The 288,358-nt window shown below is 37.5% G+C and overlaps 15 protein-coding genes across 19 annotated transcripts in view; 10 read left to right on the top strand and 5 right to left on the bottom strand.

Moving 5' to 3' along the window:
• The window catches only part of LOC137390984 (uncharacterized), a 28,582-nt gene extending 12,739 nt beyond the window's left edge, over positions 1 to 15,843 (bottom strand). Inside the window, exons 1-16 of the mRNA XM_068077298.1 lie at positions 15,652 to 15,843; positions 14,782 to 15,012; positions 14,019 to 14,225; positions 13,182 to 13,284; positions 12,697 to 12,855; positions 12,308 to 12,499; positions 11,344 to 12,220; positions 10,912 to 11,262; positions 10,443 to 10,612; positions 8,996 to 9,150; positions 8,303 to 8,469; positions 6,370 to 6,499; positions 3,535 to 3,615; positions 2,395 to 2,574; positions 1,637 to 1,714; positions 45 to 210 (exon numbers count right to left, since the gene is read on the bottom strand). Of these exons, the coding sequence (XP_067933399.1) occupies positions 45 to 210; positions 1,637 to 1,714; positions 2,395 to 2,574; positions 3,535 to 3,615; positions 6,370 to 6,499; positions 8,303 to 8,469; positions 8,996 to 9,150; positions 10,443 to 10,612; positions 10,912 to 11,262; positions 11,344 to 12,220; positions 12,308 to 12,499; positions 12,697 to 12,855; positions 13,182 to 13,284; positions 14,019 to 14,225; positions 14,782 to 15,012; positions 15,652 to 15,843 (3,439 nt within the window). The remainder of the gene's footprint in view (positions 1 to 44; positions 211 to 1,636; positions 1,715 to 2,394; positions 2,575 to 3,534; positions 3,616 to 6,369; positions 6,500 to 8,302; positions 8,470 to 8,995; positions 9,151 to 10,442; positions 10,613 to 10,911; positions 11,263 to 11,343; positions 12,221 to 12,307; positions 12,500 to 12,696; positions 12,856 to 13,181; positions 13,285 to 14,018; positions 14,226 to 14,781; positions 15,013 to 15,651) is intronic.
• A 5,299-nt stretch (positions 15,844 to 21,142) lies between these two features.
• On the top strand, positions 21,143 to 27,434 carry LOC137390118 (transcription elongation factor A N-terminal and central domain-containing protein 2-like). Of its 2 annotated transcripts, none has more exons than XM_068076378.1 (5): positions 21,143 to 21,178; positions 25,628 to 25,732; positions 25,902 to 26,043; positions 26,271 to 26,467; positions 26,857 to 27,434. In XM_068076378.1, exons 2-5 carry the CDS (start codon positions 25,631 to 25,633, stop codon positions 27,070 to 27,072), a joined length of 657 nt encoding a protein of 218 aa, XP_067932479.1. In that variant the 5' UTR covers positions 21,143 to 21,178; positions 25,628 to 25,630; the 3' UTR covers positions 27,073 to 27,434. The 2 variants fall into 2 exon arrangements, with proteins under 2 accessions (XP_067932479.1, XP_067932480.1); XM_068076379.1 differs by having other exon boundaries at positions 21,172 to 21,300.
• Positions 27,263 to 37,909, bottom strand: LOC137390117 (BOS complex subunit TMEM147-like). The gene is made up of 7 exons (XM_068076377.1): positions 37,809 to 37,909; positions 35,213 to 35,313; positions 29,814 to 29,943; positions 29,466 to 29,602; positions 29,229 to 29,313; positions 27,993 to 28,114; positions 27,263 to 27,596 (listed from the first exon to the last, which is right to left on the bottom strand). Exons 2-7 carry the CDS (start codon positions 35,287 to 35,289, stop codon positions 27,473 to 27,475), a joined length of 675 nt encoding a protein of 224 aa, XP_067932478.1. The 5' UTR covers positions 35,290 to 35,313; positions 37,809 to 37,909; the 3' UTR covers positions 27,263 to 27,472.
• Positions 37,910 to 41,646: 3,737 nt separating this feature from the next.
• On the top strand, positions 41,647 to 72,299 carry LOC137389617 (transcription elongation factor SPT6-like). The gene is made up of 31 exons (XM_068075676.1): positions 41,647 to 41,867; positions 42,111 to 42,271; positions 42,871 to 43,096; positions 43,397 to 43,749; positions 43,985 to 44,086; positions 44,184 to 44,363; positions 44,503 to 44,642; positions 44,953 to 45,067; positions 45,209 to 45,376; positions 47,695 to 47,834; positions 48,124 to 48,370; positions 48,479 to 48,574; positions 49,628 to 49,771; positions 50,008 to 50,141; positions 56,124 to 56,306; positions 58,908 to 59,046; positions 61,180 to 61,314; positions 64,491 to 64,658; positions 64,854 to 64,978; positions 65,875 to 66,010; positions 66,139 to 66,358; positions 66,446 to 66,594; positions 66,959 to 67,206; positions 67,392 to 67,480; positions 69,046 to 69,161; positions 69,663 to 69,813; positions 69,916 to 70,066; positions 70,217 to 70,440; positions 70,853 to 70,935; positions 71,116 to 71,494; positions 71,953 to 72,299. Exons 1-31 carry the CDS (start codon positions 41,696 to 41,698, stop codon positions 72,090 to 72,092), a joined length of 5,214 nt encoding a protein of 1,737 aa, XP_067931777.1. The 5' UTR covers positions 41,647 to 41,695; the 3' UTR covers positions 72,093 to 72,299.
• A 7,081-nt stretch (positions 72,300 to 79,380) lies between these two features.
• Positions 79,381 to 87,343, top strand: LOC137391382 (protein Wnt-5a-like). Its single transcript, XM_068077838.1, has 5 exons — positions 79,381 to 79,513; positions 83,548 to 83,765; positions 84,316 to 84,605; positions 85,689 to 85,986; positions 86,341 to 87,343. Exons 1-5 carry the CDS (start codon positions 79,431 to 79,433, stop codon positions 86,517 to 86,519), a joined length of 1,068 nt encoding a protein of 355 aa, XP_067933939.1. The 5' UTR covers positions 79,381 to 79,430; the 3' UTR covers positions 86,520 to 87,343.
• Positions 87,344 to 103,768: 16,425 nt separating this feature from the next.
• Positions 103,769 to 115,807, bottom strand: LOC137391802 (T-complex protein 1 subunit epsilon-like). Its single transcript, XM_068078337.1, has 10 exons — positions 115,612 to 115,807; positions 114,623 to 114,848; positions 112,545 to 112,743; positions 112,042 to 112,234; positions 111,627 to 111,776; positions 106,365 to 106,522; positions 105,185 to 105,332; positions 104,497 to 104,634; positions 104,206 to 104,386; positions 103,769 to 104,084 (listed from the first exon to the last, which is right to left on the bottom strand). The coding sequence occupies exons 1-10, from the start codon at positions 115,714 to 115,716 to the stop codon at positions 103,957 to 103,959; spliced, it is 1,626 nt and encodes a 541-aa protein (XP_067934438.1). The 5' UTR covers positions 115,717 to 115,807; the 3' UTR covers positions 103,769 to 103,956.
• Positions 115,808 to 116,003: 196 nt separating this feature from the next.
• Positions 116,004 to 119,728, top strand: LOC137391551 (sperm microtubule inner protein 11-like). The gene is made up of 3 exons (XM_068078059.1): positions 116,004 to 116,376; positions 116,671 to 116,806; positions 119,228 to 119,728. Exons 1-3 carry the CDS (start codon positions 116,097 to 116,099, stop codon positions 119,274 to 119,276), a joined length of 465 nt encoding a protein of 154 aa, XP_067934160.1. The 5' UTR covers positions 116,004 to 116,096; the 3' UTR covers positions 119,277 to 119,728.
• Positions 119,729 to 127,202: 7,474 nt separating this feature from the next.
• Positions 127,203 to 136,732, top strand: LOC137391059 (coiled-coil domain-containing protein 13-like). The gene is made up of 14 exons (XM_068077404.1): positions 127,203 to 127,415; positions 127,848 to 127,922; positions 128,034 to 128,139; positions 128,328 to 128,470; positions 128,604 to 128,801; positions 129,850 to 129,954; positions 130,323 to 130,508; positions 130,642 to 130,818; positions 131,749 to 131,955; positions 133,431 to 133,647; positions 134,198 to 134,315; positions 134,403 to 134,534; positions 134,906 to 135,030; positions 136,348 to 136,732. The coding sequence occupies exons 1-14, from the start codon at positions 127,203 to 127,205 to the stop codon at positions 136,605 to 136,607; spliced, it is 2,262 nt and encodes a 753-aa protein (XP_067933505.1). The 3' UTR covers positions 136,608 to 136,732.
• Positions 136,733 to 137,887: 1,155 nt separating this feature from the next.
• LOC137390135 (perilipin-2-like) lies at positions 137,888 to 143,026 on the top strand. 2 transcript variants are annotated; one of them, XM_068076404.1, is made up of 8 exons: positions 137,888 to 137,963; positions 138,328 to 138,564; positions 138,788 to 138,873; positions 140,455 to 140,640; positions 140,877 to 141,026; positions 141,697 to 141,819; positions 142,265 to 142,570; positions 142,690 to 143,026. In XM_068076404.1, the coding sequence occupies exons 2-8, from the start codon at positions 138,339 to 138,341 to the stop codon at positions 142,846 to 142,848; spliced, it is 1,236 nt and encodes a 411-aa protein (XP_067932505.1). In that variant the 5' UTR covers positions 137,888 to 137,963; positions 138,328 to 138,338; the 3' UTR covers positions 142,849 to 143,026. The 2 variants fall into 2 exon arrangements, with proteins under 2 accessions (XP_067932505.1, XP_067932506.1); XM_068076405.1 differs by having other exon boundaries at positions 137,891 to 137,963; positions 138,331 to 138,564.
• A 2,073-nt stretch (positions 143,027 to 145,099) lies between these two features.
• On the top strand, positions 145,100 to 147,511 carry LOC137391872 (tubulin alpha-1C chain-like). The gene is made up of 3 exons (XM_068078419.1): positions 145,100 to 145,226; positions 145,630 to 145,852; positions 146,181 to 147,511. Exons 1-3 carry the CDS (start codon positions 145,224 to 145,226, stop codon positions 147,305 to 147,307), a joined length of 1,353 nt encoding a protein of 450 aa, XP_067934520.1. The 5' UTR covers positions 145,100 to 145,223; the 3' UTR covers positions 147,308 to 147,511.
• A 3,600-nt stretch (positions 147,512 to 151,111) lies between these two features.
• Positions 151,112 to 151,829, top strand: LOC137390983 (uncharacterized). Its single transcript, XM_068077297.1, has 2 exons — positions 151,112 to 151,338; positions 151,651 to 151,829. The coding sequence occupies exons 1-2, from the start codon at positions 151,122 to 151,124 to the stop codon at positions 151,827 to 151,829; spliced, it is 396 nt and encodes a 131-aa protein (XP_067933398.1). The 5' UTR covers positions 151,112 to 151,121.
• Positions 151,830 to 152,473: 644 nt separating this feature from the next.
• Positions 152,474 to 206,758, top strand: LOC137391871 (dynein axonemal heavy chain 10-like). The gene is made up of 64 exons (XM_068078418.1): positions 152,474 to 152,491; positions 156,214 to 156,438; positions 156,539 to 156,748; positions 157,002 to 157,155; positions 157,418 to 157,820; positions 158,004 to 158,202; positions 158,464 to 158,829; positions 159,232 to 159,408; positions 159,623 to 159,784; positions 161,286 to 161,489; positions 161,928 to 162,179; positions 162,352 to 162,540; positions 162,909 to 163,069; positions 163,897 to 164,128; positions 164,236 to 164,490; positions 165,650 to 165,808; positions 166,142 to 166,361; positions 166,900 to 167,078; positions 167,376 to 167,744; positions 168,301 to 168,534; positions 169,213 to 169,375; positions 169,502 to 169,695; positions 170,895 to 171,124; positions 171,229 to 171,349; positions 171,519 to 171,667; positions 171,963 to 172,281; positions 172,531 to 172,683; positions 172,918 to 173,106; positions 173,571 to 173,697; positions 173,837 to 174,048; positions 174,198 to 174,381; positions 174,916 to 175,145; positions 175,625 to 175,882; positions 176,019 to 176,217; positions 176,487 to 176,741; positions 176,936 to 177,391; positions 177,605 to 177,855; positions 178,371 to 178,535; positions 178,758 to 178,904; positions 179,188 to 179,362; positions 180,898 to 180,994; positions 182,538 to 182,769; positions 184,225 to 184,422; positions 185,179 to 185,412; positions 185,587 to 185,866; positions 186,782 to 186,926; positions 189,059 to 189,268; positions 189,512 to 189,733; positions 190,439 to 190,722; positions 191,421 to 191,664; positions 192,513 to 192,642; positions 193,464 to 193,841; positions 194,086 to 194,223; positions 194,310 to 194,506; positions 194,668 to 194,827; positions 195,136 to 195,336; positions 195,575 to 195,784; positions 196,634 to 196,729; positions 197,779 to 197,950; positions 203,574 to 203,705; positions 203,879 to 204,090; positions 204,461 to 204,628; positions 205,173 to 205,353; positions 206,111 to 206,758. Exons 1-64 carry the CDS (start codon positions 152,480 to 152,482, stop codon positions 206,401 to 206,403), a joined length of 13,353 nt encoding a protein of 4,450 aa, XP_067934519.1. The 5' UTR covers positions 152,474 to 152,479; the 3' UTR covers positions 206,404 to 206,758.
• Positions 206,759 to 219,162: 12,404 nt separating this feature from the next.
• Positions 219,163 to 274,073, top strand: LOC137392024 (neurabin-1-like). 3 transcript variants are annotated; one of them, XM_068078610.1, is made up of 22 exons: positions 219,163 to 219,275; positions 229,336 to 229,544; positions 239,259 to 240,692; positions 241,135 to 241,361; positions 241,896 to 242,135; positions 243,677 to 243,797; positions 243,999 to 244,103; positions 251,596 to 251,719; positions 253,045 to 253,143; positions 255,737 to 255,817; positions 259,020 to 259,172; positions 261,790 to 261,918; positions 262,049 to 262,159; positions 263,249 to 263,318; positions 265,029 to 265,082; positions 269,151 to 269,293; positions 269,439 to 269,521; positions 269,659 to 269,730; positions 270,043 to 270,164; positions 272,307 to 272,398; positions 272,571 to 272,717; positions 273,124 to 274,073. In XM_068078610.1, exons 2-22 carry the CDS (start codon positions 229,375 to 229,377, stop codon positions 273,283 to 273,285), a joined length of 3,939 nt encoding a protein of 1,312 aa, XP_067934711.1. In that variant the 5' UTR covers positions 219,163 to 219,275; positions 229,336 to 229,374; the 3' UTR covers positions 273,286 to 274,073. The 3 variants fall into 3 exon arrangements, with proteins under 3 accessions (XP_067934711.1, XP_067934713.1, XP_067934712.1); XM_068078612.1 differs by lacking the exon at positions 255,737 to 255,817; XM_068078611.1 differs by lacking the exon at positions 269,659 to 269,730.
• LOC137390982 (uncharacterized) lies at positions 220,268 to 226,147 on the bottom strand. Its single transcript, XM_068077296.1, has one exon. It carries the CDS (start codon positions 226,145 to 226,147, stop codon positions 220,268 to 220,270), a length of 5,880 nt encoding a protein of 1,959 aa, XP_067933397.1.
• On the bottom strand, positions 273,809 to 278,117 carry LOC137392026 (formylglycine-generating enzyme-like). The gene is made up of 7 exons (XM_068078613.1): positions 277,565 to 278,117; positions 277,271 to 277,345; positions 275,846 to 275,928; positions 275,574 to 275,758; positions 274,974 to 275,143; positions 274,230 to 274,289; positions 273,809 to 274,098 (listed from the first exon to the last, which is right to left on the bottom strand). Exons 1-7 carry the CDS (start codon positions 278,024 to 278,026, stop codon positions 273,985 to 273,987), a joined length of 1,149 nt encoding a protein of 382 aa, XP_067934714.1. The 5' UTR covers positions 278,027 to 278,117; the 3' UTR covers positions 273,809 to 273,984.
• Positions 278,118 to 288,358: the final 10,241 nt, after the last annotated feature.

The raw sequence follows: 288,358 nt of genomic DNA, 5'->3' as shown, positions 1-288,358 counted from the left end.
GCACCTCGAAACCTCACAATTCACACGAGTTCAATGGAACTAACCATGATAATCTTTAGTACTTTGAACCTCTGGTAAACTATTGTTCTTTTTGAAATAGTGCCATCCAAAGCCACTTATCCGAAGCACAAACCTGCTGTCGACCAGGCACTTAGATGACTTCAGGTTACCATGACAGGTGAGGAAGCTGCTGTGAATGAACATCAGGCCCTAAAATTATAAGGGTATTTTATATGATAGCAAATGGTGCACTTCATATAATGTATATTTTATAATAGCAGGTAGTGCACTTCATATATATTTTATAATAGCAGATTCATATATATTTTATAATAGCAGGTAGTGCACCTTATATATATATTATAATAGCAGGCAGTGCACTTCATATATCATATAACATATAGTGTATGGACAAGCTAAATGACGTATTATTTGAAACTATATGAATTCTATTAACTCTAAAAAATACAATGCTTTTTGTGTTTTCTAGAACTTCTATTTTTGGTTTTTCGTAAGGTTCAATTGCTATATCGCGATCAAGACCGATTCTTTTCACGCAGACAATTGTATGATCTCTGTAGAAAGAGCCTCGACATTCTCTCTCCATTCAATTAGACAAAGACAGTAGGATATCTCATTTTTACATTTGTACCATTATCGAGAGGTACCAGTATCGTAGTATTCGAAGTTTTGATAAATATCTTCTGGTAGAACAGTAAACTTTTATACACACACACACACACTTCTATGCAACGAATTATTATTATTAATTCAACATATTCAGGATTTTTATTTTGTTTTCTCAGTTCGTATTAATTGTATCATTACCAAATCGTCTTTTATTGTAATTGTAGCAAAACAGACTTAATTTAGCTATTACTTGTTAATTATTTCACATTTAAACAAATTTATAGTTGTTTTATTTTGTTTCTTAATTTATTTGACCTGCACAAAAGATTTTTTTCATGATACGAACTTTGAAAGTTACAGTTGCTTGACAAAGTGTGAAAACCTTTACAGTTGTTTTTATTTTCTCTCTTAATTTATTTCAACTACACAAAACACTTTTCTCATGATATGTAGTTTGAAAGTTAGAATGGCAAATGTTGTTATATGTTAAACACAAATCAATATTCTGTCTGAAAATGTTATTTTTACCCGAGAAACGCCGAGTAGCACAGTTAGTATTTTATAATAACAGAGAGCCCGACTCCATATTCTTGCGTTGATACTTAACAGCGTTCTTTCGCTCTTGTTTATTTTTTAGCTTTAATGTTTATATTTGTGGCTTCCTGAGCTCCTGAATGTTCGTGTTTTTGTGGTTCTGATTTTCTAGGCTTTTGAGCTTTTTGGGGAGACTCACACGTGACCTTGGCATTGATTAAAAGTGATAAAATGTCAGCATGTATCATATAGGCAAACAAATTCTAACTGCCTTATCTCCTGATAAGAGCTCATAATTCTACTACAATGAGACTTGAGTGACACTTAAAAACTATATAGATAAGTGTACTTTATGCTGTACAGTTAGTTGTACTATTATATAGAAATTGATTATGTGCTGTACAGTTGTACTGTTATATAGAAATGAATTATGTGCGGTATGATCATATAGAAGTACATAAAGTCGTCTTACCTTGACTAGATCATTTATAAGCGAGTACTGCATAACACTTGTTGTTAGAAACAGCTCTCTATTGGCCAGGAGCACATTCTGTAGAAATAAATAAATCAAATAATACAAATATGCTGCACAGTATTGTCTTATTATTCAGAAAAATCAGGCAATGAACCTAGATGTGCAATCTGCATGATTTTGTCTTTGCACTGTATCGAAAAAATGCTAAACACAAACTATACTGATCTTACATGAACAGTTTAGTATATTTACTGCTATCTTGAGCTGAATCAGACAGATCAGTAAGTAGAAGATACTGCCATAACAAGACATCAGGTATCTATAACCTGTTTAGAATGTCTACACGAATGAATTCACAGAAATACTTTTCAAAATGTCCAGCTGATTGCTATGTGAAGGAAAACTATCATATTCAAAGAGTAGTTAATGAACGTTATTATCCAGCATTGTTTATTGGTGAGCATTTCTCGATGTCTGTCAAAGGGAGCACCTCTCGATGTCTGTCAAAGGGATGCATCCGCACAAGACTTCTATCTTCCAATCAGCCAATCAGTGACTGGCATTTTATCTATCAGTTGTGCGAGATACACGAACTCAACTTTTGAAGAAATGTAGATTAACAGACAAGGCTGTACATGAATCATATTTTTATACGAGCTGACTTTAAGGAGCTGACTATCTGCTCTAAAGCTGCTGATAAGACCAACAAGTCACAGAATCTCTAAAAGGTTCATGTAGAAACTTTTAACTCTTACCTGAAGGCTCCCTCTTTCGCAGTAGTTAAAAACTATGAAGGTGTGAGGGGGGTCTATGCAGGCCCCGATAAACTTGTTTATGTTCTCATGAGACAACTCTTTTAACTCATGGAGCTGTTTCTTTGCAGTTTTAGTCAGCTCAAGAGATTTCCATTCACATTTGAGAGACACAAGCATGTTCTGCAATATATGACGGGGTATGAGAAATTCATTAGATACACTGTCACTGTGTAACTGCAAGATATGAAACAGTATGAGATTGCATCACACACACTGTCTCTGTGTAACTGCAAGATATGAAACAGTATGAGATTGCATCACACACACTGTCTCTGTGTAACTGCAAGATATAAAACAGTATGAGATTGCATCACACGCACTGTCTCTGTGTAACTGCAAGATATGAAACAGTGTGAGATTGCATCACAGACACTTTCTCTGTGTAACTAGAACATATTCATATATTGTTTGGCAGTCAACCAACTGATTAGCAGCGTCGTAAAAAAGTCTAAAGAAAAAGTTAAATGAAGCAGCATTCTCCGGATAAGCTTGCCAATGAACTTAACATCATATCTTGATCATTTGATACAAAGAGGTTACTTTTAGCCGACAGTGAACCAGGCAACAGAGAGACTATACATAACAGTATACAGACAGTTAACTAGGCAGTAGACGGAACTATATGGTACTTATAGCAATGCCAACAGCACAGCCTACTACATAGAGCAATACTAACAGCACAGTCTTCTACATAGAGCAATACTAACAGCACAGTCTACTACATAGAGCAATACTAACAGCACAGTCTACTACATAGAGCAATACTAACAGCACAGTCTACTACATAGCGCAATACTAACAGCACAGTCTTCTACATAGAGCAATACTAACAGCACAGACTTCTACATAGAGCAAAACTAACAGCACAGTCTACTACATAGAGCAATACTAACAGCACAGTCTTCTACATAGAGCAATACTAACAGCACATCCTACTACATAGAGCAATACTAACAGCACAGTCTTCTACATAGAGCAATACTAACAGCACATCCTACTACATGGAGCAATACTAACAGCATAGTCTACTACATAGAGCAATGCTGAATGCTTGTAAAGCTAAAGAAGTCTTGTTTGCACCTTGAAGTAGCCAACCGGGCAGTAGAAAGGTAATTCAGGTGGTTCCTCATCCTCTCCATCTAAGAAACTCCATGGACGATCCTATCAAAATATGATCAGCTGTGTAACTGAGAGCTTTTCTCAATCCAGATTGAAAAAGTAGTTCATTGGATTGTAAATATATGTAGGCGCTAAACTTTACAACAGTGACTTCTATATAGATAATATATCAACCTCAACAGATGCTAGATAAATCATATGTTCACTAAATAGCATCCAGATAAATCATATGTTCACTAGATAGCATCCAGATAGACATTAGAAAGCCCTTAGATAGACACTACACAGTCTTTAGATCAACACTAAACAGTCTCTAGATAGACACTAGAAAGTCTTCTTAGATGGACACTAGACCGTCTCTCTAGTTAGACACCAGAAGTCTATCTAGTTAGACAATAAGCAATCTCTAGTTAGTAACTAGTCTGTAGATATATACTAGACACACTCTAAAATGACACTATTTCTACATATATACCTCGCAGTTTGCGAATAAATACCAAACACGTCCAAATAAACGCCAGACAATATCAGAAGAAATACTAGACATTATCTAGATAGACAATAAATAGATGCTAAATAGAAGCTATGTAGGTAGATACTAGACAAATATTATATAGAGGAATACTAGCTAGTTATTATGTGGGCATATCAAATACAACTACACGAGTGTTGGAACCTTATTACACTGGGCTATATGCATATGTGGAGCATAGTCTATCTCGATGGCTAGTACCACCAGATGCATAGGCTGCGTTGTATAGTCCAATGTCTTGTTGAATTAAAAATTGACCCTGAAAACAAAAATTTATTTTTAGTATGAAAGGTAACCTAGTGCAAATGTCAAAATATTGGCTTAGACTTAGTTATATCTCTAAATTAGATAACAGGCTGCACGCTAGTCTAGTCTGCCAGCTAGGCACAACTCCATTGTTTTTTCAAATCTTTTTTGAAAGTTCACAAATATTTGAAAAAGAGTTTACTTCAAATTGTTTATTTGACTGTTTTAATTGCTTAGCACTTTTGCTAATACACCCTCAGCTAACACACTAAAAACTCATAAATGTCTTTCCTATACGCTTCACCGTTTTCTCAGACACGTGGAAGTAATACCAGACTGTTCATGTTAAATCCTGCTAGCTCATCTACATCAACAAGCCAGTTTTTCAGTTTATCACAACTTCTTTCATTGCTTGTTACCTCTTTGTTATCTAGGTAAGTTAAACCTGTATACCTAAGTAATTACCTAAGTAAGACTTCTGTATAGTAGCACGAGGCAGTTTATTTTTGGGGTAAAAACTCAGGTTTTTCTGAAAAGCAGCTGTTGAGCTCGCTCAAAAACATTTTTTAATCTTCACATCATTTGTTCAGTCAATTAACTAAATCAATAAAATAAATCCATTTTTGCAAGACTACTGCCAGTACAGATCTGTCATCTTGCAAGCGCTTTCAAGTACTCGCAAGTGCTTCTAAGTATTAGCAAGTGCTTCCAAAAATTAACGCATCATCTAAAGCATGAATGTTGGAAGAAACTCTAATGGTAAGAGAAAATAGTTCTTTTACGGTTGAATTGCAGCGGTTTTTATTGATTGACTTGTATTATTTTCTCAGGGCTATGATCAAGCTAAGAATAATGTACACATTAACTAAAGGAAGCCAGTGGCTTCATTTGCAGCACATGTCATTATCTGCTGCTTTATGACATTATGAGTGCCTGTTGTCAGGCCTGAGTTTTCTTTGTTTATAATCTTCTCTATTTTATTTGCATAGCAGCCTTTCTCTCTCTCTCTCTCTCTCTCTCTCTCTCTCTCTCTCCCTCTCCCTCTCTCTCCCTCTCCCTCTCCCTCTCCCTCTCCCTCTCCCTCTCCCTCTCCCTCCCTCTCCCTCCCTCTCCCTCTCCCTCCCTCTCCCTCCCTCTCCCTCCCTCTCCTTCCCTCTCCCTCCCTCTCCTCCCTCTCCTCCCTCTCCTCCCTCTCCTCCCTCTCTCTCCTCTCTCTCTTCTCTCTCCTCTCTCTCCTCTCTCTCCTCTCTCTCCTCTCTCCGCTCTCTTCTCTTCTCTTTTCTCTCTCTCTCTCTCTCTCTCTCTCTCTCTCTCTCTCTTTCTCTTTCTCTTTCTCTCTCTTTCTCTCTCTCTCTTTCTCTCTCTCTCTTTCTCTCTCTCTCTTTCTCTCTTTCTCTCTTTATCTCTTTCTCTCTTTCTCTCTCTCTCTCTCTTTTTGCCTTGCTTTCTCTTTTGATCGCCTATCAAGTCAGCTATAATATGAATCCCAAGCTTTGCAACTTGTGTTAGTAGAAAAGACAGGTACTTTGCAGCTGAAATGAAGTGTTTTGATTGTCAGAGGTTAGACAATGCTACTACAAGATGGGCTTGAAGCTTGTGCCGTAGGGTAGCATCTGTTAGAATGTAAGCTCACAACACAGAGATCGAAATACAAGCTGATATTATGCCAAGTCTACAGTCAAGCAAAGTTATGAGAGCTGCCAGAAATGGTACCGTCAATTTTTGGAGGCTGCGCAGTTTTAGTCTGCTGCCTTTATCATGCTCGGCATCATCCCTATTGAGCAGCGCTGACTAAAAATCACAAAACTAGACTCTATAAACTCTCATTCTAATAACATTCAAATAGATCTTAAAGAACGAGCTGATACCGACATATCATAGAATTACCGATATATCATAGAGTTACCAACAACCTTTATTAAAAGAGCGATTGACATGCTCTGCTCAGAGAAATAGATAATGGTGGAAACATTTTCTATGTCTGGGATTGACCATTTCAGCTCCTAGTCCAACAATACCTGTTCACAGCTCGAGTCTTGCTCTGCATCAGTATAGTCATCAAGGTCAAGGCGAGAAGAGATGATCTCAATATCACTTTTGTCAAGTTTCCACAGCAAACTGTCTATTTTCTTCTGTTGTACGCGACGCCTAACGGAATTATTATAAGAAACTGGCAATAATATTTCATCCAATCAGACTAACAAGCTAACTAAAGTTATAGTAGAAGTTGAATGATCGAAAAATATTTATTTAACTCTATGGGGTTGTTCTTTAACTAAATCTAACAGACGCAGGGCAAAAAACTAAAATGCCTTTCATCTGTGACAGTTAATCAGTGACAATGACCTATAGTAATATTTTATATGGTGATATATTTTCTGAATTGTTCTATAATTGATGTCAAATTATTTAGAGTGGCTAAAAAGTTCTAAGGATTCTTAAATTTCTTGAAAGGAGTCAGGAGCCATATTACCCATATAACCCATATTATTCATACTAGTAAGCTTGTGAGTAATCAGTAAACAGAGAATTATTCCATTAGTTGGTATTACACCCGGGTAGTGTAATGGTAGCCTGCTTCCCTTTGAATTTGATACCTATGTGAAATAATCTTTTTTTCTAACATCTTCATCAGACGGACAAACGGACAAATGGACACTGCTCTTATTATGGCAAACATCCGCATCACCCGCATCACCAGCAACACTTGCATCACCCGCATCACCCGCATCGCCCGCATTACCAGCATCACCAGCATCACCAGCATCACCAACATCACCCGGTTCACCCGGATCACCCGTATCCCCCGCATCACCCGCATCACCCGCATCACTCGCATCACCAGCATCACCCGCATCACCCGCATCACCCGCATCTCCCGCATCACCCACATCACCAGCATCACCAGCAACACCCGCATCACCAGCATCACCCGCATCACCAGCATAACCAGTAATACCTGCATTACTCGCATCACCCGCATCCCCGCATCACCAGCATCACCAGCATCACCCGCATCACAAGCATCACCCGCATCACCAGCATCACCCACATCTCCCGCATCACCCGCATCACCTGCATCACCCGCATCACCAGCATCCTCCGTATCACCCGCATCACCCGCATCACCCGCATCACCCGCATTACCCGCATCACCAGCATCACCCGCATCACCAGCATCACCAGTATCAGCCACATCACCCGCATCATCCGCATCACCCGCATCTCCCGCATCACCCACATCACCAGCATCACCAGCAACACCCGCATCACCAGCATCACCAGCATCACCAGCATCACCAGTAACACCTGCATTACTCGCATCACCCGCATCCCCCGCATCACCAGCATCACCCGCATCACCCGCATCACAAGCATCTTCCGCATCACCCGCATCACCCGCATCACCAGCATCATCCGTATCACCCGCATCACCCGCATCACCCGCATCACCCGCATCACCCGCATTACCCACATCACCAGCATCACCCGCATCACCAGTATCAGCCACATCACCCGCATCATCCGCATCACCAGCATCACCCGCATCACCCGCATCACCTGCATCACTTGCATCACCCGCATCACCAGCATCACCCGCATCACCAGCATCACCCGCATCACCAGCATCACCCGCATTACTCATATTATCCATACTGCCTATATTACTAATATTACTCATACTACTCATATTACTCATATTACTCATATTAGTCATATTACTCATATTACCCATATTACTCATATTACTCATATTACCCATACTACTCATATTACCCATATTACTCATATTACCCATATTACTCATATTACTCATATTACTCATATTACTCATATTACTCATATTACTTATATTATTCATATTACTTATATTATTCATATGTCATATTACTCATATTACTCATATTACTCATATTACCCATATTACTCATATTACTCGTATTACCTTACCTCCAGTACCACAAACCCACTAAGATAGCCAATAGCAGAAGACCGCTCATCAGAGAGCTGACAAGTATTTCACTCAGAGTGCTGGTGCAGCCTTCAAACCCACAAGCTGGTTCATCTTTAGGCACTTTCCCGCTTAGCCATGACATTTGCTCAGTAGGTTTATATGTCTGTAATACAAATAGGAAAAACCTCAGTAGCCAAAGAGATGGCGTCTCAGCAGGTTTATATGTCTGTAATACAAATACATGTAGAAGAAACCTCAGTAGCCAAAGAGATGGCATCTCAGCAGGTTTATACCTCTATATTACGAGTAATGATGCTTTCCAACAGCTGCATGCACTGTGCATAGAAAGGTGATGTCTTCATTCAGCCAGGTATGCCATACATACAAAGGTTATATGTACTGTACCTTCATATAGCTAGGTATACTATACATACAGAGGTTATACCATCAACACCTTTGTTAGAAGCTAGTTTAAACTGATTATGAGAGAACTGTTATCTGTTAGCTTCTGGTTTTATGTATAGTGTATTATGTACAGTGTATTATGTACAGTGTATTATGTATAGTGTATTATGTACAGTGTATTATGTACAGTGTATTTATCAACCTTCATTAATCTGTGTTAGAAGGTTTGTACACAAAACCTCAGCAATACATTTGAAGAATGAGTAATCGTCTTCATCACATACCAATGAGATAAAAGAGTCTCCATTTTTATCAAACTTGCCAGTTTGATAAACAGACCATCCAGAGGGTGCAGTTTCATCTTTGACCATGGCTACTGTAGAGTAAGCTCCTTCTGCATCTCCATTTGCATCTATAGTGTCGGTGAACTGCTGAATGCCTACAAGAGAACATAGCATCTACAGTGTCGGTGAACTGCTGAATTCCTGCAAGAGACATAGCTTCTACGGTGTCGGTGAACTGCTGAATGCCTGCAGGAGAACATAGCATCTATGGTGTCGGTGAACTGCTGAATGCCTGCAAGAGAACATAGCTTCCACGGTGTCGGTAAACTGCTGAATTCCTGCAAGAGACATAGCTTCTACGGTGTCGGTGAACTGCTGAATGCCTGCAAGAGAACATAGAATCTACAGTGTCGGTAAACTGCTGAATTTCTGCAAGAAAACATAGCATCTATGGTGTCGGTGAATGCTGAACTCTTGCAAAAAAACATAGCTTCTACGGTGTCGGTGAACTGCTGAATGCCTGCAAGAGAACATAGCATCTATGGTGTTGGTGAACTGCTGAATGCCTGCAAGAGAACATAGAATCTACAGTGTCGGTGAACTGCTGAATGCCTGCAGGAGAACATAGCATCTACGGTGTCGGTAAACTGCTGAATTTCTGCAAGAAAACATAGCATCTATGGTGTCGGTGAATGCTGAACTCTTGCAAGAGAACATAGAATCTACAGTGTCGGTGAACTGCTGAATGCCTGCAAGAGAAAATAGAATCTACAGTGTCGGTGAACTGCTGAATGCCTGCAAGAGAACATAGCATCTACAGTGTCGGTGAACTGCTGAATGCCTGCAAGAGAACATAGCATCTACAGTGTCGGTGAACTGCTGAATGCCTGCAGGAGAACATAAAAAAATTGGTGAGAAAGTCTTTAAATGCTCATCTAAGGTTTTGTTGAAAACTTTACTCTGAATTACCAAAATACAGATATAGAAGAATGCGCAGCAACCATTAGTAGTTTTTCTCAAACTTTGGAAGTAGTCAATCCTTTAAATTGCCATGATAAGCGGTCCTGTAAATGCTCAAACAGCAAGTGATTGATTCGAAATACAAAATTACAAACTTAAATGTCTATAAAAAAAACTGCATGTGAATAATTATAAATTATCCGCCTTAAAGTGCTAGAAGAAATTAAATATCTTAAAGATCTGCTTATGGATTTGGAGTCTCTATATAACATATTCTCAGGTATTTATGAACAACATACATAAAAAGACCTATGGCCAAATGGGTATATAAATAGTCTTATCATAACCCATGACGTCATGGGCTCTGACTATAGATATAATAACCTCATAGATATAATAAGGGTTTATTATATCTATGGCTCTGACAGAAAAATGCCGAGTTTTCTTCAAGAATAGGATATACATGTAAATGAAGTGCTGCTCTCACTTGTATAGCTTGTGTTGATAACCATTTGCGTCAGCTCTTGAGCATTTCTCGGATCGCCACCCAACTTTATGAGAGCCTTTACAGATTTAGCGTAAAGCATAACCGCGTCGTAGACCTTGGCAGCGTATCTTGATATAGGAATGTCCACCTGGCAAAAGTTCACATTTAAACTTTAAAATTTTTGCTGCAAGTTTTACATTGTAACAAGCTACCTGGTATCTCATCAAGGTCTCAAAAGATCATAAATCTCACTTCTCGTTCTTCTCTGAGAAAACTATTTAGTACTCTTTATATGTATGTTCTACAACTTCTGCTTTCTCGTTTAAACAAACAAATTCGGTAGTTTTGCTAATAGCTGTTTTTTATCTGTCTTCCATTTTTCCTTTTATCATTTTTTTCCTTTTTCATCTTTTTACTTTTTCTCCCTTTCCCACTCTTCTGTCTCAACTACAGGTTTTCCCTTTCCCACCCTTCTGTCTCAACTACAGGTCTCTCCCTTGCCCACCCTTCTGTCTCAACTACAGGTCTCTCCCTTTCCCATCCTTCTGTCTCAACTACAGGTCTCTCCCTTTCCCACCCTTTTGTCTCAACTACAGGTCTCCCCCTTTCCCACCCTTCTGTCTCAACTACAGGTCTCTCCCTTGCCCACCCTTCTGTCTCAACCACAGGTCCCTCCCTTTCCCACCCTTCTGTCTCAACTACAGGTCTCTCCCTTTCCCACCCTTCTGTCTCAACTACAGGTCTCTCCCTTTCCCACTCTTCTGTCTCAACTACAGGTTTTTCCCTTTCCCACCCTTCTGTCTCAACTACAGGTCTCTCCCTTGCCCACCCTTCTGTCTCAATTACAGGTCTCTCCCTTGCCCACCCTTCTGTCTCAACTACAGGTCTCTCCCTTTCTCACCCTTCTGTCTCAACTACAGGTCTCTCCCTTGCCCACCCTTCTGTCTCAACTACAGGTCTCTCCCTTTCCCATCCTTCTGTCTCAACTACAGGTCTCTCCCTTTTCCATCCTTCTGTCTCAACCACAGGTCCCTCCCTTTCCCACCCTTCTGCCTCAACTACAGGTCTCTCCCTTGCCCACCCTTCTGTCTCAACTACAGGTCTCTCCCTTGCCCACCCTTCTGTCTCAACTACAGGTCTCTCCCTTCCCCATCCTTCTGTCTCAACCACAGGTCCCTCCCTTTCCCACCCTTCTGTCTCAACTACAGGTCTCTCCCTTGCCCACCCTTCTGTCTCAACTACAGGTCTCTCCCTTTCCCATCCTTCTGTCTCAACTACAGGTCTCTCCCTTTCCCATCCTTCTGTCTTAACCACAGGTCCCTCCCTTTCCCACCCTTCTGTCTCAACTACAGGTCTCTCCCTTTCCCATCCTTCTGTCTCAACTACAGGTCTCTCCCTTTCCCATCCTTCTGTCTTAACTACAGGTCTCTCCCTTTTCCATCCTTCTGTCTCAACCACAGGTCCCTCCCTTTCCCACCCTTCTGTCTCAACTACAGGTCTCTCCCTTTCCCACCCTTCTGTCTCAACTACAGGTCTCTCCCTTTCCCATCCTTCTGTCTTAACTACAGGTCTCTCCCTTTCCCATCCTTCTGTCTCAACCACAGGTCCCTCCCTTTCCCACCCTTCTGTCTCAACTACAGGTCTCTCCCTTGCCCACCCTTCTGTCTCAACTACAGGTCTCTCCCTTTCCCATCCTTCTGTCTCAACTACAGGTCTCTTCCTTTCCCACCCTTCTATCTCAACTACAGGTCTCTCCCTTTCCCACCCTTCTGTCTCAACTACAGGTTTCTCTACTCAATCCTCTTTTCTCTACTATTTATCACTTCTCATCTCCTTGTTTCTGCCTCCCCTCTTTTTACTCTCACTTTCATGCAAACCAAGACTGACCGAAGGTGGAGCTTGAATGAAGAAAGGCGGCTGACCGAGAGCATACTGTACATCAGACACAAACCGCTGGTAGAGATCATTGTCAGTACTTGCTCTATATTGTAAGGTGATGAGCTGTCTAAAAGCCAATGTCTGTGGGTTGAGATCAAATGGTTCAAATCCTTCATGCCCTCCAATAAACATGCATAAATATATACTCTAGTGTACAGTGTAGAGTTGAGCAAGATACAAACCATAGCTTTGTACGACAGTAAGTATTTCAACAGCATGCATGAAATCAGCAATGGAGAGTGTAGGTGTCATGTGTAGACAACTACCGTGGAGAGCACCGGTGTCATGTGTAGACAATTACTGTGAATCAACTTACAGAAGGAAGTGAGTGACTTGAGAGCATTTTCTGAGTCAAAATCAAAGTGAGAATCGAAACTTCTCGTGTGAATGACTGAGTGCAGGGCAATGTTGGAATGAGCATACAGGCACCTTATAAACTGTACCATACCATCATGTTCGCCGAGGAATATATGAACTAAATATACAGAAGAAAGAAATAGCAACATGCAAACAACAATAATCTACTGAGATTGACAGTCGTAACAGCAATAACAGGAATAATAATATTAACAGTAATAATAATATTCAATAATCTTCATCAATTGTTCCTCTGCTTCCATTTGCTGCCAGTATGAAGTGTTTCAAACCCATAACGTACCATAATCAGGTAGATATCAGCTTGTCCCAGCTAAGTCTAGTATAAACTTTTGTTCATGACAATATTATAATGATTTGGTAACATAATATTAATGTTGGGATGAAGATTGTATAATAGTATACACGTGAGAATGTCAAACGCACCTCTTGTCTTGTCCATTGTTTTCTTGACAATCTCACATATTACTTGCTGATGCTCTGCTTTATAGAGTCTGTACTTGGCAGGAAATGAATAGTTGGTGTTTATCTATGAATACGCACTTATGTTATCAGCATTTACCATTATGTTATGAAAGCAAATACAAGATACTGATGCATGGTATAAAAAAAGTTTATGATTTATTTCTGCTGATGGTATAAATTAGGCTTAGCAAAGTATCTAACATGCTATCGCTACAAAAGCAACTAGCCATTGCTAGAAAACTACTTGCAAAAATAAAAATAATACCTGCAGAAAATTACTAAAAAAGCTTACACTGTTGTAAAAATACAACTCGCATGTTATAGCTAAAGAATCAACTAGCATGACATTGCTAAAAAAGCTACTAACATGTTATTGCTAAAGAAGTAATTATGATGCCACGAGTACAGAAATAACTAACATTCATTGCTACAGTAGCAACTAACATACCATAATTAGAGAAGCAAATAATACACGATTACTAAAAGAGAAAATAACACACTATTACTAAATAAGCGATTAACATGCCATTGCTAAAAAAGCAACTACATGTAACATATTATTGCTAAAGAAGCAACTAACATGCTAATGATAAAAAAGCAACTAACATACCATCACTAAAGAAGCAGTGAACGCGCTGGCGTATATTTCGTTATGCCATTAATATTTGCAAAGAGAAGTATTGGCAGCAGTAGTGGGCATGAATACTATTTCTATGCACACCGCTACAAAGTCCCTGTGCATTTGGGTGCAAATGTTAAGATGAAACTCTTGTAGATTGTGGAGCTTTGTGCACGTACCTTAAAGCTGTTCGCTTCAGCAGCTGCTCGGAGAGTTAAGCCCACTTCCTTCCATTCATCTGTTTCTTCCTCTACTATAGAGAAGCAGCTCCAGTTATAGTGCTTTAGCAATGCCACTATAGACTTGATAACTTTGATATTGCTAGGGACAGTGCGCGAGAACGTGGGATAAAGTGTTTTATTTGACAGGAGGTGTGTTGTGCATCGCTGTAAAATAAGTTTTCAAACTATTACGTTTAATATATACCGCAGCACCTGCTTGACAACAATTCTAGTTGGTAAATAAGCAAAACTCTGTTATAGAATTACCCAGAGCAAGCATTACATGTTTGTAATTTATGAGCTAGTTAAACTTAGCAATCAATTAGATGAAGGAGAACTGTAACCACAACAATATTTAACAACATCAAGCTACATTTGGTGAAAAGCAGGAATGAAGCTGACACCAGGTAGAGTTAATGGTTGAAAGTGTTGACACTGTTCTACTAAAGAATATTGAGTGATACAGAGCAAACGGAGCATCATCATGCATCGTGACATGTCAATGTCATCTTCAACTGGTACTTGAAATGCATTTATAGCTTCAAGTATTGCGCCTGGTCCACCTGCCAGTGCTCAGCTCAATAAAGGTTGTCATTGACTCTGCTGAGCAGGTAATAAAATAGCGGTTGGCCCAAGAAAGACCTTGAACTTGAACTTGCAAACACGATTGGTAATTTAAGAAAAAATGTGAAAATACTGAAATTTATATAAGCCAGTAAACAATAAATAAATAACTCATTCGCATGAAGATGTTTATTTGCCGGGTTGCTAGGCAACTATTGCGTCGGACAAACAACTCAACACATACAAATCCAATCATGGGAACACTGAGTGAAGCTGCGAGCTCAGCAGAGATAACGCAGTGGTTTTCTGGACCGAGTAGGACATCGACTCCATCATTATACATCTCCACTATAGCTCTCAGTGTTGCTTTTGTCTCAAACTCTGTATCCTAAAGCAATTAGCCAACAATATCACTGAAGGTATTATACCAGCAATTGTTCTTGAAGACTAGACCTTCACTTCTTTGATGACAGCTATGCTGCTCAATAAATAGCTTTGTTAGTGTTTTAAGTAACTTCTTTGGCAGCAGACTTTACCAAGCTGTTATGAGAGGAAAAGAAAACTTCAAAAAACTGTATCAGGTTTTATTTAATTAGCGCAGTTTACTAGCAAATACACACAATTCCCCAATGCTTTTTATTCCTTTTGATTTGTTGACTCAATAGGTGTAAGCGGAGATATGAAAGAGTGGTCCCTGATGACGTCATTAGCTGCCAATTAATCAATATGAAGCTTGTTGTTGAAGATATATTTACCATTAAGTAGCCTTACATATAATGTTTACTAGCTGATGTTTACTAGTAACTTTAGCTAAATTTATTTACATTATTAATTCCAAATTCAGCTCTGACTCAACTACATGTACCTTAAAGACTGCGCAGTCAGTCCAGCAAATATTTCTAGGCACGGCAATATGCCTCAAAGCACAAACACTTTCTTTGTCATCTGGCAGCTATTAGACACTTGACCCATGATCTGCACCATGGCAGAGCTAAATCAGGGGAGAATAATATCGCTAGAAACTCACCCTGTACACATAGGTGAAATTGAGTCCTCTATACTCAGACATGTTGCGTAGTGCATTTAGAGCGACTGAGATGGCACCGGCGTACCTGCTGCCATCATTCAGATGACTCTGACTAGGATCTGACATTGCAGGTAGAAATCCAATCTTGAAATGGCCATGATTTAGACTTGCAGTGGCCAGCTGCTGTATCATCAGCGTAAGAGTTGTGATCATGAACAGGTGGCCTAAGAAACATGACCTCTAGAGTTAAACTAATATACCGTGACTCAAAGAGAAAACCGTGACTAGAAAAGAAAGGTGTTCGAGACAACCTGCAGTGGAGTCACTCTCAGGCTATTATAAGCATGTATTAGTTTATAGAACAAATCTAGATCATGTTTCCTCGGGTGATTTAATGGTAAAAATATTTTTAACATCACTTTATTTACATGAACCTCAACTATCTCAAAGCTACAAGGTCACTCAAAGGTCACTCACTAGCAAATTACTGTTATAAGATATCAGAAACTCAACTAGTGCAAGGCTGGGAAATATTCGCGGTCACAAAATAAATGCCATCGAATTTTATAGCTTATGCATGTTTTATAATAGAAAACTGTTCACCGACAGCAAGTGCCCCCCATTTGTGATTGGAATAATACTAAATATACTCAACCCAACCAACTTCTCAGTTAAATCTACTTTTCTGCCAGAATAACACTGTAAGTTTATTGATAATGACATATGAAATCTGTACATACATATATTCATTATATGATAAATATAAGTATAAAATTATTTCCTCACACGTGTTGACCCAGAGGGGTGGTAATGGCTACCTAAGCTCAAGTCCCCTACTAGAGACCTGGAAGTTTGAGCACTCGCCTCAACATCTTATATACATGTAGATATATAGATGCCAGATATGACTGTCAAGGAATATACACAGCCTAAACGCACCAGTATATGTACTGTATATATAGTTATTGCTAAACTTTGTTTCAATGTTGTGTAGAAGCAAACATAAATTTTACAAGCATTATTGCATGAAAAAGACAGTAAGCTTTACGAAATTCAAAAGATGCGCTTTTCTAATGAGTTTGTGCCAGGTTCCAGACTGTTAAAACAAATACAGGCGAGCTCTATAGCAGAGAGTTGACTATATTATATATGAGTACAGACCATTTCACTTGTATACACATAGAAACCTGTAACTAGCAACAGGAAATGTATTTCTAACTTTATAAAAATATTTCAATTTCTTACTTTTATATAAGCTCGTTCTTACCTGTCATCCTGAGCAGCCTGGCCATGTACAGTGTGTTTATGGCTGGCATCTAACTGCCATCTCAAATAAATTCATGCGTGTGAATGAAGCATGTGCAGTGGTATTGCAGCTGACAAACAAGTGCTCAATGCCTTAACTTTATGACTTTCCGTGTCATATCGAAAACTTAATGAGAAGTGTTTGTTGCAATTTGGCACAAGCATACAGCCATTATAGATTAATTATACAATACAAGTGCAAGCGGCTATCAGAGCCTGTAACCTGATACCAACCACTACCTAGAGCTCTTTAATGGTTTCATTGTATGAGTTTCAATCTGCATTGACACCCACTAGCGCCAGATATCGTATGGCACCTAAAACTATTGGACTTTTTAATCAAATGGTAGCATAGGCTGCCGGGTTGCACAAGCTTACCTTGTCTACCAAGACTCAAACTGATAACTCAACGCTCAAGTGTTTGTTTCCTATTAAAGCCATTTTAAATCAATGATTTGTGAATTTTCTAAAGCAAGCCAAAAAGTAAATGATGAATTTATAAGTGACAAACTGATCTAAACAAAAGCCAGTAAAGTATGCGAAGTATCTACTTGACAGCAAGTAGTGTTCTTTCTGGTTTGCTGGCACAAGGTTAAGGTCACCATTCATATGGGCCCATGCTAAGGTCAAGGTTTAGAATAGTTGACATGCTAGACCACTGCTTCTCACTTGTCCCTTTTAGTTACTAGACCACTGCCTTTCACTTGTAACTCTCAGTTACCATACCACTGCCTCTCACTTGTCACTCTCAGTTACTATACCACTGCTTCTCACTTGTCACTCTTAGTTACCAGACCACTGCCTCTCACTTATCACTCTCAGTTACCATACCACTGCCTCTCACTTGTCACTCTCAGTTACTATACCACTGCTTCTCACTTGTCACTCTTAGTTACCATACCACTGCCTCTAACTTGCCCCACTCAGTTATAAATTGTAGATATTCAGCAACACAAGGCTCAATAACACACATCCTTTTACTCGTAATTTCCGGATTCATAGAGAAGGCAACTTAGCGGAATGCTAGGTTGCATTTTTTTATCTGTGTCCATAAAACATTCACTCATATAAGTTTAGCGATGGTGGTTAAGGGTAATATTTTTTGGCTGCTGACCCTGTTTCAATCACGTTGAATAGTATTTTTGGCATTGATTTTCTTGTGTGTTTTAAAGCAAGAACATCTGTGATATGTACATAACCAATTCTCTAGTGTTTTTACAATAACTTATGACGACAGTGCTTAATATACCTATCATATGATAGCCAAATGGTTATATTATAACATACTTTAGTATAATAATTATGTGACAGCCCACTTACGATGCCAGTATTTACTGAGTAATGTGGTAAACAACTCCCACTGTTACACTCATGCTGTATGCGTAAGACAACTCCCACTGCCTGCACTCATGCTGTATGCGTAAGACAACTCCCACTGCTTGCACTCATGCTGTATGTGTAAGACAACTCTCACTGCCTGCACTCATGCTGTATGCGTAAGACAACTCCCACTGCCTGCACTCATGCTGTATGCATAAGACAACTCCCACTGCCTGCAATCATGCTGTATGCGTAAGATAAATGTGACAATGATGAGTTACAGACTGACCTTATGTCAGCTAATAATATTAACATAATCATGTCTCATAATAATAATCCTATTAAAGATGTTAAAAAGTGCAATTTATCGAAATAAAAAATTAGATTGGTGTCAGGCTTGTAAATTACATTGTTCATTTTAATTTTAAAATTGATCTGGCTTGTTCATTGAATTGTAAAGTTCAAACATTAAAATCTAGAACGGCCAAAAATGGTTGTTGCTCTTTTGAAAACAACCCATGATATGTAATGTTATATATAACTTGACTTACAAGTAAATAGTGATAATGTTGTGGTAGCAATGCATCACTGACACCCGGTGTACTTGTTTGCCACCAAATATATAGTAATTATTTGTTAACTTGGATGTTAAACTTGGAGTAAAGGCTACTATATTATTAAGTTTCAGAGGCGGGGACAGATTGCATCGTGACTACAGAATTCACAGATATTTCTTCCTTCCTACAAATACTTAGCATATTCTTTATCATTTTCTTTTGATAGATGTATGACACTCTTGTCTCTCGCATGTATTATAGGAATACTTTATTGAAATTTTTCATCTTCCATTTGGTAATGATAATTTTGATCAAAGCTGTAACACTATGTTTCTATGAGGAGAATGATGCTAAATGTTTGCAAATGATTACTCAAACTTCCGGCTGTTGAGGCAATCATCATTAGCTTATCATACAACACAGCCCTTCTGTATAATAGGTAGTGAAGTAAATTCTGCTCGACGAGGATAAACAACTCCCAACTCAAGAGCGAGTTCACGCAAACTCGATGAGTTGATAAACAGACTCGATGGCGAGCCGATAAACAGACTCGATGGCGAGCCGATAAACAGACTCGTGGGTGAGCCGATAAACAAACTCGTGGGTGAGCCGATAAACAGACTCGGGAGTGAGCCGATAAACAGACTCGATGGTGAGTCGATAAACAGACTCGATTGTGAGCCGATAAACAGACTCGATAGTGAGCCGATAAACAGACTCGATGGTGTCTTTTCTCAACTGTTACACCCTAGCAAGCCAAGCGCAATAATTCTTGATGTTCGGTCAATAGCCTTTATAGTGAAAGCAGCTATGATACGCTGGCTAATATCACAATGCTAAAGTCAGAAACAGTGACAAGAATTTTATACCCTATTTGCTTTTAAAAATCAAGCAGAGCTTATTGTAAAGAACGCAGTATCTTTATTGGTGTTATATCTCTCAATGCCAAGCAGTAACACACCAGCAATGATAAAACTGACAGGTTATATAGCAATCCCAGGGAAAAATCTACAATTGATTGGCTGCACAGTAATTAGGTCAACCAATTCCACAATAACATATTTCGAATACAAAAACGATAACATTTGTCACTAACTAATCACACAATACGAGTATTAATAATTTTTAGTGTTTGTATAGTAACATACAAATCTTAGAACAATATGGTAATAAATGGTTAACATAAAAAAATTGCTAGTATAACCCATACATTGGACAAGTGTTAAGCGTGCGCCTTATAAATGACTATTCAAATCTGTCTGAATTGCGACGAACGTAATATAGATCCATTGAGTCAGCAATTTGAAGCTGCCGGATTATAGGCTTAGAAAAGACGTCATCAACTCTCTTACGCATGCTGACTGTCTATAAATACGGGTACACACTGATTTACAGTTCATTCGCCTTTTAAGCATGAAGCACTCGTGTACTTTTTGCGATTTTTCTTGCAACAAGGAGCGTGACCTACAGAGGCACGCTCGTGTACACAGACACCGCTGCTTCTCCTGTGATGAGGTGTTCACCACTCAGCCTTTCCTGCATGCGCACGTCTCTGCTGAGCACCGGAGAACACAGTCTACCCAGACTGAACCCCAGAGACCGAGGGCGTGTTCACCCCGTCGCCAACACCATCACCGAGGGCAACGCTACCAAAGGCCACGGCAGGACCGACGGCCGTACTGGAGGCCAGCCCGTGATGCTTGCCCTACTCCACGGCATGAAGTGGAGTCCAAGATCGTTCGCCCATCGGTAGACTCCATCGGGGATGATAGTGACCCTCTCGGGCTACTGGACTCACCAGTCAAAATCGATTTCTGAGTGCCAGTAGTCCCACCAACCACCTCGGCCCTTCTCAGGGCCACCATTTCTATTTTAAGGGTTTTGTTCTGCGTCGACAGTGGCGGAAATTCAGTGTCGTACTTATCATCCACTTTTTTTATTACAGTAGTCTTTTGCCTTCATGCCTCAACACGTTATCCTTATTATGGATTGTCAGTTTGATGCATCTATATGATTAGTGTAAATTTGCAATGCATTCGAAGCAACAGTACATGGAGTAATAAATATAGATGTGATAGTTTAGCATAGTAGATATTGGCTTAAACCAGAGCTGCACGTCACCCCAATACTTTTGAGGTGTGGGAAAGTAACTCCGATATTGTTACGATTGTCGGTAAGCGAGTTAAAATGCCGTAGCTTGCAGGTTGAACGAGAATTTTTTTCGCAATATATTTTTTGCCTGTACGTTCATAAATCACGGTCAATAATTGGAACTACAAAGGATCAAACAACGACTCTTCTATTCTCATGTTTATTAAAATGACTGCGCGAGTCTGAAGCGGATTGTAAGTTCAATGACTAAACATGTTCCGTATTTCATCTGCCGTTCTCCCACGAGCTAGTTGAACAACCATGGACTTGATAGAATAACTGGAAGTTTAAATAAATGTATGATTAATCCTAGGATGTAAGTTCATTGTGCTATTGGAAGGTATTGATTTCACAGACCTGCCAACCCTGGAGTGGGGAAAGGAGTGGGAGTCTATTTTTGAAGCAATGAAAGCGCGAGGATTTGATAAGTGGGGTAAATTTTCATAGCGTATAAAAACACCACAGCGAAAGATAATATAACTCCATATGGAAACCACATGTCGTAGAGGTTATTGATAGATGAGAATGCCCCAAATATGTTTATACGTAGTTGTTTATTAGTAGTAAGTATATGATTACTACATGAACATTGGGGCAAAAAAACAGGTTTGCTTGGGTAAAAGGGCCAATTGCGTGACACGAGCGTGATATGCGTGAGGCATGGGGCAGTTGCGTGAGTCTCACGCCCAATGCGTGAGAGTTTAGGTCTAGGTCTAGGTGTTTTAAGAACCCGTAAATCCCGAAATCGGGCAAAAGAAGGCCGTTGAGAACTTTATTTAAAAATAGTCAATAAAACATAAAATTATGGTAAGCCGCGCAGGTATGGTATTGGTAAGGTAAGTTGGCAGGTATGGTATTGAATGCGACTGGTAGAGCTAAATAATGACTGATGTTATTACAAGTATGAAAAAGCAAACATATATAGCGCAAAATTATATCTTTTGTAAGCTTTATCTCATCAGTTTATTCTTTGGGAGAAAGTAACCATTGCTTGACAAAACGACGTTTTGTTGGTATTAACTGCAAACCTCAGTAAAAACATTTCTGCTTACCATAGCTTTTTTCAACTTAACTTTTTAAGTATGTTGTGTCGTATTACTTATTTACTGTTTTTTTAACAATATTTAGTAAAAAAAAGTTAATACCGTAGTGCAAACTTGTGCTGTTAGATAGCAACAACCTCAACTCATTGATTAATGGAGTCTTTTTTTGGACTTATCCAATCTAATTAGTCACAGTTTTTTGTCATTTATTACAGCTGTGAAGTTTTGATGTCTATTGCTAGCAAATATTTATTAGGTACTGCCCAGTAATAACACATCATATGAGCAAATTACAATACAAAGTTCTGTAATGACATACAAGTGTTACTATAAGTAGCATTACAACCAAGGTTATTTTACTCATTCAGGTTGCCATAATCGATGAGGGCTTCAATAAAAAACAAAATAAATTATCGAACGATCCAACAAATGCAACGAATCCAACGAAAATAAAAAAACTGAATTATCACTTGAAGGTCTTTTTGTACTGATTATGCACAATAACCTGTTAACATCCTGTTACGCTGCCAAGTTTTTCACATATAATTGTCAAGTGTTACACTGTTTGGAGCATTAGTTTTTGTTTAGTAAAAATGTATAGGACACTATTGAAAGACAATTTACAACTGACTGACTAATTAGAAGTTACCCTCTCCGTATAGACAACTCCATATATTATCCATATCATGACATTTATATGTTTATCTACATTAGCCCATCAGATTATTAGATTAATTAGTTGCTGACTTACCTCTTTTCCTGTTATGCTGCAAAAGCCTGTAGTTGTACAAATAAATACACGATATGTTAATCTGAATATTACACCACTGATTCCTATCATCTCTACTCAGAATGAGTACCCAAAGCAGAAAACTCACTCACTCAAGAGTCACAAATTGAAAAATTGTAAGTTTTTAGACTTCTAAAAATAAACGATGCCTTTGGTTCATCAAGCCAAGTTTGTCATTGATAGTCAAATCGCACACATTTTCATTACACGCCTTTGTAGTGATGCCAATTGTTTTACTTAGCCGTCATTGGTCTTGTATCTGGCTGGCTGGGCAGACTGATCTTCCAAGACTGCTGTGGTTAACAGATGGCTTTGTTTAAACATGGCTCAAAAGAACCTTCAATATCTCTCATACAGTGTCACAGGTAGTCTCACAAGGCAACTCTTTTCTGCTCTGAAACTCCTCAGCCAAGCCAAAAGGGCTGATGCTTCGCATTGGGCAGAACCTACTTATGTGGATTAAATGTCCCTCCTGTCTTCAGGGATTACCAGTTGGGTATAAGCTGAATTTGTGTAATTGTTATCGGCATCGAAGCTAAAGACAACAAATTATGAAAAACTCCATGACTTGTAGACAGCACTGTTTCTAACACAATATGGTAACATTAAACATTAACATTTTCACAAATATACTTCTCGCATTCTATAAATCCATGTCTATTGTCCTTACGCGTCTATTTCATCATCATTGTATTGCTGTCATTTTGAGCACTAATAGCTTAAAACTTACCGTAAAAAATCGTTCAATTTTTTAACCTTAGCTCGAAGGAGTGCATATCATCTTCTGACAAACATGACGAGCCTGTTGGTCACCTGTGATAGTCGGAAAATGCTGCATAAATTGTTTGCGATGTTTGGCAGGAAGTATGGGTCACATGATCAGATTATGACTAGATGATTAGACCAAGCTGAAACGAAACTAATGTAGCGAGCATCTATATTTGATACGGGCTTTTCAGTAAAACTCGAAGTGTTTGTCATAAACTAGTGCTACAAGAAGTTTTATATTGAGCCTTTTAATTCACGTGATAACATCACGTGTCAAAACAACCAAATTTCTTGAGTACGTCAGAGAAATAAATTGATTCCAGCCTACGGCGTTTTCGTTTAACTGTTCATTTTTGAGCTTTTAAGAGCTTATAATCACATTTCCACATATTTTGCACCTACACCACAGCAGAGTAAAACATGGTGAATCTTTTGATACCAAATAACTGTAATATGAATGTTGTTGCAAGTCAACCTTTAACATCTAGGCATATTATACCTATACCGTTATAAATTTTTAAGGTGCTTCTTGCTTACCCTTTTTTGGTACAGTCCTCTTTTTAAACTCCTAATGTTACTCCATATTTACTTCTCAGTAGCATGTTTTGAAGTCTCATAAAATATTTTAAACCATTTGTGCTTGTTCAGCAAGAAAATATTTATAACTAAAAATGTGCATATTAAAATATGCACATGTTTTCTCTCCATTCATATATGCTTGAAACAATTAGAAGTCTATGACTTTTTAAAACAACACATTGTAAACAGATTGAGATAACAGACCAGAGTTTTAGTTTGAAACAGTTTGGTAATTTTTAAAAGCTATTATTAATCATTTAGCAAGGGTTATTTAAGGACAACCAAATTAAATACGAGTCAGACAGTCAAGTCCAATACGAAACTTGGCAGATACAGCTTTTGTTGATGTTATCATAACTAGTTGCACAATCAAATTTATTACATTCAGCTATCGCATGTCAGTTGTAAAATTGGAACATTGCAATAAAATGATGAACATTGCACTCTGATGGATACTGCAGTTATTGATTATTAATCTCAAAACATTAGCTCAATTACCAGACATTTAAACCATTAGACAGTATCGACCATCTTTAGATCCTTACATTGGTCCTTGGGATTGCTGTTTTGTCAGACTTGTGTAGGACCCATAAATGCCATGGCTAGATATGCTTGCACTTGATCTTTTGTGATCTCTATAAATCATGCAAACTACTATTCCTTCTATGGCTATGCTCTGTTATGAACCTGGATATACCTGCATGAGCACATGATATTGCACTCTACCACTCTACTTCACATTTGCTGAAACTTAGTCATGGGTATTATACTCTAGAGTCTAGACCGTATCCATGCGAACTGAAGAAGCAATATTCTATGAGATTACTCTGGACTATGTAAAAGCATCTTGTATATGTGAACTTTATTTGGGAAACTAGTAGAGGTATCATTAGTTGAACTGGGTCCTTGGTTCCACTCATTATCCCTTTTCTATTTTCATGTTATTGACAATACAATAATCACATCACCGAAATGATTGCTACATTAACCAGCTACCTTACATGATATGAGTGTGTTTTTTAAAGACAATGTTTTACTCGAAGGCTATTACCTGAATGACTTTTAGAAATAAGTAGGATTACATGTGCAAGATCTTGAAGATGCTACAGAATAAGCAGGTAGGCAGTATAATCTAATGGGTTGAAAAGTAATGCGCCTAAGACAGAAACAAGCATTACGAATACCAAGAAGTCAGTTCATGAAAAGTGTAAGAACATCTTTCGACCAGTTCTAAACACCTCATAATTAAAACAATAGCCATAGTTTTAGCATAAGACTGAATAGCGATATTGCTGTACTGAGTCTCACATTACAGTGACACACCTTAGCAGGATAAAATCTACATTAATCTATTGTTCAACTGTTCTAAGATATACATCGCAAAATGCAGACAATATTATCAATTGTAAAAGTAGGGTTGCTGTCCACCATTCAGACAATCAAAGTTCTTACTATTTTTATAGCAAATGGACAAGTTTGTGATCAGGACACCTAGGGTCAAGCCTGTCCGAACCAAAGTGGAGATACCTGACAAGGAGTTCAAACAGACAACAATTTTGTCACTTCGAGTAGGTCATACCTGAGCTTGCATGAACTAATAGTTGTCAACACTAGTATCGTTTCACTAGCTTTTCAAAATTTTATTGTCTATATAGAAAATGTATGAACTTGTATATAGAATACAAGCTCATATATCAAGATTGTTTCATTGGCATATATGTTTCAGCATGATTTTAGGGAGTTGTCGTAGTAGAAGATATTCAAAGATGCAAAGCATTATTGGAGATAGAAAACCAAGAAAAAAATGTTATTCTGGAACAGCTGAAGGCTTTGGAAAAGAAAGTACCGTCTAGAGAGGTTTTAGAAGAAACAAAGATTGGTATAGTATATATTATTCGTTCAACAGTATCTACTCCATTGTGATCAGTTAGTGTTTTGGACACAACTAATTTATGTTAATATTTACAATAGGAAAAGTGATGATAATTAATGTATGAATATGACCCAGTCTAATGTTAAGGATTCGCAACATGCTAATTGAACTCTACTACAGGGACCCAGTCTAATGTTAAGGATTCGCAACATGCTAATTGAACTCTACTACAGGGCTGACATTGAATAGATTGCGAAAGCATAGTGAACCAGAGGTTTCAGACAGGGCAACTAAAATCTATCGTGAGTGGAAGCAGCACTTTAAGAACAAACGCGATAAACCGAAGATAGAAGTGAGGTTCGATCATAGCACAAATAAGTACCGCGCTTCTAGTAGAAGCCTATTGGAAGACAGACTACACCCCCATGAGGTAGGCATGCCAAATTAAGTGCATTACATTGCACACATGCATGCATTTGATATACTAATTATTCTGTAATTAACGCAACAAAACTTTGTTGGTTTGTGTCTTTTTTATCAAGTAATGGAGAAAGAATATTCTAGCAGCAGTCTTCATTCCTAGAGCATCACCTGCTCATTTCGATATTGCTGATGTTGTTGGTTACATCCATAGATATAGTAAACCCATCTATGTCTATGGTTATGTCTATCTATGTCTAAACCCATCTAAATTCATTGGCTTACTATATCTATGTATACATCAGCACAGATCGAGCCGTTTTAGGCAGACACAATTATAATTGACTATTCCTATTGTAGATCTTTTGTTTTATCTGCGTCATACTTGACTCTTTTTAGGAAAGTAAAGTTTTGGCAGAAGCTATTGAGAGAAGTGTATTTCACCTCAACGGTAACACCGGTACAAGCTATAGACGCCATGTCCGCAGTCTTGTCTTCACATTGCGCTACCAACCAGATATCTTGAGCAGACTCCTTTGCAAGAAACTAACAGTAGATAAACTGTGCCTGTTATACCAAAAGGGCAAGATGAAAGAGGCCAGGGCTGATCATTAAAGTCGGCAAGTTCAATAAAAAAGTGGGGCCAATTGCTGAGGCATAAGTGCTCGGTAAACAAGACCAGGACTGACTGTTGAGTCATGAGAGCACGATTGCGTGACCAGGGTGACTGTTGAATCACGAGAGCACGATCGAGAGACTACAGCTGTTCGTTGAGTCAGAGGGACTAGAGCTGATTGTTGAGCTTGCAGTGTTTTATTGGTGTTATGTATATTTTTAAAATTATCTTATGGTCTAAACCAGCGGGCATGTTATATATACCTGTACATAATGGTATATTAATTTATGAAATATTACTGTACAGTACAGTAAATGTACAATCTGCTCATTTCCTATTTTACATAAATTTAACTTCCACACCTGTCTACCAATACATACTGCAGTGGCATAGGTAGAATCAATATGTAACCACCCCAACTTTGCCATACAAAGGAATGGTGAGTAAACATACACTCAATGTACAAGCGAGCTGGATTAGTAAGTCCATCCATGGTCCAAGAGTAAGTGTAAAGACCAATGACCTGCAACACGATCAATACAGTTAAAACATGACATTGGCTAAAACTAAGAATGTGAAGAGACAAACACGACATCCTGATCTAAATTCATTACTATTAAATTAAATTCACTGTATTGATTAGTATTAACCACTCAGAAGACATGATTCACCCATAACAGTCACTGTATAATGAGTAATTTAGAGACGGATATAGTAAAAAGTCAGAGATTGCATGAGAGATCTATAAATACAGTGAGTAGATGGAACAGCTTAACAGTACAAGTGATCTAGAGATGTTTACAATGCACGGAGACAAACTTACTGTATTATTATTGATCTATAGATGGATACACTGAATAGAAATAGATGTTAATGGAATATTTAGATATGCGTACAGTGTGTATAGACGATCACTTACTGTATAAGGAGTGATCTATAGATGCATACAGCCAATAAAGCTATAACCATGTAACGATGACGTTGGGCTAAGTCTCTTCGGCTGTAGAGCCAAACTAAGGCAGCTGCGGCTATGTGCTGGAACTGCAAAGGGTAGTAATAAAGAGACATGACTATGTTATATACTTTTATGAACACATGATGTGTACACCTGTCAGTTATGTACACATGATGTGTACACCTGTCAGATGAAGAGTTACGTTACAGATGAAAGTATTTTAAATCTAGATCAACATCAACTGGAAAAAGCCACATCAAAAATTAAGCAAAGCTTTGTTAGACCAAAGGAATCACACTTGGCTTGCATGTTATATACTCCAACATCACACTTGACTTGCATGTTATATACTCCAACATCACACTTGACTTGCATGTTATATACTCCAACATCACAATTGGCTTGCATGTTATATACTCCAACATCACACTTGACTTGCATGTTATATACTCCAACATCACACTTGACTTGCATGTTATATACTCCAACATCACAATTGGCTTGCATGTTATATACTCCAACATCACACTTGGCTTGCATGTTATATACTCCAACATCACACTTGGCTTGCATGTTATATACTCCAACATCACACTTGGCTTGCATGTTATATACTCCAACACCACACTTGACTTGCATGCTATATACTCCAACACCACACTTGACTTGCATGCTATATACTCCAACATCACACTTGACTTGCATGTTATATACTCCAACATCACACTTGACTTGCATGTTATATACTCCAACATCACACTTTACTTGCATGTTATATACTCCAACATCACACTTGACTTGCATGTTATATACTCCAACATCACACTTGGCTTGCATGTTATATACTCCAACATCACACTTGGCTTGCATGTTATATACTCCAACATCACACTTGGCTTGCATGTTATATACTCCAACATCACACTTGGCTTGCATGTTATATACTCCAACATCACACTTGGCTTGCATGTTATATACTCCAACATCACACTTGACTTGCATGTTATATACTCCAACATCACACTTGACTTGCATGTTATATACTCCAACATCACACTTGGCTTGCATGTTATATACTCCAACATCACATGTGGTAATAAGAACAATAAGGTGAGAAATTACAGTACGAGTTGGAAGTATGGCTTCAGTAACTACCACCAGGTTGATCAATGTATCAGTTAAACTATCCTAGTAACTAACCAAGAGTATGTTTGTTTCTAAACTCATGCGAATGTAAATCCAGTCAAACTCAGTTCCCCTGGCTCCCGTCCAAAATGGTAGAAGCCTACAAGAAAGATGACACGAACAGGTGAGTTTTCGTGTTAAATAATGAAAATAACGCAGCCTGTTAATATTTATAAAAAACAGCATACAAACCAACACGAAGCAATCAGATAGGCTAAAATAACATAATATTACTAGAGATTGAAAAAACACCTTGTCATGACGAATTCAGCTGTTGCCCATCCAACGGCAACACATGTGAACTTTATTGGACCTTTCACTGTCAGCTGATTCATTATGAAGCTTAATCCCACAAGATCTCCTACATCTACCGAGCACCGCAACATTTCCTAGACAAACACAAATCGTCACATACCATGGAGACCGCATCTGCATGGTATAACACAACATTAGCATTATTTCAGCACAGGTAAAAGTTTCTTTGCATTTTAAGAGGGTAGGATCATTGGATAAACACATTTTCTTGAGCATTTCAGTATAATATGAAGGTAATACCAAAAGAACTTCTGAAAAAATTAAAACTTTTTGACGAGTACTAACCCCAACAATATCAAGATTGTCACTATCGGTCTCCGGAAAGAATGTAGCCAATATTAACATCTTAACGAACTGGACAAGGAAGTACATACCCCCGGCTTGCACACATTTCCAGTGTGCACTGTATTCACTTCTACAATTAATTAACAGACAAATTACATAATAATATTGCATGTACCCTCCACACCATGACATAAATCAAAAGATAAATGATCCGTTAATGATAGCTGGTTTTGCGCGAGACTAGCTGATTTTGGGCTGTACAAGTAATGTAAAGAAGTGGTATCAAACATTCTTGGATGAGACAAGTTTTTATGGCAAGAAAGTTAGTGATTTATTGTTAGTTATATCATCTATATGATTCTGGGCATTACAGCAACAAAAAAGTATGTGAAATAATTGTGGTGCATAAACTATTGAAGTTTGAGGTACAGGGTTGAAAATAAAATGAGTACAACCTGAACACATCTAAGTGCACATCTAACTATTTTAAATAAATAGTAGATTGCATAATACAGTATGTCTTTTTTTGGTCTTTACTTTTTAGCTACAAACTCCTAAATTTCATAAGCAAAACAACTCATTGAATTTAAAAAAGAAAGTATGAATATTATTGTATGTACCGAACTGATGTATCTGATGTTCTTTGCAAACCTAATAAACACATAAATACTCTATTTGTATATATAGGCCTATATACAAATAGAGTATTTGCAAAAATAATGAAACAGTTGATGTTTAGAATAAACAGCATGTATCTTGAAAATGGAACAGTGTTAAATAGCCTGTGATAATTTGTATTTGCGCACACAAAAACAGATAGAGATATGGAGACGCACCATCATCAGCTCCAACCCAAAGTTGTGTTTTACTTTATATCTATACAATTTTTTCGGTCTTTAGCTTCCCAGGTCTATATTGATTTGGTTCAAACTTGTACCTTTTATTTAGTAATATTACTCTTTGATACTGAATCTCAATTGACAGTAAAAGTCATTCTACTTATGCATCCGCTTATTTCTGGCTAAATGAGGCGTCACAAATCGTGTTTTCTGTCGCCACCACGTTTTTATTTTTCAGTTATACCTAATTTGATTCCTTCTATTTTCCTTCTGTTGTGGGGTAACCAAGTTGTTAGTTTAACTAATTTAATTTTTCAAGGCTATGGTTTTTGCTTTATGCAGATGCTACGATTTAACAGGTCCAGAAAAAAGCTGATAAATGACAAACAGAAAACCACGAAGTGTAATAGATACACATATAAAAGTATAAATACTAAAAGTAGTTTAAAATATCTACTTCATTCCCAAAGTAGATTCAGCATGATTGAATTGAGTCTCTTAGCAATAAGGCTTGTTCTGTTGGACACTGGGAAATTTAATATAGATTATAACGCAAAAAAGTTGATACATAAAAAGTAAAAAAACATTGCGCTGGGTAACTAGTTAACTGTCAAATTTTTTGTTTGATATTTTTTAAGCTAACACAAGCAGGACATTTCAACTTTTTTTAAATGAATTATCTGCATATTTCAAATATCTTAGTTTTTGAACAATAAAATTATCTTGTTGATGTTTAGATAATCATTTTGTATCTGCAACGCACAAAAATGAACAGGTGTTGGTATAAAAAGACAGTTTTTTAGGAAATGCAAAAAACATAAAAATCAAACCTATGCTGCAGCACCTTATAGATTAATATGAAGTTGTCCTTAAAATACTGAAAAAGTGGAGGAATTTCAATTCATTGATTTTATGTGTCAAAAAGCTTTCATTGTGTTCCTAACACATCCTCAGAGATAGTGCAAAAACGTTTCACAATATCTAAAGCATGGGTGTTCCAACTTTTTGCAAAGGGGGCCAGATTTGGCGTGTTAAAAATTTAGGGGGCCAACCTTGGCGGATATTTTTTTACATATAACAGCAATTAATTTAAATAAATTTCACCGAACTAATCTGTGTTTCATATTTGCTTTTTTATTTTAATTTCAGTTATCTTAAACATGTGTTTTGGTTCGTTTGAAGCATGCATATCAAAATTGCATTGACATTATAATTGAAATTTAATAATCACTTAACTTCACTTTTTTAGCACTAACTTTTTTGTAACAGTTGATCAGAAGTAATTGTTCTCTTGGATACAAATTACATTTAAAACGTGAAACAATAAGTTTAATATTTATAGAATTTTTCAACACAATTACAGAAAAATGAACAAGCAATAGGCATATCAACAAGTGCAGGGCTCATTTAAAATATGACAGTAAGTAGCTATAAATGTTGATTGAATTTTTAAATGTTTAACACGCAGGTAACAGCACTTCTGCCCAATTTATTAACCCTTTGAACCCTGGTCGATGTTGTCAGTGGTGTCAGTAACCCCAAACAATTTGTCCAACGATCCTAAGTTTTAAAACTTTTATTAAATATAACTAAACATGCTCATAATACAATGATATTTGGTAAAACATTAGTAAAAAGGTCGAGCAACCCACAGCAAATGTCATCAAACAGAAAAAAACAGTGTGTCACCATTATTCGGGCCAAAACCATAAAAGTTCGTACGATTATAAAAAACTCGTAAAAACACTTACAGTAGCATCATATTCATTGAGCACATGTTCATCATTATTTCATGACTCAAAATATAGTGAAAAATTATAGTTAGTATCATAAAATTCTTTATTTGCATCACAATCATTTATGAACTACCATCAAACGAATTGTATCAATTTTTTCACGATACCATTCTAATGAAATTTGTTATTAAATCGAAGGAAGTGAAGATATTTGAAAATTGTTACAAATGGATGAGACATTTTTGGTCAAACATCCTGTGCAAGAATTAATCTGATTGGTTTACACTGTTACTTATAAACTGCTTTTGTAAACAAAGCCATGTGAATGTCAGAATTCCAGCCGTTAGGGATGTTGACACGCCCTACGCAATGCTGGAAAATCGGCCGTTAGGGTTCAAAGGGTTAATTCTACATGTGGACCAGACGTTATTGATTTTATGAGAGAGGCTGCGGGTCGGATGAAAATTGACCCTGGGCCGCATTTGGCCCACGGGCCGAACTTTGGACATGTCTGATCTAGAGCATCGGTAGCATGTCACACTGTGTGAAGGGTAGACCAAAGTATCATAATGGATATCACACCATTCATACCATATCATTGCATATATGGTTAACTCTACCTAGTGCTGTAAAACCCTCTACATTATCAAGTGTTTTCACAAAGAAATAAGTCGCTGAGCAAATACTAAGTTTGGATGAGATCTCTGAAAGCGAATTAGTGACCCACAAACATAGAATATGCCCACTGAATTGTCCCAACGCTAACAAAAACCCTAAATAATTTAGTTTCTGCAGCACTAACAATCATGGTTGAAATCAGATTATTCTTTGGATTCTTTTCCTGTAGTCCACTACAGGAGTAAAGGTGTAAGACTTATCTGAAATAATTCAGACAAATGGTTGCTGTTTGAATTTATTCCTATCGCTATCATTAGCGATGGAACAGGTCCTTGATCAAAAGATAGTTAATCACATTATGAATTCATCAGAGAGTGACATTGATTAGGGAAACTAAATCCCATATCTTCAACCTGTTTGAAAAGACATTCAGCTTACGTACAGAGTGGTGTTGTCAGACTCGAGTAGATTTTAATCAAAGAGAGTTTATTGGTGTTTTTAGTATATAATATGCTGGCCATAGACATTTTATCATTAGTCTCTTTGTAGGTATAATACGGGCCGAGTGACAAATGCCCAAAGGTTTAATAAATATATTGCAAAGGTGAACTTGAAGAACAAGTACGACGAAAACAAGAAGAACAAGGCATCTATTGCTCAAGCATATCAGCAGCAAAAGAAAGTCTCCATGAAAGATGCAGAGAGAGATGATGAATGTGAAGCATAGAGATTGAGAAATCAGAAGTACAAAAAGGCTGAACATCAAAATACTGTTATTCCATTATAAAAGTAAGAAGGCCGGTTTTGGCGAGTGAACAGGCCTCCAATGCAAAGAGGTTTGCAGCTCTCTCTGCATCGATTCAGATGCCAAAGTCTTGGTGATTGACCCAAGCTGCATTACATCTAATTGTGACTTTCTAAACCAATGGAGGGTTTGTAAACAGTGACAAAGACCCCGCATTACCATCGCATTTGGAGACAAAATGCTTCCACTATTTGGGTAGGGTATATCTGTGGAGAAAAAAAAGAGGATCGTTGCATAAGTATACAGAATGGATGCTCCATAAGATTTTGAAAGGAGGGATTATGTGTTGGTTTCTGTCACGCGACTCCGCTGTTGTAAAAAGTTCATAGCATTGTGCAGAAAAATTCACGTTGAGACGAGCAAGATTGAAGTAGCGTTTTTGCGTAGGATGAAAAGTGGTAAGTGGATGTTTGCGATAAAGGAGTCAGATTGCTCATGAGTAGGATGTAACCAGATGTTGGAGATGCTGGAATCAGCATTAACAGCATTAATATGAATTATGTTTTTGAGGTAGATTGTGAGTGGGCTAGTTAAGGAGTTGTAGGCTTTCACGGTGTATACATGTATTTAATATTTTATTGGCAATAATTTCAGAGTGCTTTACACCTGAAGTTCCAAGATATTTTACTGCATTTTAACTTTTTCTGTATATATATATAGTATCTGTAAGCCTTCATATAATATTTGTCAGGCCCTCCGCATGTCTTGACCTTTTAACTTCAACACCTTACCTAATGGGAACAAAGGTTCAGTCAACTGATACATAATCAATTCAGAGATGTTCTCGTATGAAAAGTTGGCGTCATCAATGTCAATTCTCTGATGTCCCAGCGCTAATGTACTAACTCGACTGTAGCTGAAGAAATCATGCTCAACAATATATCAAATTGATCTTCTTCACAAGCTTTTTCTTGTGATTTTACTGAAAATTGCATTTTTGCTATGGCATTTGTCTTGTTACACAAAAACCTCTCCGTGTTTCATCGTTAATTATGGTCAGCCCCATAGGCCTGCACGTAACTGCCACAATTGACTAATTTTCATATCACATACATATTTACTGTTATAATCTGATTTTACTAATTACTTACACGAATATAGAACAGGTAACCTGAAGGAAGATCCAGTAAATTGGTATAGGCCCAACTAAGCAAAGAAAACATAGTGTAATGGCATCAAAGGCATTAGTTTCTTGACTGAAACTGTACAAAACATTTCAAAAATATGGTCTAGTTGGTCTGACACAAGGTATTGTATATACGTACCATGATTTATGTTTGGCCGACATTTTTGTGGCTAAATGAGTAAAGGCTATTATTGGTTCTACCACTAAAACACTGAGCGCAAATAAACATAAAATCATTCAGCAGTTGCAAACAATATGAATAGTTATATACGTACAAACCAGCAGCCTTGTATGTTATAACATATGGCACATATGAAAGTGCAACGCAGTTTAGAAGATGAAAGAAAGTCATTGCAACTTCGAAGGAGCAATGAGGGAATTATGGACGGTTGGGCGACAGTCAATAGGGCGACAGACACTTAGGCGACACTTTCGGTTTGAAAGGCGACAACTTCAGACGGAAAGGCGACACAGCGGACAAACAGGCGACAATTCTGGACATTGAGGCGACAATTCTGAGGACAGGATTAATTCAAAATATTAAGTCCTGTTATGGCTTGTTATGTTGTTGTGAATTAGTAGTGAAAACTAACAAAACACCAACTTTATTGATGCCCAGATCAGAAATCTTGCATTAGTATATTTTTTACGCCTTGCCCCACCTTATTTCCTTAGCATCTATTACCTGCTTGTATCCTCATTAATCTGATTACATTATTCTTTTACACACAGTAGAATTTCATATTGTATTAATGAATGTACCAAATATTTATTTGATTGAGATAGTTATTATTTAAAAAAACTGCTGAGATTAATCTGTCTTTAATCGCCCAACTATTCTTCTGTTCATCTTTTTCCACAAATTTAACTTTAGAGTCTGTCAACACGCTCAGACGTCATTTAGCCAGTCACTATTTTCTTTTTCACTTTCTTTCTTGAATGCTTGGAAAAACTGGCAAGTTGCTTATCAGTGTGGCAAGAGTCTGAGATTCCTTACCGCCTAATTTATGACATCATAGATGTACCAACTTTTTCAACCCCTTTGAAGCGATGCATTCTTAAGTCACTAGCATACCGCTGTTGATGAGTCATTATACTACCTTTAGCTCATGTATCATGTATTAGGACCCTCAGTAGTAGATCTCAAATTAATGTATATTCTTGTTCTGATTGCAGTATGAAAATAAATACATACATATGAGTTTAGCTTTATACATTTTAATAAATTTGCTTTTTGGTACATTTATACAAATATTAAAGCTGATTTTTATCATATATAACTTTTAAAAAATACATATATCAATAGCTTGCAGCATTAATTTTTTTTACAATGACTTTATTCTGATTGATACTATGTAGATAAACCCATCTAGCAATAGAACTTCTCTTTCCTATCTAGAATGACGAGATCAGGTTCACGGTTATAAACTGGCAACTGAATATTACTTTCTACTAATTCTAAAACTTACATGAGAAGATAATTTGAATTACAGGAGTATAATTGTACACAGTGACTCGCAGGTGCTCGAATGCACTTGCACTTCTAATCATACACAAAAATAATTGCAGGAAATTCCCTACACCACTATTTAATAAAGTTGTTATTAAAGTTCAAGCTGATGGCTGCCTATGTAATATCTTCCCATCTTTTCTGAAGTCTGTCCTTTGTTAAAACAGTCGTGTATAAAAAAGATGCCATGATGTGGCACATGGCAGCATTAACCTGCAACTGAGTATATATCACAAAGGTCTTTGAGGTGTTGATCACTCCTCATTGTCTCAAACTACAGGTTGTGTGTGCCATCGGGATCTGTGACAAGGGTAATTCGGTCAAATATCCCAAGTGACTCTAGGGTAACATGGCATCAGGACCGGTTGATTTCTATGCTTTGGAATGGATCATTTCTCCATAAGCTTTCTGTGATGCTGTTTAGTCTTCTTGCAACAAGCTGCAGAAGTTAGTAAAATATGGATATATCTTAGACACCTATGTCAGAAAAAGCCTTCATTCTTCATACTCAAATAAATCTCAACAAATATAGATCAGTGTGAACCGCAATTTAGCCTATTGAGTCTGCATTATAACGACATTGAATAATTATTATAATTGTAAAGAAACAAGGATAAGGAAATCATTATTTCCACAAGTAAATGAGAAAACACAATAATAGGGAATTGTCTTTTCATCTCACACAAAGAGCAAACTCTTCTCCCAGTTACTGTTAATTTCGACAATCGAAACCATAAAACTATTTTTTCTTGAGGTAAGATAACTCTAAAGTTTCAACAATCCGAGACAAGATAACTCTAAAGTTTCAATAATCAGAGTCAAGATTGTCGACAATTCAGCCGAGAATGTGACTTTTCGAACAGTTTTGAACAAACATGCTGATACAAAAGCAAGTTTTGATGTTTTAATTGAATAAGCTAGATGCATGTTTAGAAAAAAAACCTTATTATTTTGTTAACTGTCTGGGCTAGCATAATCAGAGAAATCTCAATCCCACCAATGATATACAGCCCCCCATGGGGGCTGTTTATCATTGATCCCACCAATGGCGTTTAAAAATACATGTTGCAATTTCGATTTATAAAAAATTCTGTAAAAAAAACATTAACACTGTCAAGGCTACGTTTCAAAAATATACGTAAGCATTGCACACAACGACAGCATCTCATAGTTTGTCAGTACATTACCCTTGCCTTCAACCAAACAGCAAACCAATTTGTCGCCTTTTAGTCTAGAATTGTCGCCGGCTTGTCTGCCGTGTCGCCTTTCCGTCTGAAGTTGTCGCCTTTTGAACCGAAAGTGTCGCCTAAGTGTCTGTCGCCCTATTGACTGTCGCCCAAAAGTCCAGTTACCCAATGAGGCACTACAACGAGCCGATGACGATAAAGTTTCACCTTTGCGTGCAGAAAGGCCTCAAAACGACTTTGTTTACTACGTACAGACCCCCGGCATTTTGTGTCAAAACCATCAAGCCCACTTACAATTGCGATCTTTTGCTAAAGAGGCGCTATTTTATTCACGAGTCGGCCATATCGTGAAGCTGCTGTAGCTATTTATTGTAGCTGATTTAGCTATTTGGAAACCAATTTCGCGCGACCTGTTTGATACATTGTGTTAGACGCAGTTTGCACCAATAATTTAATTAGTTGACGTTTTCAGCTGTTTGGACATATGACGATGATGCTATGGTTAATTCTGGTGTGATTCAATTTGCTTTGGTAAATGTAAAAACTTTTACGACTATTTTGTGACACTAAATGTAAGTAGCTTAAGAGATTTTGCTATATATTATAAATTGCGGTTCTTTGCGAAGTTCGATTTTAAGGTTAAAATTGATTTTAATTCACATTTTGTGAGCTTATAAAATATATGCATCGACACAATGCAGTAAAATAGTAGACTGAAACCAGACAATCGATTAATTTGGAAAATACTGCTGGTTGGGCGTGATATTGCACTGTTGAGAGCTTACTATACATCCTGGCTCACTGATTTTTTATACTGTTAGAAACTGGCAACTTTCCTCACTGTGTAATTTTATCAATATTAATATTAGCTACTCTTATTAAGCGTAATTATTAATTATTACAAAGCGTAATATAATCGTGTTTTTGCAAAAATATATTCACTGTTACTATGAATGATAAACTAAATTGGCCAGTTCATATCATAGATAAAGATTGCAAGTTTTTTACGCCAAGTAAAAAAATAGTAATTCAACTCAAGGGTTTATTTGGAAAATTGTACTAAGCAAATGTTGGTATTTTTATCAGAAACAGTATCAGGACTTGCTATTTGTAAAGCAGTTTTACCAGATGGCCTCTAAGCCTGTGTAATGTAAAATTACGGCTTTATAGGCACGATATTGTTCCTATTTTACTATTTATTTATTTATTGTTGACAGTTATGCTAAACTTTTTGTGAGAGAGTAACAATGATCAATTTGTTTCCTACCATGCAAAAGGACAATGCTTGTTTAAGTACGTCACATTAACAAATGATTGCTTGGTAAAGTTTTACGCTTTTGTCATATTGTTTTATTTTACCCTATTCTTTTCAATCATTAAGTGCCTTTGTAGAATATATGTCAGTTTCAGTGCCAGACATGTCATGTCAACTCAACATGTCTAACTCAACAGTCTGAATTTGGGTTTTTCTTACATTTTTACTCACTTTTAATGCATATTGATAATTATTGTAGTGAAGTTCTTTGTGGTTTCTTATGCTGTCATGTCTGGTACTTAATGTCTTTTATGGCTTACTTTTTTTTTTAAAGATAAGCTTATAAATGTTGGTAATTTGTGTAGCATGAATTATCTGGTTTATTTTCCGATTTAAAGCTTTCCAAAATGTTCTTTTGCTAAGTTTGATTTATCTCAAGCATTAATTATCTCTGTTAGGCAATTTTTTAAGCAAATGAGTCATACCTGTTTACAAGAGCGATCAATTGTTGTTACTTATGCTACTTGATTTGTTGCAGAGGTAGTTGTATGACTTTCTAGTTTTTGTCCTGTAGAGTATGCTACGTAAAACATTGTCTTCTGTCTTCATAGATTTTTATGTTGTGTCATCTGAAAAAACTCAATAGTCGTTACGGGTATGTTTATTTTAATCTGGCGCTATTATTTTAGCAGATGTATGTCTTACATAACAATATTAAGAAGGTTAATATTACAGAAGTTCACGACTGTTGCTTTCAAAATATAAAGCCATTGCATTGGAGCAGGGTAATGGTACCATTGGGCTGCAGTGCGTATCATGAACACGCTCACAAATATTTTAGACTCTATCAAAGAATTAATGAAAAGCAAAGGTAAAATGAAAATCAACTACTTTATAACATTTATTACTAGAAGCAACTTATAGTTTAGATTGGCTATAATTTTGAGAAGTGCAAACGTCCACATAAAACTTAATTCGTTTGGGAATTTGTTTTGTGTATCAAAACTATTGCATGTTTGAGCAACTAGGCCTAGAAGAATGCATAAAATTTCGGTTAACTGGTTTTATGGTTCATATACCTAATAATAAAATTTTCAGGTAGTTATATGGCAATAAAAAAAGTTTATATAAAACCATGCAAAAAATTAAATTATACGTATGAAACTATATTCAAAAGTAACTATCAATATATGTAGGTTTTTATTATCACTTGCTTTTTAGTTAGACACAAGCAAATGAAGGTGTAGTCTTAGCGATACGAGAGACAATGATAAGTAGGTTGGAGTAGTTATAATGATACGGAATTAACCTAAACGATATGAATTTTCAAGTATCACTTTCAACCTTTTTACTTTCATTCGTTTCAGACGTTTTCTTTTTGCATCATTTGCACGTTCTTCCTCACAACAACTACACGACGGCGTTATTGATTTGCTAAAGAATTGATCCAAATTATTGATTTGATCGTTATTGATTTGCTAAAGAATTGATCCAAAGATATTTGCTCATGTTCTATAATTGCTGTAATTCTGAAGGAAGCAATTTATTCTTTTTCTCAATACTAGTCCTATTTACACTAATTGTCATGAGGTATATGACCTTAAAGCTAAAATATGAAAGCATAAAGCATTGTTTTATGTTATTCAAACCAAACTGTGAAGGAGAATTGCAAACATAGAATATGCCCACTAAATTGTCCAACGCTAACAAAAACTTTAATTTAGTTTCTACAGCACTGACAATCATGGTTGAAATCAGATTATTCTTTGGATTCTCTTCCTGTAGTACATTAGCAATGTTCAAGTAAAGGTGTAAGACTTATTTGAAATAATTCAGTCAAATGGCTGCCATTTGAATTTATTCCCATCGCTATCATTAGCGATGGGACAGGTCCTTGATCAAACGCAAGGCAATTAGTTAATCACATAATGAATACATCAGAGAGTGACACTGATTAGGAAAACTAAATCCTATTGTTTTATGTTATTCAAACACAATCAAGCCAAACTGTGAAGGAGAATTGCAAACATATGTACTAATTTACACAGCTGTAATGTTTTGAGGAACTTAAAACATCATATGAAGAACATTACTTCCGGTGTAAAGTTAAATATTTGCTGAACTTTAACGTCGTATGAACCCAGGAACTATTATCAAGTGGGTTTTCCAATTGACAGAAATATTAAGTTCATTTTGTTCTGAGTATATTAAAACTTGGATCTTAGTTTATATAGAGTATAGAGATTAGTGGATCAGTTCTTTGATTGGTCAGTCACAATAAGGCATTAAACCCACAAAAGTATTCAAGGAGATTGAGCTATTGCCTTGGTCAGCTGTGTCTGCTATTTCTAATTCAGATTCAGTGGCAACATTCATAATTAGGCTTATAAAATCCACCTGTAGTAATTCCAGTACAAACTGTTTATAATGATTACAGTTAATTACATCAAAAAAAGATTTAAACAAAAGCATCAGCTGCCACATTCTAATATTTCTAGTTCAAGCCTTGCACACTTTTCTACGATCTGTGTATATTTCACATGACAGTACCTAGGCCTTCTGAGGACTTCGAGCATTGGCTTATTCTACATCTAGACGTTGTGGTTAATCGTTGAATAAAACCGATAGAGAAATATTTTCTGAAGTTCCCTTTTATAATTCTTCATTACATGGTTGCAACACTTCAAGGCTCACATTACTAATACTTGTAATAGCTGAAATGCTAGGTAATGCATCTGCATAAATTTGACAGGTGCGTTAACAACAGCCGACCTATGGCATAACGCTACTGTAGTCTTCAGTTACCATGTCTGACTTCATTGATAACTCTGCATCTGAGGCTTCAGACACTGACAGTGATGAAGAGGCTCAAGGCGCGGCACCTGCAAAAGCCAGTCCTCAGCGGGGTAGTCCTTCAAATTCAAGTTCAAGTGGTTCCGGCAGCAGTACAGCTGACAGCAGTGAGGAAGATGAGGGAGGTATGTACTTAAGAAATCAAGTAAGAAAGCTTTGACTTCCCTGAAAATTATTTTGTATGTTGAGGTTGGTTGCTTGTTGCCAACAAGCATTTGGTCATTTTTAGATAAACAGTTGTACAGGATATACCTACATCTTAACAGCACAGTATTTATTTCAAGTCCTAGCTGGTAGTTCACCTAGTAATTTAACAAAGCATTAAACAATCCTAATCAGTGAAAATAAATACTCATTTGGTCTAACAGACGATGACGGAGAGGTAGAAAACCTGATTGACGATGCCCCCATCGTAAGCGAAGGGGAAGACAGTGATGCTGATATAGGAAAACGGAAAAAGCATTCTGATGAAGATGATCAACTTGAAGAAGATGATTTTGACTTGATCGAAGAGAATCTTGGCATCAAGGTATGAATCTCCCTTGTGATGTCTCCTAGGTTCAGCAATACTCTAGTGCTACTGTAGGTATGAGTCTCCCTTGTGATACCTCCTAGGTTCAGCAATACTTTAGTGTTACTGAAGGTATGAATTTCCCTTGTGATGTCTCCTAGGTTCAGCAATACTCTAGTGTTAATGTAGGTATGAATCTCCCTTGTGATATCTCCTAGGTTCAGCAATACTCTAGTGTTACTGAAGGTATGAATCTCCCTTGTGATGTCTCCTAGGTTTAGCAATACTCCAGTGTTACTGTAGGTATGAATCTCCCTTGTGATGTCTCCTAGGTTCAGCAATACTCTAGCGTTACTGTAGGTATGAATCCCCCCTTGTGATGTCTCCTAGGTTCAGCAATACTCTAGTGTTACTGTAGGTACGAATCTCCCTTGTGATGTCTCCTAGGTTCAGCAATACTCTAGTGTTACTGTAGGTATGAATCTCCCTTGTGATGTCTCCTAGGTTCAGCAATACTCTAGCGTTACTGTAGGTATGAATCCCCCCTTGTGATATTTCCTAGGCTCAGCAATACTCTAGCGTTACTGAACGTGCAGTCTTGTATCTTAATGCTGCAGGTAAAACGTAACAAACGCAAGCGCATCAAGGTTATGTCTGATGATGATGACTCTGACAAAGAACAGTCTGCTGAGAATGAAGCTGAGCAAGTGGCTAACCAGCTGTTCGGCGATGATGAGGATGAGGAAGGGCCGGTGGACAATGACGAGTCCAGTCAGCAGTCAGCCAAAGCTGCTGGAGAGGCGGACGATGCCTATGGTAACCTAGATGAAAGTGAGGAATCAGGTGAGCCATTCTATGGTCTAGTTTTTTGTGTGAAGATTCTATGATTTCTAAATTCTAACCCCTCCTTCACTGTAGTTTGTGGTTTTATTGTAGTTTTCATGCGATAGCTTTCAACTGCATGTATTTGTGTGCCAACAGGAGCTCACAATTATCATATTCGATATAAACTTAAATCAATGCAATTGGTTTTTTTGTACATTCATTTTGTGATAGAAATTTAAAATGTGTTATAGTTATTGGTAACAAAATAAACCTTCTTGAGGATACAGGCGGAGGTACATCTCCAACTTGCATTTATAGATCCAGATGACTTCATTGTTGATGAGGATGGTCAGCCGATAAGCCGTGGAAGGAAGAAGCGGACCGTTGTTCATACAGACAAGGCACTACAGGAAGCGCAGGATGTTTTTGGCGTAGATTTTGACTTTAATGAGTTTGAGGAATATGCCGGCAGCGAATATGAAGATGAGGAGGAGGAAGAGGATGAGTATGAAGATGAGGAAGTCGATGGAGAGCCTACAATAAGGAGAAAAAAAGGTCGACACAGCAAGAAAACCATATTTGAAGTGTTTGAACCGAGTGAGCTGGAGAGAGGTCACATGACGGATGTAGACCAGGAGATACGAAGTACTGACATACCAGAGAGATTCCATGTATGCAAAATCATGTCTTCCATCAATATTGTTTTGACAAATTAAACTCATAATTATATTGGTGAAAGTAGTTATCTCCTAATTCATTATTGCAGTACTTATAGTTGCAATCTTGTATATAAAGCATGGGGTAGGGTACAAGGTACATAGTTCTAATGATGGATAAAGTGTCATGCTGCCATTATATCTTGTTTTATAATATTCTATAATATTTAGTTTTACTGATACCTTGCAGTTGAGGACTCTGAAGGTGGCACCAGGTGACACACAGGAACTCCAGGATGAGGCTGACTGGATATTCACACACGCCTTCGCAAAGGCACCATTCTCCGAGCAGGTCAGTGTGTCGTGTCGATGTCATGGGTTTATTTTACTCCTTGGTTTAAAGTTTTCAGCTTTGATGATGGCATAAAAAAACTGCGTAATGGTTCTAGGAGGCGCTTGCTGAGGACAGGAAGGATACGAGGGCTATCATCAAAAAGATCAACAGCGCTCTCGACTTCTTTAGGAACCAGCAACTCGAGGTGCCATTTATCAACTTCTATCGGAAGGAGTATGTGCAGGATGAGCTGGAGATCAGAGATCTCTGGAAGATATGGCAGTGGGATGAAAAGGTGCTAGTTTACTGTCATCTACTTGCTTTCCTCACTCGTAACTTTTGATAACAAGTCTGATTTGCTTTACATGAAATGATGCCCAGTTTATCAAGAGCAGAAAAATGTCAGTACATTTCTGCGATGCTCACGGTTTTAGTGGGCACAGTTGCGTACAAGGAAGCAGAATCTAGTAAAGCTGGTCGGCAGGATGCAAAAGTATCAGTATGAAATGAACAGCGACCCTGATGTAGTTCTACCTTCGCATGTCCGACCTATCGTTCAGGAAGACATAGACAGGTCAGTGGTGGGTCTTTGTGAAAGTTCTTTTTGGTCGCATGTCTATATTATCACTCATATATTCTCTCTCCCATTTCCTTCTTTGCTTTTTCCTCTGCTTTCTTTCTCATGCTTCTCCTCTCCTTGCCTCTTTTACCAGCCCTCCCTTATCCCTCCCTCATGCTGAACCGGTTGTCTATCTGGCTAATGTTCCTTTTTAGACTCCTTTTCCTATTCTTCCCATTTCTACCTTCGCTCATGTCGCATTTTTTATTGATGCTTTTCAATTTGTAAAAAATGTAATTCTCAATGACTATTGCACGTTTGGCAGGGTCCGACTTGTCGAGACAACAGAGGAGTACTGGGACTGTCACAATCATTTCATGCTCTACTATGGCAGAGATATACAGGCCATGAAGGATGCTGAGAAAAAGAATAAGGAAAAGGTTACCACTTGATTATTCTCTAGTTTCCAGCAGCTGCTTACTGTCTGTGTATTCCATTTAGTGGCAAGGTAGGATTACTCTTCAACATTCAATTCTAACGCGGGATAGCATTTAACTAGATTGTAAATCTCTCCGTCACAGAATCCTAAAGAGCAAAAAGCTAAGGAACCTGAGGACCTGTCAAAGGAGAAAGAAGAAGGGGAGGAAGATGAGGAAATGGATGCAGAAAAGGCAGAGGAAGAGGAAGTTCCACAGGAGACTATGAAGTATGCAAGAGGACGCAACTCTGGATATTATATATGTGTGCAGGTTAGTGCTGCACGATATCTTTGCATGTACATTCTATTATTTGGTCTCAAAATATATCGAATATCAAATGTTGGAGTTGTCTTCTTTCGATATACCGTACAGGATGAATTTATTCGCGAAGTTATATTCCGCGAAAATTGCTATTTCATGCATATTCGCGGATTAATTTTTTCGCGGCTGAAAACTGTCACTCTCTATGAAAAGTTAACTCTATTACGTCTACCAATAGAGTTAATCCTACGCATGCGCGTGTTTCGTTTTCTATTTACCTAGCTTACAACTACGGGTCGATCGTGCTAAGCTATAAATTTTTTGCTGCGTTCAGAGGTTTTTACGAATATTCATAGATTTGGAGGCCTTTGATGAACCAACAATTTGTGGTAAGTAATGAGTTTTTTCAAAACAATTTACTAAATTAGTTGAATTTTACTTTGGTTCTTCGGTATAACGCAATATTTATTTTTTCCATCCTTACCGCTTCATTATTTGTTTTAGTGTGAGAGAGAGCTTTTTCATCAGACATGCAAGCACAATGACTGCAAGGGTGGTATATGTCATTCTTAAGAGATCACCAATCATTCAGGGAGGTCTGGAAATTGAGGTAGAAGTGACCGCGGCTACTTACGAGGAGAATATATCCGTTTTAAAAAAGGAACAAAAACGCCTTTACGAGCACAAATCTTTGGCCAACCGGCAGAACTTTGCAACAGTAAGCCACGAAGAGAGTTCTGATGGTAACTTCCTTACCAGCCATGTAGTAGCGAGATAATCGCCTTTAACATCTACCCAATACAGTGACAGCGATATAGAGCTGCTATTACCAAAATAACTAGTCAGAGAGCACCATTACACGCTAGTATTCACTTATCAAGAGTATCAGTTTAATTTTATTGCTTTAGACAACCGCCATATAGACTAAACTGTTTATATTTACGCCATTCATCGTTTGTAAAATTGTATTTATATTTGAAACGTTTTATTTGTACACTCAAGTTTGTAATAAATTATAATATATCTATACATGAAATAAAATATATAATTTAATCATGTTTGCTGCAGCGATATCAAGGAGTTGTTGTCGATGAAGGGGTCTAGGTTGCCTTGCTGCTTCTCTGCCAATATTTCTGCCACGGTGAATATTACTACTTGTCTCTAGTTTTCGTAAGAGTAGGTTGTTTCATTCTCAATCTGCAGTAAACACAACAAAAAATATTAACAAGTGTTAAGGAAGTACAAAAACAATAGCTGAAGTATTTAATGAAAGCGATCAGTTTTAAACAAAAGAATTAACTAATGCAGTTATTATGGAAAAACGTATCTGCAAAGCAAATACATACCATAATGTCCAGATCAGAATCATGATCGTCATCAACTTCGGTATTAGAGAGTGATGGAGTTGATTTCAATGTAAAAAGACTAGGAGAGATTTTTTGCGCTGACGAAGCCATGCCGAATAACTTGTGAAAACCTTGAATAATTTGGTAGAGTTTGATGCAATGGCAAAAAAACTCGAAGCACTGGCAATGATTTTAAAGAAGTTTTGGAACTCGGTTACGTTTAGTACTTTTGCCTAGTGGCTATTTTTGCGATGACGCCATTTTGCATATCTTGTGACAACCTTGAATAATTTTGTAAAGAAATGTGATGCATTGGCAATGGTGTTAGCTCAAAGCCCAGGCAATGATTTTAAAAATGTTTTGAAACTCACCTACGTTTAGTATTTATATTAAAAACCAGCCTAGCGGCTAGTTTTTAATTTGATGCAGTAGTTATTCTCCCTTGTGATTAAAAATAGAACTAATTATTCACGGAATTTTATAATTCGCGGAGTTGCCTGTTCGTGAAATTGCGAATTTTTATAACCAACGAATATTTTCATCCTGTAGGGTATAGTGTTAGGCTTTAACATGAACGATGTGAAAGGATATGGTTAATATCGGTTGAAAAACAGGAGTTGTCACCTCGTTACAATAAAGAGAATAGACAACTCCCTTTTTGCAAAATAAAATAAGCCGATATTTCGATAAAATATCGGCTTCAATATTCATATCGACTTGAAAACTGACCAAATATCAAATCATCCACTGAAATATATCGTCATATCGAATTATATCGTGTTATCGTGCAGCACTAGTGCAGGTAATGTCATGATCAGTTGAAAAGCTGCTCTGTAAAAGAAAATGCAAGTTGTCCTCCTTCGTTCAGATGACTGGCCCATCTCTCAATCTGTACTTATTGTGGCAGTAGCTGATGTTTCTATTGGCCTGTTTTGTGTTATCCTTGACATGACTGCTTCAATTTATGTGGTCATCTTTTAGAATCGGCTGGCTGAAGCAGCTAAAAAGTTTGGCCTGACAGCAGAGCAGTTTGCAGACAACCTGAAGGACAATTACCAGAAACACGAGGTAGAGCAATATCCTGTTGAGCCTTTGGAACTCGCGCAAGAATACATCGGATCGTAGGTCTTACCACCCTCCCCTCTTAAAATTCTTAAACAGCAAAATAATTGGCAAGTGATAAACCCTTGAGCAACTGGAATGGTTGAATGGGTATCATTAGCCTCTCTCCAGTTCTGTTAACATGTAGTTAAAAGAGAAGGCAACTCCCAAGATAAATTATAAATACATTTATAAATGATTTAGTAACAATCTATTTACGTTAACTTACGAAACTGCCCAGTTAGTGATCTGTATTAAGCTGTTTTATTTGCCTTTTCCTTGTCACTCTATGCGTTTTCCATTATCTAGGCAATTTGAGACTCCACAAGATGTGTTGAATGGAGTTCGTCACCTCATAGCCATGCAAATAGCTCATGATCCAATAGTTCGCAAATGCATCCGAACAGCGTACAGAGAGCGAGCAGTTTTAAAGGTAACACCGACTAAGAAAGGGAAGAAGGAGATAGACGAGCAGCATCAATGCTATAGCATGAAGTACCTCATTAACAAACCCATCAGTGACATAAAAAATGAGGACTACCTCAAACTCCATCAGGTAGCTGAATTATGTAATTATGTTCACTAACTGCTTTCTATGCACAGAAATGTAGATATACGCCAGATGTCAGCAAGAGGTTCTTTCATTGTTGCATTGTTTGAACAGGCGAGTGAGGAAGGCTTACTTACTATAGGGATTGCCATGGCGGAGCATGCAGGAGGCCCGACATACTTTGAAGATATCAGACCTCTCTTTCACAGAGTGAGTTTCCTAGTATATCTGTTTATCGGCCACACCATATCTATATACTCATGTTTATATTTGCCACACAAAGTGCGCATATCTCAACCGAAATAACTGAGTTTGCAAAGCGGTTACAAGGGTCGGTCCCAAGGTCAAGGTCACAAGGGTCGGAAACTTAAAAATTAGCAACAGGCCCAGTTATTTTCAGTCTTTTTGCTGCATGATTTTATTTGTGGTTTTGAGACATGAATTAATCAGTTGTTTGTGAAAAGATAAAGTAAATATTGCATTAGCTAATAAGTTGCTCGGGGCGTCAAAGTAAACTGGCTATGAGTCGTTCTCTTGCAACTAGTCTAAGTAAACAATCAACTTTTTTGTCACGGTCATGTCACGGTAGCGATGTGTCGCGGTAGTCGCGTCACAATTGAGTCGTTACACAGTAGTCGTTTCTCAGTAGAGTGCCGGCACGGTAGAGTCGCCTCACATTAGCTGATATAGCTCATAGCTGATATAGCTCATATAGCTGATCACATGGTGGCTGATTATTTTCTCACTGACACAAACCATATTATGTCGTTTAAGAAACAGCAATGCTTATGATGCATGCATTCCAATTATTTTTTATCAAAGTTTTTCAAATCTAAGCACGCAAAAAATGGCGGATGTCGGTAGTTCGCTTGTAAATGTTAAAGCAGCTCAAATGTTCATTTTCTCTGTGTAGACTGATAAAGGAAGTACCTTTGTTTTGCCTGCTCTGTAAATACTTGCTCAACCTCTATTGGGTGTCTCATCTAAAAATGGCAGACCAAGGAACCAAGAGAGGCAAATTGGAATGTCATGCTGGCTTAAATAAAAGAATGAAAGGGGTTATTGTTGGAAAGTTGTAAAATTTTTGCTGAACTGTGGCAAAAAACAAATTATAAATCCTTGCACTAAATGTAATATAAGTATATATTCATTGCAGTTTGCACTGAATGATTTTTAGCCCTTGACTGTATTAGTTTTTGGGTTAGTCTGGGTTTTTGAGCTTTCAAGCTATTATTCATGTTATTCGTGTTACATGTGTTCTAGGATGAATTCAGTGCCTTGGTACAAGGATGGAATGTTCAACGGAGTCTTGCTCTTGAGAGGGCACTCACTAAATCCATCTATCCGCAGTTGGAGAAAGAGCTTAAGCTATGCTTGCTCGATGAGGCTAAGCAAGGCATACTCAGGGTATGGTCTGTTTTTAAGAATTACCTAATCATTCATAAATAAGCCTCATTGATTTCCATAGAGTTGCTTGATTTCCATAGCGTTGTATACTTGTTGATTTTATTCCTTAGACTCGTTGATCTCTGTACGTCTCTATTCTACAGACCTGCTGATTTCCCTGTCGTCTCTATTCCATAAATCTGTTGTTATATCTATGGTTTCTATTCTGTAGATCTGTTGTTGTCTCTATTTGACAGTCGTGCTGTGACAAGCTACGCTCTTGGTTAAGAGTTGCTCCCTATCAGGCTCAGCATGAGTTTGATGATGAGGATGAAGAGTTTGACACTAGCAAAGGACTGAGAATCATGTCTATTGCCTACAAGACAGAGCGGTACGCATTCCTATCTGCTCATTGGTTGACGGCCATATTGACTACATTGTTTGTAATAGCTAGTGATATGTCTATTGTCTACAAGACAGAGCGGTATGCATTCCTCTCTACTCATTGGTTCACGGCCACGTTGGCCACATTGCTTGTAATAGCTAGTGATGCGTTTATTGCTTGTATGATTAAATCAGATGTTTATGGCTGTATTGTGTAAAACACGGCCCACATGTATGTCTGTAATGTGTGTCATATAACGTATAAAACACGCCCCACATGTATGTAGTGTAACATGTAAAACACAGGCCCACACGTATCTCTGTAATGTGTGTCATATAACGTGTAAAACACGGCCCACATGTATGTCTGTAATGTATGTCATGTATGCAATGTTGGATAGACCCGTGTTTAATTAATATGCAATACATGGAAAATATTTAAGCATTCTGATTGTAGCTTATGGGATAAAAATAGATTGCATGAAATATTGAGTTGATGCCAACCTTTCTATATCACATACGACCTATAAGCTTTATAGATACAGTGGAACTCTGGTTCTCGAACACAATCCGTTCCAGAAGGTTGGTCGAAAACCGACTTGTTCGAGATCCAAAACAAGTTTTCCCATTAGAATTGATGTATGTAAGTTTTAATCCGTTCCAAGTCGATTTAACAACTTCGGTAAAGTATTTTTTAACATTTTCCTCCATAAACTGCATTGCATACTGCATACTATGAATAAAGACGGATAGATATAATCGTGTTTAACTTTAATAAAATATTTTCTATTTATGATGATGAAAAAAGAAAACAAAAAGTAAACATTTCGTATGCTTTGCTCTTAAAACATCGAAAACATTAAAGGCTACGATACAATACCAAAAATCACAGAAATTGATAATGAAACAGGAAAAAATGCCACAGATAGTTACATCAAAAATCGTGTAAAAAAGAAAATAGAAACATCTTTGAAGAAAAATCCTCCTCCAAAACAATTTAGGGTAACTCGACTGGAGGAGTTGTGTCCCTAGAAAATCTCTTTGGTAGAGGCGACGTCCTCCCAGATGGCTCCTTTTTGTAAAGAATTAATGACGCGAAACTTCTCCCTTTTTTTGAGAACCTTCCGAAAGTGGCTCAGAACAACTTCGTTAAACTTATAATTATGCTGCTTCCGGAGCTGTTCCAAACGGTTAATTCCAATGCACATGTTCTGGTTTGGTCGAGAACCGAATTTATGGTCGAGATCCGAGCCGAACAAATCTCAAATTTTGGTCGAAAACCGAGTTGATTGAGAACTGAAGCGTTCGAGAATCGAGGTTCCACTGTAGTTTATGGGCTGTTGTTTTTTATTGTCAGGAGCAACTATAAAAGCTGTATACATTGTTTTAGTTTTATTTGCATAAAGTTTAACTTAAAATAGTAAGCATTAATCAAATATTATTTTAAGCAACACAAATTATGTGTATTGAGTTTAAAATTATTGTTATGTAGGTATGCATTAATCGATGTCCTAAATTCGTCATTCATCAGATGAAGGGTTGGATTTACAAGCATACAATTGGATGAATGGTTGGGTTTACCAGCATATCATTGAATGAAGGGCTGGGTTAACAAGCATATTATTGGATGAAGGGTGTGGTTAACAAGAATATCATTGGATGAAGGGTGTGGTTAACAAGAATATAATTGGATGAAGGGTGTGGTTAACAAGAATATCATTGGATGCAGGGTTGGGTTTACAAGCATATAATTGGATGAATGGTTGGGTTTACAAGCATATAATTGGATGAATGGTTGGGTTTACAAGCATATCATTGGATGAAGGATTTGGTTTACAAGCATATCATTGGATGAAGGGTTTGGTTTACAAGCATATAATTGGATGCAGGATTTGGTTTACAAGCATATCATTGGATGCAGGATTTGGTTTACAAGCATATAATTGGATGAATGGTTGGGTTTACAAGCATATAATTGGATGAATGGTTGGGTTTACAAGCATATTGAATGAAGGATTTGGTTTACAAGCATATAATTGGATGAATGGTTGGGTTTACAAGCATATAATTGGATGCAGGATTTGGTTTACAAGCATATAATTGGATGCAGGGTTGGGTTTACAAGCATATAATTGGATGCAGGATTTGGTTTACAAGCATATTGAATGAAGGATTTGGTTTACAAGCATATAATTGGATGAAGGATTTGGTTTACAAGCATATAATTGGATGAATGGTTGGGTTTACAAGCATATAATTGGATGCAGGATTTGGTTTACAAGCATATCATTGGATGCAGGATTTGGTTTACAAGCATATCATTGGATGAATGGTTGGGTTTACAAGCATATAATTGGATGCAGGGTTGGGTTTACAAGCATATCATTGGATGAAGGGTTTGGTTTACAAGCATATAATTGGATGCAGGATTTGGTTTACAAGCATATTGAATGAAGGATTTGGTTTACAAGCATATAATTGGATGAATGGTTGGGTTTACAAGCATATTGAATGAAGGATTTGGTTTACAAGCATATTGGATGAAGGGTTGGGTTTACAAGCATATAATTGGATGCAGGGTTTGGTTTACAAGCATATAATTGGATGCAGGGTTTGGTTTACAAGCATATCATTGGATGAATGGTTGGGTTAACAAGCATATCATTGGATGAATGGTTGGGTTTACAAGCATATAATTGGATGCAGGATTTGGTTTACAAGCATATAATTGGATGAAGGATTTGGTTTACAAGCATATCATTGGATGCAGGGTTGGGTTTACAAGCATATAATTGGATTAAGGGTTGGGTTTACAAGCATATAATTGGATGAATGGTGGGGTTTACAAGCATATCATTGGATGAAGGGTTTGGTTTACAAGCATATAATTGGATGAATGGTGGGGTTTACAAGCATATAATTGGATGCAGGGTTTGGTTTACAAGCATATAATTGGATGCAGGGTTTGGTTTACAAGCATATCATTGGATGAATGGTTGGGTTAACAAGCATATCATTGGATGAATGGTTGGGTTTACAAGCATATAATTGGATGCAGGATTTGGTTTACAAGCATATAATTGGATGAAGGATTTGGTTTACAAGCATATCATTGGATGCAGGGTTGGGTTTACAAGCATATAATTGGATTAAGGGTTGGGTTTACAAGCATATCATTGGATGAATGGTTGGGTTTACAAGCATATCATTGGATGAATGGTTGGGTTTACAAGCATATAATTGGATGCAGGATTTGGTTTACAAGCATATAATTGGATGAAGGATTTGGTTTACAAGCATATCATTGGATGCAGGGTTGGGTTTACAAGCATATAATTGGATGAATGGTGGGGTTTACAAGCATATCATTGGATGAAGGGTTTGGTTTACAAGCATATAATTGGATGAATGGTGGGGTTTACAAGCATATCATTGGATGAAGGATTTGGTTTACAAGCATATAATTGGATGCAGGATTTGGTTTACAAGCATATAATTGGATGCAGGATTTGGTTTACAAGCATATAATTGGATGCAGGATTTGGTTTACAAGCATATAATTGAATGAAGGATTTGGTTTACAAGCATATAATTGGATGAATGGTTTGGTTTACAAGCATATAATTGGATGAATGGTTTGGTTTACAAGCATATTGAATGAAGGATTTGGTTTACAAGCATATAATTGGATGAATGGTTGGGTTTACAAGCATATAATTGGATGCAGGATTTGGTTTACAAGCATATAATTGGATGCAGGATTTGGTTTACAAGCATATCATTGGATGCAGGTTTGGGTTTACAAGCATATAATTGGATTAAGGGTTGGGTTTACAAGCATATAATTGGATGAATGGTGGGGTTTACAAGCATATCATTGGATGAAGGGTTTGGTTTACAAGCATATAATTGGATGCAGGATTTGGTTTACAAGCATATTGAATGAAGGGTTTGGTTTACAAGCGTTAACAATTCTTCATATTCTACCAAATGTAAGGTTAATTATAACTATCACCATTCTGGGTTTCACGATTTACATATTCCACATTTTACTTCATAGTTTATGTTAATAAATGGTCTGGGATAGACTGGCTTTTGTTTTTATGTTTGACGAGCATCTGCTCTATGTTGGGGTTCATATAAGTGAGAACTAGTTGGAAGCAGCACATAAACTTATAAAGGATTTTAACGGCCTCTTTCATTCTATATATATATACAGTCAAACATGGATAACTCATGAATGGTGGGGTTTACAAGCATATCATTGGATGAAGGGTTTGGTTTACAAGCATATAATTGGATGCAGGATTTGGTTTACAAGCATATTGAATGAAGGGTTTGGTTTACAAGCGTTAACAATTCTTCATATTCTACCAAATGTAAGGTTAATTATAACTATCACCATTCTGGGTTTCACGATTTACATATTCCACATTTTACTTCATAGTTTATGTTAATAAATGGTCTGGGATAGACTGGCTTTTGTTTTTATGTTTGACGAGCATCTGCTCTATGTTGGGGTTCATATAAGTGAGAACTAGTTGGAAGCAGCACATAAACTTATAAAGGATTTTAACGGCCTCTTTCATTCTATATATATATACAGTCAAACATGGATAACTCGAACTTCAAGGGACCGAGCAAAAGTGTTCGAATTATCAGAGCATTCTAGTTATCAGAGCACTGTCACAAGTCCATGTATTTACTTATTTATTAGTAGATACATGTACATATGCAAACTATAATATAAATCAAAAGCACAAATGGCTTGTTTCGAATTAAATGCTTCTAATGTAAAGTTTAAAACGTTTTTATCAAAAAGTATAGAGATTTTTCTATCACTTGAGATTGGTTTGTTGTTTGAGGTGATGTTATTGCCAGGACGTTTTTTTTAGCTTGACATTGGCAAAACTTGATCGTTGTTGAAATGCTCAAAAGAAAAAACATCTTTTTCTTTTGAGCGTTTTACCCACGATCAATTTTGCCGAGTTTTCTTGAAGTTTATGCAACTTCAAGAAAAAGTTACCAAAGAAAAATCCCTTACTTTACCTGGGATTCGTTAGAGCAACACTCCGAGGCAGTTCAATTAAAAGTTTTACGAGGTTTAACGGTACATTGTATATCACTCACGCTTTTTGAATGGATAGTTATTGAATGTACACACGTATTCTGTGTTTAGGTCAAACGATGAATAGTTTTTTAGCTATGACAACGTATACGTTTAATAAAAACAATTTTAAGACGTTTTAAACATTCTACACTCCGACGTTGATTCAACACGGAATCAACGTCGGAAAACTATTCGTCACGGGCTAGCCGGGTCACGCACTCAAGGATTTTCGCCACGCACATACAAAACAACATGCTGTTTTTGTTTTGTATGTGCGTGGCGAAAATCCTTGCGCGCGTGACCCGGCAAGCCCATGCTATTAATCGTATAGCAGTATAAATCAAATTTGACCAAACCTTTAGAAAAGTCGTTGACAAAATTATTTTGCCGATGGTGGTAATAACAACGCTTATGAATTACGAAAAGATGAGGTTTACCTCTATGGCTTTGAATAAAGTGATTTTCTAAAGCGATAACAACCGTTTCGGTAGCCGTTGGGCAAAAAAACAGTTCGAATTAACAGTGTTGAGTTCGAGTTATCTATAGCAATTTATCATTACGTGGGAACGGACCAAAGAAACCGTTCGAATTAACCATGTTTTCGAGCTATCCGTGGCCGAGTTATCCATGTTTGACTGTATATGTATATTTAATTCTATATGTATATGTACAGCGGAGACAGATTCTATATGTATATGTACAGCGGAGACAGATTCTATATGTATATGTACAGCGGAGACAGATTCTATATGTATATGTACAGCGGAGACAGATTCATATTATTTTTTGTAGAAATAAATAGACTAATAAATAAATTGGATACAGGCTGTTCATTTGTTTAGTTTTTGCAGCAAATAAACAGATGGTGTGTATTTCTAGGGATGTAGCAGGCTTTGCTTGTATTCTTGATGGAGAAGGGGAAGTTACTGATTTCCTGCGTCTCCCACACATTCTCAAACGCAAAACACCCGATGACAAGGACAAGTCAGGAGAACTTGAGAAGTTGAAAGAATTCATACAAGAGAAGAAGCCTCATGCTATCGCTGTGGCCGGAGAGTCGCGGTGAGAAATTTTGTGTTTTCTGTTAGCCGTTTGTTAGGTAAATTGGATTGCTTAGGCCAGATGACACCGAAATGTCTCTACTGCTGAAAAATTTCTTTTTGAAATTGTCAAGCGTGGCCACCACTTCGTCTGAGTGAATATCTCATCTATTAGGACCGGTGAACATTTGCAAGTTGTGTTGAAACATCTGCATTTGCTGGCAATTAGCTTGCGGTGCTTCTGCATTTGCTACGCATACTTTAGATAAAATACCATAAAACCTCTAATTGAACGCCAACTTTATTTAAACGCCACCTCTGCTTGACCGCCACTATAGAAAAAGGGTTGAAAATAGAGCGTCACCCTTTAATTGAACTCCACCCCTATTTGACTGCCACTTTGACATTCTTTGATCTTTACAAACCCTTAATTTAGCAAGTGATCAGTAAAAAAGTGTCCACAAAATCGTACTAATAATAACTCAGTTGCATCAATAATAATTTTTTAGTTGTTTCTGTTTGTATCCAAGTCCAACTTTCAATTCCAAAGATTTTCAGTTTTTCCGTTAAAACTTTGAAAGCAACACCATAGAAATAATTAATAACTGTATCAGGCTAATAGTAGTTCCTTGTTTAACTAGGTTTTGATACATTGACGTAAATGACAAAACGGTTCACATTTGCGATGACATATAAATGACTAGTTTTAGTCTAAAAGTTGTACGTAGCGCCCAAGCGACTAAAAGTTTATCATTTGTACAAATTGCAAGCATAAAAGCTTTGCTCTGCTCAAAAAATTGTTTGGACGCTAATATTGACTAGTTCAGCAGTTCAGAAAAGTTAAGGTCAAAAAACATTGTGGAAGGTATTGAACAGCCAGAAGATGTTCATTCCATCGGAAGCAACAATCAGAACGCAAATGACCGAGCAAACGATCCAAATATTTTTGTTTCAAAAATGTTAATTTTTCTTTTCTGCATTTATTATAAGTATGGTTTGTTTATGTCACTTGTTCCTGAATATATGTATATTTGTAGCATTTGATAGATTATTATATAACTTATAAACTAGCAGATTTAAGCATATTATTCTATAGCATACTTGTGGTTACCCTACCTCAGCTTACATTGGATCAACACTCGTAACTCCTTTTCTATTGCATGTAGAGAGCCAGTTTTGGCTGCAAACTGTAGATAAAATATCGATGAGTGCAATGAGCTTTTATGCAACATTTTAAAATATAGATGTAAAATAAAAATATGTCTTCAAATTTAGAATGAATTGAAAATTGAAAGTGCCAACAAATTGCGAATCACGGCAAGGGCTATATCGTCACAGGTCAATTGCGAGCACTAGATAGCAACTGGTAGAGATATTTCTCGGCTTCCCGATGCATATTTATTTTGAGATCTTTGACAAGTTGGAGATAAGTTAGTAGATTCTTTGCATCTAAAAGGGTTAATGTCACTCCGCCCAAAGGAAAGTGCAAAATTTAGGTGACATTGGCTTCGCTCGTAAAAGAGTTAAATTCATTTTCTCAAAATTCAGACAAGCTATATGTAGTTGATGAATACTATGCCGGCCTCTATTTGAACGCCGCTATAGGGAAGAGTGGAAAAATATAGCGCCACGGAGTTCAAATAGAGGTTTTACGGTATATGTCGTTGGCTGGGACAAGGTTGTAGCATTTCTAGAGTTATCATCTACATGTCCTTTCAACAAATTACGATCGACATGTTAATTACTACTACATGTATTAATTACTACGTTAAATACTAGTATATATATATATTAGAATGTGACCAATAAATTACTATTAGTATGGCCTAATTAATTGATTAATTAATGCGACTATTGATTTAGAATGTGACCCAAAAATGGATCAAATAATAACATTTTAGCATGCATTAGCTGTAAGCCCAACATTGCTCAGTATTTATTTTATCTTTAACCAGATAGCCCGCAGCACACGGCCCGCAGCACACGGCTCCCAGCACACGGTCCGCAGCATGTGTAGATTTTCAACGCAAATTGCTAGATTGCTTTCATGACAACAATCAATGCATGCAAAGGCGCATTCTTGAGTTTCCAATCATATAGATTGTGGCACGTTTATATAGAAAACGAAGGTTCTATGATTGCCAATTGAGCCCTTTGTTGCTTGAAGCAGGCCTACTTTTTTACATTAAATAAGTGTAGGTAATGCATGGAGTTCTGGCAGTCTGTTTTTATAACACTTCCCTTCCAAAACAAACCCAAAATCAAAGTGTATTGGTTTTTATTGGTAGTTTTATTTTTCACACCCAGTTCAGTGAGAGGGCATGGCAGGGGAGTTTGGCTGGCAGGTGATCAGGTTACACATACTAGCCCTTAGGACACCAACCCTCCCTACCGTCGTCCTCTTCACTGCCGCCCTCCTCACCGCCGCCCTCCTCACCAACGCCTTGCTTACCGCCGCCCTTCTCACTTCTCCCTTGCCATTTTCTCAAATAGATTGCAGATTGTTGTCAATGTCATTGCCTTTGCTTAGTTTAAAATCAATAGCTTTGTATAGGTTGATCTTTTTGAGGTTGTCCATCTAAGATGATATTAGTATTGCATGGCATCTCATTGAACATTGCAGAGAGGCCCTTGACATTCAGTATGACATTGGTCAGCTGCTGAAGGAGCTAGAGGAGGAGCATCAGTTCCCCAAGATCTCTGTCGAGCTGGTCGACAATGAACCAAGTCTTATTTATGCTGCCTCTAAAAAGTCAGCCATGGTGGGTTTAGGGATATTTTAGAAGCATCCAAGGCGAGTTAAGAGTTGTGGTATCACTGAAGCATTTTATAACAATATTGAGTTATAGTTCCAAGCTGGGCTGGTTTCACCCAATTTTGTACTATTAACCCTGGCTTCCTGTTCACTAGCACTAATTACCACAGAAGAGAAATAATAAGCTTACTGCGAATATGCATCTTCATTAAGTGGTCGTAGTAAGGTCTAGTAACCTTGACCTTTTCAAATTCTGCTTCACATTGCTAGTTATTTATGCGTGAATGATGTATGATGCAAGTAGAAGTGTTTCCTCTGTATCACAGGTCTTCGATGAGCGAACATCTACAATTCAAATGTGAGCCAGTGTTAGCGAGGCTATAGATGGTTTGTTCATGAGCAGCTAGTAAAAGTCTAGCTGCTAAACTAAGGTCATTCCTGTGAAGTTAATAAGTTTGGACTCAGCATAAGTCTCATTAATTATATTTGCGTCAACAAGCAATCCTAAAGCTATCACTAAAGCTAAAGTAGCCTAAATTTTAAAAACTATCATTTTTACAGAAATATTGATTAGCTTGTTTTCTGTCACCGATTATCTTTATTGTGTGGGGGAAGGAAGCTTGATCAATAATTCCCAGTTTCCACAAGTTTTCTGTGTGAATAAAGAAACAATTATCTCAAGAAGTCTCTTCACCGAGCGGTTTGAATCACTTGACCATAATAAAGCTTTTCAAGCCTCACTCAGAGGCGCTTATCTCAAATTATGGATATTTGTTGTTCAAAAGGATTTCCTCTGGGGATGATGTCGGGAATGAAACAGGCAGCCCTCGATAAGAGAGTTATTGGTTCTGATCATGATTTTGTCATGCTTATGCGGCATACTAACTCAAGATTTGTCAACTCCATGATTGAAAGCTGTATTGTGTTGCAAAGAGAAAACAACTCCAGCATGAATAACTGCTAACACAGCTAAGGTCATATTAAAGCACATTTTGCAAGGGTTATAGTATTGTGTCGGTCATTATTTATCAATGCTGCTATTTGTAAGATCCCCGAATGTCAGGACCAAGGATACTCACGATGCAAACTCCAAACTGTAACATAGAGGGATGAGTAGCTAATGCCTGGATGTGAGACAGAAGTGCTTCTGTTGCTCGCCGTTCTAATGTATTGTTTCCATTTAGTCGTTCCACCATGCCTTTTGGTTACTCAACATTATAATTATAACTCGGCAGATAATTATAACACAAGGTCAAATACCAAAAAAGTCTGCACCATATTTATACATCCCGCATTAACTTTCGAGCAGGAATTGTAGAATTACACCAATTGGTTTGTGCGTAGGTCTGGTAGAGTAATTCTTCCAGATTCTGAAAATTCTTCCATTACCTATATAGGAAGTTGGAAAAAATTGTCTGTAAAAATTGGTTATTCTTGGAAGTCGCCTGCTTAATGATTATCAATGTGTGCTCTGCTTTCATTCATAAGAATTTGGAACAGACAGTTTATAGATATATTACTTCAAGAAGCGAGCAATTTTAGTGTAAGTATATAGCACCGCAGTTGTTTTGGTTGATATTTTGCAAAGATCGCGAATTTTTTTGTCCATTTTTACCCCTTGAAAATGTTGATAAAAACTAATGTTTGGTCAAAATTATACCAAACTATAATTCAAACTTCAATCTGTAATTTTATCTGCAACTGTTAATGCAATAAAGATTGTGCTGCCAATTACCTTTAAAAAACTTGTTACGCTTCAAAATTTAGTTTTATTTTAAATAAAAAACTTAACATAGAGAAGTAATAACTTTGTGTTAACACAAGCTAATGACGCTCATCTTCCACTCATCTTCCACTCATCTTCCACTCATCTTCCACCCATCACTACATTCTTCCACATTTTATGCTTACTTTGGCTAGGTTATTGTTTGTATTACAGCTTGATGCCCCTTTTTGATCATACAGGTATCAGGATTGTGCAAGTTTGAACTCCAATAAATTCACAAGCTTGTCAAAGGTTTTCCTTTCATAAATGTTTGTTACTTCACTATTCATAGACATTACTGTTGTTTGTAACCTGATTTGTGCTGGGCTCTGCCTCGCATGCCCCGCATGATCATCTTCTTAGCCTTCCTAACAGGACTTTCCTGAATACCCTGAAATGCTGCGCGAGGCCATCTCATTGGCTAGAAAGCTGCGAGACCCGCTGACAGAGCTCTCACAACTCTGTAATGCTGATGAAGATCTACTCTGCATCCATTTCCACCCTATGCAGGTCAGCCTAACATCCATAGTGAACCAAATGCCATAAAGGTCCACTATGACTAGGTCACAGATATCTGTAGTGTCGTAACATTAAGCATGTTTGTTAAACGTAAAATACAACTTATACTGATAATATAAAACAATCTACCTGCACCAAAATTCATAGATTGAGTTTGCAATACATTCATACTTTGACATACGAGTGCCCCAACACGAGAAAATCGAGATTCGAGCGGCATTTCGAGGAAGTTTCTTTGAGATACGAGTAAGCGTTGAGATACGATCGTACGAACTGGTTGTCTATGGCCACTTTACTGCCAACTATGCGAGAGGCCGCTTTCAAGAACAACATCGCTCAGTCTTTCTCTTCGAATCAGTTTTTTAGAAAGTTGGCTAAAAGTTATAATAAACACGAGGCAAAAAGTGCCAAACCAAAAACGGATAATAAAAGATTAGGATAATAAAATTAAAGTAGGTTTAATAAAAAATTCAGACTTCAAGTGTGTTTAGTAAGCTAAATTGATTTGAGTTAAATTTTAAGTTTTTTTTACATAGCATCACAAAAGTTTATTGTAGCCAACGCATTGCTGTCAAGTCTCTCTCATATTGCCGTCAGCCACTACGTCTATTTCAGAGGTGAAAACTTACAGGATGAAAAATAGTAGTGTTACATTTTATTGCATATTTAAACAACGAAACAGGTAGTTGTTATTTTGTTAGGGCATGTACTGAGTTACAATAATAAAAAGCACATTTTTCCACCATAATATCTTGTTTTATCTGGTTTTTTCATAGTATGATGATGGATTAATTTGGATTTAGTTATTCTATACAGGAAAAGTGTTTTGAGACACGAGTAAATTGACATACGAGCTCAGTCCCAAAAATCATTACGCTTGTATGTCAAGGTGTTACTGTAGTCGATTAAAATATGTCCACCACTTTATTCACACAAAGTATTCCCACAAAGCTACATGTAGGATTTCTAATGAAGTTTTACTAATAAAAGTTAGAAATGCCTAAGAGAGTCGTGTATAGTTTGTAACTGCTAACTGAGACTCATGTATAGTTGGTAACTGCTAACTGAGACTCATGTATAGTTTGTAACTGCTAACTGAGAGTCGTGTATAGTTTGTAACTGCTAACTGAGAGTCGTGTATAGTTTGTAACTGCTAACTGAGAGACGTGTATAGTTTGTAACTGCTAACTGAGAGCTGTGTATAGTTTGTAACTGCTAACTGAGAGCCGTGTATAGTTTGCAACTGCTAACTGAGAGTCGTGTATAGTTTGTAACTGCTAACTGAGAGTCGTGTATAGTTTGTAACTGCTAACTGAGAGTCGTGTATAGTTTGTAACTGCTAACTGAGAGTCGTGTATAGTTTGTCACTGCTAACTGAGAGCCGTGTATAGTTTGTAACTGCTAACTGAGAGCCGTGTATAGTTTGTCACTGCTAACGAACGAATAAAAGGTGTAAATACAGACTTCTGTGCATAAAGTAATTCAAATGTGCTTCATATGTTACAATTCATTGTATGCGAGAGCAAATGTTCCCATCATAATACAGGCGCTAATGGACAACTCAGGCTTTAGACATAACAGCTACAGTCAGACCTTGACATATAAAGTAAATCTGTTCCTTTATTTGCTTTATGCCTTGAAGGCGCCATTTTGGGGCAAAGATTTATAAGAATACATTAGATCTTGTCTAATTTGTTTTGAGCCCAAAAGACAAATAAATACTTCAAATTATCGCGCATACTATTAAAACAAATATTATTATATGTATTACATACAAATTACAATGTATTATATACAAATGACTAAATATAAAAATTTAAATCATGTAAAAATTGAATTAATAAAGTGGCAAGTTAAGTGTTTTTTTTTACTTTAGTGTAGGTCTTGCAATACATAAGTTCAGTAGTGGAGTGAAGGAATTATGCTGTGTAATTTACTATAATTTACATTGGATATATATGTAGTTTAAATTAACTTTATATTTAGTTTGTTATTTTTATAGTAATTTCTTGCAGCTATTTTTACTTTTACATCCTGCTCTAATGTTTCAAGAAATTTTTGATGTCTCAAGTTGTAAAGCACTTTATATGTTGAGACAAATATTTGCTCAAACTTTGTAATTGAGTAATGGAGATTTTTTTGTTCAGTGTACTGTATTTTGTTTACTTTGTTCTACAGCTCAAAAACTTAACAATAAGCACTAAAACAAATGCATTATATAAAACTGTAAAAAGTAACCAAAATAATAAAGCCACCATTTCAATCAATGAAAAGAGTTTGTAGTTCTTTGCTGTAAAGACAAAAAGTGGGAGTGTTGGTTCGGCGATGAGTAGGTTCAAAGGTCCAGGTATAGATGGGAGTTATTCGGTGTAACTTACTTTAACCTAAACTAGGTGAAGTTTAAACTCACTTAATTGATGTATTTCTTTGCTGTTTTCATACGTGTTTTACATTTTATGCATTCACTTGTAAAACTTCAATGCTTCAAGACACTTTGATTGTCTTGTGTTTCGTTGGGTCAAGAGTAAAATATATCCTCAAATTTTGCATTATTTATTGGAAAAATTTCAACGTTGAGGTGATGATAAGTGAAGGTTTTACTGTATCAAGATTGCTAACAGTGGCTGTATTCAAGTAAACATTAGTCAGTGTACACACACGATAACCGTACACTGTCGAGAGCTAGGAATATCGGGTAAGTTTTAGTAATAATAAACAGCAAAACAAAAACTAAGTGGTTTAGCCTCAGTGCAGAAATTACCTTCAAATGTACAGTTTTTCATGGTGTGGCAAGCATAGTAAAAACATAGAGGCAATAACTAAGGCTTTATTTTAGCAATCAAACTTAAGTTAAGAAGTTGAATTTAATGTTTTAGTCTGTTTCTAGTGTCTTTTAAGGCTTTTGTATATTTTTTCTACCTATTTCTCTGCTTCAGAAGTTGACAAGATTTATTTATCTGTTTTGGTTAATGATGGTAGCTTTATTCACCCTGAATGTGCCTGCGACGAAGTTCGCTATACAAAGTCACATATGGTAGTATGTTGTGCGTAGTTGTAAAAGTGAATTTTCAACTGTTTAACTTGACTAACTGCAATACCAAGCGCATGAACATGTATTGTTCTTTTTGGTAGAATGTATGTGTACAATCACTAACTCCTCTTCTCAGGAACACTTGAACAAGGAAACACTGCTCAGCCTTCTCTATCTCGAGTTTGTCAACATAGTCAACGAGGTCGGAGTGGATATCAATGACGCCCTTGCGCATCCATATACAGCTGGCTTGCTACAGTTTGTTTGTGGTTTGGGGCCACGTAAGGCAGCACACATATTGAAGGTAGGCGTGTGCTGTATGAGATACACAGCTGTTGCTGCAAGTAATTGTTTGTTTTATAAGCCTGAACTCAACCCCTGAGTGTTACTTTCATTGTTACATTCGGCTTATTCGCCTTATGTTAATTCATTCTCTAATGGTTTGGTCTTGCATATCCCTGTGCTAAATTTAAAATGTAGTACGTTTATTTGTTAACAGAGAGTGAAGACACAAGGACGACTTGAGAACCGTAGCCAGTTAGTAATGGTGTGTCAGCTCGGACCTAAAGTTTTTATCAACTGTGCTGGCTTCATCAAGATAGACACAAGTTCCTTTGGAGACAGGTAGAGACTTGCCTGACCCTATCATCTCCACAAAGGCCTGCCTCCTCTCCACTATATTGTCTGCAGTTCCACCTCTTTTTATAGCCCTATCCATTTTTTCATCCCATGTTGGTTATCTCAACTTTTTAGCGAGGTTAAATATAGAAGAAATTATATCTAACATTTAGGCTGCCTTGCAACAACGTAATTCAGGTCAATCTACCCAACCAACTCAACAAATCATACTTCCTTCAGCTCAAACTCGTGTTGTGAGATGCTAACATAAACATGCTAACTTCTATTCATTTTTGAACCCGAGTATAGGGTATGTGCTGATTATTAATATACCTAACCTATTATACACGATTTAATTATATATTATTACCTAAATTATATACCTAACCTATTATACACTGTTTAATTATATATTATTACCTAAATTATAAACCTAACCTATTATACACCGTTTAATTATATATTATGTTAATACCTAAATTGTATGTAGTTCTAACAACTCCAACTTTGCGATCTACATTTAATTTTTGTCATGGCTTATTCATAGCTTAGCATCTCTGTCATTTCTCATAATAATCTCTTGTAGCTACACAGATGTGTGGGTATTCTTTCTCATTAGTATTATTAGTATCGTTAGTTTCAATTTTGACCTGTTTCTACCTTTCATTTTGGCCTGTTCATGCTGAGGTTGGCTGACTGCTCTCAAATTCTGCTAACTGTATGTACTCTATAATTTGATACTTGCTCTACCTATCACAGGTACTGCAATTTGATTTACTAAAGTAGTACATTAGTTCCTCTTTGATGATAAGAGTGGTTTCACTTATTCATCGAAAGAAATATCAAGTTTCACAGAAGATTGTATATAGTCTTAATCTTAGTCAAGCTATTTTTGTGATTAGTACGGAAGAATATACAGATGTGCTGGATGCTTCTCGCGTTCACCCCGAAACTTATGAATGGGCAAGAAAGATGGCTATCGATGCTCTTGAGTATGATGATACGGCAGAGGATGCGAACCCAGCTGCAGCCCTTGAGGTATGCTTTTCTGTTCTCTATATTTTGGCTGCTTGTGCTCTGCATTGGCTGTCTATGGCACATTCTGTTTACATATAATGGACACTAGTGTCTCTCATATGTCTCTCATGATCTGTATAATATCTTAGGAAATCTTAGAGAAGCCTGAGCGTCTGCGAGACCTTGATCTGGAGGCCTTCAGCATAGAGCTAGAGCGTCAGGGCTATGGCCAGAAGCTCACGACTCTCTATGACATCAGGGCTGAACTGAACTGCAGGTACAAGGATCCACGTGCTGCTTACAAGCCCATTGAGATGGTGGAAAGGTTTAACATGCTCACTAAGGAAACTCCAGCCACCCTTTATATTGGTAAGGTTGCTCCTCCAAGATTGTCGTTTGGCAGAGAATTCTTCTAGGATACTGACCTGTATTACAGGCCGTCGGTAACTCTTGTAGGTAAACTGGTGCTATGTCGAGTGTCAAATATTGCTCGCAAGAAGCCTCAGGGCCAACAATTGGATGAAGCCAATCCGGAAAAGAGTGAAGAAACTGGACTATGGGTTTGCCCATTCTGTAGAAAAGATGACTTTGTTGAGATCAGCGAGGTAGTAACTACGGCATCAATATTAATGTGCCGCTCATGTAAAAAGTAAACGGTTTCAGTTTGCAAAATCGTAGTCAATAGTTTTAAGTCACTAGTCGTGAGTTTTCAGTCATTAGTTACTAGTATCGAACTCCTGATCTCTACATACTAGTCTCCAGTTTCAAATTTTTAGTTACTAAAAATTGAGTTCTTGGCCTTGCGTTACTAGTCTTGAGTCATCAGCCTCCTGTTACTAGTCTCCAGTTACTATCTACTAGTTGCTAGTCTCAAGCTAGTAGTTGGTGACTCGTCATCAACTGTCAGAATTGAGCGAAGTCATTTAAGGTTCAATTTGAACTTATCAGTCCTGAGTGGGGAAATTTCAGGTTTGGAGTCACTTTGATGCTGGCAGTTGTCAAGGCTCTGCCATTGGTGTGCGAGTTCGGCTTGAAAACAACTTGAATGGCTTTATTCACACCAAAAATCTCAGTGACAAAGAAGTGCGAAACCCGGAAGAGAGAGTCAAGCCAGGGATGACATTGCATGCCAGAATTCTAAAAATTGATATTGAGCATTTCCGGGTTGACTTGACCTGTCGCACCTCGGATCTCTTGGACAAAGAAGACAGATTGAGGTGAGTTGGTCGTGCACTATGAGAAAAACCCTTTTTGGTTTCTGGAAAAGTCAATTACAGAGGGAAGGTTGTTTACATCTGTAATTACATCATGGGATATCAATGCATTTCACGCTTCTCACATCAGCCTTCTCTTTATTTGCTCCGAGTTAAGGAACTTAGTGTCTACATAATGGTATTTTTAGGCCACCCAAAGATAGCTTTTATGACATGGACGCCGAGGAGACAGACAGAAAACAAGATGAAAAAAAAGAAAAGAGCAAAAAGCGTACAGGTAAAATATATAATCTGTTGTCCGCTGATAGTTGTGTTCTTATCTGACTGATCTGTTGTCTGCTGATAGTTGTGTTCTTATCTGACTGATCTGTTGTCTGCTGATAGTTGTGTTCTTATCTGACTGATCTGTTGTCCGCTGATAGTTGTGTTCTTATCTGACTGATCTGTTGTCTGCTGATAGTTGTGTGCTTATCTGACTGATCTGTTGTCTGCTGATAGTTGTGTTCTTATCTGACTGATCTGTTGTCTGCTGATAGTTGTGTTCTTATCTGACTGATCTGTTGTCCGCTGATAGTTGTGTTCTTATCTGACTGATCTGTTGTCTGCTGATAGTTGTGTTCTTATCTGACTGATCTGTTGTCCGCTGATAGTTGTGTTCTTATCTGACTGATCTGTTGTCTGCTGATAGTTGTGTGCTTATCTGACTGATCTGTTGTCTGCTGATAGTTGTGTTCTTATCTGACTGATCTGTTGTCTGTTGATAGTTGTGTTCTTATCTGACTGCAGTCAAACTTCGACATCGAAGTTATTATGTTGAAACTTAAGTTTTATTCAATTAACTCCAAAAACAATAAATACTTTGAGCAATTATAAATAACATTTAACAACTAAATCATATGAAACTGTAAAAACTTGCTGTGAAAACTAAATTAAGTGATATTCAGTAAAATGTGGTTTTTAATGTTACTTCTTGACGTCACTAAAATAGAAGTGATGAGAATATGGAACACAACATTCTCTACCTTACACTATATATATAGCTATATCTCTACCTTACACTATATATATAACTATATATATCTACCTTACACTATATATATATATAGCTATATATCTCTACCTTACACTATATATAGCTATATATCTCTACCTTACACTATATATAGCTATATATCTCTACCTTACACTATATATAGCTATATATCTCTCACTTACACTCTATATAGCTATATATCTCTCACTTACACTCTATATAGCTATATATCTCTCACTTACACTCTATATAGTGTAACTTAAGATTTATATCTTTCATTATTTTTGTCTTTCATTTTCACCAACTCTTTAGTTTCATAGCTGTAATAGTTTGATAAAACTTTGGATGTCGAATGTTGCAAATTTCTTTATATTCTGAGAATAAAATGTGCTCAAACATGCAACACATTCTACAATAGAGTATATTATATAGTGAGACATAATATACAGCAAGTACTAGAATTATTTCCTTATTCTATTACTTGGAGAAACATGTTCGTGTCTGCTAATAATTGATAAGGAGTGGATACTAGTAAGTCTCTAATAATTGATAAGGAGTGGATACTAGTAAGTCTCTAATAATTGATAAGGAGTGGATACTAGTAAGTCTCTAATAATTGATAAGGAGTGGATACTAGTAAGTCTCTAATAATTGATAAGGAGTGGATACTAGTAAGTCTGCTAATAATTGATAAGGAGTGGATACTAGTAAGTCTCTAAGAATCATCCAAAAGTAAAACTGGTACACAGCTACTCTGTCCTGTAGCTTCGCATACAATACACTGATTGATAAAAGGGTTTAAATTGTAGCATTTATAAAGAGGGTTATAGCTCATCCATCTTTTCACAATGTTGGCTATAAGGAGTGTGAGAGGCTGTTGGATAATCTGGGAGAAGGAGAGTGCGTTATTCGTCCATCTAGCAAGGTACTTATTTCACCTGCTACGCTTCTAGCACAATAAATTTACTCAATCATCCTGTTACCCAATAATCACCTGTTATTATGAATGGTTTGCATCAGTTTTTGTCTATTATGTGACTTGGTGATTCCCGTTACGTCACCTCCTTCCTGATTTCATATTCTAACCCCATGTTGAAATAAAGTGCACCCTTGTAAAGGAGTTGGATAGTTGGTATCCCTCAGGCCACTACACATTTTAGTACATGGATAGTTGACACTAGCAAACGGTAGCAAATGACGTCTTCTGAGACGCCTTCTGAGACGCCTTCTGAGACTTGATATAGTACTAGATTAAAGTCCCTTTGGGTAATCTATTCGTATCTTTCTTACGCCTCCATTCTCTGATCTACATGCAAGTGCTGTCTCTGTTAGGAAGTAGCTTACGTCTGTCGTAATCATATATTTGTGCAAAAATAGCACATATGCTATGACAACGAGTAAAATGATATTCATTCGTGCTGATCAGGGGCCGGATAGGCTAACTCTGACCTGGAGACTCGCGCAGGGAGTTTATTCTCATGTGGATATTAAAGAGGAAGGAAAGGAAAATGCATTTTCTCTCGGCAAAACTCTCTTCATCGGCAATGAGGAATTTGAGGATTTGGATGAAATTATAGGTATGAAGACTGTGTATAGGCCAGTGTTGCTGTAAACCACTCGCTCATGTCGTCTCTTCTGTCAGCTGTAAATTATATGAATGGGCTTTATGCTTCTTTCAGCTCGATACCTACAACCAATGGCTGCTTTCGCAAGAGAACTTCAGTCATACAAATACTACGTGGAGAACTCTGGCTCGGATGATGCAACACCGGGTGACCGCAGCATCATGGACCAAAAGGTGTATGAAGAGAAGAAGAAAGCGCCTGCAAGGTCAGCACCTACATGTACTTGCTGCTGCCCTGATTAAACAATCTTATACATTTCACGTGTCAGCCATAGTTCAGCGCTTAACTGCATTCTCATATCATTGATCTATGAATGCCATTTGTCAATCAAAAATTCATGTCTGTTTTATTCTAGGATACCCTATTTTTTCTCCACATCTAAGGAGTTGCCAGGCAAATTTATGCTCTCATACATGCCTCGGGATCGAACAGTGCACGAGTTTGTAACAGTCACTCATGAAGGCCTTCGTTTCAGAGGCCAGGTTTTCTCAACGCTCAACACACTTATCAGATGGTTCAAGGAGCATTTCCGGGATGCCATTCCACAGAGACTCGTCACACCATCTCAAGCCGGGTCAAGTGCGTGATTTACTAGGACAGGGTCATCTTTTGCAATGCATAGCTCATAGCCATGTTGGCTCTGCATAGTTGTCTTCTCATGTCCAGAAGTATTTGTCTGTCGGCATTCGTATGTCAAGTTAATAACAATTAGATAAAATACGCTGATATGTTTTGATTATATACACAATTATTTCTAGTGTGGTAGAGTGGCTACATGGTTTAGCGGTAATGCGCTTGGCTTCACAACCGTGCATCCATTTCTATGCAGAAACCTTTTTGTTATCCGTGCAACGCCATGCAATTATCTAGTCACTAAATATTAGTGGATGTATCACCCTCCCCCTCTCATCACCTAGCTCTCAACTATGTTCCTTCTTCAAGACTCAGGCTGATGATGTGCTTCACTCAGTCATCTCTCTTTGACTTGTAGGAATGGGTCCACCCACATTCCGGACCCCTGGTGCTACCCCTGCGTACAACACTAGAGGGGGAAGTTCAGCCTATTCTTATGGGGTTAGTCACTCAGTTTTTGACACTAAAGCTGTGCTCTCTTATGTTTGGTACACTTGCTCAAGGTCACCTGTGATGAATAGTCACAGAATTGTTACTAAAAGCAATAACTTGTTAACTTCAAGAACAGTGGTTTATGATGAAGAGAGTTTGTCTTCCAGCTTATTGTTATACATTTTGTAGTCGTCACCAATGTCCATCCAAGGAACCCCGCAGGCTACCCCTACTCTAATGACTCCATCTTATCACACTGCACAACAGGGGCCTGCTGGAACCCCTTCCTATCGGACTACTCCTCGCATAGGTGGCACTCCTCGAAGTGGGCAAACTCCTCGGAGTGGACAGACTCCACGAAGTGGACAGACACCAAGGAGTGGTCAAACTCCACGAAGTGGACAGACTCCACGAAGTGGACAGACTCCACGAAGTGGACAGACTCCACGGAGTGGACAAACTCCTCGAAGTGGGCAGACACCGCGAAGTGGACAGACGCCGCGAAGTGGACAGACACCTCGAAGTGGACAGACGCCCAGACAATCTGGCTCAACACCTCGATATCACAGTGAGTAGCGATGTCGGTTTGTGAAGCAGGGATTGCACCGTCTTGGCTGTTCTGGTCTTGTAGAACCTGTAGTTCAAACTGGTAGCATCTATTTACCTGGTTAGGGAGATCAGCATGTTAGCAGATCAGCTAGATCTTTTCTTTTCTTCTGCCCATATATTAGTTTCTTCATCTTGTGCACCCTTACAATGCTAAGCTTTGATTCGTTGATTAGTTACAAGGCACTGCTAGTGCCTGTTAGCACATGCAATTCATTTTAGTGTCTCTCCTGGGGATTCATCATACCACATCATTCCTGGGTTACTCCTTGATCTTGCTAGCTTTGTATCCTCTTGACTAGTAACTTATCATCAATTTGTTTGCTAATGTCCATATCGGCGGTGTGATACTTTACCTCTGTTCACCCATTTGCATATTGTTCATTTAGTAACCAGCATAATTATGCATTGCTCTCATAGATACAAGGCCCAATATTACTCCCAGAAGCAATACAGACACAGACTGGGGCAAGATGGCTGCCATGTGGGCTAAGGAGCAGAAGCAGAAGAAGAGAGAACGTGGTGAAGGAACGCCTGTTTACCAGACTGATAGGAAGTAGCTACAGGGCGATCGTATGAACGCCATTGCTAGCCTAGCTAACATACGCTTGTAAATACCTTCTGTTGGAAATATCCAAACTGGTCAAAATATTTTGTGGATCTTATCTGTATTGTATTATTTCATGTCACACAGGTATCGCCCTACTTATTTATGCCTTTCAAGCAGCAATGAAAACATTTTGTACATAATATAACATAAATCGAGCATATGATGTTCATTCATTCGCTCATTTTGGTCGGCAAAGCAGTAGGGTTACTAATACAGTAGAGAGTTTGCTCATTCTTGCGCTGTTGCATATCGCTGCTTGCTCTATGTATGAGTCTCTGCATAGACACAAGCGCCCGTGGCCTGATACCTTTTCATGCAAACATGATCCCGGCACTGTGTACATCTGTATATCCAACTTGTCCTTACATGTTCGTATTATGTCAGAGACATTCCCATCTGCAATGCATAAGACTTTCCATTTGAGTACCATAATGTTCAGAACTCTACACTCGATAGCTGGTATGTATTAATAATGATTATATTTGTATAGCATATCCTGTTGAAATTAAACCTTTGAACACTTAACAATGATCAAAAAAATTACTTGTAAAGTAAAAACTAAAACTGAAAACTAACAATGGATGCTGACTGAAAATCTGCTACATCCCTATATATGTATATATATAATTATATATATATATATATATGCTAGAAGTGCGTTTTGAAAGTAATTTGTAATTTGCAGGTTCAGTAGTATGAAATATATTGGAAAGGATCCGATGGAAGAGAGGACAGCATTCCATTGGTTGCACATTGCAAATACTAAAGTTTCCAAAGACCTTTCATCTTCTATTAGGCACCCTACAGTTTAGTCAGATGATTTAGAATGTAGAGATGTGCCTATTTTGTAAAGACGTGAAGGGCATAAAAGGTGTTTCCTGTTGTACAATTTTATCTGTTGAATACATCTTCACAATATTATTATAAATAATTATTCAACAAATATTTGCCAAAAGAACAAGGTAGAAATATGTAGCTATTAACTGCGTTACCTATAGTCTCCCTGCGTAACCACTTGACACAGGAGGTGCTGCATGTCACTGTTGGTATTGGGTTCAACCTACTGTATGCCTCTTCATAGCTAAATGGGTCTCCACATCTTTCATCCTCCTTCAGACTACATTCGAAGCATGTGATTGGCTCTACAGTGAGATTTTATTTTCCATTTGGTCGGATTATGCATGCTAGAATGGTGTGCCATTCAAACCTCATGCTGCCTGGAAACCCATCGGGGCAGACTGCCTATAGGTACATTTAATAAAAGCTAGTTGTACAAGGTCAAGTGTGTAAAGTTCTTTTGGCTCTCATAACATCCCGCTCCTATCAAGACTTGGGATCATAAAACCAAGGTCTGCTATTATAGCTGCTCTATATCCCATTTAGACATCGCTGGTGACATTATCTAGTACTAAGTGACCAGCACTTGTCTCACTACTTCTGTTCTACTTAACAGTGTCTCATCTAGTACTGAGTGACCAACACTTGTCTCACTACTTCTGTTCTACTTAGCGAACTACTGAACTACTCACCTCGACAAAAGTGTTCACCTATGCTTGCAGTTAGCAGGCAGTTGAGCTGAGCTATCGCTAACATTGTTTCGCCGAGAAGAACAAAGCTGCTTAGTACGATGGACATAGCTAACTATTACCCCTGTAAAAACCTGATGTTTTTAGCAAGGATATTTGATTGTTTGTGTCATTGTTGCCTATGCATGTTGTCACGCTATTATTGGAGCAATTGTTCACGCAACGCTTTATTTTTATACTTTTCAGCGCAATCATTTATTTATTGGTCGTTGAAGATGTTCAAGGGACAAAGCTGTTTCGTTGATAGACATGATGGTTTGAATTTTCTTACAACTAATAGGGTTTGTATCAACCAAGACCTTATCCACAGTGACAAAGGACAGCCTGTCTCAAGTTAGCAACTAAGGTCATTCATAAAAAGGATGTCTTAACAAACTAAGAGTTATGCTGCAAGAGCTTTTTCTTGCAATGCACATAATTCACTTTATTGTTTTGTTTTTGTCTTATGGTCTAACTTACTTTAAATAGCATTGACCAATGTAAATAAAGTTAGCATCAATCTATATCTATCCCTAGTATGTCTATGTCTATCCCTAGTATGTCTATGTCTATCCCTAGTATGTCTATGTCTATCTCTAGTATGTCTATATCTATCTCTAGTATGTCTATGTCTATCCCTAGTATGTCTATATCTATCCCTAGTATGTCTATGTCTATCCCTAGTATGTCTATGTCTATCCCTAGTATGTCTATATCTATCCCTAGTATGTCTATGTCTATCCCTAGTATGTCTATGTCTATCCCTAGTATGTCTATGTCTATCTCTAGTATGTCTATATCTATCTCTAGTATGTCTATGTCTATCCCTAGTATGTCTATATCTATCCCTAGTATGTCTATGTCTATCCCTAGTATGTCTATGTCTATCCCTAGTATGTCTATATCTATCCCTAGTATGTCTATGTCTATCCCTAGTATGTCTATGTCTATCCCTAGTATGTCTATATCTATCTCTAGTATGTCTATATCTATCCCTAGTATGTCTATGTCTATCTCTAGTATGTCTATGTCTATCCCTAGTATGTCTATGTCTATCTCTAGTATGTCTATGTCTATCCCTAGTATGTCTATGTCTATCCCTAGTATGTCTATGTCTATCCCTAGTATGTCTATGTCTATCCCTAGTATGTCTATGTCTATCCCTAGTATGTCTATATCTATCCCTAGTATGTCTATATCTATCTCTAGTATGTCTATATCTATCCCTAGTATGTCTATGTCTATCTCTAGTATGTCTATGTCTATCCCTAGTATGTCTATGTCTATCTCTAGTATGTCTATGTCTATCCCTAGTATGTCTATGTCTATCCCTAGTATGTCTATGTCTATCCCTAGTATGTCTATGTCTATCCCTAGTATGTCTATGTCTATCCCTAGTATGTCTGTCTATCCCTAGTATGTCTATGTCTATCCCTAGTATGTCTATATCTATCCCTAGTATGTCTATATCTATCTCTAGTATGTCTATGTCTATCCCTAGTATGTCTATGTCTATCCCTAGTATGTCTATGTCTATCTCTAGTATGTCTATATCTATCCCTAGTATGTCTATATCTATCCCTAGTATGTCTATGTCTATCCCTAGTATGTCTATGTCTATCCCTAGTATGTCTATGTCTATCCCTAGTATGTCTGTCTATCCCTAGTATGTCTATGTCTATCCCTAGTATGTCTATATCTATCCCTAGTATGTCTATATCTATCTCTAGTATGTCTATGTCTATCCCTAGTATGTCTATGTCTATCCCTAGTATGTCTATGTCTATCCTTAGTATGTCTATGTCTATCCTAGTATGTCTATCCCTAGTATGTCTATGTCTATCCCTAGTATGTCTATATCTATCCCTAGTATGTCTATATCTATCCCTAGTATGTCTATATCTATCCCTAGTATGCGACGCCGATCTCTCATCAAATATTTATATTTCATACCATGGTGTACATAAACAACAGATTCTAGGTTGTAAGCATTAGCAATGCTAACTGCAAGTAACGTAGCATTTATATGAGACTACGTAATAGAAATGTTCAGCTCCAGATATTTGCACCAAACAATTGGTAGATAGATACGCGTAAGTTATACCTCATCATATCTGGATAACTCTGATACACTGATTCTCAGCTATACTATGATTACAACATCTACTGTCTACCTACTATTATCTCAATAGTTGCTACAAGCAAATAGGCATTTTGATTAATGTTTTGCGAAAGCTTCAACTTGGGCCTGTCAAATTTTAGAAATTTTCTTCATTTGTTGTGATACCAAAATAAAACATATCAAAAATAAACGGCAATGATTCTAATATTTTTAGTTATACTGTAGTAGCCAATTAAGTACAAAATATAAAACTAAGTTTACTAGAGCAAGAATGACAAGTCGACGCTTCGCATAATAAGTTTTCAAAATTTCTTTCTCAATCACAAAATTCAATATTTATAATAACTTACAGGTTTACAAATATTTTGTGTTGTAATATCAACTATTATGTTTTAGTATTCCATCTATCTTGCTTGTTTTGGTTCATTTAATAGTTATAGCAATGAAAAATATGTAAAACTTGTCCATAAAATTAAACAGTAGCGCTGTCATAAAATGACCATGGTTTCAATAATAGATGACTACATCAGGTTTAGTAATATGTAGATGACCACACCAAGTTTAGTAATAGATGATCACACCAAGTTTAGTAATAGATGACTACACAAACTTTAGTAATAGATGATCACACCAAGTTTAGTAATAGATGATCACACAAAGTTTAGTAATAGATGACTACACAAACTTTAGTAATAGATGATCACACCAAGTTTAGTAATAGATGATCACACCAAGTTTAGTAATAGTTGACTACACAAACTTTAGTAATAGATGATCACACCAAGTTTAGTAATAGATGATCACACCAGGCTCAGTAATAGATGACCACACCAAGTTTAGTAATAGATGATCACACCAAGTTTAGTAATAGATGATCACACAAAGTTTAGTAATAGATGACTACATCAAGTTTAGTAATAGATGATCACACCAAGTTTTGTAATAGATGACTACACCAAGTTTAGTAATAGATGATCACACAAAGTTTAGTAATAGATGACTACACCAAGTTTAGTAATAGATGATCACACAAAGTTTAGTAATAGATGATCACACCAAGTTTAGTAATAGATGACTACATCAAGTTTAGTAATAGATGATCACACCAAGTTTTGTAATAGATGACTACACAAAGTTTAGTAATAGATGACTACACCAAGTTTAGTAATAGATGACTACACCAAGTTTAGTAATAGATGACTACATCAAGTTTAATAATAGATGATCACACCAAGTTCTGTAATAGATGACTACACAAACTTTAGTAATAGATGATCACACCAAGTTTAGTAATAGATGATCACACCAAGTTTAGTAATAGTTGACTACACAAACTTTAGTAATAGATGACCACACCAAGTTTAGTAATAGATGACTACACAAACTTTAGTAATAGATGATCACACCAAGTTTAGTAATAGATGATCACACCAGGCTCAGTAATAGATGACCACACCAAGTTTAGTAATAGATGATCACACCAAGTTTAGTAATAGATGATCACACAAAGTTTAGTAATAGATGACTACATCAAGTTTAGTAATAGATGATCACACCAAGTTTTGTAATAGATGACTACACCAAGTTTAGTAATAGATGATCACACAAAGTTTAGTAATAGATGACTACACAAAGTTTAGTAATAGATGACTACACCAAGTTTAGTAATAGATGACTACACCAAGTTTAGTAATAGATGACTACATCAAGTTTAGTAATAGATGATCACACCAAGTTTTGTAATAGATGACTACACAAAGTTTAGTAATAGATGACTACACCAAGTTTAGTAATAGATGACTACACCAAGTTTAGTAATAGATGACTACATCAAGTTTAATAATAGATGATCACACCAAGTTCTGTAATAGATGACTACACAAACTTTAGTAATAGATGATCACACCAAGTTTAGTAATAGATGATCACACCAAGTTTAGTAATAGTTGACTACACAAACTTTAGTAATAGATGACCACACCAAGTTTAGTAATAGATGACTACACAAACTTTAGTAATAGATGATCACACCAGGTTTAGTAATAGATGATCACACAAAGTTTAGTACCTGTTGATAGGTGATAAGATAGGTCATGCGAACTGCCAGATGAGCAGCATGGATGTGCCAGTGACAAGCTCCACCAGAAGATGAAATATAGCAGAGACTCCATTTATAGTTGCAATAAGGATGCCAACTACTTCCAAAAGAATGTCCAGTATCAGTGACATTATCAGTTTTTCACTTGTCAAGTGTGATTAGTCAAGACATGTTGGTTGCTTTGCAGGCCTGTAGTTACGTTTCATCCTGGTCAATATCCAGCCTTCTAGCTTGCATGCTATTTGGGTTTAATACGAAGTATCTCTAAGTCTAGCCAGGGATGGCTGTAGCACACATCAGTCCAGTTTGATTTGGTTACAAACGAGTTCATCTGTCTCATACAGTAGGTCTGCATCTCGTTTGGCACAGAATTCATAACCTTATAATCTTACAGTTTATCCTCATCTTGATGTATCATTCGAACTGAGAAGGATCACAAAATTAGATGCTTTTTTGTGGGCACAGGTCAGCCATGTGCCAACCAGGCTTAAACCTGGGATTTGACTGAATGGTGGAAAACAATATCGGTGTCAAGTTTTGCGCGTAGAACAGGAAAAGTTAGAGTAATATTTGACAAACATAATAACTTTATAGGAAAAATTTCCTTCTTGTATTTGCTCTTAAAATACAGTTTTTATTTCAAAGTCGTGGTTAGGAGTTTGAAGCTTTCACAATAGCAAACATCTGAAGCTCTGGAGTAGATTTCAAGTGGAATTGGCTACAAATCCCTTTTATAGCTTTTGTAACCTAACTCTTCTCAGTTGTCTCCTCTATTAGGTTGACAATCATGGTAGTGATTATTATCTACATATAATGAATCCATTAGGCAAGCCCTTAACATGACTGTTCTACGCTGCACCTCTAGCCAGCAAGCACCTCTAGCCAGCAAGCACTTCTAGCCAGCAAGCACCTCTAGCCAGCAAGCACCTCTAGCCAGCAAGCACCTCTAGCCAGCAAGCACCTCTAGCCAGCAAGCACCTCTAGCCAGCAAGCACCTCTAGCCAGCAAGCACCTCTAGCCAGCAAGCACCTCTAGCCAGCAAGCACCTCTAGCCAGCAAGCACCTTTAGCCAGCAAGCACCTCTAGCCAGCAAGCACCTCTAGCCAGCAAGCACCTCTAGCCAGCAAGCACCTCTAGCCAGCAAGCACCTCTAGCCAGCAAGCACCTCTAGTCAGCAAGCACCTCTAGCCAGCAAGCAACTCTAGCCAGCAAGCACTGAGCCTACTGTGTCTGATTACTTAGCTACCTTGTGCCGTCCAGATTAGTCATCCAATGAAAGTTTACCAAAATGTAAAACTATCCAATCGCATAACCTTTGTCTAGGAAGGGTAAAACCAGCCCAACATCTACTCAAATACGCGTATGTCTAGCTAATCATTATCAAATTTGGCTGAACTGAAGATTCTCTCTTATATCCTAGCCACTTTTCCTTGCATTTCAAGACTTCGTGTGACTTAAATAAACCTTCAGTATCTAATATTTTTTACACATACTTGAGTGGCTATGAGGTGTACTCTCTATTACCCTCTACAATCTGCTCTATTCGTAGGATTATTCCTCCAAACACATTCTCTTTCCAACTGGTTGTAAGTATCACATATGAAATAACATATATTCTGCTGTGCTTTATTCTATTATTTGTAGATGCAATACATGTAGATGCAATACATGTAGATGCAATACATGTAGACGCAATACATGTAGATGCAATATATGTAGATGCAATACATGTATATGCAGTACATTTAGATGCAAAAATGTAGATGCAATACATATAGATACAATACATGTAGATGCAATGCATGTAGATAGATACAATACATGTAGATGCATTAAAGGTAGATACAATACATGTAGATGCAATACATATGGATACAATATATGTAGATTCAATACATGTAGATGCAATACATATAGATAGATACAATACATGTAGATGCATTAAAGGTAGATACAATACATGTAGATGCAATACATGTAAATACAATACATGTAGATGTAGTAATATAAATACAATACAATACATGTAGATGCTTTGCATTATTTCACATTATATTGTCATGCAGTGAATTAAATTGTCTCACACTGTACTGCACTCTGCTGTGTTTTAATTCAGTGTCTTTCTTGCATTGTCTAATATTGTATGTCTGTATACTATAGTGCATAACACAAATGTATTTTATTTACTGCATTCTATTGCATTATTCTGTAATGTACTTTATTATTTTGTTTTGTGCACATGCCGCATTACATTATATATACTGTACAATGATACCATTATATTTTATTGTATTAATTGTAATGTGAACGATTTAACTATCAGCTTCATGGAGGTAGATGATTATTTTATATGCAAATTATTAGCTGAAGCGCATGCTTCCTAATAGAAATTTTATAAAGGAAGTCTGGTCATTCTATAAACATCAGTTCTAACAGTCTATTATTAACCATAAGGCTGTTGCTGTCTATCAGGGCATCACTTGTTAACATTTACAGCCTAGAATCAGCCGCAATTGCCATGCCATTTCAGCATCCTCCGTAGCCTGCCAGCATTCTAGCATTACATACCAGTCAGACCTCTGTAAGAGGTGGTATGGGACTGCCCGCTGTGGAGATGCCTGCTGAGTATGCTATAGGCTATTACAATATAGACAATTTTAAATTAATACTCAATATCTGAAATACAGGTAGATGATTAACTCTCTTTATATCTTACAATATTTGCCTATCCGTATAAATTATATACCGTCGGTGTAGAGCTGATAATTTCACTTCAACACACATACGAGTTCTATGTTCATCTTACCCTTAAGCTTGTTTAGTAATCAACCACTTGCAATATCAAATGCAGCAATAGAACTAGTCTAATCTTTGGTCTTGGTTGTCTTTCTGCCTCATTTGACTTATCAATAAAACTCTATATACATCTATTAATATAAATACACCTTCGCTACTACAAAGGCTCGATTGCCATTTACTGCTTTGACCTCTACGCAATCAGAGTTCACATTGCGGCAGAGCTCACACTAAAATAACCTGAGTAAATACAAACAAAAACAGTTTTACACCCGAGTAAACGCTCTGCTGTTTACATATTCCTCAGTGACACTAGACTTGGCAAGGGCATCAGCTTCATATAGAATTGCTATGAGCTGCGACATGGCCATTAAATAATCATCATAATGTCAATCGGGAGGCTGTGAGGCATTTCGGTGCATTTGACAAGCCATAATTCTGACCCATGGCACCCAGGCAGCATATAAACATTATTACCTGATGATTGTCTCCAGATATTGACAGATCCTCATGCAACAGCCAGTGTCTCTTTCACAATTACGTGTCAAAACATATTTATACACGCATAGAATAGTGACACTTTGCACTGCCACATTGCCGACAAGCTTTTAAAATGATTTTTTACCATAATTATTTGACACCAAGTTTTAGCAAAGAAGCAAATAGGGTGCTTTTGCCATAACGCCTGCCATGCTCACATATTGTCATTAAAATTATTCAAATGACCGTTGACTTTAGGGTTGCTATGCAACCAATATCTTTTAGGTAATGCCAAACATAACCACTGATTGACGTTATATCAAAGTTTTATTATATTATCCACAGCAAACATTCCATTTTGCAATGTATAAAAATGAATTGATGAAATTAAACCAACTGGATAGGGGGCTAAATAGATAGTTGATATGTTCTTCTGAGACGGTTGTTGACGGCCTGTTTTCACATTGTACAGAATCTAGTATACTCTAATAGGTATCATATATATACTATATTCATCCAGCTAAATACAGTCAAACATGGATAACTGGCCCACGGATAGCTCGAACACATGGTTAATTCGAACAGTTTCTTTGGTCCGTTCCCACGTAATGATAAAGTGCTATAGATAACTCGAACTCAACACTGTTAACTCGAACTGTTTCTTGCCCAACGGCTACCGAAACGGTTGTTATCGCTTTAGAAAATCACTTTATTCCAAGCCATAGAGGTAAACCTCAACTTTTCGTAATTCATAAGCGTCGTTATTACCACCATCGGCAAAATATTTTTGTCAACGACTTTTCTAAAGGTTTGGTGAAATTTGATTTATACCAAACATCCGCTTAGCGATCGCCCTTCGGAAGTGAGGTAATCTTTGCATAAACTTCAAGAGAAATCGGCAAAATTGATCGTGGGTAAAACGCTCAAAAGAAAAAGATGTCTTTTCTTTTGAGCCTTTCAACAACGATCAAGTTTTCCCAATGTCAATCTAAAAAACGTCCTGGCAATAACATCACCTCAAACAACAAACCAATCTCAAGTGATAGAAAAATCTTTATACTTTTTGATAAAAACGTTTTAAACTTTACATTAGAAGCATTTAATTTGAAACAAGCCATTTGTGCTTTTGATTTATATTATAGTTTGTATATGTACATGTATCTACTAATAAATATGTAAATACATGGACTTCTGACAGTGCTCTGATAACTTGAACGCTCTGATAATTCGAACACTTTCACTCGGTCCCGTGAAGTTCGAGTTATCCATGTTTGACTGTGTCTTTTTTATATGTAGCTGCACACTGCGCCTTATCATTTTGCTCAACTCAACCTGCATAGTCTCCATGCTATACTACATGTGTTGTTCCACTTTGTATAGTCTACATGCTATACTACATGTGTTGTTCCACTTTGTATAGTCTACATGCTATACTACATCTGTGGTTTCACTTTGTATAGTCTGCATGCTATACTACATGTGTTGTTCCACTTTGTATAGTCTACATGCTATACTACATGTGTTGTTCCACTTTGTATAGTCTACATGCTATACTACATGTGTTATGTTCCACTTTGTATAGTCTGCATGCTAAACTACATGTATGGTTTCACTTTGTATAGTCTGCATGCTATACTACATGTGTTATGTTCCACTTTGTATAGTCTACACGCTATACTACATGTGTTATGTTCCACTTTGTATAGTCTACATGCTATACTACATCTGTGGTTTCACTTTGTATAGTCTGTATGCTATACTACATGTGTTATGTTCCACTTTGTATAGCTGGTATGCTATACTACATGTGTTATGTTCCACTTTGCATAGCTGGTATGCTAAACTACATGTGTTATGTTCCACTTTGTATAGTATGTATGCTATACTACATGTATTATGTTCCACTTTGTATAGCTGGCTAAATTATGTAAATAAAACATCCAAGAAGCTTGAAAGCACGCGTAGCTGCAAGTGTTGAGACATGTTGCTTCCATCGGCTGTGGGTTGTTATAACTGACATATAAAATATGTCAGCTAGCATTTGAAGCGATGATACTTAGGAGTGACTTGAAACTCTTACATCACTCCTATGCTTTAGTTTCTCTAATAGCAATTTCTTAGAGCTAATGTTTACCCTGCTTGGAATGACAGCCCTGACACGTTATTTGCCAGACACGACAACACCAGTGTCATGTCTAGAATCAACATGACAGTGGCAACAAAAATGTCCAGGCCAACTTCTCTGACGCATCAATTTATACCATTTATTAAAATGATAAGCCGACTATAATTTTCTGCGTGACCATGGATCGGTTTGAGTACTCTGCTATGGCTGTATTTGTAGTTCGACCATAGAGACCGGATACAACTCGAGCTTAGATTCTCCGTGTGACACACTTCCTAGGTTGACAGCGCAACAGAAATCATTGTGTTTAGAGGACCCCAATGCGCTACCGTTTATTGTTTCTGCGATTGAAATGTCACTAGAGGAATGTCAAGAAATGTTTAAGTCTGATCGCTGGAACTGCAGCAGCGCTTCTTTTGTCAGACTGCCTAACCAAGGTGAGCAAGCCATGCTTTCAAGTATTTTTTAACACTTTTATTTAGGTGGTAAAAGTTCTCATCCTGTCAGTCAAATGATTTCTTGTTAATTGTATCATTTGCCTGGGTGGCGTCTAATGTCCACCCATTCGGCGAGGGATTGTAAGTTGTCAGGATTGGTCACATGACATCTACTTGACACGAGCCTTTAAGCCTTCTACTGTCTACCTGATGCTAATAGATAGATATTTCACAGTGACATGACTAGCAAACACTACGGTGTTATTACAAATATATATACACTGTATATATATATATATATATATATATATATATATATATATATGTATGTATAGTGCACCAAGTATGCACATATATTGCACCAAGTATGCCAATCTGCATGCTTGTGAAAATGACAAACATCTTAATCACTTTCCACTTTAAATTAAAATTCCTTCAGACTGGTCAATCATGATATCACACCCAAGTAGTTTTTACTCTTTATTGTCCAGCAATGGGCAGTAAACTGTTTTCAAAAAGTGCCTTTACCTCAACATCTGGTTTATTTTAGCAACCAAAGAGTCAGCCTTCATATATAGCCTAACGAGTGCAGCCGTTGTGCATAGCATCAGCCGAGCATGCAGCTCCGGTGACCTTACCACATGCTCTTGTGCCAAAGTTGACCGAAGAAGGAGAAGGGCAGAGGGGGATACCTGGAGGTGGGGCGGCTGCAACGACAACCTCAATTACGGGTTGAAGTTTAGTCAGAAGTTCAGTGATGCTCCAGAGGAAGAGCTACACGAATCACTATTGGACGCAAGCTCTTTGGCCAACCTCCACAACAACAAGGTTGGGAGGAAGGTACGTAACTGCAACCAAATTTATGTAGTCTAATTATGTATATGTAAATTTTTATTATTGTTAGAAATGCTAGCTTCGTAAAAGATAAAAAAACACCAATACACTATGTGCAGAGTGAATTGTAGTATAATGTACAATACAGAGAATACATAGCTCTTTATATTCTATTCTGTATATATGACTGGTCAAAATTGTGGAAAGTAGGGCGAATATATATATATATATATATATATATATATATATATATATATATATGTATGTATATATATACATATAGAGTCCTATGTATATATATATATATATATATAGATATATATATATATATATATATATGTATGTATATATATACATATATATAAGAAGGCCTGACTACTGATCCATTATATATAAATATATGTATACATAAATATATATGTATATATATACATATAGAGTCCTATGTATATATATATATATACATATAGATATATGTATATATATACATGTATAACTCTATAGATGTATATTCGCTCTAGTTTCCACAGTTCTGACCACTCAGGGTAAGCTGACACATGGACATGCGCACACCATCCGATTTCCATATATTTTTGACTCCTGCCTAATTCCTCAGCCTTGATTACCATTATTAACAGCTTAAAATCAGCTCTCGGAGGTGACACTATTTGTACAGAAGGTTTAGTGAATTAGCTACCAGATAAAATACGCATGCCCTACCCATATCTCTACAAGTCTGTCTGTCACTGAATGCTGATAGCCTCTGATCATGTGATACGTTTCTGCTGTGAGCAGATGGTGAGCTATTGAGACATGTGTGTAAGCCGTGGGTAATATTTGTGATGCACTATAAAACACAAAGTTATTGATTATGACGAGTCATTGGTGAGTTATTGTTGAACAAGACTGACTTACCTCGTGTATAGGTGGTGTAATCTCATTTATTCATGACATACTGTATGTGTACTGCATATGTAATCGTATTCCGACTGAATAACACTTTGTATTTCAATGTTAACTTTTTTCATGGGATCAAAAAATTTGAATCAGAAAACTATATGACAAACCGCATTCTTGCTTGCATTACAGACGATAGAAGAATTAACACTAGCAAACACTCGATGCCGGTGTCATGGTCCATCAGGTTCCTGTACACAGAAAACCTGCTGGCGGAGCATAGCGTCACTCACAGACGTCGCTACTAAACTAAAAGAACTCTATGAGCAGTCTGCAATAGAAGTAGTTAAGCGGAAGAGAAAGAAACTGCGTGCAGTTAGCGAACCATTGAACAGGAACAGCGGGCCGTTGTCACAGTCGCTAGTCTACACAATTAGGTCCCCAGACTATTGCGTGGCTCACCCGAGTCTTGGAATAAAAGGAGTACAAGGTATAACTGCCAGAAATGAAGGGCCTCAGAACCTTTTTCAACAACCTCTTCTTTATATAGAAGCTGTGCAAACAATGGTGGTTCGCTATCAGTGTTTAGAGTTAGAAATCACTTTGCTGAACCTTTTATAACTCTATATTTCCTTAGTTCACTCTTGACACTGTGCTGGGCTGACAACTCCTATATAACTGTCTGTTATAGAGTATCGCCTGTCTTCTATTCGTTGATACTGTGCTGATAACTCCTCCTATATAACTACATGTACATGTAGGTCAATTATAAAATATCTCTTGTCTGTGTAACCCTCGGTATTGTACCGACCATATCTATTATAAAATATCTCTTACCTTGTAGATCGGCTGTGTAACAAAACCGGCACTGGACTGGACAGCTGCACATCACTATGTTGTGGTCGGGGGTATAACACGCAGCTGCTGATGGTGGAAGAGAATTGTCATTGTGAGTTCCACTGGTGCTGCCATGTCACATGTGAGAAATGCTCAATGCTGAAAGAGATATACACGTGCAAGTGAGAAGTCAGGCTCAAAGCACACCCGGTGTCCGTATGAATAGATCTCAAACCAGAGGAACGCGGAAGCTATTCAGCCTTTCCACGCTTTATGTAAGCCAAAGTCAAAAAAGTACGGCCGAACCAGTTTGAAGTAAAACCTGTAGCCAAGTTTTTGTACCTTCAGTTGACCTAATTTAATTAAACTGTCATATTTTGTAACTAAGCTAAACTGAGGGTTCATTTATTATAAAACTATTTTTGAAATAAAACCATGACAGGGTGAATCACAGAATAACTTATTTTATCATTGTTTTTTGCATTTCTGTTTTAGTTTAGACATGAATGATTCTATGGAATTCAATATGTGTTATTATCAGGTTGACTTAACCATGAGAACATTTTCTTTTAAGCTACAATCTTTTGTTTAATATGTTATACTCCGCTAATCAATAGTCAAAAGTGGTGTCTAATTTTAAATGAGCTATAAAATGGAGAGCTGGGTTCTTCAACAGAGAGGTGACAACTCTGGCAGAGAGCTGGTCATTATCTACATGTATTTATCTAACTGGTTACTAAGTTGCCTGCCATCAGCTCATGAATATTCTCTGATTATTCATTATTATATAGACAGTTATTAGCAGGGTGTTGGTTTTATATTGGAACTTTAAGAAAAGTTAATGGTTTCTGTACACTATGGATGCGATTTGTCAACTATTCGCAGAAGAAATCTGTTAGCACACTATTTTTGATATTTACATGCTAACTTAGATATTCCGCGCATGTGTGTGCGCACTATATAATACATAACATATAATACAACTTATTATTTTGTAATAAAGTACAAGACTATTAGAGCAAAAATAATTTGTCTTATATCTCACTGTCATTAAGATGTAGGTAAAACCAATCAAAGACCATAAAATGTGGATTGTGGGTAGTCAGTTCCTACTCAATGTAGTGAGGCATCAGATGTTTTTAATCTGCAGAGCAATAGAATGACCTTCAGTTTTAGGAAAGTGGCAGAAAGGAAAGAAGCTAGGATTTCAATCGCAATCTTTACAGCTTCATATACATGTACAGTACGTCTGAAATCTCGCAGAAAGTCTGTCGTCAACCGATGGCTACTGTACAATAGACAGTACATATAGTACCTGTATCTTTGTGCATATGGCCATGTCTATAAATGAATGAAGTTTCAGCTAAAAAAATTCTTATTGTTTGGTGAATAGTTTTGAAATTTGAAATTTTAAAAGCCTTAAATTGCAACGATATAACAGCATTATTGTACATGAATATTTTGGTTGTCTATTCACCATTGAACTTCAAGGTTATTTATAAATCAACCATTAATTATAAATTTTTTAGTTTCTTTAATGTGTCATAACAGGAAGATAGGATGTCAAATCATTTCTCTTGTGAACACTCGGACATTGTTTCTAGGTGAATATGTAAAATAACACTATAATATCTGTATTTCAAAGTGTAGGGCAAGCATTATAAAAGGCGCAGGTAGAAATGTCCCATCATTCGCAAAAAACTTGTTCAAGTTTACATACTCGGCTCAATTTGTGAATACAGCCAAAAACAATTTATATGCAAAGTAGAATTAGTATTCACTTTATATACCATAAAATACAGCTTTCCACCAGTTGTCATATTTGATAGCTATTGCGAATGATGGGACACTACGAATGATGGGACATCCCCATACATTGAGTTGAAGGCATTGCATTTCATTGTTATCTAGTTCTTCGATGTTTTTGAGATTAATGCTTATTAGTGGATGTGAATTTAAGTTTGAGAAAAAGATCAAATTTTAAGTTAAAAAATTATAACTTTTGTCTAGAACAGCGACCTTTAAACTTTTGGGTTCTCAACTTTAAGAACCAGTGGTTCTTAACTAAGGGAGAATTCCCCTCTGGTTATGACCCACCCGTCTCTCCCTTAGTTAAGAACCAGTGGTTCTTAACTAAGGGAGAATTCCCCTCTGGTTGTGTCCCACCCGTCTAGACTTATATAAGATTTTGAGAAGTGTCATTGAGTTTAAAGTACAATCATGGACTTTCTTAGTAAAGACCTTCAAAGGTGTTTCTACTAGCTTTTAGACTTCAAAGAGTTGGAAAGCAACACTCACTAACGTTAGCGAATATAAATTATAATTGGAAACAACCTATATGAGTATTCAGTGTAAAGTCTACTCAGCAACAACATGACAAAGATTCATAATGAGCGTACGAAGGAGTATCAATCTATAATAAAAGCTGACGACAAAACTAAGACGGTATTTTATCAGCGCAAGCAGCTGCTTCAAAGAGATATCGTCAAAAGGAAAATGTGTCAGACAAGGATATAGAACATGGCAGGGCGAAGCGCGGCTCTTTGCAAATTTTTTTGCGGCTTTTTCAACTTCGTGAAAATTCAAATTCTTTTGACGTATATAAAAATATCCTTATAATATACTGTACAGAACTACATGCATTGTGCATATTAGGCTTATTTAAAAGTGCACTATTACTGCATTATATATAGCCTACAGGTGCATCATGAGTCTTAGTTCATGGCATCATGCACGTGTAGCTTTTCCGGTGTAACAACGTCCGTTGCTGACCTAATGATGACAAAATTAGAATGCTCCATAAATTTTCATCAGGAAGTCATTTCATCATGATCTCATAATGCTGGCTTATATAAGATGCTGTGTCTTAGTTGAACATGTCATTTGCAATTAAGCCAATTAATGCAGTAGGGGTAGCAATGACATCTTCAACAAAACTAACCATTTCTAGAGCTACAATGGGAGCCTCACAAAGTAAACAAAATAAAAAAGGAATCAACAAAAGAATTCCAAGATGAGTTGACCCTGAAATATGTGTTCATCTTTAGGCATAGCAAACCGCAATGTCTATTGTGCCAGGAAACGATCTTCGCTAACAAAAAGACGAACATCAAACAACATCATGAGACGAAGCACAGAGAGTTTACTACTACATTTCTACTGAAATCTGTAGCTAGACATCAAAAGCTAGATAAACTTCAAAAATCACTAACTTCTTTAGAAAATATGCTTGCTTTTTCCACAGCTGCTGACAAACGTGCTACAGAAGCTTCTCTATGAGTGTCAAAGATTCTAGCAAAAGCAATGCTTCCCTATTCTCATGCTGAGATTGTAAAAGAATGCATAGTTGAGGCTATGGAAACACTTTTTCTAGATAAGCGTGATGTGATTGGTAAAATCAAGGCAATACCACTTTCTAGGAAAACTGCTACTGGTAGAATTGAAAGCATTAATGATTATCTCAGTATGACTTTGCTAACCCATATAGAACAGGCAGATTACTTTTCAATCGCTATTGATGAATCTACTTATATAATGGATGTAGCCCAATTAGCGGTCTTTGTAAGGTATGTAGGCTATTGTGTGTACACTAACAACTGGTAATCATTTTTACCATGCATTTGCAAGCTAAAGTCATACAAGTGCATTTTGAAAGATAGTAGAGAGAGAACACAACTCCAAGTAGAAAATGTTGCACCCCATATTTTATATTTGTTTCAAAGTGACTAACCCACACATTTACATGCTTTTTTATAAAGCATCAACATGTTTCTTTATAAATCAAAGCATCATGCTTTAGTCCTATACCCTATGTTGGTGATTTTTTGACGGTGAAGAAATGAAGGAGGAGCTTCTTACTTTGGCTGGATTAGAAGGAAAAACCACCGGCCAAGCTATCTATGATGCCCTCGTTAAAGGACTTGATGATATGAAGATACTTCTCCACAAATGCATATCTGTAATAACAGATGGCGCACCAGCCATGGTAGGAAGAGAGCAAGGTGTCATAGCTAGATTGACAAAGGATATACCAGTCATTGCTAGCATTCCATTGCATCATCCACCAAACTGTTTTATGCGAAAAACTAAACGATCACACTTAACAACTAATGTGTAAGGCTATGAAGATGATCAACTTCCTCAGAAGTCAATCAGCTCCCAAACACAGAAACTTAAGGAAGTTGCTCAAAGAAGGCGATGTCACTTGTGAAGATTTACTAACATACAATAACATTAGATGGCCAAGTAAGGAAAATGCTTTGTCGAGGTTGTGAAGTATTCATCAGGAGCTAACCTCATTTTTAAATACATGCACAAGCCTGAATGTAAGACAGTTTCAAGAGATAATGAGCTTTTCTAAAGATATGAGTGACCTCGCCTTTCCTTGTTGACATTTGTGGCCATTTGAATGATCTGACCCTCAAGCTTCAAGATAAAACACGACTATCATTAATACACTACTAGCTGTTCAAGTTTTCTCTCATAAGTTGGAGTTGTTTCTAGTGGATGTGCAAGGTGATATGCTTCGCTTTCCTATTCTAAAAGCATTTCTACAGCTGATTACACTCACTTCGTAGAAAAGCTGCAACAAGAGTTTAGCAATCGATTTAGTCAGTTTCAAACTTTGAAACATATCATACAACTAATAAAAGGACCTCAGAAGGTAAAGCCTAATGGAGAGTGGGTTACTCAGTTGCCATTGAAGAGTGTTAATGCCTCATCTCTGCAACTGGAGTTGTGTAACCTCAAAGGTACAGATATAGATGAAATTGAGGAAAGATTCTACTTGAAAGTTTCAGCGAAGGCTGAATATCCACAGCTTGCTCAACTAGGAAGGTGGTTGCACACTGTGTTTGCTGCCACATATATATGTGAATCAGCATTTTCATAGATGAATAATATCAAGAGCAAGTTGAAATCCACTTTGACCCAAGATCACTTGTGTCAGCTCCTAAGAATAGCATGCTGCAGTAGAGAGCCAGACTACCAAGAGATAATGAGCAGCCATAAACAATTCCATGTATCTCACTAAACTTTAAGTTATACAAAGCCCTTTAGGCTTACTTCAACATTATTCAATGTTACTGTAAAGTATTTTAATAAATAAATTTAATTACAATACCACTACCAAACTTGTATTATCAGTATGAAATGTTATAATGTAGCTCTTCATGAAATGTGATACTGTTATACACAGCTCTTTAGGCCCACTTCAACATTATTCAGTGCTATTGTAAAAGTATTCCAATAAATAAATTCTATTATAACAACTACCAAACTTGTATTATCAGTATGAAATGTTATACTGATACACATATTATGCGGCTCCCAAAAATTTTGCAACTTTGAAATTTGGCTCTTTGAGAAAAAACTTTGCCCACCCCTGCTCTACAGCATACCGCTGCTGACGCCCACCCCTGCTCTACAGCATACCGCTGCTGACGCCCACCCCTGCTCTACAGCATACCGCTGCTGACGCCCACCCCTGCTCTACAGCATACCGCTGCTGACGCCCACCCCTGCTCTACAGCATACCGCTGCTGACGCCCACCCCTGCTCTACAGCATACCGCTGCTGACGCCCACCCCTGCTCTACAGCATACCGCTGCTGACGCCCACCCCTGCTCTACAGCATACCGCTGCTGACGCCCACCCCTGCTCTACAGCATACCGCTGCTGACGCCCACCCCTGCTCTACAGCATACCGCTGCTGACGCCCACCCCTGCTCTACAGCATACCGTTGCTGACGCCCACCCCTGCTCTACAGCATACCGCTGCTGACGCCCACCCCTGCTCTACAGCATACCGCTGCTGACGCCCACCCCTGCTCTACAGCATACCGCTGCTGACGCCCACCCCTGCTCTACAGCATACCGCTGCTGACGCCCACCCCTGCTCTACAGCATACCGCTGTTGACGCCCACCCCTGATATAGAAAAAAAATACGAATACGAGAACGTAAACGTAAGTGAAAAGAAAAAAGTGCTAACTGTGAAAATACCCAACTGTAAGTACCTTTATACATTAAATGTATTTATTAAATCAACATTATACATTAGTTTGAAATTTATTACTTGTATAGTATGTAGGTTTTGCATTCTTTGCAGGCATTTTTCTATCTACAATTTATATATTTTATATTTATATACTATGTGTACAATTTTACATTTGGCAGCATTTGTTTGCAACTTTGAAATGTGTACAAAATTTATTTATTATTTGCAAAACTTTTATTGTAGCTGGTGCCTTCATAAACAGACAGTCAAAAGGTAAAGCTGTCAAGAGACTGCAGAAAGTTCTACTGAACAGTGCTCGTAAATCTAGACAAGCTGTGTGCAAGCTGGCTCATGTTGGAGTGCAGTTAGCTGAAAACGTAGACACTGTTGAAAGACGTGGCAGGCAGCCAACCAATTGCTAATGACACTGTTGAGAAGGTTTAAACTTTATATTTAAGAGATGATATATCTTGACAAGCTGCAAGTATGAAAGATTGTAGATGCGTCAAGGAGAAATGGTTCAGAAGCGCCATCTTTACCATAGCACCAATGAGACGCATGAGCTCTACAAGGCTGAATACAATGACACCCTATAGGTAGAGCCAAGTTTGTAGATCTTAGACTTGCTCAAGTATGCCTGATCAGCCTCATAATGTTTGTGTGTTCAATACATGAGAATATGTTGATGTGTGTTTCTGTGCTAGCTAAGAACCGTAGTTTACCATCTAGTGGTCGTGAGTTAGTCAATACCGTTGTTTGTGATCGTACTAACAAAAAGTGTATGCACACGCTTGATACTCAGTATAGTGATTGTAAGTCAGTAAAGGATTTCTATTTGGTTGTCATAGACAATGTGGACACGCGAGTAGTTTGGTTTTAGTAGGAAACAGCTGCTGACAAAAAGGTTCAAAAGGTAAAGTGTGAAGGTTCATTTAATGAGCTCCTTGATTGTTTGGTGAAACAATGGAGCACTTATCTGACTCATTCTACACTAGAGATACCGATGCTACACTAGAGATACCCAAGCTACACTAGAGATACTCATGCTACACTAGAGATACTCATGCTACACTAGAGATACTCATGCTACACTAGAGATACCGATGCTACACTAGAGATACCCATGCTACACTAGAGATACTCATGCTACACTAGAGATACCCATGCTACACTAGAGATACCCATGCTACACTAGAGATACCCATGCTACACTAGAGATACCCAAGCTACACTAGAGATACCCATGCTACACTAGAGATACCCATGCTACACTAGAGATACCCATGCTACACTAGAGACACCCATGCTACACTAGAGATACCCATGCTACACTAGAGATACCCATGCTACACTAGAGATACTCATGCTACACTAGAGATACCCATGCTACACTAGAGATACCCATGCTACACTAGAGATACCCATGCTACACTAGAGATACCCAAGCTACACTAGAGATACCCATGCTACACTAGAGATACCCATGCTACACTAGAGATACTCATGCTACACTAGAGATACTCATGCTACACTAGAGATACCCATGCTACACTAAAGATACCCATGCTACACTAGAGATACCCATGCTACACTAGAGATACCCAAGCTACACTAGAGATACCCATGCTACACTAAAGATACCCATGCTACACTAGAGATACCCATGCTACACTAGAGATACCCATGCTACACTAGAGATACCCATGCTACACTAGAGATACCCATGCTACACTAGAGATACCCATGCTACACTAGAGATACCCATGCTACACTAGAGATACCCATGCTACACTAGAGATACCCATGCTACACTAGAGATACCCATGCTAAACTAGAGATACTCATGCTACACTAGAGATACCCATGCTACACTAGAGATACCCATGCTACACTAGAGATACCCATGCTACACTAGAGATACTCATGCTACACTAGAGATACCCATGCTACACTAGAGATACCCATGCTACACTAGAGATACCCATGCTACACTAGAGATACTCATGCTACACTAGAGATACCCATGCTACACTAGAGATACTCATGCTACACTAGAGATACTCATGCTACACTAGAGATACCCATGCTACACTAGAGATACTCATGCTACACTAGAGATACCGATGCTACACTAGAGATACCCATGCTACACTAGAGATACTCATGCTACACTAGAGATACTCATGCTACACTAGAGATACCCATGCTACACTAGAGATACCCATGCTACACTAGAGATACCCATGCTACACTAGAGATACTCATGCTACATTAGAGATACTCATGCTACACTAGAGATACTCATGCTACACTAGAGATACCCATGCTACACTAGAGATACCCATGCTACACTAGAGATACCCATGCTACACTAGAGATACCCATGCTACACTAGAGATACCCATGCTACACTAGAGATACTCATGCTACACTAGAGATACCCATGCTACACTAGAGATACCCATGCTACACTAGAGATACCCATGCTACACTAGAGATACCCATGCTACACTAGAGATACCCATGCTACACTAGAGATACCCATGCTACACTAGAGATACCCATGCTACACTAGAGATACCCATGCTACACTAGAGATACCCATGCTACACTAGAGATACCCATGCTACACTAGAGATACCCATGCTACACTAGAGATACCCATGCTACACTAGAGATACCCATGCTACACTAGAGATACCCATGCTACACTAGAGATACCCATGCTACACTAGAGATACTCATGCTACACTAGAGATACCCAAGCCTCATATTATGAACATTTGACAAGAAAATTGGGATGAAATGAAGCAGTTGTGCAAGTTGATTTTAGTGAAATCTACTAAACATTTCATCAAGATGAAACACAAGCTGCTCATTGGGCATACAACCAGACATTGTTTACCCGTTGCGCATAGACTGTATATGGAATACATAGCGTTTATTTTGTCAGTGACTACCTAAATCATGATAAGTATTCAGTTTATGGGTACATTGAAAAGCTGATATCAATGATAAAATCTGACAATAAAGGCATATAACGGTCTGCATGTTTTCAGATGGCTCAGCGGCACAGTTTAAAAACGTTTTCATGTTTACTAACCTTCACTGGTTTAAGGTGCCCATGAACTTGAGCATTTTGAATGGAACCTTTTTGCCACCTTCCATGAAAAAGGGCCAGTCGATGGTTAGGGAGGTAGTTTAAAAAGATTCGCGCGTTGCAATGTGTTAGGGAGTAAAGCTGTTGTGACCAATGCAGAGAGTCTTGCTCAATCATGTAAAAGGTCAACTGCTGCAGTTGTTTTAGTGAAACCTGACGAAATTTTAGAGAAAAAAGAATATCTGAACCAGCGATGGGAAAATATAACAACTTTAAAAGGTACACAGTTTTTTAACTATCTTGTTCCAACAAGACCTTATAACTTTGCATATGGTCGGGTCAGCCAGGATGTGAAATTGGTGTGTCATAGTGTGTTTTACTGTGTTTTTACCAGTAAAACACACTGCTTTGTGAATACATTTTGCATTTTTACTTTACTTGATAGTTTTAGTGGAAACATGTATTCTTATAAATTTACTATATATTGTCACTGCAATGTATTATATAATCAATAACAATAGTATTATGCTCTTTTTATTGTATAACAATGCATCTTTTATAGTTACAATAAAAACATGGACATAACTTTTTAAGTAACTTGATATTTGTGAATCACTTTCAAATGTGTCCCATAATTCTCGGTTGTAGCAATGATATACAGCCGATATTGGTTGTAGTGTCCCATCATTCGCATCTTCCAAGATAGCTGTTTGAGACGTTTACTTAAATAAAGCCTAAGTCAATCAAGTCACCTGCATACGTGGTAAATGTTCTTTGAAAGTTTTATGCTTTTAAAATCAGCCAACTCACCGAAGTTTTACAAAGTTGAATCAATGATATACAGCTCCCCCATGGGGGATGGGGGGCTGTATATCATTGGTTGAACACAAGGCACAAAAAACCAACTTTTGTGACTACCATCAGTAATTTTACGCATGTTGCAATTCATAACTTCAAAACTACTATTTTGAAGGCAGTAAACTTTATATTATCTGAAAACCAAGGACATACTGCATGAATGAATTTCAAAAATTTTATAATGGGACAAAATTTGTATGTGTAGTTGGCATCAATTAATTCTGAATGTCCCATCATTATTTATGGACAGGCCCATATACTTAAGTGGAATTGTTTTCCGACTCATCTCATTTTCGGAAAAAGTGTGAACAAAAACCGAACGACGCACATTACAGTCATGTAAAACATATACATGTAATATGTAGAATGTATTGCCTATGTAGAATGTACAGCCTATTGCAATGCTTACATTACGTCATGCTTGATGCAATGACTTTGTGTTAGAGATTCACTTGCGTTTTGAATTTGAATAAACTGAGTGTTTGATAAACATACCACATAATACGGGCTTGCAAGGTTAAACATAAACTGCTTACGGGCTTAGTGATTGGCGTTCGAGCAATAACTTTTGTTGAGGAGGTAAGAACGAATTACTTCTTTTACTTTCGGCACATTTGCTGATTTGTGATACTGTTGTAAGAATCTCTAATACTGTTATTTTACTGTCGAATTTGTAAATATGTCTGATAAGAAAGCTACTAGTAACGTCGATTTGTTAGAAGAGGACGATGAGTTTGAAGAATTTCCAGCAGAAGGTAATAAATTCTTCTGAACAAAGCATGTGTGATTTGTTCGCTACAAAGCTTTAAATATTTTGTTAGTTCTTGTTTTAGTTATTAAATCATGAATTTTGCCTACTATGGACGTTATAGATTAAACTTTTTTTACTGAGACTGCACTGTAAGTGCGAAAAAGTTGCGGGAACACAGTTATGTTGAAATATTTAGTTGGCTTTATTTAAAACAAACAGAATTCGTTGAAACACAATTCGTTGAAACACAATTACGTTAAAATATTAAGTTTATTTGTATCATTCAAAACGAGTGATAGTATTTTGATAATTTTGATAACGCAGTTTGCTCTTGATTAGATATGACGTCACCAAAATATTATCCAACCTTTTTTTGCCTACTTCCATATTTAGGGGAAAGTGGGGCACATTGCAACGCGGGGCACGTTGAAACACTCGTCAAATTTCTTGCTTGTTTACACCATTTTAAATTTTTACCTCGCTAACTAAAGAGATTTTTAGGTCAGCTTAAGAGATATCTCAATTGCATGAAAAAAAAACTTCTTTGTACATTATCTGATGGTAACAAAAGTCAGTGGAGGCGATGAGATTAGAGGGGCGAGGTGCAACCTTTTGCAACTTGCCCCTCTATTCTCATAGAGGGAACAGCTCGAGTAGCGTTGAAACTGCTGTTTGATACAAACCTTGATGACGTAGCTAAAAGTTAATCCTCACAACGAACTCCTACATTTCTGGACAATATTGATATCATGACTGTAAATACTAATACATGTATATAGAAATAAAGGTTTCCTCTTTATATCAACACTAACTTTATATCAAACACTTTTTTATTACCCAGCGTTGCTCGGGTAATAGAAATGTCTTTGGACAGAAAATTGATTTTTATTTAATATATTACAACATTTGCCATTCTGAATTTCAAACTACATATGAGAAAAGTGTTTTGTGTAGTTAAAATAAATTAAGAGAGAAAATACAAACAACTGTAGGCTAAAGGTTTTTAAAGTTTGTCAAACAACTGTAACTTTCAAACTTCATATCATGAGGAAAATGTTTCGTGCAAGGCAAATAAACTGAAAAAATAAAACACTATAAAAGGGTTTAAATTTGAAATACTTGGCAAGTAATAGCTTAATTAAGTCTGTTTTGTTATGATTACAATAAAAGATGATTTGGTAATGATACAATTAATACGAACTGAGAAAACAAAATAAAGTCATGAATATGTTGAATCAATAATAACAAATTTTGCAAAGAAGTGTGTGTATACAAAAGATTACTGTTCCACCAGAAGCTATCCATTAAAACTTAGAATACGACTATATTGGTACCTCTCGATACTGGTACAAATGTAAAAATGAGGTATCGTACTGTCTATGTCTGACCGAACGGAGAGAGAATGTCGAGACTCTTCCTACGGAGATAGTACAATTGTCCGCGTGAAAATAATTGGCCAATTCCGCTATTTTTAGCAATTGAACATTACGAAAAACCGAAAATACAAGTTCAAGAAAACACAAAAAGCATTGTGTTTCATAGAGTTAATAGAATTCGTAGAGTTTCAAATAATATGTCATTTAGCTTGTGCATACGCTATATAATATACATGTATGATGGTGTCTTTCGTCAACACGCTTGTATAGCTATGTGGTAGAGCTCTTGAATTCGTTGTGGTTGCACAAAAAAAGTTGTGGTTGCAATCTCTGTGATTTCAAATCCATCGGAATGCAGAATTCTAAATTCAAAGATTTTAATAGCTATAGCTGGACAGACACACACAGAAACAAACTTTGAGATATACAGTGGTGTGCAAAATTATGGCAACCCCTTTGCAAGATGTTGGCCGAGAGCATCTCTTGTCTCATATCTCATCCCAAACTAGCCTAATTCCTTACATCTATATATCATTTTGAAGCTAATTATATGATCTTTCCATTTAATTTGGTTAAATTATTTGTTTCATTGTTTACAAAAAGTTAAAGAGATTAATTTGCTTCTAGTCTCTAAACTCACTGTAAACTTTTCACTCGCTCAATCACCCCAAACCGAGTCTTTGAAGTATTCTAATCTGCTCCATATTGTACAGAATGTTGGAGACATGTAAGAAATTTATCAATAATGCAAAACTATCTCAAAAATATCTCAAATCCATCTCAACAATGACCAGTTGGCTTTAAAAGTCTGCTGGCAATGACCAGCGAATACATTTTAAAATTCTATCACAACATGAGGTTGGCCAATGAGAAGAGAGCTTTAATCATTCACCTTCTCTAGCAAGGGGAATCAAACAAGCAGATTGCAAAGGAGGTTCGATGTTCCATAAAAAGTGTTGCTGGATCTGTCAACAGATGGAAGTCGACAGGCACAACAGATGATCGTAAAGGCAGAGGGAGAAAACGCAAAAGCTCTACCAGAGACAACTGCAGTTTGGTGCGACTTTCACTTTCTGACAGAAAGAAAACCAGCACTGACCTGCGACGAGAATGAAGAGAGTCTACTGGAGTAAAAGCCTCATCTTCATTAGTGAGGAGAAAACTAATTAAAAATTGATTGAGAGGATGTGAAGCAAGATGAAAGCCTCTGCTTTCAGAAAAGCAGAGGAAGACCCGTTTGTCATGGGCAAAGATTCATTGCTCCTGGACCGAAAGACAGTGGCATAGAGTACTTTTCAGTGTTCTATCAACCTTAACTCTACAGAATCATGCTGGAAATAATTATTTGAGGAGGAGACCAGGTGAAAAGTTCAAGCTTCAGTGTATTTAGCTTACTGTGAAGCATCCCAAATCCGCGGCAGCGTGCCAAGGCAGTGTCACGCTGCCACCAAAAATAAAGGCTGGCCAACAAAGTGCTAGACCTCAATTTAAAACCCAATGGCCCTTTTCAGGGCCACCATCACTTCTACCAAGAATTTAGTTTATAAGTTTTTCTCAATTGAGCAATGTTCAATGCTAAACCAGTTCGAGCACTTTCACTATAGCGACAAGTGTTCCACCATTAGAAATATATCTTTTAGTTATGAAAAAGCAGTTGAAATGTGCTAGAATTAAAATGCATCTTTGAATTGCCCACAAATTTCTGCGCAAAATGGTGTATAACATTGCCTAGTTTTATTGATTTTAAGCACAAAAAATACCAATGAAACGTGACGCTTGTCAAATTGTGCAGGGGGTTGCCATAATTTTGCACACCACTGTATATCTATATATATATATATATAGGTTTTATTTTACTGTGGAAATTTGTTTTTTTTTGTGGATGTTGTATGCAGTGTTTTGAAGTTCATAGCAAACGCTTTTCAAGTTTTTCTTGCTCAGATAATTGATGGAAATTTGAATTGTTTGGTTGGAAATAAATTCAAGAAAACAATTCGAAAAATAAAATTAACCATACAAATCAAAGACGTTTCAACGTGCCTCATAAGGTGTTTCAACGTGACTCCTACCGGGGCACGTTGACACACCAAATTGTCTACAAAGATAAAAAATAAAGCATAAAAAGATAATGGAAATTAAAAAAATAACTATAATTAGTTATGTAGGAGTTCACTATATGCATTTGCATACCAAGTATTATATGTATATATAGAAGTAGGCCTACCTTGTGGATTCGTTATAGGCTTCATTAGATTTCATTATATGAAATAGACTAATTATTTTTCTGCATAAAGTTTTTTCAGTACCTGCAAAAGGGATCAAAGTTGAAGTGTGAATATATACAGTATTTAACTTGGTTGCCTACGTCTAACACCCTTTGCTATACTAATAGGTATGTTGCAGTTTTATATAAGCTGCACATATATATTAGTAATGCAAATGTGTTAATACTGTACTTGTGCTTTTAGTGTTGTGAACTTGAATGGTGGTAACACGGTTATTAAATATAATCTTGCAGTTGCAAAGTTAGGTGTTGTGCAAGAAGTTTAAGCTGAGCTGTTTTCGATGGCTTCAAACATTAACATATTATTGTTAATATTGTTTGTTATGTTGGTGGAATTTAAAAGAGTGTCTTTTCCTATCTAACACTGTACTAAAACCCAGAACTCTGGCAATCAAACGTCATTTAGAAATCATACTACATGTAGTGGTTAGCAGTAGTTGTTTAAATGGCTGCAATGACTGCAGATGGTGAAACATGTTGTTGCTACCTTCATTTTACCTCTTATATTCTACTCTTGTTCAAGTCTATCACATCCTGACTATATTTCTTAACTTTCTGTTTCTCTAGAGCTCTACTGGATTCAATGATTTTCTATTTGTAAATAACCATGTTATTATAATCCGTATTTTTTAGATTTGTTCATTTCTATATTCCAATAATTCAAACTGATCTTGCAGACTGGGGCAAAGAACAGGAAGATGAAAGTGATAAGAAGATGTGGGAAGATAATTGGGATGATGACAATGTAGAAGATGATTTTTCCTTACAGTTAAGGTAATTCTTTGTTCTTTCTAATTGTAAAAACACAGTACTATTATTGTTTTGTATATCTTCCACTCCATACATTAACACAACTCTATTTTTAATCACTGCTAAACATCTTCAGTTGTAAGTTTGATGTAAAATTTGTCATACCAGTTACAAATGACGGTGTAGGTGAAAGTGGACCGATGCAGTCATTACAAAAAATTTGAATGGAAATTAACAATAATTGTGAAGAACCAAAGCTGCCATCAAATGTTACAGTTTATACTATGCAATGTCAATATCTTAAATATTTAGGTATTTGCTAAGTCATGATCTAAAACAGCTCTTGCTGTTGTAATAGGCTTGAATGTTTATGTCGCATTCAAATTATAAATAGCCGTTACTGTTTCTTCGTTTTTTTTTAATTTAAGTTGTGGTCGGTAAAACCTATTATTCCTATATCATTACAACTTAAGAGTTATTGTATATATTATTGTATATATTAGTGTATGCTTAGCTTTTGAAATATTCAAGTAAACTTGATAAAGTAAAGTACAAATTTAACAGCGATACTTTTGCTGACCTTTAAAATATTGCAATAGCAATGTATGTGGCCTGTTCCAGCCGACTAAACCATTATGAGATATTTGCATGCTTGATCATCAGATGTAAAGTTTTCCACTGATTAACATGGTGTATTCATTGGTTTTTAGCTCAATAATTAAGATTAATTAATTAAAATTAATTAGCTTTTAAGAAATAAAATAGAGTGGAACATCGTAACTCAGGTTGCAATCGTCTTTTGAGAAAATCGGATTTTCAAGCTGACACCTCTTAGCAACAATTCTCTCATTTTGCTCTGGATAACAATGAAACTGAGTGTGTAATGGCGCCTGTAATGTACATGTTCAATTTTTTTGGGAGGTTTAATTCATGTTAATTCTGGTTACAGTTAAGTCTAGAGTAATAAGTTCCTTATACAAACGATTGTTAATATTACGACTAAATCGATGTAATCACAACAATTAAGGTAGAATAACATGCTCATAGTAACAATTTGATAATCATAACTGTTATAAGTATTGCGATCTCACGATGCACGATGTTGCCAAGTAACTAGGAATTTGTCAAAAACTATTCGTTCAAATAAGGTAAATACAAAAAATATTGATAAAATATAAATCGATGACTTTTCCAATTTGTAACTAATGAGTCAAACCACGAGACCTTCTTTCTAGAATACAATCATTGAGTTTTTTTTAAAAGCATAACACCACGAACAGCTTTCATTGTTTTTTCATAGGTTGGTTAATCAGACACGCCGATCTTGGCATTGCTTACCTCTATTGCTAAACTTGGTATAATTAGAGCCTTGAAGCCAGATTGTGGTACACAACGTCCGTTATGCTGGGCGATGTAGCCGCTTGGCCTAGTGGGTTAGCTAGCCTGTCTGCGGACCTGGTGGTCTGGAGTTCAAATCTAGTGTGAAACAGATAATTCACCCCTAAAACTTATGGTTGTAACTGTACACTCGAAAGACAGGCAAACACTGAGATATGTCGTAATATTTGTCTATTGTCGTCGATGTGCTATAGCTGTGATGATTGCAATTGCATGGAAGCAAAAAGCACACCTAACCACAAGGCTTATCTGTTATAAGATTTAGCTCATCTTATCTTTAGTATCCTTATCACGATGAAAACCGAGTATATACATTTATTTAGAGCTAATATTACCTTTCGCATTTGTTCTTTGGAAATTTTTTTCAAAAGCCCTTTCAAAATCTATTATCCATTTTTATTTCTTTGTAATTTTCAATTGCGCATCCAACCTTCCATTCATGCGCCTCATGGTCAAGCAAGAAAGACCTCATTCTTGCTTCACCAATTTAAAATTTTTAAATATACTTTATTTTGAGATTTAGTTTTTTTTACAAAGAATAGTATGCAATTATGACGAGTATCTTTTTTGTGGCTCTCAGAGTATTTGCTCTAACATATGAAGGTCACCCTATATGTGAAGCAAATACTGTACCAAAATTTCGACGAAATTAGTGATAAACCATTTCCGGTAAGACGCAACATTAACAAACCACATTTATAAGCACCCCTCACACATTTAATACATGCATTCAAGTGTTATTTAAAAATACTACCTAGCAACGACTTGCTCATGAGATCATTATTTGGTTTACTACTTTAGAAGGCTGTCCATGTTTTATGTAATTGGCTAATCCAAATTGCATGTTTTAGAAATGAACTTCAAAAGCAAGGTCACAAAGTCGAGCAGATGCAACAGTAGATCCCAGACTGCAATGAGCTGTTTCTGTATATACCCACTACAAACTTTATTTCACTTTGTATTGTAATAAACTATTTGTTCACGTTGAAAAGGTTTGTAGGAGGTACATAGACAAAACACACTGACATAAATTATAGTTGAAAAATACGTCACAGTGAAAACAAAATTGAAAAGTATAGGTATAGAAACTGATTGTATAGCAAACTCTATCACATGTTTGCAGTGCCATCCGCTCTAATGTCATCAATCTTGAGAATCATTTTGCACACTTGGACAGCCAACATGAGTTGAGCTCTCTTGGAAGTTAATGTCTCTATTACATGCTGGTTCTTCATATCTACAAGCAATCATAAAGCCCGTGTATTATCATTGAACACAGCTACATTCACCACTATAGCATGGATATGCTAGAAAACCCATGGCAGTTTTTTCATTTATGCAGCAATCGTTCAACTCACCACTGTCACCTTTCTCAAAGCAATCGATTCCTAGTCGGGGATTGCTTTCGTTTGCTTGTCGGGACTTTACCTCAGCCAATGTGTTTATAGGAGCTAGACCACTATTTTCAGCAAGAGCGAGGGGCACAGATTCCAGTGCATCGGCAAATGATCGCATGGCGTATTGTTCAATTGTAGAGATCTAGATAAATAAAAGCGATTAGAGATAGCAACTGTGGTTCGGAGTAGAATAATTTGACAATGATGGTAGCGAGGTGATTATCCCCACCTTGTGGTTGACTAGTCGCTTACCTTATCGGCTTCACGAGCAACAGCCAAAGAGCAAGATATTTCTGATGCTCCACCACCGTAGACAACGCGATCATCCTTAATAAGATTTCTAATGACACACAGTGCATCATGGAGGCTTCGTTTAGCTTCTGCTATGATCTACAATTATGATATATCAGTGAAAGGTAGATGATAGAACAATTTTTAGACATCTCACAGACTAAGTGACATCACTTCTCAGATAATGGTACAATGCCAACAACCCCATTCATTCACGCATCTATAAAAATAAAACTTGAGACAGCACCACATAAGACTAATTCTGAAAAAAAAACTCAAGTTCAATGCTGTGATCGATTCAGCCTTACATGACCACTTTTGCGTTCACTTCGGTTTTATGAAACTTTGGTAAAGGAAGTTTTATTATGAGTGGTGTTGAGGCCTGCTAATTAGCTCTTTTGCGTTTCGGAGAGAAACATAAGAGTTGACTAAAATACACTTGTCCATTATTATGTCCAATATTTATGTCCATTTGAGTAAATACATGGGTTGTGGGTACAGGTGAAATACTTAGTCACTTACTATTGAGGCAATGATTAATAACTAACAAGGGAGGCACAATATAACCTTGTTGGATGAGACTTGTTGGCATTGGGTATGACTAGGTAAAACCTTAAACCACGGTGACATTAGAAAATGCATGCCTTACCATTCTGTTGCCACCTCTGACGAATATAGTGACAGCACGAGTGTTCTTGCAATCTTCAATTACAAGCATTCTGTCTTTCGTGGTTCCAAAACTTAATTCACGTACTATTCCTGCTGTACCCAACTTTTCTGCGCTCAAATCGCCAAATCTACAAATTATCATATTTTAATGGCTTTGCCGTAGATAACTCTTGAGGTTTGCAGTAACTGAGATCACACATGTGTGTGTGTGAAAAAGACTTAATTATGACAGGACAGTATTTCATAAATAAAATTGAATCAAGGATGGATACACATACAATCATACCTCGAGATACGAGCTTAATGCGTTTTGGGACTTAGCCAGCGCATCAATTTTTTCGTATCTCAAAGCAATGTTTGCTATATGAAATACCTGAATAACAAACTAACAGAATATCACGATGGAAAAACATGTGTTTAATTGTTCTAGTTCACTACCTAGGCTCACAAAGTAACAACTACTCATCTAGTGATTATGATCTGCAATAAAATGTAACATTATTATGTACAGTATAGAGTTCTTATCTTCAAGATAGACGGAAGTGGCCAACAGCAGTGTGAGAGACTTATCTTGCTTGTATCTTAAATTTCTCTCATGTTGGGGCACTCGTATGTTGAGGTATGATGGCATACTCAAATTATAGATAACGACTTTAGTGGCTACGAAGGACTATTTTCGAGAATGTATTGCTTACCAGGCAACACCATACCCGAAACAAAGATGTGGGTTACAGAGAAAATTATTATGGAACACAAAATATCTATCAAGAGCGAATGAACCTGGACAACTAAACCCTATATTAACGTGACAAAATGCGCTGTGCTTTACACAACTATGTACCAACAAATTGTCTGCATGCAAAGCAAACTTGATCTTCATGATAACAAATAAGGGGAGAGTGTTACAGTAACATGCTAAGTGAATTGCTATAATTGTGTGACAAGTGTCTTAGCGAAAGCAATAAGCCAAACCTTATTAGTCAACTCGGGCCCTAACCAAAATGAACATTGACGAAACAGTACTAACAGAATATATTTAGCAACACTGTCTGGATTCATTCGAATAATAGCAATAATAGTTTCTGATGGAAGGTTTTCAAACTTTCCAACCGACAACAATATATATGATGTACAACAATGTATATGTAGCTCCCGCTAACCTTGGTACTATTCGACCTCCAGTGGCTATTGCGATCAGCTCTATTTCAGGACCTCCGACCCATCGAACAGCAGGCAACTCATTCTTCAGCAGCAAATGGTTTGCCTCATCATCGAATCCCCACTGACAAATAACCAAGTTTGCACCTGTGTCTTTCACCTGCATATCAAAGCAAACATTGTATAAATGCCAAGAGGGAGAACTGGTCTGCTTTTCTTCTTGCTTTCTTGATCTGCTCTCCTTCCCCAATGCTTTTTAATGTGCACCAATTGAAAAAATGTTTATGAGATTCGTAAAAACTGAACATTTTGCCAAGACCACAAAGCAAAAATAGATTACTCTTACCAATAAAGTGTGAGTTTAAATATGGCCTTTTGAATTTGTACAACTACATAAATGCCTGGCGTTGTCCAGGTAATTGAATCTGGACAAAAAATTTTTTATACAACATTTACCATTCTAACTTTCAAACTTCATATCACGAGAAAAGTGTTTTGTGCAGTTCAAATAAATTAAGAGAAAAATAGAACAACCGTAAAGGTGTTTAAACGTGTAATAATCAGCGAGTAATGGCTAGATAGTCTGTTTTGGTACGACTACAACAAAAAATGATTTGACGCTGATACAATTATTACGAACTGAGAAAACAAAATAAAAATTATGAATATGTTGAATTAATAATAATAGTGACTACATAGAAGTGTGTGTATGAAAAGGTTGCTGTTATAACTAAAGCTATCTATCTAACCTTTGAATACGACGTTACTGGTAGCTCTCGATACTGGTACAAACTTAAAAATGAGATTTCGCACTGTTTTTGTCGCATGCTTTGTCTGACCGAGCGGAGAGAGAATGTAGATGCAATTCCTATTCGAGATGATACAACAGTCCACGTGTAAAAGTTTAAAATTTAATAGTTCTTAGTAGAGCTGCGCAACGATTATAAAATTAATGGCGATTATTAACTGGTCTGAACCAGTTAATCTTTGATTATTCTTAGAATTAATCTAACAAAAACCTGCATATCCAAAAAACAAATAATACAGCTACATATAAATTATATTTGAGACAATTATTGTCAACAGGAGTACATGTTATGTACAATGTACATAAGTTACAATGTATTAACTATTAGGAGTATGAAAATAGTCCATGAAAGTCTATAATTAAACCAGCCAAAAGTTGAGGGAGCACAGTTTATTCCCATTATCTGAATGAAGAGATACTCTCTTCCTACATACAATATTACCAGCTTTAAACCATAACTGCCACGTACAACTTTTATCATATTTACTAGGTAAATCAGACATGCTGATTCCGATTTTGTAATCAAAATAAAGATTAGGCCACTAACTTTCAGAGTAATGAAGAACTTTTTATAGCGTTTTAATATCGGTCTCGAAAACAACACGATCGGCATAACAAGCTCCGCCCATAAATACTTGACGTAACCTAGCTTTTTAGGAACAGAAGTTACGTAGGGATGTTTAGACCGATTTAGAATAGTAGAGATGGGTGTTTTAAAATCCATTAATATCTAAATTCAGCCTTAAAAATAATATCAGTCTTTTCTGAAAGGTAGATAAGCTATTTAGCATTGCATATTTAAAAAGCGCAATAACAACGCTAGCTCGTGATAAAACCGCGCTTTTTGAGCTCATTTTTCTTGGCGTCCAGCCCATTTAAACGTCATGTAACAAGCTGCGAGCAATTTTAAATAGTTTATATCCCTTTCATAAAAAACTGAAACTAATTTACAGGCTGAATTTAGATAATAATGGGTTTTATTTAAGACACCCATCTCTATTATTCTAAATCGGACTAAACATTCCCAACTTCCGTTTCTGAAAAAGCTAGGTTTCGTCACATATTTATGGGCGGAGCTTGTAATGCCGATTGTGCTGTTTTTGAAACGGATATTGAAACGCTTTAAAAAAGCCTAAATGACTTTAAAGGTTAGTGGACTAATCTTTATTTTGAGTACAAAATCGGAATCAGCGTGTCTGATTTACCTAGAAAATACGATAAATGTTGTTCGTGACAGTTATGGTTTAAAGAATAGCCGCTCGCAGGGGACAGTAGTGGCGGTAGTCAGTAGTAATAGTTATTGTCTGTGACAGCTGGTGATGAATTCTGGGTGGTATGATGAGAATTAATTAAATGATATTTTAATGATGATGTGCTGTGGTGGTAGGCAAAGTCTTTCTGGCGTATATTGCATTTCACTTTCTTGCTATGCTTCCAGCAACTTCTGAAAATGCGTCAGCTAGTACGGAGGACATTTTTCTGCTTTCATATTCCAAGAAAGTGTCAATATTACATTACTATTTTTCTTAAGCTGAAACGATTGTGATTTTTTTGAAAAATTAAGAGACACATATAATTTACCAAAGAAAGTTCAGCTTTTTAATACATGACAATATTAATCTAAATATATACTTTTCAAAGTCTGTGTGTCTGTCTGTGTTTGTCCAGCTATAGCTATTAAAATATTGGAATTAAAATTCCATATTCTGATGGATTTGAACTCGCTGAGCTATACAAGGCATATAAATCAGTGACCTTATAATTTTATATACAGTATGCACACACTAAATGATGTACCGTAAGTCCTTATGCTCATGCCGCGTGGCTTGTCGTTGGGCGCGGCTTCTGGTTCAAGGTCATAGGCCGCGGCTAAAGCCAAGTTTTTAAAACTTACATGGGGTTTGGGGCGGCTTCTCGATAAATGCGGTCTCTGCTCAGTTCCGCGCTATAACCATAGAATCGCAGTCATGATACACTTTTATGTACGGGGTTTTGACGACCTACTCGTTTATTTTCAAGGTCATGTTTATGGAATACTTTAGACTAAAGAAGAATTAATCGCTCATGTTTAACTCGCCACAGTCATAGGTTATTAACACCTTTTCATTCTTGACCGGCATCTTTCCATAAACGTGAAGCCCTCTAACAGTGCAATAAAAATCTAGCTGAGACATGGCAAGTAAGTTCTTGATGCAAGGGTTTAGGAATTTTAATTCGAACTTGGAAGTAAAAGAAAATTCTTTTCACGTGTACTGATGTAGCCTGTTTTCTTATTCAATAGGACGGGGGTATAGCGAAACCCGTATCAACACTCTTGCTCCCGAAGGTGTCAAGGACGACAAAACCTCAGTCATTAGCCGCGGTCTGTGGGCAAATGCAGCTTGTTGGAGGATTATTTTTTCTTTTGTGAGTCATCTGTTTTTGAGCACAAGCCGCGCGGCTTGAGCATGAGGACTTACAGTATTGTTTGAAACTATGAACTCTATTAACTATGACACAGGATGCTTGTTTCGCACTTTCATGAACTTTTATTTCCGCTTTTCTGTAAGGTGCAATTGCTAAATCGCAGTCAAGGTCAATACTTTTCACGCAGACAATCGTATCATCGAGTAAGAATAGCCTCTACATTCTCTCACCATTCGGTCAGACAAAGACAGTCCGACATACCATTTTTACATTTGTACCAGTATCGAGAGGTACCAGTAACGTCGTATTCAAAGTTTTGATGGATAGCTTCCGGTGGAACAGTAACATTTTTACGCACACTTCTAAGCCAAAAATGATATTATTACTTCAAAATATTCAGGACTTTTATTTTATCAGTTTGTATTAATTGTATCATTACCGAATCATCTTTTATTGTAATCGTAGCAAAACCGACTCAATTTAGCTATTACTTGCTAATTATTTCACATTTACATTTAAACCCTTTTATAGTCGTTTTTTTTCAATTTATTTGACCTGCACAACACATGATATTTCCTCATGATATGAGGTTTGAAAGTTACAGTTGTTTGACAAGGTTTAAAACCTTAACAGTTGTTTTTATTTTCTCTCCTAATTTATTTCAACTACACAAAACACTTTTCTCATGATATGTAGTATGAAAGTTAGAATGGCAAATGTTGTTATATGTTAAATACAAATATCAATTTTCTGTCCAAAGAATTTTCTAATACCCGAGCAACGCCGAGTGGCACAATTAGTATACAATATGCAATAAATAATGAATTATTATGGCACAAATGTTAAAGACATTGAAGACTTTATGAGTAATTTGTAACATTAATAATGTACTCGGGGAACAAAATATATTTAAATATAAATATTAAAACAAAGTTTGCAGCATTGTGTTACTGTTCCTCAAATGAGTGCTTTGCTATCTCGCAGCATTATACCCGGGTCAGTTGTTCAAGAAATCAGTATTTTAGTCTTTTTAACAAAATTGATTGCAAGGAATTTAAATTTTAACTGCAAGCCCTTAACTTTAACTTAGTAAGCCGAACACAAGAGAAAATTAGTGTATAATAAAATTACATGGCAAAACAACATATAGGTATTTAATACAAACATCTATGCAAAAACGCTTATCACTGCTAATAAACCAACAAAACTTCTCTCCATATTTATCCTTGACCATTAAACACGGTCTACTAACAAATGCTTTGCAATTGAAATCCAAATTGAAGACATATACAACATCAATAGTTTCTGTCTGTATAAATGCTATGCCATAGGCAAAATCAGTCTTATAATAAAATATTTTGTAAAGATTGGTAAACGGTACATTTTCCGGCGATGTTACACTATTCAAAAGACTAATAACACTTATAGCATCGACAAATACGTTTAGCGCATGCTCAAAAGGTTTGAAAAAAAAACTGAATGTTTAAAATTAGTTGACCATAAAATTAGATGACAATTTAGTTTAACACTGAAATAAATGGTTTTAATACATATCTTTCACAATTAATATGGCTTCTGACAAACTTTTTACAGACTTATTCTAGCCTTTGTATTCTGTACATTACATTAACGTGAGCAACAGCAAATATTTTTGTTCGTTGTTACCGATATCTAAGAAAAGCATGACAAAAGAATTTTACCATCTTCAACAATGTCAAGCTCTCCTTGACCTACCGTTCGACCAGTTATACATTTAGACATTTATAGCAATTATGTGTTCTTACTACAATACAATAGTTTGCACAGTCCTATAACGGTGAAACAAAGGTCTCTCGGCATATTTGAAAGTTCTAGATTGGTGTTTTTGCATATTATTTCAATGTGTTTCATTAACAAATTATTTAATTCAAGTAATTTGTTTTTGAAGCTGCTGTTTTTGCTACCAGAAAAATGTTGCATGCCCAAAACCCTTTTTGCATTCAAAATTTGGTCCAAACTACAACAACAACTATGACGCAGCCAAGATGGCCTCAACAACAATGCAACATACCTGCTTGACCATCTCCTCAAATTTTTCTTTCTCATATGCTCTCAATTTTTTGTAATCCTCTACAGATGTGACGTCCAGTTTATGTTTTGTCTTTGGTTTTGGCGGCTCGAATGCACATGTTAAAATAGCCATTTTTGCATCTTTGACAACCTGAAGTTAAACTAGAAAATGTCAAGGTATATTTGCTAATAAGATATGAACTAGAACTTTCGCAATGTGACATGAACTAGAACTTTCGCAATATCATGCAGAACTTTTGTAAAATGTAACAGAGTTTCGATGATCGCTGCTTTGAAAGACAAGCAACTAGTACTCTGTTGATTTGTTTAGCGTGTTGTCTGGACCCATATTACTGTGCTGCAATACAAGTAATTTGGACACGCATGGCTAACAAGCCTGAAAGAATATTGCTCACTTTGGGCATCTGTGGATGACTCATATCCTTATCCACCAGTACACCCTTGATGAGCATTGTATCCTCCAGCTTGCCACCAACTCTGCCTTCCATCTTTACCAACTCAAAGTCCACATCACGTCTTTCCATGTCTGCCACAGCCATCACAGCATCCACAGCTATTTCTGCCATCTTTCGATGACATCGATTCACACTAAACAATACTTGCTCCAATATAGCAACATACAACACTTTAGCGTGTGAAATATTTTGTTTATTACACTCCTTGAGTAGCATTTTATCAATGCTAATTGTGACAAGGTCTCGATGATCACTGCTTTGAACAACAGGCAACCAGTAATCCTTGCAAGTTCATCTAGCGTGTTGTCTGGACTTGTACTACTATGCAGCAATACATGTAATTTAGACACGCAAAAACCTAAAGGTAAATATGTAACATCAAGTACAAGTACATCTGCAACAGTAAGGAATCCAGCAATCAAAGAAATAAATTAAAATCTCACATTTTAGATCCTAAGGTGGTCATGGCAGTTTGGATATATGGTTCCAAGTCCTTTCTAGGGTCAGGAAACCTTTCAGAGATCGTTTCTAAGTGATCATAAGCAACTTTGGCAGCCATCTCATAACCATCAGCGATTCTAATGGGATGAATACCCTTGTCCAGCAACTCCTCAGCTTTTTCCAAAAGTGCACCCGCTAACACTGTATAGAATACAAAAAAATCAATGTAATTTATATATATATATATTTCTCAACATTGGTGTGTATGCGCGCCCCTCCAGCTACAGCTGTTAAAATCATGGAATTGAAAATCCGCGTTCTGATGGATTTGAACTTATGACGAATGCACTCACAATGTACTTATTCAGGCGCTTTACCACTGAGCTACAACCATATATTGATCAACTATGCTATCATATACCCTATAGTGTATACCGTATGACATGCTAATTATTTTCACAGTGCACCCATGCGTTACGATGCCAATATTATAAATTTTTTCGTAAGGTTTGAGTACTATATCTGGGGGTCAAGGCCAATTCTTCTCATGCGGAAAATAATATTATCTCCGTGGGAAGAGCCTCGACATTCTGAACAAGACAGTACGATATCTCATTTTTACATTTGTACTGCTATCGAGAGATACCAGTATCATCGTATTCAAAGTTTTGATGGATAGCTTCTGCTGGAACAGTAATCTTTTTTATCCACACACATTTCTAGGCAATAATTGTTACTATTAATTCAACATAATCAGGATTTTTATTTTGTTTTCTCAGTTTGTATTAATTGTATCATTACCGAATCATCTTTTATTGCAATCATAGCAAAACTGAATTAATTTAGCTATTACTTGCTAATTATTTCACATTTACATCTAAACCCTTTTGATAGTTTCTTTTGTAAATTTTTTTGACCTTAACAATAAATTTTCCTCATGGTATCAAGTATGAAAGTTACAGTTGTTTGACAAAGTTTGAAAACGTTTACAGTTGTTTTTATTTTCTATTAAATTTTTTTCAACTACACAAAACACTTTTCTCATAACATGTACCGTAAGTCCTCATGCTCAAGCCGCGCGGCTTGTGCTCAAAAACAGATGTCTCACGAAAGAAAAAATAATCCTCCAACAAGCCGCGTATGCCCACAGACCGCGGCTAATGACTGAGATTTGTCATCCTTGACCCCCTTCGGGAGCGAGAGTGTTGAGACGGGTTTCGCTATACCCCCGTCCTCTTGAATAAGAAACCAGGCTACATCAGTACACGTGAAAAGAATTTTCTTTTACTTCCAAGTTCGAATTAAAATTCCTAAACCCTTGCATCAATAACTTGTTTGCCATGTCTCAGCTAGATTTTTATTGCACTGTTAGAGGGCTTCATGTTTATGGAAAGATGCTGGTCAAGAATGAAAAGGTGTTAATTACCTATGACTGTGGTGAGTTAAACATGAGCGATAAATTCTTCTTTATTCTTAAGTATTCCATAAACATGACCCTGAAAATAGACGAGTAGGTCGCCAAAACCCCGTACATAAAAGTGTATCATGACTGCGATTCTATGGTTATAGCGCGGAACTGAGCAGAGACCGCATTTATCGAGAAGCCGCCCTGAGCCCCACGTAAGTTTTAAAAACTTGGCTTTAGCAGCGGCTTATGACCTTGAACCAGAAGCCGCGCCCAACGACAGGCCACGCGGCTTGAGCATAAGGACTTACGGTAGTTTAAAGTTAGAACGGCGAATGTTGTAGACAAATAAATTTTCGATGCAAATACTTTTTTATTACCCAGGCAACACCAGGTATTACAGCTAGTCATTAATATAAATTAGCCGAACTTGTAGAATACAGTAGTGAGATAATGTCTCCTAATTACAAGAATGATTACATCCTCTTTCAGCAGCGACTATTGTTGTTTTTAGTCTAGCTCTAATAATATAAACTTTCAATTCTTTCAAAAAAATTTATTACAATTTTTTTCTCACTAAAAATTGACTATTGCTGTTTATAAACGACTACAGAAATTTGAATTATAGGTGTGATATCTTACACAGTTGGAAATATATGAAACTAAAGTGATTACCAACAACACCAGTAGTGCCATCGCCAATTTCATCATCCTGTGATTGTGATAACTGAACAAGAAGTTTGGCGATCTGATGATCAACATCCATCATCTTGAGTATTGTAGCACCATCATTAGTTACTGTGACTTCGCCATCTGGGGTAACCATCATTTTATCGAGACCTTTAGGCCCCAACGACGTGCGAATAATTGAAGTGACCGACTTGGCAGCCAAAATGTGAGACTACAAAGTCATATAGCCATCAACTTTATAACATTGATAAAAATCTCATATATTGGCTTACAAGGTTATATTCTGGGATTTCTTTACATAGTACAAAAATAATGCACAATGACAAAAAGCCTATTGGGAAATGGATTCACAATAGAATTGTTAGCAATCAAAAGCTAAATTATATACCAAAACTAATATACATGTATATATAAACTATATAACTATAGCTATATAACTATATATATATAGTCAGAACTCAATAATGCCCAAAATATTATACTGAAAACTTGCGATTCTGAAAATGCTACCTCAAGAAAAACTTGATTATCTATGTGCAGCTGTGTGTTCGTTAGACAAAGAAGTGCATTCTAAAGATGCCCAAACTACTCATTTCTTCTGAAGAACTTATCTTCCAAAATCCCACCGCAGAGATTGAATGAATGTTTGCTCAATTTAAGTAACAACTTTTGAACTAGTGTCGGAGTAGTATTTATTGAAGTTAGGCGAAAATTGTGCTTTTGAGTGGCCCAAACTTTCTCGCGTAAACATACCGATCAGCCACTAGTAATCTAAAGGCCTTGATACAGAAGCTTTGCTACGGTCACTCATTTGAATTGTTTAGTCATATCGCCTTTTGGTGGTGTTTAATTCTTAATTATCATAACTACTTGATGGTTTACTCTACAACTGTAGCTCAAAATATTATCGTAACATACAAAGGAACATTCTAGAAGCGCTTGGAAAAAGAAAAAAATTGTCATTTTTTACTTACTTTGTGTGCATCAATACCAGTCAAGCGCTTTTTCTGGTCTTGATCTTTGATAATAATGAATGGTCTACCATATTCGTCGAATGCTAGAGATCCACCACTTGCCATACTTTTGATGGATTGTAACGATTGATATCTGCTTATAGCGATCAACTACATAAGCGATCTCCTTGAATGAATGGCGACCTATGCTTAGCCGAGTAGTCATAGTACGGGAAGGTTAGACGCGTAACGCTGTTAGTTAGATTTATCTGAGATCGACAGCTATTTCCTGTGCCGATATATCTTTAATCGAAAATTGTTGGGTTACTCGATAAAGAACGACAGAATATTTTTCTGCAGAATGGACTGTAGCATTTCCGGCATGTTGTCACGGACAACAACAATTAACCAAAGTCTTACCGATTCTTGATTTAATGGCTATAATATTTGAATAGCAGTAGTTATAAGCATACGATTAGCTGCTCTCACCTGATAATAAACACGAAATGGCATTTTTTGGCTTAACTCAAGTTGGTTATCAGAATAAAATAAGAAGAGCTGCAATGCGACCAGATTATACAAGAGAAGAGTGGCTTAAAAGGGAGCAAAAGCCAGGTGGCACAGACATTACTCCACTGCCTCCAATTGCGGGCTATGTGCCACCTAGAAGATCTATTGTACCAAAAAATCAAACTAGCGGCTATGGACCAGGCCCAGGATTAGCTGGTGAAGAATCATGGAAAGAGCACATGCGGTTACGAACAAAGCATTGCAGAAATCCCAAAGGTATCTGATCTGAATGATATATTGTGGCAATAACATGGCAGTTGTAAGCCGGTTGCATGTACATTTAGGAATCCTCTGTTGTTTGTAACATATTTTTATTTCACCCTTGTTTTTATTTTATAATAAATAAATGCAAATCTGATAAAACTTTCTCAATGATGTGCTAGCATTTTGAATCTCTTGGAATCTTTACTTTGTGACAATACTTTTTCCTGAATTGGCAAAATTTTCACCAAAAGCCTATGCTATAATGAAAATATCATTAATGCCAGATTTTTAATTATGTATTTTTAGAGCCCATCGAAATATATCGAATACCTATGACAACAACACAGCAAATAGCAGCATGGAGAAAGGATGAACCTCTGAAACAAAATGAATCCTGGGCAACTGTACCTCGCTTTACACATGTCAACAGTGAAATGACTAAGTAAGCATACACCAATTTTAGGTAGTATTAAAAATTGGGAAAATTGGTTTAGAAGATCCATATTCTATTACAAAGTAACACAATATTTAGAGTTTTGCGAGCCTCATTGTAAAGCAAATCAAAATTAGCTATTCATAAGAATCTCTGTCAGTGTTATATGAATGATTTTAGTTAAATTTATAACAAAGGATTGTAGCACAAAACTTCAAATAGCCTAGAAATAATTAGTGTAGTTGTGAATTTGATTCTTACATGAACTTTGACCTTCTTAAGAGAATAAGTCTTACTGCTCATAAGGTGCACAGTTGCCACTGGAATCTCTACCACTCTCCAACTCCCAAAACAACCATCACTTCTTTGACATTCTGCGCACTTCAGAGCTAACCACCAACAATGCAAAAACGAACTGTTATTACTATGCATGATTATTTTGGCACAAACCCAAAATCATTTTAGTTGTGTCTTGTTGTTTGATGACATATGAAAAATCATTTAATGTAGAGCTTAATCGATGTCTTTTGAGAAAAAGACTTTTTGAATTGCGCTGCAATTAAGTACTACAAACAGTAGCCTTTTATACATTTCAACTCACACGAAAAGAAATTGCAATAATTGTGCTCTACACACATTAGTTAGGAGAGGTTTGAGGTAAATAGTGTTTTATTCAAGCAACTATCTAACAGCTCAAAATTAGGAGTAAGTCTGGCTAAGTCGTGTTATAAAAGGGGATAAAGCAGCAAAAACCAATTTAGATTTTATGACTAGAAGGGCAATCCTTAGATGCAATCGACACCCATGTATGAATTTTTAAACTACAAGTGCTGTATTTAAACAATTCGTGGTAGTCAAAAATATCATCTCTTGGGGCTCTAAAGGGGCTCTAAATGATTGTACTACTAGCATGCAATGAATAACTGCACAACTGAGAGACAATGAATAACTGTACTACTGAAAGACAATGAATAACTGCACTACTGAAAGGCAATGAATAACGGTACTACTGAGAGACAATGAATAACTGTACTACTGAGAGACAATGAATAACTGTACTACTGAGAGACAATGAATAACTGTACTACTGAGAGACCATGAATAACTGTACTACTGAGAGACAATGAATAACTGTATTACTGAGAGACAATGAATAACTGTACTACTGAGAGACAATGAATAACTGCACTACTGAAAGGCAATGAATAACTGTACTACTGAGAGACAATGAATAACTGTACTACTGAGAGACAATGAATAACTGCACTACTGAAAGGCAATGAATAATTGTACTACTGAGAGACAATGAATAACTGTACTACTGAGAGACAATGAATAACTGTACTACTGAGAGACAATGAATAACTGTACTACTGAGAGACAATGAATAATTGTACTACTGAGAGACAATGAATAATTGTACTACTGAGAGACAATGAATAACTGTACTACTGAGAGACCATGAATAACTGCACAACTGAGAGACAATGAATAACTGTACTACTGAGAGACAATGAATAACTGCACTACTGAAAGGCAATGAATAATTGTACTACTGAGAGACAATGAATAACTGTACGACTGAGAGACAATGAATAACTGTACTACTGAGAGACCATGAATAACTGTACTACTGAGAGACAATGAATAACTGTATTACTGAGAGACAATGAATAACTGTACTACTGAGAGACAATGAATAACTGTACTAATGAGAGACAATGAATAACTGTACTACTGAGAGACAATGAATAAATGTACTACTGAGAGAAAATGAATAATTGTACTACTGAGAGACAATGAATAATTGTACTACTGAGAGACAATGAATAACTGTACTACTGAGAGACAATGAATAACTGTACTACTGAGAGACAATGAATAAATGTACTACTGAGAGACAATGAATAATTGTACTACTGAGAGACAATGAATAATTGTACTACTGAGAGACAATGAATAACTGTACTACTGAGAGACCATGAATAACTGCACAACTGAGAGACAATGAATAACTGTACTACTGAGAGACAATGAATAACTGTACTACTGAGAGAAAGTTAATAACTGCATTACTGAGAGACAATGAATAAGACCTAGACTTGACTTTACATAATGGCCCTCACTCTAAAAAGGTTGGACACCTCTGAGTTGCGACAAGTTTGGAATGTTCTAGACAAATCATCTTCAACAACACACAACTCTCCAGCTATGAGCACAAACTCGAAATGGTCACAAACAATCTCTATTTCTACTCAGCCAATTTATCATCCACTGTAATCATGTTTCTTGGTGGTATCTAAAATTTTTGAGTACATTCTGCTTGTGGGTTGCCAACTGCTGCCTGTACATGTTTATAGTGATATACATGTATAATATGATATAATAATAATTATACTATCTCCCCACACTTTGCTATCTCTTTTGCAGGTTTGTACATGACATGCAGCTTACAAACCGAGAGTTCTCCTTATACTAAAGCATTCACAAGACACGAGACCTCAACATTTCTGTATACTAGATTTGCAAAGATCTTCCATTTATGCTCATTGAAAGATGAAACATCTGAAAAAAGAATGAGCATGCTGTGCTGGCATCGTTACTGAGACAAGGCTGAAAGATACATTTTTATGTTAATGAACACTTTTTGAGTGTTAGCCAATATACCTATTTGTATATTACCCAAAATCTGTATAGAGTTTTTTTCATAGAGTATATGTCATATTTGCTTGTTTCCCTGATCGGTCTAGTTGTCACATAATAGTGATTTAAGCATGGTGCTTTGTGCTCGTGTGTATTTTTATCAGATTGATCTGCAAACCTGAGTGGTTTCACTTTTCTGTTGTAAATATAGTTTGTTTTGTTGTAACTACAGTTTCAGAAAACATTTATTTTGTGCAAAAAAAGCAGAAGTTGTTTTAGTTTATTGTGTTCTTCTGGATATATAAAATTTAAAAAATGAATGTTTCAACATATTTATGCCATCGTCTTAGAAAATTGGTAGTGCCAAAGTAAATAGCAAAATGAAACAATTTTTTTCGCCTTTATAAAAAGTTATGCATGTGTGTAGAAAACGGAACTCAGAATTTTGAAAAAATGGAATTATGTTATAAAAAGTAGACCCAAATAAAATGAATAAATTTTAAAAAATGGCAACAACAGAAATTGTTCCTTTTCTGAGTTTAAAAGTTTATATTTACCGTAGGTTTCAAGACGAAGGTACAGCATAGAATTTGATGAATGAATCAAGCTAAAAAACATACTAGGTCACAATTTACATTAGTTTTTCTTGAAGTTGTTTTTAAGAACAACTAATGTATTTAGTTGTTTTTAAAGATAATATTTATATTAGTGTGTGTGGGGAAGGAGTGTGCGTGTGTATGTGGGGAAGGTCTGCACATGTGTATGTGGGAAAGGTGTGCGTGTGTATGTGGAGAAGGTGTGTGCGCGTGTATATGTGAGAAAGGTGCGCGTGTGTATGGGGGAAAGGTGCGCGTGTGTATGTGACGAAGGTGTGTGCGAGTGTATGTAGGGGAAGGTGTGTGCGCGTGTGTATGTGGGAAAGGTGGGCGTGTGTATGTGGGGAAGGTGTGCACGTGTGTATGTGGGAAAGGTGCACGTGTGTCTGTGGGAAAGGTGCACGTGTGTATGTGGAAAAGGTGCGCGTGTGTATGTGGGAAAGGTACGAGTGTGTATGTGGGAAAGGTGCGCGTGTGTATGTGGAGAAGGTGTGCGCGTGTGTATGTGGAGAAGGTGCGTGCGTGTGTATGTGGAGAAGTTGTGCACATGTGTATGTGGAGAAGGCATGTGCGGGTGTTTATGTGGGAAAGGTGCGCGTGTGTATGTGGAAAAGGTGCGCGTGTGTATGTGGGAAAGGTGCGCGTGTGTATGTGGGGAAGGTGTGCGCGTGTATATGTGGGGAAGGTGTGTCCGTGTGTATGTGGGGAAGGCATGTGCACATGTATGCCTTTTTACCTTTTATAACCAATTTTGTCCATACTTCACAGGCATACACTCCAGGACTTTAAAAAAGGTCACCAAAACTTTGGTTTTAAAACTTCGTCTGGTTATTAAGAACTAGCCTCCTTTCCAGCCTCAGTAACCAGCTACTGAGCTACCCAGTCAATGAGGACCACCCACTTGCAGGCTATCTGATTGAAAATGAAAGAACTCCTAGACATCGGGCATTTTTCTAGTATTCTGCTAGTATTCTGCTAGTATTCTGCTAGTATTCTGCTAGTATTCTGCTAGTATTCTGCTAGTATTCTGCTAGTATTCTGTTAGTATTCTGCTAGTATTCTGCTAGTATTCTGCTAGTATGTATTATATGAAATTTCCTACAACAACTGTTCTTTTTCAGGCTTCATAACACAAAAACCCGGTTCAATCGCAAAACTTGAAGAAAACTGTTGAAGCATGTATACTTGAATAACGGCATCAAAAACGCATGATACAAACAAAAATGTTTGGCTTGGTTAAACTTATAGAAAGTCTGGTAGCATTTGGGATGAGTTTCAGATCACCAAATGAGAACACGCTTAAAACAATGAAAAGCAATATTGGTGGTTGTCATAAGAAGACGTCTTTTTCCTGCTACAATATTTTTACATTGCAAGTGCCTGACATAAGTGGCGCTCTATGTTCACTGTTGTTGCTCGAGTTTGAATGGGTCAGATGGACTACAGAGTAGCAAGGCAGCTTACAGAAGGGTTCAGCGGAGATGAAGCATAGGTGGTAAACATAATGGTGGAGTATGGCTATAGTTACCACCCTGTGTAACTCAGGCATTGAGCTTGGGTGAAACATGTACGGAGCCCTGCCTATCAACACAGACCTGCCTATCAACACAGACCTGCCTATCAACACAGACCTGCCTATCAACACAGACCTGCCTATCAACACAGACCTGCCTATCAACACAGACCTGCCTATTAACACAGACGTTAGAAGTTTTAATTAATGGGTCTTCAAATGAGTTCTTTTACAGGAGGGAGCCATGTACAATCTGTGGCCAGTGTCTGTCATTAAGAGTTGTACTTCTGATCCATTGCACTGTCAGACTTCAGTTACCTTTTTTAAACAAAGTATATTTTGAAATAATATTCGTTATGACTGATGCTCATGTGATATGAAAAACTGCCTCTGGGCAATGCTTTATCTTCCAAAAATTGTATGAGCCATCTTGAATGAATGAAGACACACGTTGAGTAAGGTCTCTCTAGTATGATGTTGTTAATTAAGTGAATATGAGTATGGCCTTTTGGTGTTGATCTTTTCTCCATCCAAATGGTTAGACGCACCATTGAAATTTTCATGAAAGTCAAAAAGGAGTAAAAAACATAAGGCAAAGCTAATTCAAAATACGAATCCTGAAAAATATCTCTTAATGACTTCACTGTATCCGTATTATTTTGTGAGAGATGGTTTAAAACAATACTGCCGCCTGCAAAGCTAATCTTTTAAAAAAGCCAATTTCCTTATCAAACAAGAAACAACTGCAAGCATATGCGTGAATGAAACACATGTGTAGCTCATGTTGTTTTGTGGCCAAGAATTTTGTATAATGATCAATGCATCGCTTCAAAAATGCAGCTAACAATTCTGTTGAAACTACCAAAGATGTAAATGAATTAAAGGAAATGAGCAGAGACACATTGGTAACCTGATATCCACTAGAAAAGACAACTTATAGTACAGATTCATCAGCGAGTAACTAAAAAAACAGTGTCATAGAGGCACTTTACCGTGATTGTGAGCACTTTGAATTTTGCTGGCATGTGGAATTTCCATGCCCAGAGCATGCTTGCTTTAGGCCTGGCATACCCAACAGAAATAAAAAACGTACTTCCTGTTTTATGCAACAGTAATATATGTCTTTAAAAGCTTATCATGCCTTTCAAGAGAAGAAACTTGGGTGTCTGCCACTTTTGATATTGTTCATCCGCTTTTCCCACTTTGATAAAAAACAATAAATGTAACAAAATATCACATTAACTTCAAGAATGAATTTTGTTTTTATTCAGCAATTTTAAAAAATATCTCAATGTCTCACACAAAATTATATAATTATTGCCTGATTTATTTCTCTAATGAAATTTATTATGCTATTGTGCTTCATTTTAGAGTATTTTTATATGTTCTGATTAATTCGGTGTTCTTGTGTTATATCTGGTAATAAGATAAGGTCTACAAATTTGTATAACTATATTTTAATAACAAACGCTGTATGTGTAAGCCAAGTAAAATTTATATAGCAAATTATAACAATCCAATTTATATATTGTTATGGGTGAATGTGGAGAAATTATGTTATGCATAACTAATCCGAATCCACGCACAACATCAGTGTTGAAATTGCTTGCCATATTATTCTAATTTGACTATGTTTAGTTTGTGTACTTTTGCTTAGCTTGTGAGAACTAATTTGATTATTGCTGGTTCAGGTACAAGTGAAGGTGTTAAGCTGTTGTAAGCAATACTGATATTTACTAGTAAAAGTTAAGTCATTATTCTATAAGTCCAACAATTAAAATACACAACTAATAAAATTCTAAACAATAATATTAATGACAAGATGTTAAAACAACTAATAAAAGTTACACCCTTACTCGAATGGTCATCCATGTTTGCTTGCTCGGTCCATATGGCTGCGAGTTTCGATAGTCAAATGAGAGTCATGGCAGCCCTTATATGCAGAGGCTCGGTAGTTGATACAGGGAAGTAGAAGAGGATCAGCTGATGACTGAGAGAGAGGCTCCATAGGTAGGGAAAGAGTAGAGGCTCCAGAGGCAGAGGGAAGAGAGAGCGAGGCTCCAGAGGGGGGAGGGGGAGAGAAAGGCTCTTCAGCAGGCAGAAGATAGAGCGTCTAAGGAGGCCCTCGAGAAAAGAGAGAGAGAGAGAGAGAGAGAGAGAGAGAGAGAGAGAGAGAGAAAGAGAGAGAGAGAAAGAGAGAGAGAGAGAAAGAGAGAGAGAGAAAGAGAGAGAGAGGAATGGATATAGAGATGCTGAGTCATTAGAGCTGTTCTCTTTTATAGATGTCTGGCATGTGGGATGGTTAGCCTGTGAATGTAGGTTGAGTGTTAAGGTTAAATGCTTTATGTCAGAAGTGTGAAAATCTTGTTTGCGTAAGTCTTAGGCTGGTGCACATGATGCTGACATGGAGGGTGGAGTTCGTGACTTACTCCTGGTATGTAGGTATGTGTATTCATTTGATTCGTCTCTAATGTTTGTCTGGTGGTTTTCTGGTGATGGTGGTTGGTAGGTTTAATTGCTTCATCATTTTTTTTGGCATGTTCACCATCTGGTGTTGACGCAATTTCTATGATTTATTCCTCCAATTTTGAAGTTTCTAATTTATTTTCAACATTTTCTAATTATTGGATCTTTTGAGGTCTTTGGACGTCTTGCTGCATGCTTGTATGTATTATCTTATTAGCTTAAAACTCAACTGCAATGATTGCACCAGCTTTATAGCCTTCTGTCCAGATTTACGCACCAGGGATGATGCAATACTAATCAGTGTAAAATATGGAGGTGGTCTGTTTACACCTCATCCTGTCATCACAAAGATATGTCTAGGCTCAGAACAGATCATATGGCAGTGTGTCAACTTACAAGGAATCACTGCAGACATACACAAGCTGGTAGAAGGACTCGTTCATTGGTTTTACAAAGCAATTTGCATCAGGAATTTCCATGCTCAAGTCACAGCGCAGCGTTAATTAAAACTATCACATCCAGATATGTCAGAATTAGAATTCACTATGAGGCTACAAAGGTAGCAGCTAACAAGAGTAATCTTAGATCAAAGCTCAGCCGACTGGTCGTCTTTAGTCATGTGTAGCCTGTCACAATATGTCTAGGAAAGTGTACCATTTGTCGTTTGTTTTCTATGATTTTTCTGATGCTGTTTGCATAACACCTAAGACCCAACATTTATGTTCATGGCAACTGCGATCAGTGTACGATGTACCAGTGTGTATGCCTTTGAAATCAATTTGTACACCTAGCTATCGGACATGTTAGCCCATAGCATAGGGCAACATTGATAATTTTGCAATATTTTTTGAATAGATCAATATACATTTTTACTGGCACTTTTCATATGAAATATTCAATTTTATGTTTACAAATTTGCAGGGTAGGAAATGCATAGTGTATAAGCTTTGCATCTAAAATTTTAAACCAATATCTTGTGTACTTTAGTAGTTATGTCAAATTACATGTAGCAACAAAGCTGTCTCTGCCATTCTTTCAATGTAAACAATGACGACTCACTTGCCTGACCAGCTGCAAGTGAACAAAGCGTTGACGTTACGTCGCGAAGAATGTGGCTATTTATGTAGGACACCGTAGCTTGGCATTGCCCAGTCTAGTATAGTTAATAGGTCTATGCTATAAAAGCAACTTGGTATAGAGCTAAAACGTGTTCAATTTGTAGAGAGTTGTCTACGCAATATTTACTCGGACACTAGCCGTTTCCTAGCATACGATGTTTTTATAGACATTTATTGGCGTTCATGTTCGTCCTTATCGTCCTGTACATTTGTATTGTTGCTATGCGCATTCTCTAGCGGACGCGAAGTCTATTTATAGTATGTAGATAACAGAAACCGTCGCTTTTCGGTCAGTAAACATACTAATATGTACGACATATGTATGCGATAGATCAATGTCATGGAGCACAAATTAAAACAATGCCACTCCGTTGCTGCGGGCTAGTCCTTAGTGAAATTTGTTTATACCGCGATGAACGTGGGAACTGCGTGAAGTTAGTCTTGCTTGGTATATTAGGCTCCGCATAGGCTCTGCTTAGCTTGCTCATAAAATGGTTGTTACACCGCAGTCATACAAATTTTAGCCAAGGTTTCATTGTCAAGAATACCAATAGGTCACCCAAATAGTAATACTGTATAAAAGTTGTAAAATAATAAATATGATCAATCTTTATTGTGGTAAGCAATAGCCATATTTTACAATGTTTTCTACGGAGTACCACAACAAGTAAACTAAATTGCAAAATACAAACCAAAAACAAAAAAATAATGAGTAAGCTAATGAACATAATAATGCTGAGATTAAAAGCGTAACTGTGTAAAAAATAAGATACGGGAGTATTGTAAATTCTGTTTAAAAAATAAGTTGTGCTTTAGTAATACAGTTTTGTTGTAGAACATTACTTTTTATGGTATGCTTTAAATTGTCATAAAAAAACAACAAAAAGCAATTAGATTTTAATGTCCTTTTCTTTGCTAAGATGAGAATAATATATCACTAGTTTCAAAAATGACGCAACCTCTAGTTTAACATATTGGAAGATACGGTACTGATGTTTTGATGTGTGACAGTGTTTTGTGCTTCGAATCATATTGCTATATTTAACTTAATAAATGCATCATTTGGTAACAAAATGAAATGAAGATGTAAATGAATACAAGCTGTTTTTATTGCCGACTGTAGAGCACAATGGTTCACAGCATACTGCTGTTGTGTCTATTTCTGTGTATTTTTTATGGTGAAGAGTTTAAATTTTTGATAAAAACTTAAAAAGAGTAACTCTGTAGTTTATATCTAATAATGGCATTCTCCAAAAGCACTGTCATTTATCGATCTATTATTTAGACTAGACTTCAAGCGTTGTCGATATTGAAAATTATTAGTATTTAAGTGTTGTTCTGTTGCAGTTTGTTATGTTTGTTGTCGAAATTATTTTTAACTGTGTATAGTTCTCTTTTCTATTGGTATGTCTTCAACATGTCTAGGCTGTTAAACAGTTAATGAAACATGGCAGGATATTGTAGCTTATTTGTTGGCATACAATTGCTCTTTTTTGAAACTTCTGAACACTTGCTCACTACATTCTTGACTTTTGTCCATATAGTTTTGATGCCTTAAAGTTAATACTTTTTAATTGTGGCGTGATTTACCAATTCCTCAAATATGAATTGAATTAGTTATTGAGACAATATTTTTAATAGGAATGTTTTTTCCCATCAGCTGACATTAAACGATAACTGTTTTAAAGAGCAAAATACTGTGTGGTCACCAATTAGCATTCAGATGTTGTGTTTCAGTGTAGAAAAGAACCTTAAATTTGATGTTTGTGGGATGCCTAATAATACCGAAAGAGAACTGAACTCTTCTTCGACCTGTTTTCAATTGGGAAGTTTTAATGCCCATAATCACTTGAGAATTGTTGAACTGTGTCTCTGGTTTAGGCCTACATGTAAATATAATTTTTTAATACAGCTCTTTGAGTAACCATTTTTGTAAAAGTTTGGTGGGGTGGAAGTTCAAAAGCTTATACTAGCATACTAGTTGTAAAAAGAGAATAAATAGTTTATTGCCACTCTCACCTGATCAAGTTGATCACTATACTATCACTTTCTAGAGTCCTTGCACCATTATGCCGGATAAAGATGAAGAAGAAGCGTTAAAAAAGAAATTTCAACAACTGCAGCAACAACAACATCAAAAGCTTCAACAGAGAAAATTAAAAAAGAAAAGTCAAGAAAAAATCAAGCATGATACAGAATCTAACATATCGATGGGTAAAGAAGCTCCTGCTGACCCTGCAAAAACTCCTGCATTTGGAGTCAACGATGAATTAGATTTGAAGGTTACTGCAGCCTGTATTTTCTATACGGTTGGACCACATGCAATTCATATTTAACACTGAAAAATTGCAACAAAACTATTGTGATTGTTACACCATTGTTTTTATTTGAGGCTAAATTAACTTTCTTAAATCCGGTAATCTAATCAGTTTTGGTTAATCACATGAAAGTAAAACTTTAAATGTTTTGGCTCGTTAGTTTGGTGTATTTAGTGTATTCTTACCATTTCATATATTTAGAATTATTCAAAACTTATTGTGTATTGTATGCAATTTATTGCACCGTATAAAGACCATTTGAAGAGATTCGACGTGAAAACAATTACAGCTCTCAGGAGTTATCACACTGCTGAATCATCTTTGCTAGAAGTTTTAACTGTGACATGTTATGCCATGATGTTACTGTATCAACAAAGACTAACTTTATTATCATAGGTTGATGAACCACTTCCAAAATCTTCAACATACCTGTCAGCGGAGTTGGTCGAACACCTTAATGAACAAATACGGGTAAAGTTGTTCTAGATTCTCTTTTCGTGTCTATAAGTACCTATTTTTGTTTGATTGTATAGAGATTAATTGTGCCTTTTACATCTTTTTTACCTTTATCTACATTTACAGGAATTGAAAGATGAAAATGGCAGGTTATTTAAGCTGTTGGGAGAAAGGGATTATGAGATACGTACACTGAAAAAAAAGCGAGAAGAAGACAAAATAGCGTTAACAGGTTTGTGAGCACTAGTGTTCAAATCTTAAATGTCTCTTCTATTATTCTGTCATTTTCTTTACCAACGTTGTAGACTGCTGCAATGGCTGATTAACAGGTTAACTCTACTTTGTCAGGCTGTTATTAGAAATATTTACTTAAATGATGGACTTTGATGCTATTATTGCACTTCATTGTCATTTGTCTAGGCTCATCGGGCCTGTCAGCCGACACTGCTGCCTCTAAAATAGTTGAGCTCTCGAAAAGAGTTAGAGATTTAAATGCAACTTTAGAAACAAAGAAAACAGAAACTAAACAGCTGTTTGGACGGTGCAGACATCTAGAAAATGAGGTAACTGCAATTTTCTCTTCTACACATTTTTATCACATACTCAATTCTTTATCACACAACAAGTTTGGTTTTCCATAAATCACATGCAAGTTTGAGTTTGTCTGAAATATTAATTATTATAATATATTTGAAGCTGGCAAAGGTTTCATCTAGTGACTCACATCAAGTCAGTTCAGTTCGTCTTGATGACGATGTGTCACCAAGAAGCAGAGTTGTCTTGGATGCTGAGAACAAAGGCCTAACTGAGAAGCTTAAAATGGCTGAGCAAAGAAATGCGGAGTATCGAAACCAGCTTCAAGGTTTAAGAAATGACCTGAAAATGGCACAGAAGGTATGAGCTGTTGGCACAGAAGGTATGAGCTGTATGACACAGAAGGTATGAGCCGTATGGCACAGAAGGTATAAGCTGTAAGGCACATAAGGTATAAGCTGTATGACACAGAAGGTATGAGCTGTATGACACATAAGGTATGAGCTGTATGACACAGAAGGTATGAGCTGTATGACACAGAAGGTATGAGCTGTATGACACAAAAGGTATAAGCTGTATGACACAGAAGGTATGAGCTGTATGACACAGAAGGTATGAGCTGTATGACACAGAAGTTATGAGCTGTATGACACAGAAGGTATGAGCTGTATGACACAGAAGGTATGAGCTGTATGACACAGAAGGTATGAGCTTTATGACACAGAAGGTATGAGCTGTATGACACAGAAGGTATGAGCCGTATGGCACAGAAGGTATAAGCTGTATGGCACATAAGGTATAAGCTGTATGACACAGAAGGTATGAGCTGTATGACACATAAGGTATGAGCTGTATGACACAGAAGGTATGAGCTGTATGACACAGAAGGTATGAGCTGTATGACACAAAAGGTATAAGCTGTATGACACAGAAGGTATGAGCTGTATGACACAGAAGGTATGAGCTGTATGACACAGAAGTTATTAGCTGTATGACACAGAAGGTATGAGCTGTATGACACAGAAGGTATGAGCTGTATGACACAGAAGGTATGAGCTTTATGACACAGAAGGTATGAGCTGTATGACACATAAGGTGTGAGCCGTATGGCACAGAAGGTATGAGCTGTATGGTACAGAAGGTATGAGCTGTATGACACAGAAGGTATGAGCTGTATGACACAGAAGGTATGAGCTGTATGACACAGAAGGTATGAGCTGTGTGGTACAGAAGGTATGAGCTGTATGACACAGAAGGTATGAGCTGTATGACACAGAAGGTATGAGCTATTGGCGATAGGGTTACTGCTGAATCCAGATGCTGTCTCAGGTCTTATTTATTTTTATATTTCTGCATCCAGCTAAAATAGGATTACAAAAGGACATGATTTGTCCTTCCAATACTGCAGGTAATCAGCAATGAGGTTGGAGAGGGAATTAACTTCCATGATTTACTCAACACCAACAGTAACTGGAGAGGAAGAGCTCAGCAGATATTGGGACTTCAAAAAAAAGTAAGTTTTGTTTTGATTAAGTCCTTTGCATTTTTAGCATTGCACTATAAATGATGAGCAGTTGATGCTATTTCATCATCAATATGTACTTCTATCTGTTTTATTGCCTCCGTGTTCTCTTTCATATCCAAGTATATCTGGAAATCTTCCATTTTTATGTTTCAAACTTTACTGATGAACTCTCAGGCACATATAGTTTCAAGACCTATTTCGTGTATCTTTACAACATATCAGTAACTTGTACTGTATTCATTGTCAACATATACAGCGTATTTGCTTTTTATCTTTATATTTTCTCTAATTCGCATCTCTTCTGTATTTCCGTATGTAATCTCTGTACTCAGTATTTTTATTGTATTCCTAATCAGGTGGGAGAAATGAAAGCCCAGTTGGAATTACAAACTCCTCAGCAGACATCCCGTAGCAATAGTGACCATTTTGGTGACAAAGATCTGGAGGCCGAGTTCATGGGTGCCAAACAATCAAAGGGAGCTGACATGAAACACCGAGAAGTGCTTAGAAAACTTGAAAAAGAAAAAAAAGAACAACAAGAGGTAAAAACTTGGTGTGAAAAGTTGTTAGCTTTTGATGTTACTTCTTTTAAATGTACTAACTGTTTCATAAGATCATTGCTCGCGAAATAATCTTGATTTCCCTTGTTGATTTGTTTATGTGTTGATGTTTCAGAAAGCTTCTAGTGAATTGAAAGCTTTGGAGTCTGACTACTCTAGTTTAAAGCAAAAGCTAGATGCTAGCAAAGCTAGAAATAAGGTCTTATCCAATGAAAATCAATCATTGAAAGCTGAGGTACAAAAGTTGATTGCTAAGGGCATCCATGACGATGAGTTGATTTCAGCGCTCATCGTAAGTCTTATTTTATTTTAAGACCTTTTATAATAGTCTGCTATAGCCATTACTAACTAGTTGCACCTACTCAAAGACTAGTTGTATCTACTCAAAGACTAGTTTTACCTACTCAAAGACTAGTTTTACCTACTCAAAGACTAGTTTTACCTACTCAAAGACTAGTTGTACCTACTCAAAAACTAGTTGTACCTACTCAAAGACTAGTTGTATCTACTCAGACTAGTTATACCTACTCAAAGACTAGTTGTACCTACTCAAAGACTAGTTGTATCTACTCAAAGACTAGTTATACCTACTCAAAGACTAGTTATACCTACTCAAAGACTAGTTGTACCTACTCAAAGACCAGTTGTACCTACTCAAAGACTAGTTGTACCTACTCAAAGACCAGTTGTACCTACTCAAAGACTAGTTATACCTACTCAAAGACTAGTTGTACCTACTCAAAGACCAGTTGTACCTACTCAAAGACTAGTTGTACCTACTCAAAGACTAGTTGTACCTACTCAAAGACTAGTTGTACCTACTCAAAGACTAGTTAAATCTTTTTGAGAATTAGACAATCAGTTTGTATGTCCACTGTAAATTGTGCTTAATGCTAGAAGATTAATTATTAGTAGCTTGAAGCTGACTAACATCATCAATTCCCTCAATCTTAGTTGCCATTACCTTTTATGTTACTTAGAGGACTTTGATAGTAGCTGCTTTTTTCTGATCGATCCTGTATATTACAGCCGACTCGTGTTAACTTCAGACCATAAATAGTAATAGCTCTATATATAAGTAATGTAAGTCGCTTTCTTATTGCTAGTAGACCATGTGTATTAGCTACACTTCCTTATAAACGAAGTACAATGTTTTCACTTTATTTATTGGCCAAGTATCACAGTTCCACTTAATATATTAATTAAACATGGTCATTGACAGGCACAGCAGGCACACTTGAAGACTGTGGTAGAGCAGCTGACAGAACTGCAAAAACAGCAAAAGACATCAGAGCAGGATCAAATGACTGCTGCCACTGCAAGGAATCAGCAAGAAAGTAATGTCATACAGCAGCTCAAGAGCATTGTGTCTGAAAAGGAGGGTAAAGTGAAGTTGCTAGAGCAAGAGTTACTGCAGCTCAAACAGGCGGTGGGTTTCTGCATCTCCACTCTTCTCTATCGCTTCTACTACCACTCTTCTCTATTACTTCTACTACCACTCTTCTCTATCGCTTCTACTACCACTCTTCTCTATCACTTCTACTACCTCTCTTCTCTATCACTTCTACTACCACTCTTCTCTATTACTTCTACTACCACTCTTCTCTATCGCTTCTACTACCACTCTTCTCTATCACTTCTACTACCACTCTTCTCTATTACTTCTACTACCACTCTTCTCTATCACTTCTACTACCACTCTTCTCTATTACTTCTACTACCACTCTTCTCTATCACTTCTACGCTCACTCTTCTCTATCGCTTCTACTACCACTCTTCTCTATCACTTCTACTACCTCTCTTCTCTATCACTTCTACTACCACTCTTCTCTATTACTTCTACTACCACTCTTCTCTATCGCTTCTACTACCACTCTTCTCTATCACTTCTACTACCACTCTTCTCTATTACTTCTACTACCACTCTTCTCTATCACTTCTACTACCACTCTTCTCTATTACTTCTACTACCACTCTTCTCTATCACTTCTACGCTCACTCTTCTCTATCACTTCTACTACCACTCTTCTCTATCACTTCTACTACCACTCTTCTCTATTACATCTACTTTTTTCTGTCATTTCTGCTCTTCACTTCACATTGCTTGTAGTTGTTAGTTCTAGTCATGCTGCCTAATGCATAATGCATACCTACCTCATAATGCATACCTACTTCTGACTGACTACACAAGACACCTAATGCATACCTACTCCTGACTGACTACACCAGCACCAGACACATAATGCATACCTACTATTGACTGACTACACCAGACACATAATGCATACTTACTCTGACTGACTACACCAGACACATAATGCATACCTACTCTTGACTGACTACATCCGACACATATCGCACACATACTCCTGACTGACTACACCAGACACATACAGCTGCACACCGACTATTGACTGACTACACCAGAAACATAGTACACACCTACTACTGACTGATCACACTGAACTCAATATGCGGATGAAGTCGACGGCAAGCAATAGTTTACTAAAGCAAATGTATACAGAGCTCTCAAATTTAACAATTGTTAAATATTTCAGGCTCATCTGCTACCTTCGATTTGTTGATACAATTAACAGGTAATAAATCCATTTTCATTATTTGTGAGTAACAAAACACAAAGTTTAAAGCACTTTTCTATTACCACATTACTATTTTATACGCGCCAAACAAGCGCATGGCAAAACACACATGGTGACAGTTTTATGTCAAGTAGTACATGGTGGTAGCTTCATGGCAAGTATAACTGAATAATAGCAACAGCATTGGCACTTTTCCTGAAGGTTTCAGTAACTACAACAAAGTTTCTTTTTTTGCAGGTTATTCTTTTGTAATCTTTAAATTTGTTCCTTTTCCTTTGAGTGATAGTAGTTTAATTTTCTGTAGAAAATTCAAGAATCACAGATGAACAGTGTCGGGGCTCTTTTTGAACGACCAAATTCCAGTCATATGGAAACAAACCAACAAAATAAATCTGACAATGGGATATTCCCTAACTATGATGATGATGAGGATGATGATAAAGCAACATTGCAACCTTCGCCTCCTCCCACAGGCAGCCCCAGGCATTCAAGTAGAACAGCCTCACGTCGTTCTGTCAAAGGTTGCAATCTACGTTGATATAATTGACCAAATCACTTCTTATTTATTATTTTGATGATTTTAACAAAAGTTCAAAATTATATTATTAAGTATTGCTAATTTTAGCTCTGTTGCAGCATTTAGTAGCAATTTTGAGTTGTCTGCTCACGATCAGGCTTGGATTTTATGTGTTGCATTACATACGGTATATCTTTGGAGACTATAAATTAAGATTATTCACAACAATAAGCTTTCTGGCCACAAGTACATATGCAGTAATTTATGTGAAACTTTTCTAATGATTGACTACTTTCCAGTCATCTACGAGTTGCTATTGAAACATGACATGGCCAGTGATAAGAGGCAACTCTCAGAGGCAAACCTTTTTTGACCTTGAACTAACATTTCACTTGCTAAGAATATTGCTATTCAATTGGAAACATCTGCAAGGTGATCTTTTATTTTGATTTGTTATAACTGAGACATGGTGTAACTCCAGTATTCTGCTAGTCATACATGTTTCTGATAAGGCTCATCTTGGCGGCAGCACTAAGTTGTTCTGGCTGCCGTAGGTACTCCCACATATAATGGAACTATGAATGTGAGGCCAAAGTCCTCAGATGGTCGTGTATCCGCTTCTCATCATTCGAGACCTTCATCAAAAAAAAACTCGCGTCCCTCTACATCCAGGTCAGTGCAGTTGACTCGTTATTTTTAGCAAATAAATCAGCTGAGAATTTGACTGGTCAACCTTGGCTTCTATCTTATCATGACTAGTGCGAGAGGACAGGGCAAGCCTTCCAACCAGCAGGAGCTTGAGACGCAGTGCCAGGAATACAAGAGTCTTGCGCAAGCTGCCCAAGTTGAGAGAGATAAGCTGATGGAACTTGTGAAAGTACTACAGAAACGGTATGAATGGCTTATATGTAGCTGATGATGGTGCATAATGTAGGTAGCGAATGGCATTAGCGAGTGGCGTCAGCGAGTTGCAGCAGCAACTGGCAACAGCGACTGGCAACAGCGATTGGCGGCAGCGACTGGTGGCGGCGACTAGCGGCAGCGAGTAGAGCAAAGTCAAACACATGCCATTGTGGTTTATTAGGTCATGTTACTAGGGATGGTTTATCACTTGATCAATTAGAATGTGAACTAAGATTAGTGCTATATTCGTTTTTACCCATTTTGTTAGGACTGCATTGGAACTAATGCTTATAGATTATCATGTTGGTGTAAAACATGTGCATTAGTATTGATGCTGGTGTGAATTCTCATGGTTACAGTGTAGATGAGAGCAATGAACAGAGCCTCGTTTACCAAAATGATATGAAGGCTCACAAACAAAATGCTGTCAAGTTGGAAAAACTCATTGGAAGGATGAAATTAGAGCATAACAAGGCTTCTGCTGGTACTTACCTTATATGTACCCTACAACACTAATATTATACCTAGCATCACCTTATATGTACCCTACAACACTAATATTATACCTAGCAACACCTAATATGTACCCTACAACACTAATATTCATACTTGGCAACACCTAATATGTATCCTACAACACCTATATTCATACCTAGCAACACCTAATATCGTGTACCCTACAACACTAATATTCATACCTAGCAACACCTAATATGTATCCTACAACACCTATATTCATACCTAGCAGCACCTAATATATACCCTACAACACTAATATTCATACCTAGCAACACCTGTGTGTATTACAGTATGTATTACTGTGTGTATTACATATATTTCATTGTCTAAAAATTGGGATAAGACATTCTTGAGAATATGTGGACTTTGACATGGAAGTGATGAATCACGAGTACAAACTCCATCAATATTCAATACAGCGTTCAATGTGTGAGGTTACAAAGACCACATTCGGCTCTATCTTATTGTTTGTAATTGCAGTCTGATCCTGTCTGAGCGACGTAACGTAATAGAAATATGTAGCTTATCTTTACAAGAGTCACCACTTGACTTATCACCGGCTTGTAAGTGTGACTGGACTTTGATGTGAGCCATTCAAAACTACTGACAACCTGACATAATGTATGTGTCTATTGACATCAAGAGTGACCCACTGCCCTCGTGGGTGACTCAACGCCCTCGTGGGTGACTCAACGCCCTCAGCTCTTCCCCCTCAACACACGAGTCTGGTCTGTTTTTTCACCAATAAAGCTTCGTATTCGAACGTCGTAGTCATTTCAGCGAACATGAGAGATTATCAGCTCATGAAGCTTGTACATTCATCAGTTGTAAAGCTATTAATTGAGCTCAAGGTGTGGCAGCTTCTAGCCAGCTTTATAGTCATTTAGAAATCATAATAAAGTATTTGTACGGCCAAAGACACTGGTATGTGTATGCCATGCTATTAATAATACCCTCTAGATTCTCTTCTGTGTGACTGTAGGAGGGCCAAAGACACTGGTGTTTGTATGCCATGCTATTAATAATACTCGCTAGATTCTCTCCTGTGTGACTGTAGGAGGGCCAAAGACACTAGTGTTTGTATGCCATGCTATTAATAATACCCACTAGATTCTCTTCTGTGTGACTGTAGGAGGGCCAAAGACACTGGTGTTTGTATGCCATGCTATTAATAATACTCGCTAGATTCTCTCCTGTGTGACTGTAGGAGGGCCAAAGACACTGGTGTTTGTATGCCATGCTATTAATAATACTCGCTAGATTCTCTTCTGTGTGACTGTAGGAGGGCCAAAGAAGCGAGAGAAATCTAGCGTGTCATTTGGAAGTATGTCAGATATAAGAGCGAGCCTGTCCATTGATAAAAACTCAGGCCTTGAGGCAGAGCTTGCACTACAGAGGGATGAAAATGAGGCGTTAAAAGCAGCACTCGAGAGCACACTGAAGGCAAAACAAGAGGACTTGAAACTGTACAATGATATGGTAGAGCAGACTAAATTAGTCTTTCTACAGGGTCTAAGGCACATAAGGGCCAGCGCTACCTGATTTTCATATTTCCAGTCTTATCTAGAACATTACTGTCCATGTAGTTTTATATACTTAATTAATTGCTTTTTATTTGAAAACCTTTTTGCCCAAATATATGCTTATATATTTCTTTATGACTGTATATATGTGTTCCGTAATTGCTGCATATGTAGTAGATACGAGAAGCTCTAGTAAATTAGTTACCACAGAATATTTTTCGTCGGCCACAGCAAACTGGGCTGTCTTCAGCACAAACATGATTGCGTAACTCGGTCAGTCTTGATCATTTATCTTCTCACAACCACTCATGCTCACCTGTATACACCTGCCTAAGTACAAACAGCATGATTGAGGTTTGAGCTGCCTAGACTGTCTCTCAAATACCAACCATTTACAAACTATTTCTTCTACTGCTGTTTTATTTTGCTGCTAACTGCAGAATGGTCAGTAATTCGTACTATCAAACTTTTTCATCAGTCTTGGTTACTCGTGCTTTAGCAACTCGTGAATGTCCAAACTTTCCAAAAGTTAGGATGTACCTGATACTCAGCTCTAAATATGTTCTTGGCAGGACTATTTGTTATACACCTGTGCTTAAGCAATTTTGAAAGTTTTACTTAGCACAGGTAATGGAAGCCAAAGATAAATAGGTTATTTTGCCTGTAAATGCACATAACTGTACTTCTTTACCGTTTGGCCTTGAAAAATTGAATGGTATGTTTTGAAAATTAGTACAAGCATTCACAAATCTAAGAGTAGTTCAGAACATCAGATTTGATCAGTTTCTGCTTTGCCAAAGCATACATACATAAGTGAAAATTTTTAATGATTGTTTATAACGATTGTAGGTCTAAAAATAGCATAGTAAATGTATCGAAACAAATTACTGTTTAGAATTGCTAATTTCTCATTCTGGTAACTTGGCTGAGACATATACACTACATGACACATACCAATGATATACAGCCCCCACGTGAGGGGCTGTATATCATTGCATATACTAAACTCGGTATATTTGAACTACTGTCGCGAACGTGCACACGTATACTGTACTACAAATTTATGTTTCGGAGTTGTCGTATTCTGTAATTTCAACGTAACCGCTTACGCACGGTCCTATTCTATACGTCGCAATTTCTAAGTTGAACTTTGATCACTTGCAGATTGCATTTCGATGACATCACGGTTCAAAGTCCGGACAATCAAACCTAACCTCTTTAATGAGAACGAGACGTCACGTTATCGCCACGAAAAGTCTTGCCGTAGGAATTTTGTAGTGTTGCTACTTCCTTTCACGTGATCGTTGTGTTGAAAGTACTAAAGAAGAGTTCTGTCTGCATTGGATCATTCTTCGCAGAAAAAACATCGCACAAGGTAAGATACTCACAAGTATTGCTGTTATGAATTTTTTTATTACATTTGGATGAGTGTTGATTGTGTAGTTGTGAAGAATGCTTCAATCGTTTAGGCGCCTGTCCAACTCTAGCATGGAGGAGGAAAAGTCATCGATATTGTCCACACTGTTGTAATTAGCCAAGTTAACAATTGGTTTATTAGGAAGTCGTAGCCAACAATGAACTGGTATAGTTTGAAGTGTTGATTAATTTGCTTATATTTGATTATTCAATGTATATCCTTCCATCATAGATTGGTTACTGATTATAGGACTATCTGGTTTTAGCAAACTATTTTTTTGAAATATTTGCCATGATGGTCTATAGCAAGTTTATTGTTTTAGCAGGTGGTTGTATGTATCGCAAGGAACAGCGACTAAGACAAGAAATGGAAGACCAGAAACAGGCTATCACTCGAGTGTCTAACTATCCAGTTGTTAAGGATGCTTGGAGCAAAGTATCAGAGGTGTATCAGCGTGGTAAAGACGGAAGCCGCATACTACGCTTTTGTGGGGGAATGGTCGAAGGAAGTGCCTCTTTGGCTTATCGCGTGTCCCAACCAGTAATTGAAAGATTACCAGGTTTGTCATTGCAAAAAATATTGGTTTGATAGATCAAACAGTTAAACATGACGATATTTATGCGCAATATTTCAGTATGTTAAAATATTACTGCTTACATTTGTCACTATGTATCATTCATAAGTATACTAAATAATCACCTTTGAACTGATTTCATATTTATTTCAACATATATATAGAGACTAAGGATGTTCCATGTGTAACGTTTTTGTTTCTGTTGTAGTTGAGAAAGTTAATGACATTGCCGTGTCTAAGCTTGAAGTTTTTGAAGAGAATTACCCAGTGATTGCTAAACCCACTGAAGAAGTGGTGAGTGTATTTTTACATTGGCTCATTCATGCGTATGTTTAGAAGTTTTTGTTTCAAATTCGGTTGCGATTGGCAGTGGTTTTTGAATACAGAAACACAATTAGAAAGCCAGTTTATGCCTATAGTTGGCATCATCAGCATGCTCTGATTCGTCAGCATTTATTGACATGTCATATATTCTCGCATAAAAGCCAAGTTTAATGCTAAAATAGTTACTAAACTAAGGGGTGGACTTATACATGCATAACTCTGATTGCACTCGAATGAAATGACATTATGCTAACTTAATACGAACTTAATTCCAGCAACTACAAATCGAACCATTTTAAGCATGCGACTGGTAGCCTGTTACTTACATTATGTTTTGTACCATGCCAACGGGTCGCATTTGTAGAAAGGCTAGTGAAAGTTCCTTAAAAAGAAACTGGCACATGTTCTTTTTTCTGTCCATCTTTTTTGTACATTAGTACTAAAAAGGCTTGGTTTGGTTGATAATAGTACGTTATGACAGCAATATGTGTGCGATTGATTGGTCATACACGTGATCACTTGCATTTTTATGATCATCACATACGACTGGACATGCAGTTTATTTGCATTAATAGTAGTGCTCGTACAGTTGAAAAATTCTAACTGTTTTTAATAAAGTGAAGCAACAACAATGGTTATCATTAACATTAATTTTTTTCTGCAACCTTCCAATGCGATAGGTACGTACAGCGTGTTACTATTTGTAGGGTCAGCTTATATACAAATTTCTAAATTTACCGTTTTAGGGTTGTTTTATCTAGAGTCGGTTTATGCGAGGATAGACAGTAAATGTTTCACTATAATTAGTTGAAACATGTAAATCTCATCAGTATAATTCTTCCTTTTCTGACTAAATTACAAACTTGACTATTTTGTTTGCACTTTAAATGTACCTTTAACATTAGCTTAAATGTTTTTGTCTTCGCAAATATTCACAAGGTGTTTCATTAATACCCTTTTCGTGTACAAGCCATTTATATGCGTAAATATTATGTAGGGAATATTTTATCACAATCGGAGCCGTTGTGAACACGTTTTTAAAATCGAGCTAATTAATGGCAAAGCAAATGATCAGCCGTAGATACCAAATAAACCGACATTTCTTCTTTTAGAGAATACTTTGGTTTGTAACTACTTATTAAGATGGTCTCATGACAGGAAGGCTTGATTGCTGTTATAATTATATGATGTTATTGTAATAACAGGGGAGTTAACCTTGCAAATAATATTTTAGGTACAAACTTTCTTAAGTATCCCAGCCAAATTTTTTTCTAACCAGATAGTAAACAACTACAAATTACTAGGTCCGTTACAAGCAGTGTCTTTGGTAAAGTGCTTTCTGCCGTTTAAGTCAACTTGCCCCTAATAACTGGATTTTGTACCTGTAAGATAGGGCCGTTTGGACTAGGATACAAAGTTCAGAATGTTGCTGAGTGACTCATAGGGGAGTCTGTTGTTTACATCACCGGTTAATCTGTCATATGATGCAATAGTCTGAAATGTTATCACAAGTATGCAATGTCAGCCATTGATTTCCTGTGTACTGTATAGGTGGATGCAGTCAAGACCTACTCTACCAACAAGTTAGATGAGGTCCGAACATACAGCGCAGGCAAAATCAACAAGCTGGCTGGAGTTACCGGAGCCAACTATATGCTAGGCTATGCTGAAACTGCCGTGGAGAAGTTCTTACCAGAGGTTGAGTCAGCGGATTCGTCCTCTCAGTCTGACCTTGTGGTAAGATAATCCTTGTCAAGACCCCCTCATAGAGATTTTCTTTTAATGGGTGTGGCACTTTGTGGCACATTAGTGGGTGTTTTTTGTGTCATCAAGAATGCGTATCATGCTTTGTTATTTATTCTTTGCTGTCATTAATGTTGATGCAGCCATGCTGACTTGGTAGGGTAGTTTCTACTGCAGGACTTGGTTGCTAGAGACACTAAGATAGTATATACGGTAATTCATTGTTATAGGTGGAAGAGCCCGAGGATGCTGTTGGCAGAGTTGTGACGCTGGGTGACAAGGTAAAACGTCGTGCCTATCAACACGCTATGGCAAGAGTTGGTGCTCTACAACGTCGCAGTGAGGAAGCGGTGTCCAAGCTAGTGCACACAGTTGACCTGGTAAGTCTTATTTGTAACTGTGTTTATTTGTGAGCTCGGAGATCGTCTACTCGCTTACCAATAATAAAGCTTATTGTCCATTTTTCCTCGCAACATTGAAATGATCCGAGTTGAAAAATCGACTGAGTAGATTCCATTTAAGGTCATCTATAATTTTGATTTTAAGGAATCAATTTTGAAGCTGTTGTGATTATTCTATTTTTATATATAAACAAACTATTGGTACACCGTAAGTTTAATAAAATTTGAATTTGTAGTTGTCTTCTCATTTGAATAAAGTAGTTGAGGGCATTACTCTCTCAACTCTCTCGCTGCTGGAGTGTCACAACTTCAAAAAAGCTTTGTCATATAGCTGCTTTTTACAGTTGCTGGTAAATATTAACTGGAATTAATCTATTTTAAGTTTTTATTTTTTTATTTATTTCTACCATTATAAGTTCTACAGAAACCTCTCTACACTACACTCTCGGAATTTATTTATATGTATTACGATAGTGTAGTCTAGAATATGTCCCTGTAGAACTTATGATGGTTGAAATTGAGGGCTTGGTTGGAATTACTAATACATAGATATATTGCTTGTTAAATTGTGTAAAGATCATGTCTTTGTAATTGGAATGGAATGAATCATGGCATGGTAAGTTTTATGACGATCATATCTAATTCACAGATTGACTTTGCTAAGAAGAGTCTGGATGGTAACACATTGTACGAGGAGGCTAAGGAGCGACTGGGCACTGTATATGATGACATTGTGAGCAGAGAGGAACAAGAACCTCTGCCTCCTACCGCAGTAAGTCATTTTCTATCATGGTGAGAGAGTAGCTAATCATTGTGGTTGGTGGCTAGTCGTAGTTGGTGGCTGGTCGTAGTTGGTAGCTGGTCGTAGTTGGTAGCTAGCTGTAGTTGGTGGCTGGTCGTACTTGGTGACTAGTTGTAGTTGGTAGCTAGCTGTAGTTAGTGGCTGGTCGTACTTGGTGACTAGTCGTAGCTGGTCGTAGTTGGTAGCTGGTAGCTGGTCGTAGTTGGTGGCTGGTCTTAGTTAGTAGCTGATCGTAGTTAATAGCTGGTCGTAGTTGGTAGCATTTGTGTTAATATACCAGCAGAAATTGACCCAGTATCAAATATCTATTACATACCAGAAACTACAACGCTGCTGTACTACAGTAACTGGTGACTGTTTGTTAAATTACACTCTTGTCCTGAAATTGATGGTATAATTGTGCTGTTTGTTTCAGCCAATTGAGAGAAGAGTGGTTTCAGTTGCTCGGTCCATGTCTGTACGTATTCGCACAACACTCGGCACTATGTCCCAACTGGCTATTGCACTTCCTTCCAACACTAGAGCTTCTATTGCCGAGGCCTACAAGGCTGCCACAGCCCTCCTCCATAGCGTTACAAACATGAATGAGATCACCGACTCCAACTTAATTTTGAATTTAAGAGCAAACCTAGACAATCTCCGAGCTCGTCTTGTGGACATTGGTGCTGACCTCTATGACAATGCCCAAAGTATAATATACTGGTCACCTCTTGGACGAGTTGTAAGTTGGTTACCTTAAATCCTTCCTGCCAACAATTTGCATGTCGCGTAATCTGTGTTCCTTGGTCCGTGTCACTAGCCCATCTAACAATAGTAATATGCTTACTCTTCGTGTTGCAGTTGGGTACAACTGGCCTCAAGCCTATTGAAGACTTTGAAATGTCCACAAGGCTTTCACAGACTCTTGATGAAACGGATGCCGACAGCGGGGAAGATGTCGGCAGCACTGCTGCTGCTGTAAGTGGAGAGGAAGAAAGTGAGAGTGAGGACGATGACTAAGTGCACTCTAATATGCATTTGTCGTATTATTACAGGACTTGATATGAACATTTCACACCGTTTCTTGCGGTAATGCAGCTTGTTATTTCTTTGTTTAAATAAAATACATCTTTTTTTATTTTGCCTGTGAGTTCAGCACTTTTAATGCTTCTTAAATAAATGTTTCCGATTTAATAACTTTGAAATTGTCTCATGATGAAGTCGGGTGCTAACTGGGTGTGTCCGCTCTTAGTAGTTCTCCAGTCTAAGATTGCGTAAGAATGTACATACATGTCCATACATACACAAATGTACATAAACGTACATGCTTGTACCAACATGTGCATATTTGTACATACTTGTACATGCATGTACATGCATATGGTACGTACCTTGATGCTACTATTTTATGATTGAAATGTGGTGGCTGAAATAGAGAATAATCCTTCGATCACCTCTGGCAAAAACTATTGTCTATCATCTCTTGGTTGGCAATATCAGAGAATCCTTCTGCTCTCTAGTCTCTTGGAGTATCACATTCTTCTCCTCAGCAACTGAAATAAATTCAAAACTAGTTTTAAGTGAGTGCATTCTGCTACCACTCAAAGTAATTCTACATGTATGTTCTGTGTATGAACATAGATCACCAAAGGGTGGTTGAGTTGTGACTCTGTAGTATACAGAGACATATGTGGTATTGCGTAGTACTTCCATTATGTAGCTCTTTAGCAGAGAAGGCAGTAATTACATAGAGCTTGGAAAGAGACTGCTTAACAATAAGCAAAACATTTCTGCTGGTAGCTCAAAAGCATTATGAGCCACCCTGACCAGCCAAAATCAACTATTACAGAGATTGATAGAATGAGCTATCCTTTTATGTGATTGTTTTGGCAAAGAAATGACCTTTCACGCAATTTGTTGATAGCGGACAGCACCAGTGCTGAGTCTCTCATAGATCTCACAGGCCAAAGTCCTCTGAGTCTACACTCTTCTGTATCATCAGTACGCACTCGCTGACTTGCGTTAGCTTTTTCAACATCAATGGGAATGCTCATATTGTCTCTAAATTGCATATTTTTAAAATCTATGAATAGGATTAGCGAATTGAAGCGAGTGTCGACCAAGTACAAACCATCCTGCTATTATTTATAAAATTAATGACAAGGTGCAGGGCAGTCGAGGATGGAGACACGACAGATAGACAGATCACCATACTCGTACATCGCGTATTTATTCTCAACTGTCTATAGTCATCACAGGGATTGTCTGTAATTGTGTTAACATAGGATTAGAAATAGCGCACGAGCTCTAGAAGCTTCATATCTTAAACAATAGAAGGAGAAAACATCCGAGTACAATGTAGGGAATGGATAAGACTCAGTGATCACTAGATATTTCGCACATGATATATTTTACTATGAGATTAGCATATTTGCTCCTGGTCAACTCCTCTAGTCTGGTACAAGTTTCAATATTTCACCTGCTGACAAGAAATGGCCGTTGAGTTGTTATCCTTATAATCATAAAGCTAATCGTACATGTAGAAGGTGAACAGCCACGCTGTAAGCTGAAAGTATAAGGAATTACTTCTATGGTCTTAAGTTTGCTCTAACGAGTCAGCCAATACAAGGATGAACTATCATCTGCACTCCAGCAGTCTCATGTACAGTAAGGCTTCTGAATCTTCGTATCTTCCACTAAGAAACTAGTTAGTACTAGACAAGGTTTTTAGATTGACACATTTACCCTAAAGGAAAAATCAATCCTCCTTTTCGGGTTGTTTTTTTGTATCGTAAGGTGTCCACGTCTCTGACTAGCAGGCTTCTACCTTCTCTCTCCGCAACTCTTTCATCTATCCAAAACAATATGAGAACTTCTACAGCTATCAGTCTGTCTGCCTGGTTTACTGAATACAATTTGTGACCCTAAACATAACTAGTAAATGCTCACATTTAGGGACTACTTGCCTAGAGTATTCCAGTGGTTTACATGAAGGAAACGGGCCAATTGAGTAAACCATTTTCAGATGGCATGGAGAGTTGAGCCACAGGCAGCCTGGTCAGTGTAATTACTTGTTCTCTTTTATCTGATTGGCTCACTGGGGTGTTCATATGACGCTTGACTGACTGTTAACCTTTCATAAGTTGTAACACTGTTGTAGCCAATGTGGGCTATGCGCATAGTTGAAGGGTTAACATAATACCCTTTTTACAAAGGTAACCTAGTAGATTAATCCTAAGGCTACAAATTGAGATATATAAGAGCAGTACTGGAACGGAGCAAGACAGGCGACTTCTCTACTAGGTGCATGAAAACCTTCTCTGAGCGCAGCTGCCCTATCAGCAAAGACCTCTACCTCACCTAGCTGAATCCTTTCTGCTTGACTACCAACTACCATGGTACGACTTACTATTACACTATTTCTAGCTTTTATTTTGGTTTTGTTTGTATGATGAGACAAACATACTAGGCATGGTACCATGCTTGATATCATGCCTGGCACCATGCATACCGTGTTTGGCAACCACGATAGCCAAACATGGTACCTGCATACTTCATTTTACATGCACATATTTTTCAAAATAATTGATATAGATTTAAACATCTGGACACAAGGTAGAGAGTGACAGAATTGTAGAGCTTATCCATCAGTGGAGCTCTCTTGTATCACTATTAGCTGAGCATCTGATGATAGGAATGTCTAAACTTGCTACAAAAATTATGGCAGCTGGCAAGTTTGGCATCAGCTCAGTTTAGACATTCCATTCCTGTCAAATACCTCATGTTGACTTGTGTTTGTAGAGGGAGTGCATAAGCGTACACATTGGCCAGGCTGGCGTGCAAATGGGCAATGCATGCTGGGAGCTCTACTGTATGGAGCATGGAATACAGCCAGATGGTTGCATGCCTTCCGATGAAACTCATGGAAATGAAACCGATTCATTTAACACTTTCTTTAGCGAAACAGAATCGGGCAAGCACGTACCTCGAGCTATCTACGTTGACCTTGAGCCGACAGTAGTGGGTATGTGTTAAACTAACAAACAATTATATGAGTTGATAGTAGGAACACATGCTAGACTACCAAGCAGTTCTATAGGCCAACAGATGTGGGTATACACTAATATATGCATATATATTAGTGTATATATTAGTGTATATATATGACACTAGTCAGTAGTGAACAACTCAGATAATGAAGGTGTCCAGTATAGGAAAGCACATCTAAATAGGCAAAAAGTCTACACTTTAATGGTTTGTGGGAACAAAGACTAAATGGAACATGGGCTACTGGGTATTCTTGCAAGTTTCATAGTTTTATGTAAGATAAATTAAGTCATATTTAATTTTAGATGAAATTCGCACTGGAAAGTACCGGCAGCTGTTTCACCCAGAACAAATGATCACTGGTAAAGAGGATGCTGCCAACAACTACGCAAGAGGTCATTATACTGTAGGGAAGGAGCACGTCGACAATGTCATGGATCGGATCAGGAGACTCTCTGATCACTGTAGCGGTCTCCAAGGCTTTCTCATCTTCCATTCATTCGGTGGCGGAACTGGCTCCGGCTTCACATCACTGTTGATGGAGCGTCTCAGCGTAGACTACGGTAAGAAGTCAAAACTTGAGTTTTCCGTTTATCCTGCACCTCAAATATCGACAGCCGTGGTAGAGCCATATAATTCAATCCTTACAACCCACACCACTCTCGAGCACTCAGACTGCGCTTTCATGGTTGACAATGAAGCAATCTATGATATTTGCCGAAGGAACCTCGACATAGGTCGACCCAGCTACCACAATCTGAACAGGCTTATTGCGCAGGTCGTTTCCTCGATAACTGCTTCACTTCGATTCGATGGAGCGCTCAATGTTGATTTGAATGAGTTTCAGACCAACCTCGTACCATATCCGAGAATTCATTTTCCTCTGGCTACATATGCTCCCATCATCTCATCTGAAAAAGCTTTTCACGAGCAGCTATCTGTGTCAGAGATAACTGCATCCTGTTTTGAGCCTCAGAGTCAAATGGTCAAGTGTGACCCTCGAATTGGGAAGTATATGGCCTGTTGTCTGCTCTTCCGAGGCGATGTTGTTCCTAAAGACGTGAACGCTGCCATCTCCACTATCAAGACCAAGAGGAGCATACAATTTGTAGACTGGTGCCCTACTGGCTTCAAGGTCGGCATTAATTACCAGCCACCAACAGTAGTACCAAGTGGAGACCTTGCCAAGGTACAAAGAGCTGTTTGCATGCTGAGCAACACAACTGCCATTGCTGAGGCATGGAGTCGTCTAGACCATAAGTTTGATCTGATGTATGCAAAACGAGCTTTCGTGCACTGGTATGTGGGAGAAGGGATGGAGGAAGGAGAGTTCTCGGAGGCGCGAGAAGATTTGGCCGCACTCGAGAAGGATTATGAAGAGGTTGGAGCAGACTCAGTGCTTGAAGATGATGATGAGGGAGACGAATACTAACATAATTAGACATTGTATCACACCCTTTGATTTTTGTCTTCTAGTTTGAAGTGTGACCTCACACTGCTTTCTTCTGCTGTTCATGTCTTGTGCCTATTTAAATTACTATTTCTATGAAGTAATTTATTACACGCCTGTTATTTTATCTCAAAAACTTATTTTGCAACGCAGAAATTATTCTTTAATAAACATTGCAACAGTAAACTAACTTTTTGAAAAATTATGCCTGTCAATATTAATGCTGACAAGCTTGCGTAATAGAGCAATTCTAGCACACAGCAAACTATATCATCATGAATAGAAATATTCTCTGGTCCTAAGCAAAATAACTCATAATAGTAAAGCTAATTTTTTGGCAAGTTTCGAATTGCGAACTGAAATACAATTGCTACCACTAGATTTTCTATTAAAATATAGAACTAAATAAAAAGTTTTTAGGTGCTTGGACAAGTAGCTCTTTCTCTCTCTTTTAAGCTAAATGTGTAGAATGCAGGAGACATTGTAGATATCCTTTGTTATGGCCGTACCACTTGGGTTCACAGACTTCAAACTACAGCATCGGTTTGACTAAAGAAATGCTATAGCTGGCAGGCTGAGAGGTGCCTCTCAGAGCAACCAGACTCTTGCACCAGCGTATTTACATATTACCAACTTGAAAAAAGCTGTGATAGCAGACACATCAACTTGCCAATGCATCCAATAGTACTTGGTGTTTGCCCTATAGCGCTAAAGTTCATGCAGCTGAGGGGCATTGACTAACATCACAAAAGTTGAAGTCATGCTCTCTTGTAATTTCAAACGACCAAACAGTGTTATAGTTATAAATTGATTACATGTTATAATCAAATGTTATGATTATATAGTTAAAAATGATTAATGCAAGTAGAAGCACCAAAATAATAGTAAAAACTATTACTTACATAGCAAGCAAGTTGAAGGCTTTACAATTGATGAGCTGCACAAACAATTATTGTAACAATATATATATAATATATATTGTTACAATATATATTTTTATATATCAAATAGAAGAATAGTGGCATTGATTCTACATTAATAGACTGCTAGTCAAAGTAATTTTCTGGTTATTAATAGAATACTAAAGTAAATAAGAACAAGACTCTCTTGGTAACAGCTGTTAGCTGTGAAGAAGGCTGAGAGAGGGGTTGACTAGACCTTTACCAGCCACACTTCCCAGGCTATAGAGAAAGTGAGAGTGAGTCTAAGACCTGTACTTAGGCCCATGTTTGTACCAACATATGATGGACATGAGTGAGTGTGCTTCTAGGTTCTGCAAATAATTATGAGTAGCTTGATCTCTGAAACGGGTGGCCAAGTTTGGCTCTACCTAAAGTCCTAGACTCTTGTTCACACAGCAAAAGTGAATATGGATATAGTCCGGCTTCTGGAGGGCACACATTCTGGTGAAAAGTTGAAAACATACATATGGGAAAGCCAAAATGAAGGATGAGGGAAATTTGTACTACAGTCACATTTATCACGAACAGACTTTTGATATCACCAATTATCATGAACAGACTCGTGATGTCATCATTTATCACGAACAGACTTGTGATGTCACCAATTTTCACGAACAGACTTGTGATGTCGCCAATTATCATGAACAGACTTGTGATGTCATCATTTATCCCGAACAGACTTGTGATGTCACCAATTATCATGAACAGACTTGTGATGGCATCATTTATCACGAACAGACTTTTGATGCCACCAATTATCACGAACAGACTTGTGATGTCACCAATTATCACGAACAAAGTTGTGATGTCATCATTTATTACGAACAGACTTGTGATGTCACCATTGATGCGCGAGAGCCTTAATACTACACAGCGATGCTCTCCGAAAAAATTCACTGACCAGTTGAGAACTGTCTATATCCTCAAGAGAATGTACACTCTGACAAATTAGAGATTAGAAAATATTTCAGAGCCAGGCAAAGCAAAAAAAGACACTACGATGGTTGTCCCTGTTAAACAACCAATTGCAGAAACATATAAAGAAAATCTTGACCCACAAAATGTTTGGGTGGAAAGCAAGGACAATTGCCAAAAGCAGCTTTGCTGCCTTAGAATACCTTACAGATATTATTTACAAACTAGGAATACTTTGATTTTGTTGATTATATTTCATATTTTCAATTCTAATTAAAAGCCAGACCGACCGCGTCTAAAGAAATAGATCAATCAGAGCACTGAATAAGATAACCCAATCAGCATGGACCATTTTAACCATGCTGAGAGGTCACAGCAGTTCACAAAAAGCAGATATGGCTTTTTAGTCAGTTTAGTGTTTATTTGCTTCCCAGTAACACAATCAACTGATCTGATGTACGGCTATACTGTGTTGATAATTCTACACTGACATATACAAATATTGTCAGGGTCAAGCGTATAGCAGTTTCTCTCTCTTTTTGAGTGGTTCAAACCACTATTCATCAGATAAATTTCCTTTTGATTCGCCGACACCTCCTAACACATCTAGCAGTACATACACAAAGATTTATTATTACTGATATTTATTATGTTCTGTTAATCTGTTGGACTACCAGTACAGAATTGTGATATCTATTCTGTTTTTTGTCTTGGTCTGATGGTACCATTGACGTTGCTGTCGTGAGGTATTGATCCTCTACATTTAAAGAAAGCAATTTTCCGCATCATCCAGGTGGATCAAGGCAAATTTCATTCATGCCTGAATGTCTTTGAAATGAGTGCTTCATCGCAAGAATGCTCGCAGGTTCACAATTGTTGAGTAAAGCTACTCAGAGTGAGCTTGAAAGGTCAAGGATAAGTTACCTAAGAGTCATCTGTACACCACAAAGTTATACTCCATCACAAAGTGAGACATAACTGATGGCCACGAAGTCGACCAGCCCGTATGTCTTGCCTTTATCTGAAACTCAAAGTTTACTTCAAAATAGGTCGATTGCCAATAGCTTTACCAATGATTCTGTCAGACTAGAAGACACACCAGTCAAAGTTGACTTTTGAGTTGCAACAGCAGCATATTTCTTTCAGCCCTTTTTAGGCCTTCAAATGTTTTTTCAAGGGTGACCCGTTTTGCATGGTTTTGTTGACATAAACCTATTGTCTTTCTATTACAAGTTATTACGTATATGTTTCAGTGCCAACACATCAAAGTATTACTATTCTAGATACTTTCTATTACGGAGGCCTAATTGAGAGTCATCCATCTCTATTCTATAATTATTAGTTTAAACACAATTCTATTGTAGAATAATTAACAGAAAAGCTTTCTTTGCCACACTAAAGACTTTTATCCCGCTGAGATAAGAATATATATATTAAGGCTACAAAGATTCGGCTTATACAGAGTACGCCTACGTAGACTACAGTCATTGGAAGTTTTTGTAACTCGGAGTTGGCTTCTCGTGAATCAACACGAGCGGAAATTGTGTAGTTTAATTATAGTCGAGCTCGCCGTTTCTAGGGAATTAAGCCTTGTTAAAGGTTAAACCGCAAAAATAGTTCATTGTTATTACTTTCACAAACTTAATTACACCTTTTGTAAAATTTGCCAAAAAAAGTTAAAATCTTTGTTTTTTTGTTTTAAAACAATTACATTTTTAAACCTTTTTTATTTTTACTCGTTATAAAAAATATTGAGACTTTTGCGGAATGATACAAAGCATAAAATGAAGTAATACGGTCTAGCAACACGCAGGGTGTTCGTAGGTGCGCCCGAATGATAAACACGCTGACTTACTAATATGTCACGGATCAATCAAATTCGCAATATAGCATTTGGTGACGAATAACGATTGGCTATAATGGACGATCCACGAATAGAATGGATCAGAAATCAAGCGTATTTAGCTCTTGCCATCACAGAACCAGAAGTCTTTGAGCAGCTACTCGATAGAGATGATGGTGAAGGAGAGAGGAACATTGCAAAATTCATCAACGACACTCCTTCTGATGATGCAGCCTCATTGTTGTTCTACAAAGTGGTCAAGGAAGAAGAAGAAGAAATGGAAGTAGAGTGTGGTACGTATTTTGCAAAAAACAATGCAGTCTTACACGCCTGTTAACTATTAAAAGAGAAAAACGGGATCAGCAGCTAAGAATCAGTTTTATTTATTTCATACTTTATTGTTCATACATTGTTTTACTTTTCTTATAATAATATGTATTTAAAAAAAATTTTGTAAAAAATTCTCAATTTTTCATTACAAGCTTGAGGATGCTTGAGAGGACCTAAATAACAAAACATAGCAATGAGAACCTGCATGCAGGTTTTTGATTTGTAATGTAATAAACAGACATTTCGTATTAACTGATTTTTCATTTTATTTTTAGAGCCAGAAATACCAGATATTGCTGATGAAACAGAGAATAAAGATGCTGGAGAAACCGTGCCTAATGCAGAAGCAGAGACAGCTCCTGTTGTTGGATCTCCTCGAACTGATGACAAAGGCAGCCCCACAGGTGCAGTTAATGTTAACAACGGAGTTTCAGAAAATCTTAATTTTGAATGAAATTATATGCTAGTATCTTTGGTAGTCTGTAATGTGCTTTGGTAAATATGGTACAAATATGTTATAGTCTAGTACACTTATGACCTTTTTACTAGGACTTGACGACGCTGATGATGGTAAGTAAAAGACCAAACTAATTTTTTTACTTATTTGGGCATGCTTCCTTATTGCCTCTTTTGTTTACAAGCTTTTTCTAAAATTGCTATCAACCGTTGTATGTCAACATTTGCCAACCTAACTATGGTTGGTGGCTGCTATGATTGTACAAATTTTGATTGGTGGCTGCTATGATTGTTCAAATTCTGATTGGTGATTGCTACGACTGCCTATCTAATGCATCTGATACCTAATCTGTGACAGCTTGCGAAGGTTTTACTCCAACATCAATCAAGTAATATTTGTCAAAATGCAGTGAGTAACTCTTAACCTCCAATTGTTAGTTTGCTACTTTGCTCGGTTAGTAAAGCCATGCCGTTGCTTTTGTTCAATGTATAGGGCAAATGAAAACAGGTAAAAATACTCCAAGTGAATCTGGAGCCACTCCGAAACCTGTAACTCCTCATGAAGAGTTGGCTGAAACAGAAGCCGTAGCAGAAGATGCTGATGCGGAGAAAGGAGAGGAGGAAGAAGTAGATGATCAACCACCTGGCATGCCCCGTACTGTGAGTTTATGGAAAGTAATTGGGAGACTGTTTTTAATTAATATTATGAGCAATAATCATTTTGCAAGGAAAAGAATGAGTGAAAAATTCCATAAAGATATTATAATTATTTTGTCTTTGTATCAGTTACTCATAAAATCTACTAACTTACAATCATTACTATTGTATCAGTTACTCATAAAATCTACTAACTTACAATCATTACTATTGTATCAGTTACTCATAAAATCTACTAACTTACAATCATTACTATTGTATCAGTTACTCATAAAATCTACTAACTTACAATCATTACTATTGTATCAGTTACTCATAAAATCTACTAACTTACAATCATTACTATTGTATCAGTTACTCATAAAATCTACTAACTTACAATCATTACTATTGCATCAGTTACTCATAAAATCTACTAACTTACAATCATTACTATTGTATCAGTTACTCATAAAATCTACTAACTTACAATCATTACTATTGTATCAGTTACTCATAAAATCTACTAACTTACAATCATTACTATTGTATCAGTTACTCATAAAATCTACTAACTTACAATCATTACTATTGTATCAGTTACTCATAAAATCTACTAACTTACAATCATTACTATTGTATCAGTTACTCATAAAATCTACTAACTTACAATCATTACTATTGTATCAGTTACTCATAAAATCTACTAACTTACAATCATTACTATTGTATCAGTTACTCATAAAATCTACTAACTTACAATCATTACTATTGTATCAGTTACTCATAAAATCTACTAACTTACAATCATTACTATTGTATCAGTTACTCATAAAATCTACTAACTTACAATCATTACTATTGTATCAGTTACTCATAAAATCTACTAACTTACAATCATTACTATTGTATCAGTTACTCATAAAATCTACTAACTTACAATCATTACTATTGTATCAGTTACTCATAAAATCTACTAACTTACAATCATTACTATTGTATCAGTTACTCATAAAATCTACTAACTTACAATCATTACTATTGTATCAGTTACTCATAAAATCTACTAACTTACAATCATTACTATTGTATCAGTTACTCATAAAATCTACTAACTTACAATCATTACTATTGTATCAGTTACTCATAAAATCTACTAACTTACAATCATTACTATTGTATCAGTTACTCATAAAATCTACTAACTTACAATCATTACTATTGTATCAGTTACTCATAAAATCTACTAACTTACAATCATTACTATTGTATCAGTTACTCATAAAATCTACTAACTTACAATCATTACTATTGTATCAGTTACTCATAAAATCTACTAACTTACAATCATTACTATTGTATCAGTTACTCATAAAATCTACTAACTTACAATCATTACTATTGTATCAGTTACTCATAAAATCTACTAACTTACAATCATTACTATTGTATCAGTTACTCATAAAATCTACTAACTTACAATCATTACTATTGTATCAGTTACTCATAAAATCTACTAACTTACAATCATTACTATTGTATCAGTTACTCATAAAATCTACTAACTTACAATCATTACTATTGTATCAGTTACTCATAAAATCTACTAACTTACAATCATTACTATTGTATCAGTTACTCATAAAATCTACTAACTTACAATCATTACTATTGTATCAGTTACTCATAAAATCTACTAACTTACAATCATTACTATTGTATCAGTTACTCATAAAATCTACTAACTTACAATCATTACTATTGTATCAGTTACTCATAAAATCTACTAACTTACAATCATTACTATTGTATCAGTTACTCATAAAATCTACTAACTTACAATCATTACTATTGTATCAGTTACTCATAAAATCTACTAACTTACAATCATTACTATTGTATCAGTTACTCATAAAATCTACTAACTTACAATCATTACTATTGTATCAGTTACTCATAAAATCTACTAACTTACAATCATTACTATTGTATCAGTTACTCATAAAATCTACTAACTTACAATCATTACTATTGTATCAGTTACTCATAAAATCTACTAACTTACAATCATTACTATTGTATCAGTTACTCATAAAATCTACTAACTTACAATCATTACTATTGTATCAGTTACTCATAAAATCTACTAACTTACAATCATTACTATTGTATCAGTTACTCATAAAATCTACTAACTTACAATCATTACTATTGTATCAGTTACTCATAAAATCTACTAACTTACAATCATTACTATTGTATCAGTTACTCATAAAATCTACTAACTTACAATCATTACTATTGTATCAGTTACTCATAAAATCTACTAACTTACAATCATTACTATTGTATCAGTTACTCATAAAATCTACTAACTTACAATCATTACTATTGTATCAGTTACTCATAAAATCTACTAACTTACAATCATTACTATTGTATCAGTTACTCATAAAATCTACTAACTTACAATCATTACTATTGTATCAGTTACTCATAAAATCTACTAACTTACAATCATTACTATTGTATCAGTTACTCATAAAATCTACTAACTTACAATCATTACTATTGTATCAGTTACTCATAAAATCTACTAACTTACAATCATTACTATTGTATCAGTTACTCATAAAATCTACTAACTTACAATCATTACTATTGTATCAGTTACTCATAAAATCTACTAACTTACAATCATTACTATTGTATCAGTTACTCATAAAATCTACTAACTTACAATCATTACTATTGTATCAGTTACTCATAAAATCTACTAACTTACAATCATTACTATTGTATCAGTTACTCATAAAATCTACTAACTTACAATCATTACTATTGTATCAGTTACTCATAAAATCTACTAACTTACAATCATTACTATTGTATCAGTTACTCATAAAATCTACTAACTTACAATCATTACTATTGTATCAGTTACTCATAAAATCTACTAACTTACAATCATTACTATTGTATCAGTTACTCATAAAATCTACTAACTTACAATCATTACTATTGTATCAGTTACTCATAAAATCTACTAACTTACAATCATTACTATTGTATCAGTTACTCATAAAATCTACTAACTTACAATCATTACTATTGTATCAGTTACTCATAAAATCTACTAACTTACAATCATTACTATTGTATCAGTTACTCATAAAATCTACTAACTTACAATCATTACTATTGTATCAGTTACTCATAAAATCTACTAACTTACAATCATTACTATTGTATCAGTTACTCATAAAATCTACTAACTTACAATCATTACTATTGTATCAGTTACTCATAAAATCTACTAACTTACAATCATTACTATTGTATCAGTTACTCATAAAATCTACTAACTTACAATCATTACTATTGTATCAGTTACTCATAAAATCTACTAACTTACAATCATTACTATTGTATCAGTTACTCATAAAATCTACTAACTTACAATCATTACTATTGTATCAGTTACTCATAAAATCTACTAACTTACAATCATTACTATTGTATCAGTTACTCATAAAATCTACTAACTTACAATCATTACTATTGTATCAGTTACTCATAAAATCTACTAACTTACAATCATTACTATTGTATCAGTTACTCATAAAATCTACTAACTTACAATCATTACTATTGTATCAGTTACTCATAAAATCTACTAACTTACAATCATTACTATTGTATCAGTTACTCATAAAATCTACTAACTTACAATCATTACTATTGAGAAAATAGTGAGAGTAGCTGTTACGAGGACCTACATGTACATGTGCTTCAACTTTCTGCCCGAGGATGCTAGAGACTTGGACTCAGTTTATTTTCTGAGAACGACCGAGGGCATGGTACCCCTACCAAATACCATTGGAGAAGCCAACACTTTGCTGCCCGGTTTATTTGAAATAGGCCTGCTGAATGGTCACTCTCTGCTTATGCTCCAGCAAGTCATTAACAAGGTAATGACCCGCATGGTCAAAAGCTGCGTTTACAAGGAAATCTTACTAACAAGTTTGTTGGACATGTTATTTTTAAAAAGAGAGTTTTTCATTCTTGTAGGTGTTCTTACCACTTCTGTCATTCAATGATCAAAAGAATGAAGTACAGCGAACTCCAACCAGTTCAGCTGCTGGAACACGACGGGAAACTGCTGAGGGGAAAAGGCATGTAGAGCCTTCAAAGCGAGTGGCATTGAGAGATGAGTTTTTGATTGCGATGGACAAATTGTCTGCTGGCATTCACAGAACTATTCAGCAAATCGAGGGAGAGGTGGGTGCCAAGGAATAGTTTAAGCTATAGTTATACACACATTTAACTAGGATCTCTTTTTATTTGAACTATAAACATGTTGGAAAACATTTTATTAGGTGTTGAAGTACAAAGAACAGCATTTGGAGCCCATTAAAAACTTTCATCTTCTTTTTGTATTTTAGTTGATTTACTGTTCACGGTCATGCATAAATAGTTTGGCTGTTAATTGTATGCGCTTTGGTGCTAGCAGTATCTGCTTAATAATTAACAGGTGAAATTAGAGGTACCACAATTTGAACTCAAAGATGACAAAGCAGCCAACCTTGCGGATGAGGAGCTGACAGCGCAAGTTGAAGAGATTTGCTCTATCTGGAATCGACAGATCATGGATGCCCTCGATGGCTTGCTAAAGAAAGTGCCAGAAGGTAGGCCTTCTTCTGCTATGCATGGAGAGTCTGCATGAGCCAGATATCACCCACATATTTTTTATTTGCATTTTTGGGGAGCTACTAATACCTTTTTTGTCAGATCAGTTATGCCACTCTTGTTTTCTCATCATCTACTGCACAATGAGTACATGTAGTCTTGCACACCTATAAGTCTTTAAATGTTTATATCTTTTATTCAAAAGTGTATCCAGTTGGTAAAACATAATACGAAGGCTAAGCCAACATATGTGTTGTCCAGGCAACGGCCCGCTGGCTGAGATAGACTTCTGGAGAGACCGCAGTGGTGCCCTTAGTGCCCTTGTCGAACAGCTTAAGCTCCCAAAGATAGCCGCCATTCTCGAGATTTACAATAACATAGACTTAGAGTATCGCCGAGCTGATCTCAACAAATACCATACTGAGGCTAAAGATAATGTGCGCTTTCTCTCTACTCTTGAACGACATTTTAAGAACATCACACACGGTGCCTCATTTCACACTGTTATTGACACTCTGCCCTCAATGATGAATGCCCTGAGAATGGTGTGGATCATATCACGTCATTACAACAGGGACGAAAGGATGGTGCCTCTGATGGAGAGAGTAGCGTGGGTGCTGGCTGAGAGGGTAGCTAGGGTTATCCATGTTCCATCTCTCTTTGAGTGAGCTCTTATTACATATCTTGTTTGTTTTCTGATGACCTGCATGGTCTGCTAGAGCTGTGGGTAGTCTTTTACATGCACACGTTATGTTACCTGCTTCAGCATACCGCTGAGTGTGAGATAGAAAACATACCATAGTCTCTAGAATCACCTACTGTGTTGATGACCATGCACATTTTGTAGTTTGTCAATCGATGAGGTGAAACAGAAGACAACTGAGGCTAAGCTGATGCTGGACACTTGGCAAGACTCGTACATGGAAGTAAGGGCAAAGATAGAGTCCTCCGGCAGAGATGCTAGGTGGGAGTTTGACAAGAGAAGACTCTTTGAGCGCACAGGCTACATGTCACAGATCTGTCAGAACCTTAAGGATATCGCTCAGGTATATGAAATCGGCTCTCATCATGTGACTTGATGGTTTTATACATCTGATAGGTGATCCCAGCCTATCCAAAATACTATTATTCAAAATTCATGTTTCATGTTCTTACATGCCGATATGTTGAGAGTCTGTACAGTCTGTTGTAATATTACAAGCTGATGCGCAGGGTTTGTCGTCTGCCACTAGTTTACTTTCCTACAACAGGAAGTGGGTGTCGCAGTGCTATGATCCGCTAGTTCTACTCGCTATTTTCACTTCCAGATACTCGAAGAGTTCTACAACATTTTTGGACCCGAGCTGAAAGCAGTTACTGGTGATCCAAAGCGTATCGAGGATGTGCTGAAGCGAGTGGATGCTTTGGTAAAGCCTTTGGGAGAGCTCAGCTTTGATCCATTTGCTGTGAAGTCGCAGCATCAGTGGAAGAGTGTGATGGATGCATTCAACAGAGAGGTAGCAGCCATCGAGAGAGAAGCAATCAATTTTATTGATGAATCTTTCAAGAAGCTGAGATCAGCTCAAGGCGCCTTCGATTTGCTGCAGAAGTTCAAGCACATCAGATCTCGCCAAGCTATCAACAAGCAAATGTTGATGAAGTTTGACAATATTCTTGAGCGATATGAAAAGGAGGTATGATCAAGGAACGTGTGAAATCTCCATTATGCTATTTATCTGCATTCTCTCTGTTGACAGTTTGTATTGAGGGTAGAATGTGAGTCAGTTGAATAGCTAAGTTTCTATATTTACATTCCTAAGTTTTGTAAATTATTTAAAACAGTTATAGTTTAAATTTGAAAGTCAATTAAATTTATGTTTTAGATAACATTAAATCATTTGGTTTATTCATCAATGTTGTAATAGTGAAGAGGTTATTTTAAAGGGTTCAGCCCAGCATTTGGTACTGAGAAAATATTTCACTCGATATGAAAGGCGAATGAATTTCAGAGTTTTGCTTTCAAACTAACCCACTATTCTTAAGCTAGAGCTGTTTTAAAACAATTAACACATGTTTGTGGTTACTGGTATTTTCAGGTGAACATAATGGACATTCTTTATCAAGAGGGCAAGCTCGCTCCTCCTCTCTTTAAAAACCAGCCGCCTGTCGCCGGCTCCGTTTTCTGGGAACGATCTCTTTTTTTGCGCATGAAGAACACGATCATAAAGTTTCTAACGATGGAGGACATGATGATGACTGAGAGAGGAAAAGCTGTAAGTCAGTGTGACCAGATCAACAGCTCTAATATCTTGTTCTCTTTAACAAGCATGAGATCACTTTGTCCAATCATTAAGAACACTTTAAGAGTGCTGTCACTCATGATCCTTTCCTGCCAAAGTGTCACACAAGCACAAGTTATTTCTTTTTGAAGCCAGCAGACCTGACATCTTTTGCAGTTGGATATCAAATGTTTTCTCTTAATGACAGGCTCGAGCCAAGTACCTGAGTGTAGCAAGACAGATGAAAGAGTATGAAGACACAAGGTATGCCCAATGGAGAGAGCATGTTGAGCAGGTGCTGCCAGGACTGCTCAAACGCAACCTTCTTGTAAAGCCTCCTGCTGTTGTGGAGACTCTTGCTCTCACCCAGGTACCCGCTATGCAACCAAAGCCTCCGTCTGAGGACAAACCTAGGTCTAGTTCCACCAGGAGATCTGCAGGTAACCAACGCTTTGACAAAATCTTCTCTTCATACCACGAATGGTACACAAGTATCTGCTTTATTTTGCTATGCCCTTTCAGTACTGTACCCATGTAAACTATACCCGTCATGTCACAGGAAGGACTCCAGCCCCTGTGGTGGAGGTGACTCCTCCTGAGGAGCCAAATCCTGAAGTGAACGGTATTCATATATTTATATGCTGCGCCTCGATGGCACACAAGCATTTGTACTAACCGCGTGGCTGCGCTCAAACACTTAACTTAGCATTAATATATTAATTGCTGATGGGTTTGGGTATAGCGACCCTCACCACATGCCCGTTTTTAAATTTCACCAGCACCGCTCATACTGCACAGCCATGTTCGACCATGACTGATTACCTGACTCAGATTATAATAGCAAGTTAAGAAGGACGCTGTTGACAAACAAGATGTGCCACTGCTAGCAGCTGAAGTTAATGCTATGACCACCGATCTTAGCTTTAGCAGATCCGGACACTCTATAGAATTATCTCACTTACAACAGACCTGTATATTCTATAGCTGTATACTCTATGACTGTATAATCTATGGCTGGATGTTTTATTGAAACCTACATTGAGCTGTAATAGACATTACAGCTCAATGCTGCGAGCACTAAAATAGCTGGATATTTTTTATATAGGACACAAAGCTAAAATATATGCAACGCTTGCTTTCCAATCTGTGTATATAATGACTCGTATCAAGCTAACTTGGCACGATTTTAATTAATACTCATCCTCAGCCAGTGCCAGCTGTTGGTATGAGAGTCTCTTTACCTCTCATGCCTAACCTTTTTACCAGCCTTGCTAATGGCCTTAGCTTGAGTGTGTGGGTGTGCCTTTACATGATCACTTGTGTGTGTGTTTGTAGTGAAGGCTGGCTCCAAGGCAACTGTTGATGATGTTGAACCACCAGTAGATTTAGATGTGCTCACAGGTTTGTGTGTCTCTCACCTAATACACTCCTTATCTACGAACCCGTATTCTATACACCCCTTCTCTGTGTTTCGCCTGATACATCCCTTTTTTATACGCCCCTCTTCTTCGTGCACTTTCACCTAATACACCCCTCTTTTCTGTACACTCTCACCTAATACACCCCTCTTCTCTGTACACTCTCACCTAATACACCCCTTCTTCTCCGCACATTCTGCTTTTGTTATTGTCTTAAAATAATCTTTATTTTTTTCATGTACACTCATTCCACTGAGTTCAAAATGCTTTTTTACACTTACCACTAATGCATTGTTTTGATTTGCCTCATTCTGCTAAGATCTTTGTGAAGTTTCTCATTATTTCCGTAATAATTTTAGGTGTACTTTGTCAAGGCTATCATTGCACTCTGAGTAACAAAGTAATACCAGTGCATCATTGCTTATTTAAAGAAAACTATCATTTTTAGAAAAGAAGATTCGGTACCTCGTAGACTTTGATCCTGAGATAACAGAGATTATCACTGAGACGAAGATGATGGAAAATCTAGGATTTTCTGTACCAGAAATAGCGCGTAACGTTGCTCTACAGGAGGACAAGTATATTCAGTACGTCGATGGGCTGAAGGCCATGCTCAAACGCTACCACACCGTACTCCACTCCCTCGGTCACGCTGAGGTTGGTTTTTACTTTATTTTACAAAGCATCTTCTCTAGCACAGGAGTGACCTGTTAGTCACAGGAGTGACCTGTTAGTCACGTCAGTAGAGGATCTTCTGTATCATTAGAGTCACTTGTTAGTCACTTCAACATTTGGTGGAGTCAGAAGATTGTCTTTAACCTTCCGCTTCAGTCTATTGTTCTAGAGGGATGTTAACTTCTAGTCCTTTTAGTTTGTCTCATCAACAGAGTTTATGTTAATATTTTACATTGCTCAAACGCATTGATACAATCAGCTCAGGTTTGCTAACACATTCTGTTGGTATTGCGTTACTTAATTACTTATTGCGTTACATACTCTTGAGTTTATGTACTTGATAGTTTCACCTATCCACTTTAAAACAACATTTAAGGCTTGCTGAACCTTGTCCATACAAACAGACATGTTCACTTTTAGAACTTGCTGCTGGAAGACCATTTGAAAGAGCTGAGACGCTGCATCAGGCCTGGAGCCACTCGACACAACTGGAGCACTCTTGGCATCTTTGATTTCATAGCCAAGTGCAACAACAGCATCGGCAAGTTTGAGTCGCTTGTGCACCAGATACAAAAGAATGCAAATGACATCAAGGAAAGACTCAGTGCCATGGAGTCAACCAACCTTTTCAGGGAGCCTGAGCACAAGTTTGATACCCTTCCATCTTGCAAGGTACTGTATATATGGTTCACCGTCTCTATGCAATGTATTGTTGATCTAGTCCGCAGGCTTCTGTTGATATAGTCTTCCAAGTTACTATTAATATTATAAGCATGATATTAACACAAGCATTTCCACTTCCCCTATTTGTCTAAAATGCAATAATATATTTTCTCATTTATAGGAGTTGTTTGAGCATGTGGAACGTGAGCGTACAAAGGAGTTTGATAGCTTAGCCCTGAGGTATAAAGCTATAGGGCCTCTTTTGGTGAAAATGGAAGGTCTAGTGACCCTCTCCAACAGCGGCAAAAACCCTAAGCTACAGCAGTATTATGCTCACTGGGAGCGCAAGATTTACCAATCTATTACAACGGTATGAAGACTGTTTCTCTAATCTTACAAACAATGTGCAGGCTTTCTCCTTCTGTCAGCCACTTCTATACACGATATGTCAACCTTCTCCTCTTGTCAGCCACTCCTATATACGATATATCAACCTTCTCTTCTTGTCAGCCACTCCCATATACGATATGTCAACCTTCTCTTGTCAGCTACTTCCATACACAATATGTCAACCTTTTTCTCTTGTCAGTCACTCCTATAGACGATACTTCAAAATAATCTCGTAAAACATTGAACATGCGGATATGACAGTTTTTTTCTTTTTTAAGACAAAATCTTCACTCTTATCTCCTCAACGTCAGCATATGCTGTCATTAACACTCACTTTGGCTGCTACAGATGATCTTGCGCAACCTCAAGCACTTCAACGGTATTCTTGTTGGCAACAGACCCCTCTTCCAGATCGACACACTTCTGGCAGCTCCCGATGTTGTTCTTCATCCTGCTGCTAATGAGGTCTACAAGATGACTCTGCAGAGTGTTAGGGACTGTGTGGAAGGGTAAGCTCTGAGTGACGGCCAACGTAACTGTTTCATTAGCTAGCTAACTAACTGCTAGCGTCAAAATTGTATAGCTACATGTCCTTATTTATCGGCTTTTTTTAGGTGTAACAAAAAATAGCATACTGTATTTTACCGTTCCTCATTGCGCTGATTTCATAGAAAATCTCATAAAAACAGTATTGGCATAGACTTATGTGACTGTATTTGGGGGGCACCTGCACTAAATTTCTTCATCTCTAGACCCTTTCTTTGTTAACTATTTGGACACTTGAACTATACAGAAGTGTCTGCACCATCAAACGGTCTTAAACTGTTGAGTGTATATTACCACACAAGTGCAACAGTATCTATAGAGTGTTGAGTGTGTATTACCACACAAGTGCAACAGTATCTATAGAGTGTTGAGTGTGTATTACCACACAAGTGCAACAGTATCTATAGAGTGTTGAGTGTGTATTACCACACAAGTGCAACAGTATCTATAGAGTGTTGAGTGTGTATTACCACACAAGTGCAACAGTATTTATAGAGTGTTGAGTGTGTATTACCACACAAATGCAACAGTATCTATAGAGCGTTGAGTGTGTATTATCACACAAATGCAACAGTATCTATAGAGTGTTGAGTGTGTATTACCACACGTGCAACAGTATCTATAGAGTATTGAGTGTGTATTACCACACAAGTGCAACAGTATTTATATAACTAGATGCGTACATTTGCAGTTGTATTCAACTGAATGTGTATGTAATTATTTAGCGTACGTATTAAACACTCAGGGCTGCAATTAGGTGTACATATGGTGGTTGAAACTTCATTAACAGGACCAAAGTTTTCCCTCGTTGGATGCATGGCACTTGCATCGAGTGTCCACCCCAGAAAGTCGATGGAGAGGATGAACCATATGTCTTCAGTTTCTTCACAGACATCTCTGTCGACCCTCAGCTCATCGACCTTGTTCAGCACATCCAGACAAATGTGAAGAACACTCTGACCAGCCTCACCAAGTACCTCCAGCGCTGGAAGAAGTTCAGACAGATTTGGATCTCTGATAAGGTAGCTGTTACAGGCCTCATCCCACAATATATACTGTTGCCACGATTCTATGCAATGTCAGAAGCGCTGAGCTGAACACATTCAATGAATTCCTTGTACTCTTTTAGCAAGTGAAAGCGGAAAAGTGGTTCAGCAAAGATCCTTCGATTGTCAATTTTGACGACAGATTTCAGTTCTACCAAAAGATTACAGAAGAGATTGAGAAGATGCCAGTTATCAAGGAGCAGGAGTGCATAACTCTGCACATGAATTCATTGCAGCACTCTGTGCACCAACACGTCACCCAGTGGGTGAACATCTATGGCAAACTACTGCACACCTCTGCTTCCACTAGCCTTTACTCTCTCAGGGATGGAATTGAGGTAAGAATCTCCCTACTAGGTAGGAACAAGCGTAAATCATTACTTATCAAATTAAAATTTACTTAGCATCTTGATTGTAACCTTAGATATGGCAGGAGTAAACTGTATATGTAGTATTATGTACATTTATTGATTAGAGACTAACTTCTACTTTCAAAGGAAAGAATGACTCACTTAAAAGCAGAGCATTGGTAATATTTCTGTATGCAGGGCAACAGTAGGAAACGTTACAATGACCAAATACGTACCTGCATAATGTTTACCATGGGAAAAGTTTCGTGAGAGAAGTTATCTTGTGCATCACAATTTATCCACATATAGCAGGATTTGTTTTATCACGATCAGAGGTAATTCCTAGCTTTCGTTAACTGAAATAGTCATGTGATCAGATAAAAATGAAATTTTGCTGTACTAGGAGGAAGCTTGGAGGGGTGCTAATTTTGAACTGCTGAAGTAAACATAGACTACATTACCATTACTACTGCCATATCATATAACAATTTAGTGGATTATTGCACTGAGTGCATTATGTAATCCTTATTGCACTGAGAGCATTATGTAATCCTTATTGCACTGAGAGCAATATGTAGTCCTTATTGCACAGAGAGCATTGTGTAGTCCTTATTGCACTGAGAGCATTGTGTAGTCCTTATTGCACTGAGAGCATTGTGTAGTCCTTATTGCACTGAGTGCATTATGTAGTCCTTATTGCACTGAGTGCATTATGTAGTCCTTATTGCACTGAGAGCATTATGTAGTCCTTATTGCACTGAGAGCATTGTGTAGTCCTTATTGCACTGAGTGCATTATGTAGTCCTTATTGCACTGAGTGCATTATGTAGTACTACATCACTGAATGCATAATGTAGTCCCTATTGCGCCGAACCAGATGCATTATAAATTAAACAGCGGTGATCTCCTCATCGACAGACTGAGGCAGATCCTACAAGGTAACACAACTTGATAAATGTAGCAAATAATGTTATTTGTTAAGATCTTTAGGAAAGATAATAACCTACTTTTGTAGGGGCAACAGCTCTTACCCACACGTCCATGACTGTAGGTCTGTGACAAGCAGAGTACCCGCTGCCAAGGCATGTGTTTTGTAGGATTCAACTTGGGTGGGCTTCACAAAGGCTTGTTTATGTTTTTGTTGCAGAAAAGAGCTGAGGATCTGACCAGAGTTCCAACCACTTTGGAAGATCTCAAGTTTGTACTCGGCACAATTTCTGACATCAAGACAAGCTCTTTGGATGTGGAGACAAGAATCAGGGATATGAAGGAGAGATACAGAGTCCTCCATACATACAACTTGCCGGCAAGTTATTCCCATTTCTTCTAGTCAGTCGCTTTGGGTTATAAATGGGAAAAAACTAAGATTGACCAATGCATCACCACGAGCTCAAATTTTTACACTTTTACTTAGCCACTCTGACTTGAAACACTAGTCTTACCTGCGGTGTATGCAAAAATCTCCTCGGCATATTTTCGGTTTAGTTAGATGTAAGACTCTATTGGCAGCGAGCATGACGTATACTCCGTCATTTTGTATTCTTTGTATAGCCTAAGGACTTGTTACACATATATAAATTTGGCTACAGTAGTTTTCTACGGAATTATGGCCGTTAGGTGTAACATCAACCTGTTGCAGGTGACGGAGGAAGAGAGGCTACTGGTTGAAACTATATGGTCTAAGTGGGAAGACCTTGTGCTAGAGAGCAAGAACGTCGATGCCAGTCTGGTTGTTGTAAAGAAGAAGTTCACAGAGATCACAACTGTACAGATTGGAGACTTTGGCTCGCAGGTTCAGCAGTTTCAGGACAAGTTTAAGATGTATGGACCGGGAGCTATTGGAAGGGACTTGGATAAAGGTATGTATTGTCTGTTTCTTTGCTAGAGTAAGTCAAGTTATAACATGCAATTTTATCCTCTTTAAGAGGTTAAAATTATTTTACCTGGATAAAGTAATTGTATTTTGGCTCAACCATTTTGATTGCATATTCGGCTCTCTGTATGCGGTAGTTTACAACTGATCATGGATAACATTAGAACATGTTAGCTTTATGTGGAGTATGTTAGCTCTATGTAGAGCATGTTAGCTCTATGGAGAGCATGTTAGCTCTATGTAGAGTATCTTAGCTATATGTGAAGCATGTTAGCTCTCTGTAGAGCATTCTAGTTCTATGTAGAGCATGCTAGCTCTATGTAAAGCATGCTAGCTCTATGTAGAGCATGCTAGTTCTATGTAGAGCATCCTAGTTCTATGTAGAGCATCCTAGTTCTATGTAGAGCATGCTAGCTCTATGTAAAGCATGCTAGCTCTGTGTATAGCATGCTAGTTCTATGTAGAGCATGCTAGTTTTATGTAGAGCATGTTAGCTGTACCTCATACAACATTGCTGCCTGCAGGCATGGAGCTAATGAAACAGTACAGGGAGGAACTCGGCAAGTACGAAGCTGAGCAGAGAGAACTTGCCAACGCAGAGAAACTCTTTGACCTGCCTATCACTCAGTATCCAGAGCTTCTGTCAGCCCAGAAAGAGATGAAGGCTTTAGAGCAGATCTACCAAATCTATGACGAGCAAAAGGTAATCTTGGAATTAGTCCGCTGTGAGAGAGGTTTGGGGAGCATCAAACAGTTCATGAGCTCACAGTGGATTGTAGGCTACATTGCGTCAGATTCACTTTAGTGTAAATCCCTTTTCTTATTATTTCAGCCTTCAACATCCTCAACAGATCAACCATTGCTCTCTGTGTTTGGGTTGTCTCTGTCATCATTTGTGGAAAACCAAATGTCAAAATTTCAACTTATTTAAAAGTGGTACCAGATCAGCTTGAGGTACCTTTCGCATACTTGGGTTAACATGTTGAATATGTTTATGTAGAAAGCTCGAGAGCAATGGGCTGAAACCCTTTGGGCCAATCTCAATGTCAACGTTTTATCAGACGGTATAGAAGCCTTCATGAAGAACTTGAGGCGACTTCCTCGTGATGTGAAAAATATGCCCGTGGCACGCATGCTCGATGAGATGATGAAGGAGTTTCGCGACTCTCTGCCCTTGTTTATGGACCTCAAACATGAGGCTCTCAGGACAAGACACTGGAATGAACTGATGAAAAAAACTGGTCAATCATTTGAGATGAACCCAGACACCTTCACCCTCTCTAACATATTTGCTATGGAGCTCCACCGATACAGCGAGGCCATCGGTGAGATTGTGACGGCTGCCACCAAGGAGTTGAGCATTGAGAAGGTCTGTTCTTTGCAGGAAACCTGTTTATTTGTAACATTTGCCGTGCACTTGCTGGTAGGATGGCTCAGGTTATTAGCTGTAGTGGGCTACACTGATATACATATGTCGTTGAGGGGCTTTCATTAAGCGACATTCCTAATCTTGTGTGATCAAGTTACCACATACCGACAGCCGATGACTAATTGCGATTCATATCTTTTCTGTGACCTTACATTTTAGCAATCTCTATCTATAAGCTCTGCAGACTATTTCTGCTACAGTATTGACAATTCTGCTACTATTACCAGCGATAAAACTATTATTGCTACTAGTACATTTGATAGTTACACTGTTCATAACAATACTACTACGAGTAACACTACTTGTGTTGCGATTACTACCATTGCCAGTAACCCTACTATTCCTACTACTACTAATAATAACACTACTACTATTGCCACTTGGTCTGTAGGAAACCAGTTTGGTTAGCATTGATAAACTCATTGGTTCCCGCTGATGTCCTGCTAAGTTGTTAATTTGACCTGTTATGTTAACTTGTTAATTGTCATCGTATCAGGGAGTGAAGGAAGTTGAAGAGACATGGCAGTCGATGAAGTTCAACGTAGTCAAGTACATGAAGGGTACATCAGATCGAGGGTATATTCTTGGTGCTGTCGATGAAATACTCCAAATGTTAGATGACAACGCTATGAATTTGCAGTCAATGTCAGCATCTCGTTTCATCGGTCCATTCATGAATGCTGTACAAAATTGGGAGAAGAGCCTGTCTCTAATCAGTGAAGTCTTGGATGTAAGTATACAGTGAGATAGGGTTGACTGTCGCAGCTTCTCCTCATGCTGATTAAGTATCTTATAAGCTTTCCTCTCTGTAATTCTCTTTAAAAAATTATTCTGGATGTTCTACCCAGAGGCTTGGGCGGTGCTCTTGTAAGCGCCTTAATCTATTTTTTATATTATCTTTAGCCACGATCTCTTGCTATCATCTGTGTAACTTAAATAGCTTTATCACTGGAGATTTCCTCTGTGACGCCTTGCAATTACTTCAACTCTGTATAGCAATGTCACTTTAGATATGTGACATTTCATGGTCAGTGTCTCAGTATGCCTCATGACTATAATAGAACATTAATATTTATTACACTCCCCCTGCCATTGTGTGCTCAAAAACCAGATGGTAATTGTTGCTTATTAGGATTGGTTTGATTGTATCTATGCCCAACTAGTCCATAAAATCTGTTAGAATATCCAAGTATGCTGTTTATTCTTTTTTTGCAACTTTTTGTTCACGGTTTGTTGTTACTAAATAGTTTAATGTTGTTGTCAGTGATTCTTGTCTGGAACTTGTGTTATAAAGTCGTGGTATGCTCTCGCCTCAACACTTGATTAGTGTTTGTGTCATTCCTAATAACATGTGGATGTCTTGTTAGTTTACTCAATACATTGAGAGTGTTGAGTGGCTCTCTTGCAGGTTTGGATGCTGGTACAGCGAAAGTGGATGTATCTCGAGGGGATATTCATTGGTGGAGATATTCGCTCTCAGCTGCCAGAGGAGGCTAAAAAGTTTGATCAGATAGACAAGACTTTCAGGGGAATCATGAATGAAACATTCAAGCAGCCCAATATAAAGATCGGTATGTTTTATGATTGTGCAATAGTCTCAAAATGTTTATTAGGAATTAAATTTATGTAGAGATGGATATTCAGAAACCCTGCCTAAAAGACTCCATAACCTTAGGGAAATGTTTGTGGGTTTTTAGCATGTCACGCTAACAACCGCCTCATGGACCTGGAGATGATCAGTGAGGGCTTAGAAAAGTGCCAGAAATCACTGAACGACTATCTTGACTCAAAACGAAATGCATTCCCACGGTTCTTCTTCATTTCTGATGATGAGCTGCTGAGCATTCTGGGTAGCAGTGATCCTGAGTGTGTCCAGGAACATATGATCAAGGTATGGTGTGTGTTAATCGTATCTAATCAATAAGTAACACGATTAAATAGGTTAGAGTCTTTTGGTGGAAAGATGACACATTGCTTGAACCTGACCCATCTTATACAGAAAGTAGAGGTAAGTTTAATACCTACAATCTAACGGTTCTGGCAGATCTTTGAAAATCTCAAGATTTTTACTTCTTATTAAGATCCTTGTCATTACTTACAGATTTGTCATTACCTACAGACTTGTCATTATCTAGATACTTGTCTTTATCTAGATCTTTGTCATTATCTAGATCCTTGTCATTATCTAAATACTTGTCTTTATCTAGATCTTTATCATTATCTAGATTCTTGTTATTATCTAAATACATAAATGTACTTGTCATTATCTAAATCCTTGTCTTTATCTAGATCTTTGTCATTATCTAGATTCTTGTTATTATCTAAATACATAAATGTACTTGTTATTATCTAAATCCTTGTCTTTATCTAGATCTTTGTCATTATCTAGATTCTTGTTATTATCTAAATACATAAATGTACTTGTCATTATCTAGATCCTTGTCATTATCTAGATCCTTGTCATTATCTAGATCTTTGTCATTATCTAAATACATAAATGTACTTGTCATTAACTAGATCCTTGTCATTATCTAGATCTTTGTCATTATCTAGATCCTTGTCATTATCTAGATCCTTGTCATTATCTAGATCTTTGTCATTATCTAAATACATAAATGTACTTGTCATTAACTAGATCCTTGTCATTATCTAGATCCTTGTCATTATCTAGATCTTTGTCATTATCTAGATCCTTGTCATTATCTAGATCTTTGTCATTATCTAGATCCCTGTCACTATCTAGATCCTTGTCAATATCTAGATTCTTGTCATTATCTAGATCCTTGTCATCAAAAAACAGCTAGCAGATTCAATCTGATAATTAAAAGCTCATTTCTATATACTTTTATGTATCTATCTCAGTATGAGATAGGATGTATCTACATGGTAGGATGATTATTGATGTATCTACATAAAAATAGTAATTCAGTATCTTCACTGTTTTATATATCTTTCCAAGAAACCTGCTGTATGACACTTTAGGCTTCATAGCTACTTCTGGCACTAGCAGTAGCTATTAACCTAGCTCCAGCCTTCCAGGCATTAGATTCTCTGTTGAATGTTTTACTAAGCGAGAATACTAACTTGTAGATGTTTGACAATATTGCTGCTCTCAAGTTCTCCAAAAACCAGACGAACAACGAGGTGACCGCTTTAGGCATGATATCCGCTGAGAAGGAAGAGATGGAGTACAGAACAACTGTGGCTGCAGAGGGCAGAGTTGAAGATTGGATGACAGAAGTGTTGAATGAGATGAGGCGCACGAATCGCCTCATAACTAAGGAGGCTATTTTCTACTACGGTGCTAACAATAAAACCAGGTGTGACCGATAACTCATTCTTTAATTTGCAATTCACCTCAATTTGTTTCTGAAATTTACTTACAACCTGTAAGCCATACTAACTCATTGCGCCTCGCTTACAGGGTGGAGTGGATAAAACTCTATCAGGGAATGGTTGCTCTTGCTGGCAATCAAATCTGGTGGACATGGGAAGTAGAGGATGTGTTCCAGAAGGCTAAGAAGGGTGGAAAAACTGCCATGAAGGTGAGCGTATTGTAGATAATCTTCAGATTTAACATTGAACTGAGCGTTATTGAGCATTGTAATTAGATTATTCACTCATTTTACTAGCAGGACCTTCTACTACTCAAGTTCACCATGAATTTAACTTTATGAATCGGTGAGTCAAATACTAGCTGTTGCTCTATAACAGGACTATGCCAAGAAGCTGCACAAGCAAATTGATGATCTTGTGGTTGAGGTCAGATCTCCTTTGAGCAAGAATGACAGATCTAAGTTCAACTCTGTTCTCATCATAGACGTACATGCAAGGGATATCATCGATTCATTTGTTCGAGACAGGTAGATTTTAACTTCACAGTTTCATTTCACTGAGTTTACCCATCTTAATTCTTGCTTTAATTTTAGTATCACTCACTCTTAGTTTGCCAATCTCCTTAGGACTGTATAAACCTAGTGATGATGCGCAGCAGTGAGTTTGTCAGCTAAATCTTTATTGGTAACTGTGGAGTATTTGAAACAGAAAGGTGGATGGGCATCCGAGTAACTGACAAGATGAATGGTTGGTTCCCTGAGTGTCCGATAGTCTTGTATGATAATTGTGGCTAACTGCAGCCTTTACTCTACTTCCTACCAGTATCCTGAATGAGAGAGAGTTTGAGTGGGAGAGCCAATTGCGGTTCTACTGGGAGAAGGAGCCAGATGAACTGATGGTAAAGCAGTGCACGGGCACATTCGGCTATGGCTACGAATATATGGGCCTCAATGGCCGCCTCGTCATTACCCCACTCACTGACAGAATTTATCTGACACTCACTCAAGCCTTGAGTATGCAGTTAGGAGGGGCACCTGCTGGCCCTGCCGGTACTGGCAAAACTGAGACTACAAAAGATCTGGCGAAGGCTCTTGGATTGCTTTGTGTTGTCACTAACTGCGGAGAAGGGATGGACTACAAGGTACAGCTGAGACTACACAAAATATATTGGAATGCTCATTTTACACATCTGCTTCTTTAATTATTGTTTGTTTTGTGTCTAATTTTGATAACTTTAGATTATGTCACCAATATGAATTCTTCATCCGGTTTTTTGAGCTTTTCTTTTTTGTGAAGACCAATGAAGTGGAGATAGATTTTGGATGGGCTAACGTAAATACAGGTAACGGCATAAAAAAGTGGTACAGCGAATATATATATCTACTTGTAGGCAGTAGGAAAGATTTTCTCTGGTCTCTGCCAGTGTGGTGCCTGGGGCTGTTTTGACGAATTCAACAGGATAGACGTGAGTGTCCTTTCTGTCATCTCAACCCAGCTCAGCACCATTAGACAGGCTCTCATAATGCAACTCACCAGATTCCATGTAAGTTGCCAGTCACATGTTTTATAGCTTTCGACCATTGTCTTAGCTTTGCTACCATTTGATTCATTACTGGGATGACCTGCTGCCAGTGATACGCGCTATACAGGGCACTTGCCTGTCTTGCAAGTTGCCAGAACTATCATACAATGTTTAAATGCATGTAATGTTTAAGTATGTAATTTACAAAGACTTCTGTAATGTGTGTTGTCAAAACATTTTGATCTGTATTTATAGTTTGAAGGCCAAGAGATAGCCATTGATGGTCGTATGGGTATATTTATCACAATGAACCCAGGCTATGCTGGTCGTACAGAGCTGCCTGAATCAGTGAAGGCTCTATTTAGACCTGTCGTCGTAATTGTCCCTGACCTTCAGCAGATCTGTGAGATTATGTTGTTCTCTGAAGGATTCCTTTTGGCTAAGGTGCGCATTTCTCTTCTCTTTCAGTTTGTTGCGCTACAGTATGGTGCATATTTTGTGTGAACATAGCTTTAACAATCAGCGTGGTACATTGTCGGCCATGCCCATCTCACAACTTTTCTACCAGTTGGTAAGGAAGGTTTGCATGGTGTGTGTGAAGTTTGCAGAAGAAAGTTTTCAGGTTTATATTTGTATTTTTTATGTCTGAGACTTCACTTTCTGAGGAGCGTCACTTTCATAAAGTTTTTCTCTCAAACTTGAGGAAACAAACAGAAATGAGCTAAACTCCGCCTACCAGTAGACACAGTCTGCACACTGTTTCTGCCAGTTGGTTTTCACTTATCCCAGTTTTTGTAAAAATGAAGAGGAATTGAAAGATGCTACAGAAGAAAAGCTTAATTTATGTTCCTATAGTAGGGAAGCCTTGATGTCTGTATGTTATCGCAATATGTTGGCATGCAATGCAGGTGCTGGCTAAAAAGATGACGGTACTCTACAAGCTTGCCAAGGAACAGCTCTCTAAGCAATACCACTACGACTTTGGCCTCAGAGCCCTCAAATCTGTTCTTGTTATGGCTGGCGAGCTGAAGAGAGGCAAGTAGTTGTTATGACCTTATGCTCAATACCTTTCTCATCTAGCTGAACTTGTGCAGGTAGTCGCCGAGTGTCACATGATCACTCATGTGACCAAGCAGTGCAGATCTGATGAACATCAGCTACCTCTACAATGTAGGTTCACCTGACCTGTCGGAGGATGTCGTGCTTATGCGTGCCCTGAGAGACATGAACCTTCCCAAATTTGTATTTGAGGATGTGCCACTCTTCCTCGGCCTCATCCAAGATCTTTTCCCAGGACTCGACTGTCCCAGAGTTCGTTATCCTGACTTTAATGACGCTGTTGAAGGAGTGCTCAGAGACAATGGATATTTGGAGTTGCCTGATCAGGTTTGCTTCATCGTTTTGCTTGTAGCTTATGTTTAGAAGTCATTTATAGCAGATATTATAATAGATCCTGATGTGTTTCCTGCGCAACTCAGCTCATCGAGCAACACATATCTGTTCAAGAATTGGTAAATGATTGCATTTATTTACAGGTGGACAAAGTGGTTCAGCTCTATGAGACAATGATGACGCGCCACACGACTATGATAGTCGGACCTACAGGAGGAGGCAAATCCGTAGTCATCAACACCCTCGCTCAGTCTCAGACTAAACTCGGCTGCCAGACAAAGCTTTTCACTATCAATCCAAAAGATAGGAGCGTCATTGAGCTTTATGGTACATAATTTTTTTGTATCAGCTTGATACAGTATGCTCGGTGTGAACATACACTGACCTGTAGTTACCTTGATACAATATGCTTGATATGAACATACATTGACCTATAGTCAACTTGATACAGTATGCTCGGTATGAACACACATTGACCTGTAGTCACCTTGATACAGTATGCTCGGTATGAACATACATTGGCCTGTAGTCACCTTGTACAGTATGCTCGATGTGAACACACATTGGCCTGTAGTCACCTTGATACAGTATGCTCGGTATGAACATACATTGGCCTGTAGTCACCTTGTACAGTATGCTCGATGTGAACATACATTGGCCTGTAGTCACCTTGATACAGTATGCTCGGTATGAACACACATTGGCCTGTAGTCACCTTGATACAGTATGCTCGGTATGAGCATACATTGACCTGTAGTCACCTTGATACAGTATGCTTGATATGAACATATATTGGCCTGTAGTAACGCAAGGCTCATTCATGGGCTTCCCTAGTAGCTTAAAAGAAGTGGCTTGTTTTAGGTATTTTGGATCCTGCCACTCGTGACTGGACAGATGGTCTGCTGTCTAACATTTTCCGTGAGATCAACAAGCCGACAGATAAGAATGAAAGAAAGTACATCGTATTTGATGGAGATGTTGATGCGTTATGGGTGGAGAACATGAATTCTGTTATGGATGACAATCGTTTGCTAACGCTAGCCAATGGAGAGAGAATTCGTCTGCAGAAGCATTGTGCTCTGTTGTTTGAGGTAATCAATTTTTCTCAAGTGTCTGCTGCTTTGCTGTTACAAACATATGTAACGTCTGCATAGATAATTATATTATCATTATATAACTACGCATTATATAACTACGCTTTATCTAACTATGCATTATATAACTACGCATTAGATAACTACGCATTATATAACTGCACATTATATAACTACGCATTATATAACTGCACATTATATAACTACGCATTATATAACTACGCATTAGATAACTACGCATTATATAACTGCACATTAGATAACTACGCATTATATAACTGCACATTATATAACTACGCATTATATAACTACGCATTATATAACTACGCATTATATAACTACGCATTATATAACTACGCATTAGATAACTACACATTATATAACTACACATTACACAACTACACATTATACAACTACATATATGCACTAATATGCACAGCTTTGATGCTTCTCATCAATCCTTACATGTTCTGTAGGTGTTTGACTTACAATATGCCTCGCCCGCTACTGTCTCCCGATGTGGCATGGTTTATGTGGACCCTAAAAATTTAGGCTATGAGCCATTTTGGAAGAAATGGTTGAATGGGAGAAACAGCAAGCAGGAGAAAGAGTGGTTAGGACAGCTGTATGAAAAGTATGTGCCTATTTGCATAGACATGATCATAGAGGGCTTCGTAGATGGCAAACAGGGAGAGAAGATGAAGACCATAACACCTCTGACTAACTTGAATCTTGTGAGTACATACACACTGCTCAAGAAGTAGGAGGACAACTACTCTTGTTTTTGTCACAGGTGACTGTTGAAGAGGTTTTCTATTAGTTAGAATCTTACTATTTTGATAAAACTGAGTTTATTATGAATTTATGCAGGTGACACAACTGGCGAACATGCTGAATGCCCTTCTGGTCAAAGAGCAGGCAGAGTTTGAGCACCTACATGCGCTTTTCCTCCAGTGCCTCTACTGGTCGACAGGGGCAGCCCTCCTTGAGGATGGTCGTGTCAAGTTTGATAACTACATTCGTAACATGTCAGGCTTGACCCAGATTGAAGGCAAGAGGGCAGGACCAGGTGGGTGCATGCAATCGCATTGCTTTCCTTTTAGTTTTATGGATATTCGTTACGCTATCCTGAGACAACATAATCGCTTGTTTTCCTGCCATTCCGCCTTGAAACAACTTACACGCTGTTCTGCTAAGTTTTTCTTAGTATATAGAACACTAGAAGAGTACCAGGCACTATCTTGTACAACCATTTCTGGTACAAAGGCTTCTTTTATTGCTGCCAAGAGTTTTCATTTCTACATGGTTAGTTTCTTGTAAGCCAAACATTGCCTACAGGTGAGATGCCTAGTAATTCATCACTGTATGAGTACTTCTGGGACACTGAGACCTTGGAGTGGGTTGCGTGGAAAGACAAGGTGACTGCCTACATTCATGATCCGGATAGAAAGTTTCCAGAGATACTTGTGCCTACAGTCGACACAGTCAGAACAACCTGGTTGGTTGAAAATCAAGTGCGCATTAAGAGACCCGCTCTTCTTGTTGGTGAAACAGGAACTAGCAAATCAGCTACGACTCAGAACTTCCTCAGAGGTCAGTCGTACTTAGCATAGTAGCTTTTAAAAATGGCCTATATAAAGCTGTGTATACCAAAATGTTAAGAGATTGGTCATCAGGAGGTGTGACTGTGCGTAGGACCCAGCACGCTGATGTCCCTGATGCAATCAATTCTTTAGACCAATAACTGCGAGTGTGTAATGACTATATTCTGTATTCTGTTACTTTAGGTCTAGACAAAGAAGCCTACCTGTTGTTGCTTGTCAACTTTTCTTCAAGAACCACTTCCATGGATGTACAGCGTAATTTAGAGGCAAATGTAGAGAAGCGAACTAAGGACACATACGGACCACCACCGGGGAAGCGTCTGCTCATCTTCGTTGATGACATGAACATGCCGCAAGTAGACACTTACGGCACACAGCAACCAATCGCTCTTCTCAAGCTTTTGCTAGAAAGGGGAGGCATCTACGACAGAGGCAAGGACCTTAACTGGAAGAACCTTAAAGACATCGGCTACCTGGCTGCCATGGGTCGAGCTGGTGGAGGAAGAAATGATACGGACCCGAGATTTGTGTCCCTCTTCTCAGTTTTTAACATGACATTCCCTTCAGAAGAGTCACTCTTCCTGATCTACACCTCCATTCTTAAAGGACATTTGCAACCCTTTGAGAAAGCGCTACAAGGTTAGTTGCTGTCAGAGAAGCTGCTTCTTGAGAAGTATGAGATAGCCTGAAATAAGGTGCTGTACATAACACTGCCTATGATCGCAATTAGATTTACACTCCAAGCCTGATAGTGTACTCAATGTTCTAATTATACATCCATAGTTTCTATAAAGCTGCTCGGGAAACCCAAACTAAGTCTTTTGTTGTTTCTTAAAATAAGATTATTTGTAGACATGACAACCCTCATCACCCGAATGACCATGGAGTTGTACAAGCAGATTGTCAGGGATATGCCGCCCACCCCCAGCAAGTTCCACTACATCTTCAACCTGAGAGATTTGAGCCGCATATACAATGGCCTCTGTCTGAGCACTCCTAGTAGGTTTTCTAAACCTGATCAACTCGTGCGACTCTGGTACAACGAAGTGATGAGAGTTATCTGTGATCGACTCATCAGCGTTGCTGACAAGCAGCACATTCAGGTAGAGCAGCAGGCTTCTTTTTGCTAGTTCCTAGCTCTGCTGGAAAGGATGCTCCAATTACCATGTATGTCTACTAGCTGTGCTACCCAGCGTTGCCTGAGTATTAAAAATCAGCTTATAAACAATGAGAAGTAATGAGAGTTGCCTGCCACTTGCTATTAGCCTGGCACATTGCCAGTGGCTAATTTGAGTAAGCTTACTAATAGTAGCTACCAGCTTCTCGTGATGTTAAGCAATCGCCCTGCGTCGTGACCTAAAGCGGTAGAGTATTTACTCCAATATAGTGACATATTCAGTAATTATGTCCTTGCGGATTCATCAAGCTAGTGCAGCTAACTTAGTAGAGCGTCGGAATGGCAAAGGGCAGGTTCCGAGATCAACTCTTCTGCAATACAAATTCTTTAATCCATGATTGCAAATGCTATAGCTGGACATATACAACGATGGCCAACTTTGAGAAATATATACATGTATATAGATTGTGCTTTACATTTTCTTTATTGTTGACTCCGCAGGGACTGATCAAGGCTTTGCTGGATGAGAACTATCCAAAAGAGTGTGAGTTTGCAATGAAAGAGCCTGTCTTATTTGGTGACTACCGAAATGCCCTGGAAGAGTCTGAGCCAAGGCTTTATGAAGATATTCAAGACTATGATGCTGCCAAAGCTCTGTTCACTGAGGTATGCTAGTGTTGCCTTGGAGTGATGTTCAACTCAAGGTCATGCACTTAGCTCACCCGCCTCTTACTAGTAGGATTGAGAAGACAAGTCATATGAGAACGTTTATTCAATGCTATGAGAAGACAAGTTTCCTTGATGCACTTATGGCATGTTTTCTTCCTGCCTAGATATTGAGTGAATAAAATGAGAGAAATACATATGGCATGTTTTCTTCTTGCCTAGATATTGAGTGAGTACAATGACAGAAACACTCCGATGAACCTCGTTCTCTTTGATGACGCTTTAGAGCATCTGACTAGAGTGCACAGGGTGATCCGGATGGACCAAGGGCATGCATTGCTTGTTGGTGTGGGTGGCAGTGGCAAGCAGGTGAGTTCCTATGGTTGGTGTAGGTGGCAGTGGCAAGCAGGTGAGTTCCTCTGGCTGGTGTGGGTGGTAGTGGCAAGCAGGTAAGTTTCTCTGCTTATCAAACAAACAAATCCCTACTGAATGCAAGATGATGGCTGTGAGTTTTTCCCCTTGTATGCATCTTTCTATGCAGCGCTTCTTACCTAAACTACCTACGTGCAGCTTAGGAAAGCATGATCACTTCCTCTATTAAAGCTTGTTACACAGCGAGCTAAATGGTACACAATACATGCGTGTGTTGCAGTCGTTGACAAAACTGGCAGCATTCACTGCTGACGCCGAGGTGTTTGAGATCACTCTTTCCAGAGGGTACAATGAGTCAAGCTTCAGAGATGACCTTAAGATTCTCTACAACAAGCTCGGTATCGAGAACAAGAAGGTTGTCTTCCTGTTTACTGACCAGCACGTAGCGGAAGAGGGTGAGTGATAGCCTGGCTGTCTTGACTACAAGAATAAAATGAAGGCAGGAACCTCTATAAATTGCCTCTTTTCCAAGCTAAATACTTTCATTTCTAATGGTAAAAGCCAGCAAGAACACAAACCAATGTATACCTGCAGAAGATTAGCGGCCTCAAAAGGTATGAACTTCAAGCATCTGCTGTATGGTTGAGGTTATACTATAAAGATAGTGTTGACTTTGCCTTTTTTAGCACATCAGTACTACATCTTCAGTGAGACTTCGTCCTCTGCTTGTATATGTGCTGTAACATTGCTATTCTGTGTTAGACCCATACACTACTTTTGACAAACAGCGTAAGTTTTTTGTTGTACAAAAGGACTTTAGAATGTGGCCCTGACTGAAGCTATTTATGATTTTTGTTTATGAAAAGAATGTATCATGCCTGCCATAAAATATGCACACTTTATTTTGTCCCTTCACTATCACCCATTATACTTACATGTACATAGATTAGGGCTATCGGTGTGATGAGTAAATATTACCATTTATGCATATATGACTTCATGTAGTGCTGTGAGTGTAGTCCAGCTCACTACTGTTGATTTGGTTCCTTCCCTGTGTTTTCTAGTGAGCTGGTATCATATAAGAAATAGATAGTTAGGTCTATGTTCTCTGGTAGCAACAGCTTCTTCAGTAAACTGCTATGATGCTTATATCATTCTTCTCTCTCTCCCTCTCTCTCTCTCTCTCCCCTCCCTCTCTCTCTCCTCCCTCTCTCTCTCTCTTCTCCCGCTCTCTCTCTCTCTCTCTCTCTCTCTCTCTCTCTCTTCTGCTCTCTCTCTCCCTCTCTTCCGCTCTCTCTCTATCTCTCTCTCTCTCCTCCCCTCTCTCTCTCTCCTCCCCTCTCTCTCTCTCTTCCGCTCTCTCTCCTCCCTCTCTCTCCCGCTCTCTATCTCTCTCTCCTCCTCTCTCTCTCTCTCCTCCCTCTCTCTCTCTTCCGCTCTCTCTCTCCCCCCCTCTCTCTCCCTCTCTCCTCTCTCTACCCCCCCCTCTCTCTCCCCTCTCTCTCCCGCTCTCTCTCTCTCTCTTTCGCTCTCTCTCCCCCCTCTCTCTCCCGCTATCTCTCTCTCTCTCTTTCGCTCTCTCTCTCCCGCTCTCTCCCCCCCTCTCTCCCCTCTCTCTCCCACTCCTTCTCTCACCCTATCTCTCTCTCCCCGCTCTCTCTCTCCCCTCTCTATCTCTCTCTCCCTATCCCTCTATCTCTCTCCCTCTCTCTCTCTCCCCCTTCTCTCCCTCTTCCTCCCTTTCTCTCTCCATCTCTCTCTCTCCATCTCTTTTTCCCCTTTCCTTCTTTCTATCGCTCTTCTCCTTTCTCTCCCTCTCTCTTTCTTTTTCTCCCCCTTTCTCTCTTTCTCTCTTCCCTGTCTCTCTACCTGTCTCTCTCTTTCTTTCTCCCTCTCTCTTTCTCTCCCTCTTTCTCTCTCTCACTCCCTTTCAGAAAATGTAGTCTATGTTTTTTAAAGCCAGCATAAAATATAAAAAGTTATTCTTTAGGTTTCTTGGAGTTGATCAACAACATGCTTACATCTGGCATGGTGCCAGCTCTTTACCCAGACGATGAAAAAGAATCTATTGTTGGACAGGTGAGGAAGTGCTTGCAAGTGTTAGCTTTACGAGTTTACATTCAACAGGATTTTTTGTCCCATTACTGTCAAGAAATCTTAAAACTGGTTAAAATTGAACAGATGTTGTTACTTATAGGTGATAGCGAAAGCACTCCGCGTGTTATATTTTTAATACCAATGATTTTATATCAAGGGTTGCATCATCTAAACAGATTGGGACACTTGAGATAAAAAAGTGCCATCAGAGAAGATGATGAGTCAGACACACATTTAATCCGACGACCAAACAGAGCGAAGCGATTGGTTGGGAGATTTATGATAAATGCACATGTGCACACAACTCCCGAAAATTATTCATCAACGATGAGACGAACCCTTGTATCAAAATTTCATCAACAAATTTAACCATCGTTTTGTAGAGTCGTTAAAATATAATAACGATACAAAACACATACAAACCTATTTAAATATGTTACCAAGTCTTTGTAAACCGTCGTTATTATCTTAAAACTTACCCATCTGATTGGATTATACACAAATAGACAGATTTATTTGGACGAAAATCGTTATTAAAACTTGGTAAGCCTCACTTTTATAAAAGTTAAGACCGGAAATTGAAATGCCGAGCGACAAAGAAAAGAACGATTAAGTCGTGCGTAATTCACAAAAAAATAACGTGCACTTTTCACCAGTCTATAGCATTGTCGAATTGCCGAAGGTTTCGGTAATTAACGTAGGAGTACTGAAATTGTTTAATTTTTGCCGATTTCAAATTAACTGACATTTCAGACACATTTGAGTACTTTGGTATTCTAACTGATGTCCAACGCAGTGTAAGTAAAGGAAATGACGATGATATTTTTTTCTAACAATTTTTATGAGATTACGATATTTAATTATAAGTTTGGATATTCTCCTTGATACTTCTTGATATTGTTAGCTATGACATTTTGAAATGTAAACAAAATTTTTCATTGGTTTTCTATTATTACTGTATTACTATATTAATAATATTGGTTATTCTAATAATATCAGTGCATTTTACTTCTAATATTGAATTTCTCCTATTGCAGGGGAGAGATATAAACATATAATCTTTTCCTTTCATTATTGCTGTTTGTCATGACCAAACACTTTTTTAAATAGATTTTCTAAAAATCTATATAATTATCACTTCTTGATATTGTTAGCTATGACGTTTTGAAATGTAAACAAAATTGTGTATTGGTTTTATATTATTACTATTATATTAATAATATTGGTTATTCAAATAATATCAGTGCATTTTCTAATATTGGCCAATATTGCATTTCTCCTATTGCAGGAGGAGAGATATAAACATATAATTTTTTCTTTCATTATTGCTGTTTGTTGTATATAATAACACCCACACCCAGTACATTACAGCTACCATTGCAGTTATCCTATTGCACCGCAGTGCCATTTGACTGCTAATATTGCATTTCTCAACCATCAGTACCCTTTCTTTTTTCCAATATCACTTTGGTCGTGGGCTGTATGACAGTGGAATTTCTAGTCTATGTATAACTCTTTGCTCTAGATGAGGAGCGAGGCTACCAAGGCTGGTTCTGCACCGGCCAAAGAGAGCATCTGGCAATATTTTGTCGCGAAATGCTCAAACAATCTTCACATAGTCATGGCCATGTCTCCAGTCGGGGACACCCTCCGCACTAGATGCAGGAACTTCCCAGGCATGGTGAATAACGCGAGCATAGACTGGTTCTTCCCGTGGCCAGACCAGGCTCTTTTTGCTGTCGCTAGTACATTCATCTCACCCGAGGTATGGCTCGTGATTGCTCTGTTTATACAGATTGCTCTAACATTTATACAGTTGAAGCATCTATAGATCTGTATAGTCATATAGATATATAGATCTGTATAGTCATATAGTCATATAGATCTATAGATCTGTTATATGCTGTTTCCATTGTGTTGATGATACGAATTTAGAATATCGTGCATCGTTGAGTTACTGTATTTTAACGGACGTTTGCTTGTTGCAAATTAATGCGGCTGCTTTATTAAAAAATATAAGGAATTCTACGTCAGAGGTCATAGCGGCGCACTCCTGTCTCACTTACCAGCTCGCTTGTGAAATAGAAGCGACTGAAGTGTGGAACATTTTTAAAATGGAATGGCTCGCGCGGTATTTCCTTGCCTATTTTTTAAAAGTATGAAACATTCAGTGAAAATTTGCGAATAACAAAATTTGTTTGACTTGTGGATTTGTGCAGTTTTCATTTGGCGGATGATGCAAACCTGCGGATTAACCGCATCGTGGAATGAGTGATAGTGGTATTATATCATCATCATTACAGAACCTACTGTGTTCCCGTTAGTCATTTATTGTAGCCTGTACTACATACAGAAACCTAAAGAGCTTTCTGTGGTGTATGTTGTAACTTCAAAGGCACTCATACCAGGTGCATTCAGTGCAGTTAGAATTCATAACCTCTTGTCTTTTCTTTAGACCAACCGGGTAAGATAGTTCTCTTCTTTTTCACTTCATAATTTTCTTCCGAGTCTAAACGCTTTTACAATTCATATGATTTTCTCTTTTAACCCTGAGATCTTTATTTGTTATACTCACTGGCTGACTGCAGAACTGTCTAGCTGACATTGTCTAGCTGACATTGTCTAGCTGACATTGTCTAGCTGACATTGTCTAGCTGACATTGTCTAGCTGACACTGTCTAGCTGACATTGTCTAGCTGACATTGTCTAGCTGACATTGTCTAGCTGACACTGTCTAGCTGACATTGTCTAGCTGACACTGTCTAGCTGACATTGTCTAGCTGACACTGTCTAGCTGACACTGTCTAGCTGACATTGTCTGACTCATCCAGCGGTTAGTCAGCATTCAACAACTATTCTTGAGTCTCAGTCGCTGTTAAATGTTTTTATTTGGAAGTTCCATGTCCGTAATTGGAGGTTGGTTTCTTCATAGAAGCTGCCATAATTACGTTTGCTTGTCTTCTACTGATACACCTGTCCTCACAGCTGATAGGCTGAACTCTCCAATTATTGCAGCTGATAGGCTGAACTCTCCAATCCTCACAGCTGATAAGCTGAACTCTCCAATCTTCTTTCTTTACTTCTTTACATGTATTTAAAGATATAATTCAGATAATATAGTGGAATAGATTTGAAGCACTTTGCGCTTCAAATCTTTTTTACTGTATTATCAGAATTATGACTCTTTTTCAGTTTTCTATATCAATTATTTTCCACGCAGGATCCTCTGATACCGGATGAGCATCGAGATGCCATCATAGCGCACATTGTCAAGGTACACCAATCAGTGGGAGACTATAGCAAAGTTTTCCTGCAGAAGCTGCGAAGGGCAAACTTTGTAACTCCCAAAAACTACCTCGACTTCATTAACGTCTACACTAAACTGCTCAAGGAAAAAGATAATTATGTTCAGAACCAGGTGTGTTATTTGTGTTAAAATATTAATTGTAATTACTGAAGACACTGCTGTTTTCCTATTATCTATTAAAACTTTCCATCGTCTAATGCTACTGCTGCAATAGTATATGTGCAAAACTAAGGCTTTGTTCTCACCATAATGCAAAGGTATTCAGTGCACACCTGTGAATCTAAGAATTGTGATTGTGTATTTCATATGTTAAGATATAATAGCATACAGGTACAATTCATACTGGCAGGTACTTGCACCTGCCAGTATGAAATTGTACCTTCTTTATGTATTAGTACGAACATGTATTCATATTCCCTGTCAGTAAGTCAAATAAAGTTACCAATGCATCTCTTTATGTGTAACATCTAGTGCATTTGCCTGTATCATTCAGTGCAACTATCTTTGTCATTCAGTGCAACTATCTGTGTCATTTAGTGCAAATATCTTTGTCATTCAGTGCAACTATCTGTGTCCTTCAATGTAACTATTTGTGTCGTTCAGTGCAACTATTTGTGTCATTCAGTACAACTGTCTGTGTCATTCAGTGCAACTATCTGTATCATTCAGTGCAACTATCTGTATCATTCAGTACAACTATCTGTGTCATTTAGTCTAATTGCCTGTGTAGTTCAGTGCAACCGTCTGTGTAGTTCAGTGCAACCATCTGTGTCGTTTAGTGCAACCATCTGTGTGGCTCAGTGCAACTATCTGTGTCGTTCAGTGCAACCATCTGTGTGGCTCAGTGCAACCATCTGTGTCGTTCAGTGCAACCGTCTGGATGGAGGTTTGACCAAAATAGCTGAGGCTCAGGTTCAGCTGGATGAGTTGAACAAGAAGCTGGCAGTGCAAAAGGTTGCAGTCACAGAGAAAACAGCAGCTTGTGAGGCCATGCTGGAGACGATTGCAGAGGGCTCTAAGACTGCAACTGAGAAGAAAGAGTTGGCTGTGGCTAAAGGAACTGAGATAGAAGAGCAGTCAAAGATTATTCAGATAGAGAAGGTAACAAGCTGCAACCATCACTAGTATGAACAGCGTATACTATCTGACGTTCTGTTGATAGCAGTGTTCAGTTCCTTTATACCTAAATGTAATCTCACATATGACTATTCAGTTGAAATGTTAATGCAGAGTATGGAAGACATCTAAAAAAACAAGTCACTTTTACTTATGCAGAAAGACGCAGAGGATTCACTGGCTGAAGCGTTGCCAGCTCTGGAAGCTGCCAGACTAGCCTTGGATGATTTGGATAAAGGAGACGTCACAGAGATCCGTTCATTTGCCAAACCACCAAAGCCTGTGCAGACAGTTTGTGAGTGTATCGTGGTGATGAGGGGCATAAAGGAAGTGAGTTGGAAATCTGCCAAAGGTATGATGGCTGAGGCAAACTTCCTCAGGTCTCTCACTGAGATGGATGTTGATGGAATCACGCAGAAGCAAGTGACAACCGTTAAAGGTAGACTTTTCTTCTATAGCAGCTTCTATAGAGATTATAACATAGTATTGCTAGTGCATTTGAGATTTGTCTGCTTTTTTGCCGTTCATATGTAAAGCTGGTTGGAAGTTATGTAAACACTAACTAATCAGAGTATCACAAGCAATACTAGTCTGACATACAATCTATTAGGGGCTACTATGGCTGGCTTGTAAGTAGATTAAAGCCAAAATTTTAAAGGAACTCTCATGGTAGTTTTGTTCAGACCATCTATTCCATCTAATTATTAGCTAATCTTATGAAAATTCACATGCCTCATTTTATCATCTTCATGTATTCAGCATGTGACATTCATCACCTTATGTTTTTGACATATAACATTTATCGCCTTGCTTTTGACATGTGACATTTATCACCTTATGTTTTTCACATGTGACATTTATCAACTTATGTTTTTGACATGTGACATTTATCACCTTATGTGTTTCACATGTGACATTTATCACCTTATGTTTTTGACATGTGACATTTATCACCTTATGTGTTTCACATGTGACATTTATCACCTTATGTATTTGACATGTGGCACTTATCACCTTATGTGTTTGACATATGACATTTTACCAGTTCAGCTTATTTGACATGTGTCAGTTGATTGTATTAGTCTATTTGACACATAAAATTATATCACTTTTGTCTGACTGGCAGGTCTTACTTTATTTTACTTGTCATGGTATCACCGTATCTTATTCCAATGGAGTTATTTTAACACGTTCTAACTACTTAAAACTAAGGTCTTTGCTGAAGTGTACATTCATAATAGAGAATTTTATCTCAGCATAATTTTATAACATCATAGTACAAGCTATTCTAGTATGACTATATAAAACATTGGATTATTAGAATGTGTGCTCATATCTCTTGCCCTCTTTTCAGGATTTTTGAGAGACGGAGAGTTGGACCTAGATGAAATGAAAAAAGTCAGTCGGGCTGGAGCAGGGTTGCTAAAGTTTGTTGAAGCTGTAATGGGCTACTGTTCAGTTGCCAGAGAGATCAAACCAAAGAGAGAGAAAGTGGCTCGGTCTGTTGATGTTTATATAATTATTATGCTATACAGCCATACCTCGACATACAAGCTTAATGCGTTCTGAGACTGAGCTCGTATGTCAATTTACTCGTGTCTCAAAACACTATCTTTTATATACAATAACTAAATACAAATTAATCCGTTACCATACAATGAAAAAAACACATAAAACAGGATATTGCCGTGGAAAAATGTGTTTTTAATTGTTGTAATTCAGTACCTACGCTAAAAAAGTAACAAATACCTATTTAGTTGTTAAAACCTGCAATAAAATGTAACATTACTATGTACACTACTGTAATTTTTTACTTTCAAGACTGATGTGGTGGCTAACATCTCAGAGAAACTTGACAGCAACACGTTTGGTATACTAAACTTTTGTGGCACGACGTAACAGAAAACTTGAATTTAACCTAAATGAATTTTGAAATGAAAACACGCATTTAGCTACTTACCTAACTTACTAAACACGCATTTAGCTACTTACCTAACTTACTAAACATGCATTCAGCTACTTACCTAACTTACTAAACACGCATTTAGCTACTTACCTAACTTACTAAACACACATTCAGCTACTTACCTAACTTACTAAACACGCATTCAGCTACTTACCTAACTTACTAAACACGCATTCAGCTACTTACCTAACTTACTAAACACGCATTTAGCTACTTACCTAACTTACTAAACACGCATTTAGCTACTTACCTAACTTACTAAACACGCATTCAGCTACTTACCTAACTTACTAAACACGCATTTAGCTACTTACCTAACTTACTAAACACGCATTTAGCTACTTACCTAACTTACTAAACACGCATTCAGCTACTTACCTAACTTACTAAACACGCATTTAGCTACTTACCTAACTTACTAAACACGCATTCAGCTACTTACCTAACTTACTAAACACGCATTTAGCTACTTACCTAACTTACTAAACACGCATTCAGCTACTTACCTAACTTACTAAACACGCATTTAGCTACTTACCTAACTTACTAAACACGCATTTAGCTACTTACCTAACTTACTAAACACGCATTTAGCTACTTACCTAACTTACTAAACACACATTCAGCTACTTACCTAACTTACTAAACACGCATTTAGCTACTTACCTAACTTACTAAACACGCATTCAGCTACTTACCTAACTTACTAAACACGCATTTAAAACTAAGTTTTGATCGTCTACTAAACTCACTTTAATTTTGTGGTCTTAATTTTTTGATCTCCTGTTTTTGGTTTGGCGCTTTTTACCTCGCGTTCACTATAACTTTGTAGCCAACTTTTTAAAAACCTTTTTAAAACTGATTCGAGGAGAAAGACCGAGTGATGCTGTGCTCGAAAGCGGCCTTCCGCAAGCTTGGCTATAAAGTGGTCATTGAGAATCAGCTCATATGTTCGTATCTCAAGAATTACTCGTATCTTAAGAAGAAATTTGCTCCAAATTCTACTCGTATCTCGATTGTCTCGTATGTTGGGGCACTCGTGTGTCGAGGTATGACTGTAATTGCTGCTGATTTGTTCATGTAATCAGCTATAGACAGCGTATAATCATAATAATGTACATGTTTACTGTACATTATACATGTACAATGTATAATGAACAATGTAGATTATACATGTACATTATACATGTACATTATACATGTACATTATACAATGTACATGTATAATGTACATGTATAATATACTTGTATAATGTACATTATACATTTGCATTATACATGTATAATATACATGTACAATGTATATTGTACAATTTACATTATACATGGGCATTATACATGTACATGTATAATGTACATGTATAATGTACATTATACATGTGCATTATACATGTCCATTATACAAGTACATGTATAATGTACATGTATAATATACTTGTATAATGTACATTATGCGTGTACATTATACAAGTACATTTATAATGTACATGTATAATGTACATGTATAATGTATATGTATCGTGTACATGTATAACCTATATGTATAATGTACATGTATAATGTATGTGTATAATGGACATGCATGACTGTTTATCATAAGGTGGTTTGTTTACATTAGAAGGACATTCATTAATCTGTTGTCACGGCGAATGTCATTGTTTGCAGACTCGAGAGAATCTTTAATCAGGCTAAACGAGATCTAGAGAAGATTACTGCTGAGGTAAACCGATTAGAGGCCGAGCTCGCTGAACTGAGTAGGAAATATGAGCAGGCTATGACAGAGAAGCAGCAGCTGCAGGAAGAGGCGGAGATTATGGAGCGTCGGTTAATTGCGGCCGACAAACTCATCAGTGGTCTAGGCTCTGAGCGAGACAGGTAAGTTGTCTGCTTTCAACTCTGAAATTCAGAGTTTTACTTACCTCGAGTTGATTTTATTCACGTGTAACACAATTCCTATCACATGGATAGAGGCTTTCATCTTAACATGTATTTTTGAAGTATTTTACAAACAGCCAAGTAACTTTGTGTTAAACTATCTTATTGATAGTTGTTACAATAGATCAAAACCTATCCCATATGTGTTTAGGGGAAATAATTACCAATTGTGATGTATTGCAGATGGCAGCTCGACTTACAGAAACTGCGAGGCTACAGGGTAAAGCTGGTTGGAGACTGTCTGATCGGGGCTGGCTTCCTCTGCTATGTCGGAGCCTTCTCCTGGGAGTTTCGCCATAGCCTCATCTACACTGAGTGGCTTAAGAACATAGTGGACAAAGACATTCCATGCAGTGATCCGTACAAACTGGAGGACTTGCTCACAAACGATGTGGAAGTAAGCAGGTGAGAATCCACAGCATCTATTCTAGAGTTATATGTCTCATTCTCCAAGTACTTAGTATGGTTGTCCCTGCTGATCCACAGCATCTATTCTAGAGTTATATGTCTCATTCTCCAAGTACTTAGTATGGTTGTCCCTGCTGATCCACAGCATCTATTCTAGAGTTATATGTCTCATTCTCCAAGTACTTAGTGTGGTTGTCCCTGTTGATCCACAGCATCTATTATAGAGTTATAATTATGTCTCATTCTCCAAGTACTTAGTATGGTTGTCCTCGCTGATCCACAGCATCTATTCTAGAGTTATATGTCTCATTCTCCAAGTACTTAGTATGGTTGTCCCTGTTGATCCACAGCATCTATTATAGAGTTATAATTATGTCTCATTCTCCAAGTACTTAGTATGGTTGTCCTCGCTGATCCACAGCATCTATTCTAGAGTTATATGTCTCATTCTACAAGTACTTGGTAGGGTTGTCCCTGCTGATCCACAGCATCTATTCTAGAGTTATATGTCTCATTCTACAAGTACTTAGTATGGTTGTTCCTGTTGATCCACAGCATCTATTCTAGAGTTATATGTCTCATTCTCCAAGTACTTAGTATGGTTGTCCCTGTTGATATTTCTTCAACCTTGAACTGTTGAAGTCTACTTCAGTCTTCAATCATGACTGTTGCATTAGTTTGACCCACCATGTTCTCTTATAGATGGACATCTGAAGGGTTACCTCCAGATGAGCTCTCTGTCCAAAATGGTATTCTGACGACCAATGCAAGCAGGTTCCCTCTATGTATTGACCCACAGCAGCAGGCCATCAATTGGATTCGTAAGAAGGAGGAACCCAATAACCTTCGCATATCCAATTTCAATGAACCAGACTTCTTGAAACAACTTGAAATGGCCATTAAATATGGCTTCCCATTCCTCTTCAAAGATGTCGATGAGTATATTGACCCAGTTATTGACAATATTCTGGAGAAGAACATCAAGGGTGAGTTTTTTTCTGCATCTACTCTCTTTGCGGTACATGTCCTTTCCCATGGTGCATGTCCTTCCTCATGGTACATGTTCTCTCTCTCAGTGGCTCATGTTCTCTCTCAGTGGCTCATGTCCTTTTCCATGGTGCATGTCCTCTCTCCGTGACACATGTTCTCTCTCAGTGGCTCGTGTACTATCTCAGTGGCTCATGTTCTCTCTCTCAGTGGCTCATGTCCTCTCTCAGTGGCTCATGTCCTCTCTCAGTGGCTCATGTCCTCTCTCAGTAGCTTATTTACTTTCTCAGTGACTCATGTCTTCTCTCAGTAGCTTATTTACTTTCTCAGTTGCTCATGTCCTCTCTCATTGGCTCATGTACTCTCTCAGCAATGCTACATGTTGACACTTGTTGCTTTGTCTCTATGACAAAGCTTGATTTTAAATGTTACAGGAACTTTAGTTCCAACTTGAGTTTACCATTGCTGATAATTCTCTTTGTGTTTCCGAAAGTTTGTAACAGGCGGAACACTGACATAACATTCTAGAACATTGACTAGATACCTGCTGGCACAAGAATAGTTTGTGGTGATCTGCAGCCACATTGGGCATGGAGTCTGACTAGCTATCTTTTGCTGTTCCCACTTGCTGTCTCTTGTCACAACCATACCTTTATCTGTGCGACAACAACGGGATGTATAATATTTTTGTATGCAGGTCAACAAGGGCGAGAGTTTGTCATGCTTGGTGACAAAGAAGTAGACTATGATCCTAACTTCCGACTATATCTTACAACAAAACTGGCCAACCCGAAGTATACCCCTGCACACTTTGGCAAGTCAATGGTTATTAACTATACGGTGACACTCAAGGGCCTTGAAGACCAGCTGCTAGCGGTTATTGTCAAGTATGAGCGCAAGGAGCTAGAAGAGCAGAGGGAGCGACTCATTCAGGAAACGAGGTTAGTACAAAACCTGTACCTATATACTGGCACATATGTGTGTCCATATACAGTACCTGATTTCAACAGCTCGTACCTATATACTTGTATCTATATACACATGTGTACCTGTACTTGTATATCTATATACATATATACATTGTATGTGTACCTGTACTTGTATATCTATATACATATGTGTATTTATACTTGTATATCTATCTATATACATATATATGTGTACCTGTACTTGTATATTTATACATTGTATGTATACCTGTACTTGTATATCTATATACATATGTGTATCTATACTTGTATATCTATCTATATCTATATACATATGTGTACCTATACTTGTATATTTATATACATATGTGTACCTGTACTTGTATATCTATATATTTATGTGTACCTATACTTGTATATCTATATATATATTTCTCAAAGTATGTCTGTCGTATGTCTGTTGGTTTTTCGGCTATAGCAATTATTAGAATAGTTGTAGCTGGACAACAATGCAAACGCAAAGTCATGGCTTACCGCCATCAGAAGCCTATCTTATTAAGCAGCAAGTACTAGAATTTTCCATTGGCAGTGTGCCTGGCTAACAACTTGAAAGTTACAGTTGTTTGACAAATTTTTAAAACCTTTACCGTTGTTTTTATTTTATCTCTTAATTTATTTCAACTACACAAAACACTCCTCTCATGATATGTAGTTTGAAAGTTAGAATGGCAAATGTTGTTATATGTTAAATACAAATCAATTTTCTGTGCAAAGCTTTTTTATACCCGGGCAACGCCGGGTAGCACAGCTAGTACATATATTATATGTGTACCTGTACTTGTATATCTATATACATTTAGTGACAACAAGAAACTGCTCAAAGATCTAGAAGACTCTTTGCTGAGAGAGTTGGCCACATCGACAGGTAATATGCTTGACAATACAGAGCTCATCTCTACCCTTGAGGAGACCAAGACTAAGGCAGATGAGGTGAGTGAAAATCCAAGGATAATAATAATATTGATAATGTCAACTGTAATAATAATATTATGTGTAATAAAAGCAATGACTAGTGCACAGCTCTGAGCAGCCTGCAAGAGTTCTACTCTAAAGACTCTTTAATGTCTGACCAAGTTACATATACTTACATATACTTACATATACTTACATATACTTACATATACTTACATATACTTACTTACTAACACCATACTAACACCATACTACTTATAACACCTTCTACTATAGCAAAACATTAATCTAAATCTTGACACGCTTTATAGACTTCAAAATATTAACTCAATTTATGGTTAAATATTATGAAACTAAGCAGCTTGTAGCTACAGAGACGGCAAGTTTGGAGACAGTAAATACAGAGACAGCAAATGCGAAGGCAGCAGATGTAGAGCAGTAATATAGCATGACTATGCCAGCCAATCATAACTCTTCTTAATGCTGTAAAAATTAGGAGTTTAGCATATCGTTCTGTGTTTACATAATCTAGTTATTTCTATCGTGATTTATCTGGAAATGTCTCAGATTTACATGTATACAGCACTCAGGGATTTTACATACGGTATATTAGTTTGAAACCATTCTAAAGGCATGATGCAAGCGTGTAGTTGTGGTCAGCACACATTTGTATTGTGAAGCAAGTCGCTTTTTCCGTCAATTCCCATATAATCATCAACCAATGATGTCTTTAGTCAAACTAAAGTTATCATTTTATAATCTATATAATATTTTATTGCATATGTTGAGTCGATTTTCATTCAGTCACAAATGTATGCATCTTACATTCTGTTGTTTAGGTCTTTGAGAAGCTCAAATTGGGAGCAAAAACTGCTATAGAGATTGAAAAAATGAGAGACGGATATCGACCGGCTGCTAAGAGAGGAGCCATCTTGTTCTTTGTTCTTTCTGACCTTTCAACTATCAACACCATGTACCAGTACTCACTCGCTTCCTATCTCGTCGTTTTCAAGATGTCTCTCAAGAGAAGCATGCCTGACACAATCCTTGTCAAGCGACTGCGTAACATCATGGATACGCTCACTCACAACATCTACAACTACGGCTGCACGGGAATCTTTGAAAAACACAAATTGCTTTTCTCCTTCCAGATAGCTATCAAGCTCGAGCAGGATGTTGGCAATGTGACCCAGGAAGAATTGGACTTCTTCATCAAGGTCTGATGATATAAAAATTTTATATTACTTTTTACAACTTCATATCATAAAACTTTATCCATGAGAAAGCTTTGCTGTTCAACAGAGAAACCCAAACTCATACTTACTGAAGCTGCTTTGTTATAATTTTATGAATTATGAGTTGTAGTTAAAAAAAGCTCTTAGGCTTTATTAGATATCTCTCTATTAGATGGGAAAATTACCACTTCTTCAACATACCGCTCTAGCAATGTTATTCTTTTAGGGTAATATCGCCTTGGAAAAGAGCAAGAAACAGAGGCCATATGGCTGGATACCTGAGCAGGGCTGGGAAGACATGCTTCACTTGTCTACAGTTTTACCTGAGAAGTTTGGCACTCTAGTGGAGGACATGGAGAAAAAGGTGACATTCTTACCTTTGTTTTGCATGAGGCGTAGTGGGCAGGTCAACATAGCCATTAGTTCATCACCTTAAAATTATTCTTATAGGAGAAAGAATGGTTTGAGTGGTTCAATGCGGATGCCCCAGAAGTGCTTCCTTTCCCATCTGGATATAATCAGCAACTCAGTGACTTCCAGAAGCTCATGCTCTTGAGATGCTTCCGAATTGACAGGATTTACAGAGCTGTTGAACAGTTTGTCACTGTCACAATGGGCGAGAAATATGTCACACCTCCGATAATAAGGTAGCTAATAGCATTGCAGTGTTCTCAGTGTCTCACAGCAAGTTATCTCTCTAACAAAAGGCAAAACTGAATTTAGATTAACAATGGTGATCAGTTGTAACGTGTTACTTATTGTATGGAGTGATACAGCTTGAAATATTCATTATTTCCTTTTTGCACAGCTTTGAGAACATTTTCGAGCAGAGTGCATCGACCAATCCCATAGTCTTTATCCTCAGTCCTGGCTCAGATCCAGCCAGTGATCTACTCAAGCTAGCTGAAAGGTCTGGCTTTGGCACCAACAAGGTCAAGTTTTTGTCTATGGGTCAAGGGCAAGAAAAGGTGAGTTTTTTATAATTTTTAAACTCGGACAAGTCTGATTGTCTCAAGCTTTTTTAATAAACACTTTTTGCTCTGTCACAGGATATGACTTTGTCACAGGGGACATAACTTTGTCACAGGATATAACTTTGTCACAGGATATGACTCTGTCACAGGATATGGCTTGGCAGATACTTTTAGTTCTTCAACATGACTTAATAAGTTAAAATTGAAATTAATAAACTTTAATTTAGCCAACAATTTTTTAAAATGTTTAATAATTGCTGAACACTGAGCTGCAATAAAGTTGGGCATATATTCTATGGTAGACGGCCATGTCGCTCCTAGAAACAGCAATACAAAGAGGACAATGGCTTATGCTGCAAAACTGTCATTTGCTAGTCAAGTGGCTGTTTGAGCTTGAGAAGGAGATTGAGAAGCTGGTAAAGCCTCATCCTGACTTTAGACTGTGGCTTACGACTGAGCCTACCGATGCCTTCCCTATTGGCATCCTTCAACAATCGCTCAAGGTCACTACCTCCTTCTTTTCTTCATAGTCAGCCATCTTGTCAGTCATGTAGCTCTTGTTTTGTTTCAGGCACCAGTGATGAGTTGATGATTTTCCTAAATGTCTTTCAATTGTGTTGATTTGGATTTGCCTTGAACTAGTATATAGCTGCTTGAACTAGTATATAGCTGCTTGAACTAGTATATAGCTGCTTGTGATGTCATAGCGAAAGCGATGTGACCCTCAAAATGTTTGTACAGGTCGTCACTGAGCCACCAAACGGTTTAAAACTGAATTTGAGAAACACTTACTTCAAGATCCCAGCCGTTGCCTTGGTCGAGTGTAACCATGAGTCATTCTCCTCCCTCGTTTTTGTGCTCGCTTTCTTTCACGCTGTCGTACAAGAGAGAAGAAAGTATGGCAAGATTGGTTGGAATGTTCCATATGACTTCAATGAGTCTGACTTCCAGGTAAGGAGAGCAGGAAATGTCCCATATGACTTTTAATCATTCTGTCATATAGGTGAAGGAAACAAATAGAAATTTTATTTGTTGCCATATCAGACCATGTCACATCAGAATATTGGAAGCTCTTCTACCCATTCCTTTTATGTCATAAAGTGTGCCATGAATTTTTCTCCTCGAGCTGTCAGAAGTGCAAACTTACCATTATGGCGCCTTACAGTGCCTCGCGTTGCGTGTTCGCAACTCGAGTTGATCAACTCGAGTTGCACAACTCGAGTTGTACAACTCGAGTTTGTAAATATAACTCGAGTTGTACAACTCGAGTTGCAAACTCGGCACAGTATAATTCTAATAATTCGCTATTAGCTCTAGTTTTACAGTACATGCAGTTTAATTTCTATTAGCTAACGGGTGCCTATTGATGTACCATTGTTAATATAACTAGATCTACGGTTATGCTACCGTAATACCGATATATTGCACCTTACTTTTGAAAAGTCGCGTTGCGTGTTCACAACTCGAGTTGTGCAACTCGAGTTGTACAACTCGAGTTGTGAACGCGCAAGGCGAGGCACTGTAAGGCGTCATATACCATGCTGCTGAGCGATTATGCTTGCTGATCATTTATGCAAGGAATTGTGAGTTCATGTGAGTATCAGTGATTAAACATGCTGGTCTATTTGGGAAGGAGTTGTGAGCTCATGTGAGTGCGAGTGATTAATCATGCTGGTCCTTTAGACAAGGAGTTGTGAGCTCATGTGAGTACGAGTGATTAACCATGCTGGTTCTTTAGGCAAGGAGGTCCTTTGTCCAATTGTTTTATGTAAACTTTGCTAATACTGACAATCATTGTAGGTCTGCATGACAATTCTAAACACCTATCTCGAAAAGGCCAAACAGCAAGGAGAGGCAAAGATACCATGGGCTTCACTCAAATACCTCATAGGAGAGGTCAGATTGTTTGTTTCTGTATTTCCATTAGGAAGTAACCAGCTCTTCTTATGGTTGTAATAGTCATTATTGTATATGATGGTATCTTTCTAGCATCTGTCATGACAAGTTGTCTCACTGCCAGATATGCTTGTATGCCATATATGTCTTCTGTTGACATTTGAAGGTTTATGTCTAACAAAAGTTACCATCACTTTATATTCTAAAGACATTGGAGCCTGCGTTGGGTTAACTTTGTGACGATGATTTGTACCTGAATAGTCGATGTTGTATAGGTTATGTATGGAGGAAGGGCAATAAACAACTTGAATAGTCGATGTTTTATAGGTTATGTATGGAGGAAGGGCGATAGACAACTTGAATAGTCGATGTTTTATAGGTTATGTATGGAGGAAGGGCAATAGACAACTTGAATAGTCGACGTTGTATAGGTTATGTATGGAGGAAGGGCAATAGACAACTTGAATAGTCAATGTTTTATAGGTTATGTATGGAGGAAGGGCAATAGACAACTTGAATAGTCGATGTTTTATAGGTTATGTATGGAGGAAGGGCGATAGACAACCTGAATAGTCGATGTTGTATAGGTTATGTATGGAGGAAGGGCGATAGACAACCTGAAAAGTCGATGTTGTATAGGTTACGTATGGAGGAAGGGCGATAGACAACTTTAGTCGATGTTTTATAGGTTATGTATGGAGGAAGGGCGATAGACAACCTGAATAGCCGATGTTTTATAGGTTATGTATGTAGGAAGGGCGATAGACAACCTGAATAGTCGATGTTTTATAGGTTATGTATGGAGGAAGGGCGATAGACAACCTGAATAGTCGATGTTGTATAGGTTATGTATGGAGGAAGGGCGATAGACAACCTGAAAAGTCGATGTTGTATAGGTTACGTATGGAGGAAGGGCGATAGACAACTTTAGTCGATGTTTTATAGGTTATGTATGGAGGAAGGGCGATAGACAACCTGAATAGTCGATGTTTTATAGGTTATATATGTAGGAAGGGCGATAGACAACCTGAAGAGTCGATGTTTTATAGGTTATGTATGGAGGAAGGGCGATAGACAACTTTGACAGACGGATCCTAAACACCTATATGGATGAGTACATGGGAGACTTCATTTTCGACACCTTCCAGCCATTCCACTTCTACTGTAATGAGGATGTAGACTACAGAATTCCTGAGCCTGGTTACAAAGACCAATACACTGGTAAGGGGCCTCTGCTGTTTAGTTTTTGTTGCATAACATATTGTACAGCTTTAAAAAAACTGGGAGATTTGAAAAAATCTGCCATAGCACGGTACTCAAAGTTTTTTAGTAGAGAGACCAATGTGTGCTGATAATATCTTTCGACGTTGATCTTCTGTTTTGTAAATTGTCAAAGATTTGAGATGGCTGCAAACATACCTGGTACTAACTTTATCTGAAGGTTTTATAAATATAGCATCTAAATATTTTCAAAAGGTTTTCATCTCTCATTTTCATGTTCTTTAAGCACTTGTCTTGCTGTGCGATGTATTGTGTCACACTTGTCTTGCAGCATCAAGAGCTAATGGAGCTGTCTCAGGTTACTTTGCATCTGTTTTATTCCATCTGCTTCTATAAAATTAGCAACTAATTATTTTATAGAATAGAAACATGACCCTTTCCTTCAGTCTTATTTGATTGTCCCGGTGAATCAACAACTTTTCCTATACCAACAGATTCACCTTCTGTCCTAAATTTATTAGATGATTATTATAACATGTTCATAGACATGATGCTGTAACATGTTCATAGACATGATGCTGTAACATGTTCATAGACATGGTGCTGCAACATGTTCAGAGACATGGTGCTGCAACATGTTCATAGACATGGTGCTGCAACATGTTCATAGACATGATGCTGTAACATGTTCATAGACATGGTGCTGTAATAACATGTTCATAGACTGGTGCTGTAACATGTTCATAGACTGGTGCTGCAACATGTTCATAGACTGGTGCCGCAACATGTTCATAGACTGGTGCTGCAACATGTTCATAGACATGGTGCCGCAACATGTTCATAGACTGGTGCTGCAACATGTTCATAGACATGATGCTGTAACATGTTCATAGACTGGTGCTGTAACATGTTCATAGACTGGTGCTGTAACATGTTCATAGACATGGTGCTGTAATAACATGTTCATAGACTGGTGCTGCAACATGTTCATAGACTGGTGCCGCAACATGTTCATAGACTGGTGCTGCAACATGTTCATAGACATGGTGCCGCAACATGTTCATAGACTGGTGCTGCAACATGTTCATAGACATGATGCTGTAACATGTTCATAGACTGGTGCTGTAACATGTTCATAGACATGGTGCTGCAACATGTTCATAGACTGGTGCTGTAACATGTTCATAGACATGGTGCTGTAATAACATGTTCATAGACTGGTGCTGTAACATGTTCATAGACATGGTGCTGTAATAACATGTTCATAGACTGGTGCTGTAACATGTTCATAGACTGGTGCCGCAACATGTTCATAGACATGGTGCTGCAACATGTTCATAGACATGGTGCCACAACATGTTCATAGACTGGTGCTGTAACATGTTCATAGACTGGTGCTGCAACATGTTCATAGACATGGTGCTGTAACATGTTCATAGACTGGTGCCGCAACATGTTCATAGACATGATGCTGTAACATGTTCATAGACATGGTGCTGCAACATGTTCATAGACATGGTGCTGTAATAACATGTTCATAGACTGGTGCTGTAACATGTTCATAGACTGGTGCCGCAACATGTTCATAGACATGGTGCTGCAACATGTTCATAGACATGGTGCCGCAACATGTTCATAGACTGGTGCTGTAACATGTTCATAGACTGGTGCTGCAACATGTTCATAGACTGGTGCCGCAACATGTTCATAGACATGATGCTGTAACATGTTCATAGACATGGTGCTGCAACATGTTCATAGACATGGTGCTGTAATAACATGTTCATAGACTGGTGCTGCAACATGTTCATAGACTGGTGCTGCAACATGTTCATAGACTGGTGCTGCAACATGTTCATAGACATGATGCTGTAACATGTTCATAGACATGATGCTGTAACATGTTCATAGACATGATGCTGTAACATGTTCATAGACATGGTGCTGTAATAACATGTTCATAGACTGGTGCTGTAACATGTTCATAGACATGGTGCTGTAATAACATGTTCATAGACTGGTGCTGTAACATGTTCATAGACTGGTGCCGCAACATGTTCATAGACATGGTGCTGCAACATGTTCATAGACTGGTGCTGTAACATGTTCATAGACTGGTGCTGCAACATGTTCATAGACTGGTGCCGCAACATGTTCATAGACATGATGCTGTAACATGTTCATAGACATGGTGCTGCAACATGTTCATAGACATGGTGCTGTAACATGTTCATAGACATGGTGCTGTAATAACATGTTCATAGACATGATGCTGCAACATGTTCATAGACTGGTGCTGTAACATGTTCATAGACTGGTGCTGCAACATGTTCATAGACTGGTGCCGCAACATGTTCATAGACATGGTGCTGCAACATGTTCATAGACATGGTGCTGCAACATGTTCATAGACATGGTGCTGTAACATGTTCATAGACATGATGCTGTAACATGTTCATAGACATGGTGCTGCAACATGTTCATAGACTGGTGCTGCAACATGTTCATAGACATGGTGCTGCAACATGTTCATAGACATGGTGCTGCAACATGTTCATAGACATGGTGCTGTAACATGTTCATAGACATGGTGCTGTAACATGTTCATAGACATGGTGCTGTAACATGTTCAGAGACATGGTGCTGCAACATGTTCAGAGACATGGTGCTGCAACATGTTCATAGACATGGTGCTGCAACATGTTCATAGACATGATGCTGTAACATGTTCATAGACATGGTGCTGCAACATGTTCATAGACATGGTGCTGCAACATGTTCATAGACATGGTGCTGTAACATGTTCATAGACTGGTGCTGTAACATGTTCATAGACATGGTGCTGCAACATGTTCATAGACTGGTGCTGCAACATGTTCATAGACATGATGCTGTAACATGTTCATAGACATGGTGCTGTAACATGTTCATAGACTGGTGCTGCAACATGTTCATAGACATGGTGCTGTAACATGTTCATAGACATGGTGCTGTAACATGTTCAGAGACATGGTGCTGCAACATGTTCAGAGACATGGTGCTGCAACATGTTCATAGACATGGTGCTGCAACATGTTCATAGACATGATGCTGTAACATGTTCATAGACATGGTGCTGCAACATGTTCATAGACATGGTGCTGCAACATGTTCAGAGACATGGTGCTGCAACATGTTCATAGACATGATGCTGTAACATGTTCATAGACATGATGCTGTAACATGTTCATAGACATGGTGCTGTAACATGTTCATAGACATGGTGCTGTAACATGTTCATAGACATGGTGCTGCAACATGTTCATAGACATGGTGCTGCAACATGTTCATAGACATGGTGCTGTAACATGTTCATAGACATGGTGCTGTAACATGTTCATAGACATGGTGCTGTAATAACATGTTCATAGACTGGTGCTGTAACATGTTCATAGACTGGTGCTGTAACATGTTCATAGACTGGTGCTGTAACATGTTCATAGACATGGTGCTGCAACATGTTCATAGACTGGTGCTGCAACATGTTCATAGACTGGTGCTGCAACATGTTCATAGACTGGTGCTGTAACATGTTCATAGACATGGTGCTGCAACATGTTCATAGACTGGTGCTGCAACATGTTCATAGACTGGTGCTGTAACATGTTCATAGACTGGTGCTGTAACATGTTCATAGACATGGTGCTGCAACATGTTCATAGACTGGTGCTGCAACATGTTCATAGACATGATGCTGTAACATGTTCATAGACATGATGCTGTAACATGTTCATAGACATGGTGCTGCAACATGTTCATAGACATGGTGCTGTAACATGTTCATAGACATGGTGCTGCAACATGTTCAGAGACATGGTGCTGCAACATGTTCAGAGACATGGTGCTGCAACATGTTCATAGACATGGTGCTGCAACATGTTCATAGACATGATGCTGTAACATGTTCAGAGACATGGTGCTGCAACATGTTCATAGACATGGTGCTGTAACATGTTCATAGACATGGTGCTGCAACATGTTCATACACATGGTGCTGCAACATGTTCATAGACTGGTGCTGCAACATGTTCATAGACTGGTGCTGCAACATGTTCATAGACATGATGCTGTAACATGTTCATAGACATGGTGCTGCAACATGTTCATAGACATGGTGCTGCAACATGTTCATAGACATGGTGCTGTAACATGTTCATAGACTGGTGCTGCAACATGTTCATAGACATGGTGCTGTAACATGTTCATAGACTGGTGCTGTAACATGTTCATAGACTGGTGCTGTAACATGTTTATTGACTGGTGCTGCAACATGTTCATAGACATGGTGCTGTAACATGTTCATAGACTGGTGCTGCAACATGTTCATAGACATGGTGCTGCAACATGTTCAGAGACATGGTGCTGTAACATGTTCATAGACTGGTGCTGCAACATGTTCATAGACTGGTGCTGCAACATGTTCATAGACATGGTGCTGCAACATGTTCATTGACTGGTGCTGTAACATGTTCATTGACTGGTGCTGTTGTAACATTTCTGTACAAACGTTATAACAACATGTCTATAAACATTTTACTGTAACATGTCTATGAGCATGTTACAGCACCATGTCTATAGACAAGTACTGTGATATGTCTATAGACCTAATTACTGAAATGTCTAGAAATTCAAGCTTTCTGTGACAATCATTGTCTTAACCAAGACTCTTCATGCAAATCTAGATGCTCATATAATCAGCGTGTCATGACAAATTGAACAGCTTCCTTCAGACTATCAATTCTAATCAATTTTGCTTTATTTGATTCTATTCTGGTGCAACTTTAAGATTTTCATCATTACAGTATATTGTCAGCCTATATATATATATATATATATACGCTTGCTTCCTGTCACAGACATGTATTTGTAATGATGGCGTGTGTATCTTCAACTAGAGTACCTCTGTTGAGACTATGTGTATGTTATCTCTATGGTCCTGTTGAATGTAGCCACTCTGACATACACTGCTGAGCAGCAATACAAACAAGTGTTTGGAGGTATGAGAAGGCTTTGGGTATACTGAGTGAATATTTGTTGCTGTCTTCTATATGTTGCTGCTGTAGCACTCCTCTCTTAAGCATCTCCTTCATACTGCATGACCTTTCCGTTGCATCAATGTTTCTTTATATTGCCTGACATAGTATGTGATGTGTTCACTTCTATTTTTGCATGACTTGTATAACAACATACTCATATAACATATAACAACAACGTACTTTCCATACAATCTTATCCTAGAGCGTGTTCCTCACTTCCTAAGCTCACCATCAGCATTTGGACACACTTGGATATGACCAGACCTTTCTCTGACTCCATCACCATCTGTGTGTAATCCTCACTGATCTAATATACTTAGTGTTATAGTTTCCAGCCATTCCTTCCGTATGAGTTGAGTGAGCTTTCCTACAACTGACAACCAACTTTGCTTGCAGTACAGAGTCGCAAATGTTCTTTTCTATATCATTGATTTAAATTACTAAACCTCAGGAGCAGGAAACTTCCTGTTTATTTCATGTTTTCAAGTAAGTAATCGCCCCATGCATATATTTATATATAGTAAGTAATCGCCTCATGCATATTGCAGATTACATTGAATCTCTGCCGCTAACCAACACTCCAGAGGTTTTTGGACTGCATCCAAATGCTGAGATCGGCTACTACACGGCAGCGGCTAGAGACATGTGGTCTCACCTGATTGAACTTCAGCCCCAGACAGGTACCTGACTCTGTTTCCTCATCCACCTTATAAGCAGCTTGTTTTCAACCTCTTATTTGAAGAAATGAGTGATACTGGTGCGAGTGAACCGCTCTGTAAAGATTAGGTTATGTTAATAGAATAGAAGTGGTGAGTCAGTCTTTTCAGCTTTCTCCATGATATGTAACTAACAGGGGACTCCGGAGGTGGTATTAGTCGTGATGATTTCATCGACAAAGTGGCCAATGATATTCTGGGCAAGTTGCCAAAAGAATATGACATGGATATCATCCGAAAGAACCTCGGCATACAGATCTCACCGACGACTGTCGTCTTGCTGCAGGAACTCGAGAGGTTTAACAAACTGATAAAGAAAATGAGGACTTCACTGGCAACACTTAGAAAGGTCTGTATACATGTTTTGTCTATACCTACATTGTTTGCACAGAGTAGACCTCGCAACTACATGTACTTGTTTACTAGCTGCTTGTGATGCGTGGTTATATCACGGTAGGATAAAACTTGTTGGTGCTTGTCAAAACTTATAAATATTCGGTATGTGATGTCAAACTGCACTCGTCACACATCGGTAAAATCTTTGCCATGGTGTTGGTCAACCTTGGGTCAAACCTGAGCCATGGAGCACGCACTGAAGACATCGATGCTGCTTATGACTACAAAGAACGCATGTAGCTAGACATATTCATAGACTGTGGTCCCTATCATTTGACTACAATGTGAAAAACTTGTAATAAGTAAATTTTATCGTCTTTCAGGCCCTTGCCGGAGAAGTTGGCATGTCTAATGAATTGGAAAACATAGCCCACTGCCTTTTTAATGGACAGATACCTACAGGGTGGCGACGTCTGGCACCGGATACTTTAAAGAACCTTGGCAATTGGATCCTTCACTTTAATGATAGGCTCAATCAGTACAACACATGGGTAAGTTAATGGAGGAATTATTATAGCTAATTATGAGAACTTTCCATCCTTCTCATTTCTCCTTTCATGTCTATCTGCACATAGCCAGTATTTTATAAATAATTCTGGTCAAAATATTCTGATATCTGGCCAAAGTTTCTTTTTATTGCAAAAAAGAGAAAATAATCCCACTTCCATTACCTGTGTTATCTTCGTCCTATCATCTGTTGCTTTTCGGACCTGTAACCGGGCATAAAATGGCTCTGAATGTTTCCAGCTTATGCTTCACTCCTCTGTGTTGAATAAATTATACAGTATTCTAAAAACATAACATTTCAAGCATTGTCTAGATCAAATAGCAGCTGATGTTCATGACTGTCACAACAAAGTTTAGCCGTTGGGAGACCAAACTGATAAGAATATAAACTCAAACCCAGCAGGCTTCCAACTCCACTTACAATAGCTAGTCACTCACAAAACTAGCTCAAACATTTGTTGACCGAAAAACAGAAACTTTTAATTTTAGTTGACGTGGGTGTGCTCATTAGTCTGTATTATGCTGCAGGTAAATGAGGCGGAGCCTAATGTCATGTGGCTCTCCGGTCTCCACATTCCCGAGTCGTACCTAACTGCCTTAGTACAAGCTACGTGCCGTAAGAACGGCTGGCCACTTGACAAGTCGACTCTCTACACAACGGTCACAAACTACATGGAGGCTGACGATGTTACTGAGCGAGCTCACCAAGGTAAGCATAAAAGGCCATTAGATCGGGACAGCTGCTTCATGTTGACGAGAGTAACAACCAGCTATGCTAATAGTACTGCTACTAGTAGATAGGACAGTTATTGCTAGGGAAACATTTTATTATAAATGTTACTTCAGTAGTCGATCTACATAAATCTCAATTTTTGTCTTTTTGTTAAACCAGTTATGTTCAATTAAAATTTAGCACTGGATTTAATCTTGGAACCTCCAGAACTAGAGGCGGCAAACTTAACCATTAAGCTACACGGAATACAATGGACTCATCGGGCAAATAGTCATTACATTGGTTAAGACACTCACGCTTAAACTCTTGCTTTCAGCAACAGCGCTAGCACTGTTGACCGTTACCCGTAACAATTGCTAAGCTAGCCCAAAACGCTGGTATTGTTTTAGTGAAGATCTAGCTTTCCAGTTAAGTTACTCAAATTCATTAGGTAGCTATTCTATCACCGTAAAACGTCAGACACTCACCTAGTTTAAATACAAACTTGTCATTCTTGAGATCCGAGGTAGCATTTCGAAGCTGCTGTGCCATTTAGCAAGGTAGGCTTAAGCTCCAGAAGAGATGGCCAATCTGCCTATAGTAAACTAAGAATGGAGTGGTCCAGCACATGTAGCGGTCTAGCACATGTCAAGATGAAAAAAACTAGCTCAATAATATACTTTTTTTCAACATTGATTTATATCTGCATACTGAGAACCTAACAGCATCTAGTGATTGAGTATTTGTGTTCCAGGTTGCTTTGTATCGGGACTTTACCTGGAGGGCGCTGGATGGGACCGACAGAAAGGAGTTCTTATCAGACAGAAGCCAAAACAGTTGGTTCAAGAGTTGCCTGTGCTAAAAGTCATTCCTATCGAGGCTCACCGTCTCAAACTGCAGAACACTTTCAGGACTCCAGTCTACGTGACATCTGCTCGACGTAATGCTATGGGTGTTGGCTTGGTCTTTGAGGCTGATTTGTCAACCAATGAGCATCTTTCTCATTGGGTTCTACAAGGCGTCTGCCTTACTCTCAACACAGACTAACTGTAAGCAGACTGTTTTTACGAAAGACATCAAATTATGTTGATAAAATTACCTATAAGTAATATTCTCACAAGATCTCTAAAGAGCTGTCAATATTTACTAACCTTAGCAGTTTGTTCCCTGATTGCTTATTGACTGACTTACTGTCTTCACTCAATTTTTAAAACTCAATTTTTTCTTTTTAGTAGTTTTGTTTGTGTCTCGCTACTTGTGCATGTATTTGCATCCTTACACCAAATCAAGCATTTTCTGTGATAAAACTTGTAAAATTTTATTGAATGTCTGATTGATTGCTGTTGATATTTTTAAATGTATACGATATTATACTTTTATTATGTCTGAATAAATCCTATCTAACAAAATTAATGTTTTTCATAGACTTGAAGCTTAAATTTTTTTAGACTGATGAAAGATAACTCCATTAATTAACGTCCATGTAGATTAGTTATGGCTTACAGTCTACAATAGACACTACATTTTACTTAGCGCTTTGACGCACGTACCAATATATTCCACTGTATAATGCAGCATTTACCTATTGAATCCATTACAAGCGCTGAAGTTTATGCAGCAGGTCATTCAATGCTGCAGGTCATTCAATGTAGCCTCTCTTAGGGCTAGAACAATTGCAGTTATGGGATTTAAATAATAGCTCTATGCATTACGGTGCTATTGACTCCTGGGATTTACCAATTTAGCAGCGAGGTACCCATAGGTTAACCAGTCAGCACTTTCATCTTCGACTGCTGTTGCGCGACGAAAGATTTACTAGCTGTTGATAGAGTTATGAATATACCGGAGAACAGTATGAACAATATTTCTGACAAGCACAGCAACGGTACGGGTGATGAGTATGGTTCTGCAGGGGCTGCCACGTTTATGATAGTCGTTATCCTAACCTACACTCTCTCCATCACCTGTCTCATAGCCAGCTTCAGTATGCGCAAGAAGAAATCTATCAATGAAGACCAAGAGGTAGAGAGGTACTTGAAGTATACCATGGAAGGTTCACGTATAGATGCTCAGGTGAGTTGGTGAACACAAGCTAGTCAACAATCGCCTGCCTCTGTTCTCGGCTATTACAAAACAAGCAGTTGTTTCTTGAACTAGAACTTATCAAATAAACATGACAAAAAATTGCAGACAGAATAGGTATACGATTGCATTGAGCTTTGATTTTTTTACTAATCATGATATGCATAACAGCTTCAAGAAGTTATCTTTGTCTGTGCAATTATTATATTGAACCAAATATATCAATTATATTGAACCTAATATATCAATTATATTGAACCTAATATATCAATTATATTGAATCTAATATATCAATTATATTGAACCTAATATATCAATTTGAATAGAAACAAGGATAAGAGAGAAATACTATTTTACAGTTTACAGACGCCAGTGAACTATTGCGCAATATCTAAACTATGTGAGAAGTTGCTGCGAGCTGTTATCATTGCAGATTGAAGTAGAGCGGGTCAGGAGATTTGGTTTGCCAAATGGAACAACTTTATATAAAGTAGAAAAAACTCTGCATAAACCCAATTCCGATATTACCTTATTATGTGGCTATGAGGAAGAAGAAGAGAGGAAAAGTGTGACGGTGGTGCGTGAGGTATGACTAGAAGACAAGAAATGACCTTGATTGGGTCAACCGATGATTGCCATAATGCAAGAGTTGTTGGTTGGCATACAGGATAGCTCACTCTCAATGTGCATGATTAGTTTTATAACACATTACTATATGTTGCCTAAAGTGAACCATGCCTTTAGGCATGCTGCTTTGAACAAGACTTTCTACTTTTTTCTTTCTGCCAGATGTTTGAGAGGTTGTCCTTATAACTGTAGCTGTCTAACTGCTAATATACCTGAGAATATAAGAATAGCTTCATCTGACTTGGAATGTTAAAGTGTTCCACATCTGGTAACACAATGTTGTAGAATCTGTGTGATTGGTCAAAATAGTGCTCATAAAGGTTTTACAGATGGGGCCTATAATTATAAATGTTCTGATACTACAAGATGGAAGGCACCCAGAAAAAAGTTCCAAAACATTTATCTTTTGATCAAATAAAGAATTAATCTATGAATTTAAAAAACATTAAGAAAAGTAAGATTAAGTATCTTCATAAAAAATAATTTTAAACTTGAAGAAAAAAAGAGCACATATATACAAAATTTACATGTTAGAAAAGCAAGCTTTGGATTATGTGTTTTTGATTAACATTCATATGGGATATTATTATAAATTATTAGCTTTCTATAAATACCATGATGAACTGAAATTATAAATATCATGATGAACTGAAATAGACCAAAACTCTGTTACAAATGTCGGTTATAAGAGACACTAATAGAGATGTTGGTTATAAGAGACATTGATCGAGATGTTGGCTATAAGAGACACTGATAGAGATGATGGTTATAAGAGACACTGATAGAGATGTTGGTTATAAGAGACACTGATAGAGATGTTGGTTATAAGAGACACTAATAGAGATGTTGGCTATAAGAGACACTGATAGAGATGTTGTTTATAAGAGACACTGATAGAGATGTTGGTTATAAGAGACATTGATCGAGATGTTGGCTATAAGAGACACTGATAGAGATGTTGGTTATAAGAGACACTAATAGAGATGTTGGCTATAAGAGACACTGATAGAGATGTTGGCTATAAGAGACACTGATAGAGATGTTGGCTATAAGAGACATTGATAGAGATGTCGGTTATAAGAGACACTAATAGAGATGTTGGTTATAAGAGACACTAATAGAGATGTTGGTTATAAGAGACATTGATCAAGGTGTTGGCTATAAGAGACACTGATAGAGATGTTGGTTATAAGAGACACTAATAGAGATGATGGCTATAAGAGACACTAATAGAGATGTTGGCTATAAGAGACACTGATAGAGATGTTGTTTATAAGAGACACTGATAGAGATGTTTGTTATAAGAGACACTGATAGAGATGTTGGCTATAAGAGACACTGATAGAGATGTTGGTTATAAGAAACACTGATAGAGATGTTGGTTATAAGAGACACTGATAGAGATGTTAGCTATAAGAGACACTGATAGAGATGTTGGTTATAAGAGACACTAATAGAGATGTTGGTTATAAGAGACACTGATAGAGATGTTGGCTATAAGAGACACTGATAGAGATGTTGGTTATAAGAGACACTGATAGAGATGTTGGCTATAAGAGACACTGATAGAGATGTTGGCTATAAGAGACACTGATAGAGATGTTGGTTATAAGAGACACTGATAGAGATGTTAGCTATAAGAGACACTGATAGAGATGTTGGTTATAAGAGACACTGATAGAGATGTTGGCTATAAGAGACACTGATAGAGATGTTGGTTATAAGAGACACTAATAGAGATGTTGGTTATAAGAGACACTGATAGAGATGTTGGCTATAAGAGACACTGATAGAGATGTTGGTTATAAGAGACACTGATAGAGATGTTGGCTATAAGAGACACTGATAGAGATGTTGGTTATAAGAGACACTGATAGAGATGTTGGTTATAAGAGACACTGATAGAGATGTTGGCTATAAGAGACACTGATAGAGATGTTGGCTATAAGAGACACTGATAGAGATGTTGGTTATAAGAGACACTGATAGAGATGTTGGTTATAAGAGACACTGATAGAGATGTTGGCTATAAGAGACACTGATAGAGATGTTGGCTATAAGAGACACTGATAGAGATGTTGGTTATAAGAGACACTGATAGAGATGTTGGTTATAAGAAACACTGATAGAGATGTTGGCTATAAGAGACACTGATAGAAATTTCGGTTATAAGAGGCACTAAAGGACATGTTGACTATATAATACTTATTTAGTGAAACATTATAGAATTAATGCTTGACTTTTTAAAGTGCTCGAAACCCTGGCTTGATTTCTTATGAACCTGGGCAAGTCTTGTTTAATTTTTTTAGCATTATATTAAAGTCAATCAATTGTCGTTCTTGTCTCATTCATTTTTGGCTGTTCACCTCTGCATTAAACAGGCCTTAAAAAGACCAAAGTCATCATGAATTATAAAGATGACATGATAGTTTCAAATAATCGCTGTCGCAGCGATCGCAGTGCCAGCTCTCTTGGTAGACAAATTCATCTTGGTTTGATGTGCTTTACGAATTGAATCCCAACTCGTTCCACAGCGGCACATTACCAAGTAGCAGCCATGCTATCTCAAAACTATAGCCAGCTTTTCTAAACAAGCAGACCAGAAAACAACGTCTTTTTTTTACTTTCTCTATTTTTGGGACACACTATGTTTAAGTATATGCATATATAGATATTTAAAAACACCATCTTATCAAAATTCCTTTTCTCTCATCTTTGCGGCTTGGTAAATTAGCAGTATATACTAAGACTATTTTATAAAATGAAGCATCAGTAAAATCAACAATAATGTTAAAAATAGTTACCTTGTCTTACTGAATCCCTTATGTACAGAGCATTTTAGCTGAATGTCTCAAACAATACAACAAAATTCTTCTTTTTACATGCACAATTGCATTTGTTTCTCATAGCATATAAAAGCGAAAAATTGAAAAACAGTGACATATATATAGAAAATGTTTGTTACATCATATATATTGTGTCTCCTTAATTAATGTTACGGTTGTAAACATTTGGTGATGTCATTTAAAGCTTTGAGAAAACTAGTTCAAAAACTGATAGCGTGCTACCTAGTTGGACAGGACTTCGTTATTGTAGCTACTAACTAGGTAATTATTATTTTCAATCAAATGGATGCAAGTAGAATCTTCACTCGGAGTTTTATGATCCTAGTGAGATTAAGCTTGGTCCAATATACAAGATGAGACAAATCTCAGTATGGTGTGCACACTGAGATATTCCTACTGAGAATATTGAAAAATGTCGAAAAATTTGTTTTGTTCCATTTGGCTGACCAACTCATCAACCCTATTGACATTTTTTAGCATGCAAATCAGTTTTAAGAAAATAGAAATTATTAAAGGCGCAAAAGCCTGAAATTAGCTACAGTACCTGAACATGTGAACAATGTTGCACTCTATCTTTACCTTTCCATTCCGTAAGTTTTTTCCCAGCATCTCTGTTTCAAATTCCTTTCATCAACTCCTTTGCGGCTATATCGTCTCCCAGAATTCCTTTTTTTCTGTCCCATTGTTTCTCGCTTTTCTTTCAGCAGATCTTCTTCATTTTCGGTTTACCTTCTCTTCATCTCCACATTTCACTTTGTTCCTTTTTTTCATCCCTCTTACTGCATGAAGAAGAGGCAGTTAGCCATACCTCTTTTATGGAAGCGAATGCTTTCCTTCTATTGAAAATCTTCCTTAGGTCTTGGAACTTATTTTCCTTTCTATTCTTCCTTGCTGATAGTAACTCTGCTTCTCTTCTATATCCAATGTTTTTGTCTTTCTCTCTCTTCTTCTATTTCTACCTCTTCTCTTAATTTCAGTCATAATCTGCTGATTTATGTCTCCTGGAAACATTTCTCCCGCTTCTCGTGGTTTTGTTATTGAACTGGAAAGGTAAATCCAGGCGTCTTTTTGGTACTTTCAATGGAACACGTCTTTTTTGTGTTTCTAAATCTTTGTTGCTAGAGTCTTCACTTTTTTTATTTCCCACTCGTCTCGTTTTCTCTTAAACTCTGTATCACTTTGGTCTGAAAGAACTATTTGCATGTTCAGCTTCCTGAGATATTTGGCGTTCCTCTGTAACGTTTTACCTTTGACCTTGACCATTACATCATAAAAACAAGGCTCCTCTCATTTTTTTGCAATGATGCCTCTTTTTTCTTTCCTTTCTCTAGTACTTTTCATCCATACAACATCTCCCTTTTCTAGTTCCTCTCTTTTTTGTGCCTTCCTTCTGCAGTCCGTATGTTTTTTCTGTAGATCTTTTAGCTTCTTATTTTGTTCTCTGAACTGTTTTAATGAAGCTCTGTTTTTTTTTGTCGAGATATGATTCCTCAAATTTCTGCCAAAAAGTAACCGTCCTGTCAGTAACTGTAACTGTAATCCACTTGCTAGTGAAATACTTCGATTAACTAGTAAAGCCAAAGTCTTGTCTTTTTTGTCAGCCGTATTTGTTTAATGATCTTAGCGGCTCTTTCAGCTAAACCGTTGCTCTCCGGATAGTGAGGGCTGCTGATATCCAAATCTTCCACTCTATAGTACATTTCCTGAATGTATTACTTGCATAGCATAGTCCACTATTACTCCTTATGATTTGAGGGACTCCCAGTCGTGCAAAGATGTACTTGATTTTCTTTACTACTGAGTTAGCACTCAAGTCTGAGATCTCCATAACTTCAATCAATCGAGAGAAGTAATCGACTACCAATAAATAGTCTCAGTTCTTAAATTGAAACAGATCCGATCTTACTATTAGCAAAGGTTTTTCTGGTGATTGGCTATTTTGCATGAAATAGTGTTGAAGCTTTCTCTGATTGCATTCTCACACATGTGTCTTTATGTCTTTTCTCATTCCACGCCACTATACACTTTTTTTAGCTCTCCGTGTACATTTCTTTACTCTCTGATGATTTTTCCATTATATTTTTTCTCATTTTTTTTGGAATCACCACTTTGTCATAACTCATTAGTGGTCCATTCTTCTCTGTCAAATGCTCTTTCTGCCCCCAATCATCTAGCATTTTTTCCTTATGCTCTTTTGCTTTCTGGGGCCATCCCTAGCGGGTCACCGTAAAAACTCTCTGATACAGTTAGTCATCTTTATTATCTCTTCTAATCACTTCTAGTATGATATTGTCAAACTCCTCCTTTGAGCTAATGATAACATTTACATGCATCTCTACTCTTTCAGCTCTCAGAAATTCTTGCTTTGTGGCTTTTTCTGCAGGTCTCAAGAATAAGGCTGCTAATTTGTAGTCCAGTGGCATAGAATATCTTATACTCATGTCTCATCAGTCAGAGGTGGAATCTTTAGCATTTTAGCGGTAAGATGGCCAAATCACTTTCTCTAGGCAATTTCACTGAGGGCTCACTATTGGTTTCCGCTCCAAATTTTGTACTCAGTACGAATTAGTCAAACCTTTCACATGCCCAAGTGATATCAAGTGCCTCTTTCTCTATTTGTGCATAGTTTCTCTCTGCATCAATTAGTTTTGATGAGATGAAGAACGCTGGTTGCCATTCCTTTCTCTCATTCTAGTGTAAGAGTTCAGCTCCTAATTGCGTAGCTACTGGAATCCGCGATAAAACTATATCTCATGTAAAGGTCATATTTCGCTAAAACTGTTTTGCTACATATTTCTTGTTTCACTTTTTCAAAACTCCTCTGCTGAACTGGCCCCCAGACCAATTGGTTTTTTTTCTTACTGATTTCTCTTAATGGATTCTCTATCTCTCCTAGTTTTCTGCTGAATTTGCTCAGGTAATTTACCATACCCAAAAAACTCTTCAGTTTTGATTCGTTGATGGGTGGTTGCATCTCTGCAATTGTGCACACTTTTTCTGGGTCCACTTCAATGCCTTTTGTTGTCGTCACCTTGTGGCCCAAGAAAATTATTTCTGATTTCCGGAACTCACATATCTTGGGAATCAGAGTGAGACCTGCTTCATTTAACTTTTTAAGTGCTTTCCCCAATCTCTCAACATGTTGCTCCGGACTATCCTCAAATCCCATGACATTATCTACCACACAGACCAAACCTTCTAGTCTTTTTAAAATTTTGTGATTCCAAAAGGCACTACTTCAAATTGGCATCTTCCAAAAAGGGTAATAAATGTAGTCAATTCCCTGGAATTCTCGTCTAGTTTATTCTGCCAAAATCTGGAGTTGCCATTCATCTTTGAGAGGACCTTACTTCTTTTCAGCAGTGCCAAAGTTTCCTTTATCTGTGGTAAGGGGTAGTTTTTTCTCATGAAACTTTTGTCAAGTACCGTTAGATCTACACATACTCGTATACGTCCTGATGATTTAAGAGTGACTACCATTTTTGCGCACCATTCTGTGTATTCTTCTACTCTCTCTATTACTCCTCTTTCTTCCATTCTTTTCAGTTCTCTCTCTGTAGCTTTTCTCCATCTTATGGACAGTTTTTATGGGTATAGAATGTGGAATAGCTCCCTCTTTGATTTTGATTGTGAATACTTCTGATAATCGACCGAATTCTTTATATAAATTGGGAAACTTCTCTTCTATTGTTTATAAAGTTTGAATATTTAGTTTATAGACAGAAACTTTATTAGCTGCGTTCATCTTGACAGTTGGGAACAAAGAGAAAGCTTAATGTGAAAAGCTATGGGTACCAATAAGCAACAAGCTTTCAGAAAGCACAATGAGAAAGCTCTATTAAAACCATAAAACTGCTATTATTGCAATACTCCCACTCGGTTACTTGGTTGCACCATCAGCCAGTTTGAGTAACACAAAATTACACTGCTCGTAACCAACAAGAAAAAAAAATAACAGTCTTGTATTTACTATAATTAATCTTCACTGGTCAGACAATTAACTAGCTCAAACCCAACATGTCTATAAGTTGGACAAATCGAGAACGTAGCAGCGGCTTCGTGAATATGTCAGCGATATTATCAATTGCCGAACAAAACTCGGTGCAGGCATCACCAGCTTCAATCGCCTCACGAATGTATTAGTATTTCCCATTGATGTATTTTTTGTACACTTGCTTGTTTTCTGGCTGTTTGCGATCACCGCAGCTGATTGATTGCCAACAAAGATAGTTGTAGAATTAAACCGTGCGGTTTCAATATCTGAGAACAGCTGATGTAACTACATGCATTGAACTGTTGAACAACACCAACGAACAACTCAGTATACTCTGACTCCGTAGTGGAAAGGGCAATGACTGACTGATACTTGCTGGACGGGCTGATTGGACAACCAGCATTAATAGATACTGCACTCAATTTCGAGTGCCAATCAGTGTCGATTGCATAATCTGCATCTGCGTATCCAATCATTAGTTTACCTTGTTTTCTGAAAATTAGGCATAAATTATTGGTGCCCTTCAGGTAACGTATTACTCGTTTGGCTGCGGTCAAGTGAGTCTGGGTGGGGCAAGCGTTAAACTTGGTTAAGGCTCCCACTGCTTCAGCGATATCTGAACAAGTAGATACGGCAGCATATCATAGACTTCCTACCATCGATTAATAGAGATTGGGATCTGCTAATTTGCTTCCATCCCTGTGACCCAACTTTACATCATATGCTGCCGAAGTTGCGACAGGCTTACAATTTTTCATGTTTAACATCTGAATTACTTGTTGAATGTAAGGCTTCTGACTTAAACCCATAGAATCGTCTCCTCTCTCAACAATTAATCCCAGACAATGATGAAGTGGTCTGAGATCCGTCATTTTGAACCGAGATGAGAGAGCCCATTTTAATTCGGTCATCTGACCACTAGTGTCTGACATTATGCACCGTCCATCTACGTAGACACCAATCAACCTTTTCTCATCGCTTTTTCAGCAAATATACACACAGTTGTTAGCAGAGGACTGCATGAAGTCTAATGATATAAGAATTTATTTAATACTATGTTCCAACATTTAGGCGATTGTTTAAGTCCCGAACGACTCAGTTTGCAGACTAAGTTTTCTTTACCAGGTATGACAAAAGCCTCTGGCTGTTCCATATACACTTGTACATCTTTTGACCGTTTTCCATTCAGAAACGCTGTTTGTGCATCCATTTGGTGTATCATCATATCTCTTTCAACAGCATCCGATAAGAGTGCATGCAGAGATGTTCTGTGAATCACAGGGGCATATGCTTCATTGTAATCTACCCCAGCTTTTTGTGCATATCTCTTTGCCACAAGCTGAGCCTTAAATCTACTTATAGATCCATCAGATGAGTGTTTAGCCTTGAAAACCCATTTAGAGCCAATAACTTTGCGATCGGGCAGAAGATCAACTAACTCCAATGTACCATTGTTGATCAATGATTGATACTCATCATTGCTGGCTTTGATCCAGACATCACAATTTGCACTAGTCTCTGCTTGCGATAAACTAAGAGGCTCCACAATATTGATTGCCGAGTGAGCAGAATGATCAAGGTTTGTGAAGTCATCAATAGCAAACCGAACAATTGGTTGACTCAAACATGTTGATCGCCTATGCGTAACCGTCGGTGTTGAAAGAGCCTTTTCATTTTCTGATAGATCAATATTCACAGCTTAGGAGTTGTCTACACTTGGCTTTGTCGATGGATTTGGTAAACCAAGTTTGGTTTCATCAAATGTGACATCATGTCTCACATCTACTTTCCTAGTGATAGGATCTTAGAGTCTGTAGGCTTTAAACCTAAGGCTATATCATCAAGTTTACATCTCAGCTGATCAGGTAAGTGGGCGTAAGAACATCCAAAAATTTTCACATGCCCAAAATCAGGTTTTTTGTTGTTCTACTTTTCATAAGGGGTTATATTCCATTCAAGAGCTCGTGTGAGAAGGCGATTCCGAATGTATATCAGGGCCCATAATGCCTCTGCCCAAAATGTCTTTGAAAGTTGAGATTCAAAAATCGATGAGTGAGCGGCCTCACAAACAGTACGATTAAATCTCTCAGCACAACCATTTTGTTGTGGAGAATAGCGAGTGGTGACTTGAAGATGTATACCGACAGGGCTGACAGGTAACTTTCTAACTCATTAGATGTATATTCTCCACCACCATCACTTTTATGTGTACCTGTTAATCTGTCCAGTTTGATTTGTCACTAATGATTCATAAGTTCTAAATGCCTGGAACAGGCTAGATTTGTCACATAAAAAATATACATGCCTACTAAAATTATCGATAAAAGAAACAAAATACTTGCTACCACCTAAAGATTCATTCTGCATAGGGCCACCTACATCCGTATGTACAAATTCAAGAATCCTGCTTGATTTAACCTTGTTGATTTAAAAACAACAGGGCCCATAACCTGTTGTTTATAAAGTTTAAATGTTTATTGACAGAAACTTTATTAGCTGCGTTCATTTTGACATTTGGGAACAAAGAAAAAGCTTTATATGAAAAAGCTATGGGTACCAATAAGCAACAAGCTTTCAGAAAACACAACGAGAAAGCACTATTAAAACCATGAAACTGCTATTATTGCAATAGCAGTACTTTTATTCCTTTGACTTTCTGTATGATGCCTAGAGCCTCTATATCTGGAATGCCTTATAGGTTCTTTGGTGCTTCTACTACACAAAGTTTAGCTTTCTCTGTCTTTCCTTTGTATGTGATGGAAGTTTCTATAATCCCTGCATTGCTTAGAACAGGGGTTCTCAACCACGGAGGAATTCCTTCCTAGGGGGAATGTTGAAGATACAAGGGGGAACAGAAAGGTGTCTGGTTGGATAAATTTTTGTCCTGCAGTGCCGTCTGCTCTAGACTAGACTGCACTGCAGTCTAGTCATACCCCAGATATATGTGAACACATCCATCTAGATTTTGCTTGGATAGTGAGTCAACCTCGTCCTAAACCGATTCACCACTATGCCGAAGGTCATGTATTGTTGTGTGTTGTATGCGTACTGTATAAATATTTATATTATGTTGTTATATGTTTAGATATGTACAATAAAATGGGATTCTAGTTTGTATTGGTTGTTTTAGTCATGAGAGTTAAAAGTGCAGGGTGAATCAAATTTATGAAAAGGCATAAGGGGAGAACTGAATGAAAAAGGTTGGGAACCCTTGGCTTGAACGCTTTCCTCTAGCATCTACTAATCTCTTTGTATTCTTTGAGCTCACTGGTAGTTGAATGAGCCATTGACTATTCTTGTTGACAATAGAGACATCTACAACAGTATCTATTCTGAAGTGCAGGTTTACATTGCTGATCTTTATATTTATTATAAAGTCTTCGTTTCTGTTATTTGATCTGCCGGCCAGTCATAATGATTCGTTGTTAGTAATGTCTTCTTTCAAAGCAGCTGCCTGGTCTGATATCTGTTCTACACTTCCTCAGAATCTTTCTTGATATAATCTTCCTCAGTAAGAATCTCTATTGATACCTCTGCTATTTGGGGCAACTGGCTATTTGAGGTGACTGGCTATTTGGGGTAATCTTTTCTGCAGCCCCATAGAATATGTTCCATTTTTCCACATTTGTAACATACATTCTTGGGGCGATTCCTTGCGATATGTTCATTACTGTTGCATGTGTTGCACCCTGTCCTGCTATAACCTGGTGCACCTATCTCTTCTTTTTTATTTTTGATCTTTAATTTTTTTATGGTCCTCACTGTTGATTCGAATATGACATATGCTTCTGTCATGTCTTTCATTGAGATATCTGCCTTTTTCAGTAATTATGTTTTCAGGTCTTAATTCTTCAGTCCATTTATGATTATGTGGCTATCTTCCTATAAATCAAAAAGTCTATTTTTTAAAATTTTCTATCCTTTTCGAACACATATGTACGTGGGCTCCCATAATCGTGGTACTATGCTAGGCGGATGCTAGGACCTTCTAATGAGGTCATACATTTTTCGGAAAACGGAAAACCTGCGGAGGTATGCATGATTTGACTTTCAAGGAGTTGCCTGATCTGTCAAAATAAATTATTCGTCAATGATTTCCGAAGTGTGTTTGTTCGATTTGATTATGCTATGCTTAAAAATATTTAAAAATTAAATATTGTCTCAAAGCTCAAAATTTATTTAACCAATCGAAAGAATAAATCACTGGCTTAGATTGAAAAGTAAATCTCTAAGCGGATCAACTTCCGTCTTCAATGAGTGTACGACTGAGCGTATCAAGTAATTTTTGTTCATTGCCCTGCCTTGAAATAATATAATTTCAGAGGTTTTCGTTACGTTCAACTAATATTGCCATTGCACGATTTTGCAAGGTAATTAATAATTTCATCTTATTACACCGAAAGAGTTGTTATTAGTTGTTTGATGGACATGGTTAGTGTGGAGACTTTTACGTCCCGCTTATAATTACTTGGGGTTGCTTGAAGAAGGAATAAGTTTCACTGCTAGTCTTTGTTTTATTTAGGCTACCGTGAAGTCTGTAAAACATAACTTCACATAAACTAGGCGAAAATGTTACATAATACTAACTAAATAATAAAACATAAACTGGACAACCCAATAGCGTAAAATAACACACAGTATACAATATAGAAGTCATGGAACTAATGCTGGTGGTTGCCTAACCTTTCCATTAAAGGTCTTCCAAATGCCAAAATTAACTTTGTTGAAACATGTATCTTTACAGCAAATAAAATGTATTACATCAAAAATACATAAATTAAATTCACTGACCTTTGTCTCCTTTTAACAACCTTAGTTTAATAAAATTGTTCTGAAGTAAACACTGTTTCCAGTACTAAAGCTTCCAATTAACTGTCTCTGAAATCGGCTGACTTATTTGAATTTGAAGAAATATAAACTAAAGCACCAAAAGGGGTCCTCGGATTGGTCAATCTCTCTGCGAGTGCACCTGACAGTCCGATCAACGTCAGGACAGGCAGCAGGCCAACGGTAAAAACGTGGAATTCACCATCGACGCACTCAGTGACACGACGCACTCATTGACACGAAGACAGCAGGTCACATTGGGCCACCTTATTTAGTGCTTGTAGCTGTTAGATAATTAAGAGGCAGGGTGTCTTCCTGTAAAATGTTTGTTATTGGTTTCATTATTATAAGTCTCACGCTCATTAAAAAGGTCTTTAGTCTCAGTCTTTAAAAGGTTTCTACACTCCCACTTAAATTTGCAAAAAATTTACAACCAGTAAATAATAGTAATTAAAATATCAGGATAAATCAAGGCTATTGTATTATATAATGTAACACACGTAATGCAATATGTAAGCATGAAATATTCTAATTTTTACTCAGCACTCATAATTCTGATTAATTTTTGAACGGGCCTGTCTAAGGTAACTCTGGGGTGCCTAGGCTTGCCAGAGGTATCAAGGTCAGTTGTACCAGTCATGATCGAGGTCTTCCTTACCAAGCCGTCGGATCCTTGATGGACGGCCACTACTACTCCAGTTTTCCAGGAGTTCCGGGGTTCGTTATTGTCAACTATGACAACCAAGTCTCCCACTTTGATATTTTGCCGGGGTGCCTCCCACTTTGGCCGGTTCTCAATCTTTGGGAGATATTGCGCCTTCCAGGTTGTCCAAAATTCTTCCGCCATCTGCTGGGTCTTCCGGTACATGGATCTTCCATAGATCTCAGTCCCGTCAAATTGTCCAGGAGGAGGTGGTAGGTGCTGCGACTTCATAGTCAGAAGGTGATTAGCAGTGATAATTGCTTCTGTGTCACTTAGACTAGCTGTTGAGAGAGGTATGCTGTTAACAGTGGCCATAATCTCGTATAGGGCTGTTCTAAGACCTTCAGTAGTCATTCGACGGTCATACTTAGTTGTCATTCCATTGAGAATTGATCTGATAATGCGGATCTGCCGCTCCCAAATTCCGCCTTGATGGCTGGCTGTTGGGGTGTTTATTTGAAACTGTATTTTATTTGCTAGCAGATATATCTTTATTTTACTGTCTTGCATAGAGAGTAGATCTTTTTCTAACTGATTGCGCGCACCAGTGAAATTGGTACCGCCATCACTGAAAATAGTGGTGATTGGTCCCCTGACTGCTTGGATTCTCCTAAGAGCTTGTAGAAAACTGTCTGTTGACAGGTCGTCGACTACTTCGATGTGCAAAGCACGACTGTAGAGACAGGTGAAGAGTACGCCATATCTCTTCAGTTCGGTCCTTCTTTCTTTGACCAAAAAATGGCCAAAGGTGTCAATGCCTACATGAGTGAATGGTGGGCTGAGGTTGGTTCTTTCTTTTGGTAAAAGACCCATCTGCTGTTCTTCCGGTTTGGCACGATTTCTTCTGCATCGTATGCAATGGTGCACAATATTCTTGGCGAGAGTTGAGACGCCGGTCACCCAAAAACCTGCTTGACGCAGTGCTGCTATTGTAGGGTTGTGGCCCTGATGATGAGTAATCTGGTGGTAGTGAGTAACTAAGAGCTTGGCTAGTGAAGATTTGGTCAGTATGACAGGATTTATCTCTTTGTAGCTCAAGGGCGATGTGACTCTGCCTCTCATTCGCATTGTCCCTTTCTCATCAAGATATGGTGTGAATTTGAGAAGTTTGCTGTTCTTGGCAAGTTTTTTTTGTCCTTTTAGACGTTTAATGTCTTCAGGGAATAAGCGTTCCTGCTCTGCTTTGACTATACAGTCTTCTGCTTCCTGCCAGTCCCTCGCGATAAGTGTGGGTTTTTTGAAACTTTTACTCTTTAGCATGGCTTTGACAAGGGCAAGGGCTCTGACCAGTCTTTTCCATGAGCTGAACTTCTTTATTGTTTCATCCATGTTAGCTTTCACGGTGGCAACTGTGGACAGCGTTTGCTTCACTTTTTTGACCTCTACGCTATCTTGTGTGTACTTGCGGTGGTCAACGTCATCGGAAATATGCTCACTAATATCTAGCTGGCGTAAAAAGGCTGGTCCAGACCACCAGTTTGATTTATTGAGCAATGTAAGGTTGCACCCTCGTGAAGCTAGATCTGCAGGATTGAGAGATCCTGGAATGTGATGCCACTGAGCTACGTCCGTAGAACGCCGAATTTCAGCCACTCTGTTAGCGACAAACATATGATACTGTGCTTCAGTGTTGCTAATAAATCCTAGGGCAACAGTTGAGTCACTCCAGAAGTGCTCTGCATCGACTGTCAGGTCAAGCTCAACTTGAAGCTGATTCTTCAGTCTTGTCGCTTCAACCGCCGCTTGGAGTTCCAGTCTTGGTATAGTCATAGGTTTGAGCGGAGCTACTCTTGACTTTGCCATGACTAGTGCAACATGCACTTTGTCGTGTTTGTTAATCATCCGTAGATATGCACAGGCTCCGTACCCGTCTAAGGAGGCATCACAGAAGTAATGCAATTGAGTGTTTTTAACCTCTCCGAAATCCTGTGGTTTTAAGCACCTTGGGATACTGACATCTTGCAGATTTGACAGCTGTTCTTTCCAGAGAGTCCAATCTTTTGCAAGATCTTCAGACACCGCCTCATCCCAATTTTGAACTTTCTTGCAGGCACGTTGCATCAAAACCTTTCCTTTCAAAAGGAAAGGAGCAAGTAAGCCGAGAGGATCGTACACCTGTGAAACTATGGACAAGATACCCCTTTTAGTGTTTGGTTTCTCGAGCAGATTGCTGCTAAAGGTGAAGCAGTCGTCATCTGTGCGCCATTCCATTCCCAAGGTTCTCTCTGCGGGTAATTTGTCTTTGCACAAGTCCAATCCTTGAACTCCCTTAGCTATCTCTGTGGTGGGAATTGACTGCAAAAGCTCTCTACTATTACTTACGAACTTGTGTAAACGCAAGTTGGCACTTCCGCATATCTTTGTTGCATCACGGGCCAGTTGAATAGCTTCGGGAACACTAGCAACACTAGTTATTCCGTCATCAACATAAAAGTTTCTTGTTATAAACTTGCTGGCTTCAGGAAGATCGTTGGTGGCTTGCGCGGCTATTTTGCGCAGCGCAAAGGTTGCAACACCTGGCGATGAAGTTGCACCAAATAGGTGCACTGTCATTCTGTACTCTGTTACTGTTGTTAAGTTGGGGTCAACCCACAGGAACCTAAGATAATCTCTGTGCTCTGGAAGAACTTTGAAGTTGTGAAACATTTTTTCAATGTCACACGACAAGGCTACATGTTTAGTTCTGAATCTTAGAAGAATTCCGAGTAAGCTGTTTATATGATCTGGTCCGGCCAGAAGTTCGTCATTTAGACATCTGTTTAGAAACTTCACGCTTGCATCAAATACTACGCGTAGCTTCTGTTTCTTTGGGTGGTATACGCCAAAATGTGGAAGATACCACGCCTTTCCTTGTGGTGTGCAGTGATCGGGAACTTTCTCAGCATGTCCGCTTTTAATCACCTCCTCCATGAACTGAAAGTAATCTTTTTTCAGATTCGGGTCTTTTTTGAGTCTATGGATTAATTGTTCCAGTCTCTTTTTAGCTTGAGCCTTATTGTTGGGCATAGTTGGTTGATCTTTAAAGGGAAGTGGAAGAGTGATCGACCCATCTTCGGATCGCTCCATTCCATTTTCTAGTGTTTTGGTGAACTTTATGTCATTTTGGGACATCTTTCTTCGGTCATCAAGGTCATCAAACTCTGACGCCTGCGCAAGAAGTGTAGTGTGTAGTGACCTCTGGTGTTCATTATTGCCACCGCACAGGGTCCATCCCAGAACAGTTTTGAGCGCAAAGGGTTCGTTCTCTTTTCCAATTATCGTCTCATGTGGTGCTAGTAAGTGTGCGAAATCTCTGCCTATTAGGAGACCTATTGGTGCATCCAATTTGGGAGGGAAGAGTTGAGAAATTTCTTTGAAGAGAGGCATTGAGCTGGCAATTTTCGAGGTAGGAATTTGCATCCGGTTGCAGGGTATCACATCCTGTTCGTATGCTTCTATTCTGTGGTCTTGGCCATCTGGTGCTCCTTCAAAGCAATCCACCACGATCTTGTACTTGCTCAAGTGGCTAGTCTTCTTTCCATTTAGTGTTGTTACGGTAATCTGCTCCGATACACTTGGTGGCTTCAACCTTTTGGCTATGTCTTTAGCTATGTAGGTACTGTCAGAGCCGTTATCCAGTACCGCATAGGCAAGAATTTTATCTGAAGCGTTTGCAGCCGAAATATACACAGGCACAACCATGTTGAGTAGCTCTGTTGTGCCGCTACTGTCGGCAGCATTTGAGATTTTTTCTTTAGTATCAGATGGTGGCTTTTGTTCACCAACTGTCTTGGGTTCTTGCTTACCTTTGTTGACTTTTGTTTCCTCCCAGTCTTGAGCCGATTTATGGAGGCACTGTAGGTGATCTCCTTTACATTTCCTGCACTTGGCTTTGTCCTTGCACTGGGAAGTCATGTGATGTGGCTGTGCACAGCTAAAACAAAGTCTCTTCTTTTTGAAGACTTCAATTGTGTCACGATGTGACATGGCTATTAGCTTGAAACAAGAGGCTGTGTCGTGGTTGTCTTTCTCACAGTACGCGCAGTGTTTCACACTTTTGTCGGTTGTTGCTGTGGTTAGAGTAGTGTGCTGTATTGCTTTGCCTCGTCTTTTGTTGTCATCTCTAGTCTTCTCTGGGGCTCGATCATTTGCCATCAGGGGGGTGTTCTGGATCTCAGCCTGTTCATTTATTAAAGAGTGATAATCATGGAAATCAGCTTCCCTATCCTCATTCCTCTCTAACTGTCTGCTAAGATTCACCCATTTGGTTTTCATCCATCGCGGAAGTACTTTGGCTATTTTCTCTATCTCATCACTGTCGTTGAGGGCCTTCAGTTTTGGCACTGAAATCATGGCACCTTTGATCTGTGACAGGAAGTCTGCATACTTGCGTAACTGTTTGCCATCTGTCGCACCAATGTTTGGCCAATTTTCTAACTTTGTTCGCATAGCACGAGCTATACTGCTATCCTTACCATACCTTCTTCTCAGTTGCTTGCGGGCATCCTTATATGCAGCTTCTGAGTTGAGTGTAAAGTAGCCTGATATGCAGTCTTTAGCTTCTCCACTCACGTATTTTTTCAAATACCTAAGTGGCTCTTTGCCTACAAGGCCTTCAGCTTCTATATAACCTTCAAAATCAATCTCCCAGTCATTAAACTCTAGTGGGTTCCCGGTGAAAATGCTGGGTTCCAGAGCTGTGCGTTTAGTGCTTTTCATCGTTGTGACAAGGCATTGTGCAAGCTGGTGAATGGGTTCAAGGTCATTATGTGTTTTTGACTTGACATCTACATTGCCAGGGTTAGGTTCCCTCGGTTGTGGTAGGTCGACTGGACTATGCGACCTGAGCTCATCTGATTGCAACTGTTGAAGTGTGAGATCATGGATCTGCACTGCAGGCCTGCTAGAAGTGATTCGTGTGGAAGGCGGAGGTTGTGGTGAACGTGCATTGCCAGGCTCTATTCTTTTTCTTGTAGTGTCTTCTGTTATACTCGTTGTAAGGCGATTCTCAGGTTTTGTTGGTGTACTGGTAACTGAACTGTGTGAAGATTGTAATGAAAGTACTGAAATTGGTGCTAATCTCTGCCTGCTTTGCTTTCTCTCTTTGTACAGCCTCATTTTTTCCTCCAGCTGTTTCCTCATCTCTTGCATTGCTGCTTCTTCATCTTGCAGCTCTTTCTCTTCATCTTGTTGAACTTCCAATTGCTCTATTCTTTGCTGTAAGTGCTGCTCCACTGTCTTAAGCTCACTGATATGCTCAGTGTACATACTTGTAACAGTTGTATCAACTTTATTATCAGAAATAACTTGCAATTCCTCATACATAGAATCAAATTGATTACGAAACTCATTTAGCTCTGTCACATCATTTTGTAACGTTTCAATGCTAACATCAACACCATCAATGTTTTTCCTAACCATATCAATAACATTCTGGTGATCTAAGACTGTTGTGCCGATAATGTTCATTAGCTGCATAGCGTCATTGGACTTCTTTAATGCAGCCAATCTTGAAGAGCGTCTAACAGTGTTTTCACTAATTATAACGACATCTACATTATTGTCAGCATTAATTGCCTGCTGATCACTACTAGCACTATCCGAACTGTTCAGTTTTTTAGTTTCAACTCGATTTTGCAAACATGTACCTTCACTGTCAGTGTCTGAGGCGTCAGTGTCTGAGGCGTCAGTGCGCGACCCCACCGTTTCCTCGCCCAGCTCCGCATCGGCCATCCCGGCGCAGCGCCAAACACACAAGCAGCACCAGAAAACAAGTTAAGCCAATACAGGTTAATTTTTAGCGCAGGGAATAATTTTTAGATTTTGCGTAACAATTCAAAGTGTCAGCCGCTTTCAGATACTGTCAACTTTACAATAATTGAAAAAACAGATTCAAATGATGCACATTTACATAGAATAAGATCCCAGTAAAATTAAAACGGTTTGAAGCAAAAACAACGTGAACCCAACTAGTCTATCAAGTGTAATTGCCCTACGAATGAATCGTGAGAGTGTTCATAAGGTATCATCAAGGTTAACAAACAAGTTGTATGATTGCACTAATACAATCTGATAGGTTGGTGATCTGTTACTATTGATCAAGTAAAAATGCTATATATTAGCAGGCAAGAGTGTTATTGCATATAGATATGCAATCTGTTTTGGCAAATGGCCACTGAAAATTGCAAACGGCTACTTAGCTGTTGTGCTATTAACTCAGGCTTGCGGGTGTTGCAGCAGATTGGGTCCTTGTTGATCCAAGTTCTCTGCAGCCGTGCCTTTGTTTCTTGTGCTTAGGGTTGCGGTCATACAGCAATCGTCTTCTCTTGGGATAATTCTGTAGCCGTGCCTTCGCTTGCTATTCTTTACCTTCTTTTAGGAAAGACTTCACTGTGGAGACTTTTACGTCCCGCTTATAATTACTTGGGGTTGCTTGAAGAAGGAATAAGTTTCACTGCTAGTCTTTGTTTTATTTAGGCTACCGTGAAGTCTGTAAAACATAACTTCACATAAACTAGGCGAAAATGTTACATAATACTAACTAAATAATAAAACATAAACTGGACAACCCAATAGCGTAAAATAACACACAGTATACAATATAGAAGTCATGGAACTAATGCTGGTGGTTGCCTAACCTTTCCATTAAAGGTCTTCCAAATGCCAAAATTAACTTTGTTGAAACATGTATCTTTACAGCAAATAAAATGTATTACATCAAAAATACATAAATTAAATTCACTGACCTTTGTCTCCTTTTAACAACCTTAGTTTAATAAAATTGTTCTGAAGTAAACACTGTTTCCAGTACTAAAGCTTCCAATTAACTGTCTCTGAAATCGGCTGACTTATTTGAATTTGAAGAAATATAAACTAAAGCACCAAAAGGGGTCCTCGGATTGGTCAATCTCTCTGCGAGTGCACCTGACAGTCCGATCAACGTCAGGACAGGCAGCAGGCCAACGGTAAAAACGTGGAATTCACCATCGACGCACTCAGTGACACGACGCACTCATTGACACGAAGACAGCAGGTCACATTGGGCCACCTTATTTAGTGCTTGTAGCTGTTAGATAATTAAGAGGCAGGGTGTCTTCCTGTAAAATGTTTGTTATTGGTTTCATTATTATAAGTCTCACGCTCATTAAAAAGGTCTTTAGTTTCAGTCTTTAAAAGGTTTCTACAGTTAGGTCATCGGTTAAATTTTTTTCTAAAAATACCAATGAATTGTGTAACACATTTGCCTAACTAATTGGAGACAATTTTAACAGGCACTATTCGCTGATTTTATGATCAACTAGAGAAACTTCAACTTTTGTGTAGTACACTTCTCACCCTGAGTCACAGTCTATTCCCTACTTTTTGTCAACCGATGAATTAATTTCTCTTAGTCGATAAACAAGGCTACTATTACATATTTTTAGTGAATTCATGATTATATCAAAATGTAATTTTCACTAAAGTTTTTATCTGATTGAATACTTGTTTTAAAGCGTGGTGCCAAAACGTCAAACTTTAGGATCACTGTATATATGGGAATTTTTTTTCGAAGGGTTACAGATAGTCTATGGTATCAGGGATAATCCAATGTAGATTTCAAAGAGCTATCCGTCAGTAATGGTGTCATTCGTGTTGAAATGCTTTTGCTTGTTAAAAACTTCGTGTATGTGCATGTGACCCAGTGCTGTCTAAATGACCTGTTCGTGTGAAAAGAACTAGAAGTGCTTCTTTTATTCTGCAAATAACTAACTCAGCCTCTGCAAATTCCTTCAAATTGTTTGATCTTTTGAAATGACTTGATTTTTTAGGCCATAAGCATATTTTTTGGTTCTATTTTTTACATATTTAACCCTTTGGCTGTGTTAAAGCCCTTAAAAAACACCCGAAAGTCGTGTGATTTATTTTGAAAATTCAATAAAATCAGTATTCTATGAGCATGCATAGCTCAAACTGAAATTTATTTTTTTTATCAAAATATTTTGTACATAAACATTCATTTACATATGTACTACTACAAAAAAGCTACAACTATGTACAATTTTCCCTGTATGAAATGCTTGGAATCATTCCTTTCGGTAGAGTCCAGCGCTACAGCGTTGCCGTGCGAGCTACCATAACGATCACTTTTCTCTGTATATTCAAAATTTCTAAAAGTTAACATCACTTCTATCATCTGAATTATTTTTTATACTGATCAGACAAAAGATCACTAACGATCGCAGGATCAAATAACTTTTTATTTTACTGTTTTGAAAGTCAAGCCGATGTTGACTGGTTTTTCCAACTTCCATTTTTTTTCCAAGTAGTCGTGATTTCTTTAGCTTTTAGCACAAGGCAACGCCTCTCAGATAATCGTTTTATATTGTAATTCGTCGATTAATATCTTGTTGATGATATTTAAAACTTACTACCGTTCATATTCTTTGTTTGATGTTACTAGGCGAAAGCTTTATAAACGTCTACCGAAAGCGGCATAAATGTCGTTTCCCCACGTAACCGATAAATGACATTTTGTCGTTTCCCCAGCCAAAGGGTTAGGTGACTTTTTCTCCATTCTATTTGGCTAGCTCTGACTTATTGATACACATTGTTCTGCATGATCAATTTTCATTTTGCTGTAGGTCTCATTTATTTCTACACATTTTGATTTGGATATTTCAATTGCCCTTCATATTAGACAAACTGACCAATTGCTTTTCATTGATGCTCAGTCACAGGTACCAGCAGTTGGATTTGTGAAAAATGGACCTGAGGCTTGACTGGTTTACTCCCAATTAATTTAGCAAGTGAAAGTGTGCAGTTAGCAGATTGGCTTTGTATCAGACACACCCAGGACTTTCTGTCTACTTGGATGTGTCACAGGCAAAATTACTAGTTGCTTCCATGTAGATTTGTAATTAAAATATGCTTACATTTTTTAGGTACGTGCTGATGGCACATAAAAATCTGTAGCGCCAGTGATGGCAGATGATGTACGAAATGAGATTTTGGCTGCTAGTCGATCTAGAACAGGCGCTAAGGATTTGCCATCAAGCAGCAGAAGGTTTAGTCAGGTGAAGGCAGCATTTGATTTATCTCCAACGGCTGTATCACCCGAGAGAACGACGACTGACAGCTCTTCACCAAATAGGTGGGTTGGGTTGTATGCTAATATGACTGTAATTTTGTGGGCCAACTCCTCTATTTTCTCTTTTAATCTAGAGATTAGAGCAGTGTTTAAACTTTCTCCGTGTACGATCATGGTGTACTTGGCACATTGTAATTTTTTGTTGTGAACCAGTATGATATGAATACTAGAGGGTTTAGTATATCCTTGAAGGTTGACTTGCAACAAAATTCACATTACAGTTATTTGATATGAAAAGATTCACCATGTCTTACTCTGTTGTGTTGTAGGTGCGAAATATGTGGAAAGGCGATTACAAGCTCTTAAAAGCTCAAAAACGAACAGAAAATCGCAGCCACATGAGATCGCCGTAGTTTGGATTCTCTTTCCAAAACGGCTCAAATGTGATGCAGTTGTGAGAGATGGTTTCTGTTTACACTTTCATGCAACCTTATTCGTCGAAATATTTTCACAAATATACTTCACGCATTCAATAAAACCATGTCTATTGTTCGTACGCGTCTATTTTATCATCATCGTAATGTTGTCACTTTTAGCAGTGATATCCTATAACTTACCGTAAAAGTTCGTTTAATTTTTTAGCCTTATCTTGAAAGAGTACATATCATTGTCTGATAATCATGACGAGCCTTTTGGTCACTTTTGATAATCGAAAAGTGCTGCAGAAATTATTTGCGAGGTATTGGGTCACATGATCAGATTACGACTTGCCAATTAGACCAAACCGAAACAAAACTGTAAAGTAGCGAGCATCTATATTTGATACGGGGTCTTCGGTAAAACCCGAAGTGTTTGTCATAAACTAGTGCTACGATAAGTTTTATATTGAGCTTGTATTGGCTTTTCAATTCACCGGAGAACATCACGTGACAAGACGATAACCGAATTTCATGGCTACGTCATCGAAATAAAGAGATTCCATTCTTCGGCGGCTTTTCGTTTTTGAGCTTTTAAGAGCTTGTAATCACATTTCCACATATTTGGCACCTACAACACAACAGAGTAAGACATGGGAATCTTTTGATACCAAATAACTGTAATGTGAATTTTATTGCAAGTCAACCTTTAAATAATAAAAATAGCTGTAAAAAAGCACCTCAGATTCAACTTCTCACTGATGAAACAATGAGAACAAATCTTCAGCGGGCGTTTCGTATTAAGATGGCTGTTTAAAGAAAATTACTCATACCACCAAGTAAAGGTGATCAACTTTGTGTTGATTGCTGATGTTATGAAACACCAGTAAAAGCATCTGTTGAAATATGGTGTTCATGATCTGGAAACGCGAAATGGCTGTGAATTCAATTCATTAGGTTTTTTAAATACCTTTGCAGCTCTAAACATAGATATAGATGTATAGTCAAGCCTCAACGCATGAAGTTGATCTATTTGCTTCATATCTCGTGTCCATCATAATTAAGAGCAAAGCTCATACATCAATACATTATATTTCATTTAATTCCGTTATACAGCCCAAAACATTTGAGGATAATTCATTCAAATAATAAAATTCAGTAACAAGATGAATGCGTCATATAAACTTGCAAAATACTGCACATAGAAGAACTTGAAGACAGGCGAATGGAGGTGTAACCTTAACAATGTAGAACATTGTTAACATGTGTGTATTTGTGCTGGGCATGAGTACTTCTTGGCCAACGAGTTTAGACTCGTCCCCTTATGTTCGAGCTTTTCGAGTATCGGGTAGATGGTAGTGCTTGGCACGAGTACTTCTTGGCTAACGGGTTTTTCGGATATCGGGTTTGTTGACGCGGGTTTTATGTCTAAAATTTTTAAACATCAAACATATTTTGAAATTCACAATGCAATTATAATTCTATTCCCAATTTATTTATTGTTTTTTACTATTTTCTAATAACCGATATTCGTGCTCGCAGCCTTAACCTTTGCAAGTTTAAACACCAACTGTCAGTTTTCAGGCGTGGCGTAGGGTGTGTCAGAATCTCTATCGGCCAGAATTCCAGCATTCACATGGCTTTGTTTACAAAAGCTGTTTGTAAGTAACAGCGTAAATCAATCAAATTAATTTTTGCACAAGATATTAGACCAGAAACATTACTCCCATTTGTAACAGTTTTCAAATATCTTCACCTATTTCCTTCGTTTTGATAACAAACTTTATTTGAACGATATCGCGAAAAAATTGACATGACTCGTTTGTTGGTAGGCCATGAATGATTGTGATGCAAATAAAGAATTTTATAATACTAATTACAGTTTTCCAGTTTATTTTGAGTCATAAAATAATGATGAACATGTGCTCAATGGATATGATGTTATTGTAAATGTTTTTACGAGTTTTTTAAAATCGTACAAACTGTTATAGTTTTAGCCCGAGTAATGATCAAGTACTGCTTTTTCTGTTTGATGACATTTGCTGTGGTTTGCCCGACTTTTTTACTAGTGTTTTATCAAATATCATTGTATTATGAGCACGTTCAGATATGTATATATAATAAAAGTTTAACAACTTCGGATCATTGGAGAGATTGCCCAGAGTTACTGACATGCAATGACAAATAAGGCCAATGTTCAAAGGGTTAACAGGCGGGTTATTAAACAGTGTTTAGCGAACTGCAAGGCGCAATAGACCGAGTTTTCTTCCACTTTACTGGACGGATCTGTGTACCAAAACCCGAACTCGAAAGTAAAAACCCGAACCCGCAAGACCGAAATACTCAAAATCTCTATTACCCGATATTCGAGAAAAGATAAACCCGCGAGTTTTCGTACTCGTGCCCAGCACTAGTGTATACTAATTAATGAAATCATAATGTTTCAATAAACTTTGGACATCATATTTTGAAAGTGACTTCGCGTGTCAAGACAAACATATAGGCAAAGCCAGGCATAGTGTCACACACATAGGAAACATGAAAAAGTTTACAGTGACATCTTCTCTCATGATAATCTGGGGCAAGTAGATTTGTCTGGTATGGTGCGGGACGCGCGGGACATAAGTCATCTTTTCTCTAACTTTGCTATTCATTCTGAAATAGTTTTTGCTTTTATTTTATAATCAATATAGGAGTAGATTTTTAGCTCAAGTGTTTTTTTAGCAAATATAATTTTTTCTTACCATTCAGGTGAGCAAAGAATAATTTGTCCCGCGCGTCACAATTTTAGTGCATGTAGTTGCATCCTGTTCTTCCTAAGCTATCTGAGGTAAAAAATTCTTATCAACAATTCGATTTTGGGCTGCTATGCCTTAACCAAACTTGCCAAATTGCTGAAAATATGGCAAGTTTTTGTTTTATAGGCATGTGGAAATATCTGTGATGCGCAGGATATTTTTAATAATACGACGATGTTTGCCTTTGTTTGGGATTTCACTTTGGTACCCTGGCATGTGAAAGCAATGCTGGTTATTCCAAGACAAAAGAGCCAGTTTCTTTGAGAGAAATGAAAAATTGGAATTAGTTTGCGATGTTTTATAACTCAGAACATGGAGTTTGTCAAGATTACTCTACTGTTACACACACCTGGCGGGATGCCGTCAAATCGTGAGGTAGTCTTTGAACCAAATGTGTGTTTTTTAAGTATGGTTACAAAAATTACATTGCATGGCAAAGGTGCTATAGATGATATTGAAGGAAAGCATCAAACAACAGGTTCTAATGGGCGGTATACTATAAAAGGTATGTCGTAAACTTGGCAGTCATTTGCGGAAGCTGCAACAACAATAACTTCCAAATCTGCGAAACCAATAAAGATATTCTACATCTCTGAAGATATGATTACTGAAACAGCGCGGCTCTGCAAAGAATGCTGGTCCACCATGCCTCTAATTCATGACATTCAATTTTGCCATCACATAGCAATTAAAGAAGATAGTGATGTTGTTCTGATGGAATGGTGTCCTTCCCTTTGGCAGCCAATTCCACACACACAGAGTAGCAAACCTAATCAAGAGGTAACCACTGGAGATATTTCACAAACACTGATGCAGTTTTCACCACAAATGTTGGCCGCATTGGCCTATGACTCTGAAGTCAAAATTGGAGAAATTCTCACAGCAGAAGCCAATGAAAGTAGCTACCCTATAAAGTACATGCACCATGCACCCAAGAGGTTCATGTGGCCAAACCTTAACGACAAAAGAACCACCAACAGGATTTGTCTTCTTAAATCATCTCCAGTTATTGCACCATCGGGAACTATCAGGTCACTGAGATACTTTTTACTAGAAAATGAGGAAATAATAATGGAATATATGAATATGATGATTTCAAGTTTTTATGTTAAGTAAAATAATTATAATATATGCTAATTTAAAATTATTAGTTGGTTTACCACATCTATATCGATGTTGCAATATCAAATCATGACAATTTGTTGTTTAACTACTGCAAAGCGTAAAAAATTGCTGGATTTTTCGTAATGTTATTTTTGTTCCGCGCGTCACAGGTGGTTGCCTTTTTTTCAAACCTCACAGAATCATTAAATTTGGGCCTAAAAACCAAATTTAGTGATTCTCTCAGCAATTAATCTAAATAAATTTCACCCAGCCAATTTGTGTTTCACGTTTGCTTTTTTATTTTAAGTTCAGCTATTTTAAGCATGCGTTTTAGCTCATTTGAAACATATACATTAAAATTGAATTGACATGATAATTGAAGTTTAATATTCACTTAACTTCACTATTTTAACACTCTACCACAGCGTTACGTGTTATGTGCCAGGCAGACTTTGCCAAACTCTTGCTGCTTCTCAGTCCCTGACAGATATTTTCTACCATTGTCATCGCATAGTGTTTGATAAATTGACTCTCGGTGAAAGGTTTGCAATGACTTGTGATCAGCGCTTCTACCTCGTAACTAGTCTTTGTAGCATTTTCGTTTGACTCTCGAGCTCTTGTAAAGTATTGCTGCTGTGAGATTAAACTAGCCTCGAGATGTTTTTGTTTCTCGTTGCATTCCTTACCTGTGATCTTGTCATATACGTCAGCATGTTTTGTTTGGTGATGTCGCTTCACATTGAACTCTTTTAAAACAGCCACTGTCTCTTTACAAATGAGGCAGACACAGTTGTTACATATTTCAGTGACGAAACAGTCCTATTTCCACCCGTCCCTGAACCATCGGCCCTCGAAGTCAACTTTCCTCCTTTTGATTGTTGCCATTTGAGAAAATTGGGAGTTCATTCAGTCAATTATTCATATATTAACTCTTTGAATCCTGGCCGTTTTTGTCAATGCGTGTCAGTATTCCTGAGCAATCTGTCCAACGATCCTAAGTTTTAAAACTTTTATTAAATATATCTAAACGTGCTCATAATACAACGATATTTGATAAACACTAGTACAACTATACGGCAAACCAACAGCAAATGTCATCAAACAGTACTTCACCATTATTCAGGCTAAAACTATGAAAGTTCGTACAATTTTAAAAAAACTTGTAAAAACATTTACAGTAGCATCATATCCATTGAGCACTAGTTTATCATCATTTCATGACTCAAAATATACTGGAAAATTATAGTTAGTATCATGAAAATCTTTATTTGCATCACAATCATTTATTAACTATCAACAAACGAAATCATTCTAATAAAAGTTGTTATTAAAACGAAGGAAGTAGGTAAAGATATTTGAAAATGTTACAAATGGAAGTGAAATTTCTAGTCTAACATCCTGTGCAAGAATTAATTTGATTAGTTTACGCAGTTACTTAGAAACAGCTTTTGTAAACAAAGCTGTGTGAATGCCGGAACACGGGCCGTTAGGAATAGCAGCACGTAGAACTTTAGAACTTATTAATTCTGCACTCGGGTCAGACGTTATTGATTTTATGATGGAGGCTGCGGGCCGGACGAAAATTGACCACGGGCCGGCTGCATTTGCCCCACCTCCCCCCTGGGCCGGACTTTGTACATGGCTGCCCGAGAGGGTAGGGCTTTAGCAAGTTCTAGAAGGCAATGTGGATACATTAACTACCCTGAGTAGCTATTTATATATGAATTACATACATACGATGATTTGTATTTACGTAGCAGAAACTAAGCCCGCCTGCAAAAACATGATTAATCATGAAGTAAAATGAAAATGAAATAAATAAAACATGATTAACCATGAAATAAAATGAAACATAAAATGAAATAAATAAAACATGACACACAAAGAAGATAAATAATGATATACATTGTACATGCATTGTACAGTATTGTTTTTACGTACCAGTCTACATCAGTAAATTAAACACATAAAATTAAAAAAAATTAAAACAAAAACGTAATCTTATAAAACCTTTTGAGGTGTGCTTTCATCTCTAGCTGTATTGTTAGATTCTCTGTTATCGTCTGTGCTTTTCGACACTTCTCTTGAAAAAAAATCTATCCAATGAAGTCTGTTTCTGACAACTCAAAATTTCTCTAAAATAGTTTATGCACCTTTCATTAACATTGTCCATAAGACGGCCTGTGAAAACCTTTTCTGGATGTTTGTTTTCAATGAACCTAGTAAGGTTTTCATACCAACTTATAGCGTCCTTGATTTCTGCCGATGTAGGTTTTTAATAATAGTTGCAATTGTTAATTGGTTGCGACCATATTCCTTGGCAATATTAACAATACGGGCGCCTTATTCAAATTTATTTATGACCTCCAACTTTTTTGTCATGGAAATAATTTTTTTCCTTGTACGTTTGTATCGGTCTCAGATTCCATAGCTAATGTATTAAATATGGATACTTGTAGTTATATAACGTATGCTGAATAAAAGTTTATAGTAAATATGATTATAACCCTAAAAATGAATATTTGCTCTCACTAATGTACTTTTCATAAAATTTCACACGGGGAATGCTGACCTGAGAGAAATCGGTCATCGTGTCTCTTCCAAACATTGTGAAAATGTTTCCACAATAATAATACGTAATAAGCACACCGACTGCCAAATTTGACCTCAGGCGAAATTTTTCTTGAATTTGTATGGTGAAATAAAATTCGTCATGTTTAATTTCGTAAGATAAAAACATCGTATACCAGGGTAATGGTATCCTGAGGGTGCACTGTACTGAGAAAGGTCCTTTAACATTGTTGTATTACAAGGTAAGCTGACACAAGTTCACCTGGTAGTTCTGCTCATAGGTGGGAACCTTATGGTTTCTGTTTTGCCTGTTAGACTAATAACATCATTATGATTTGAACTCTTTCTAAACCCTCTTTCAACCCATTCTTACACCATAAAATTGATTGAATTTGAGATTTACATTGTCCTGTTTCTCAATGCTTATAATGCTAATAGCTTCTTTTGCGTATACCGTAAGTCCTTATGCTCAAGCCGCGCGGCTTGTCGTTAGACGCGGCTTCTGGTTCAAGGTCATAGGCCGCGGCTAAAGCCAAGTTTTTAAAACTTACGTGGGACTCAGGGCGGCTTCTCGATAAATACGGTCTCTGCTCAGTTCCACGCTATAACCATAGAGTCGCAGTCATGATACACTTTTATGTACGGCGTTTTGGCGACCTACTCGTTTATTTTCAAGGTCATGTTTATGGAATACTTTGGACTAAAGAAGAATTTATCGCTCATGTTTAACTCACCACAGTCATAGGTTATTCATTCCTGACCGGCATCTTTCCATAAACGTGAAGCCCTCTAACAGCGCAATAAAAATGTAGCTGAGACATGGCAAGTAAGTTCTTGATGCAAGGGTTTAGGAATTTTAATTCGAACTTGGAAGTAAAAGAAAATTCTTTTCACATACTGGTGTAGTCTGTTTTCTTATTTAAGAGGGCGGGGGTATAGTGAAACCCGTCTCAACACTCTCGCTCCCGAAGGGGGTCAAGGATGACAAAACCTCAGTCATTACCTGCGGTCTGTGGGCATATGCGGCTTGTTGGAGGATTATTTTTTCTTTCGTGAGTCATCTGTTTTTGAGCACAAGCCGCGCGGCTTGAGCATGAGGACTTACGGTAAATGCATATTGAATTATCCTTACCATGCAAGCTACTTCAAAGTAAAGGTAATTGAAATTAAACTTCACTTGAGTCCTACCACCTTGGGTTGAATCAAACAGATTATACATGATTATACGTGGTTATGCGTAGTTATACATGGTTATACGGGATCATTATACGTGATTATTGCTTATTGCGTGGTTATACGTGGCTTGTGCTGTTCTTTGAGGGTCCATAAGATACTAGACCAGTAAAATTGTCTATTGATAGATAGTTCTGTTGCTGAAACAGCTTGGAGCTGAGCTGGTGAAACTTTAGCTGTCACTTGTGTTTCAAGTATGGGATTGTTGTTACATTTGTGCTTGCTTAGGTTTATTTGAAGCGTTTTTCTTTTTTTTTACATTCATAGGTAACTTCTTGCAGTAATCGTTCGCAAATTTCACAAATATTTAAAGCGCATTGGTTTTATTTAAACTATTAAATTATTGTGTTTGAAGACTTAAGATTTGGCCCTTATTGAATACCTAAGACCTACAGTCTGACTGATATACTATTATTTAATAAGACCTGCAGTCTGACTGATATACTATTATTGAATACCTAAGACCTCCAGTCTGACTGATATACTATTATTGAATACCTAAGACCTACAGTCTGACTGATATACTATTATTGAATACCTAAGACCTCCAGTCTGACTGATATACTATTATTGAATACCTAAGACCTACAGTCTGACTGATATACTATTATTTAATAAGACCTCCAGTCTGACTGATATACTATTATTGAATACCTAAGACCTCCAGTCTGACTGATATACTATTATTGAATACCTAAGACCTACAGTCTGACTGATATACTATTATTGAATAAGACCTCCAGTCTGACTGATATACTATTATTGAATACCTAAGACCTGCAGTCTGACTGATATACTATTATTGAATACCTAAGACCTCCAGTCTGACTGATATACTATTATTGAATACCTAAGACCTGCAGTCTGACTGATATACTATTATTGAATAAGACCTACAGGTTTGCTGGCTGTTTATGAATGAAACAAAGCATTACTATATCTACTGTCAATGCTTTTTATTTTTTCCTGCCTACAGCATAGCAAATTTACTGATGTTAAAAGGAGATATCTGTTTGAGTGAGCTATCAGTGTGGACTCAAATTATATCGCTGTAATAAACATGCACATTTTTAATGTTCAGAAAGACATTCTCATCAATACAAAGTATCAAATGGATAACAATGGCTGTTGAAGATAAACTTACACCAATTTTTTGTAGATTTTCTCAGAAAGTATCAGTATTTTCTATCATTTGCTATTGTTTTTGATGTTTGAGGTGATTTGATTGCCAGTAAGTTTCTAAGTGAAAATTGAAGACAAACATGTCTGGAATGACATCACTAGTTGTTATCGTAGCAATAGTTGTTATCTTACCGATAGTATCGGCTATTGTGTTCAAGTTGAAGCATTACGAGTCTCTCTATTCTGTTGGTCTCTTTGCAATTATAGACGTCTTAATCACACTTTTTATTGATCGGAGTGTTTTAATCTCGATCAAGTTTTATCAATTTTAAAATTCGAACATCTTGGCGATCAGATCATCTCAAACATTAAAAACAATACGATATAAAAAATACTTTCTTGTAAAATCTTCAAAAATTTTGTCTCCGTTCATCTTTAAGCAGTTTGTTCATGTCGAAAGCTTACATCTGATCTGTGGTTACTGATATTGCCATTTGCCCTCGTTGATTAATATGTTCCAATGACTATTTTAGGAAACTATCTAACTCGGCTTTTCCTGCACCAACCAGTCCCTTAAAGACAGCCCCTCCAAGAAGGCTAGACATTGCAGCTGCCACTTCTGCAGCAGTAAGTGTTAACCGCTGGAATAAACGTGATGACAAGCAAACCCATGTGGACCGATTCAAAAATTCTCGCGCTTTATTTGAAAAGCTTGAAAAAGAAAATTCGGCTCCAAATAAGCCATTAACATTCAAAACAGGTACCTCGTTTGGCTACAATGGCCGGGGAGGCAATTCTCGTATCAGATATGGGGAAAAGCAGGAAATAACAGTGACAAGTTACTCGGCTAATGATGCACAAATCCGAAAAACGTCCAATCTAATCAACTATTTAGACAACGCCGCAAACAAGGAAAACAAGTCAGAAGCATTGAAAGATGACTTAGTGCCTGGCAGAGGTGATAATAAAGGTTCCATTAATGGACATTCAAATGGAAGCTTGGCTGTTGAGTCTGATGATTCTGAGGTGTTCACTGAGCCGAAATCTGAACCCGCAATAACTCATAGAAACTTATTTGATAGAAAAATGTCTTCCGACATATTACCTAGACCATACCAACCTCCTAGCAAGGTTGAGATACGCTCCGTCAGGCGTCCATCAGCGACGTCTCGTTCAGATGTAGAAGACAACACACCAATTAGGCTTAATGAAACGGAAACCTCATTGTCATCTAAGAATGCCAAAGTGCTTGAAAAGACGTTAAGCAAAGATGATATAGCAGCTTCACTGGCAGCTGCTGACAAGTATCTTAATAAGATAAACAATACTTCTACTCTTGATCACACTTCAGGTACTGAGACTTCAGATACTGAGCCTCTGCATCGACCAGATGTAAAACAGAATGAGATCAAAATGAGCAAGTATAACGCAGAAGGTGCATCTGCTGACAATTTGCCGCGTGTGCCTGATGGTGTTGATGACAATCAGGAGACAGACGAGTCTGTTTCATATGACAACGTTGCCGATGTGCTATCAGAATTGAAAGCTTCTGGGCATGTAATTAGTAAAAATGCTATACACGAAATAAGTAATGGTGCCATCGGGGATGGAGTAGCATTGCCATCCAAGAATGACTACGATACGCCGGCGGATAAGTTTGTTGAACCATCTTTACTTATTCCTCAAACCGATGAAAGTCATTTGGATGATGCTATGGATTATGATCACTCTGCTTCTGGCACTCAGTCCGTTTATCTGGAATCAAAACCGGAGCATCACACTTACAACAACATTGACAATGTCACAGCAAATAAGAAGCGACAGGAATCGACTACCAGCGATGATGAACCATACGAGATTGTTGCATCACCGACACCGCCTGTCCGCCGATTTCCTTCCAATTTACCTCAAAGTGAGCAGCCGGAAACTATGTCTGAGGAAGAGGCCCATCACTTACTCAGTTCAAGGTAGCTATTTGTTATCCTATGGCACACTTACTCAGTTCAAGGTAGCTATTTGTTATCCTATGGCACACTTACTCAGTTCAAGGTAGCTATTTGTTATCCTATGGCACACTTACTCAGTTCAAGGTAGCTATTTGTTATCCTACGGCACACTTACTCAGTTCAAGGTAGCTATTTGTTATCCTATGGCAAGGATAAGGATGAGAGGCATGTTTGAGGTGTTGTACCAAAATAAACTTTTGTTGTTGAATTTTTATGTTATGAAAGTTTTGCGTAAAACAAAAAAGTGAATGAAATGAAAATATGCCTGCTAATCATGGACAAGGCTGCTATTTACTTAAATTTTATAAAATTGTTGAGATTCCTTTAATTTCGTTTTTAATTTTATTTGGTTGAGAAGTGCAAGTTTTGTTCATAGAATTAAGATAATATATATTTCTTGCAGTCGGGGCCAAGTTGTAACCAGGGAAAAAGCTGGATTTGTTCACGACATTGAGAAGATGTTTGATGCAGTCACTCCAGTGTCCATGTCCAGTGGCACATCCGTCAATGTAGATGGCTCTGCTTCTGAACTCGAAGACCCTGTTTCTTTTGAAATCATTGAGACGACCGACTATCCTGAATATGACGATGCTGAAACTGCTTCAATACACAGCACGAGCACTGATGGGGGTAGGTGGCTCTTCTTTATGCAACCGTATGACTGACTAGTGTAGGAGACTATGGTTTGCATGTTCTCTATCAGTTATCAGACAATGCAGTAGGCGTATTTCTATCAAGTTCTACGGCACAAATTATTGAGGGTTGTTGCAGCATAAAAAACTTTGTCAACTCTTTTCCGACATATTCAATATTACTTCTGAACATTTTATGTGACTTTTCCTATGCTCTGATCTGATCGCGAGAGTCTTAGCAGGTATATACGTGTAGTGAGAATTTTTGTGACTCCATCTGACACGTCCTGGCAAGTATTTTGGTATTTGATACTTTATCAGGCATATTGAAGGCTCATACCATGAATCCTAGCAGGCACATCAAGAGTTTTACAGTTTTAGCAGAAAGATCACAGATCTTGTTAAGACCTTTAGTATACCATTTACAGTCATTATAATATTTGTTAGGGCCTTTGACAATCATTTGATGCCAATCCCATCTTAGAACGTGTTAGTGTTAGATATTGCTGCTAGATACGTGAGATTCTTTTAGGTGGCGCATATGCGGTACTTCACAATGGTGAAAGAGAAGAGGCAGAGGTAGAGAGACCAGGGGGAAAGTCTCATGCACGAGTTACAATCCTCACCAACATGGTTAAAGTCTTTGACACATACTCGGCAGAGGAATATGACAGACACAACGAATTTATTGACCCGGTTGCTGCGTCAGCAGAATACGAGCTTGAGAAACGAATAGAAAAAATGGATGTCTTTCCTGTTGACATTGTCAAAGGTTTGTTTCACTTGTGATATCACACATGGCAGCTCCTTAGACACTGAGACTTGGCCTTAGCTAGGCATGATGGGACCTGTTTAGTAGTTAATGCCTTCAACATACAGTACCCGACTGAATGGTTGGAACACGCAATCATCAATGCATGGTGTTTCAGCTTTGGGCTTAAATTACTTTCAAGCTTTTATGAATAGATTTCCAAAAATATATATGCCTTATATACCTATATACCTTATACAGTAATCCTTCGCTACATTGTGGCTCACCTTTCGTGGTTTCAGTTCTTCGCGGTTAAAAAATGTTCATCGAAAAATTAAAAATAGAAGTAAATCAATTATAAAAAACATTTAAAAAATTAAAATACATAAAATATATTTAAAAACATGTGACTTCCTTCTCACAACGGACCCAGTTAATCACAAATATGAATATTCTGACCAGATGAACTACGTCTATACTATGTCGGTCCATTCTCTGGTTACTGGGACGGAAGTTGAAATATAAATTGAAAGCCAATCAAGATAACTTCGATTGACTTATTATATAGGAAATAAAAAAAATGTTTAGAAAGCAGTTTAACCCTTTCACTGCCCAAAACGGGTTGATGCGCAATCTATGATTCCACTGCCATTGACACATTCTTGCGAAATGTACAGTGGCTGTGTAGTAACTGAATATTATTTTTTCGTGACAAGATAACCGACAATCTTTAGTATTTCTAAGGCGTTGACAGTGATGTCCGAATATTTCTCTAAAAAAATAACCTATATTTGCGAAGCAAAGAATAATCTTTGATCAGGAATTTCAAGTCAAAAACAGATTTTTTTTCTGACGATCAAACTCTTTCATTGTAATATGGCTTCCGCAAGCATTTCCTGTGTTAGAAAAAGAATAGATTTTGTTGATGACATTATAGCCGATTCAGATTCAGACTTAATTAAATGCTTAGATAATGAAAGTGACAGCACTGACTCTGATGGTGGTAAAAGTAATAGTTTTATAAGAGTAAGGAACATGGTGGAGGATCGTAATAGCCTCGTAGACGTCATAGTTTCACATAGCTTTAGCAATGCACATAATATGAATACATTGAATTTCTTGTATAGCATTATTTTGTTTGTATGTTGCCAACCTGTTTTTTAATAGGTTGGCAACATAAAACATGCAACAAAAATGGTCTAGATAGTGCTTGAACTTGAAAAGAGTGTAAACATCATTCAGCAAAATCGGTAATTTTCAGTGAAATGGCTGGCAGTAGGCCGAAAGCTAAATTTGTACATGGATGGCAGTGAAAATGTTAAGTGTTCTGATGGTAACATTTGAATAATACATATACTTTAAAAAATTAGTTTTTATTTTGTGGATTTTCACTTATTGCAGGGCACGCTGGTCCCATTAACCGCAATAAGTGAGGAGTTACTGTACTGTTAATCCATTGAGATTAATTTTATCATATTTGGTCAAGTTAGACATATTATGTTAGGCATATTTACAAGGGCACGCAAGGGTCTTGTCATACAGGAAAAGCTTTTATATTTTAGGCAGCGAAGGGTTAGGGTTAAGCATAATAGGCATGGGTGTTGGAGCCGATGCAGGGCTGGAGAAGTTAGGAATATTCATAAAGAATCTGTTTCCAGGAGGAGCAGCTCAGAGAGAAGGAAGGTGTGTAATGCTCTGAACCTCTGGTATATTTTTGTTGGTTGCCTCTTCTGTCTTTGTATCTGCGCATTGCCATACTTCTCCATAGACACATACCGAGGTCCCGATTTGTTATCAAACATTGCACTGTCATGCAGTTACATATATGCATATGGTATAAATATATATACATATATATGCATATGTTTATGTTGGTGTACTTAGGATGCAGGTGAATGACCAGATAATAGAGGTGGACGACAAAAGTTTAGTGGGTGTGACTCAAGCGTATGCAGCAACTGTGCTCAGAAATACCACTGGCAATGTCAGGTCAGCCTTATTTCTTCCGCCGCTTTTCTGCTGTACTGGCATTACTGTTAAACGTTTGTAGGGCTAGCTTTTTAGCTTACCCATATGAGCCTACTATTTGCACTGACCACCACTGTTCAGTGAGTCAACCTGTGGCATTACTGTTAAACGTTTGTAGGGCTAGCTTTTTTACCTTACCCATATGAGCCCACTATTTGCACTGACCACCACTGACCACCACTGACCACCACTGTTCAGTGAGTCAATGCTGTGTAACTTCCTTTCAGATTTATTGAAACTTCGCTAGAAGGTAGCATTTCCTTCAATTGATTCTTCCCCACATATACTTACTGTTGTTACATAGGCCACCCAATGCAACCTAGATTAGACCATTCCACAGAGTACGCCATATGAGAAGAAAAAATATTTTTAGTGCCCCACGAGTAAGCTCCTAAGCCAGGTGGGTTGACCCAGATTGGGCACCCCTGAGTGGGTGCGAGAAAGACGAGATATGAAAAAAATGAAGCAGTCAACTTGCTTCTTAGCTCAATAGGCAACATTTTGTGATTAGCATTTCGTTGAAGACCTCTTTCCTGTAAAGATCATCTAATTTATTCAGCTACAAATGCAACTTGTTTCAAGTTTCTATCGGTGCCATTCACTAATTTCAGAAAAAACACACTCTAAAGGTCTATTGTAAACTGCAATTGAATTATTTTGACTGATATTATGTTGGAATAAAACGTTGAGTAACATGGCACCGTTGCTCATGCTTGTTGTTTTGTACTTGTGATAAACTTCACAGTTACACTCGAAACAAGACATTAAAAACTGTAAATCACTTGGAAGGGTGAGCAAAGTAATTTGTATTCAACTTGAAAAAGCCGAAATAATTCACCAAAGATTCACTAACTCAGTTATAGATCCACTATTAACACTTATAGATCTATTATTAACACTTATAGATATATTATTAACACTTATAGATCCACTATCAAAACTTATAGATCTACTATTAACACTTATAGATTTACTATTAACACTTATAGATTTACTATTAACACTTATAGATCTACTATTAACACTTATAGATCCACCATTAACACTTATAGATCTACTATTAACACCTATAGATCTACTATTAACCACCATAGAGCTGCTATTAACCGTAAAGCTTTGGAGTTGAAAAATGAACAATACGTTTTTAATTTTTAAAGACGTTTTTAACGATTTAAATATGTTTTCATATACCTATAATAACAATAGCTGCTATCACGGTGTTCCTGAAAAATATTCTCATCGTTCATCAAAACGCTTTGAAATCTTCAAGTAAGATTGTAAACAACATTATGGACTAATCTGAAAACAATGGATATGATTTAGACCTTAGTGACTTTGAATCAGAGTGTAGTTCTGATGATTATGACGATTGATCTTTTCATGTACCTTGTCATTAAAATCATTTTAACAACTACAGCAACAACGATAAAATTGTTATTGATGTAACTGAGTCATTGTTAGTACCATTTTGTGGGCACTTTTTAATGATCACTGGTATTACTGGTTCATAAAGATTAAATAATGTCAAAGTGGCATTCAAATAAAGGTAGCATACAATTAAAGGGTGGCGTTGTATTTTTCAACCCTTCTATTACAGTGGCGTTCAGTTAGAGGTGGCGTTCAAATAAAGTCGACGTTCAAATAAAGGTTTTATGGTATATGCCTTATTTTATTAAAAGCAAAAATCCGTGCCAATCTACTCATGTAACGCGGCCCATTTCCAGTTTACCTATTTTGCGCAAGCCAGTTTGCTCACCCATTCTAATTGCATTTCAGAAAATTGGTTATCACCCACTGCACCCTCATTGCGACCCCATTTATCACCCTCATTGCGACATAACAACTCTGCACTCTCAACATTTCATGTAACAGTCGTAAATGTCAACTTTTCATGTAACAGTGGTAAATGTCAACCTTTCATGTAACAGTCGTAAATGTCAACCTTTCATGTAACAGTGGTAAATGTCTAAGAATGGAATGAAACACACAGATGTGTTTCTCATATTCACATCTCCTTACCACTACATTTACTTTATTATATCGAATACTCTAAGTCTCTAAGGCTCAACACAAAATTCTCCATAATGCTTTTGCTGCACGCTGTACAGTTCTCCTATTCTGTCTGCTGTTTGAAGAAGGGATGTTTATTTTTATCAAGTAGTTATGTTGACATTCACGTGCTATTTACATTGGTAATCATGGTTGAAGAAATGGAATTTCGGTTGCTAAAAAAAAACAACGTCTGTCACCTTATTATGATTGAAAAGCTTGCTACCTTAGTATAATAAAAACAACAACTGATACCTTTCTATGATAAACTCATAACACCTGCTACCCTGTTATGATAAAAACATAACACCTGCTACCCTGTTATGATAAAAACAACACCTGCTACCCTGTTATGATAAAAACATAACAACTGATACCCTGTTATGATAAAAACATAACACCTGCTACCCTGTTATGATAATAACATAACATCTGATACCCTGTTATGATAAAAACATAGCAGCTGATACCTTACTATGATAAAAACATAGCAACTGATACCTTACTATGATACAAACATAGCAATTGATACCTTACTATGATAAACACATAACAACTGATACCTTACTATGGTAAAAACATAGCGACTGCGACCTTACTATGATAAAATCATAGCGACTGCGACCTTACTATGATAAAAATCAAACCAAGTGATGGCACAGCTAGGTGATCAGGTTTGACAAGCGGGCAAGTCTAATTCAAATTGTCATATAAGCCCAGTATAATTGACTGAGTAACATTAATCAAACAAAGGAACAAAAGGTGAAATGAATAACTGGAGGTTGATTCACATCCTCTGCAATGTGATCGCCCTTCAATTACGTAGCTGTGTATAACATCAGAAAGTCTTGTTTACTTATCATAGTGTTCACACGTGTTTACATATCATAGTGTTCACACTTGTTGACGTTCCATTTCGTGACTACTATTCAAATCTAGCAGTAATCTAGACATAGCCTACAGCAACCAGTTCATCTGAAGCCTTCTGTGTGTCTATGCAATACAGTCATACATCGACATACGAGCTTAATGTCTTCTGGGACTGAGTTTGTATACCAGTGTTCTTGTATCTTAATGCAATATTTCCTATATAAAATAACTAAAACAAATTAATCCGTTCCCATACTGTGAAAAATCCACCAAAAATAGGATATTATGATAGAAAATTGTGTTTTTAATTGTAATTCAGAGCATAGGCTCACAAAGCAACCAGTACCTATTCAGTTATGGTCTGCAATAAATTGTAACATTACTATGTACAGTACTGTATGGAGTTCTTACCTTCAAGACAGAGGTGGTGGCTAACTGCGGCGTGAGAGAGACTTGACAGCAACGCATTTGCACTAGACTTTTGCGGCTTTGACCTTTGAATTTAGCTTAAATGAGTTTAGCTTACCAAACACACACTTGAAGCAGGCTTACCAAACACACACTTGAAGCAGGCTTACCAAACACACACTTGAAGCAGGCTTACCAAACACACACTTGAAGCAGGCTTACCAAACACACACTTGAAGCAGGCTTACCAAACACACACTTGAAGCAGGCTTACCAAACACACACTTGAAGCAGGCTTACCAAACACACACTTGAAGCAGGCTTACCAAACACACACTTGAAGCAGGCTTACCAAACACACACTTGAAGCAGGCTTACCAAACACACACTTGAAGCAGGCTTACCAAACACACACTTGAAGCAGGCTTACCAAACACACACTTGAAGCAGGCTTACCAAACACACACTTGAAGCAGGCTTACCAAACACACACTTGAAGCAGGCTTACCAAACACACACTTGAAGCAGGCTTACCAAACACACACTTGAAGCAGGCTTACCAAACACACACTTGAAGCAGGCTTACCAAACACACACTTGAAGCAGGCTTACCAAACACACACTTGAAGCAGGCTTACCAAACACACACTTGAAGCAGGCTTACCAAACACACACTTGAAGCAGGCTTACCAAACACACACTTAAAGCTGGCTTACCAAACACACACTTGAAGCAGGCTTACCAAACACACACTTGAAGCAGGCTTACCAAACACACACTTGAAGCAGGCTTACCAAACACACACTTGAAGCAGGCTTACCAAACACACACTTGAAGCAGGCTTACCAAACACACACTTGAAGCAGGCTTACCAAACACACACTTGAAGCAGGCTTACCAAACACACACTTGAAGCTGTTTTAATCTTTTGACTCAACTTTAATTTTTTGATCTTCATCTTAATTTTTTATTATCTGTTCTTGGCTTGGCGCTTTTTGCCTCGCTTTCGCAATAAATTTTTGCTGGCTTTAAAACTTTTTCAAACTGATCTGATGAGAAAAACTGAGAGATGCTGTTCTGAAAAATGGCCTCTCGCATACTTGGCCATTTAGTGGCCATCAAGAACCGGTTCGTATCTCAAAGGTTTCTCGTATCTCAAGGAAGAAACTTGCTTGAAATTTTGCTCATATCTTGATTTTCTCATATGTTGGGGCACTCGTGTGTCAAGGTTTGACTGTACATACTTTGTATGAGTACATTATAAGAGTATATAGCAGATGCTCCTACAACCTAATTAATTCATTCCACAAACATTTACGCTATATAGGAATTTTATGTTATGGGAACAGTAAAACATATGTAAATTGCCTCCATCCTAAGATCGTCACAAACTCATCCCTTTAGCCCTTCAATTAGTAAACAACTAAACCTAACTTATTTATTTAATGCCTGTACAGTAACTGTAGGATTATTGGTTTGTATCGATAACTTTTCTCGTTTTTCCGATCACTTTCATGTGGTTTTAGATTCCATGATTATTGTAATTTGACATTAAGTTAAGGGAAGCACCGCCCTTTCATTTTCAATTTGAATCAATTTTTTTATAGTTTTTTTAGACAGCACGGAGGAAAAAACTACATAGCTAAAATAAAGTAGAAACAAAAATGTATATGTAACATCATATGAATGGTGTCTGTCCGCCAGTATTTCCGAAACATGGGTTAGAGGTTAGGATAAAAAATTGATTTCATTAAAACTCTAATTTGTGACATTCAGATTGGTAAACCGGCACTCTAACATCTGCACCAATCTACTGCCTTCAAGTATATCCGAATCACTGTGCAGCCACTTATTCTCTTTGCTGATGATCAATCACCGCACGCTAGGCTGAGAGTCTACTAGTATATACATGTATTATAGATATAGCCTATAGTCTACTAGTATATACATGTATTATAGAGATAGCCTATAGTCTACTAGTATATACATGTATTATAGAGATAGCTTATAGTCTACTAGTATATACATGTATTATAGAGATAGCCTATAGTCTACTAGTATATACATCTATTATAGAGATAGCCTCTAGTCTACTAGTATATACATCTATTATAGAGATAGCCTATAGTCTACTAGTATATACATGTACAGTAATACTTCAACTTACGAGTGCTCCAATGTACGAGAAACTTGAGATACGAGCCAGCTTTTAAGCAAGTTGTAGCACTAACATACGAGCCATGTTTGAGATACGAGCACTTGAGTCAGTTGCCAAGTATGCCGGAGGTGTTTTATGAGAACAGCATCACTCTGTATTTTTCAACTGCTCAGGTTATACTGTTGTACCGTGTTTTTTGTGCACGATTTTCTGTGCAGAATTATGTGAATTAAACGTACTGTGCGTAGACCGAAAGTTTGCCAGTAAAATTAAAGATAATACCAAGAAAAAGCAAATGATAACAATTGATATTAAACAGAAAATTATTGAAAAATATGCGAAATGTGTATGCGTGATTGAGCTAGCTCGGCAATATGACAGAAATACATTCATAATTATCAAACAGAAGGATTATATTCAGGGCATTTAGTTCGCACAAGGACTAACCATAGTTTCTAAGCGGTGCAGCGATCTTCACGACCGCTGGTGGCATTGGACAAACAATTGGCCGGTGACAGCGTAACTGAAACGATGCTATGTGAAAAGGCCGGCGCTATCTATCCAAACTGTTTAATAAACATTCGGACAAGCTGGCTAGTGGTCGTGCATTAACCATTTGTGACGACACCTGTGTTCGTCCTAATCGCAACATGTTGCAAGGGCGACAAAGGCAAACGTCCTTAGATAGGTTTATCTTAAAACGGCCGGCTAGTCGTAAAAGCGAAAAAAAGGAAAAATTTTTCGCTAACCAGCGAGAAACTTCAAACTATGAACGCCGAAGAAATTTTAATTACGTTTAGTTGAAAATGAAAGTTTGCTTTCAGGTTTGCTTCTAAATTTGTCTTTTAACACTTTGATAAAATCCAAACTTATCAAAGTCAAATGTTGTAACGAAGGATAACTTATATCTCCCTCTCTGGCAAATGCGAGTGTTAACAGCTATTGTATGTATTTAATTTTACATTTTAATTAATCACATTTCCTTGCATTATTTTTTATTTGTTGCTTTTTGAAAGCATGTAGTACGTAAGAACAATAACCAACATGTTCTTTCTGCTACAATATCTTGTTTTGAGTGTTTTATTTGCTTTTTTAGAGTATGGAAACCAATCAATATATATTTAATTGTTCTATATATAAATAAATTGCACCAACACGCGAGTAAATTGACATACGAGCTCAGTCTCGGAACGCATTAAGCTCGTAAGTTGAAGTATGACTGTATTATAGAGATAGCCTATAGTCTACTAGTATACATCTATTATAGAGATAGCCTATAGTCTACTAGTATACATCTATTATAGAGATAGCCTATAGTCTACTAGTATACATCTATTATAGAGATAGCCTATACCGTATGTCAATTTTCTTCTAGATGTGGCAAGAGAAAAAAAAAACATATTTTGAACCCTAATCATGAGGCTCTCATCATCACATCGAATTTGAGAACTTGCTCAGATTTGACGCTTTACATTATATAGAATTTTTTACATAATACGAAGCAAAAACTTTACATGAATTCGTTATGTTAAGTGGAATTTATGTAAAAGGAGGTTTACGTTATAGGAGCGCCTACTGTATTATTTAATTTAGGATCTGTAGTGTGTGATGTAGGATCTGCACTTCATTACGGAGCGTCTGCACTGTGTTACACAGGGTTTGTATTGAATTATTTTAGATATCTATTGTGTTACATAAGATTTGTGGTGTATTACATGGCATCTTTAGTCTGTTATATAGACCTCTTGTACTGTTACATATATTACTTGTGGTGTTACATACTATCTATACAGTGTTCCATACATGTAGGACTTACATCTATATTGTGTTACATATGTGTAGAACTTCGGCTGTTTCGCATAAGTTCTACACACGATCTTGTTACATCTCTCTTCTAACAGTATACACGTAGTAGCTAAGACTTGGGATGGACTGTTGCTTGTTTTAAAGTATGGAAGTGTTTTATAGGTTTGTGATTGGACGGGAGAAGAATCCTGGTGAGAGTGAAGTGGCCAGATTGATAGAGCAGTCGATAGCCGAAGACAAGGTCAGGGACAACATGAGGCAGCGTCAACAAGAAGCAGCTAAAAAGGTTGGATGCATTTTACAAACAACCATTTAAATGATTTTTGGATAACAGTGGTTTGATGGTTTGGTGAATGACAGCAATCACATAATTTGCAGAGAAAGATATTATGCTGTTCAATGATTGGCTGTGAGGGTATTTAATGTTCATTGGTTGGCTGTGAGAGTATTTAATGTTCATTGGTTAGCTGTAAAGGTATTTAATGTTCATTGGTTGGCTGTGGAAGCATAATTTGTTTAACAAAGCTTATGTAATTGTCAAGCTGTTCAATATGATATCACTGATGGATTAGTAGCAATTTTTCAACCTGATCATGGTCATTTTTTGCAATGATGTTATAAGGTTTTAGGGTAGATGTTGGCACCTATCAGTCGTTGTTTCAATACTTGCCCATTCTCTCTTACCTATGCAGTAGAACCCTGGGATACGGCATTAATCGGTTTCAGGGTTGAGATCGTAAGGTGAAATCGCTGTATGGCAGGGCCTCTTAACACCTATGTTTTCTGTAGCTTCTATTTTGGAGAAATACCTATGCAAAGAAGCCTGTTTCTGGTGACTGCTCAAAATATTTATGAAATGACCCATGTACCTGTCATTAATGCTGGTCATAAGATGGCTTGTAAGAATTTTCTTTGGGTTGTTTTTATGTAATAAATCTCGCAAGGTTTTCAAACCGACCAATAGCTTTCCTTATTTCTGCTGATGACATTTGTTTTGTCTCCACTTCTTCGAATTTTTCTATTATTTTCAGCTGCGTCTTCATAGTAACCATCCGTTTGTTTCTCTCTTTACCATCACTAACAATATTGGGACTCAAGGCTAGCGTATTAACATTTGATATAAGAACTAAAAAGCACAACATAAATACGAAATCGTAAACACTCACATGAGATAAACATGATGGACCCTTGCGCTGATTCTTCACCTAGCTAGCCGTGAACAGCGGGTAACGTCTCAAACCGCTCTCAGGAATTGTAGGAAGATTTTGACCAACAACGTATAGCGTCTAATCTTTGCAGATGGTTTTGGCAAGGGCTATGTAACAGTTTTTGATTTGAGAAATCAGTGGCTGCAGCGCTGAATTGTCTCGTGGGCTGACTTGTAAATTCATATTCTATCAAGTTTCCATCGAGCCCTAACGCATACCTAGCTTCTTTATCTATGAGTTTTTCATGAATATGCTATCTATATCCTTTTATTTTCAACTGTCGCTACATAAATCTAGTGGGTCCCAAGAAACGCTTGGGCATATGATACATGGGTTACCTGTAACATATATGATTATTCTCACTACAAGAGCAGCATACCATGCCATGTTTTATATCTGGCAGCATTTAATGATGAAGAGGCAGCATGCCATGCAGCAACAACTATCTGACCTTGGGTCATCTGAAGACGGGGATGGAGATTCCAAAGGGTCTGATGAACTGGTAGGTTTTTCTTATGTTCAGTGGTTGTTTTTATATATATCTGTATATATGCGTGTTTAGCTGTGTGTAGGCGCGTACAGTCTCGGAGAGCAGTGTGTTCTCCTTTATACTTGCATACAGTCCTGTTTTGTTACGTACAGTCCTGTCTAGTTGTGTACAGTCCTGTCTAGTTACATACAGTCCTGTTTAGTTACGTACAGTCCTGTTTAGTTACGTACAGTCCTGTCTAGTTATGTACAGTCCTGTCTAGCTACGTACAGTCCTTTACAACCACGTCTAGCCCTGTACTGAATAACCTTGCATGCTTCTATAGAAGTCAGTGCAACATCTTCCCCAATACCTTCTGCTCTTTTCTGCCATTTGCTGTTAAGGCTCAATAACACCCGTTTGCAGCTAATTCTTATTTTCTGAAGCTGTTGCTATCAACAGACCCTTCAGTTTCTTCTTTACTCACGCTAGAAGCCACAGTAACCCTTTCCTCATTTACTAGCCATGAAATTTTCTAGCATTGGTCAAGGTAAAGGAGGTTGTTTAATTTTGTTTTATGAACGATGTTTGAGTTGCCAATAATTTCGCTGCTACGGAATGTCTGGGAGGAGGTATGAGCAGCAGCTCTTGTTGTATTGAACCACAATATTATCATTGGTAGCCAGCTGCAACGAGAGAAAGCATGCTGCTTTTAAATACATTACATAGGTCAAGGGTCATAGACGTGCTAAAATGCGCATGTCTTCTATGTGTGACTCAAATCGCTACCTTGGTTAAGGCAATATACTGGATATTTCACCTAAGGCGATATACTGGTTGCTTTATCTAAGGTTACATACTAGTTACTTTACCTAAGGCAATATACTGGATATTTCACCCAAGGTGATATACTGGTTACTTTACCTAAGGTGATATACTGGTTACTTTACCTAAGGTGATATACTGGTTACTTTACCTAAGATGATATTCTGGTTACTTTACCTAAGGTGATATACTGGTTACTTTACCTAAGGTGATATACTGGTTACTTTACCTAAGGTGATATAATGGTTACTTTACCTAAGGCGATATACTGGTTACTTTACCTAAGGCGATATACTGGTTACTTTACCTAAGGCGATATACTGGTTACTTTACCTAAGGTGATATACTGGTTACCCTTTCCTAATTTGCTTCGCTGTTATCTCAATCTACCAGTCAGCTCACTAATTTTAATGAACGATTTATCACTTAATAAATGTATTATACAGTATGAATGCCTTTGAGTACTGTTTGCTAGAGTTCGTATATTGATTAAAATTAATTATAGTTGTTTTTTATTAATTTACCTTCACCTCTAAACATTGCAACAACTGGACATCCTTACCCGCATCAACCTAAACAAATTTGCATTTTGTAATCTCTGCTCAGCAATGTGAATTCCCCTACGTTCAATGTTTGTTATGTTGAGACAATGGCTGACATTAACGACCATTTTATGAAATGTTGGATGAAGAAACTCCCACGCACAATGTATTTAATCGTTTTCTACGCTAAACATTTAAAAAATGTATATATTGATTGCCGAGTTTAGTAGGAAAACTTTCCTGTATCCTACTAGTAATATTAGTAGTCAAGTTACATGTTTTACAGGTTTAATGTTCTATCTGTTCACTTCAGACTTTAAACTTACTTTAAAAACCTCTTCTTTGTCCGTTTAATAGATTTCCAAAAAGCAGAAGAATAACTTGCTAAACTTGACTCCAAAGGACAAGTACAAGAGTTAGAATGTTCTATAAACAACTTGATCATTTACACCTCTTCTGTTTCATATTTATTTGTACTTACAAATAATTGTGAAATTGCAAGCTAAAAACAATGTCAAAAGCCACATTGGATAATGTTTTGCATTGATGAAGCGCTGGTCCAGAAAATGATGTCATCCAAATTAACCTTTGAGAGCCAAAGCCAGTGTGTTGCATTTCATTGTTAACTTATGTTGCCTCCATAAACACTTATTGCATTTTTACATGAATAAGAACAATACAATTTTCATTGCTATTGGTCCATAATTGTGCAATAGAAGTAAGAAATGATTCGCAAATAGCCTCGAGCAAGATTCAACTTACTTCATTGGTCAGTAATGATCAGTATTGATCAGTATTGTTCAGTATTGATCAGTATTGATCAGTATTGATCAGTATTGATCAGTATTCAAATTACTCAGGCATTGATCAGAGATACATCTTTTGGTATGCTCCTCCATTCGGATTTTACTTACGACTGACCTGAAGGTCATTGTGACAAAACATTGCTACATAGCCAACCTCTAGGCTGCTTTAACATAACACTCTGCAAATATTAAAGGATGTAAACATTTTGCTTTTACGCTGTTGTTTTTACTGACTTCCCTGCTCATTTAATAAAACTATTGTTTATAAGAATTCAAACAATAAACTTGTAAGCTTTTTTCGTACAGCAAAGAATTTCAATCTATAATTTGAGAATTTACTGTTTCTGAGGACGGCCGCTGGCAATGCTTGGTGAGTTCCATCTTGGAATGGTTTGAGCTGGCTTTAGACTTTCGGTCATTCTAAGGGCTATGCGGCTGTTGCTTTGTTTGCAGCTTGACTTACCTCCTCCCCTTCCCGCTAAGGCACAACCTCTGCCAGACACATCACCGCCTGCCTCAAAACCACAAACCCAGGTCTGTTCTTTCAGCGCCCTTGTGCGTACTCCTTTCTGCTGTCTCATATATATCATATATATATAGATAATTCTAATCATATATACCGTAACACCTCTAATTGGACGACACCTCTATTTGAACACCACCTCCAATTGAACGCCACCCTGAGAGAAAGGTTGAAAAATAGACGGACACTCTCCAATTGAACGCCACTTCCATTTGATTGCCACTTTGACATTATTTGATCTTTACGAGCCTATTATATCAACTGATCAGGAGAAAAGTGTACAAAATCGTATTAATAATAAATCTTTTATATCAATAACAATTAATTCTCTCGTTGTCCAATTCCAAAGCTTTTGGTTTTTCGTTAAAACTTTGAAAGCAACACCATAGAAATAATCAATAACAGTCTCAGGCTAGTAGTAGTTCTTTGTTTAACGCAGTCTTTCTACTTCGAAGTAACCTACATACCATACTTTTCGGACTATTAGCCGCTACTTTTTTCTGGTGATTTGAGCCATGCAGCTTATATAAGGGTGCGGCTATTCTGTGGCTTTTTCTTTCACCGCTAGGGCGCATTAACCAGAATCTCTGGTTAGTGCTCCTCTAGCGGTGAAAGAAAATACGAAACAATGCCTAACGGTACTGTTCCGTTAGGCACTAGGTTAAAAAACGTCGGTTAATACGAAACAGTGCCATTTTAAATAGGAAAGTTGCTGCCGTGTTAAACGCACCGTCCTGACTTCTGCGGCCTATACAAAGGTGCGGCCTATGTATTGTTTTATTATCGGTTTTTGGAAAATGAAGGAGATGCCGCTTGTATAGGGGGTGCGGTTTATAGTCCGAAAAGTATGGTATATAAAAGAAACAATGGCTTAAATTTACGATGGTAGATGAACTTTCAAAGCAACGCTATAGAAATAATTACTGTCTCAGACTAATAGTGTTTTCTTGTTTAACGCGGTCCTGATACTTTGAAGTACATGTGCATATATTAAAAACTGTTTAACTTTACGATGGTAGATTGAACTTTGAAAGGAAAGTCATAGAAATAACTACTAGCTGTCTCAGGCTAATAGTAGCTCCTTGTGTGGCCTTTCAATTCACGTGATAACATCTCATGTCAAAACGATAACCACGTTGAGTACGTCATTGAAATGAAGGGATTCCGACCTACGGCGTTTTCGTGATGGCTGCGATTAACTGATTGTTTTTGAGCTTTTAAGAGCTTGTAATCACATTTCTACATATTTTGCACCTACAACACAGCACAGTAAGACAAGGTGAACCTTTTGATACCAAATAACTGTAATGTGAATTTTGTTGTAAATCAACCTTTAACAGATAGAAAGGCTTTTGGGAAAATTTAGGCTACACAGGGACATTGCTGGTTACATGGGCACATTGCTGGTTACACGGGGTCGTTGTTGGTTGCACGGGGACATTGCTGGTCGCATAGGGACATTGCTGGTCGCATGGAGACATTGCTGGTCGCATGGGGACATTGCTGGTCGCATGGGGACATTGCTGGTTACACTGGGACGTTGCTGGTTACACTGGGACGTTGCTGGTTACACTGGGACATTGCTGGTTACACCAGGCATAATTTACGTTACGTTCACTCTGTGAAGTATTAAAGCTGCGAAAGCCTTCAGTACTTCATGGCTTATATATAAGCTTTTTATATATATTAAATGATTGCTGATGTTATTTATATACACATAAATATATGTACATATGCTATATGCTATATATGTATACAGTGGAACCACGGTTCTCGAACATAATCAGCTCCAGAAGGTTGTTCGAAAACCGAGTTGTTCGATATCCGAAACAATTTTTCCCATTAGAATTAATGTGTGTAAATTTAAATCCGTTTCAAGTCGACAAAGCAACATCGGTTAAGTATTTTTTAAACAATTTACTCCCTAAACTGTACTGTATATTACATACTATAAATAAAAACGGGTAGATATAAATCGTGTTTAATGTTAATGAAAGATTTTCTATCTATGATGATGAAAAAAGAAACAAAAAGTAACCATTTTGTGCTTTGTTATTGAAGCATCGAAAACTTTAAAGGCTACGATACAATACCAAAAATTGCAGAAATTAATAATGAAACAGCAAAAAATGCAACAGATAGTTACATCAAAAATCGTGTGAAAGAGAAAATGTAAACAGCAATGGCAAGTTTACTTCACATATTTGAAGGAAAATCCTCTTCCAAAACAATTTAGGGTAAGTCGACTGGAGGAGGATTTGTCTCCCTAGCAAATCTCTTCGGATAGGTGACGTCGGCCCAGATGATTTTTTAAAATTCAATATTTTTGCAAACAATCTTTGGTTTTTTTCTCAGCATCTTTCTTTGTTTTTGGAGCTATGGTAACGAATGTTTCTATGCTGTTTTTGGAGCTGTTCCAAACGTTTAATTTCAATGTGCATACTCCGGTTTGGAAGAAAACCAAATTTATGTTCGAGATCCGAGACAAAAATCTCAAATATTTTGGTCGAAACCTGAGTCAGTCGAAAACTGAGTTGGTCGAGAACCGAAGCGTTCGAGAACCGAGGTTCTACTGTATGTGCTATAATGTATATATGCTATATGTATATAGACTATATGTATATATGCTATATGTATATATGCTATATGCATTATGTATATATACTACATGTATATGTTATTTGTATGTAATGTATATGGATAGTGTTATATTTATATACTATACATGATAAATGACGACATAAGCAGTAAAACTTAAATTGCGCTTTTTCCTATACCGGTGACTATTATACTTGAGACACAGAAGTAGAACCCCTCTTATCCTAAATGTACTACCCCAAGAGAGTAAGGCTAAATGCGTAAAGAATTACTGATTAACCCCACTAGTGGCTACTATTTGTAAACTATGAAAGGTTCAGTTTAGCTAAATTGTTATGCCGTAGTACTTGTCTGTTCTTGCTGACAGCGTAGTACTTGTTTGTTCTTGATGCCACCGTAGTACTTGTCTGTTTTTGCTGACAGCGTACAAGCCATTCTCATCCACTGGCTGTTACACACCTGCACATGCCCATAAGGCTAGTCCAACTCCCACACCTCTCTTTGTTCCAACATTGATGATGAATGGAACATAATCCATTAATCTTGCTCAGCATGAATTTTAACAAACTTAAAAACCTGCTAGCAGAGCAGAATATAGTTTGATTTGTCATTCAGGATTCAGAGACATCATCCGAGGACAGCATGATCATTTCGCCAACTGTTGGACAAGAGCTGAACAATGACACACATGGTCAGCATGATGAGCTCGCGGAAGTTCTTGAGAATTACAGGAAGCTGGAGGAGGAGATCAACATAGCTAAAGATCAGGTGGGCATTACTCTGGCTTAGTTGTGAGCAGTTTACACGTGTTCTTTCGGATCTATAGTTAAAGTGCAAGCATATATACAGTAGACACTTTTACAATGTAAATAATCCGTTCCAGGAATGTTCATGTTATAAGGATTTTACGTTATACGAACAGTAAAATACATGTAAATCGCCTAATCCGTTCCAAGATCTTTCCAAACCCACCCCATTGGCTATAGAAAAAGAAAAAACTAGACGTAACTTTTTGATTAGCCGTACTGTAACATTATTAGTTTGCACCGACAGCTTGTCTTTTTTTTTTGGTCAATTTTTATGGTTTTATAGACAATTATTGCGGTAATTTTACAATGAGTACACATATTCGACGTCCATTTTCGAAAGTTTGTTCATCTACTCTATACAGCGAAGTCTATTTTGGAAAGAAACTAATAACAAATATGTGATACGTCAACAACAAAGCGGTGTCTACCTGTTCATCGTCTATCTGTTTCCAGGGGTCAAGGTTAGGGTAAAAGATAACTTTCGGTGGCACTCCCAACTCGTGACATTCAGATTGATAGACTTGCGCTGTAACACCTGCACCAATCGATCGCCTCTTAAGTATTTATTAACAGTTGCGCAGCTACCTATTCTCTGTTTTATCGACACATCTGACGATCTATTACGACGAACTGGAATGTCATGGAAGTTGTATACATAATAGATATAATGCTATACGTACGTGGTTTTTTTCTCACAACTGCGGCGAGATACGTTACCATTTGAATCAAATTTGAGAAGTTGCCCCTATTTGACACTTTATGTTATAAGGAATTTTTTATGTAGTACGAAGCAAAAACTTTGCATAATCTTTTTACGTTATCTGGAATTTACGTTATAGGGAGGTATACGTTATAGGAGTGCCCACTGTACAACTAAATGCTCTCACTTTTGTCGAGGTGTATGTTTAATTAACTGTCAAAAGCAGACAATTTTCAATATAGCAAAATAACCCTGGCTGGTACTTGAATTTTCATAGAACTCTTTAGAAAACATTATGACATCTGTTGCACAGCTAGTGGTCAGTTCCATAATACTGATTTCCACTGATGACCCGTATGATGGCTGCCCTAATAAATGTGGTAGGCCTTATCTATAGAGTTCTCCAATGCCGAAACATTTAATATAATAATAGGTAAAGCTGTACACACACCTATATAGAATATACTGTAGCATTCAGCACCAAACGTGTTACTTGATAGGTAGTTCATTGTCAAATCTGATAATTATAGTATAAATTGCTACACCATCGACAGCTGCTAAGAGGTATGTTGAGAGGTATGCTGTTGAGAGGTATGCTGTTGAGAGGTATGTTGAGAGGTACGCTGTTGAGAGGTACGCTGTTGAGAGGTATGCTGTTGAGAGGTACGCTGTTGAGAGGTACGCTGTTGAGAGGTATGTTGAGAGGTACGCTGTTGCGAGGTATGCTGTTTAGAGGTACGCTGTTGAGAGGTATGTTGTTGAGAAGCATGCTGTTGAGAGGTATGCTGTTGAGAGGTACGCTGTTGAGAGGTACGCTGTTGAGAAACTAAGTATTCACCCGTAGAAACTAGACTTAATCATTGCAGAGGCCTCACAGTTTCTGTAATGTAGTAAATACTGTGCGCAAGTTATTGGAGATTACTTTTCTGATAATTAGTGTGTTGAAACACTCTAATTATTTATAACAATCTCCACTTTTCAGAATGTAGAGTCCCGTATGCAGTAGGCCTGACTATTCATAAACTACATACGCTAATTATAGCATATTATATGACAAGAGCAAACCATCAGAGCTTTTAGCATTGATCATAAACCAAAAAGGTCTGCAGACATTAACAAAAGCTCTTTTTAACCACAAAGCAAAAGTGCATTCTGCTTTTTTCGTTCTTGATGGTAATTATTTCCTTTGCATAGTATGCTCACTGATGTGAGCCGAATGGGCTTACATGTATGCATGAGAGTTCCGTGTAACGACGATGTTGAGCATATATAGGTGATGCTATTGCTCCTTACTAATAGGCAGATAGCATTAAGACACCCAACCCTCTAATCTGTCATAAAACGAAGCTTTTCAAAGATGATATGTTCTTGATATAACCACTTGAACTAATAGAGATATTGTATTGTATTAGGCTGCTGCCAGGGTACGTTGCATCCACATTTTCTATACTCCTAACACAAGTATATTCCCATATATTTGCCGCCAGCTTCCCTGGACTGCATTTGATTTCTGAACCACATGTCAAGTTTATCTTGACCTCTGCAGCAGTGAAGGCAGCATTTCTGACAGCCTTTCTTTGCTTTCCACCTCTGAGGGACTGGTTTAAGCTGTATGCTTACAATATTTGTCACACCACTCATTGCATTTCATATTTCTCTAACTCATCCCCTTTGTAATGAAATAAGTGTCATGGTGCAAACCGCAGTAGATTTTTTGCCACCAAATCTTGCTTTGATATTTCAGAGAGGTAGTATGGCTGATTACTTCTTACTTCGTTGTCATGCTCTTGTATTGTCATAGAAATAAACGACTTCTAATATCTTATTGGTTGAATGTAATTTGATCAGTGAATTGAATTTAATGGTTTCCTTATAGCTGACAATGATGGAGGACATAGAAGCTGAACGAGACATGCACAAGGATAGATGTGCACAGCTTGAAAGTCAGCTTGAGATTTCCCAAAAAATTGTTGCCACACAGGAGATCGCGATGGATGCCAAGGAAGTAGGATGATATTACCACACGTCAAATGCTTCTTCATTTGAGCCATGACTCGTTTGAAAGTTAAATTCATCTAGTGTTTTTACACATCATTCTATAAACTCATGATATATTTTGTACCCTCTTGTTGCAGGAAGAGAGACTGGAAATAGAAAAGAAATACCTTAAAGCAAAGAAGATTATAAAGGAGAATGAACAGCGTAACCTTGAATTGGCTGACCAAGTGAGGACACTGAGATCAAAGGTAGTGTTTTGCATTCGCAGTCAGAATTGTACCATCACTTGTTAAATCGGAGTTATCTGAGCTTTTCTTTTTAAAATGTTACTCGTTTGGCTGCCATTACTTATTCATGAGTTGTGTCCCCCTCTAGCATCGGATTTAACGCAGAAACCTGAATCTGACCAATATATAGTATAGCGTTATCTTCAATGTTTAGATGAATGTTGTAGTGTTTTGGCTTGACACACTGAACATGTATAACTCCCTATTTATGTCAGACCAGCTAGAAATTCAAGGCCATATTTTCTGGTAGAATAGCTGAAGTACGCTTAAGGAAGTTATTTATACTCATCCAGTAATAGGCATTATTGCATGCTGAAAACATGAATTAACAAAATGCTAGCAACAAGAAGGAGCGAAATTGGTAAAATCGTTAGTTACTGCAGTGAATCTGAGTGAAAATGTAATAAAGGGAAGATATAGTTGTACATCAGCAAAAGATGTTAGTTCACAGATAAAATCATAATGCGGAGTAGAGAAGGGCAGTGACAAGCGGGAGTGATAGTTCCTCGGTGTGACTTGCTGTCTTGACAGGGCCGTATAATTCATAAGATAGAGTGGGCTCCTAGATCATATAATTCATAGGATAGAGTGGACTCCTAGATCATATAATTGATAAGATAGAGTGGGCTCCTAGATCATTTAATTCATAAGATAGAGTGGGCTCCTAGATCATATAATTGATAAGATAGAGTGGGCTCCTATATCATATAATTCATAAGATAGAGTGGACTCCTAGATCATATAATTGATACGATCGAGTGGACTCCTAGATCATATAATTCATAAGATAGAGTGGGCTCCTAGATCATATAATTGATAAGATAGAGTGGACTCCTAGATCATATAATTGGTAAGATAGAGTGGGCTCCTAGATTGATAGAGACTTGTTATTTATAATAGAAAGGGCTGTTTGTCAACAAGAAGAAAACCTGATTCTTCTACATATAATTATGTTTTCATTTTATTTATTCATATTTCGCTTGTAATAAAGCCTTCAAACAACGGAAACTATCAAAAACACCCTAATATCGATCTTTTCATATGCTGCAGATTGCGCGACTGGAAGAAGATAACTCTCATGTATACTCTAGCAGTGCCAATGTTCAAGAAGGTCAAGAAGGTGAGATTCTCGTGGTATTATTGAATGTGTTCTTATGTTTAGAGACACTCTACTTCACTCAGGACACACGTTCATCCATACTGTCTACATGTATGTCTCTGTGACATCATATATTCATACTGTACACGTCTATGTCTCTATGACATCACATTTACTGGGTACGTGTATGTTTCTACGATATCACATATCCATACTATAGACGTGTATGTGTCTATGGCAGCACATATCCATACTGCGATATCACATATCCATACTATATACGTGCATGTGTCTATGACAGCGCATATCCATACTGCGTACGTGCATGTCTCTATGACATCACATATTCATACTGTGTGCATGTGTCTATGCTACCACATATACTGTACATGTGTATGTCTTCACGACATTACCTCCTCATATTGTATATATGTACCATAAAACCTTTAATTAAATGCCACCTCTATTTGACCGCCACATATATTTTACCGCCACTAGTAGAGCGCCACCCTCTATTTGAATGCCAGCTCCATTTGACAATCTTTGATCTTTATGAATTCATAATATCAAGCGATCAGTAAAAAGTGTCCACAAAATCGTATTAATAATGGTACGTTTACATCAATAACTATCAATTCTTTCGTTATCCAACTCTAAAGCTTTTGACTTTTTTCTGTTAAAACTTTAAAAGCAACACCTTAACAATAAATAATAACTGTCTCAGGCTAATAGAAGTTCCTTGTTTAACGCGGTCTTGGTACTTCGAAGTACACGTATATAAAAACATTTTACAGTTTTAGGCCCAAGGTTACGGTTAGCAAACAAAACTTTTACGCGTTGCATTTTTGCTCAATGCAATGAGTAAAAGTTGTGCTCAGTCAAAAAATTGTTTGGACACTAATATCGACTAGTTCAGCAGTGCAGGTGGAAGGTATCTGACTACCAGAATATGTTGGTTCCATCGAAAGCAACAATCAGAACCCAACTATCCGAGCAAACAATGGAAATATTATTGTTTTAAAAACGTTAATTCTTATTTCTACATGTAATAAAAGTATGGTTCGTTTATGTCACTTGTTCATGAATATATATTTGTAGCATTTGATAGATTGCTATTATATAACTTATAAATTTGCCAATTTCTAGCATATTATTTGATAGCATCCTTTTGGTAACCTAATCTTACAGTTGATCAACGCTCATAACTCCTTTTCTATTGCACATGAAAAGCCAACATGTAGGCGACATTCGCGTCGTCCCTCTTAAACGGACTAAATTTATCCCTAAAATTCTGATGAGCCATTTGGAAAATACAACACCAGCCTCTATTTGAACGCCACCTCCAATTGACCGCCACTATAGAGAAAGGTTGGAAAAATAGAGCGCCATGGCATTTAATTAGAGGTTTTATGGTATGTGGACATGATATCATTCATTCATGATACCTTATTCATACTAAAAGAGACAAACAGGAAGACAAAGATGACCTTAGCCCACACAACTTACCTAGATGATCAGCAGGTCTAAGATTCGCTTATTTCACTGTTGACATTGAAGTCAACTTTTTCATTGTAGATTTCTATTTACATCAACGATAGCTTTCAGCAAGTAAGATGGTAAGAAACACGCAGCATGCTGACATATTTTGTTGCCCGGCTGTGGTTATGTTTAGCATGTTAAGGAGTCGCTTGTTCTACATAATTCTAGACAGTTTCTATCGTCTAATTTCAGTTTTTGTTGACGAGGATCATGAGTCAACTGGATCGGTACCGGTGGATGACGCTGGTGAGTAGCAGGCTGCTATTTATGACAAGAGGAAATACTCTTCACATTGTCACTACATCGTGACATCACTTGGTGTTTGTATCAGTTGGCACCAGATCCGTGACCCCAATCATTGCTGACCCTTATTATTGCCTTTCTGTTGCCACACGATGGTTCCGAGTGAATAACGTTCTAATTAGATTACTCAAATAGGCAGAGGAATGTAAACATGGGTATTTGCAGTATATATTGGACAGTGCGTATACAGTCGTCAGTCTTGCAAGTACAGTCAACAAGCTTTAGTGTTTGCGAGTGATTTGCTCTTGCCATGGCTTTTTTAAATGTCGTTCAATTTGAGAGGTGCTCTCACCCACTCAGGTCACCCGTGAGGAAAAGACGAAAGCGAGACAACACTCAGGATTCTTGTTTACGTTCGTATTCAGTTGAAGGTTTGACGCTGCAAAAATGTGTAAAATGAGAAAAAATATTAGGATTTAGTCAAATTAAATTTTTATAACTTACTAAGGCAAGGAATGAATTTATTTGCCTAGAGAAACAAAGTATTTAAATGTGTCAGGGTAAGAAAGGATGTGTTAGAGTAAGGAACGATGTGTTAGGTTAAAGAAGGGTGTGTTATGGTAAGGAAGGATGTGTTATGGTAAGGAAGCGTGTTAGGTTAAAGAAGGGTGTGTTAGGGTAAGGAAGCGTGTTATGGTAAGGAAGGGTGTTAGGGTAAGGAAGGGTGTGTTATGGTAAGGAAGGGTGTTAGGGTAAGGAAGGGTGTGTTATGATAAGGAAGGGTGTTAGGGTAAGGAAGGGTGTGTTATGGTAAGGAAGGATGTGTTAGGTTAAGGAAGGGTGTGTTATGGTAAGGAAGCGTGTTAGGGTAAGGAAGGGTGTGTTAGGGTAAGGAAGCGTGTTATGGTAAGGAAGGGTGTGTTATGGTAAGGAAGGATGTGTTATGGTAAGGAAGGGTGTGTTAGGGTAAGGAAGCGTGTTATGGTAAGGAAGGGTGTGTTATGGTAAGGAAGGGTGTTAGGGTAAGGAAGGGTGTGTTATGGTAAGGAAGGATGTGTTAGGGTAAGGAAGGGTGTGTTATGGTAAGGAAGGGTGTGTTATGGTAAGGAAGCGTGTTAGGGTAAGGAAGGGTGTGTTAGGGTAAGGAAGGGTGTGTTATGGTAAGGAAGGATGTGTTAGGGTAAGGAAGGGTGTGTTATGGTAAGGAAGGGTGTGTTATGGTAAGGAAGGGTGTGTTAGGGTAAGGAAGGGTGTGTTATGGTAAGGAAGGATGTGTTAGGGTAAGGAAGGGTGTTAGGGTAAGGAAGGGTGTGTTATGGTAAGGAAGGATGTGTTAGGGTAAGGAAGGGTGTGTTATGGTAAGGAAGCGTGTTAGGGTAAGGAAGGGTGTGTTAGGGTAAGGAAGGGTGTGTTATGGTAAGGAAGGATGTGTTAGGGTAAGGAAGGGTGTGTTATGGTAAGGAAGGGTGTGTTATGGTAAGGAAGGGTGTGTTATGGTAAGGAAGGGTGTGTTAGGGTAAGGAAGGGTGTGTTATGGTAAGGAAGGATGTGTTAGGGTAAGGAAGGGTGTTAGGGTAAGGAAGGGTGTGTTATGGTAAGGAAGGATGTGTTAGGGTAAGGAAGGGTGTGTTATGGTAAGGAAGCGTGTTAGGGTAAGGAAGGATGTGTTATGGTAAGGAAGGGTGTGTTAGGGTAAGGAAGCGTGTTATGGTAAGGAAGGGTGTGTTATGGTAAGGAAGGGTGTTAGGGTAAGGAAGGGTGTGTTATGGTAAGGAAGGATGTGTTAGGGTAAGGAAGGGTGTGTTATGGTAAGGAAGGGTGTGTTATGGTAAGGAAGCGTGTTAGGGTAAGGAAGGGTGTGTTAGGGTAAGGAAGGGTGTGTTATGGTAAGGAAGGATGTGTTAGGGTAAGGAAGGGTGTGTTATGGTAAGGAAGGGTGTGTTATGGTAAGGAAGGGTGTGTTAGGGTAAGGAAGGGTGTGTTATGGTAAGGAAGGATGTGTTAGGGTAAGGAAGGGTGTTAGGGTAAGGAAGGGTGTGTTATGGTAAGGAAGGATGTGTTAGGGTAAGGAAGGGTGTGTTATGGTAAGGAAGCGTGTTAGGGTAAGGAAGGGTGTGTTAGGGTAAGGAAGGGTGTGTTATGGTAAGGAAGGATGTGTTAGGGTAAGGAAGGGTGTGTTATGGTAAGGAAGGGTGTTAGGGTAAGGAAGGGTGTGTTATGGTAAGGAAGGTTGTTAGGTTAAGGAAGGGTGTGTTATGGTAAGGAAGGATGTGTTAGGGTAAGGAAGGGTGTGTTATGGTAAGGAAGCGTGTTAGGGTAAGGAAGGGTGTGTTAGGGTAAGGAAGGGTGTTAGGGTAAGGAAGGGTGTGTTATGGTAAGGAAGGGTGTGTTAGGGTAAGGAAGGGTGTGTTATGGTAAGGAAGGGTGTGTTAGGGTAAGGAAGGGTGTGTTATGGTAAGGAAGGATGTGTTAGGTTAAGGAAGGATGTGTTATGGTAAGGAAGGATGTGTTATGGTAAGGAAGGATGTGTTATGGTAAGGAAGGGTGTGTTATGATAAGGAAGGATGTGTTAGGGTAAGGAAGGGTGTGTTAGGGTAAGGAAGGGTGTGTTATGGTAAGGAAGGATGTGTTAGGTTAAGGAAGGATGTGTTATGGTAAGGAAGGATGTGTTATGGTAAGGAAGGATGTGTTATGGTAAGGAAGGGTGTGTTATGATAAGGAAGCGTGTTAGGGTAAGGAAGGGTGTTATGGTAAGGAAGGATGTGTTAGGGTAAGGAAGCGTGTTATGGTAAGGAAGGATGTGTTAGGGTAAGGAAGGATGTGTTAGGTTAAGGAAGGATGTGTTAGGGTAAGGAAGGGTGTGTTATGGTAAGGAAGCGTGTTAGGGTAAGGAAGGGTGTGTTAGGGTAAGGAAGCGTGTTATGGTAAGGAAGGGTGTGTTATGGTAAGGAAGGGTGTGTTATGGTAAGGAAGGGTGTGTTAGGTTAAGGAAGGATGTGTTAGGTTAAGGAAGGATGTGTTATGGTAAGGAAGGGTGTGTTATGGTAAGGAAGGATGTGTTATGGTAAGGAAGGATGTGTTAGGGTAAGGAAGGGTGTGTTATGGTAAGGAAGCGTGTTAGGTTAAGGAAGGGTGTGTTATGGTAAGGAAGCGTGTTAGGGTAAGGAAGGATGTGTTAGGGTAAGGAAGGATGTGTTATGGTAAGGAAGCGTGTTAGGGTAAGGAAGGATGTGTAGGGTAAGGAAGGATGTGTTATGGTAAGGAAGCGTGTTAGGGTAAGGAAGGATGTGTAGGGTAAGGAAGGATGTGTAGGGTAAGGAAGGATGTAGGCAATGGAAAGAATAAAGTAATTTTTAATATTTAATATCTGACTGTTATTTATATATACACACATGTATAGATATTTGATTTTGTTTATCTGTGATTAGCTAATCTATAGAAACTCCCTTCTAATTGAACAATGTGTCTGAAAATTTGTTTGCGACTTAATACTTCCCCAGGTTTTAGGCCCAAAACATTTTTGGGGTCACGACCTCTATGGGTGTTACGGCCTAAAAGATAATCTGGTGAATGAAAATGACGCTATAAAAAATGCCAAAAATACTATTTTGTAATAGTACGGGCTGTTGAGAATAGTCAGAAAGTACAATGATGCATATACTCACTGAACAATAATTCAATTTGACAAAGATTTATCACACCTTAATATCTAAATATTTTCATGAAATGCTGCATGATGCGCCAACTGCATACTTCCTTTCATCAGTCTACAAGGAAGCTCTTGAATAATTGTTTACTTTGTTTAATTGTTAGAAAATGTTGATAGGTTAGAAAGTTTTGTTTCATCTGTTTATCTTATTTATATCTTTATTTTGTTTGTTGTATTGGTTTGAAAATTAGTAGAATAAAGAAATAAACATTAGAAATGCAAGTTGTATTTTCACCCATGAAACAATGAATATGTTTGCTTGGGCTTTTATTATTGGCTTGGGTTAAGTAGTAAGTGCTTGAAGCTGCTTATCCGTTAGTGTTAACAGTTAGCGTTAACAGCGGTATTATGTTGGTTCACAGAACTTCACTTGTCAGCAGACGACTTGAGCATACCAGGCAAGTCAGCTCAACCGCTCTTGGACAACAATCACCTGAAACTTCGTTCGCATCTTGTACAAAATGCGGCTGCCAGGAGGCGACCTCCCTCAAAGATTACTTTGACAGTTAGTTGACACCTTAAGTATTCTGTTGAATTAGTCTTGTTATCAGACTTGCTTGGTCTTTGACTTCAAGGCTTGAACAGGTTTAGTGAAGCCTTCAAACCACCAACATAATTAGCACATAATTAGCATATTTGTTATTTTTTAGCAGGAGCAAAAACCAAGCAGTGAAGAGGGAATTAAATCGAAGGTTGTTTTGCCAATTCTTCCCAAATATTTAGCAGATGAAAGGTTTGTTGTTATATTGTCTTTGTAGCTTTAGTATATATCTAGTGTTTAATAACTGTTGTACATGTATATGCGCGCGTATGTATGTACGTATGTATGGGTCTGTTAGCCTCATGTCGTCTAGCATGCTTGTATTTTAGGTTAGCATCCCACGATGCGCCATCTAAAGCCGCTGAACGCAAAAAGAATAAAACTGCAATAATATCTCGAAGGTATCACACAAATGTGAACCGATTTACCCACCGCTTATATTTCAATTTTCACAGCCTGCTTCATCAGCGTTTCTGTGCACTGAGCCACTGTTCATAGTCTGCTCTCTCCTAATCATACATCCATGTTATCAACTCTATTTCTTACTAATACGCTTTTACATTTGCTAATTGACTTCATTTCTAATTTATTATTTCACTGTGGGGGTCTGCCAGTGCCATCGACGTGGCTTCAACAATCTTATCGTATGTTTCTATTTGTTCAGCTGCTGACAGTGTATCTTACAACACCTTACTTTTTGCTCTTTTTTTCAGCGATGACTCGGATACATCCAGCAGCCTGTTCAGTGGACACAAACAGCCAGACTTGAACGTTCCTAAAGCTTTAGATTCAAACACTCAAGGTGTACTTCTCGTCTCTACCAGACCTTTGCCTGGTAAATGTCTACTCTCCATTCACTCCATATCTACTTTCATTGCCATTACATTACAAGCATTACATAACAGGCCATAATATGAGTTCTCCCTCTTTTTGCCACTACTGGTCTTTTTGAGGTCCATAATTTTCGAACTAATCAAGGAAGCTATGAAGTACTGTTTAATATTATTCAAACGTTATAGAACCAGATTACACAAAGAAGAGTGCTACATACATCCTGACACACACACAACGGAAATATTTCGAGAGACTTCGAACACTGTCTTTTGGAAATTAATTTGTCTCAAATATTTGCTCAAATTTTAAATCGTTTGTTGAAAAATCATCATGCTAAGATGATAGTAAGTGGAAGATTAACTGATGATAGTAGGTCGAGGATTAACTGATGATAGTTGGTCGAGGTTTAACAGATGATCGTAGGTCGAGGTTTAACCATAGGTAATTCGATGTTTATGAGAAACGGCTGTACAGCGGAACCTCTGTTCTCGAACATAATCCGTTCCAGGTTGTTGGAAAACCGAGTTCTTTGAGATCCAAACTAGATTCCATTAGAATTAATATACCGTACTTTTCGGACTATTAGCCGCTACTTTTTTCTGACGATTTGAGCCATGCGGCTTATATAAGGGTGCGGCTATTCTGTGGCTTTTTCTTTCACCGCTAGGGCGCATTAACCAGAATCTCCGGTTAGTGCACCTCTAGCGGTGAAAGAAAATATGAAACAATGCCTAACGGTACTGTTCCGTTAGAAACTAGATTAAAAAGCGTCAGTTAATACGAAACAGTGCCTAACGGCACTGTTTCGTTTTAAACAGCAATGTTGCTGCCGCGTTAACAAGCGGTTCTGAGTTGCTGAGTTCTGCCGCCTATACAAAGGTGCGGCCTATGTATTGTTTTATTATCGTTTTTTGGAAAATAAAGCAGATGCGGCTTATATAGAGGTGCGGTTTATAGTCCGAAAAGTACGGTATGTGAATTTTAATCCGTTCCAAGCTGAGATAACAACTTCGGTAAAGTATTTTTTTAATATTTCACACCATAAACTGTACTGTATACTACATGCTATAAATAAAAATGGGTAGATATAAGATTGTGGTTATTTTTAATAAAAGAACTTATCTATGATGATGAAAACGGAAAACAAAAAATAAACATTTCATATGTTTTGCTCTTAAAATATCGAAAACATTCTACGTTCAGATATGCAGAAATTGATAATGAAACAGCGAAAAATACAACAGATCAGTTACATCAAAAATCGTGTGAAAAAGAAAATATAAACAGCAATGGCACGTTTACTTCGCATCTTTGAAGAATCCTCCAAAACAGTAACTCGACTGGAGGAGTTGTCTCTCTAGCAAATCTCTTCGGTAGAGGGACGTCGTCCCAGATGATTCGTTCTTTTTTGTAAAGAATTTATGAAGCGTAACTTGCTTCTCCCTTTGTTAACGAATGTTTCCCTGCAGTTTCCGGAGCTGTTCTGAACGTTTAATTCTAATGCGCATGCTCCGGTTTGGTCGAGAACCGAATTTATGTTCGAGATTCGAGACGAACAAATCTCAATTTTTTTGGTCGAGAACCAAAGCACTCAGGACAGAGGTTCCGCTGTACTTATATCTATCATCAGCTGGTGAACAGGGCAGAGGTTCCGCTGTACTTATATCTATCATCAGCTGGTGAACAGGACAGAGGTTCCGCTGTACTTATATCTATCATCAGCTGGTGAACAGGACAGAGGTTCCGCTGTACTTATATCTATCATCAGCTGGTGAACAGGGCAGAGGTTCCGCTGTACTTATATCTATCATCAGCTGGTGAACAGGACAGAGGTTCCGCTGTACTATATCTATCATCAGGTGGTGAAGAAATGGTGGTAAAATCATTAAATATTTTTGAACTCTTGTGGTTTGGATACTGGCAGGGTGCGGCAGAAAAGGAGCAGTCTTTCAACTCTTTGCTGTGTCACATTAAAGCTTGTCTGATGCGTACAGACTCACTTTTTCTGAAAAAGTGTTAGGAGGCTGGCTACACATCTAGACAAGCTCGTATAAACAAACTATGTTTGACGACTGACTATATGCGCTTGGTCGTCATTGTTGTCTTTGCTCGTTGACAAGCTCATTTTCTGTTTCATTCGTAGATGCCGAGCAGACATCCTTAACATCAGCGGTGAGCAGTCAACCAGAACTGAGGGGGTCTACGTCCAGCTTAGATGATACCTCCAATTCAATAGTAAGCTATGTTAATAAAATAATCATCAATCGGTGTGTGGCTGGCTCGATATAAGTTATCCGTTTGCTTACTCGCTGGTGAGCGTTACATTCGCTTGCATCTACTTAGTACACATACATCATATACAAAAATTGTACAAATACACTGTACGCGTATATTGTATATATTACAGTCTCCCGGCCTACAGTGCTTCTACTGGTCTTGCGAGCAAGTTGGCCAGTGGCTGTTCGATATTGGACTGCCTCATCTTGTCAACCTCTTCATGCAGCAGAATGTAGATGGCAAAGGCCTCCTGCTCATTGATAGTAATCGCATCAAAGTAAGTTTTTATCTGTGAGTTTTGAGCAGAGTAATCTCTTTCATATTCACCATTTACCCGCTTAGTTACAGAGTTGGGGGGAGGCAATTTCAAATATTCTGTGTTTGAGCTTTTAGTTCTTTGCCATCACTAGGATCTGGAAGTTTATATTGGTTGGTGTTTGACTAAGAAATGCTCGAATAAGCTAAAGCTTGCATTAGTATGAGTGTATTAGCTGCAGGCACCATCATGTATAAGATAGGACTAACGGCATAGAAGCATTGCGTAAGGCTCAACTAGAACCGAAACATCTTACATAACTGGATAGCACCGAATGTCATGGATGCAAAGATGTCTTTCATCAACAATGTTGTGATAAAATAAATACAATGTGATGTATTTATTATGTATTATTTATCTTTTCTAGCAAATGGGGATCAGCTCAAAAGACAGAACAATACTCAAGAAGCGCGTAAAGGAGTTACGAATAACTCATGAGAAAGAACGAAAACAGCTTGATAAAGAACAGCGATCAAAGAGTCCTGTAATACAGAAGAAAAAGACAAAATCTCTTTTTGCTCGCTTCTAATATAACATTTATATGATTTCTATTATTTATAATTTTAACATAATCTTCCTTGAAATTTCTCCGAGACCGAACACAATCTTCCACTTGTAATCCCAACCAAGTCTTGACTGTAGGAAGCATTATGGTGGGCTTGTTCATTTATTTATAGCTTTCTTTGATTAACCAAAACTCTCATGCTTGTTTCAACTTAACGGATACATAGTTTTATAGGTTTTTATAGCTTTTCCACATCTGGCAGTGCTGTAATGCATTTGTTACCGCACTTAAGAATGCTATGCATGCTGCTCTTATCTTCTGCTGGTCAAGTAAAGGATCCAAGGGCACTCATATTTTTATAATGCATTCCACAAGTGATGCAAATCAATTATGCAATTTGTTTTTCATTCCGCTGGAAGTGACCAACCATGTATTTGTTGAGACAGTATGTGTTAGATTGCACTGCAATAGTATATAGATGCATGGTGCTGATTAGTCGTTATCTTCTTTATGCTAATTTTGCGGATTACGTATACATCTAAATATATTGCCACTGTTGAAAATTTATTTGTCTTGAAACAGCATATGTGTATGTAATTACTAGATATTGTATATGTAAAGTTGATTTGAAATGCATAGAAGTACTAAAAGTCATTATCCGGTAACAATTTAATAACGGTGTAGAAAAGTAAAGGAATGCTCATATATAAAATACAACATGAACTAGTTGTAGTAATCTGGCGGAGTGTCGCTAGCACACCTCATACCAACATTGCCAGAGGAGCTGTCTGGAGTATTTTGACTTCTTGCAGCGCAACGGTGTCTATAGCAGTAACTCTGAAACAGCAAGCATAACTTTTAATTTCTTATTTTGATATAACCTAGTCAAACTTTGCACGTCAAAATTATAAGAAGCAAATCTATCTGAATCTGAAAGTGAGTTTTTACAATACTCCGTCCTCACCTACCTTGTGACACATATAAGATCCACCCTTCTTAACTTTATCGTTAGTTGGCTCCGGTCCTTTCTGCAATGATATTAGTTCAATAAGCATGTTACCTATGGTATAGTAGTTTGCTATAGTATAACTGTTTGCTATGGTGTAGTAGTTTGCTATAGTATAATTGTTTGCTATATTATAATTATTTGCTATAGTGTAATTGTTTACTATGGTATAGTTGTTTGCTACAGTGCAATTGTTTACTATGGTATAGTTGTTCACTACAGTATAGTTGTTTGCTATAGTATACAGCAGTTGTTTGCTATAGTATACATCAGTTGTTTGCTATAGTATACATCAGTTGTTTGCTCTAGTATACATCAGTTGTTTGCTCTAGTATACATCAGTTGTTTGCTCTAGTATACATCAGTTGTTTGCTATAGTATACAGCAGTTGTTTGCTATATTATACAGCAGTTGTTTGCTATATTATACAGCAGTTGTTTGCTATAGTATACAGCAGTTGCTTGCTATAGTATAGTTGTTTGCTATAGTATACAGCAGTTGCTTGCTATAGTATAGTTGTTTGCTATAGTATAGTTCTTTGCTACAGTATAGCTGTTTGCCAGTCTGTCTGCTTATATTTGAACTAATCAAAGGGATTAGAAGTCGATCAATAGGACATTTCTTATGACACCAGCTAGTGACACAGTTGGGTGATCTCTATGAAGAATGATGACCACTCCTTTATGTGTAGTAGTCAAACGCTTACTGGGTTCTCCGAGTACTCATTGCTGTGGACTGTGACCCACCAATCCGCTGTCCATTCCCATGCATTGCCTACGATATTCTTCAGGCCAAAGGAATTTTGCTCAGGATACTCATCGACTGGGGATGTGTTAATATAGCCATCATCTCCAGTATCGGTCTTAGGGAAATCTCCTGAGATAAAACATTAGTGACAGTAATAAAACATCGCTGACAAAATTCATTTAAAAAGGCACTACAGGACAGGCAGGAGTGATGCTGATCACCCTACCTATGTTAATCACCTACATTGTTAGCTAGCTTGTACTTGATAGGAACAAGTTATGCATTAGCATAAATGTCCTATTTCAAGACTGCGTTGTAAAAATAACAAAAGGCCAAGCTGGATATGTGACAATGATGCAGCAATTATATGTGGCAGTCAACGATTGGCGCATTTTAAATGATCATTGCCCAAGCGTGTAGCATTTTATGCAGGTACTGGAATTTATGCAGGCACTGGTATTTATGCAGGCGGTTATGTACCAGCATGGCAAGAATAGATGCAAAAGATGGTGGAAGAACAAATACACACTATTCATCTTTTATGATGCGGGCCACTTGCCTTGCCAGACATTCATCCAATGTTCATCCTGTGGCATAAGTTTGTTTCCCCATGGATAAAGTTTATCCTTCTTTCCCGCTTTGCAAGCATATTCCCACTCAGCTTCAGTTGCCAGTCGTTTACCCGCCCACTCGCAAAAGGCCTTGGCATCATTCCATGACACGTGGACAACTGGGTGGTTCATTCTGTAACAAAATTCAGCGAGAATGTAAATTGTCATTATCAAATAACAAACTATAGTGAAGATAACAGAATATAGCGAATAGCCATACCTGGGGATAATATCCGAGTCAGGTCCCTCTGGATGTCTCCAATCCGCACCTTTCACTGGCAACCACCATGGCGCTGCAGCAACCTATCCAGCATTAAATTTTTATAAATAATGCATTTACAATAAATTTCTGGCTCTATCTGTATGATAGACCATTTCTGTTTCACAAATAAAAACCATTCCAAAAGACCTAAATAAACAATTATTTTCAAAGCATCAACTACCAATTGTTGCACAAGTTGGTTGAGATTCAAGGTTCACATACCCCAGCCTGTGTTGGATAACTGAAATGACCACTTCGCAGCCTTTATTGCAGCAGTTTTAATTTACAAGTTATTAAAAAGTAGAAAAGTTATTAAGAAGTGCCACAGTCCCATATTTTACAGTTTACTACCTATTTTTGCAATCAAATTCAGTGCCTACAAGTTTAACAATTTACAGTGGTTTAAAGGTTGACTTGCAAAAAAATTCACATTACAGTTATTTAGTACCACAAGGTTCACCATGTCTTACTCTGCTGTGTTGTAGGTGTAAAATACGTGGAAATGCGATTACAAGCTCTTAAAAGCTTAAAACAATGCTAACAGTTAATTGCAGCCATCACAAAAACGCCGTAGGCTGGAATCCCTCTTCAAAACGGCTCAAATGAAATGTAGTTGAACACGATGGTTTCTTGTTTACACTTTCATGCAACCTCATTCGTCGAAATATTTCCACAAATATACTTCACGCATTCAATAAAACCATTTCTATTGTCCTTACGCATCTATTTCATTGTCATTTTAATGCTGTCACTCTGAGCACTGATATCTCAAAACCTAGCCTAAAAATTAGTTTATGTTTTTAACCTTAGCTCGAAGGAGTGCATATCATCCTCTGATAAACATGAGGAACCTGTTGGTCACCTGTGATAGTCGAAAAATGCTACAGAAATTGTTCGCGCCATTTAATAGGAAGTATGGGTCCCATGATCAGATTAAAACTAGATGATTAAACTAAACTGAAACGAAACTGTAAAGTAGCGAGCATCTATATTTGATAAGGGCTTACCAGTAGAACCCGAAATGTTTGTCATAAACTAGTGCTGCGAGACGTTTTATATTGAGAGTTTTATTGGCTTTTCATTTCCCATGATAACATCATGTGTCAAAGCAATAACCACGTCGAGTATGTCATCGAAATATAAGGATTCCAACCTACTGCGGTTTCGTGATGGTTGAGATTAACTGTTCGATTTTTTGAGAGCTTTTAATCGCACTTCCACATATTTTGCACCTACAACACAGCAGAGTAAGACATGGAGAACCTTTTGGTACCAGTAACTGTAATGTGAATTTTTTTGAAAGTCAAATTTTAATTAGGTTGCTTTGAAGTGTTACAAACTACTGTAATATTATTTGCTGTTAAAACAGAAGAAATTACTCACCGCTTGATCAATTCCAGCTAAGGTTTCTTCACTTATTAAACTTTCAAATACAAAAGAGTCGCCAAACGTCTCCGCCTAAAACAGTCAGAATCAGATCACGCGGTTATTTCTTCAACGGATCACAATGGAACAGCTACAAGCCAAAACAAGACCATTATTAACTGCACATGGTCTGCCAACATAAGACCAAATTGGAAAAATAAAAATTATTTTAAAACTTTTCTTGGCAGCCTGGAAAATTAAAAGTAACAATTTAAATGTCATGTAAAGGCTTTACACTGCACCAAAACTTACCTCCGTCGTGTAATTCGTTTCAGCAACAAATCTGGCAAACTCAGCATTGCTGGTCTCCATTTTGTCTAAATAAAAAGTGTCTATCAATGTTTCACGCAATGGAGATTCCCCATCCGCAGGAATGAAAGGTTTGTCAGTTCCCATGAAAAACGTCCCACCTGGAATCTTAACCATTGGATTAGACCGTAAAACGGATAATGTCAATGCTCGATCGTGATCAGCTTTCTTTGAAGAATCATCTTGTGTGTCCATTTTGTCATTTTTTGGTAGCTGGCAATGGTCATCTTCTTTTGATTGACACGAGCCCTTTTCCAAATCAATATCTCCCGTTGACCTTTCTTTCAAATTATTTCTATTGAGTTTGTTGCAGCCACAGCCTTCCTCTGAGCCAACAGAATCTTCAAGGGATACACCGCTTAAAATACCACACAGAAAAATAAAGGCTACAATCACTTTAGTCATAGCGCTAGAGGAGTTCCAAAATTTTAGGAAAAAGTTTCACTACAACCAGAGCCAACGAAAACCGGATGCCTTCTGGACAGAGATATTGAGCAAAACCGGAAAAACATGAAACTGGAAAAAATCCGCATTAGCTTTATTACCACGATACACATTTTAATAACGCAAGTCAACAAAAAATTTTGGATATAAGTTCAATAAAATTGAAAGAATTTACAGCAACTATTGCTATTAACAATTCAAATTAAAAATAATGTGTAGTCGAGGTAGTTAATTGTAGTTGCGTTTCCGTGCCGTGGGTCACATGTTTTCAACGTCTTTCCGTTGATGGACCCGTGCTAGACCTTGACGAAAAATATTATTCTCCGAGTTGCTTTTCTTGTCGAATCAATGTATACACATTTTATCAAAGCATTGATATTTTGTTTTGTGCTGTTTTGCAGCGCTCAATGATACAGTTTATTACCGTAAAACCAACTTACTCAAATAGTCTATTAAAATGCACGCAGCTTACTCGCAACCCCATCACAACACAGTCATATGGGATTTGGGAAAAAATTACGTTATACACTATTAAACCGAATCTAGAAATGCATCAGTGTTAATTTGTTTTGTCATCTTATTCTATTTAGACAATGTTTAGTTTGTCCTTTTGCTTTGGTTGTGTGAACTAATTTGATTATTACTGGTTCAGACGTTGCGTTTGTTTAGGGAGAAATTATGTTATCCATAATTAATATGAATCCACACACAACATCAGCGTTGAATTTGTTTTGTCATCTTATTTTTATTTTGGATATGTTTATTTTGTGCACTTTTGCTTAGCTTGCGTGAACTCACCCTAGCAATAAAGGTGAGATCAAAGACTTAGAGCTTGTACAGAACCAAGCTATCAGGTTTATTGCAAACCTGAAAGGTACAAGAGGCATAAGCGAGGCTATGGACAAACTAGGAGTGATCCCACTACAACAAAGAAGACAACAACAAAGAATGAGGCTACTTATGAGAGTACTAAGCAAAGAAGATATACATCCTGCACTCACAGAATCTTATGACAAGCTCATTACCATACCAACAAACGTTATACAAACTAGATCTCAAAGACACGGAGTTCCAATCACTCTACAAACAAACAGGTCACTCTTCCACAATAGCTTTTCACCAAAGACAATACGAGACCTTAAATTGCAGACCTCTATGTAACATTAATTCATAGATTCTAATTATGAAACCAATTACTGGAACATTGTTTTACAAAGAAAAATCCATTTGGGTCTAATTGAGGCACGCCCCTTACATCCCTAGGTGGTTTAGCGTGAAGAATCCTACGAAGTAATACGAGGTAACTAATTTATTACTGGTTCAGGCACAGACTATTAAAAGCCGCACTGATATTTACAAGTAAAGATACTTTTTTATTTTATAAATTCAACAATTGAAATACACAACCAACAAAATTCCAAACAATTGTATTAATGGTAAAAGATTAAAATATAGCCAATAAAAGTTAAATCATTACTTGAATGGTCTTCCATGTTCTTTGCTCAGCACCGTATGGCTGCGAGTCTGGACAGGTAAACAAGACTCATGACATACATGTAGATACAGAGCATCAGCAGTTGAAATAGGAGCCTTGGCAGTGAAGGAAAAGCTTCAGCAGACGAAGGAAAGAGAGAGCCTCAGTAAGCAGAGGGGAAAGAGGCAGTCATTAGAGCTGTTCTCTTTTATAGTTGTCTGGCATGTAGAAAGGCTAGCCTGTGGGAAATAGGTTGAGAATTAAAGATCAATGCTTTTAGTCAGGAAGATATTTCGTTTGCGTAAGTCTCCAGCTGGTATATGGGATGTTAACATGTAGGGTGGAACTCCTGGTATTTAGACCATGTTTGACAGAGGTCTAATTTTTGTGGTGGTTTCCTGGCTGGGCAATTGATTCATCTTGTGTGATAGATTTCTTCCACTTTGGAGTTTCTAATTTTCTTGTTGCTTTTCTAATTATTGGATATTCTGATGCCTTGCAGGTCATTTTGTGTGCATATTGTATGTATATTTTGTTTTGGTGATACATCCATGCTGCACAGACACTAGTGAAGAGTTTAAGCTATTATAAGTAATACTGTTATTTACCAGTAAAATATGCTTCTTTATTTTGTAAGTCCAACAATTAAATTACACAATTAACAAATTTCTAAAACAGTATTATTGACAAAAGTTTAAAAATAGCCAGTGAATGTTACACCATTACTCGAATGGTCATCCATGTTTATTTGCTCAGTCCCAAAGGGCTGTGAGTCTTGACAGTCAAATGAGAGTCATGACAGTCCATACAGAAAGAGACTCCACAGATGGAGGGAACTAGGAATATAGTTTAGAATATAGAATACTAGAATATATTAGCCTTTGAGGCTAATATAGATATATATATATATATAAGCATATATATCTATATTAGCCTTTGAGATGTTTAGGTGCTCAGGTTCTGTCGTTTATGTTGCAGAGAGTTAGTATTTGAGTGGTCTTGGACTTGTCTTAACCCTTTGAACCCCGGCCGTTTGTGTCAATGCGTGTCAGTAACCCTGGGCAATCTGTCCAATGACCCGAAGTGTCTAAACTTTTATTAAATATATCTAAATGTGCTCATAATACAATGATATTTGGTGAAACACCAGGAAAAAAGTTGGGCAACCCACAGCAAATGTCATCAAACAGAAAAAAACAGTACTTCACTATTTTTTGGGCTAAAACTATAAAAGTTTGTACGATTTTACAAAACTTGTAAAAACATTTACAGTAGCAGCATATCCATTGAGCACCTGTTCATCATTATTTCATGACTCAAAATATACTGGAAAATTATAGTTAATATCATGAAAATCTTTATTTGCATCAAAATCATTAATGACCTACCAACAAACAGGTCGTATCGATTTTTTTTCGCGATATCGTTCTAATAGAATTTGTTAATGAAACGAAGGAAATGGGTAAAGATATTTGAAAACTGTTACAAACGGAAGTGAAAATTCCGGTCTAACATCCTGTGCAAAAATTAATTTGATTGATTTACGCTGTTACTTAGAAACAGCTTTCGTAAACAAAGCCATGTGAAGGCCGGAAAACTGGCCGATAGGGATTCTGAGACACCCTACGCAAGGCCGGAAAACCGGCCAATAGGGCTCAAAGGGTTATGTATGTCATTAGAGTGTATTGATTGGAAATGATAGTTAACTCCAGTTGTTTCTGTTGTGGCTGTTATAGGGTCCTAGGGCTGTATAAGTGTAATGGTCTCTAATGTCTTATTGGTGGTTCTGTAATCTGCTAAGTAATGCCTTTTTCCAATTTGTTTTTTGCTTGCATCTTCTGAATGTATTTTGGTGGTTTCTTGATCTGTTGATTAATGTTTTTCTGGTTGAATCTTTTTAATATAGTAGTTGTTTTTGATGGTTAAGCATATTGTGTGAATTGTTCAGGTTTTTTACTATATCTTGTTTTGCTGATATGCTTATACAACAACATAGCGCCTAGTTTAACATTTCTTACGTGAACCATTGTTTCGACTTTTTACATATTACATGACTATTACATGACATGATTGTTATTTTCGATAAGGAAATCACAACAAAAACTGTAGTTGTACTAGTTGGGCGATTTTTCTCCATGCTGGGGAAAGTTGAGAGTTGCAACATTGTAGCTAATATAATCAATAGCCATAACGCATGTTTATTTTTTACAAAAATTTATGACATCCTAGTCACATACAAGCAATGAATTAGATCAAGTGATCAGAAGCAAAAACATGTCTGTTTTCCGAGGGTATGTTAATGGAAAAACTTTGAAGAATTTAAAGGAGTGGAAAGTGAAGCGGGTTTACAGCCAAACTGAACTCGTGTAGATAGGGGGAAATGTGGAACTGACGCTTATGCTTGTACTTAACACAACTACAAGGACATTGATTGGAAGCACTCTGCAATTGTGTTGCAAAATTTTTCAATGCATGCGAACTGCCGGGCAATTAAAAGTGTCGCTTTTAGTAAAAATCTGAATTGTTAAATATACCGTTGACAATGTTTAGACTTGATGCACGAAGGCTGGTATGCATGGGAAAGGAATGTATTACATCATACATTAGTATTAACTTGCACGGAAGTTAGCCATCAGATGTGGTTAGCAGGTTAACAAAAGTATTATATTATTCTGGAGTCCATACATACAATATCGTTACAATGCATGTATGCGTTGTCACTCATCAATAACAAAAAAATGGTGACGATTCATTATAATAGGTAGGTGATTATAATCGTCCCTCAATAATAAACCGCAATAAATAATGTTAAATATGTAGTTGCGTCAAAAAGGTCGATTCAATAAAATTAAGACAAAAGGCTAAAAAATCAGCTACAATTTGATGTTATTTTTGTCTATGTAGACTAACCCTGTCCAGAGATATATGCGTTTGAATGAGGCCATCTTTTAAAAAGCTCAGATTCGAGCGGGTGCTTCATTCATGATGTAACGAGTGACATATGTGAAAAGAGTCCACGAGCGATAAATATAGGATCTCTTCTTTAGCCAATCATCAGGACGAAATTTTTATATAGGTCATGTTAAATGTTATCGCTCGTAAAATAAGTTGTCTGTGATGTCGAAGATTCTCATTGTTAGGGAGATTACTAGTTAGTTATGCGCATGGACTACTAGTAGATTCTAGTAGCTACATGCATCAACATATTTATTTTACATTAATCATCAGACAGGTTATGGTTAGAGCTGACAGGCCTCAGCAGCGTTATGCTGCAGAGGAAGATAGAAAAATGGAGGTAAATTTATCCCCAACTTTGAGTATCCTATACATATATTCTAAGCTAACTGTAATAATTTTAGTACTCATGAATACATCTACTAATAAGTAAAATTATAACTTTTTGCTATCGCGTATCATCGTTGCATAACTTATGATCGTTTCACAACTTTTTATCATTTCACCTAGCTATAGCATTTTCTTTGGCATTTTTAGCTAGTAAATTAGATTTATAATTAGAATTTATGTTCAATGTGTAAAAAGTGAGGAAAATCGGTTGATCAATGCTCATTTTCAACGCTCAGAAACAAAGCTTCGAATTGTTGGATTGGCATATTGGAGCAGTCGTGTCGGTCTTGAAACTGTCATAAATGGAATAGAGAGTCACGAATGTGTGCTGCACAAACCATAATATGTTTTGTTTGAGTTTGTTGCAGTAGATTATTTTGTCCTATTATATGAACTGAAACTATGTTACGGCCATGACTTGGATGGATGTTTTTAATAAAAACTTTGTGCTGCGATGAAAATGTTTTGACTTGTAAAATTATATAATAAAATAATATTGTTGAAGGCAATGCAAAACATGATTTGCAGAACAATACATTATAGCCCTGTTATCATCTGTGCGGAAATCTTTCCTGATAGGTGGATTTATGAAGTGTAATCAGAGCTGTATTGACAGGTACTTTTGCATAGCTCGACTCAATTCTAACGAACCAAATAATAAGAACTCAAAAAATTATATGAAAGATGGATTTATGAGGTGTAATCAGAGCTGTATTGACAGGTACTTTTGAATAGCTCGACTCAATTCCAACGGACCAAATATTAAGTTCAAAAACTTGTATGCTCCACCCTACTAAGTAAAAACAGCTGAGTCTACCAATTGCCAACCATGTGCAAGAATGGTTTCAGTAATCCTTTGCCCGAAACGGTGGGTTAATTGATTTCAACGAACTTAATGTTGTTTTGCGTTCACTATTTCGGTCAACTCATAACACCATTTGTTTTGTACATGAATTAACTAATCGAATGGACCAGTAAAATTTTCTACAAATTGATACTGATAATGACTAGATAACGTAAACTATACTTGACTTTTTGAGATGCAGTGGGTTTCGTAATATATTCGAACATATTATTTCCAAAGATGGTAGCGTGCCTATTTTATTTAGAAGCTAGTCTCCGGTGTGCATGTAGCAACTGAGAACTTAGCTTATTTTATCACGGCCTTTGTATCAGCTAACTCGACGACGTAATTACCGTAGACCGGTACAATTGGTAGTCGGTACTCAAATGTTTACACAATGTTTAGAGGAAGTTAATATGACAAGTTTTCAATTTCCCTTATTTGAGACTTTTGAAACATTCATAATAATGTATCTGTAGCTGGATTTAAAGTTTTATTCATCATGAGCAAATACAAAATAAAATATATGCCAATAGAGCTGCATAGGACTAGACTTTGATCGCGTTAGCCGACGTGAATACGAGAGATATAGACGGGTTGTATCACGCGTTACATCATTTTGGGCAAGTCTGGGCATGGTTTTTGGCCTGAGCATTTTTACCGCGATCAATTTTTTTTGATTTTAATCTTCAAATATCTTGACAACGGGATCGCCTAACACAAACAACATATCGACTAATAGACAGAAAAATACATTTTAAAATCAACTCAAATTTGACGCAACCTTTTAACACATCTTTAATATGAATATGGTACACAATCACGATTAAATATTTACAACAGCAATTGGTATGAGCTATTCTATGAATATAGGTAAGTAACGTTAACATCGATGATGAAGGCAAGTCTATGAATGTATATAACGTGGAATGCGACATGGTAAAGTTACCACTTGTGTGTTTGTTTGTGGGCTTATGTTTAATTTCTTTTAATGTTCATTGTTGCTGTCTCCACAGCGCTTGCGTTCTCTTCCATTCTGTGGTTCCACTTCACATGTGTAAAACCTTTGTTGAACAGTAATGTAAGTAACAAAGTAAGTGTAACAAAAATATAAGGCATAATGTATCTCATAAAGTTGTTGACGTACCTTCATCACCATTGGAAGTTGGAGGTAAGTCTGAGGTCTTTGCGTAAAAATTTAATTCAACAAATTTAGAAAGACGTTAGAACAAGACACTTGATACTTATTTTTACATTAGCTGATGTTCCAACTTATTAAGCTAAAAACTCCTGAATTATTTGAGGTAAGCTAAACCTACATTAAAAACATCTTTAATAAGTTTTTTATTTGGTAAGTGAAAAGATCTGGAGCTTATTTGACAATATTTGTTAAGAAACATATTTTATTTCTTATGCTGAGCAATTAGCAGTTGCTAACATTAGTAAAATGGGTTGCATTATTTGTCCTTGAAAACAAAGTCAGTCAAATCTGCCATATAAAATCGAAAACTCTGTCTGATTAACAGTGTAGATCGCGATAGATCTCAGGGTTCTCCCCAGCTAGGGCGGAGGGTTGAACCGCTTATGTCCCAGATTTGTACACCCTATGTCCAGTTACAGCCATTTTGCTCGCTATAACTGGACATAGAGTGTACCAAACAAAAACAAAAACAAACACCAAGATTTATACATATAGACTAGTACCCTGGAAGTCCACCGCGTCATAAGAGTTCGTCTGGTGTAATAATTATTTGCGCAATATTTGCGAAATGTTGTAATGCGATGTTATAGTAATGTGATAATGTGATAGCAGGCCGGGCGGCAAACTCGAACTTTACAGGTTCAAATTCCGAACAACGCAATCTTTTTTTCAACATCCAACCAGGATTTGGGCAGGCACGGCTCTTTTTATTGTAATGATTTAATAATATTGTATAAAAGTTCATTGCAGTGATTCCTTTTTGCTACTGCTTACAGCAAAAGCTGACTTTTTATATACAATAGAAATTGAGTGATGAGCCTTTGTTCATCGTAAGACCAGTTGGGGTTATCGAACAGTAAGCATTACGAATCAGTAGATTTACAAAATAAATAATAATAATCGACCAAATGATGAAAAGAAATATACACAAACAAGTGGCATATACAATCAATGTTTATAATAATTGCAGGAACTAAAATGAACCATTTGAATTAATTTATTCAGCATCGTAAAGGTGCAAACACGCTAGGTGATATTTAGTGCTAATCTGCGCTAGAACTCGTTACAACGCTAGCCATTTTCTATCACAACATTATCGCGCTTGACATGCATTTCAATTGGTTGGTTTTTCTCAGAATGCAGTTTTCTGGCTGCTAATTTCTTCGTATCAATGTTCACCAACGTACAGCAACAAAATTTTGTTACGATTGAAACATCATTAAAATGAATACTGAATTGTTCATAGATTTAATAAGAGTACACCCAGTCCTGTACGACACAACACACAAAAATTAGAAAGAAACTCAGTTGAAAACCGTTGAATCGTTTTTTGTTATGTCTTCTTGTAGTGTACAATCCGTAACAGTGAGATAGGTCTACTAACAAAAACGGAAGTTGTTTACGTTGTTGCTTAAAAGGCGCCATATTGACTTAAATCTATTAAAAACTCCAAAAAACTGATGATACGGAATTTTGTTGACAGTTTGTAAGCGTGTCCGCGTTATCGTTTGCTGATGAATCGTTCAAGTGTGTTTAGGCACACGCCAGTGATATTTCCGCGCTCCTCATGACGCTGCGATAAAACCGTCTAGCGTGTTTGTACCTTGAGCTTTTGCGCTGCTGCTACAAGTTTCAGTCTCATTGTCGCTTTTGCTCCGTTCACCTTCCTTTGAGTTTCCAAGTTCTTCATCGCTTCTAACCTAAAATTTGTTCTACTACTAAATCAGTCCTAAATCAGTAAATGATATACAGCCTCCCATATGGGGGGCTGTATATCATTGGTTTAATTCACATAATTCTGCACAGGAAATCGTGCATAAAAAACACGGTACAAAAGTATAACCTGAGCAGTTGAAAAATACAGAGTGATGCTGTTCTCATAAAACACCTCTGGCATACTTAGCAACTGACTCAAGTGCTCGCATCTCAAACATGGCTCGTATGTTAGTGCTAAAATTTGCCTGAAAGCTGTCTCATATCTCAAGTTTCTCATACGTTGGAGCACTCGTAAGTTGAAGTATTACTGTATATATATTTGTAGCTGTTTCAAGCTGCAAAAAGAGCAATGTACAATGAAACAAAACAGCAGACAAGAATTAGCAAAACATCTAAATTTGCCCGAGGCTAAATTTCCCAACAACAATATTTTGTCTACACTAAGACGATTTGTCAGAGTTGTGTTTTCACTGAAAAAGTCAAAATGGCTTATCGTCTGTTTACGATTAGAAATACATTTTTACAAAGACATTACACAAAACCAACTCAAACCTCAACTATAAAAAAGGTCACCATTTTTAGCCAATAAAAAACGTTGATATCCATTCCATTTTGATCGCTCACACAGAGCAACAAATTTCAAAAATATTTTACTTCCTAAACCAAATATCACTATAGAAAATGTTGATTGGATCACATTTGTTGCGACACAAGTAGGCAGCCATAAATACATATCAGATGCATTCCACTACAAACGTACTATATTCGTAGGCTTAACTACTGATTCTTCGCTTTTTTGTCTATCTTTTGTCCATATTTGATGGTGCGTATTTGCGCAAAGTTCATTAGTCTGCAAGCATTCTCTTGGTACACCTTTTTCATTGCTGCGATATCCTGGCGGATACGTTCACCATGCTCATCTCTTACTCACCCAGTCTGGAAAAAGGTCTAGATGAGAGAGGTGTATTTTTAGAGACATGATCTGACCTAGCTTAGCATAAGCAGACACCAATTTCATTACACGTTCATCATAGTTTTCTGCTCGGTTGTTCCCATGAAAGCCTCCAACTACTGTTCTGAAAGACTTCCATACTAGCTTCTCTTCTGCCCAATGTGAGCTGTAAAGCTCTTCACCCCTGTTTAGTGCATGGCTTGTTGTAGGTATACATATGATATAGCGTGTAATGTATGAGACAACTTGTGTGTTCATTCTATGAACATCTGAGAGCCACTGGCTTATAATCCACAGTCCAATGTACAATAAATCCATAAGTGCTTAGTAGGCGGAGCTAACTCACTATCATGATATACTATTATGAAAACCACCCAAGACATCTCCTTTCTTACAGAACAAACACTAATCTATTAATAATTATAAGAAATGTGTCACACATGCGTAAAATAACATAATATATCAGATGTCACGGTCCTTTAAAATTACATTCGTATACCTCTATGAAAAGTATAAAAACAAACATTTTATCAAAGGATAAAATAAGTATTATTGGTTTATAAAAATTCTGCACATAACATTGAATACATTGTGGATTATTAGATTGTGCTTGGCATGTCTACAAAAATGATATTGATAATAACAATAATACTAAAGCTTATCTAGAATAACAGTAATATTTATTCAGAAGTTTTCTAACCTACACCCACTATGTCTCTACTCTACCTACACAAAGCATGCCTTATTTAAAACTGTTATAA

This window comes from Watersipora subatra, chromosome 3 (assembly GCF_963576615.1).
Source record: "Watersipora subatra chromosome 3, tzWatSuba1.1, whole genome shotgun sequence".
Classification (NCBI taxonomy): domain Eukaryota; kingdom Metazoa; phylum Bryozoa; class Gymnolaemata; order Cheilostomatida; family Watersiporidae; genus Watersipora; species Watersipora subatra.
Note: the sequence above shows the minus strand (reverse complement) of the source record. Positions and strands in the feature narration are given on the sequence as shown.

Coding starts and splice junctions, on each gene's coding strand:
- LOC137390118 (XM_068076378.1), top strand. CDS start 25,631: ATGGACAAGTTTGTGATCAGGACACCTAGGGTCAAGCCTGTCCGAACC. Junction 25,733..25,901: donor CAACAATTTTGTCACTTCGA/GTAGGTCATACC, acceptor GCATGATTTTAG/GGAGTTGTCGTAGTAGAAGA. Junction 26,044..26,270: donor TTTAGAAGAAACAAAGATTG/GTATAGTATATA, acceptor ACTCTACTACAG/GGCTGACATTGAATAGATTG.
- LOC137390117 (XM_068076377.1), bottom strand. CDS start 35,289: ATGACTTTCTTTCATCTTCTAAACTGCGTTGCACTTTCATATGTGCCA. Junction 29,603..29,813: donor ACAATCTTGATATTGTTGGG/GTTAGTACTCGT, acceptor GTGTTTGTCTAG/GAAATGTTGCGGTGCTCGGT. Junction 28,115..29,228: donor TAGAAACAAACATACTCTTG/GTTAGTTACTAG, acceptor TACCCTTTGCAG/TTCCAGCACATAGCCGCAGC.
- LOC137389617 (XM_068075676.1), top strand. CDS start 41,696: ATGTCTGACTTCATTGATAACTCTGCATCTGAGGCTTCAGACACTGAC. Junction 67,481..69,045: donor AAAGAGCAAAAAGCGTACAG/GTAAAATATATA, acceptor TTTAAATTGTAG/CATTTATAAAGAGGGTTATA. Junction 69,162..69,662: donor TTATTCGTCCATCTAGCAAG/GTACTTATTTCA, acceptor CGTGCTGATCAG/GGGCCGGATAGGCTAACTCT.
- LOC137391382 (XM_068077838.1), top strand. CDS start 79,431: ATGAGGTGTACTCTCTATTACCCTCTACAATCTGCTCTATTCGTAGGA. Junction 84,606..85,688: donor ACAACAAGGTTGGGAGGAAG/GTACGTAACTGC, acceptor CTTGCATTACAG/ACGATAGAAGAATTAACACT. Junction 85,987..86,340: donor TGGAATAAAAGGAGTACAAG/GTATAACTGCCA, acceptor CTTACCTTGTAG/ATCGGCTGTGTAACAAAACC.
- LOC137391802 (XM_068078337.1), bottom strand. CDS start 115,716: ATGGCAAGTGGTGGATCTCTAGCATTCGACGAATATGGTAGACCATTC. Junction 112,744..114,622: donor TGGCACTACTGGTGTTGTTG/GTAATCACTTTA, acceptor TATTCTATACAG/TGTTAGCGGGTGCACTTTTG. Junction 104,387..104,496: donor TTGCTCGTGAAGCCGATAAG/GTAAGCGACTAG, acceptor TTATTTATCTAG/ATCTCTACAATTGAACAATA.
- LOC137391551 (XM_068078059.1), top strand. CDS start 116,097: ATGGCATTTTTTGGCTTAACTCAAGTTGGTTATCAGAATAAAATAAGA. Junction 116,377..116,670: donor GCATTGCAGAAATCCCAAAG/GTATCTGATCTG, acceptor ATGTATTTTTAG/AGCCCATCGAAATATATCGA. Junction 116,807..119,227: donor GTCAACAGTGAAATGACTAA/GTAAGCATACAC, acceptor TCTCTTTTGCAG/GTTTGTACATGACATGCAGC.
- LOC137391059 (XM_068077404.1), top strand. CDS start 127,203: ATGCCGGATAAAGATGAAGAAGAAGCGTTAAAAAAGAAATTTCAACAA. Junction 130,819..131,748: donor AGTTGATTTCAGCGCTCATC/GTAAGTCTTATT, acceptor GGTCATTGACAG/GCACAGCAGGCACACTTGAA. Junction 134,316..134,402: donor TCGCGTCCCTCTACATCCAG/GTCAGTGCAGTT, acceptor TATCATGACTAG/TGCGAGAGGACAGGGCAAGC.
- LOC137390135 (XM_068076404.1), top strand. CDS start 138,339: ATGTATCGCAAGGAACAGCGACTAAGACAAGAAATGGAAGACCAGAAA. Junction 140,641..140,876: donor CCTCTCAGTCTGACCTTGTG/GTAAGATAATCC, acceptor TCATTGTTATAG/GTGGAAGAGCCCGAGGATGC. Junction 141,027..141,696: donor TAGTGCACACAGTTGACCTG/GTAAGTCTTATT, acceptor TCTAATTCACAG/ATTGACTTTGCTAAGAAGAG.
- LOC137391872 (XM_068078419.1), top strand. Junction 145,853..146,180: donor CCTTGAGCCGACAGTAGTGG/GTATGTGTTAAA, acceptor ATTTAATTTTAG/ATGAAATTCGCACTGGAAAG.
- LOC137390983 (XM_068077297.1), top strand. CDS start 151,122: ATGGACGATCCACGAATAGAATGGATCAGAAATCAAGCGTATTTAGCT. Junction 151,339..151,650: donor AGAAATGGAAGTAGAGTGTG/GTACGTATTTTG, acceptor TTTTATTTTTAG/AGCCAGAAATACCAGATATT.
- LOC137391871 (XM_068078418.1), top strand. Junction 177,392..177,604: donor CTTTGAGAAAGCGCTACAAG/GTTAGTTGCTGT, acceptor GATTATTTGTAG/ACATGACAACCCTCATCACC. Junction 194,224..194,309: donor TGGAGGACATGGAGAAAAAG/GTGACATTCTTA, acceptor TTATTCTTATAG/GAGAAAGAATGGTTTGAGTG.
- LOC137390982 (XM_068077296.1), bottom strand. CDS start 226,147: ATGGCCGATGCGGAGCTGGGCGAGGAAACGGTGGGGTCGCGCACTGAC.
- LOC137392024 (XM_068078610.1), top strand. CDS start 229,375: ATGGCAGATGATGTACGAAATGAGATTTTGGCTGCTAGTCGATCTAGA. Junction 244,104..251,595: donor AATACCACTGGCAATGTCAG/GTCAGCCTTATT, acceptor AGTGTTTTATAG/GTTTGTGATTGGACGGGAGA. Junction 265,083..269,150: donor GGTACCGGTGGATGACGCTG/GTGAGTAGCAGG, acceptor GTTGGTTCACAG/AACTTCACTTGTCAGCAGAC.
- LOC137392026 (XM_068078613.1), bottom strand. CDS start 278,026: ATGACTAAAGTGATTGTAGCCTTTATTTTTCTGTGTGGTATTTTAAGC. Junction 277,346..277,564: donor AAACGAATTACACGACGGAG/GTAAGTTTTGGT, acceptor TGACTGTTTTAG/GCGGAGACGTTTGGCGACTC. Junction 274,099..274,229: donor GATCTTATATGTGTCACAAG/GTAGGTGAGGAC, acceptor TTGCTGTTTCAG/AGTTACTGCTATAGACACCG.